At 44.4% G+C, this 288,358-nt stretch overlaps 3 protein-coding genes across 8 annotated transcripts; 1 reads left to right on the top strand and 2 right to left on the bottom strand.

Moving 5' to 3' along the window:
* Positions 1 to 79,560: 79,560 nt before the first annotated feature.
* Positions 79,561 to 100,772, bottom strand: LOC141272959 (uncharacterized). Of its 3 annotated transcripts, none has more exons than XM_073684189.1 (6): positions 100,576 to 100,772; positions 94,372 to 94,477; positions 91,847 to 92,028; positions 89,405 to 89,778; positions 82,237 to 82,324; positions 79,561 to 79,607 (listed from the first exon to the last, which is right to left on the bottom strand). In XM_073684189.1, the coding sequence occupies exons 2-6, from the start codon at positions 94,464 to 94,466 to the stop codon at positions 79,576 to 79,578; spliced, it is 771 nt and encodes a 256-aa protein (XP_073540290.1). In that variant the 5' UTR covers positions 94,467 to 94,477; positions 100,576 to 100,772; the 3' UTR covers positions 79,561 to 79,575. The 3 variants fall into 3 exon arrangements, 2 of the variants coding, with proteins under 2 accessions (XP_073540290.1, XP_073540291.1); XR_012322045.1 differs by lacking the exons at positions 79,561 to 79,607; positions 82,237 to 82,324 and adding exons at positions 87,094 to 87,650; positions 87,692 to 88,149; XM_073684190.1 differs by lacking the exons at positions 79,561 to 79,607; positions 82,237 to 82,324 and adding an exon at positions 87,094 to 88,149.
* A 23,785-nt stretch (positions 100,773 to 124,557) lies between these two features.
* TMC6 (transmembrane channel like 6) lies at positions 124,558 to 237,694 on the bottom strand. Of its 3 annotated transcripts, none has more exons than XM_073684183.1 (21): positions 237,510 to 237,694; positions 193,974 to 194,054; positions 192,370 to 192,470; positions 188,671 to 188,748; positions 167,104 to 167,250; positions 166,058 to 166,163; positions 162,124 to 162,208; positions 161,770 to 162,024; positions 161,311 to 161,501; positions 160,555 to 160,699; positions 159,734 to 159,889; positions 157,302 to 157,474; positions 157,120 to 157,201; positions 155,581 to 155,678; positions 153,112 to 153,207; positions 142,862 to 142,937; positions 141,824 to 141,957; positions 136,710 to 136,886; positions 133,721 to 133,799; positions 130,240 to 130,317; positions 124,558 to 124,769 (listed from the first exon to the last, which is right to left on the bottom strand). In XM_073684183.1, exons 2-21 carry the CDS (start codon positions 194,009 to 194,011, stop codon positions 124,749 to 124,751), a joined length of 2,316 nt encoding a protein of 771 aa, XP_073540284.1. In that variant the 5' UTR covers positions 194,012 to 194,054; positions 237,510 to 237,694; the 3' UTR covers positions 124,558 to 124,748. The 3 variants fall into 3 exon arrangements, with proteins under 3 accessions (XP_073540284.1, XP_073540285.1, XP_073540287.1); XM_073684184.1 differs by lacking the exon at positions 237,510 to 237,694 and adding an exon at positions 194,210 to 194,381; XM_073684186.1 differs by lacking the exon at positions 237,510 to 237,694 and having other exon boundaries at positions 159,827 to 159,889; positions 193,974 to 194,385.
* On the top strand, positions 237,525 to 276,979 carry LOC141272958 (transmembrane channel-like protein 8). Of its 2 annotated transcripts, XM_073684187.1 has the most exons (16): positions 237,525 to 237,787; positions 238,608 to 238,737; positions 244,226 to 244,371; positions 245,377 to 245,523; positions 245,616 to 245,692; positions 246,092 to 246,231; positions 248,554 to 248,701; positions 249,123 to 249,293; positions 249,374 to 249,525; positions 252,714 to 252,834; positions 256,891 to 256,988; positions 257,698 to 257,881; positions 259,251 to 259,381; positions 269,230 to 269,388; positions 270,603 to 270,681; positions 273,849 to 276,979. In XM_073684187.1, the coding sequence occupies exons 2-16, from the start codon at positions 238,622 to 238,624 to the stop codon at positions 273,933 to 273,935; spliced, it is 1,956 nt and encodes a 651-aa protein (XP_073540288.1). In that variant the 5' UTR covers positions 237,525 to 237,787; positions 238,608 to 238,621; the 3' UTR covers positions 273,936 to 276,979. The 2 variants fall into 2 exon arrangements, with proteins under 2 accessions (XP_073540288.1, XP_073540289.1); XM_073684188.1 differs by lacking the exons at positions 237,525 to 237,787; positions 238,608 to 238,737 and adding an exon at positions 242,843 to 242,989.
* The last annotated feature ends 11,379 nt before the right edge of the window (positions 276,980 to 288,358 follow it).

The following is a 288,358-nucleotide window of genomic DNA, read 5'->3' as shown; positions in this document are numbered from 1 at the left end:
CGAAGCAGGGCTCCGGCCTCTGCGGACAGGTTCTTCCGCTGACTGGGATGAACCCATCCCTCTGGCACAGGGACCGACTCTCCATCGGGTCCGGCGAGCTAGCTGTACAGGTCGGTCCCAAGGGGTGGTGGCTTCGGGACCTGGGAAGCACGCGGTTCGGAGTCGCCTGGGGAGGTCAGGCCTTGCGACCGGGCCTGGAGCGGGCCGCTTCCGACCGCACCCGGGGTCAGGGGGCACGGCTTGGGGCTTGATCCGGCGACGGGGCTCACAGCTTAGGACCTGCGTGCCGGCGGCGGAAGCGTGGAAGCTGCAGCGGCTCCTGGGACTTCTGGCTCCGCGGCGGGATCCAGGGGTAAGCCTGAGACGTCAGGACTCGGGGCAGGGGTGTCCACTAGAGATGAGCGTTGTTCTACTCGAACTGTTCGCCAATCTCAAATTCGAGCTGTTTTGGGCGGTGTTCGAGCCGGTCGGCGAACACGAACAATTTGAGAAAAATTCGGCTGTTCGAGGTTATGTTCGATAACTGTTCGTGCACCAAAATCATAACTGGATTTTTTCTCAGTAATGATGAAAATTAATGTTAATACGCAGTTTGAGTGTACAGCGGGGCGGGGGGAGGGGCAGGGGATGGATCTCTGCAGGAACAATGAAGATCTCCATTTTTTTTTCTCTTTCCCGCATTTGCAGTGGGGAGGTGCAATCTGTCAGCCTATCAGCAGCGCACACACGGAGCGAAGTGCTTTTTTTCACACAAGCAAGGGCATGTGTGATTGGCAGTGTATGTCACATGTCCTTGCCCTATAAGACCAAGCCATTTTCCCCGTCGCCACCATTTTCTCACTGCTGCAGCTGCGTGTTAGACGGCACCGCTGTTGCTGTGTGCGCTATACCTTGTTAATTTCAAGCCAATTTTCGCACAAATATACAGATAGCTTGGGAGTAGGGAATAGTTGTGATTGCAGTCCTTTTAAGGACTAGGTTACAGCATTTCCTACGACTTTTATCAAGCAGGTCTGTGCTCTTAAATAGATAGATTGTGGGAGTAAAGACTAATTGTAATTGCAGTCCTTTTCAGGACTAGGTTACATCAGTTCCTATCAGTTTTTGCCAGGCAGGTCTGTGCCAGTGCTGTGCAAGTTTTTTTCACAGCATTTGGCTGAATCTAGCAAAGCTAATCCTTTTTGGCCTATTGCAGAGTGTGTTAGTCAGTGGAGTAGCCTATCTGTGTTGCAAGATATACCACCTGTGTATAGAATACCAATTTTTTTACTGCACCTAGTGAAGTAAAATCTTTTGGGCATAGCATCATTCTATTAGTCCATCTATACTGACCTCCATCAGGTTGCAAATTAAAAATATTTTTTTTCTGCATCTAGCTCTGAAAAAATATTTGGGCTTCTAGCAGTGTGTGGGACTTGGTCTATTAGTCCATCCATACTGACCTCCATCAGGTTGCAAATTAAAAATAATTTTTTTCTTCATTTAGCTCTGAAAAAATATTTGGGCTTCTAGCAGTGTGTGGGACTTGTTCTATTAGTCCTTCTATACTGACCTCCAGCAGGTTGCAAATTGAATATAATTTTTTTCTGCATCTAGCTCTGAAAAAATATTTGGGCTTCTAGCGGTGTGTGGGACTTGGTCTATTAGTCCATCTATACTGACCTCCATCAGGTTGCAAATTAAAAATAATTTTTTTCTGCATCTAGCTCTGAAAAAATATTTGGGCTTCTAGCGGTGTGTGGGACTTGGTCTATTAGTCCATCTATACTGACCTCCATCAGGTTGCAAATTAAAAATAATTTTTTTCTGCATCTAGCTCTGAAAAAATATTTGGGCTTCTAGCAGTGTGTGGGACTTGGTCTATTAGTCCATCTATACTGACCTCCATCAGGTTGCAAATTGAATAAAAAAAATTTCTGCATCTAGCTCTGAAAAAATATTTGGGCTTCTAGCGGTGTGTGAGACTTGGTCTATTAGTCCATCTATACTGACCTCCATCAGGTTGCAAATTAAAAATAATTTTTTTCTGCATCTAACCCAGCCAATAGTTTTGGCCTAATACCACAGTTTGGCCACTCAGCTCTGCTCGGTTACCATCCATTGTTTTTTTGTGCAAACAACTCCAGAGTTGTGAATTAGTTAACCACCAAAATGAGTGGAAAAAGGCCTGCTGCTGGTGGAAAGGGGAATAGGCGTGTTGGGAAGGGGAAAAAAGGTTGTGTCCGTGGGGTAGGTGCAGAAGAAAGACCATCTTCCAGCCAAACTAAAATGTCTACTTCTTTTAGCGGACAATGTGATAAGATCCCTTTCTTACGGCCACGCCAATCGCTACAAATTCCAGATGAGGCACAAAAACAGCAGGTGCTTCAACGGATATCAAGTGCTCCTTTAAGTGGGCTCTCCTCCACATCAACTTCAACATCACAAATACTCCAGTCCTCAAAGGTGTCACCCAAATCGCACTTGCTTCCTCACAGCTCCCAAATCTCCAGCTGCCCGTCTGAGTATGAGGTAGAACAGATGGTTGAGTCTGCAGAGCTGTTTACTCATACTATAGCCTGGGAATCAGAGGTCGACTCCAGCGCTTCTGTGAATCCAGACGAGGAAATGATCTGCACTGATGCCCAGAATCTTTATGAGTCGGATCCAGGACCAGACGCAGAAGGTTCTGACCATAATGTAGACCCTCATTCCCAAACTGTAACTCCTGTTGGTGGAGACAATGAGGAAGACGATGATAAGACTCAAATACCCGATTGGAGCGACAACTTTAGTTTTTTGTCAGGGCAGGAACAGGTTGGCTCTGAGGACGACGGGTGTGATAACGCACAGGGTGATGATGATGAGGTCGGAGATCCCACTTACTGTCAACCCACAGTCAGCCAAGAGAAGAGGTCAGCAGAGGAGGTGGAGGAAGATGCTAGTGACGACGAGGTCAGGTTGCGCCTTCCTGGACAGAGACGTAGTACTGGAAGCACGTCAACAACTGCATCCTCAAACACAACTCTGCCTCTCACCACAAGTCGTGGTGGCTCTTCAGGTCGCATGGGTGCTAAGCCTTGCATAGCCTGGGCATTTTTTCAGATCGATAAAGATGACCCAACTCGTGTTATCTGTAACATTTGTCAGCAAAAGCTAAGTAGAGGCCAAAAAATACATAGTTTGAGTACTTCATGCATGAACCGGCACATGGACATGAAGCATAAGTTGCAGTGGGAAGCTCAGTGTGCTACAATGCGGTCTAGCCGGCCGGGCCAACCACCGTCTGCCATATCTTGTGCATCCGCGGCCTCTTCATCCTCTGTGACTGGGGGGACAGCAGTCACACCTGTTTTGGGGCGCAGACCTGCCACCTCTTTACCCGCAACAGCCAGCGTGATTGGCAGGTCATCATTTTCTTTGGAGGTGGTAACACCAGCTGGTCTTGAGCGCTGTCCGACATCGATAGCACCACCTTTGGATCAAGGCAACCTAACATGTCCGCCTGCATCTTCCTCACAGACCGGCAGTTTGCCGGGGACACCCTTATCAACCCCGTCTAAGCACAATAGCCAGCCCTCGGTCCCTCAGATGTGGACAAGTAAAAGACCATTTCCTCCTAGCCATGAGAAAGCTAAGAGGTTGAATTTCACCATCTGCAAGCTCTTGGCTACAGAAATGCTGCCTTTCCGCCTGGTGGACACAGAGGATTTTCGAGACCTTATGTCCGTCGCAGTGCCCCAGTACCAGATGCCCAGTCGGCACTACTTCTCAAAGAAAGGTGTGCCTGCGCTCCACCAGCATGTCGCACACAACATCACCGCTTCTTTGAGAAACTCTGTGTGTGACAGGGTGCATTTCACCACAGACACTTGGACGAGTAGGCATGGACAGGGGCGTTACATGTCGCTGACTGGGCACTGGGTAACTATGGTGACAGCAGGACAAGGGGCTGCTGTCCAAGTCTTGCCGTCCCCACGAGTTGTGCGTCAATCCTCTTTATGTCATTTTTCCTCCACTGCTTCTGCCTCCTCAACCTCCTCTCGGTCTTCCACCTGCACCCAAAGCCTGTCTGGTCATGCCACAAGCTTTCTAACTGCGCAGAAGGGATCCTGCACACCTCCTTACTATGCTGGCAGTAGGGCTCAACGTCATCAGGCGGTTTTTACATTGAAATGTCTGGGAAATGTGAGTCACACAGCTGAGGAGTTGTGGTCAGCTCTGGAGAACCAATTTCATGAATGGTTGTCTCCACTGGACCTGAAACCAGGGAAGGCCGTGTGCGACAATGCTGCAAACCTGGGTGCGGCCCTTCGCCGGGGCAATGTCACACACGTGCCTTGTATGGCTCACGTGTTGAACCTGGTTGTCCAGCAATTTTTAGCCCACTATCCCAGACTAGATGGCCTTCTGCAGAGGGCACGGTCGCTGTGTGCTCACTTCCGCCGTTCGCATCCCGCAGCTCAGCGACTTACATCTCTACAGAAGTCGTTGGGCCTGCCACTTCACCGGCTAAAATGCGATGTGCCTACCCGGTGGAATTCAACTCTGCACATGTTGCAGCGACTGTGGCAGCACCGACAAGCCCTGGTGCAATACGTTCTGACGTATAGCCTGGGCCAACGAGATTCAGAGGTGGGGCAAATCACGCTGGAGGAGTGGTCTCAGATCAGGGACCTATGCACCCTTCTGCACAGTTTTGAAATGGCGACGAAGATGTTTAGTGCTGACGATGCCATTATCAGCATGACTATTCCGGTGATTTACATGCTGGAGCACATGTTAAACAGAATTCGGAGTCAGGTGGTGGCACAAGAGGAGGTGGAGGAAGTAGAGGAGGAGGAGTTGTATGCGGAAGGGCTAACATCTGCAAGGTCCAGACGGTCGGCAGCACCAGGGCGGCAGGCATGTGAGGGTGGGGGAGATGATTTTACCAGGGCGCATGGTAGCAGCCAAACTAGTGAGGAAGGTGCAGGAGCCCAGGAAGAAGTGGAGGACGAACTGATGGAAGACTCATCAGATGAGGGAGACCTTGATCACATTTCTGTTGTGCGAGGTTGGGGGGAGAGGACAGAGGAAGGAAGCATGATTGTTACCTCGCCACCAACACAACAGGGACTTGGTGCTCCTGGATGCGCAACACACATGAGTGCCTTCTTGCTGCACTACCTGCAACATGACCCTCGAATTGTGAGAATTAGAAATAATCCTGACTACTGGGTTGCCACACTGTTAGATCCCCGGTACAAAAGTAAATTTTCAGAAATTATTCCTGCCATAGAAAGGGATGCACGCATGCAGGAGTATCAGCAGAGACTGTTGCAGAATCTTACATGTGCTTTTCCACAAAATACCAGTGGTGCACGTAGTGAATCTCACAGTTCCAACTTGCCAACCGTGGTCTGTATGGAATTGTTCAATAAAGGGCCCAAAATTAAGATAACATAGATGGGAGAGGTCTCTATGAATAGGAATTCCTAAGTATTTGATACCCTGTGAGGGCCAGGCAAAGGGAAAGTTGGACTGGATGGAATCCTATATGGATTTAGGGAGGGAGACATCGAGGGCCTCAGACTTCGCTGCATTGATTTTAAAATTTTACCATGTAACAAAGTGATCTATTTCAGCCATAACAGCAGGGATGGATATATGTGATTGAGTGATATATACTAGGACATCATCAGCAAATAGAGAGCACTTGTACTCGGTGCCTCCCACCTCAATCCACCTAATATTGGGGTTATGGCGAATTGATGAGAGCAGGTGCTCCGTCACTAGGATGTATAAGAGAGGGGACAGAGGACATCCCTGCCTTGTCCCATTGGTGATTGTGAAAGGTGATGAAAATGTTCTGACGCACCCCCTGGGCCTTGGGACACCCGGAGCCGGACCCTTTTTGGTGGATGCTGGTGGTTGTAGTCTTCGTGGCGGCGATCCGGTTCCGTGGCTCAGGGCGGTCAAACCAGTGGCGGAACTATTTATGTGGTTTTGATGTTTAAATGTCCGACTACGCCACCCGTGGATTGCGGTCAGAGTGAACCGCCGCTACAGGGCAGACCGCTAAGGCTGGTGTTGTGGGTGCAGCAGAGCGTAGCATAACTCCCCACGGGAGGAGTATAGCCTCAGGGCAGTGTATGCGGAGGATGGGGGTGATGGTGCAGGGCAGCAGCAGTAACGACACGGAGTCAGTGATGCAGTTCAGGGCCTTTACTCACAGTTCTTATTATCCAGACCACGTCTGCAGGTAACGGCTGCCCACGTCGTACTGTGCTCACCAGGTGAGGGGCTCAGACAACTCCCAGATAACTTTGGAGCGCTTCACAGGACCCCCTTTGTGTGTCCTTTGTCTGGCCTTTCTTACCAACACTTCTGTCCGGCTGCCTCGGGCCTCCTCTTGGTAAACTTGGCGCCAGTTTCCCTGACCCTATGTGGTGCCTTCCTAGCGGGTGGAGCAAGGGGCTGCGCCACATAAAATGTCAGAGCCTCCGGTTTCTAGCTGAGGGTCGTTTCCTGCCTCCACTAGTTCGGGGACCGGTCTCCCCCTTTGGCCTGACCCCTCCACGCAGGTGGATTCGGGCGTGCGGTGGCGACTCGCCCGTCCGCACCCCTGGGATCCCTTCATTCCTCGTTCCTGGAGCCTTCTCCGCTCCTCTTCCTTCCTTCTCCCTCTTGCAGGCCTGGGCCTCTGTTACTAGGCCCGCCTCCGGAGCAGAGCTCATGCAGAGCCCCTGCTCCCTGCCACTTCTGCTCAGACTTCTCTGCACTGAACTAAGATGGTGCCCACCTTTTATACTCCCTTCTCAATGCACCCAGGAACTGCTTCCTCCCTGCTCCTGCACTGCAGGGTTCCCCTTCCTCAGTGTTCCCTCCCCCCACTCCAGCCAGGGACAGGGACTGTCGTGCCCATCTCAGGGGCATATTGGTCGCCCTGCCCCACGGCAATGTGGTGTAATGCATGCAGGTGTCGGGTCCTGATCCACACTCCATCCTTATCTGAGAGTGAGATATCACACCTCTGGGTGAGGTGCAATACGTCTGTAGCAACCGAGCCCTCGGTGCTACAGTTCCATTTATCTTCAGCCTAGGTGACGTATTGTGATACAGGGCCGTGATTTTGGCTATAAAAGGGTCCCCTAGACCCCTACCCCAAGCTTTTTAAGAGAATCATATATGGCGTGCCAGGAGACTCTATGGAATGCTTTCTCAGCATCCAACGAGAGTATCTACTTACAAATTTTTAACTGCATCTAGCCCAGGAAATACTTTGTGCCTAGTAGCAGTGTCTGCTAGTCAGCGGATTATCCCGGCTGTTAAGCAAGCTACACCACCTGTAGTTTGGACACTTAATTTTTTCAAAGGAAATGCTTCGGGACCACGGGATACTTAGTGAAGAGCATCAGGAGGCACCCCAAGGCATAGGGGCTGGGACTGGCACTAGGATGCCTTGCGGTGGACAGCCGAGCTCGATCCTTATAAAAGCTTTTTAACTGCAGCAGCTTTAGTGGACGCTACTGGAGCTGGAATTACGCGGCTGCTGGCATGAGACTTGCCCTCCAATAGATCCTTGTAAATGGATTTAAAGTGTATTCATTCAAATTAGAGGGACAATTTAAATTAAAAAGCTTAGAGCTGCCTCCACCACAGGGGGGCTCTCTCGACCCACCAGCGGACAGGCACCAGTATTGGGAGAGGGGGGCTGGCCGTCAGGGTTCACCGCGGCTCTGGCACAAACCCGGCGACACGGAGGTGGCACGGGCAGGAGCGGACTGGCCGTCTCGGCTTCTCACTTTTTGGATTTTAGAAGGGCATGACATGCCTATATCTGTGTCTCCCCCTCCTTTTACTCCTCCACCTCTTTTCTTTTCGCATGACTATATGTACTTGTCACTTTTCCATGTGTTAGTTGTGTCTTCTGAGCAGTTTGTCAGCTTTTGGACACCTTTGAAGGTGTTTTCTATGTGTTTCTATGTGTTTTTGTTTGCCTGCCATTGGTTTTAACGGTGTTCGAAGGTGTTCGACGAACAGTTCGACGAACAGTTCGGCGAACACACGGGTGTTCGACGAACCGAACCGAACTCGAACACTACGGGGGTGGCTCAACACTAGTGTCCACCTTACCTGCCTCCGCGGCAGCGCTGTTCTCGGCCTCCGGTCTCCTCTCTGTCCTCGGGGGCAGGCGCGCTGCCGGGTGCTGGCAGCATCTCTTTCTGCCGGGTCGCGACCCGCCTGGCCATCTCCTTCCTCCATCCGGCGATGACTTCCCTCTGCGCCCGGACCATCCTCCGGTCCAGCTCCTCCAGCGCAGTCCGCAGGAATTCAGGGTCTTCTCCAGGGAGCTGAGCCATCAGCTCCGTGAGGCTGTATGGTGACGCCTCGACCTGCAGCAGGCCACTTGCCAGGGTGCTGGAGTTGGTGCTGCTCTCCATCTCCAGGTGTGGTCTGGTGAGACTGATCCAAACCACACCCTGCCCCTCCGTTTTCTTCTTCTTCCGCCCCTGTTGGGGGTGGTCCCGGGGCAATCTGCTGACAATCACTCTCAGGGGCAGCCCCCCCACATTGATGGACATCTCTACAGCCCCACTCAAGGCTGTTGGGGGTGGGTTCCGTCTTTGGCGCCATTCTGGGACCTGGCCGACGATGGGCGGTGGCTTCTTGTTGTCTTTTGGCGCGCACATAATGGCGTCCGTTCTGCTGGGGTGGGCGCCACATTCAATACAGTGAAACAGTCTCTTTTCAGGCACGCAGTACCAGGTGGTTGCGGGCACGAAATCCTGCCGACTACGCCAAAGTTGATGCGCCCCCTGGCTGGGGGTTGTAGTCACCGTGGCGGCAACTCGGTCCCGTGGCTCAGGGCGGTCAAACTAAATGGCAGTCTATATACTAATGTCCGACTACGCCACCCGTGGATTGCGGTCAGGATGAAACACCGCTGCAGGGCAGACCGCTGAGGCTGGTGTTATGGGTGCAGCAGAGTGTAGTATAACTCCCCATGAGAGAAGTATAGCCTCGGGGCAGTGAGTGCAGATGATGGGGGATGGTGGTGCGCGGGAATAATGAATCAGAGTCTCTGTAGTGCAGTCCAGGGTCTTTACTCACAGTTCTTTATCCAAATTACTTCAGCTGGTCATAACGTCCCACGTCGCGCTGTGTTCACCAGGTGAGGGGCTCGACCAACTCCCAGATAACTTTGGAACGCTTCACAGGACCCCCTTCATGTGTCCTTTCTCTGGCCGTTCATACCCCACCAGTGACCACGCTTCTGTCCGGCTGCCTTGGGCCTTGGCGGGCAAACGTTGGCCTCCATTTCCCTGACCCTATGTGGTGCCTTCCTAACGGGTATGGCAAGGGGCTGCGCCACATAAAATGTCACCGCCTCCGGTTTCTAGCTGAGGGTAGTTCCCCGCCTCCACTAGTTTCGGGGACCGGTCTCCCCCTTTGGCCTGACCCCTCCACGCAGGTAGATTCAGGCGTTCCCCCTTCCTCGGTGTTCCCTCCCCCACTCCAGCCAGGGACAGGGACTGTCGTGCTCTGCTTGGAGCATATCGGTCGCCCTGCCCCCCTTAAATGTGGTGTAATGCATGCAGGTGTCGGGGTCCTGATCCACACTCCATCCTTACCTGAGAGTGAGATATCACACCTCTGGTTGAGATGCAATACCTCTGTAGCAACCGAGCCCTCCAGGTGCCACATTTACACCTCTGCTCATACACAGATATCACATCGTCATTTGGCAGATTTTTTGGTATTTTATGTGTAACCATTGAAGTCTTTATATATTTTACAGACATATAAAGATCTGAATGTGCGGCCCCAGTGACAGCTGACATGCAGGATTATATATGTAAGTATTATAATAAAGACCAATCTGTATAATTCTACCATCTCCTATCCTGAATGCTCCTATAGAGACTGATGTGACGTACAAGGAGGCTTATTATATAATACTAATATCCTTTTCTTCCAGAAAACCTTACGATCGGCTGCCTGCTGCCAGGGGGACTCTCTGAGGCAATACGTCACTTATATACAGGTATGTCATCATCAGTTACTATATACAGGACCCGCCAGTCGTTCTCTATACAATGTTGAGGACAAGTCTCTGTTGTACATGAAAATATTTCTGATGATTGAGGTTTATACTGTTTTGTGGTTTTTCTTAATTCTAGAATGAATTCTTCATAAGAGTCGATGAGAACCACGTGTGCACAGATGATGCACCACTTCAGTCACATGACTGCTACAGCCAGTCACAAGCCCCAAAAGGTCAGGTAACCCAAAAACAGGACATCATCACTTCTGGTCCCAACGGAGAGCACTGGAGAGCATCCGGGGCGTGAGTATCTTTCCAATTGTTCAACTCTTTTCTTCCTACTACTAATATTTCCCAGAACTTTTAGTCATAGTTTTAGGGACCTGAGATGCAAGATCTGATCTGGAGGCCAATTAAGAATCCCTTGATCGTTAGTTCACAACAAACCCTGAGGTATCTATTTATCCATCTAGTGATTTACTATTATCCCTTTTCTTCCTACTACTAATATTTCTTTCTTTTGTCCCAGTTCTTTTATTCATAGTTTTAGGGGCCTGAGATACCAAATCTGATCTGGGGGCCAATTCTGAATTTATTGATCGCTGATTCACCATAAATACTGAGGTATCTATATATCCATCTAGTGATTTGCTATTATCCCTTTTCTTCCTACTACCAATGTTTCTTTCTTTTGTCCCAGTTTTGTTAGCAATAGTTTTAGGGGTCTGAGATACCAGATCTCAATTCATCACCAGCTGGACCAAACCAAGACCTTCAGTAGGAGAGTCCAAGGTCAGGGCAGGACATGGTTTACACCTCTGCTCACACACAGATATCACATCGTCATTTGGCAGATTTTTTGGTATTTTATGTGTAACCATTGAAGTCTTTATATATTTTACAGACATATAAAGATCTGAATGTGCGGCCCCAGTGACAGCTGACATGTAGGACACCCCTCATTATATATGTAAGTATTATAATAAATACCAATCTGTATAATTCTACCATCTCTTATCCTGAATGCTCCTATAGAGACTGATGTGACGTTCTAGGAGGCTTATTATACAGTATAATAATAATAATAATATCCTTTTCTTCCAGAAAACCATACGATCGGCTGCCTGCTGCCAGGGGGACTCTCTGAGGCAATACGTCACTTATATACAGGTATGTCATCATCAGTTACTATATACAGGACCCGCCAGTCGCTCTCTATACAATGTTGAGGACAAGTCTCTGTTGTACATGAAAATATTTCTGATGATTGAGGTTTATACTGTTTTGTGTTTTTTCTTAATTCTAGAATGAATTCTTCATAAGAGTCGATGAGAACCACGTGTGCACGGATGATGCACCACTTCAGTCACATGACTGCTACAGCCAATCACAAGCTCCAAAAGGTCAGGTAACCCAAAAACTGGACATCATCACTTCTGGTCCCAACGGAGAGCACTGGAGAGCATCCGGGGCGTGAGTATCTTTCCAATTGTTCTTCTCTTTTCTTCCTACTACTAATATTTCCAAGTCTTTTTTAGTCACAGTTTTAGGGGCCTGAGATAGCAGATCTGATCTGGGGGCCAATTCTGAATTTATTGATCGCTCGTTCACCATAAACCCTGAGGTATCTATTTATCCATCTAGTGATTTACTACTATCCTTTTCTTCCTACTACTAATATTTCTTTCTTTTGTCCCAGTTTTGTTATCAATAGTTTTTGGGGCCTGAGATACCAGATCTCAGTTCATCACCAGCTGGACCAAACCAAGACCTTCAGTAGGAGAGTCCAAGGTCAGGGCAGGACATGGTTTACACCTCTGCTCACACACAGATATCACATAGTCATTTGGCAGATTTTTTGGTATTTTATGTGTAACCATTGAAGTCTTTATATATTTTACAGACATATAAAGATCTGAATGTGCGGCCCCAGTGACAGCTTACATGCAGGACTCCCCTCATTATATATGTAAGTATTATAATAAATACCAATCTGTATAATTCTACCATCTCTTATCCTGAATGCTCCTATAGAGACTGATGTGACGTACAAGGAGGCTTATTATACAGTATAATAATAATAATAATATCCTTTTCTTCCAGAAAACCATACGATCGGCTGCCTGCTGCCAGGGGGACTCTCTGAGGCAATACGTCACTTATATACAGGTATGTCATCATCAGTTACTATATACAGGACCCGCCAGTCGTTCTCTATACAATGTTGAGGACGGGTCTCTGTTCTACATGAAAATATTTCTGATGATTGAGGTTTATACTGTTTTGTGGTTTTTCTTAATTCTAGAATGAATTATTCATAAGAGTCGATGAGAACCACGTGTGCACGGATGATGCACCACTTCAGTCACATGACTACTACAGCCAATCACAAGCCCCAAAAGGTTAGGTAACCCAAAAACAGGACATCATCACATCTGGTCCCAACGGAGAGCACTGGAGAGCATTCGGGGCGTGAGTATCTTTCCAATTGTTCTACTCTTTTCTTCCTACTACTAATATTTCCCAGTTCTTTTAGACACAGTTTTAGGGACCTGAGATACCAGATCTGATCTGGGGGTGAATTCTGAATTTATTGATTGCTGGTTCACCATAAACCCTGAGGTATCTATTTATCCATCTAGTGATTTACTACTATCCCTTTTCTTCCTACTACTAATATTTCTTTCTTTTGTCCCAGTTCTTTTAGTCATAGTTTTAGGGGCCTGAGATACCAGATCTGATCTGGGGGCCAATTCTGAATTTATTGATCGCTGGTTCACCATAAACCCTGAGGTATCTATTTATCCATCTAGTGATTTACTATTATCCCTTTCTCTATCGCTTCATTGGGGAACACAGGACCATGGGTGTATGCTGCTGTCGCTAGGAGGTGGACACTATGCAAAAAAAGGTAAATAGCTCCTCCTCCGCAGTTTGCACCCGCCTACAGGCACCAAGCTCACCAGTTTAAGCTTAGTGTCTGTAGGAGGTAGACCTGGATCCTTCTGTTCCAACCCTGTTGTGTTTTATTAATGTTTTGTTTTTTCTCTTTCAGATACAGCTCTTCAGGCTAACAGAGCACGTTGCGTTCCCTGTTAACCCACTAGCGACCGATAGAGCAATGTGGCTACCCCCTCATCGCCCACTCTCGGACCCGCTGGGCAGGACTTATCCCCTGTCACCTTAGGGTGTTTCAGGGTGATCTTGGTGGCCAGTCCTAGCCTGTTCCCCACCCCAGCCCCCTCCTCGGAGCGGCCTGGGAGGGAGACGGTGGTCCCTGCGGGTGACCTTCCCCCAGTTGTCTGGGGTTGACACCGTCTCTTGCACTGTCCAGGACCGAAGGAGGAAAAACCAGGATCCCCTCCTATCCAGGAAGGCATCCTGAGACCATCCTCAGGAGGTGAAAGGAATGGACGATTACCGGACTCAGCTACTGACTCTCAGCTACAGGTACCAGCCCCCAGTCCTCTCCCCCCCCCCTCCAAACATGGCGTTTAACAGCGCTTCCCTGGGCCACTTCCTCCTCCTTCCCCCTTACGCGCGGCAAATCTGCCGCGCTTTTTCTCCGATGGGGGGGGCGTGTCCTGTGGGCGGTCCCGCTCCGACGTCCATCCGCCCCCTCCTATTTCACCAATCAGGACCAAGGGGCATAGTGACTCTTCCGTCACGCCCTCGTGCCTTTTCCGTGGACCTATCATCGGGGGCCTCTCAAGCCCGCCCCCCTTCCCATCTGCCTATCGGAGCCTCGCACGCTCCGTCATCAACGAGCGTCCCTGCACCGACGCCATCGCTCTGCCGCTCGCAGCTCCCTACTCCGTTGGCACCTACTGCGACCAGCTCCAACCTCTCCTTCGGAGCCTTCAGGGGGACACGGTACCGCTTCTCCGCAGGATCGGGTAGGCTCTGTCCGCACAGCTCTGTCTGCACACAAGCCCCCCATCCCTCACTGCTCACAGCGCTCCCCTCTGCAGTATCCCTGGTCAGGCACATATGCCCAAACCCAGGGAGCCCTCAGTCCATCCCTCTCACATTGTCACATACTACGCCTGTGCTCTTTGCGGTACTAAGTGGCCCGCGGGTCTCACTACGGCCTTCTGCTCGACCTGCAAACCTCCCGCCATGCTGGCACCCCAAGATCCCCCCGCCGCTCAGGACGTGGTAACCCCCTCCCCTCCGGAGTGGGCTGTTGCTATGCCACAGTCTGTCTCGGACCTCACCAAGGTCTCTCAATCTCTGGTGCTGGTCTTAGAACGCTTGCCAGAACGTTTGCCTATGTTATCCACTGCCACCAGCGCTCCGAACGTCCCCACAGATGATTTGCAGGCACCCCTGCCCCCTCCTCACAGGGGCTGACGGACGGCACGTTCTCAGAAACGGATTCACGCAAGCTCATCCTCCAGCTCTCCAGACTCCAAGATGCTCCCTGCGTCTCACACCTCCTCCCCGGAGGTCGCCCCGGGATCTAACTCGGCTTCAGATTCAGACTCTGGTTCTGACTCTGACCAGCATTCCAAGGTCCAGGACATGATAGACAGCCTTATAACGGCTGTCAATCAGACTCTGCATGTTACAGAAGACGAGAGCCCATCCCGGGACTACTCAGTTTCCTTCATAAAGATTAAGCGTCCCGCACGCACTTTTTCTAACCATGCAGAATTTGACAGCGTTTTTCAAAAGCAGTGGCAGCATCCAGAAAAGCGCTTTACAGGAAAGAAACAGCTAAACGTCCTATACCCATTTAATAACGACCTTGTCAGCAAATGGATGGAGTCACCATCTGTGGATCCTCCCGTCTCTCGCCTTTCCGCCAATACGGTACGGTCTCTTCCGGATGGTTCCTCCCTTAAGGATACCACGGATAGACAAGTTGAGGCCCTCTCTAAGTCATTCTTTGAGGCTGCGGGCACCTCTCTTTGCCCTTCCTTCGCCTCAACTTGGGTATCAAAAGCGGTGTCCGTATGGGCCAAACAGCTCAGACAGGGCATCCTAGCAGGAGCCCCCCCGGACGATCTAGCCGACTTAGCCGATCAAATCGGCCACGCCGGAAAATATCTGCTTACGGCGTCCCTCGACTCCGCTGCATGCTCAGCCCGGGTTTCCAGTAATCTCGTTGCCTTAAGTAGAATTCTTTGGCTCAAAGCCTGGAACGCCGACCCGGCTTCCAAAAGATCTCTAACTAATCTTCCTTTTCAAGATTCCAGGCTGTTTGGCTCCAAGCTAGATCAGATCATCTCTGATGCTACTGGGGGTAAGAGCACCTCCCTCCCCCAGCCCAGACCCAAATGCCCCTTTCCTAGGAGACGTCCCCTTCAGTTCCGGTACTTTCGTCAGTTCGCTCAACCGAACCCCTCCTCTCAACAGGACCGTACTCCAGCACAGCGGGACAGTTGTAAACCCTCATTTAGGCCCACACCTAACTGGCGCCCAAGGAGTCGCTCTTCTAAGTCCTCTGGATCACGATCTCGATCTAATAGGCTTTCCTCAACATGACGGTCACTCCCACCTGGGACCTCTCCCAGGGTGGGCTGCCGTCTCCTCCTATTCACAGATTCTTGGCTCCCGGCAATAGAGGATGCCTGGGTCAAAGAAATTGTGACTTCCGGCTACAAAATCGAGTTCGATTCCAGCCCACCATCACGTTTCCTCAGGTCCCGCCCCCCACAACCATCTCTGCTTCCCGGTTTTCTCCAAGCCATCACTTCTCTTCTACGCTCAGGAGTCATAGTCCCGGTTCCCGTTCAGGAAAGGTTTTTCGGTTTTTACTCAAATCTCTTCGTCGTCCCAAAAAAGGACGGCTCACTACGTCCGATTCTGGACCTCAAACAGCTAAACCGACATGTACGCATCCGACAGTTCAGGATGGAGTCCCTCAGGTCGGTAATTGTCTCAATGGAGGCCGGGGAATATCTATGTTCAGTGGACATTCAGGATGCATACCTCCACATCCCAATCTGCGCGTCACATCAGAGGTTCATACGCTTTTCCTTCAAGAACGCGTATTACCAGTTCACTGCCCTCCCCTTCGGCCTTGCCACAGCCCTGAGGGTTTTCACGAAGGTGATGGCGACAGTTACGGCCATTCTTCGAACAAGGGGAATTGTAATCATACACTACCTCGGCGACCTGTTAATCAAAGGCCCCACGTTCAGGGACTGTCTCTACAGTCTCCAGATCACCTTGAACACTCTCTCCAGGTTAGGCTGGCTGATCAACACGGACAAATCCTCCCTGGTCCCATCCCAACGCTTAACCTTCCTAGGGATGCAGTTCGACACGACCCGTGCCCGGGTCCTCCTTCCAAGGGAAAAGATGAACTCCCTATGACAGGGAATCCATATCCTCTCCGGCCCAGGTCCACACTCCCTTCGCCTATGCATGAGTGTCCTGGGAAAGATGGTAGCAGCCATGGAGGCAGTTCCTTTTGCCCAGTTCCATACCCGCTCCCTTCAACTAGCCCTTCTCTCAGCTTGGGACAAGAATCCGTCATCTCTAGATCGACGCATCAAGTTGCCTTGCCAAGTAAGACGGTCACTAACCTGGTGGTCCCGCCCTTCTTCGTTCAGACCCGGGAGATCATTTCTTCCGCTTCGCTGGCAGGTGGTCACGACCGATGCCAGTCTGATCGGTTGGGGGGCAGTGTTTCTACAACACACGGTCCAAGGCCGGTGGAGCCCCCACGAAGTCTCTCTCCCCATCAACATTCTGGAGATAAGGGCGATTTACCTGGCGTTGCGTCACTGGCAGAAGATCCTGGCAGGGTTCCCAGTCCGTGTACAATCGGACAATGCCACAGCTGTGGCATACATAAACCATCAGGGAGGAACGCGCAGCAAGCCCGTCCTAAAGGAGGTGGCAAGAGTGCTACTTTGGGCCGAGAAGATGGTCCCGGCAATCTCAGCAGTTCACATTCCAGGGGTCGACAACTGGGCGGCCGACTTTCTCAGTCGGCAGGGCCTCGCCTCAGGAGAATGGTCTCTCCATCCTGAGGTGTTTCACCAAATCTGCTTACGGTGCGGCACACCAGACGTCCACCTCATGGCGTCCCAGTTAAACCACAAGGTTCCGGCCTTTGTAGCTCGGTCCCGCGATCCGCTAGCAATCACCCAGGACGCGCTAGTCATTTCATGGTCACAGTTCCAACTGCCCTATCTCTTTCCACCTCTTTCTCTGATCCCCCGAGTCATCAAAAAGGTCAAGACAGAGGGAGTACCAGTTCTTCTAGTAGCCCCAGAATGGCCCAGACGAGTCTGGTACGCAGATCTGGTAAATCTGCTTGTCGACTCCCCCTGGAGACTACCAGACTGTCCAGACCTCCTCTCTCAGGGACCTATTCTTCATCAGAGGTCTCGTTCTCTGAATTTAATGGTATGGCCGTTGAGGCCGCGGTGTTGAAGATGGTGGGCTTTACTGACAATGTCATTCAGAGCCTTATTAATGCCAGAAAACCCGCTACCTCACGCATATACCACAGAACTTGGAGAGCCTTTTTTCGTCACTGCGAACAGGATCAGCTTACTCCTATGTTCTTTTCTTTACCAGTCATTTTGGCCTTTCTTCAGTCCGGCCTAGAGGCGGGACTATCTCTCAGCACTCTCAAGGGCCAAGTTTCAGCCTTGTCCATTCTATTCCAACGTAACTTAGCTAGCCGTCCTCAGGTCAGGACCTTTCTACAAGGGGTGGCCCACCTGGCGCCTCCCTATCGCCCTCCAGTGGAACCATGGGACCTTAATATGGTCCTAACCGTCCTACAACAGCCTCCGTTTGAACCCATTCAGGACATTCCAGCCTCTCTCCTTTCCTGGAGGGAGGCGGTTACCTCTATTAGAAGGGTCGCAGAACTCGCAGCCCTCTCTTGTCGGTCGCCTTTTCTGGTATTCCATCAAGACAAAGTAGTGCTCAGGCCGGTGCCTTCTTTTTTACCAAAGGTGGTTTCCGCTTTTCACATCAATGAGGACATTGTTCTGCCTTCCTTCTGCCCTGCTCCAGTGCACCCACGGGAGAAGTCCCTCCATAAACTGGACCTGGTCAGAGCTCTACGTGTGTACCTTTCCAGAATGGCCTCCTTTCGGCGCTCGGATGCCCTTTTTGTCATCCCTGAGGGGCATCGCAAGGGTCTCCCTGCTTCCAAGTCAACCATCGCCCGTTGGATACGTTCGACCATCTTGGAGGCACATCGCATCTCGGGCAAACCTCCCCCTCCCGGGGTAAGGGCTCACTCCACCAGGGCGGTGGGGGCCTCTTGGGCGGTCCGTCATCAGGCTTCGGCCTCTCAAATCTGCAAGGCCGCAACATGGTCTTCTCTTCACACCTTTTCAAGGTTTTACAAGGTCCACACTTATTCTTCGGCTAATGCCAGTCTTGGACGGAAGGTACTGCAGGCGGCAGTTGCCGAAGTCTGACCTAGTCTGTGACTATCTTCTGTTCTCCCACCCAAGGGACTGCTTTGGGACGTCCCATGGTCCTGTGTCCCCCAATGAAGCGATAGAGAAAGAGGGATTTTTGGTACTCACCGTAAAATCTCTTTCTTGGAGCCTTCATTGGGGGACACAGCACCCTCCCTGTGTTTGGACATATGTCCTGTTGGCCCTGTTGGGCATCTCGTTTCGTTTTTCACGATTGTGCCCCGTTGGGCATTACATAGTTGGTTATTTTGTGCTTCTCCTACTGCTCTAGCCACTAACTGGTGAGCTTGGTGCCTGTAGGCGGGTGCATACTGCGGAGGAGGAGCCATTTTCCTTTTTTTGCATAGTGTCAACCTCCTAGCGACAGCAGCATACACCCATGGTCCTGTGTCCCCCAATGAAGGCTCCAAGAAAGAGATTTTATGGTGAGTACCAAAAATCCCTCTTTTCTTCCTACTACCAATGTTTCTTTCTTTTGTACCAGTTTTGTTAGCAATAATTTTGGCGCCTGAGATACCAGATCTCAATTCATCACCAGCTGGACCAAACCAAGACCTTCAGTAGGAGAGTCCAAGGTCAGGGCAGGACATGGTTTACACCTCTGCTCACACACAGATATCACATCGTCATTTGGAAGATTTTTTGGTATTTTATGTGTAACCATTGAAGTCTTTATGTATTTTACAGACATATAAAGATCTGAATGTGCGGCCCCAGTGACAGCTGACATGCAGGACACCCCTCATTATATATGTAAGTATTATAATAAATACCAATCTGTATAATTCTACCATCTCTTATCCTGAATGCTCCTATAGAGACTGATGTGACGTACAAGGAGGCTTATTATATAATACTAATATCCTTTTCTTCCAGAAAACCTTACGATCGGCTGCCTGCTGCCAGGGGGACTCTGAGGCAATACGTCACTTATATACAGGTATGTCATCATCAGTTACTATATACAGGACCCGCCAGTCGTTCTCTATACAATGTTGAGGACAAGTCTCTGTTCTGCATGAAAATGTTTCTGATGATTGAGGTTTATACTGTTTTCTTGTTTTTCTTAATTTTAGAATGAATTCTTCATAAGGGCCGATGACAACCACATGTGCACGGATGATGCGCCACTTTAGTCACATGACTGCTACAGCCAATCACAAGCTCCAAAGAATCAGATATCATCACTTCTGGTCCCAATGGAGAGCACAGGAGCGGCCTGCGCTGGAGCAACAGTAGTGAGGGCAGGAGTATATGTGATTTATTATTTTACATTATTACCTGGCTTCACATTGGACTTATGTCTAAAAAGAGAAATTTCAATATGGAGAAAAGAAATTAATATAATATATGCAGACACATCACCCCTAGCACTAGGCAATACACTTAGTATTAGTAATGAAACCAGGCATAATTAATCTGGCCCTTGCTTACAGGGATATTAAGCACTCAGGATTTCTTCATTATAGTTGGGATACTGTCTTCTATTTGTTAATAAAAGTGAAGTTTTTGCTTCTTTTGGATATGTGCAATCAGTGTATTTTTTTTGTCCATTGGACAATAGGAATTTGCATAAATACTTATCAACATTTCACTGCTCGAAATTGTGCCATCTAAGCTGCACCCAGGAAAGGCACCCGAAATGACCACTTCTGAGCCAAACCATGGCACCTTTATGGACTGGTCGCTGCATTGCAAGGCATAACTGAGGCTGAGGCAATGCAATGGTTTTACTGTCTCCACATAAGGCGATTGGAGGTTTAGATGATATAATGATACAAAATCTATATGGGAGTATAATCAGACGTTCATGTGTCTGCAACTATAAGAACCTACATACGTGACACAAGAACTATAATCATAGAAAATATAACATTTACTGATCGATGAAGACAATAAAAATACATGCAAGTTAAAATGAATAGGGAAAGGTAACACAACAGAAGGGTCACAGGAGATGGTAATAGCTAGGACATCATTTTCATCCATGTAGGTTTAGCTGATATGTAAGATGCTGTGAGATTTTGTTTTCTTTACCTCCGTATCCAAAATGGGGATGAGACAGAACTTTCGCAGACTCCGCATCCGTAGACTTGAATGTAGAACCACATGTAGATGGCACAATACTGTGGCTTTCCCTGAAGCTGCTGACTTCGGTTGCTGCTGACTTTGCTAGCCCAGACAGTGGTTCCTGTCTCACAGCAGCTCTGGCAATAACGTGGCTGCCAAGAGCAAGAGACCCACCAACTGCCATGCAAAGCCACGCCCTGTTTGAACCAATTTAATTGGAACGAATGAGAGTGAGCGGTGAATTAATACGGACCAGCAGATGGCGACGTAGCGATAAAAAATTTAGCAGATAACAAATTCAGAATTAATTTTCTAACATATGCAAAGCAAACATCTGAACAGCAATTATTTGTGGGGGAACAGCACAATGGTGTTCTATGAAACACAAAAAGTCCATACATTCCATGAACATTGCTCATAGTAGTCACGAGTGAAAAATCCATTCTTTATCACAGATATGTGATAGTTTCAGCTCAACTCTCGACAGAGAATAAGTAACTTTGTAATTTATCTTATCAGAGATGCTTCTTTCTCCTCCTGGACTGATTTTCCACTCTCATTTCATGGGTAGAGCTGTAAAATCTGAGATAGATGACAGTTGGTGCTTTCAAAGTTCTATGGAGGGAGGAGCTATGGGCAGACACAGACATTCTGCTGCAAGTTCTCCTGATATGACAGTTACAGTTCTCCATAGAACTTTATGAGCACCAACTGTCATTTCCTATCTCAGTAATGGGAAAGTGTGTATTCAATGAAAACAAACTCTCTTAAATTGATCATTTTTAGACTAAATGATCAGTCCAGGAGAAATAAGTGGATTTCTATAATAGGGAATATTAGAAAGTTTCTTCTTTTCTTGTCTGTTGATGTATGAGAAAAACTGACAAAAATAATCCAAAAAAATGTAAATGCATTCTATGATATATCAAGTTATGCATGTTGTATTCTTTAACAATGTTTTGCCTAGGATTTTATGTATGATACATGTTGGTAAAGGCAATCCAAGAAGAAGGGCAGAAAACCCAAACAAGGAGGAAAGGGCAATAATTATTCTCTCGACATAAATTCAATATGTAAGTAACAATTAGTGATGAGCGAGCACTAAAATACTCAGGTGCTCGTTGTTCGGCTCAAGCATATTGGAATGCTCAAGTGCTCGATCCGAGTAACGAGCCCAATGTAAGTCTATGGGAAACTCAAGCATTTTTCCGGCGCCCCTCCCCCACCCCCAGAGGTTTGCAGGGGGCCTAAATTATGACCAAATCAATAGGAACAGTGCTCAAATGACATGGGAACAGCATGAGCAAGACCCCTGGAAGCATTTCTGATTCCCAGGTCAATGCTGTGAACAATGTTGTCAGAGTATTATGCCACTTTTACGGGCTCACAATCATGGGCGTACATAGAAATCATGGGGCCCCATAGCAAAATTCCAAATTGGGCCCCCCCCCATAAAAAAATAAAAAAGAATAACAACACAATGGTGCAGTCACAAAAGGGCATGCCTCTCATCTTTTGAAGACAGGACAGTGGACATGTATACTGGCATTTACAGTATATTAGTGGTGTGCCACTGGTACTACAGTGAGAACCATCTTACACAGTGATATATATATATATATATATATATATATATATATATATATATATATATATATAAATAAATATGTATGTATAAATATATATATACGTACACACACAGAGGTGCATCTCACAAAATTAGAATATCATCAAAAAGTTAATTAGTTCATTTATTTCAGTTCTTCAATACAAAAAGTGAAACTCATATATTATATAGAGTCATTACAAACAGAGTGATCTATTTCTAGTGTTAATTTCTGTTAATGTTGATGATTATGGCTTACAGCCAATGAAAACACAAAAGTCATTATCTCAGTAAATTAGAATAATTAACAAAAAACACCTGCAAAGGCTTCCTAAGCGTTTAAAAAGGTCCCTTAGTCTGTTTCAGTAGGCTCCACAATCATGGGGAAGACTGATGACTTGACAGATGTCCAGAATGCAGTTATTGACACACTCCACAAGTGTCATGCCAGGTGTGAATGCAATACAGGGGGAAAGGTAAAGGGAGCCCAGACACTAGGGAAAGGGGAAGTGGTGACCTCCTAAACTGGACTAGAGTCACCCTGTCTTCCCCTACCATCCCTATACAGCCTCCGCAGCTGTCGCCGATCACGTGCCTCGCCCTACTATCCTTGGCGTAAGCTACAACTGGGGATGGAAGGAGATGAGCACTAGTCAACTTCCGCTAGCACTCTAAAGACAAAAGTCAACACAGAGGAATTACAATTTAGCTTTAGAAGAAACTCCAACAGGGCACACGGCCTCAAGACTCCAAAGAGGACGTGATGCTACTTCAGCCAATTTCCAAGAAGGAATGAGTATAACCGGTGACGCGCACCTAGAGAGACCAGGCATGTATACACCCAGGCCAGAGGGAAGTAGTCGCTGGGTCCTAAAGACAACCTCCTATCTTGTATTGTGTATTGTAGAGAACGACATTGGAGACGAGAATCTACAATCCTCGAAATCTCGAACTCCAGGTTACCATCAACCATTACTGGGGGCGATGATAGAGGTGAGGGCTCAAGAGGTTCTACGTACCTTTTGAGTAGGAACTTGTGGAACACATTATGGACCTTAAGGGCCCGAGGAAGTTCAAGACGAAACGCTGCTGGGTTAATGATGCCTGTTATTTTGTAGGGACCAATAAACCTAAGTCCCAACTTCCAAGAAGGAACTTTCAATCTTATATTCTTGGTAGACAACCACACAAAGTCATTCCCATTCAGGTCCGGTCCTGGCAAGCGCTTTCTGTCAGCCATACGTTTACCAGGGGACGAACCATGAGACAACGCAGCCCCAACATCTGAAGCATCGACCTCCACAATAAAGGGTTGAGAAACATCGGGTTGACTGAGTATAGGTGCAGTGGCAAAATGATTCTTTAAGGAAGAAAAAGCCTGGAGGGAAGCATCCGACCATTTGGAAAAATCAGACCCCTTCTTAGTCATGTCAGTAAGGTGTTTCACTACAACAGAGTAGTTCTGGAGGAATTTCCTGTAAAAATTAGTAAAGCCCAGAAAACGTTGTAGGGCCTTCAGGTTCTTGGGATGTTCCCAGTCAAGGACTGCACGGATCTTCTCCGGATCCATCCGAAACCCTGAAGATGACAACAAGTACCCCAAAAACTGCACCTCCTGAACAGCGAAAACACATTTCTCTAGTTTGGAATAGAGTTTATTATCCCTTAATAGCTGGAGCACCTGCTTAACATGCCCCCGATGGGTCTCAAAATCAGGTGAATAAACCAAAATATCGTCCAAATAGACCACCACAAACCTCCCCACCAAATGATGAAAAATATCATTTATGAAATGCTGGAATACTGCAGGTGCATTGGTCAAGCCAAAAGGCATAACCACACTCTCGAAATGACCTTCCGGGGTATTGAACGCTGTCTTCCATTCATCCCCTTCTCTGATTCTAACCAGATTGTAGGCTCCCCTTAAGTCCAACTTGGAGAAAACCTTAGCTCCCACAACCTGGCTGAACAAATCAGGAATCAGAGGAAGAGGGTATGGATCACGTATGGTAATTTGATTTAATTCCCGGAGATCTAAGCAGGAGTGTAGACCGCCATATTTTTTCTTCACAAAGAAGAACCCTGCCGCCACGGTCGAAGATGAGGGTCTGATATGTCCCTTCTCCAGACTTTCCGCAATGAAATCCTTCATGGTTTGTGTCTCAGGGCCAGAGAGATTATACAGTCTGGACTTGGGTAGTTTAGCTCTGGGGGTCAGGTTAATAGGACAGTCATAAGCACGATGAGGAGGCAAATCCTGACACCCCTTCTCAGAAAAACCGTCTTCAAAACCAGACAGAAAAGCGGGCAGAAACTCCGTAGAGACAGCAGCAATGGAAACATTCAGACAGTTCTCAAGGCAGTAATCTCCCCATTCAATAATCTCCCGGTTTGCCAATCCACCAATGGATTATGTTTAACAAACCAGGGGATACCTAAAACAATCAGAGTAGGGAGATTCTCCAAAACATAGCAAGGAATGATTTCAGAATGAACTGACCCTACCCTCAGTTTTACATTATGTATAATCTGAGTAAATGCTTTCTGTGCAAGTGGCGCCGAGTCAATGGCAAAAATGGTAATAGGTTCAGCTAAAACACAGCAAGCGAGATCATGAGTTTTCACAAACTCAGCATCAACCATGTTGACCCTGGCTCCACTGTCAACAAACACTGAAATTTTTTCGATTTTACTCTCTAGCACCACTTCTGCAGGACAAAGCGGGAACTGCAGTTTGGCCACAAATGGACCCCTTGTTCATCCAACCCCAGACTACCGAGAGTTAATAGAGTCTCTTTTTGTTTAGGAATTGAAGGACAGGTCCCAACAAAGTGTCCCTTTTTTCCACAAAAAAAACATACGTCTTTTTTCTTGCGACTCTCCGGGGAGATGTATGATGTAGAGACACCCCCTAACTGCATAGGTTCCTCCACTTCCCCCAGTACTGGTTCACCCCCAGACCGCTCCCTTGGCAAAGGTACACAACTCCGACAAGAAGGCCCCGGAGAAGGAGGTCGCACCCGTCTATCCCGAAGGCGCCTATCCAGACCTATGGCCAAAGACATGGCTGCCTCCATGGACTGAGGGGTATCATATACAGCCAAGGCATCTTTCAACCTTTCCGTTAGCCCCTCACAAAATTGACTTTTAAGGGCTTAGTCATTCCATTTGGAATCCATTGCCCATCTACGGAATTCCGATCTGTATGTTTCCACTGACCGAATCCCCTGCTGAAAGCGATGTAGCTTAGACTCAGCCAAGGCGACTTGGTCAGGGTCATCATAGATGAGTAGATGAGGGCAAGAGCTAAAAAAAAAACCTCCACAGATTGGAGACAAACTGAATCCTGTGGTAACGAAAACGCCCATGATTGAGGATCGCCCTGCAGTAGAGAGATCACAATACCAACCCATTGCTCCTCATTACCGGAGGACTAGTGATGAAGTTTGAAGTAGAATTTGCATGCCTCCTTAAATACAAAAAACCTGTCCCTACCTCCTGAAAACCTGTCCGGGAGGGCAACCTTGGGTTCAGGCTGGACAGGCCTACCTGCAGAGACCCCCACATTGGCGGCCTGTAACTAGAGATGAGCGGTGTTAGACTCGAACTGTTCGCCAATCTGAAATTCGAGCTGTTTTGGGCGGTGTTCGAGTTGTTCGACGAACTCGAACGATTTGCAAAAAATTCGGCTGTTCGAGGTTATGTTCGATTACTGTTCGTGCACCAAAAGAGTAACTGGATTTTTTCACAGTAATACTGTTAATCAATGTTAATAGACAGTTTCAGTGTAGAGTGGGCAGGGGGAGGGGCAGGGGATGGATCTCTGCAGAAATAATGCCGATCTCCATTTTTTTTTCTTTCCCGCATTTCCAGTGGGGCGGTGCAGTCTGTCAGCCTATCAGCAGTGCACACACGCAGCGAAGTGATTTTTTTCACACAAGCAAGGGCATGTGTCATTGGCTGTGTATGTCACATGTCCTTGCCTATAAGACCCAGCCATTTTCCCCGTCGCCACCATTTTCTCACTGCTGCAGCTGAGTGTTAGACGGCACCACTGCTGCTGAGGGCGCTATACAGTATAACTGTGTGAATTGCGAGCGAATTTCCAGTTACATAGAGAGATAGGTTTAGGGAGTAGGAACTAGTTCTAATTGCAGCCCTTTTGAGGGCTAGGTTACAGCAGTTCATAGCACTTTTTGCCAGGCAGGTCTGTGCCAGTGCTGTGCAAGTGTAGCTCAGCCAATTCTTTTGGGCCTGTAGCAGTGTCTGTTAGTCATTGGAGTAGCGTATCTGTGTTGCAAGCTACACCACCTGTGTATCTAATAACAATTTTTTACTGTACCTAAGCCAGCCAATCCTTTTGGGCCTGTAGCAGTGTCTGGTAGTCAGTGGAGTAGCCCATCTGAAGCAAGCTACACCGCCTGTGTATCTAATAACAATTTTTTACTGCATCTAACCCAGTAAATCCTTTTGGGTATAGTAGCAGTGTCTCGTAGTCAGAGGAGTAGCCCACCTGTGAAGGCAGCTACACCGCCTGTGTATCTAATTCTAATTTTTTACTGCATCTAACCCAGGAAATCTTTTTGGGCCTAGTAGCAGTGTCTGGTAGTCAGCGGAGTAGCCCACCTGTGAAGAAAGCTACACCGCCTGTGCATCTAATTCTAATTTTTTACTGCATCTAACCCAGGAAATCCTTTTGGGCCTAATAGTGTCTGGTAGTCAGTGGAGTAGCCCATCTGAAGCAAGCTACACCACCTGTGTATCTAATAACAATTTTTTACTGCATCTAACCCAGTAAATCCTTTTGGGCATAGCAGCAGTGTCTCGTAGTCAGCGGAGTAGCCCACCTGTGAAGGCAGCTACACCGCCTGTGTATCTAATTCTAATTTTTTACTGCATCTAACCCAGGAAATCTTTTTGGGCCTAGTAGCAGTGTCTGGTAGTCAGCGGAGTAGCCCACCTGTGAAGGAAGCTACACCGCCTGTGCATCTAATTCTAATTTTTTACTGCATCTAACCCAGGAAATCATTTTGGGCCTAATAGTGTCTGGTAGTCAGTGGAGTAGCCCATCTGAAGCAAGCTACACCGCCTGTGTATCTAATAACAATTTTTTACTGCATCTAACCCAGTAAATCCTTTTGGGCATAGTAGCAGTGTCTCGTAGTCAGCGGAGTAGCCCACCTGTGTATCTAATTCTAATTTTTTACTGCATCTAACCCAGGAAATCCTTTTGGGCCTAGCAGCAGTGTCTGGTAATCAGCGGAGTAGCCCACCTGTGAAGGAAGCTACACCGCCTGTGTATCTAATTCTAATTTTTTACTGCATCTAACCCAGGAAATCTTTTTGGGCCTAGTAGCAGTGTCTGTTAGTCAGCGGAGTAGCCCACCTGTGAAGGAAGCTACACCGCCTGTGTATCTAATTCTAATTTTTTACTGCATCTAACCCAGGAAATCTTTTTGGGCCTAGTAGCAGTGTCTGGCAGTCAGCGGAGTAGCCCACCTGTGAAGGAAGCTACACCGCCTGTGCATCTAATTCTAATTTTTTACTGCATCTAACCCAGGAAATCCTTTTGGGCCTAATAGTGTCTGGTAGTCAGTGGAGTAGCTCATCTGAAGCAAGCTACACCGCCTGTGTATCTAATAACAATTTTTTACTGCATCTAACCCAGTAAATCCTTTTGGGCATAGTAGCAGTGTCTCGTAGTCAGCGGAGTAGCCCACCTGTGTATCTAATTCTAATTTTTTACTGCATCTAACCCAGGAAATCCTTTTGGGCCTAGCAGCAGTGTCTGGTAATCAGCGGAGTAGCCCACCTGTGAAGGAAGCTACACCGCCTGTGTATCTAATTCTAATTTTTTACTGCATCTAACCCAGGAAATCTTTTTGGGCCTAGTAGCAGTGTCTGTTAGTCAGCGGAGTAGCCCACCTGTGAAGGAAGCTATACCGTCTGTATATCTAATTCTAATTTTTTACTGCATCTAACCCAGGAAATCTTTTTGGGCCTAGTAGCAGTGTCTGTTAGTCAGCGGAGTAGCCCACCTGTGAAGGAAGCTACACCGCCTGTGTATCTAATTCTAATTTTTTACTGCATCTAACCCAGGAAATCCTTTTGGGCCTAGTAGCAGTGTCTGGTAGTCATTGGAGTTGCCCATCTGAAGCAAGCTACATCACCTGTGTATCTAATAACAATTTTTTACTGCATCTAACCCGGTAAATCCTTTTGGGCATAGTAGCAGTGTCTCGTAGTCAGCAGAGTAGCCCACCTGCGAAGGAAGCTACACCGCCTGTGTATCTAATTCTAATTTTTTACTGCATCTAACCCAGGAAATCTTTTTGGGCCTAGTAGCAGTGTCTGTTAGTCAGCGGAGTAGCCCACCTGTGAAGGAAGCTATACCGTCTGTATATCTAATTCTAATTTTTTACTGCATCTAACCCAGGAAATCGTTTTGGGCCTAGTAGCAGTGTCTGTTAGTCAGCGGAGTAGCCCACCTGTGAAGGAAGCTACACCGCCTGTGCATCTAATTCTAATTTTTTACTGCATCTAACCCAGGAAATCCTTTTGGGCCTAATAGTGTCTGGTAGTCAGTGGAGTAGCTCATCTGAAGCAAGCTACACCGCCTGTGTATCTAATAACAATTTTTTACTGCATCTAACCCAGTAAATCCTTTTGGGCATAGTAGCAGTGTCTCGTAGTCAGCGGAGTAGCCCACCTGTGTATCTAATTCTAATTTTTTACTGCATCTAACCCAGGAAATCCTTTTGGGCCTAGCAGCAGTGTCTGGTAATCAGCGGAGTAGCCCACCTGTGAAGGAAGCTACACCGCCTGTGTATCTAATTCTAATTTTTTACTGCATCTAACCCAGGAAATCTTTTTGGGCCTAGTAGCAGTGTCTGTTAGTCAGCGGAGTAGCCCACCTGTGAAGGAAGCTATACCGTCTGTATATCTAATTCTAATTTTTTACTGCATCTAACCCAGGAAATCTTTTTGGGCCTAGTAGCAGTGTCTGTTAGTCAGCGGAGTAGCCCACCTGTGAAGGAAGCTACACCGCCTGTGTATCTAATTCTAATTTTTTACTGCATCTAACCCAGGAAATCCTTTTGGGCCTAGTAGCAGTGTCTGGTAGTCATTGGAGTTGCCCATCTGAAGCAAGCTACATCACCTGTGTATCTAATAACAATTTTTTACTGCATCTAACCCGGTAAATCCTTTTGGGCATAGTAGCAGTGTCTCGTAGTCAGCAGAGTAGCCCACCTGCGAAGGAAGCTACACCGCCTGTGTATCTAATTCTAATTTTTAACTGCATCTAACCCAGGAAATCTTTTTGGGCCTAGTAGCAGTGTCTCGTAGTCATCGGAGTAGCCCACCTGTGAAGGAAGCTACACCGCCTGTGTATCTAATTCTAATTTTTTACTGCATCTAACCCAGGTAATCTTTTTGGGCCTAGTAGCAGTGTCTCGTAGTCAGCGGAGTAGCCCAGCTGTGACGCAAGCTACACCACCTGTGTATCTAATAAAATTGTTTTACTGCATCTAACCCAGCCAATCCTTTTGGGCTAGTACCACAATTTGGCCACTCAGCTCTGCTCGGTTTCCATCCATCGTTTTTTGTGCAAACAACTACAGAGTTGCCAATTAGTTAACCACCAAAATAAGTGGCAAAAGGCCTGCTGTTGGTGGAAAGGGGAATAGGCGTGTTGGAAAGGGAAAAAAAGGTTGTGTCCATGGGCTAGGTGGTAAAGCAACAGTAACATCTGCTGAAGAAAGACCATCTTCCAGCCAAACTAAGATGTCTACTTCTTTTCCTGGACAATGTGATATGATCCCTTTCTTACGGACCCACCCATTGCTGCAAATTCCATATGAGGCACAAAAACAGCAGGTGCTTCAACGGATATCAAGTGCTCCTTCAAGTGGGCTCTGCTCCACCTCAACTTCAAAATCACAAATACTCCAGTCCTCAGAGGTGTCACCCCAATCGCACTTGCTTCCTCACAGCTCCCAAATCTCCAGCTGCCCGTCTGAGTATGAGGTAGAACAGATGGTTGAGTCTGCAGAGCTGTTTACTCATACTATAGCCTGGGAATCAGAGGTCGGCTCCTGCGCTTCTGAGAATCCAGACGAGGAAATGATCTGCACTGATGCCCAGAATCTTTATGAGTCGGATCCAGGACCAGACGCAGAAGGTTCTGACCATAATGTAGACCCTCGTTCCCAAACTGTAACTCCTGTTGGTGGAGACAATGAGGAAGACAATGATGAGACTCGGATACCTGATTGGAGCGACAACTTGCCTTTTCGGTCAGGGCAGGAAGAGGTTGGCTCTGAGGACGACGGGTGTGAGAACACACAGGGTGATGATGACGAGGTTGGAGATCCCACTTACTGTCAACCCACAGTCAGCCAGTCGATGAGGTCAGCAGAGGAGGTGGAGGAGGATGCTTGTGACGACGAGGTTAGGTTGCGCCTTCCTGGACAGAGACGGAGTACTGGAAGCACGTCAACAACTGCATCCTCAACCACAACTCTGCCTCTGACCACAAGTCGTGGTGGCTCTTCAGGTCGCATGGGCTCTAAGCCTTGCATAGTCTGGGCATTTTTTGAGATTGCAAAGGATGACCCAACTCATGTTATCTGTAACATTTGTCACCAAAAGCTAAGTAGAGGCCAAAAAATTCATAGTTTGAGTACTTCATGCATGAACCGTCACATGGATATGAAGCATAAGTTGCAGTGGGAAGCTCACTGTGCTACAATGCCGGGCCAACCACCATCTGCCCCATCTTGTGCATCCACAGCCTCTTCATCCTCTGTGACTGGGGGGACAGCAGTCACACATGTTTTTGGACGCAGACCTGCCATCTCTTTAGCCGCAACAGCCAGTGTGAGTGGCAGGTCGTCAGTTCATTTGGAAGTGGAAACACCTGCTGGTGCTGAGCGCTCTCCGACATCAAGAGCACCACCTTTGGATCAAGGCAACATAACATGTCCACCTGCATCTTCCTCACAGACCGGCAGTTTGCCGGGGACACCCTACTCAACCCCGTCTAAGCACAACAGCCAGCCCTCGGTCCCTCACATGTGGACAAGTAAAAGACCATTTCCTCCTAGCCATGACAAAGCTAAGACGTTGAATTTCACCATCTGCAAGCTGTTGGCTACAGAAATGCTGCCTTTCCGCCTGGTGGACACAGAGGATTTTCGAGACCTTATGTCCGTCGCAGTGCCCCAGTACCAGATGCCCAGTCCCCACTACTTCTCAAAGAAAGCTGTGCCTGCGCTACACCAGCATGTCGCACACAACATCACCGCTTCCTTGAGAAACTCTGTGTGTGACAGGGTGCATTTCACCACAGACACTTGGACGAGTAGGCATGGACAGGGGCGTTACATGTCGCTGACTGGGTAACTATGGTGACAGCAGGACAAGGGGCTGCTGTCCAAGTCTTGCCGTCCCCACGAGTTGTGCGTCAAGCCTCTTTATCTAGAAGTTCCTCCACTGCTTCTGCCTCCTCAACCTCCTCTCGGTCCTCCACCTGCACCCAAAGCCTGTCTGGTAATGTCACCCGTGTTCTAACTGCGCAGAAGGAATCCTGCACACCCCCTTACTATGCTGGCAGCAGGGCTCAATGGCATCAGGTGGTGTTTACTTTGAAATGTCTGGGAAATGTGAGTCACACAGCTGAGGAGTTGTGGTCAGCTCTGGAGACCGAGTTTCATGAATGGTTGTCTCCACTGAAGCTGCAGCCAGGGAAGGCCGTGTGCGACAATGCTGCAAACCTGGGTGCGGCCCTTCGCCGGGGCAATGTCACACACGTGCCTTGTATGGTTCACATGTTGAACCTGGTTGTCAATCAATTTTTAGCCCACTATCCTGGACTTGATGGCCTTCTGCAGAGGCACGGTCGCTGTGTGCTCACTTCCGCCGTTCGCATCCCGCAGCTCAACGACTTACATCTCTACAGAAGTCGTTGGGCCTGCCAGTTCACCGGCTGAAATGCGATGTGCCGACACGATGGAATTCAACTCTGCACATGTTGCAGTGACTGTGGCAGCACCGACGAGCCCTGGTACAATACGTTATGACGTATAGCCTGGGCCAACGAGATCTAGAGGTGGGGCAAATCACGCTGCAGGAGTGGTCTCAGATCAGGGACCTATGCACCCTTCTGCACAGTTTTGAAATGGCGACGAAGATGTTTAGTGCTGACGATGCCATTATCAGCATGACTATTCCGGTCATTTACATGCTGGAGCACACTTTAAACAGTATTCGGAGTCAGGTGGTGGGACAAGAGGAGGGGGAGGAAGTACAAGAGGAGTCGTATGCGGAAGGGATAACATCTCCAAGGTCCAGAAGGTCAGCAGCACCAAGGCGGCAGGCATGGGAGAGGGATTAACGAGGGCACACGGTAGCAGCCAAACTGTTGAGGAAGGTGCAGGAGCCGAGGAAGAAGTGGAGGACGAACTGGCGATGGGCATGGAAGACTCATCAGATGAGGGAGACCTTGATCACATTTCTGTTGTGCGAGGTTGGGGGGAGAGGGCAGAGGAAGGAAGCATGATTCTTACCTCGCCACCAACACAAGGACTTGGTCCTCCTGGATGTGTAAGACACATGAGTGCCTTCTTGCTGCACTACCTGCAACATGACCCTCGGATTGTCAGAATTCGAAGTAATCCCAACTACTGGGTTGCCACACTCTTAGATCCCCGATACAAAAGTAAATTTGCCGAAATAATTCCTGCCATAGAAAGGGATTCACGCATGCAGGAGTATCAGCAGAGGCTGTTACAGAATCTTACATCTGCTTTTCCACAAAACACCAGTGGTGCACGTAGTGAATCTCACAGTTCTAACTTGCCAACCATGGGACTGTCGAGTCTTCATCACTCAAACCGTAACAGTAACACAGTATCTGCTGGTAACAGCAATTTTGTGGAATCGTTTCACCAATTTTTTAGACCATCCTTTGCAAGGCCACAGGAGACAAGAAGTCTGACACATAGTCAACGCCTAGAGAGGATGGTACAGGAGTATCTCCAAGTGAACATCGAAGCCATGACTGTGTCACTGGACCCTTGCTCATTTTGGGCTTCCAATCTGGAAAAATGGCCTGAGCTCGCCACTCATGCCTTGGAGATCTTGTCATGCCCCGCAGCCAGGGTTCTCTCTGAAAGTGTGTTCAGCGCTTCTGGTGGTGTGCTGACAGATAAGCACACGCGTCTGTCCACTGAGAAGGTAGACAGACTCACGTTCATAAAGAAGAACAAATCATAGATCCGCAAGGACTTTTCTACCCTGTGTCATTCTGGGGAGACTAAAAGCTTGAGGAATTTGGAAAATCACCTCACCAACCATTTTAAGCAACTCTGGGGCAATTGATGTCACTTAAGTGGTGTCTGCGCCACAATTTTTGGAAAAAATGGAGACTCTTTTTGGAGTCCCCTTGCTGTGTTTTACATGACGTTGGCATCGTCAATTCCAGGTGGTTTGGGTCACCCCCCCCCTTTTAACCGTAAGAAACTACATACACTATGGCTTGGGGTAACACAGATGGTTGAGTCTGCAGAGCTGTTTGCTCATACTATAGCCTGGGAATCAGAGGTCTGCTCCAAAGCTTCAGTGTCTGCTAGTCAGCGTAGTAGCCCAGCTGTGAAGAAAGCTACACCGCCTGTGTATCTAATAACAATTTTTTACTGCATCTAACCCAGCCAATCATTTTAGGCTAGTAGCAGTGTCTCATAGTCAGCGGAGTAGCCCATCTGAAGCAAGCTACACCACCTGTGTATCTAATAACAATTTTTTACTGCATCTAACCCAGGAAATCCTTTTGGGCTAGTAGCAGTGTCTCGTAGTTAGCAGAGTAGCCCATCTGAAGCAAGCTACACCGCCTTTGTATCTAATAACAATTTTTAACTGCATCTAGCCCAGGCAATACTTTGGGCCTAGTAGCAGTGTCTGCTAGTCAGCGGAGTAGCCCAGCTGTTAAGCAAGCTACACCGCCTGTAGATCTAATTACAAATTTTTAACTGCATCTAGCCCAGGCAATACTTTGGGCCTAGTAGCAGTGTCTGCTAGTCAGCGGAGTAGCCCAGCTGTTAAGCAAGCTACACCGCCTGTAGATCTAATTACAAATTTTTAACTCCATCTAGCCCAGGCAATACTTTGGCCTAGTAGCAGTGTCTGTTAGTCAGCGGAGTAGCCCAGCTGTTAAGCAAGCTACACCACCTGCTTTGGACACTTAATTTTTTCAAAGGAAACGCTTCGGGCCCCCGGGACACTCAGTCAAGAGCATCGGAGCTGGAACTCTATTTTATTATAAATGTAAAAACACAAACTAATACAAGTAACGAAAACAATTTCCAGCAATATAACCAATACATAAACAATGTATATACAAGGGACCCCACCTGCCTGACAACCACCATACAACCACAGCCTATCCAAACATACCTCAGACTTCCTCCAGACTTACACCTGATTCTGCTGTGACAGAAACCAGAGATGCAGAAGCAAAAGCAAAATACACATAACAAATATAAACCACATAAACCATATGAAATAACACATAACGCTTAAATCATGAGTAGCACATAATAACACATACACTACCCCAACTCTCACTATACCCCCAACCCGAACCGACCTCTAAGTTCTGAAAAAGTCTTTCCGGACTTAAGGCGAACCCCGACAGTTTTGGGCCCGGGCCAGACCAAGTTCATGCCTATCCTCCCCAAAAAAAAAACACCCCACCTAACTAACCCCCAAAGTAAAAGAACAATAAGACAACAATAATAATAACAACAACAAGAACAATAACAAAAAGGACAATTTATGCGCTTAATACTATCCGCACCGGTTCGGTGCTTGTAAACCCTTTTCATGATACCATTCTCAAAACAAAAAGCTACGGTGAGAACTTAGCCCACCACCCGGAGGTTTGGAGCAATCCAGAACTAAGGCACCTGGAAGGAGAAACCCCTCCAGAGACGGGAGGCCCTCGATGCACCCAGCCTTTCATACTCCATGGGGCGCACCTTCACCAGGTCACCAAGGATGTTGCTACATACCTCACCCACTGGGAGGATTTTACTGCCCGTTGACACTAGACACCATGCATTCCATGTGAAAAACCTAACCACTAGGCTAACTAGAAAAAGAGTGCACTGGTCCCGTCCACCAAGGTCTCTGAATGCCCCATAGGCCCACTCAGGGTAGGAGAGGCCCGCCAGCCTAGGCCAGCCAATGGAAGCGCCCACCCTGTTGTATACCTCTACATTAAAGGGACACTGAAGCAGGAAGTGCTCCATGCTCTCAAGCGTGTCAGCACAACTCTGACGAGGACAATTCCTATCCTCTGAGTTCCTGTACTTCAAGTTGTCCTTCACGTATAGCTTACCCTGAAAGCTGCGCCAAGTCAAGTCCCAATACTTCGCGGGGATCCATTTTGAATTTAAAAGACGCAACCCCACCACTAGATCCCGACTTGGGCAGTCCCTGAGGGCCAGTGGCTTTTGAAAATGGGTCGATAAGATCTTCTCCTCGAGAAGTTTCCTCGTGAGAGTCCTCACCTCCCACACTCCCAAACTCCACCAGCGTATTACTTTCAAAACCGGGGTAACATAAGCCGGGAGATGCCCGTCCAGTGTGCGAAGATCCTTCACACGCCCTCCTGTCTCCCATTCCTGGAAGAAGGACTGTAGCCATCCCCTACAGGAGAATACCCACAGAGGAGCCCTGTCTTTCCAGAGGTTTGATACATTTAACTTAAGAAAGGTGCAAACCAAGAACACCACGGGGTTGACCATATTCAACCTCCCTAGTCTCCTCGTACGGTAAGTAACCTCCCTCTTGACTAGGTTCAGCCTGTTTCCCCATAACAGTTGGAAAAACAGGCTGTAGACCCGCGTCCAGAGAGGCTCTGGCAAAATACAAACGCTGCCTAGATTCATTAACAATGGGAGCAGGAAACCTTTGCACAGGCTCACCCTTTCCCTCAGGGTCAAAGACCAACCCTTCCACTGGTCCACTCTCTGGGCGGCAGTTTTAAGTCTACCTTCCCAGTTTTTGGTTGGGTAATCACCCTGGCCAAATTCAACGCCTAGGATCTTGGCATACTCTTGGGGCTCTGGGAGGGCGTCCGGGTGATCAAACCTGGGATCTCCTCCCCCCAGCCAGAGACTCTCACACTTGCTCCGATTGACCATGGAACCAGAGGCCCTGGAGTAGCCCTCCACCTCAGACATCACTGCCCGCACCTCCTCTTCCGAGGAGACAAAAACAGAGACCTCATCAGCGTAGGCCACTACCTTCAGGGCGGCCTCCCGTTCGTCCGCCTGGTCCATCCTCACCCCCGCTATTGGTCCACGATCCACCCTCCTTATGAAGGGATCAATCGCGAACACATACAGCAGGGGACTGAGAGGACATCCCTGACGAAAGCCGGAGCCCACCGCAAAGGCCTGTCCAATCCAACCGTTCACAAGTGGGAAACTCTCCACCCCTCTATACAATGTCTTCAGCCAGTCCACAAACCTCCCTGGCAGACCATACCTCAGAAGAGCGGATCACTGGTACTCGTGATCAACCCGGTCAAAGGCTTTTGCCTGATCCAAGGACAGCAAATACTCCTTCCAGAGGCCAGCTCTACCCGGCTCCACAGCCTCAGGGACACCGAGAACAGCCCTAAAAGTGCTACGGCCAGGAACACAGCAGTGCTGGGACTCCGAAAGGAGCCGTGGCGCAAACTTCACCAACCTGTTAAAGAGTACTTTAGCCAAAACCTTCCTGTCCACATTGAGAAGCGCTATGGGCCTCCAGTTCTCCATGTGCGACGGATCCTTCCCCTTAGAAAGAAGGATCAAAGCTAACCTCCTCATTGATCTCGGAAGAGTGCCCGAGGAGAGACACTCATTAAAAACCTGAGTCAATAGGGAACCAAAAGGTTCTTAAAGGTCTTGTAGAACTCCGACGTTAAGCCGTCCGGACCTGGTGATTTTTTGAGCTGGAGCCCATCAATCGCCAGTCTAACTTCCTCTTCTTTGATCTCATCCACCAAGACATCGAGCAAGGGGTCTACCCCTGGTTCAGGAATGGCCTCAGCCAGGAAAGCTGATGTCTCATCTCGATCCAGCTCCTTCCTCCCCAAGAGATGTGAGTAAAAGGATCTAACGACCTCCAAGATCCCTGATCTGGACCTGGTCAAGGATCCTGTACAGTCCTTCAGACCTGACACTATCTTACTACTCACTGACATCTTGCAGTTTCTGTAAGGGTCGGGCGAGCGGTATTTCCCAAAGTCCCTCTCAAAAACCAAAGATGTGTGCCTATTATACTGACATCTCTTGAGTAAGGCTTTCACCTTGGTGATGTCCTCACGGCCACCCCTAGTCGAGACAAGTTCCTCGAGTTTCTTCCTTAGGCCACAATACAGGAGATCCCTGTTCAGGCTTCTGAGGTTAGAAAGCTGGCAGAAGAATCTCGCCACCCGATGTTTGAAGATCCCCCACCACTCGGACTTAGTGTTACCAAGGCCCAGCAGCGGTACCTGACTTTGAAAGAAATCCTCAAAGGACCGTCTTACAGCTGCTTCCTTCAGGAGTGATGAATTCAGCTTCCAAAAACCTCTTCCCATCCGAGGAGTCTCTGTAACATTCAGAGAAAACATAATCAGACAGTGGTCAGAGAATTCAACCTCTACCACCGATAAAGGTGAAGAGACTGCCTCCTCCTTCAAATAAAACCTGTCTATTCTAGACCTACTCTGACTACCTCTGAAATAAGTGTAACCCGCGTGGCCCGTGGTGTTCCGGATGTGGACATCCACTAGGCGAGCCTCACTAACTATGCTATTCAAGGCGATGCTGTCGTAGGCCAACCGGTCTCTGGAACCTCCTCTGTCTTGGGGCCTCGAGACATTGTTGAAGTCCCCTCCAAAGACCACCTGTCGGCTACAAAACAAAAAGCGTTTAATACTCATAAAGAGACACTTGCGGTCCCACTTAGTCTGGGGACCATAGAGGTTTATGAGCCGAAGCTCTTGTCCCTTTATGAACACATCTAAGGTCAAGCACCTCCCCATTTCCAACTCAATAACCCGTCGGCATACTACATCTGCGGTCTTAAAAAGGACCGCCACCCCGCTATATGGCTCAGCCGAAAGAGACCAATAGGAAGGCCCGTGTACCCACTCCCTCTTAGCTTTTTTAAGGGATGTGAGATCGGCCAACATGGTCTCCTGCAAAAACAAAATGTCGGCGTCAAGCTGGCCGAGAAAATGAAAGGCCGTGAACCTAGCCACATCAGACTTTATGCTGGCAACATTAATGGTCGCCATCGTCAACGGGGTGAGTGCTGCCATCATGAGTGATCAGGTTGGACAGTGACCTTCTTCCCACCCCCCTTACCCTTTACATGTGTTCCATTTTCCTCCTCAGAGGACCATATAGCACGTTTCAGGCACACCGACACATCCATACCTGCAGTTCCCGACACAACCTTATTAGGCACAACTGTTTCAGGTGCACCCCTGCCCTTGTCAGGAGGCCTGGTTTCCCGACCCCCGATATTGAGGGCCTGGCGCCCCCTTTAGCCCCTGCATCCTTGTCCGCAACCCCCAGCACCAGACCCCCCTCCTCCCCCCATCCGAAGACAAGGGAGACTGGCTTAGGGCCTGGTACTGGTTGGAGAGCTCCACCGGAGGAAGGGAGGAAGAGCCTTCCTTTGGCACCTGGCCCTGGGTGGCCTTCTCCTTCAAGTTACCCTTCTTCCTCATCCTTTTCTTCTCCCTCTTCTTTTGCTGTTGCCACTCTTCATTCTCCCCCTCATCCACACCTTTGCTGGATGAGGATAAGGGAGCGGCTGCCCCATCCTCCCTGACCATCTTCCTGACCTCTTCGTCTATCTCACTGTCCGGGACCTCAGCTGCAAGCTCCCCCGAACTAGGGACCAGAGGCAGGGACATAACCCCCCGGTCCCTCTCCACCACTCTCCTCAGACGCTGCTCTTTCCCTTACACCTCAGGGGGAGGTCTGCTCCTCACTGGTCCCTTACATCCTATGCCGCTGCTAGTCCCTTCACCGGCTGGTCTGGTCCTCGCCTCCTCCCTACCAGCACCTCCCAGATTCAGGCCAACATTGGCATAGGAGCGTGGACAGCGACTAAACGGGTGTCCCAAGACACCACACAGGTTACACCGAATGTCCCTACAGGTTGCGGCCAGATGACCCACCCCCTCTGAAAACGCCGCTTTGGCTCCACCACCACAACCCCCACCTCCCTCTGCCCGAGACCCGGAGGCCATGGGAGACAGAGACGGGAACTCCACCCCACTGAATATGTCTGGCGCCACCGCCAGCGATGACCCTTTGCCATCCCTACTGTCCTCCGTAGGGATCACCACACCATCACCACTCGCCTTACATTTGCCTTTACTCTCCCCACCAGACATGCGCTGTGGACCAACTTCATTATCCGGGCGCCCTTGACCAGTGGAGGTTGCACAGGAGACGGCAGCACCAGCATCATCATTAAATACATAACGCATACTCACGGTCTCCTGTGCCTTCTTCTTGCGCCCCTTCTTCTCCTTTCCGGGTCCTGGATCTTCGTCCCCGAAACAAAAATGCTGGAGTTTCACCGGGGACTCCAGCAACCGGATGGCTGCCTTGAGCCCCCCGGACCCTGAAGATGCCTCCATGTCCTCCTCCTCCGATGTGCTGGAAGGCAGCGCCACCTGCTCAGGATGCGGACCGGAAAATTCAGGAGGCTTTCTGGTAACGCTGGCAGGCTGCTCGACCGAGGTTACTGCCACCTCCTGGGACACTGTTCCTGCACCCTTGGCCACCTCCGTCTTCCTCGCTGCCTTTCTCTCAGCTGCTGATTTCCTCTGGGCAACTCCAGGTGCTGCGATGGGCGGGATGCCAGTGCAAGGCTTGCTGAGCCTTGCGGTAGTACAGTTTTTTCTGGTTACTTTTGCTTCCATGTCCCTCCTGCCTCCCTCCTTCCCTCCACCCACAGACTGTATGGTAACAGCGCCGGGCGCTGTGGTGGGCGGGGCGGGCCGCCTGACTGGGGATTGCTGAGTACCATAACCCCTCCTGCGGCTCCCATGACAGCCGCGCCGGACACTGAGGTGGGCGGGGCAAGGGGCGGGCCGGCAGACCAGGAACCGCTTGGCTCTGCAGTTCCACTCACGACTCTCATGGTGGCTGCGCCGAGCACCGAGGTAGGCGGGCCGGCAGACCGGGGACCGCTGGGTTCTGCAGTCCCACCCGCAGCTCTCATGGCATCCGCGCCGAGCGCCGACGTGGGTGGGGCAAGGGGCGGGCCACCAGACAGGGGACCGCTGGGCTCTATAGTTCCCTCTGCGGCCCTCATAGCAGCCGCGCCGACCACCGAGGTGGGCGGGGCAAGGGGCGGAGCCCAAGACCGCAATCCCCCGGCCTCTGTACCCGCACTAACACGGACCTCTGCTCCTGCCATCCGTGTGCCTCCTCCTCCACCCCCCGCCTTCTCCTCCTCCATGGCTGGGGTAACCCTCGGGGCAGCACCCAGCGTTGCAGTGGGTGGGACAGGGAGTGGGGCTCTAGCCAAATGTTCTCCCGGCTTCTGGCTGCCATGCACAGTCCTGGGCGTGCCTTCACTGGCTGGCAGGCCCCCTTCATATGCCCCCCTTCCTTGCTGCGTGGCTAACCCCTCCTGGCCCGAGAACTGCCTATCTCAAGAAAGGGACCGGCAGCCCTCTCTATTTCCGCCTGCCTCTGCTCCACCTCGGCAATCCTATCCTTGACCCTCTGGATTTGCGTGGCGATCGCCGGGCGCTTCCTCTGGGATGCTGCATTATATAGCACCTTGGCCTGCCGCAGCTCCAGCAGGAGTTTCGCCAGTGCCACCTTCCCCTTCTCGTGGCACCGCAGCATCTCCACCACCCGCTGGGAGAAAGTCTCCACCGACTCGTCTGGGCCCCTCTCGGCTCATGGGGCACTCCCTTTGCCTCCCTTGGACTTGCCAGTCCCCTTGTTAGCCGATGCCGGCTTGCTCACCATAGCCACTTCACGCTGGGACAACCTCCCAGACCTCCTCACAGAGTCCTCTGATGGATCCATATTCAATCCTCCGACCCCACCCGGCCCAGACCGGGATGGCCGGAGCCCGGGGATGCCCCCCGACACCCTCGCCTCCGTCCTGCGAAACGAAGAAGCAAGGGTCAGGCTTAGAAAAAAAGTCCTAGTTGGAGCTTCCCAGGAGCTCCTCCACACAGCTCTCGCTCAGCTAGGATCACAGGCCACACCTCCTCCACTTCCTGCTACCGCGGCTGCTGGCAGCAGACTTGCCCTCCAATAGATCCTTGTAAAAGGATTTAAAGTGTACTCATTCAAATTACAGAGACAATTTAAATTACAGAGCTTAGACCTGTCTCCACCGCAGGGGGTCTCGACCCACCAGCGGACAGGTACCAGTATTGGGAGAGGGGGGCTGGCCGTCAGGGTCCACCGCGGCTCTGGCATAAACCCGGCGACATGGAGGTTGCACGGGCAAGAACGGCCTGGCTGTGACGGCTTCGCACTCAAGTGTAGTCCCTCTGCCCGCTCGCGCCCGTAACCTCAAAGGGATGCGCAAGTGGCTTTTCTTCCCAGGGCTGTTCCCTGCCCAGCAGGAACGTGGGGGAGCTCAGGTCGACCTTCCACCATACTCCCTTACCTCCCTCGCCCTCTTTCCTTCTTCCATTCTCCATCTAACCCCTCGGCTCTGTGGTGTCCGCCCTCCCTCCAGCTCTCTCCGCGTGTATTCACACTGTGGCGAATCTTTTGGGCCCAGGCATAAGAAGTCGTCGAGGTAATGGATAATATGTGCCCCCTTAGAAATATCCATGACGTCCCATTCGAGGAAGCAACTAAACGCCTCAAATAGTGAGCAGGATATGGAGCACTCCATGGGCAAACAGCAATCTATATAGTATGCTCCTTCCCAGAAGCAGCCCACCTATTCGGAGGCACAGGTAGTAAGTAACTGGAACGCCCCCTCAATGTCTGTTTTGGCCATTAGGGTGCCCCTTCCCAACTTCTTGACCCGCCTGATTGCCTTGTCAAAGGAGGTACAGTATATACAACTGTACTTGGTTCCGCGTCGATGTTGTCGTTTACTGACCTGCCCCTTGGATATGACAAATGGTGGATTAGTCCGAATGTATTGGGTTCCGTTTTTGGCACGACTCCCAATGGGGATACCACTACGTCTTGTAAGGAAAGTGTTCTGAATGGAACCGCCATTGTACCAAAAGATATTTCTTTTTTTAATTTTCTTGTCACGACGTCTGGGTGTTGGAAGGCTGATTTTAGATTTTTACTCCAGCCTTTCTTGACTTTAGAAGGGCATGACATGCCTATATCTGTGTCTCCCCCTCCTTTTACTCCTCCACCTCTTTTCTTTTCGCATGACTATATGTACTTGTCACTTTTCCATGTGTTAGTTATGTCTTCTGAGCAGTTTGTCAGCTTTTGGACACCTTTGAAGGTGTTTTCTATGTGTTTCTATGTGTTTTTGTTTGCCTGCCATTGGTTTTAACGGTGTTCGACGGTGTTTGACAAACCGTTCGGCGAACATGCTGGTGTTCGACGAACCGAACCCGAACACTACGGGGGTGGCTCAACACTACCTGTAACCACTGCTGAACCTCACAGCGGAGGTCATTCATCTCCAGACACAGACAGCGGAACTGCTCTGCAAGCTCTGCAACTGATCCCATACTAAAGGGAGTAAAGGAAAGAAAAGGTGCACGCCCAAAAACACACAAAGAAAAAAAAACATGTCAATCTTGTGTCATTTTTTTTTCCTCAAAACGTGCTGGGCCGGTTATTATGTCATGCCAGGTGTGAAGGCAATACAGGGGGAAAGGTAAAGGGAGCCCAGACACTAGGGAAAGGGGAAGGGGTGACCTCCTAAACTGGACTAGCGGCACCCTGTCTTCCCCTACCATCCCTATACAGCCTCCACAGCCGTCGCCAATCATGTGCCTCGCCCTACTATCCCTGGCATAAGCTACAACTGGGGGTGGAAGGAGATGAGCACTAGTCAACCTCCGCTAGCACTCTAAAGACAAAAGGGGAAGTCAACACAGGGGAATTACAATTTAGCTTTAGAAGAAACTCCAACAGGGCACACGGCCTCAAGACTCCAAAGAGGATGTGATGCTACTTCAGCCAAGCTCCAAGAAGGAATGAGTATAACCAGCAACGCCCACCTAGAGAGACCAGGTATATATATACCCAGGCCGTATATACTAAAGTAGCTTGGAGAGGCAGACAATCCAAGCTGCTTGAGGTCTAGTGTGAAGTTTCCACAATCAGTGATGGTTTGGGAAGCCATGTCATCTGCTGGTGTAGGTCCACTGTGTTTTATCAAGACCAAAGTCAGCGCAGCCGTCTACTAGGAAATTTTAGAGCACTTCTTGCTTCCCTCTGCCAACAAGCTTTTTGGAGATGGAAATTTCATTCTCCAGCAGTCCACACTGCCAAAAGTACCAATACCTGATTTAAAAACAACAGTATCACTGTGCTTGATTGGCCAGCAAACTCGCCTGACCTTAACCCCATAGAGAATCTATGGGGTATTGTCAAGAGGAAGATAAGAGACACCAGACCCAACAATGTAGACGAGCTGAAGGCTGCTATCAAAGCAACCTGGGCTTCCATAACACCTCAGCGGTGCCACAGGCTGATCGCCTCCATGCCACACCGCATTGATGCAGTAATTGATGCAAAAGGAGCCCCGACCAAGTATTGAGTGCATTTACTGAACATACATTTCAGTAGGCCAACATTTCGGATTTTAAAAACATTTTTCAAGCTGTTGTTATAAAGTATTCTAATTTACTGAGATAATGACTTTTGTGTTTTCATTGGCAGTAAGCCATAATCATCAACATTAACAGAAATAAACACTTGAAAGAGATCTCTCTGTAATGACTATAAAATATATGAGTTTCACTTTTTGTATTGAAGAACTGAAATTAATACATTTTTTGATAATATTCTAATTTTGTGAGAAGCACCTGTACTTAGCGCATAAGTTGGCCAATTCATGAGAGCCCGCCAGCCGAGAAAAGCCATATCGTTCTTTGATGGGACCCTAAACCTAATAATTATCACAAATCTCTCTGCCAGGCTAAAAGCTACAAATATAAAGGGCAGGCAGGATCGACCACTAATTAATAGCTTTAGATCTCATTCAAACATGGCGAGTCAGTATTTTGCATCAGTATTTGTATGCCAAAGCCAGGAATGCAACTTACAGAGAAAAACTATAAATGAAAGATCCAAGGGGGGTGCATTTCAGGTTTTCTCCACAAGAGGCCCTCAGAGCATGCACACACCTCCACCCTACCTCAGAACCATCAGAGGGAGCCCTATAGGGATATATAAATAGGGATGGCGGAGCTAGGCAGTGAGTGACTCAGCAGGTTTCTGCAGAGAGAGAACAGTCTGGAGTCTGCTGCAGCCAGAGACAGAGAGACAGTGTGTCAGCAGGTTCTGCAAGCAGTCTAGCAGAGCAGAGAAGGAGACAGCTAGGAGCGTTGCCGACGCTCTAAAGAGCGGCAGAAGAGGCAGCCAGCTAACTGCCAGTGTGTATAGCCTAGTGAGGGCCCAGAGTAGGCCGAAGGCTAGTGGAACAGTAGTATTGGGGACAGAGGAGCTTCATAAGCTCACCCCAGAAATATACCGGACACCGGCTCCGAGTCTGCAGAGCAGTATACCCTCTGTGGAAAACAGCCGGATCTTTCCTGGAAGACTTCAGGTCTCAGGATAGCCCAGGAGCTGACACGTAGCAGGACCAGGAGGCACGGAGGCTCCGCCATACCAGGAGCGTGCTCTTCAGCAAAAGGCCCTAACACCAAGTCAGCCGGCGCATCACAAGGACTAAGTTAGGCCTATTTTCAGACGGGCCATAAACTACACGAAGCGGCAAGGATACAGGAGGCCCTATACCTGCTCACTGGGGAGAGACCTGCAGTGCACCCCTCACCCTATAGTGCTCCGGGCGGTACCGCAACTCCACCAGTAAAAAGGTACTGAAGCCAAACGTGAGTGTGTCTCCCATTTTTCCTTGGACCCGGCTGGGTCACCGCCATATCGTGTACCTTACCAAACACCGCTGCCCTGAGGCCTAGCTCCACCTGTGGGGAGCTACACCATCATAGCTGCCGTAACACCGGCCTCAGTGGACTGCCGCAGCGCTGCTGGTCCTGACCAGACACCACAGGTGGCGTCACGAACTTTGACATTTTATTTTCCCCTTTTTTTTTAAAGAGAGACCCCAGGGTACGGGCCCGGGAGCCGACCACCGCGACATCCCCCAAGACCAGACATTAAGGCCCGGGCGCCGAGTAGTCCCCATCCCCTGGGCGCCACAAAAGATTGACACCTGTTCTCTGTATGGAGACGCTCCTGGTTCTGGCATACAAATACTGATGAAATACTGATCAAAAATACTGATGTGTGAATGAGGCCTAAGGCTGAGGGAAGGAAATCAGTCAGATATTGAGGCAGTCACCACTTCCAATAGCATATTGATCTTCTCCCATCAGCCTAAGGATTCACTTACACATCCGATTTCCACGTACAGAGATAGTCTATGGGGACATTAATATGTTTGACTTTGGATACATGTCCGAATTTGATCCGAGAATCGCAATGCACTCGGCCATGCAAAGTCAATGGGTCTGTAAAAAAAAATTGCACTGCAAATGGATGACATCGGAATGTGGTCTAATTTTCAGACTGTCAAAATGGGGAAGAATTTTTTTTTCTATTTCTCCACATACATGAAAAACTAATGACACTCAGGACCATACTCTGATCAAAATAATCGGTTATTTTTTCTTGTACGCGAAAAAAAATCATATGTGTGAATGAGACCCAAGACTGTTTTTAATTAGTGGTGGATTCTACCTGTCTTTTAAATTTGGTTAGGTCCCATCAAAGAAAGATACATCTTATTGTGGTTAGCGGGCTCTCATGAATTGGCCACAAAAAATAATGCGTGCTGTATCCGGTCTTCAGCACCAATGATTTAAACTGGTGTCTGATGTCACTTCAGAGTGAGGCGAGGAACGCATACCACGTACCAAAATCATTATTCATTATATGGGCACCAGAAATGACGACATCCAAACAGGAGATGAAGCGCAAATGGATGTCGTCAGTTCCAGCGAACCCCAGTGTCCCTTGCGGGAAACGCATTGGGATATGAGATTTACAATGGGATTGGTTTTCCATTTAAGATAAGTATATTCAAGGCTTATCCTTGCTGGTGTTCTTTTCAAGTCATGATCAATTGTCTGGATGTATTTACGCCATCTGTGTTCTGAGATATGGGCTAATATTGTTGTGTACATTGTATTATGATATATTCAGGATTAATTATTCTATACTACCTGTGCTACACTTTATATTAGGGGTGTGACACCCCCCCTGGGCCGTGGGCTACCCGGTAGCCGGGCCGGTCGTTTCTAGGGGAGATGTCACAGTGGCGGTGACCCGGTCCGTGACCCAGGGCAGTCAATTAAAGGGGTTTTAAAGAAAAGGATTATAGTTTTTATGTTTAATGTTCATGACGCCACCTGTGGTATGCGGATAAAGGGAGCCGCCGCTGCGGAGCAGGTCCTCTGGAGCTGTTGGCAATGCAGCAGAGTTGGTTCAGCTCTCCACAGGTAGAGCTAAGCTCCAGGGCGTTGCTGTGGTGATTATAGATGAGGCAGATGTTGTTATGCAGTGTGGTGAAGGGGATGATGGCGCAGCAATAATTCACAGAGACAGTGGGTTGCAGTCTGCAGGGTTTACTCACGGTTATCACGTTGCTCCTGGTTACAATGGCCAATTATCACCACCCACGTCATTCTTCGTTCACCGAGGCAGGGGTTCAGCAATCCCTCAGGTATGTCAGAAGTACTTAACTGGACCCCGTTCTGGGTGCCTTTCTCAGTCATCTTCCTGCGCTGGCTCTCGCCCTCCTGCCCTGCGCCTCACAATCAGTGTCCGAAGCCGGTAAACTCAGATCTCGACGGGCAAACTGGAGTTCCCTGGATCCTGTGCGGCTACCTTTTTGCCGATTAATTGTGGCTGTGGCAACTAGACCCTGAAAGTGCAGAAGCCTCCAGTTTCTAGTTGAATATGCAATTCTCACTAGTTAGGGGCCGGTCCCCTCTGCGACTTGATCCTTCCACTCCTGGTAGATTTGGGCGTACGGGTGGCCTCCAGCACTTCCCGTACCCCTAGGATCCACTCTTTCTTTCTTGGAGCCTTCCTCCCTGCTCCTCTCCTCTCTTCAGTCTCTCTTCCTCCTGAGCAGAGCTTCTGCAGAGCTCCTGCTCCTTTCACTGTCCTCCTCTGACTGAACACCACTCCACACACACCCAAGATGGCTTGCCTTTTTATATCCTCCTTCTCAAATGCTCCCCTGAACTTCTTCCTCCACCCACACCCACTACATGGTTCCCCCTCTCTTGGTTCCCCCCACTCCAGCCAGTGTCAGGGCTCAGCAGCGCAGCAGTGCATCTTGCCCCTCGTGCTGGTCTGGAGTAGTGTAGTGTTGGATGCAGGTGTTTGGGTCCCGGGCAGTACTCCATCCTTACCTGAGAGTGGGGTACCACACCTCTGGGTGAGATGCAGTACCTCTGTGGCGACTGAACCCGCAGGGGCGCCACAGGTGTACTAGGGTCCCAAGGGATAGCCACCGAGAAGCGGTGGCATCACCCGTCATATCTCACAATTTAGGGTGTCAACCTCCGCTGGTAGGTATGGGCGTATATAGGGAATTCCAGGGTGACATTGTCCATACATATCTTACCCTGACAAAATATATATTGTTTTGGATGACCCTTTTGTATGCTGGCTGTTATATGAGTATTTGGGTATACATTTTCTAATATGCTTCTGAGAGGGTTTTTTTTGTATTTTTTAACTTATATATTAAAGGTTATATATTAGGGGTCCATTTGCTGGGGTCCCTCTGGTCCCAGGTTCAGGAGTTCTACCTCTGCCCTGTGGTGACTGATACAGGACAGTTGCTCGATGTGAAGGAAGCTTCCTTGACTATTTCTTCTAAGCACTTCTCCCCATAAACCCATAAATAGTTGGCACAATTCCATTGATGACACCACCCCGTGCCTGGACATCCGCACATCCAATAGACCGCACAGTAGAAACTCATTAGACACCGTCATCCCACACTCACAGAGCACAGCACTGCGGTGCTAAACCTGCAGTGACTCAATCAGCTGAGACTTACCCCTGCATCCAGGCCGGCTCAGCTCACTCTCTGTCTCCATAGTGCTCTCCAGTCTCCACTAGGCAGACTCTAAGATCACGCTGAGGCTGCTCAGCTCCTCATTGGCGTGCACGGCACTGCACGCAGCGTAGTGATCTAGAGGGGCGGGTCTATGGACAGAGCAGTCGACACCGGGCCCCCTGAACCATCGGGCCTGTAGAAGTCACGTGGTCTGCTGCTATGTGCAGCACGCCACTGCTCACAATAAAACATACAAAAACTAAACCAAAATGGATTTTCCTGGGAAAAATGTTAAGGAACATCCTTTCCAGGGTAATGACTTGTATATAAGGCAAAATAAATAACCCCCAAAAAAATGATCCTCCACACCTTGGGCTATGGTCACACGTAGAGTTTTTGATGCGTTTTTGCACTTTTGCATTGCTTTCAACGGTGTAAAATACATTCACCGGTAAATGTCATTTTAACATTTTACTACTTTATCTGGCGATGTGCTGTGTGAGACATGATCAGACACGTGTACATTGCTGAAAAGACATGGGAACACCATGGGGAAGACCCTTGGAAGCATCTCTGACTCCCAGGTCACTGCCTAAAACCGTGGTCATCAGACGTGATCCTATATTACTGCGGTAATAATACAGGCATTTTTGGCAACGTGACAAATATTAAACTCCATTTAAAATGGGCAAGACTCGTGGCAATGGATGGGGAAGTGGAAGTAATGGTGATGGTGCACGCAGAGGCTGAGGCCGTGGGCAAGATGACACTGTGCCTGCTGAGGGAGCACAACAAATATCCACATCATGTTGAACTACCTTCCTGCCCCAATTTCTATTGGGCCGCGAAACACAACTATTGAAGCCAGAGCAGTGTGAAAAGGTTGTTGGTTGGATAGCAGATAATGCTTCCAGTCAGTTTGCCACCACCACCACCCTGTCTTCCACATGGTTCAGTCTCAGTAACCATGAGTCTGGACCACATTATTATTATTACTTAAGCGCCATTTATTCCATGGCACTTCACATGTGAAAAAGGGGTATACATCGCAAACACAATTGCAATAATCTTGAACAAAAATGTGACGGTGACTGGTACAGGAGAGCAGAGGACCCTGCCCGCGAGGGCTCACAGTCTACAAGGGATGGGTGAGGATACAGTAGGTGAGGGGAGAACTGGTCGTGCAGCGGTATTGTGGAGCGAGGGTTACTGCAGGTTGTACGCTTGTCGGAAGAGGTGGGTCTTCAGATTCCTTTTGAAGGTTTCAACAGTTGGCGAGAGTCTGATACGTTGGGATACAGAGTTACCTAGTAGGGGGAATGCACGTGAGTAATCTTTTATGCGACTGAGGGAAGAGGAGATAAGAGGGGAGTAGAGAAGGAGATCTTGTGAGGATCGGAGGTGGCGTGCAGGTAAGTACGGGGAGACTAGGCCACAGATGTATGTAGGAGACAGGTTGTGGATGGCTTTGCATGCCATTGTTAGGGTTTTGAACTGGAATCTCTAAGCAATGGGGAGCCAATGAAGGGATTGACAGAGAGGAGATGCCAGGGAATAGCAGGGGGGACAGGTGGATTAGTCGGGCAGCAGAGTTTAGGATAGATTGGAGGGGTGCGGGAGTGTTAGAAGGGAGGCCACAGAGGAGGAGGTTGAAGTAATCAAGGCAGGAGATGATGAGGGCGTGCACTAGTGTTTTTGCAGATTCGTGGTTGAGGAATGTGTGGATCCGGGAGATATTTTTGAGTTGGAGTCGGCAGGAAGTGGAAAGTGCTTGGATATGTGGTTTGAAGGAGAGAGTCCAGGGTTACCCTAAGAGCTGTTCACTTTTCCATTTATAGATTCGGGCCTCTTGCCCAGCCTGCTTCAAGCACGGCAACAGAAGATCGCATGTAGCGATGCCCAAATATTTGAGCAGCCATGGTCACCTGAAGGTGATGGTGGGAAAGTGCAATTACTGTTGCAAGAGGTGGATGATGATGAGACACAATGGACAGAAAGTCAGGAGGAAGACCAGGGTGCGAAAGTGTAAGACGAGGTGGTGGACGATGAAGTTGATGGGCTGAGCGCCAGGGTCCAGAAACAGTGTCTGTGGGTGACACCACTGCCTCTTCCCATGTTGTACATGCATGCCAAGCCTCCATCCATGATACAGGCGAAATTGCCTCCCACCCTGCACCTTGCAACCATCACCATCAGCAACCATGCCCACGTCCGTGTCCCAGAGCAGTGTTCAGTTGCCCTACCCCAGCCCTTTGAACGCAAGTGCAAATACACAGCCATCCACCCACAGGCCACAATAATAAGCTGCCACATTGCTCGACTGCTTGCACTAGAAATTTTGCCTTTTAGGCTCATAGAGGCGGAAGCATTCCGTAACCTCATGGCGGCTGGCCCTTGGTACTGGGTCCCACTATTTCTCCCAGTGTCATCCCTGCCTTATACAAGCACAGGTCCCAGAACAGTACCCTCACCAGCTCAGTTAGTGGGAAGGACCACCTAACCACAGACACGTGGACAAGTGTTTGTGACCAGGGATGGTACATCTCACTGACGAATCACTGGGTTAATATTGTGGTAGCCGGGACCCAGTTGGACCCTGGGACAGAACACGTCTTCCTGTTGCATAGGATAGCGGGTCATGGGTCAATCCAGCTTCAACACAATGTTCACAAGGTAGACAGCAGCAGTGGTCAGTTTCCTAGACAACAAACAAATTTTTCAATGTGATAGAGGCTATTCATCTCCTTAGCTTTCTGGTACTTTTCTGTGGGAATGAGCTTGTCTCTAACCAGCCAGGAATATTTCCAATGAATTATGGTATGCCATGGTATTAACAGTGCACCCAGTCCAGAAGTGAAGCCATCCACAATATTCTTCTCAGGAATTTTATTTGGTAAACCGAGGGGCTGCCCAACCATTAGTTTCTCACAGAGGAGCTGAAGATACTGAGCGGCAGTAGGTGCAAGTTTCTCCAGCATGTTAGACCAGAGATTACGCAAGGGAATATATTGTGAGATTAGTTCAGAGATGTATGGAGGAGAAAGATTATGGATGGCTTTGTAGGTTAGTGCTAGTAGTTTGAACTGGATACGCTGGGCAATTGGGAGCCAGTGAAGGTATCTTGTGGATTGCTGGAGCCAGTCCACAGTAGAAAAAAGCAGTCATAGAGTGTCCGGGAACTTTCACACAGACTTTTCTTAGCCATAGCTGCTTCTCGGCAGGATTGGACGGGCCCACCAGAGTACCAGAGAATCTTCCGGTGGGCCCTGGATTCTCCTTCAGGACAGTTCATAGCGCAAACCTAGCAGTTATGGGGTTTTTGAGTGGGGGAGAAAGGTGAGCCCTCAGAATCAAATCCTCTGGTGGGCCCAATGTTCTTCACTCTAACACTGCTTCTCGTTGATAGCTGTATTTCACCTCAGCCATATTCTTTAACTCGGTGAAAGGGCTGGCATAGAGGGAAACTGTATCTACTCCGGACATTGTCACACACAACCATAACTGGCTGTATGTTCAGCGGTAAGAGCCACAGATCTGCCTGCTGTGTTACAGCTTTCAACTCTGCAGCAGTGAGCAGTTTGTCACCTAAGCATAAGTATGTTATCTTCAGTAGTGATGGGCGAGCACTAAAATGCTCGGGTGCTCAATGCTAGGGTCGAGCAAATTGGGATGCTCGGGTGCTCAACCCGAGCAACGAGCCCAATGTAAGTCTATGGGAAACGCGAGCATTTTTTCAGGCGGCTCCCACCGGCGGTCTGCAGAGGCCTAAAAATTGCCCAAATCAATGGGAACAGTGCTCAAATGACATGGGAACAGCATGAGGAAGACCCCTGGAAGCATTTCTGACTCCCAGGTCACTGCTGTCAACAACAGAGTATTACGCCACTTTTACGGACTCACAATAAGACATACAAAAACTAAACCAAAATGGATTTTCCTGGGAAACATGTTAAGGAACATCCTTTCCAGGGTAATGACTTGTATATAAGGCAAAATAAATAACCAAAAACAAAACTACTCCTCCACACCTTGGGCTATGTTCACACGTAGAGTTTTTGATGCGTTTTTGCACTTTTGCATTGCTTTCAACCGTGACAAATGCATTCACCAGGAAATCTCATTTTAACATTTGACAACTAGTGATGAGCGAGTGACTCGCCCAGGGGGATGGGGACGACTCGGTACCCGGGCCTTTGCCTGGCCTTGGGGATGTCGCGGTGGTCGGCTCCCGGGCCCGTACCCTGGGGTCAGCTTTTAAAAGGGGATTATTTGTTAATTCTATGAAAGTTCATGACGCCACTTGTGGTTTCTGGTGAGAATCACCAGCGCTGCGGCAGTCCACTGAGGCCGGTGATAAGGCAGCTTGATGGTATAGCTCCCCACAGGTGGAGCTAGGCCTCAGGGCAGCGTACGGAGAGGGGGATGCAGGACAGGCGAGACCCAGCCTGGTCAGAGCAAGAACAGGGATGGAAACGGTAGTCACTTCAGTACCTTTTACTGATGGACATTCAGGCACGTCCCGGAGCACTGTAGGGTGAAGGGTGCATATCAGGATCCTCCCCAATGAGCGGGTGTAGGGCCTCCTGTTTCTTGCCTCTGCATAGTAAGTTTCTGACCTGCCTGAAGCTAGGCCTAACTTGGTTTCTGTTCTGTACCTGCTGACCTGGTGATAGGGCCTTCTGTTGGAGATCACTCTCCCTATTCTTTGGGGTCTCCGTGATTCCTGACCCTGGTACGTATCAGCTTTTGGTGATCCTTGGACATGTAGTTCGCCAGGGGTTCCGGTTGTTTTCTACTGGTCATGAAGATCCAAGTAGACTCGGACCCGGTGTCCGGTATATTCTCCGGGGTGAGCTGGTTAAGCTCCTCTGCCCCCTATGTTACTCACTTTCCACTAACCTTCGGCCCCGCTCGGGCCCTCACTAGGCTACACACACTGCAGCCGGGACGCTGCTCTTCTTCGCCGCTCTCAGAGTGTCGGCACACTCCTAGCTCTCTATCCTGAGCTCTGTGAGTTCTAGTCTGGACTCACTCTACAGACTGTACTGAACTCTTTCTGCAGGAACTGCTAGGCTCTGGCTCGACTGCACGGACTCCTTCTGTGTCTGAGCAGGAACTCCCTAGCTGCTCTGTACTCTAGCAGGCTAGGAACTGAACTGCCTAGCTCCACCTTCCCTATTTATATCCCTAACGGGCTCCCTCTGGTGGTCTGAGGTGGAAGGTGGAGGTGTGTGTATGCTGTGGGGGCCTCTTGTGGAGAAATCCTTCTATGCAACCCTCTAGGATCTGTGGTACCAAGCGCAGCTGGGCGCCACACGAGCATGTTCGCTACTGCTCGATGCTCGCCCGAGCATCTCACTGCCCGACATGCTCGGCGCTCGTTATAGTTAGTGTAGGTGTACCAAACTATATTAGAGACACATATCCATCTCAACAAACAGTCCTTCTGAGGACTAATCCATCTGCAGAGATATCAGGCAGGCAGTGTATATAGGCAGGCAGGCAGTGCATATAGCAGACTGCAGTGCACATAGCACAAGAGGTTCCATTCCAGTTTTTTCTGCTGCTGTTGCTGTTAGATATTTCTAGACAAAGGCCCAGGTCTCAGGGGCCAGGAATATTTTTTTTGGATCTTAATCCTCATTATTTGCTTAAAAAGCAATCAAGAGAACACCGTTTTTCTGCGCCATTTGCTTGTTGGCTCTGCAGAATACAGCCAGGTCCTTTCCATATTACAGCGCTAAAGCACCAGCTATGTAAAACTGTGTTTTCTCCGTCAGACGGATCACATACACGTTTTCAGAAAATACTGCCATTTCTGGCCTCCATTAAATTTTTTTTTTCAGTGTGTCAGCAAAGTTTTTGACACCGGTTTGCTGTTCAAAATAGTTACCTACAGGCCAGGTATTTAAAACTGTGTTTTCTCCGTCACACGGATCACATATATGTTTTCAGAAAATACTGCCATTTCTAGCATCCATTAAAAATTTGTTTCAGTGTGTCAGTGAAGCAATTGAGACCAGATTGCTGTTCAAAATACACTGCTCAAAAAAAATAAAGGGAACACTTAAACAACAGAATATAACTCCAAGTAAATCAAACTTCTGTGAACTCAAACTGTCCACTTAGGAAGCAACACTGATTGACAATCAATTTCACATGCTGTTGTGCAAATGGAATAGACAATAGATGGAAATTATTGGCAATTATCAAGACACCCTCAATAAAGGAGTGGTTCTGCAGGTGGGGACCACAGACCACATCTCAGTACATCTGGCCTGTTTCAACATTGTAAGAACTTTCTCAACATCTGATGGCAGTAGGGAATTTTTTATTAGACAGAGGATAACCTGCAATACGTCACAAGTGATATACTACGCCACCTGTAACTGCAACAAAATTTACATAGGCTTAACATCACGCCAACTTAAAATCAGAACCCGTGAACACGTGCTTGATATAATAGCCTCCAAGACACAGGATAACATTGAAGAATTAAAAACTATCCCACGACACTTCAAACTGGAACATGGGAGTAACCCCAAAGGTTTGAAAGTAAGAGGTATAGAACATGTCCAGTTGGGTATTAGAGGGGGCAATATTAGAAAAATCCTGGCACAAAGGGAATGTAAATGGATCTACGTTCTGGGAACTAGAGCCCCCATGGGTTTGAATGAAGCTCTCAGCTTCTCCCCTTTTCTATAATAGATTCCCCTAGGGCCCATGTTCTACTAAAAAGCTCCGCATCAGCAGCACCCTTTGGTCAATTGAAACTTATGAAAATTGCCTTGGTTTTTAACAAAACCATTTTATTTCAAAAAAATATTTTTTAACCGGTTTGTCTTTTCTGAGCACATTCTCTCTTTTTATGCATATTCGGGCTCTAATCAAATTGCCCTTATTATTTTTAGGCCGAATGTCGATTCATTCTGATGATTCCACATGTTGAATATGAAAGACAGAACATTAAAGAAACTGAAATCCCATATAAAGTCTGCAAGTCTTCTATTTGAAGGAATTATGTGAGTGCAGACTGGCAGACATTGTTTTGCAGAAGCCCAGTAGGTAATGTAACAATGAAGTTTACTAAAAAAAGTGGTTAATTTATAAGGTTTGGGTTCTGCTTGATTTATGTCATGCCGGTCTGCACATTGACATTTGAAAATGTAATAAGCAGATTGAGGAATGTTCTGTAGAAATTCTCTGTGTGTTCTCCTTTAAGATCTGATTCTCTGGCACTCGGCCCCAAAACAAAACAGACCCTATAGGGTTAACCTTTGTTTACAGTGGTCTATCTCTCCTGTTCCTGATTAGGTGCACTGCCTTGCGCCCCCCTCCCTCTCCACAGTCCATCGCTGTCAGTATCCAGACTACGATGTAATCCTGGTGTCCAGACATGCGTAGTTGAGGAGCGAGGGACGGTGGGAGGAGGGTAGGAGGGGCTGATTGCATGCGCCGCCTTCTGATCGGCATTGGACAGATTGAAGCACGTGATCTCGTAGCCCGACATAAAAGAGTGATTGGCTGAGCCTGTAGCCACGCCCCTTGAGGAAGCTAGTGCGAAGTGCGCATTGGGGTCAGGGGTCACGTGGTAAGTGGGTCCTAACAGCCTTCCTGACCAGTAATAGCATGTAATACATGATTCAACACCGCAAAATGAGATATTCTTGCTTGATTCAGTGAGGTGACACTAACTGGGGTTTGAGATTTTAGCACAGGGTAACTGTGTACTGGGCACATGAGCACTGATAGTCTGCAGCCTGCATTCATGATTACACTTGAGGCATAGACTGAGATATGTATATAATGGCGTGCTGTTAAACTGTGACTTGTTGTGTTTTCTCTGCCTGCTGTTTGCTACCTCCCGTGGAGAGGGGAAGATAAAGCCCTTCTGATTACTAAAAAAGACTGGTGTTAAACTGTTTCCTGCAATGTGATTTGATTGATGTTAATGCCACTCAGGATATACACTTGTAAACCTTACAACCACCCCAATTGATCGGTTTATCATTTACTACGGCTCACTGTCTGTTAAATAACTGTTGTTTTTAATTGTTTGTCAGCATATATGTAAAATAAATGGATTTATACTTTTTACAGAAATTGCTGCATTTGAAATTACTCTGTTTTTATAAGTAAAATCTCAGTACAAATGCTTTCTGGCTGATGTTTTGGTCACTTTTGAATGTTGGTTGTGCTTTCACATTCGTGGTGTCATGAGACGGACTCTACATCCCACAGAAGTTGCTTAGGTAGTGCAGCTCATCCAGGATGGCACATTAATGCAAGCTGTGGCAAGAAGGTTTGCTGTGTCTGTCAGCGTAGTGTCCAGAGGCTGGAGGCGCTACCAGGAGACAGGCCAGTACACCAGGAGACGTGGAGGGGGCCGTAGGAGGACAACAACCCAGCAGCAGGACCGCTACCTCCGCCTTTGTGCAAGGAAGAACAGGAGGAGCACTGCCAGAGCCCTGCAAAATGACCTCCAGCAGGCCATAAATGTGCATGTGTCTGCACAGTTAGAAACCGACTCCATGAGGGTGGTATGAGGGCTCGACGTCCACAGATGGGGGATGTGCTCACAGCCCAACACCGTGCAGGAGACTTTGCATTTGCCACAGAACACCAGGATTGGCAAAGTCGCCACTGGTACCCTGTGCTCTTCACAGATGAAAGCAGGTTCACACTGAGCACATGTGACAGACGTGACAGAGTCTGGAGACGCCATGGAGAGCGATCTGCTGCCTGCAACATCCTTCAGCATGACCGGTTTGGCAGTGGGTCAGTAATGGTGTGGGGTGGCATTTCTTTGGAGGGCCGCACAGCCCTCCATGTGCTCGCCAGAGGTAGCCTGACTGCCATTAGGTACCGAGATGAGATCCTCAGACTCCTTGTGAGACCATATGCTGGTGCGGTTGGCCCTATGTTCCTCCTAATGCAGGACAATGCCAGACCTCATGTGGCTGGAGTGTGTCAGCAGTTCCTGCAAGATGAAGGCATTGAAGCTATGGACTGGCCCGCCCATTCCCCAGACCTGAATCCGATTGAGCACATCTGGGACATCATGTCTCGCTCCATCCACCGTCACGTTGCAGCACAGACTGTCCAGGAGTTGGTGGATGCTTTAGTCCAGGTCTGGGAGGAGATCCCACAGGAGACCATCCGCAACCTAATCAGGAGCATGCCCAGGCGTTGTAGGGAGGTCATACAGGCATGTGGAGGCCACACAAAATACTGAGCCTCATTTTGACTTGTTTTAAGGACATGACATTAAAGTTGGATCAGCCTGTAGTGTGTTTTTCCACTTTAATTTTGGGGGTGACTCCAAATCCAGGCCTCTATTGGTTAATAAATTTGATTTCTATTGATGATTTTTGTGTGATTTTGTTGTCAGCACATTCAACTTTGTACAGGCCAGGTATTGAAAACTGTGTTTTCTGCGTCACACGGATCACATATACGTTTTCAGAAAATACTGCCATTTCTGGCCTCCATTAAAAATTTGTTGCAGTGTGTCAGTGAAGCAATTGACACCAGATTGCTGTTCAAAATAGTTACCTACAGGCCAGGTATTTAAAACTGTGACTTCTCCGTCACACGGATCACATATACAGTGGTGGCCAAAAGTATTGGCACCCTTGCAATTCTGTCAGATAATACTCAGTTTCTTCCTGAAAATGATTGCAATCACAAATTCTTTGGTATTATTATCTTCATTTAATTTGTCTTCAATGAAAAAACACAAAAAGAATTGTCCTAAAGCCAAATTGGATATAATTCCACACCAAACCTAAAAAAGGGGGTGGACAAAAGTATTGGCACTGTTTGAAAAATCATGTGATGCTTCTCTAATTCGTGCAATTAACAGCACCTGTAACTTACCTGTGGCACCTAACAGGTTTTGGCAATAACTAAATCACACTTGCAGCCAGTCAACATGGATTAAAGTTGACTCAACCTCTGTCCTGTCTCCTTGCATGTACCACATTGAGTATGGAGAAAAGAAAGAAGACCAAAGAACTGTCTGAGGACTTGAGAAACCAAATTGTGAGGAAGCATGAGCAATCTCAAGGCTACAAGTCCATCTACAAAGACCTGAATGTTCCTGTGTCTTCCGTGCGCAGTGTCATCAAGAAGTTTAAAGCCCATGGCACTGTGGATAACCTCCCTAGATGTGGACGGAAAAGAAAAATTGACGAGAGATTTCAACGCAAGATTGTGCGGATGGTGGATAAAGAACCTCGACTAACATCCAAACAAGTTCAAGCTGCCCTGCAGTCCGAGGGTACAACAGTGTCAACCCGTACTATCCGTCGGCGTCTGAATGAAAAGGGACTGTATGGTAGGGTACCCAGGAAGACCCCACTTCTTAGCCAGAGACATAAAAAAGCCAGGCTGGAGTTTGCCAAAACTTACCTGAGAAAGCATAAAACGTTTTGGAAGAATGTTCTCTGGTCAGATGAGACAAAAGTAGAGCTTTTTGGGAAAAAGCATCAACATAGAGTGTACAGGAAAAAAAAAGAGGCATTCAAAAAAAAAAGAACACCGTCCCTACAGTCAAATATGGCGGAGGCTCCCTGATGTTTTGGGGTTGCTTTGCTGCCTCTGGCACTGGACTGCTTGACCGTGTGCATGGCATTATGAAGTCTGAAGACTACCAACAAATTTTGCAGCATAATGTAGGGCCCAGTGTGAGAAAGCTGGGTCTCCCTCAGAGGTCATGGGTCTTCCAGCAGGACAATGACCCAAAACACACTTCCAAAAGCACTATAAAATGGTTTGAGAGAAAGTGTTAGAACCTTGCTGTTAGTTTTTTTTTCCTTTGCTGGTCACATGACCTTGTTGGCCTATTTAATCCTGCTCCGCCCTTCTGGCTTTGCTGGACTTCATTGTAGATCTACTTTCTAGCTAGCCTGTGCTCTGTATCTAGCTCTGTTAGTTTGCTTGGTCTACGGACCTCTATGTTCTATCTATTTTGTTTGTTCGTCTGTCTGCTACTATTTCTGTTAGGAGGTGTCCCATATTCCTCCCAGTCCTTAGTACTTGTAGGGATTCCCTCCCCACATCTATAGGTCTCCGTACAGACTAGATTAGGGCTTTAGCAGGTCTGATCGCAGGATCAGGTTCCCTGTTACATCGTAGGGATTCAGCTGAGTCCTATAGTAGGGACAGATCTCCTCTCTTTCCTTAGCTTTGGTAGCAGAACATAACAGAAAGCACTGGAGACTTCTAAGGTGGCCAGCAATGAGTCCAGACCTGAATCCCATAGAACACCTGTGGAGAGATCTCAAAATGGCAGTTTGGAGAAGGCACCCTTCAAATATCAGGGACCTGGAGCAGTTTGCCAAAGAAGAATGGTCTACAATTTCAGCAGAGCATTGTAAGAAACTCATTGATGGTTACCGGAAGCGGCTGTTCGCAGTTATTTTGGCTAAAGGTTGTGCAACCAAGTATTAGGCTGAGGGTGCCAATACTTTTGTCTGGCCCATTTTTGGAGTTTTGTGTGAAATGATCAATGATTTGATTTTCGCTTCATTCTCTTTTGTGTTTTTTCCTTGCAAGCAAATTAAATGAAGATAATAATACCAAAGAATTTGTGATTGCAATCATTTTCAGGAAGAAACTGAGTATTATCTGACAGAATTGCAGGGGTGCCAATACTTTTGGCCACCACTGTATGTTTTCAGAAAATACTGCCATTTCTGGCCTCCATTAAAAAAAAAATTCAGTGTGTCAGCAAAGTTTTTGACACCGGTTTGCTGTTCAAAATAGTTACCTACAGGTCAGGTATTTAAAACTGTGGTTTGTCCGTCACACAGATCGCATATAAGTTCGCTCCAAATTCAGTCATTTGTTGTTAGCGTGGAAGATATTGTCCTCCATTTAAAATGGGCAAGGCACGTGGCAAGGGACGAGGAACTGGACGTGATGGTGATGATGGTGCATGCAGAGGCCAAGGCCGTGGGCAAGCTGAAATTGTGCCACAACAAACACCAACATCATCTCGCTCGACCTTCCTGTCCCAATTAATAGGGGACCGCAGAACACCACTATTGAACACAGAGCAGTATCAAAAGGTTATTGGTTCGATAGCAGATAATGCTTCCAGTCACTTAGCCACCACCACCACCACCTTGTCTTCCACATGGTCAAGTCTCAGTAGCTGTGAGTCTGGACCACATATTCCTCACCCTGAACCTCCTTCCTCCCACCATGCCGAGTGCCCAGAGACAACTGATCCCACACTTGGACACTCTGAAGAGCTGTTTACTTTCCCATTTATAGATTCGGCCTCTCGCCCGGTCCACTTGAAGCGGGGCAAGAGGAGATCGCATGTAGCGATGCCCAAATATTTGAGCAGTCACGGTCACACGAAGGCAACGGTGAGAAAGTGTCCCAAGAGGTGATCGATGATGAGACACAATTGCCAGAAAGTGAGGAGGAGGACCAGAGTGCGAAAGTGGAAGACGAGGTGGTGGATGATATAATAACTGACCCAACCTGGCAGGAGGACATGCAGATCGAGGACAGCAGCAAACAGGGGGAGGGAGGCAGAGGACCCCAACAGGCAGGAAGAAGCAGTGTGGTGGCCGCAGAAAGAAGGCAGGCAACCGTTCCCCGTAACACCAACAAGAAGGAATTTGCCAGTACAACTGTTAGGTCTTCCTGAGTCTGGTTGTTTTTTAAAGACTCTGCCGATTACCCAAAAAAGGCCTTTTGAACCACCAACCAGGCCAGCATCAGCAGGGGTGGCAAAACGACCAGCCTGACCACCACCAGCATGATCAGGCACATGGCAGCAAAGCACCCGACTTTGTGGGCCAAAACCACATCAGTCACAAGCTGGAAGCACTGCAGCACTGCCTCGGCCAAGCGGCAAAAGGCTCTGCTGAAGCTAATATGCTTAGGTGACAAACTGCACAATGCTGAAGAGTTGTGGACAGCTCTGAAAGAGCAGGCAGATCTGTGGCTCACACCGCTGAACCTACAGCCAGGCATGGTCGTGTGTGACAATGGCCGGAACCTGGTGGCGGCTCTGAGGAGAGGCGAGCTCACACACGTACCATGCCTGGCCCATGTGCTTAACCTCATGGTTCAGCGGTTTCTCAAATCCTACCCGGAGCTGCCTGATCTTCTTGTCAAAGTACGCCACCTTTGTGCCCATTTTAGAAAGTCAGCTACAGCTTCCGTCGCCCTTGCTGTGGTTCAGCAGTGTTTGCAACTTCCAGCTCACCGACTTGTGTGTGTAGTCCCCACGTGTTGGAACTCTACACTGCAGATGTTGGAAAGGATTTGTGAGCAGAAGATGGCAGCTGTTGACTACCAGCATCAACAAGGCCGTCGGTATTCAGTTCAGACTCCACACATAAGACCTCAGGAGTGGACATGGATGTCAGACATCTGTACCATTCTCCAAAACTTTGAGCATTCCACCAAGGTGGTGAGCGGTGATGACGCCATAATTAGTGTCACCATCCCGCTTATCTGTCTTCTGAAACGTTCTCTGCTCAAAATCAAAGAGGATGCATTGCAGGCGAAGCACGATGAGATGGAGCAAGGAACCATACAGGGTGATTACACACAACCCAGCCTCATCTCATCCCAACGGGGATTGGGTGACAAGGAGGAAGAGGAGGAAGAGGAAGAGGAGGAGCTAGTTTCATGTGCTATAGACGGTACTACCTGCACAACTGTCATACCGTCTGTTCAGCATGGATGGCCAGAGGACAGAGTGGAGGAAGAGGAGGAGAGCATGGTCAGTCATCCTCTTGGTGAGGACACAGAAGTCTTGCCTGTTAGCAGTCTGGCACGCATGGCTGAGTTTATGTTACGCTGCCTTTCCCATGACCCTCGCGTTCTCAAAATTTTGAATGGCAGTCATTACTGGTTGGTGACACTTCTAGACCCACGCTACAAGGAGAACTTTATATCTCTTTATTCCTGAGGCAGACAGGTCTACAAAAATGGGGCAGTACCAGAAGGCCCTTGTTGCGGAACTATTAAAAAAATTCCCATCTGAAAACGCTGGCGGCAGAGGTCACAGTTCGTTGGACAACCAAGGAGTACAGGCGAGAGAGACACAACTTCAATCCAGCAGAGGCAGGGGAACACTGTCAAAGTTCTGGGACAGTTTTCTCAGACCCTCCCATCGCACAGGCTCTGAAGTGCGGGGTACTCTCACAAGGAGTGCAAAGTTTGGGAAGATGCTGAGAGAGTACCTTGCCAACCGTACCAACTTCCTCCGTGATTCCTCTGTGCCTATTAATTATTGGGTATCCAAGCTGGATACGTGGAATGAACTGGCTCTCTACGCCTTGGAGGTCCTGAGCTGCCCTGCCGCCAGCGTTTTATCAGAACGGGTTTTTAGTGCCGCTAGTGGAATTATAACTGATAAGCGCATCCACCTGTCAACTGAAAATGCTGACAGGCTGACTCTTATAAAAATGAACAAGGGCTGGATTGGCCAGACTTCTCAACACCACCAAATGATAGCAGCGTAACAAACTCAAATCCAGTGTCGTTTTTTAGGAGGTGTATTCCCATGCACCTCTTCACACCCACACATGTGTATACGCTTCCTGATTTTGATTATTTGCTCTTGTCCTCCTCCTTAGCCTCTTCCTCCACAACCATATTACCAGAGTGACCGTAGTCCGTGATGCAACACCCACATCATTTTTCTAAAGGGTGTTTATGATGCCTGTAAAAAAAAATTATACAGTATGTTCATGTATACCCCCCAGGGGTAAATGTTTGTCAGCCCATACACTTAGTGCATGGGCATTCCAAGTATAGGAGACCTGCTCCTTTCTAATGGGAACATTTTTTTATGAGGCCCTCCTCTTTTCCAAGGAGCATTGGAGTGCCCCCCAATTTTTGGCAGCCCTTGCATTCACTGCATAGGCCAACACTATGGGAGACCCTCTCCTTTCTAATGAGAATTTGTCGCTACTGTGGCCCTGCTCTATGTGTCTTTAAATTTTTTAGGGGGGTTTTCCCAAAATTGGTCAGCCGTTGGACTCACTGCATACCCTATAACTGTATAGCAGACTCTCTCCTTTCTAATGGGAACATGTCGTACTTGTTACTGTGGCCCTGCTCTATGTGTCTTTAAATTCATAGTAGGGTTTTTCCTAAAACTGGTCATCTGTTGGACTCACTGCATAAACTATAACTGTATAGCAGACTCTCTCCTTTCTAATGGGAATTTTTCGTTACTGTGGCCCTGCTCTATGTGTCTTTAAATTCTTAGTGGGGTTTTTCCTAAAGTTGGTCAACCGTTGGACTCACTGCATACCCTATAACTGTATGGCAGACTCTCTCCTTTCTAATGGGAATTTGTCGTTACTGTGGCCCTGCTCTATGTGTCTTTAAATTCTTAGTGGGGGTTTTTCCCAAATTTTGGCAGCCCTTGCAGTCACAACATGGGCATTACCACTATAGGAGACCCGCTCCTTTATAACGGGAATATGTTTGTTTCTGAGACCCTCCTCTATGTCTCTTCAAAGGGGTATTGGGTTGCATCCAAATTTTTGGCAGCCCTTGCAGTCACTGGATACGAAATAACAGTATAAGAGACCCACTTGTTAATAATGGGAACAACAAAGCATAGCCGGCTGATGGCTCTCTAACAATAGCGAGGGCCGACTGCTGGCCTTTTAAGAATAGTAAGGGCCGTCTGATGGCCCTATAAAAATAGGCTTTATGACTTTCAGAGTCCCTCCATCATAAATAAAACAAGATGTGTCTGATGATGTGTCACACACCACATTGCCAGATAAGGTTGTAAAATGTTAAAATGATATTTCCCGGTGAATGCATTTGTCTTAAAAAATAACGTAAAAAAACCCAAAACAATAGGACCTTTTTTTAGTATAAAACACAGCGTCACCAATTTAACCTCAATGTAATCACATTGTTCAGCTCCTGCACCTCCCCCTCCATTTCCGAAATGACCACGAGTCACAAGCTGACAGCACTGCAGCACTGCCTTGGCCAAGCAGAAACAGGCTGTGCTGAAGATAACATGCTTAATGCTTAGGTGACAAACCGCCCAGCGCTGCAGAGTTGTTGAAAGCTGTAACACAGCAGCCTGATCTGTGGCTCTCACCGCTGAACATACAGCCAGGCATGGTCGTGTGTGACAATGGGCGGAACCTGTTGACGGAGAAATGACAGCCATAGTAGATACGGTTTCCCTCTATGCCAGTCCTTTCACCAAGCTAAAGAATATGGCTGTGGTGAAATACTACTTCCACTGAGAAGCTGTTGATTGAAAAACATTGTGCCCACCATTGGATTTGATTCTGAGGGCTCACCTGCCGAGAAGCAGTCCTGGCTAAGAAAAGTGTTGGGGAAGGTTCCCGGACACTCTATGGCTGCTTTTTTAATGCGGATCGGACGTGCTTATGCATGTTATTTCTCAAACCGCATTGCAGATCAGGCCAATGCCCAACTCTGTAGTCATGAAATTAAATGCGCAAAGAAAGATGTGTGTGTGTCAAAGCACCACCGACAAGTGCAAGTTGATGTTGGACAGGCTGCCATCTCTTCTGCAACAAGCTGAATTAGAGGACTTCCTGGGAGAAATGACAAGAAGAGTAGATACGGTTTCCCTCTATGCAAGTCCTTTCACTGAGCTAAATACAACTGTTAGCAAAAAAAGTTGTGGACTGGCTCCATACCGTCCCTGGCCACATTCACCTGTCCACGTGTTTGTGGTTAGGCGGTCCTTCCCAGTAAGTGCACTGGGGAAGGCACAGGTAATGTTGTGGGACCCATGCTTGTGGAAGGCGGAGACGATACCGGGAGAAATAGTGGCAGCTGGGGACCGAGTATGGACACCCGGCCGCCGCCAGCATGAGGTTATGAAAAGCTTCCGGCTCCACGAGCCTAAAAGGCCATATTTCAAGTGCAAGCAGCTACCCAGAAATCTGGCAGTTTAGTATTGCGGCCTGTGGGTGGGTGGCTGGCTGCATACTTGTGCTTGCATTCCAAGTAACAGAAAACTAAGCAGATGGTGGCCTCTATCATCATCATGGCCTCACCTCGGCACTATGAATTCTCCTGAAGGAGAAGCCAAGGCCCACTGGAGGAGTCTCCGGTTCTCTGGTGGGCCCGTCCAACCTTGCCGAGAAGCAGCCCTGGTTAAGAAAAGTGTGAGGGAAGGTTCCCGGATACTCTATGGCTGCTTTTTTAATGTGGATCGGACATGCTTATGCATGTTATTTCTCAAACCGCATTGCAGATCAGGCCATTGTCCAACTCTGTATTCATGAAATTAAATGCGCAAAGAAAGATGTTTGTGTGTCAAAGTACCACCGACAAGTGCGAGTTGATGTTGGACGGGCTGCCATTGCTTCTGCAGCAAGCTGAATTAGAGGACTTCTTGGGAGAAATGACACCCAGGGTAGATACGGTTTCCCTCTATGCCAGTCCTTTCACTGAGCTAAATACAACTCTCAGCAAAAAAAGCTGTGGACTGGCTCCCTACCGTCCCTGGCCACATTCACCTGTCCACATGTTTGTGGCTATACGGTCCTTCCCAGTAAGTGCACTGGGGAGGGCACGGGTAACGTTGTGGGACCCGTGCTTGTGGAAGGCGGAGACGATACCTGGAGAAATAGTGGCAGCTGGAGACCGAGTATGGACACCTGGCCACCGCTGGCATGAGGTAATGAAAAGCTTCCGCCTCCACTAGCCTAAAAGGCCACATTTCAAATGAAAGCAGCTTTAGATGACTTCCTGGGAGAAATGACAGCTGGGTAGATTGCTTCCCAAGTCCTTTCACCAAGATAAAGAATATGGCTGTGGTGAAATACAACGCAGCAAAAAAAGCTGTGGACTGGCTCTGTACCATCCCTGGCCACATTCACCTGTCCACGTGTTTGTGGTTAGGCGGTCCTTCCCAGTAAGTGCACTGGGGAGGGCACGAGTAATGTTGTGGGACCTGTGCTTGTGGAAAGCAGAGACGATACATGGAAAAATAGTGGCGGCTGGGGACCGAGTATGGATACCCGGTCGCCACCGCCATAAGATTGTGGACAGCTTCCGTCTCCACGAGCCTAAAAGGCCACATTTCAAGTGCAAGCAGCTGTCAAAAATTTGGCAGTATAGTATTGCAGCCTGTGGGAGTGTGGGTGGCTGGCTGCATACTTGCGCTTGCATTCCAAGGAATGGGGCAGGGACAACTGAACGCTGCACTGGAACAAGGACGTGGACAGTGATTATTGCAAGTCTGCAACGACAGGTGCATGGCGGGAGGCATCTTCGCATGCGCCAAGGATCACTTATGATGGGCACACTTTTAGGCAGTGACCTGGGAGTCAGAAATGCTTCCAGAGGTCTTCCCCATGCTGTTCCCATGTCTTTTCAGCACTGTATGCATGTGTCTGATGATGTGTCACACACCACATGGTCAGATAAGGTTTTAAAATGTTAAAATGACATTTCCCAGTGAATGCATTTGTCTTGGTTGAAAGCAATGCAAAAGTGCAAAAACGCATCCAAAACGCTAAGTGTGAACATAGCCCAAGGTGTGGAGGAGTATTTTTGGTTATTTATTTTGCCTTATATACAAGTCAGTACCCTGGAAAGGATGTTCCTTAACATATTTCCCAGGAAAATCCATATTGGTTTAGTTTTTGTATGTTTTATTGTGAGTCTGTAAAAGTGGAGTAATACTCTGACAATGTTGTTGACAGCAGTGACCTGGGAGTCAGAAATGCTTCCAGGGGTCTTCCCCATGCTGTTTCCATGTCATTTGAGCACTGTCCCATCGATTTGGGCAATTTTTAGGCCCTCTGCAGACCGCCGGGGAGAGCCGCCTGAAAAATGCTCGAGTTTCCCATAGACTTACATTGGGCTCGTTGCTCGGGTTGAGCACCCGAGTATTCCAATTTGCTCGACCCGAGCATTTTAGTGCTCGCTCATCACTATTTACAACCTTATCTGGCCATGTGGTATGTGAGACATGATCAGACACATCCTGTTTCATTAATCCAAAAAGGGTCCGCAAGACATGAGGTCAGACAACTTCAGAAATTATAATAACATAAAAGGGTCTATTGCAGCCAGTAACCGCTAGACAAGAAGAGATTCTGACAAAATGGAATAAATAAAATGACAATATTTTATTAATGCTAAATATAAAAACAAAAAGCTTTAAAATTAGACATGGGAAAAGAAAAGAAAAAACCTCCAAAAAATTAGGGAATGGACACACCGTAGGTCCGCTGCGTATACAGTATATAGTAAGTAGTGCTAACAGGATCCTATACCTCAGGATGGTGCTCAAACATACAATGACATGTATATGTATTGAAGAATATAATGCTCTAATATAGCACAAGTGTGACAGAAAGAGCTAATTCATTGCATATACTTAGTATAAATGACCCAAACTCTCAAAAGACAGGCAGCAAAAGAACCATATGGGGACCACTAAGTGCAACTGGTACTGAGAAAGATAAAAGTACCTGAGACAAAGTGGGACAGTGGTGACCAATAGGCATAGAAAAGAGTATATGAGAAAGGTGAGCTGCAGAGAGAGATGTATGGGGCAGAGAACGCTACTACCTGGTGTATGAAGGAGTCCTGGAACGCAGGAGACCGGAGGTGTCCTCCCTACACTCCTTTAGCTCTTTCTGTCACACTTGTGCTATATTAGAGCATTATATTCTTCAATACATATACATGTCATTGTATGTTTGAGCACCATCCTGAGGTATAGGATCCTGTTAGCACTACTTACTATATACTGTATACGCAGCGGACCTACGGTGTGTCGATTCCCTAATTTTTTGAAGGTTTTTTCTTTTCTTTTCCCTTGTCTAATTTTAAAGCTTTTTGTTTTTATATTTCGCATTAATAAAATATTGTCATTTTATTTATTCCATTTTGTCAGAATCTCTTCTTGTATAGCGGTTACTGGCTGCAATAGACCCTTTTATGTTATTACATCCTGTTTCATTCATGAAGGAGGGACTCTGAAAGTCACAAAGACTATTTTTATAGGGCCATCAGGCGGCCTTTACTATTCTTAAAGGGCCAGCAGTCGGCCTTGCTATTCTTAGAGAGCCATCAGCCGGCTATGCTTTGTTGTTCCCATTACTTAAGATTGGGTCTCCTATACTGTTATTGCATATGCAGTGCGTGGCAGGTCTGCCCAAAATTTGGACACACCCCGATACCCCTTTGAATATTTGGACGCACCCCAATACCCCTTTGAAGAGACTTAGAGGAGGGCCTCCTGAAAACAATGTTCCTATTATTAGGAAGTGGGTTTCCCATACTGTTTGCCTATGCAGTGAATGCAAGGGTTGCCAAAAATTTGGACCTTTTCCAATGCCCCTTGGAAGAGACGTAGAGGAGGGCCTCCTGAAAAAAAATGTTCCCATTATTAGGAAGTGGGTCTCCCATAGTGTTGGCCTATGCAGTGAATGCAAGGGCTGCCAAAAATTGGGAGGCACTCCAATGCACTTTGGAAAAGAGGAGGGCCTCATAAAAAAATGTTCCCCTTGCTGGTACAAGGACATGCTTCCTGATGCTGCTACTTGAGAGTGTGCAATGACAGGTGAAGGGCAGGAGGCATCTTCGCATGCACCATGGACAGGGGATTGGCTTGCATGCACAACAGAGGAAGAAGCAGTGGTGCCACCTGCAAACACTGTTCCTGGACCCTAGGGTTCGGTCCAAAAAGTCATGTGCTTTGCTGCCATGTGCCTGATCATGCTGGTGGTGGTCAGGCTGGTCGTTTTGCCACCCCTGCTGATGCTGGCCTGGCAGGTTGTGCAAATGGCCTTTTTGGGGTTATCGGCAGAGTCTTTAAAAAACAACCAGACTTGAGAAGACCTAACAGTTGTACTGGCAACTTCCTTTGTGTGTTACGGGGAACGGTTGCCTGCCTTCTCTCTGTGGCCATCACACTGCTTCTTCTTGCCTGTTGGGGTGCTCTGCCTCCCTCCCCCTGTGTGCTGCTCTCCATGTCCTCCTGCCAGGTTGGGTCAGTAACTATATCATCCACCACCTCGTCTTCCTCTTCCGTACCCTGGTTCTCCTCCTTTCTGGCAATTGTGCCTCATCATCGTCCACCTCTTGGGACACGTTCCCACTGTCGCCTTCGTGTGACCGTGACTGCTCAAATATTTGGGCATCGCTACATGCGATCTCCTCTTGCCCCGCTTCAAGTGGACCGGGCGAGAGGCCCGAATCTATAAGTGGAAAAGTGAACAGCTCTTCGAAGTGTCCAAGGGTGGGACCTGTTGTCTCTGGGCACTCAGCATGATGGGAGGAAGGAGAATCAAGGTGAGGAATATGCAGTCCAGACTCACGGTTACTGAGACTTGACCGTGTGGAAGACAGGGTGGTGGTGGTGGTTAAGTGACTGGAAGCATTATCTGCTATCCAACCAATAACCTTTTCACACTGCTGTGTTCAATAGTGGTGTTCTGCGGTCCCATATTAATTGGGACAGGAAGGTCGAGCGAGAAAATGTGGGTGTTTGTTGGGCACAATTTCAGCTTGTTCACAGCCTCGGCCTCTGCATGGACCATCACCATGGCGTCCTGTTCCCCGTCCCTTGCCATGTGCCTTGCCCATTTTAAATGGGGGACAATATCTTCCACGCCCACTACAAATGGCTGAATTTGGAGCTAACTTATATGTGATCCGTGTGACGGACAAACCAGTTTTAAATAGCTGGCCTGTAGGTAACTATTTTTAACAGCAAACTGGTGTTAATAGCTTCACTGACACACAGACAAATTTATAATGGAGGCCAGAAATGGCAGTTTTTTCTGAAAACATATATGTGATAAGTGTGAGGAGGAAACACAGTTTTAAATACCTGGCCTGTAGGTAACTATCTTGAACCGCAAACTGGTGTCAATAGTTTCACTGACACACAAACAAATTTTTAATGGAGGCCAGAAATGGCAGTATTTTCAGCGCAATTATATGTGATCCGTGTGATGGACAAACCACAGTTTTAAGTAGCTGGATTTTTAGCGCTGTAATACGGAAAGGCAGCAGACAAAACTGGAATGGAGCCTCTTGCGCTATATGCACTGCAGTCTGCTATATACACTGCCTGCCATCTCTGCAGATGGATTAGTCCTCAGAAGGACTGTTTTTTGAGATGGATATGTGTCTCTAATATAGTTTGGTACACCTACACTAACTAGAAACAAGCGAATCTCTCCCTAGCTCAGCAGCAGCTCTCCCTACACTGCCTGATTCCGGAGTGACTGTGACGAGCATGGCGGCGCAAGGCTTCATATAGACCTGATGACGCTGTGCGGCCAGCCAATCACTGTAATACCACAACCAACATGGCTGCGACATTACAGTGAGTGGCAGACAATCCCTGCATGTTCATTGGCTCTGTAAAGAGCGCCAATCATGCAGGGAGGGGACCCGAGCTCCCGCCGAGCAACCCCGGAAATAGTGAGATGCTCGGGCGAGCACCGAGCAGTAGCGAGCATGCTCGCTCATCACTATTAATGTGTTTGAATCGTCCACAGAACTAAAGGAATCATCTTGTTAGGGCAGATGTAGGCAATACCCAAGCAACAGCTTGAGAGGACCAAACAAAATGGTACTGCCATGTCTTAACTACCATGCCTGTTCTAACATCATTGATGGCAATAACTTCTTTCATCCTCACATGGGACAATTATTCCGTTAGGGTTTAACATTCAACTCGAACAATGTAATTTACCTTATAAAATGCCCCTGTGGACTAATCTACATAGTGGAGACCACTCAAAGAGTGAGGGACAGGATGTCTAGCTATGAGTCCACTATCAGATGTGCCAGTTATGGCTTTTTATTCCAGAACACTAACAAGGCTAGACATTCGGTTTCTCTACTTAAAGGGAACCGGTCTTCACACAAAACGCTATCAACCTGTAGATATGGGGTTAATTTGCAATTTAATTGCATTCTGAAGGCCCAGCTACCAGGAGGAAATTGCCTTTATGCCTCCTGGCAGCCTCCAGCTTCCAGTCTCCAGTCATGGAGGCCTGGCTTCAGTCATCACTCAGTACATAGTGAGCAGTGCCTGTAACCGCACCCCGGCACTGACAGACGACACTGAAGTGCGCCAGTGCAGAGCACTCACTATGTACTGAGCGGTGACTGAGGCAGCGCCTCTATGAAAACAGGAAAACAGACTTTATAAAACCAGATTTCTCTGCAATCAGACCTCTGCTATAGGCCATACAGGCAAGTATAGATTTACTTTTCTATGATCTGTATGGCCAGAGTAGAGGTCTGATATCGGCCGGGGTGGGGTGACACATTCCCTTGAAGATGCTGAAAAAACAGGAATCGTATTGGATTCATACTTTATCTCGCCAAAGATTAAACAGGTAATATTCTAATAGTTAAATTAATTAATTATAATGCGGCTTTGTATGGATGAAGATTGATATTTAGTATAAATGATGGTCTATGAGATAAGTTAATCACTTATTCTTTTCAGAGAATCGTTAAATAATATCCAATCAGTAGCAACCGGGTTGTATGTCCCAGACCCAGCGATGTTTTCAGTGTTCTAGCTTTTTTTATTTTCTTGTTTTCCCCAATATATTCATTACTTCAGTTATACTTGAGTCTTTTTTGCCCCTGATGATGTCACCCTTGTATAGTAGCCAGGGTTTTATTCCTTCCAACCATACCTCTATTTACCAATTGCTAACACTGACACTTAGATCTGTTTCATTATTCGCCCCTCTGATGCGGTCCTGCGAGTCCGCGCATCCATTTTCATATGACCTGCACTCCCGCCCCATGTGACGTGAGCAGTGTAGCTCTGCCCCTGGTGACGTGCATCACATTATCTCATACCTATTGACGTGATCCTTGTTACTGCCTATTGTGACATGAGATTTCCCTCCCCCACATCACATTTTTTCATCCTCAGCAATGCAATCCCTGTCCTGCCCGATTTGAATTTCCCGCCCTGTCAGCATTATCACATCCTGTCCACTCACTATGATGCGAGCATTCCCATCCCCTTTTCACATTTTCTCATCCTCAATGTGATCCATTGTCCTGCTCACCATGTTGCAAACTTTCCTGTCCCTTGTGAACCCAATTTAAGAACCAGTTTATTCCTCTGCATTCTGCTAGATCTCCTCTACTTTCCAGGCTTCAGTATATGCGCTTGTTGTTTCTATAACACTTTTTATATATTACGTAAACTTGTCTTATTACTCCATTGAACTGTATATCAATAATTTTGGAGTACATAATATTGGGACTACCTTATCATATAGCCTGGATAAGATATCTGGTTATATAGCATTACTAGCGTTATTGACCTCTTGTTGCTCTAGAGCAGTGTTTCACAAACGCCAATCCTCACGACCCCCAACAGGTCATGTTTTTAGGATTTCCATAGCATTGAACAGGTGAGAGAATTCCTGATGCCTTGATGATACTTCCACCACCTGTGCAATACTAAGGAAATCCTGAAAACATGATGTGTTGGGGGCCATGAGGACTGGAGATTGGGAAACACTGCCTACACTATCATAATAGTATTTTCAGTTGTATTTACCTATTTAGGTGATTATTATGTTTAAGTAATCATAAATTACACTTATGGGATTTATGAATGAGATTTTCCTTTTTCAGTTTATTTGTACTTGTATACATATTGTTGTTTGTCTCCCTTTTAGTGACAGTGAGATCAAGTCTAGGAAAGAGCTGTAATGTTAGAATAATCATTAAATACATGAATTATTTTTTGTCTTCCCAATAAAATTCTCTTCATTACCAAGAATCCTGAATTGGAGAGTGCAGTTTTCCCTAAAGTATTCTCTGAGTTTGTTCTCTGTAGCAACTGCTACAATAAACCCTGTTTCAGTTTAACAGCGCTTCATCACAAGGGATAGTGTAATTCAGTTCTGGCGATACCAGGGTGTAGAGGTAAGAGTCACTGTTTTCCTGAGTGCTAACTAGCTACTGTGACATGGTGACATCCTATGGGTACTTTCACATCGCATTTAGGCAATCGTTCAGTGGCCCCGTAAGGGCTCAAGTCCGAAGCCCCCCACAAAACGGAATTCGGACTTATGCGCCGACGGGCCCATAGACCACAATGGTGCAGAGAGAGAACGTGCGCTCTGCCATGCATCATTTTCGGGAGTATAAGCCTACTGGAGGCAGACACCCAGATGGAGTCTACTAATAATCACCATGAAATCCTAGCACAGTATAGGAAAAAACGACAATTATTCATTAAGTTTGTAAACTTTTATTTGCTTCAGGAGTATAATTAGCAGATACAGTCAACATTTTGACCTATGCAAAGGTCTTTTTCAAGGACATCTGTTAAATAAACCATAGTAGTGTAGGTGCATAATCAATGTGATAAGTAAAAAAAATATATATAAAAAAGAGGGTATAAGAACAGGGATGAGGAAGGAGAAAAGGGATCAAAATCAGCTATAAATATCTTCTGACTCTGGAGCATAGAGAAAGCTGTGGGGACAAATCGGCGCAATAGGGTGTTATCCAGACAACAATGTGGTGAGTAAAGCGATACTGCTCACCTAATGTGGTTGCAAGACACAACACTAGTAGACTTTGAGGATATGATATTCAAGCTGCTGAAGCACCCCAGGTTAGAGGATGTAACATCCCTGGCAGCGTGCTTGCATAGTGCACCACCTCCCACTATGCAAGACCGCAATCTTACCTGTCAGTTCAGCCTGCAAACCATGCTCCAGTTCATACTGTGTGCAAGTCTCTTGACTGACTGCTTAGGGCGGCGGCCCTGTTACTTCCTGATTCTTATAGCTGCTGTGGGAGCACCCCTAATGCGTCTCCAGCCTATTGCTGTGAGTCACTGGATATTTAAACCCCCTCCACCCAGAAGGAGGTGCCTAAGCAACACCTTCACTCAGTTTGTCTTTGCAACTGAATTGCCAGGTCCTGTCCTGTATCTTGTCTGTTTCCGCCACCCTGGGGGTTGTATACCCAGGCTCGTTCTTGTATCTCGTTGCAGTATCAGTTCCTGTCTGGTCTCCTAGCCTGTTACCCGTTTGTCTCTATGTTCATACCTTCCCTTTTTTGCAGTGTCTGAACCTGCATCTAACTCCAACTCGTTGTCTCTGTACTTCTGTTTGTGAGTTTTGTGTCTACTCGCTACTTCATAGTAAGTACCTTGTGTGTATCTGGTTCTGCTTGTCCCTTTTCCCTTCCTCCGTATCTACCTCCTGTGTTCTAGCCATCTTCCTGTATTTTCCAGTCTGTTCCATGTGAACAGAGTCCTGTCCTCTCTGCCTGCACCTTCAGCCCTGTTCGGCTCTGCTTGCCCACCGCTCCGGCGGCTTCTCTCTGCTCTGCCTTGTCCACCGCACCTGCGGTTTCGCTCTGCTCTGCCTTGACCACCGCACCTGCGGTTTCGCTCTGCTCTGCCTTGACCACCGCACCTGCGGTTTCGCTCTGCTCTGCCTTGACCACCGCTCTGGCGGTTTCGCTCTGCTCTGCCTTGTCCACCGCTCCGGCGGTCCCTCTCTGCTCTGCATTGACCACCACTCCGGCGGTTCCACTCTGCCTTGCCCACCGCACCTGCGGTTTTCGCTCCGCTCTGCTTGCTCACCGCACCGGCGGTTCCTCTCTGCTCTGTCTTGTCCTCAACTCCGGCAGTTTCGCTTTACTCTGCTTGTCTACCGCATCTGCGTCTCTGTTCCTGTCTCCCAGTCTGTACTGGACCCTATCCAGCCTGCGCTCCAACCTGCTAGTACTCCCTGTCTGCACTCCAGCCGTGCTTGCCAGTATTTCCCTGTCTGCACTCCAGCCGTGCTTGCCAGTGCCCACATGTCTGCATACCAGCCGTTCTTGCCAGTACTCACCAGTATGCATACCAGCCGTACTTGCCAATGCCCACCTGCCTGAATGCCAGTCTAACCTGCCTGTTCCTGCATTCCCCGGTGTGGGTCAACAACTGTGACCGGGGTCTGACCTGGAGTCGCACCTGGTCCCTCTGCTCGGTTCCTCCTTGGTCCACGGAGTAGACTAAGCCGCCGTGCGACCTTGGTCGGATCGGGTTGATACTTAGTTACGCCCCTCCAGGCACTCCTCGGTTCATGGTACAGTGGGATCACTAATCACGCTCACGCCAGTCAGTCAGTCCGGGCGCGAGCGTAACAGTGGATCCTTTAGGTCAGTGTTCCCCAACTCCAGTCCTCAAGGCCCACCAACAGGCCATGTTTTCAGGATTTCCTTAGAATTGCCCAGGTGATAACTGCATCACCTGAACAGACAATAATTCCACCACCTGTGTAATAGTAAGGAAATCCTGAAAACATGACCTGTTGGGCCTTGAGGACTGGAGTTGGGGGAACACTGCTTTAGGTAATAGGAGATGCGGGTATCCTGCCCTTTCAAGAAAATGCAATACATGGCATATGAGGAATAGTGTGGTTTAATCTCTACAAGTTTCAAAGTACTCTTCTTCAACAGGAGAGCCACAAAGATTCTTTGTGGTTCCTGATGAAGAATCAGAGTACTTTGAAACACTTAAGATTAAACGCCACTGTTCCTCATATGCAATATATTGGATTTTCTTGACTTTGGAGCGTAGTGATATCCAATACACATTAAAATCAACAAAAGCAAATGTTATGAGATATCGGACAACAATACTAAACATGACATAGCAGGCCAATAAAAAGATCATTACTTACCAGCTGCTGTCTTAATCCGTAATCAGCACCGCTCCGGTCTCAGACTGCTATCTTGTGAGCACAACTTCTGACTGACCTCAACTCAAAGGTAACAGTAACAAGCTTTCAATGCATGTATAACAGAGCCTCGTTATGGCTCATAAACTTACATTGAGTCATGACTTCCAGATCGCTCTAGCAAACACTGGAGTGATGTGGCAGGTCATAGCCTGCGGAAGACGACTCAAGTGGCGAGGATAAAAGATGAAGAAAAGCGTCTGGGGAGTAAAATACTAGGGTCTGGGAACCAGGGCTGTGGAGTCGGTGTCCATTTTGGTGGAGTCGGTATAAAATGGACCGACTCCTAAAATATATAATAAATTGGGTACAGTAGTTCAATGCAGTTTGTGGGGAATATTTTTTGCATATGAATTTGGGAAAGTTATGAAGTGTCCTATAAATGTCTGTCCTATTCCTGACCTAAGGGTCTAGACTTTTAGAAGAGTTGAATCTGTGCTGCAGTTTATGTACATAAGTAGTAAAGCTCCTCCTCTACAGATAAGGGGAAAAAAAAAAAAAAAAAAAAACACACAGGGAAGGAATGCCTGCATTCATCTCAGAACTGCTGGAGTGAACAGGAAAGCAGGATTAAGGCAAGTACTTCTTAAAGCATATCTAAACTTTCAATAAACTGTGCATAAATCAATAGTCCAGAATATGTCGTCTTTGTATGCTTCATGTTTTAGTTTCTTTTTCCTCTCAGCTCAAAAATATATATTTTATCTTCTATCTAAATGGCTTAATTATTGTATCATAATGATTAAAAGCCTGATGTTACCATTTTACTACAGTAAATTTATCACTTAAACATGAGCCATGTATGAGGGAGTCAGAGTCAATCATGGAAATTGAGGAGTCAGAGGTTTGGCTTACTGACTCCACAGCCCTGCCGGGAACTTCGATTAGTTGCACCACTTCAGCGCAGCAATTAAAAAAAAAAAAAAAATACTGAAGTGTTGCTTTAAAGGGAACCTGTCACCATGTGTTCCCAATATAAAGTAGGGCAAGCAACTTAAATACAGTATACTAGAATGCTGTAAAAGAGGCCTTAAAGTCTCTAATTCCCTAACAAGGCACAAAAAAAAAAAAAAAAAAAAAAGAAGACCTTTTATTATACTCAGACGGCGTGGTCCAATGGGCATCTCTGGTCTTCCTTCAATCACAGTCCTCCGTCCCTGTGGATGACGCAACCTAAATCATCCACACAGTGTCCCCCATCACACGCCTGCGCACTTCTCTCTGCCCTAGCATGGGCAGAGCAAAGCATAGTGTGCGTGCTTTACCTACAGGTCATTAACGTTCTTTGGCCTATCCTGGCACATGAGCACTATAGTACTTTGCCCAGCAAGGACGGAGTAAAGTACTATAGTGCACATGTGCCAGGGTAGGCCAAAGAACGTTAGTGACCTGTAGGTAAAGCACGCACACTATGCTTTGCTCTGCCCATGCCAGAGAGAAGTGCGCAGGCACATGATGGGGGACACTGTGTGGGTGACGTAGGACATGCCATCCACATGAAGCAAGGAAGGACAGCGATTACAAGAGAGGCGCCGCCAGATCAAGACCAGAGACGCCGCTTGCGAGTATAATAGAAGGAGTTTTTTTTGTACTTTGCATAGGGAATTAGGAACATACATACAGCATACTAACAAGCTGTTAATGAAGGCTTACATGTGCTGGACCTACTTTATATTGAGAAAACCTGATGACAGGCTCCCTTAATAATAAGTTCCACAATTGGATGTGTTATTACAAAATCTATTGATTAATATGAACTTTGTTCGTGGGAATACCGCTTTAACTGCACTCCCGCCCCATGTGATGTGAGCAGTGTAGCTCTGCCCCTTTACAGGACAACCCCTTCCCTTCGCAGTCAAATTATTTTTGCACTTTTATTTTTCCACCAAGAGACATAACTTATGTTTCCATCGCCATAACCACGAGGGCTTGTTTTTTTTATAGGACGAGTTTTACTTTTGAATGACACCATTCATTTTATCATATAATGTACAAGGACAAAAACTCCAAGTGGGATGAAATGGTGAAATTAAATGCAACTCCGCAATTGTTTTTATCGCATTCGCTGTATGGTAAAAATTACCTTGGGAGCATGATTCTCCAGGTCAGTACAATTATGGCGACACAAAACCTGCGTATTTTTTTAAAATTATTATTTCAGTGGTAAAAGAAAATTCATGTAAAAAAAATAAATAAATCTCGCCACATTCCAAGACGGTTATTTTTCCATCAATTGAATTGTGTTGGGGCAAGAGGAATTTTATTGCCTACATTGCTTTTTATTGCAATTTTTAGGGAAGTGTGATCAGAAAACCGCAATTCTGGCTTTGTTTTGTTTTTCTCTTTACAACTTTTACCATATGGGTTGAACACACACACACACACACACACACACACACACTTTGATAGATGTGGCGATACCAAATATGCTTTAATAAAATAAATTCATAAAGTCTTTATTCTTAATGGGCAAAAAAGGGTGCCATTAAAGAGAACCTGTCACCATGAAAATGCAGTCTAATCTGCAGGCATCCTGATATACAGCAGGGGAAGTTTAGCAGACCGACGTATAGTATTGTGAAAATAAATTCATACAACCAGCTCTTCTTGTATAACTTTGCTTACAGAGATAGCTGCCAATCACTGATAGGACCGCCCACTGGACCTAAAATTCCATACAAAACAGAGGAATAAATGATCAAATCACAGGTCATACTGAATCTTTTCTCACAAAACTTTAAATGAATCTAATCAGCTTCCCCTGCTCTACATCATGATGGCTGTAGAATTGACTGCAATTATATGGTGACAGGTTCTCTTTAAAATTTTTATATTTTAAGATTTAAAAATATTAAAATGGTTTTTTTTTGTCCACTTTATTTTTTGGTTGTTGAACCCATGTTCGCTTACACCATATACTACAATATATAATGAATATCATGGTCACCTATGTAATTCAGCTTCACAGGAGTACCAAAATGAAAGCAACACCTTCAGAAGGACTCCGGACGCAATGGTAACCCATCAGTGCCCAGTGATTGTATCATGAGAAGCCTATGCAATCCAGAGCACGTGAAAAGCAGCAGCTATTTAGATTCCGGTGTTAGAAACTGACAGTGGCATTTAAATGATTAACAGCAACAATGGGAGCTTAGCGCCAGCCACTGCAGTTAGACAAAGATGTCCGCTACATAATATAGTCATTTGGAGGTATCAAAAAATGGAAAAATCGCCAGATCAGGAAGGGGTTAACCCATGTCCAAAACTAGACACTCTTACATTATACAAATGGCAAACTCCAGCAGGTTTTTGAGCTCATACTTTTCTGCTATCTCAGCGTCTGCGTCTTGAACTTGCAATTTGCATTCTGGAAATAACTCAATGGGATAACTCACAGTAGCGCACTTCATTATAGATGATGATTGAAGTCTGTTAGGAATGCATCTTTTAATGGCAACCGAAGGAGGAGGAGTGCGGCTCTGGATGTGAATGGAGTTTAAGAGAGGTTAGAAACCAGCATTAGTACATTTAACATTACTCAACTTTGTAAGCCGAACATATCCAAATTCAATTTAAAACAATCCTCCAAGATTACATTCAAAACCAGTGGTTTAAACGGGGCAGGGGTGTGACACCCAACACTCCCAGCTGATCAGTTCTTCCCCTGGGGCCAGCTGGAACTGCTCAGTTGTGGAGCTTCATGGCTGTCAACTGTATAAGTGGCTACAGCTGGATATGGCATACCATCCCCTATTGATTAAAATAGGGAGCGGATATGCAGCAACCAGCTGTGGCCACTATACAGTTGACAAAGCTGTGAAGCTCCACAACTGAGCAGTTCCGGCCATCGCTGGCACCAGGGCCCACTGATCAGCAAGGGTGCTGGGTGTGGCACCCCCACCACATGCCAAACTCTGGCCCACAGGGTGATTATATTTGGCCCGCGATGCTGGCACCAACCCCCCGTTAATACTGTATGGAGGACTATGTGGGGCCCATTATACTGCATGGAGGATTAAGTGGGGCCCATTATACAGCATGGAGGATTAAGTGGGGCCCATTATTCTGTATGGAGCACTATGTGGGGCCCATTATACTGGATGGAGGATTAAGTGGGGCCCATTATACTGCATGGAGGATTAAGTAGGGCCCATTATACTGCATGAAGGACTATGTGGGGCCCATTATACTGTATGGGGGACTATGTGGGGCCCATTATACATATAAATGTTGGCCCGCAACTTTGTTAAAGTTTTTTTTTTTTTTATTTAGGCCCTCTCTGTATTTGAGTTTGACATCCCTGACTTAGACAATGATTATCTATCCTAAGGGTATGTGCACACGGTCGGTATTGGCAGCGCTTTGAACGCAGCATACTTTAAGCTGCGTCCAAAGCGCTGCACGCAGGTGAATCCGCATGTGTTCATTGAACCATGCGGATTCACAACATTCTATACATTCCACTAGTGTCTCCGCAAGAGAAACTGACATGCTGCGGTCTGGAAAGACGCACCGTATGTCTGTGTGCGCGGGTGAGCCGCAGGTGCAGGGGAACGCATAGTGGGCATAGGATTTCTTGAAATCCCATCCCCTATGCTGTAACATCTGGCCGCTGCGTGCAATCCGCAGCAATTACTGATTGTGTGCACGTACCCTAAGGATGCCTCAGTTTTCAAGTCCTAGACAACCCCGTAGCACCCGTGCTGCTGCAGTCTTTCAGTTTCCCTGCAGAATCACTTAAAAGGGGTTGTTCACATTCAGGAAAACAGGCCCCAAACTGTGAAAATACCTGAAATAAACTCAGCAGGAACTCACCCTTGTCGAGTCCAGAGCCGGCTCCCTAGCTCCGTCCCAATAGTTTGTCCGCAGTGGTAACATCACAACAACAGCGCGCATCACCAGTGTAGCTAATCACTGAGCTCAGCATTCACACCACTGAGCTCCATGACTGGCCAGAGCGGCAATACTCGCTGTTAAGACGTCACCACTGCAGGCAAAACACATTGGACCACATCAGAGGTGAGGAACCAGTGTTGGACTCAAGGAGGACGAGTACCTACCTACCTGTTGAGTTTTATTATTTTAGGTATTTTAGTTTGTGGCCCACTTTCCTGAAAGTGGTCAACCCCTTTAAGACTGTATGATCGATCATAGTGGCCACAGTTTTCAGTCACAGCGTGACTGCTGAGTGAACGTAGCCTAATGGCACATGTAGATCAGCAGAAAGTCAGCTAATTGTTTTCAATCATCAACCATGTAAACATGGTGGCAATCACCTGATGATCAAAAACTGATTTGTCAGGTGATTCGCTAGTAGTTTATGCCAACATAAACTACCATCTTAACCGAAATCACCTCACCACGGTGTAAAACAAGGAATGCGCTGCCAACAAAATGTTGCTGTATGGGGACAAAATGAGTGTTCATGATCATCCTGTCCTCATCAGTTTGTGTCGGCCTGTGTAATCAGATCAGTAAAGTGTCAAGCTCAAGCAGTCTAAATAAGCCATAAAATGAGATAGTTACCATGGAGTTATGTAAACCTCTTTTAGTTCCACATAATGGTTATTTGTAAATCACTACATTACTTTGCGGTTATGATGTATTCTAATGAAGATGTCCGTGCAGCTTTAGAGATGTGCAGGTACTGGAAGCTTTCGCTCCTGCCCTTCACTGATCAGATTAGTGTTCGGAAGGAGGAGAGTTGTTCCTTCAGTAATTTGGACTGATGTGATATCAGCATTATTGTCGAGAACGTGAAACTGCCTGCAGACTATAAGACACACAAACTTTTTAGCAAGGTATATACTGTACACACACACAAGATATGGCTGAAAGGACAACCCAGGATTTTCTATATTGTAGGCAGATCCCCCACAATCTTCAAGGCGTATTGTAGATCTTTTTTTCTTAACACTGTAGAGGTCTGATATGATGAATTTCTCCACAAGTCAGTTGCTAGTTTCTGGACATGCAGCTTTTGGATGTTAAACAGTTTTAAGATACTCCTACAATGTTCTTTTAAGTTCAACATGTGATCCATCTGTGTGATCAATATATTTTTCCTTAAAGTAGATTTTGCACTTCACTAAAGCCATTAATACCGACCTTCTGTCATTCCAATAGTTAGATCTTGGAAATATGTTCCAGGTTGATATATTTTGTTTGCACCATTTCCAATCACAGTTTTCCAGATCTGTAAGAGGAAGACACTCCATTTTTTAGAGGTATGCATGTTGATTCACTGCAAATTAAACTTCTTGAACATGAAGAAAAAAAAAAAAGTCAATGCAAATGTCTACATTCCAAGGACAAGTCACATCTGGAGTTGAATGTTAAAACAATTGAGACGGGCAGTTTCATGTTCTCCTTTTAGTACATACGAAAGCTCACGAAATATACAGTGTAGTATTGTGTTGTAGACATTTCTAAACCATAGCACATGTGAAAAAGTTTATGTAGATTTCCTTCCCAAACAAACAAAACCTGGTTTAAAAGTTTATTAGGTAATTCTTTACACTGATATTAAAATATATATAAATGTGCAGAAACAAGTTTAGAAAACTGTAATTATACAGTCATTAAGAAATACCCTTCACTAAATTAAGCTCAAGAGGAAAAACCTAAGACACTTGTAAAGGGCAAGATGCCATCTGCAATCCTTCCAGAAACCCTTCATATGCTCTCACATAATGTAAAATTCTTTGAGCATGAATCAAGGTATAGTTATCATATATAACAATGGAGCGAAAAAAAAAATCATACCACACAAGCAAATACATCTAGAATAATGCAAAACTGATTACAGCAAAAGTGCTTTCCTGATACTATATTAATTGCAACATTTATGTATCAGATTGTGAATAGAGTAACAATCCTGCTCTTCACCTCACGCAAATGGTATTTACAGCACTGTCCGTATGGTACATCTTATAAATAAGGCTGGATGCGTCCTTCCTTCCGAAGCCGGGATGGGTGGCGCTGGAGTCAGCGTGTGCATATACCGCACTACAGTGCCTTATTATTGAAGACAGTGCGCACGCGCCAGTTGTCGCCATTATCCCTATGGCCGGGGCATGTACACTGCTATGTTAACATTGTAGTACATTTCTTCAATAAAATGGCGCCAGAGTCAGTACATGCCACAATCTCTGGCGCCATTTTATTGAAGACACTGTATATGTGAATTCGCAGACACAGTGTCGCACCAGGTAGCGCGGTATGCGCTGACTCTGGCGCCATTTTATTGAAGCATTGTACTACTAAATTAACATAGCACTGCGCACGCCCACACTCCGATGCATTTTTAATTATGTGGTTTATAGAGAAGTTTTTGTACAATAAAAAAGTTTGCTTTCAGCTAATACATTAATAAAATTAAAAATGTACCAATAAAAATGCTCACCACCCGGGCGTAGTACAGGTTCAGTAGCTAGTTACTATTGTAATTGAATATACATATGGACACTGTATACACATATATACGTATCAGTGGAGGAATTGACATCCACTAGCCATATGCTGTAGACATGCAGAGAACAGTCGTCATCAAAAACAGACTGCACTCAGGGGACACTCGCCACAGTGAAGTGTCACTCCAGAAAATACTACACTAAATCACGAGTAGCCGTAGTCAGTACATTTAGGTGATCACTCTTCTCCCCGCTGGCTATAACCACGCATGGGTTTATTGTTAGAGACGCACACCGACTAACGCCAGCTTATTGACTTTTCCATGCATTCCAGAATGGCGGTGCATCGGACATGGTGGATATGTGTGCACAATCACAATGAACATTGAAGATTGAGTAATGGTTTAACATGTCTATCGGTTGTCATTAGCTAGTGGAGTGTCCCCTTAGAAAGTGCTTTTAGTTGTCTATAGAAAGTAATTTATGAAACCATGAAAACCTGTGTACAGAGCTCATCTGACAGATCTACAGTCTTTGCTTTGTTTGCACATATTAAAAGATTGACAAAAAAGTTTGGCGTAGCTGTTATTGACTACACATCTTCCACAGTCCAAAATTCTAAGGGCAGTTTCTATATAATCTGCCCCTGCACATAGCAGTCTGTAATATTAATGGAGGTGTACACGTCCTGTTACAGGGATATGGGGGACGTGTTAACAGATCCAAGCATTTACAGATATTTGCTAGTGAAAGAGAGCTGAACTGCTTAAGTAGTTTACAAAATATGACCGGACCAAAACAAGCACTTTTAACCTTTTTTGTCATCCCTATTCTCTGAGATTGTAAACTCTTGTGAGCAGGACCATGGCTCCACGTGTTCAATATTTTGTTACTCTGATTTTAATTTTGCAGGCATCATCTGAACTGTAAAGTGCTGCAGGACATGTAGGCGATAAAGATATTATAATTGAATACAGGCTTTGCGTTATCCGCTTATTTAACATTAAGATTCAGGGACCTGGATCTAGTAAACACCTACAGTTACACCAAGTTTTGATGGCATTTGGGAAATCAGCCTTTAAAAAGAGCGTGGTAACATGTTGATCAGTGGGGTCTGACCACTAGGAACCGCACCGATCGGCTGAACAGAGAATTTTTATCCTTGATAGGAAAATGTTTTTTCTACTAGAATGAAGCAGCATTGAGCATGCCCGATCTGCACTGCATCCAACCCCTATGGAGAATGAATGGAGTAGCAGTCAGGCCGACCTGCTGCTTCATTTTCCTTAAAAAAAAATTAAAAAAAAAATTCCACGTCTGGTATAAAAAAATCCCCCCCTTTTCACTAAAAAAGCAATTCTAGGAGCGCAGTCAGACGACTGTATGAATTGGAACGAGACTGGAACGCAGTGAATGGCCTGGCTGGCAGCTGCATAGAAACACATGAAGCTGTCACACTCAGGTCGGGAGAGCCACCGGCAAGTCAGTGCACTGCGTTGCGATCTAGGTTTGATTTATGTGACCGTTTGACTGCGCCCTACCTTGAACTGCTATAAACACTGCACCATGAACAGGTGAACTGTAGGCAATATTTCTGGAAGCTAAAAGAAAAAAAAAAATAAAGTGACAACTATTCTGGATGCAATTTTGTGGCACTCCAGTGTTATTGTCACCCCCATCCCTACGAGAGTAAACTATAAAGGATGTCTGACTTAAGCTGTAGTTACAAAATTGATTATTTATTGCAAAATAATCATGAACAAGCGGTCTAAATAAGGCTGATTTTGCAATAGCTTTGCAGTGTAAAATGGCTGCCAATCACTTGATAAACGAGCAGTCTGTTTATCGGATGGAAAAAAAAATAAAAAAATTTGCTGTATTGCTAGATCTAAAAACTGTCAGAACGGCTGCACCCTTTAAACTTAGTGGTACATGGTTGGATTCAGCTTCCATTTGCCTACATAAGGCTGCTCGCAGATGAAGTAGCAAAAACCTGCTGACAGATTCCCTTTAAACGTGTACAGATCGGTGGTCGTACAATGCCACCAGTCGGCCCATGTAAAGGGACCCAAAGACAATAGACAAACTGTCTTACTGATATTTTACACAACAGCTTGGACCACCCTTCCCCCCAGAACAGAATCTTAGCTGTCCCCTCAAAATGGCTGTACATATATGCCATTGATCTATTCTCTCTCTCTACAGGACTGCCAGTTATCCAAACTCTGTACACATCTGGCATACCCACAGAGAGTGATTTTAGCTATGGGACGAATGTACGGCCACTGTTCCAACTCTTTTTGGGCATTTCAAAGCTCCAATCTCAGGATCAGTGAGGATACAAGTGTTGGGACCCACACTGAACCTATGTTTCCATTGGATAGGCGATTACCTAAAAGACTGTTCCAAACATTTAAAGTTTAGATACAAAAAGACATCAAGCAACAAGACGAGTGCTTGCTTTATCCCAAACAGTATAGCCACGAGTCAGATTCGTGCACCTATAGCTTGCAGAAATCCATTTGCTTGATGTCAAAGCAACTACATTCAGATTAGAAGATTTTTAGGTGAGGAAATTTCTAAAACTAATTGGTCATGTGCAATGATAAGCGAGTATGTTCTGCTAACCTTTTCGGCGAGCACCGAGTAGTTACAGCTGTTCGGTGATATGGTTGAATCGCTCCCGTGTGCATGATTTGCGACTGTTTGACAGCTTTAATACATGTGAGGAATGTCTATTTCTTACACATTCCTCTCATGTACTAAAGCTGTCAAACAGTCGCAAATCATGCACACGGGAGCGATTTAACCTCATCACCGAGCAGCTGTAAATACTCGGAGCTCGGCCCGAGCATACTCGGCAAAAGGGTTAACAAAACATACTCGCTCATCACTAGTCATGTGTGCCTGGCTATGAGCCTTCCCAGGAATCCTTCTCAAGTTAGTTATCCTCAAAAGGACAAGATCATCACAGCTATCATTTGTTTAGCTGTGTGACTAATTATATATGTTAGCACATTAAAACTAACAGTCTCACAGTGGCATGAAAAAGCATCTCTGTCTATTTGCTTAAATAGATTTGCTTCTTAAATCGGTGACACCTCCGGATGGTGTATATCTGTCTTGTTATAGAGGTTCTTCTATTCTGTAGCAGGATAGATATACACCATCAGGAGCTGACATTAAATGCTTACTGCGCATTGGCGAAATTCACTTCAGCTAACCATCTATTGTGCTAGGGTGCCTCCTGTCTGGCCTTTCAGACATGACGTTGGGAACGTTGGAATTGAATCTCCTAATCCTTTTGTTCGGCGGGAATGTGTGGCAAATTTTAGCATTATTGCTACATTAAAGGCACATATTGTTTGTAATTGTACAAATTGTTTGCTCTTGAAATCCCTGGCATCTTCTTGCGGTACATACATGGCCGCTGTACTGATTCCCTTTACAGAGGGAGACAAATTATCAGGATGTTAGAGTGGCCTCAGAAAAAAACTGCAAGCAGACTTGATGCTGCCAAAAAGTCTTAAATCTCAAAAATGGTTAATTCTTCAAATAAAACTTTTTTTTTTTTTTTTTTTTTTAGCATAAACCAATCATTTTTGAGATGCTACCGTCTAATCAGCTTCCATCTGAATGCTGTTTTTTTGTCAGCCGCTTTAAACCTTTGATTATCTTCCGGATCCCTTTGCTGCAGGGATTGAAGAGACCTTACACTTGCTGGGAGGTGCAGGTCCCAGATGTTCAGAGTTGTGCCTATTCCCCGCACAACTTTGCAAGGTTAGCATTGCACCAACACTAGTTGTTTTCAAATCCTTGCAGTCAATATGGCACTAGTGAGCACCTTTTTTTGCTTGCCTTTTTCATAAGTTATCAGGAGATGGCAGAAAGTTTAAAAGCAAATAATCTGCAGGGCTTTCTATTAAAGAAGTTGTCCACTACTTTTTCATTGATGACCTATACGTAGGATAGGGCAATTGTTTGATTGGCCGGGGTCCCGCACCCGGCACCCCCGCCGATTAGCCGTTATCGGAGCCGGAGGCCGGTAATGCTTACCTGCAGTGCTTGGCAGTCTAGCTGTAGTGGCCGCCGCAGGTAATGCACATCCGCCTCCCACTGAATTGAATAGGAGGCGGATGTGCAGTACCCGCGGCGGCCAAGCACCGTACGTAAGCACTTCCAGCCACCGGCGTCCATAAAAGCTGGTCGGTGGGAGTGCCGGGTGCGGGACCCAGGCCGATCAAACATTGATGCCCTGTCCTACAGATAAGGCGTCAATGAAAAAGTAGTGGACAACTTCTTTAAATGTTGAATGAGCTAGGGCACACAAAGAAAACACATTAATTTCATGCTCTACAGTAAAGCCAGGTCTAGTTCATGAATGTAACTGTGGCCGTGTTCACCCAGACCACATTTAGCTCAATGAGCAGGACATCACTGCGGACTTTACTGCAGAACACTGGTTCTTCTGATTTTGTTCTTGACACTGCTCTTATGAGGACAGAAAACTCAGGAAATCGTCAAACTCATTGGCACTTTTGTTTACAAAATCCTTTGTTCTTTGTCTGATTTTCAGGATTTCTTCATCTTGGTGCAGAAGTTCATCTTCCTGCAATATAATGATGGGAACAATTTAACAAAACCCTTAAAAAGGAGATGTCCACTACTTGAGACAGTCCCTTTTCAGTCACGATGTTCCACCAAAATAAAATAAATACCTATACTCACCTCCGGTACCGATCCAGCGGTGTCCACATTGGCTCTCCCGGGGTTGACATGACATTATGCTATGTGAGCATAATGTCATGTCAACCCCGGGAGCAGCCACTTCACTCTCCCCTCGGGCAAATCTGATATCTGGAAGAAGTGAGACAGCAACTGCAGCTCTGACTCTCTCCAGATGACAATTACCTCCGGGGGAGGGGGGGGGGGGGATGAGTGAAGCGGACGCTAATTAGCTGCAGGGCTCAAGAGGCATAATGTCATGTAAGCCCCGGGAGAGCCAATATGGACACCGCTGGAACGGCGCTTGCCGGGAGTATAGCTGATATTATACTTCGGGGGCACATAATGATTGAAAAGGGATTGTCTGAGGAGTGGACAACTTTGTTAAAGTGATGCAGAAGATCTAATATACCTCTCCATGAAAATTGTAATGTCAGCAGGATAAGCAAGGTTAGATTGCATCATTGGTATTCAGTTCTGGCAATTTAGCTCAGTAAGTCCAGTAATTGAAGCTTCTGAGTGGAGTCAAAATAATTTGAGGTCCGTAAAGATTTACAGCTCCACTGTACTAAAACAAGCACTGAATGTACCAATATTTTTAATATTCATATTTTCACACTAAAGGGCTTGTAGCATACACACCTATCCACAGTAGAGGTAATCAATGTATGATCGCTGGGGATGACAGATTCAACCTTCCATCGATTACAAAGTCTCCTTTATTAAATGTTAGTGAGCATGTGCAATCATTGCTCCATGAAATCAACATTAACTGTAAACAGTAATGGAGAACACAGTTGTTCAATAAAGATTCCCCCAAACTTTGGGTGTGTGGAGGTTCCAGCAATCAGACATTTAGGATTTATCTGGTGGATAGGCGATAAATGTGTTAAGGGAACATCCTATAAAAGAGGCTTTCCTATCAAAGTACATTGTTAGGATAAGTCATCACGAAGATCAGCAGAAATCAAACCCCTGGGGTCTCCACCACCAATCATTAAATGTATTAATTTCCAAAACCTTATAATCAGGTACCGAGCTTAGGGCTGACATCAGCCTTGAAGAGCCAGAATGCAATTTGGGGAAAGATGAAGAGGACTAGAAAGTAGACAATAAGAAATATCAGAATGACATCTTACCTCATCGCTGGCGTCAGACTCCACATATGTAGTATCAATTTTAGAGATGCCATTTTCTACAAATTCTTGTAAGTTTTTGGCAACTAAATGCAGCTCTTCTTCCCCATAAGCATAGATGCATCCATTCTCTCCCACAAGTATGATCCACTGCACACTAGGAAGCATGACCTGAATGTTTTCCAAGGTGCCAAATACCTGCATTCTGGTAGGTTTGGGGAGATATAACTCTTCCCAGCTTTCTTGCATAAATTTCTGCCCCATGTAAATAGTGCCACTAAGATCACATAAGCGCAGGTAATAGTCGCTGTTCTCCCATGTTATTAATGTATCCTTATTGTTCTGCACAAATCTTGAGACTGCTTCAAGGTTCTTTTCTGTTAAACAGATTTTACAATCAGATTTATAAAATAACTTATTACGGTGAATAACTACAGACTGCTGAAAAAGGGAAATCGGATAATTAGGCTAAGTCCATATTTACATCAGAGGCTGTTAGACATAATATAACAATGCCATAAGCATGAACAAAGGGATGTCCGGTAAAAACAAGTTATCACCCATCTGCTGTAAGTGACAACTTGTTGATCAGAGGGGGTCCAACCACAGGAACCTGCATCAACCAGCAAACGAACTTTTATCCCATTAAAATGGGGAAGCAGTGTGCATGTGCGACCTGTGCTGCATTCTTTCCATATGGCGCTGCGCTCTGCTTTTCCTGGCAGCCCCATACAGAAAGAATGGAGTGGTAGTCAGCCATAAAACATGCCACTCCCATTTTGTAGCGGGAATAAAATTTCCCATTTTGCCGATAGGTGCAGGTACCAGTGACACGACACTCAATAATTAGCAAGTCACCATGTTATAGAGCAGTGGGAGATGGCTAGACAAACAGTTTTTTGAGAAAAAATTCAGTATAACTGTTTTAGCCATCTGATATCTAGGATTTTCAGTCTAGTGGGCGATCCAATCAGTGATTGTAAAATTGTACATACAAGGAAAGCTGTCAAAGAAAACTGTCAGTCACTGATAGGACACTGGACAAAAAAAAAAAAAAAAAATCAGAGAAAGAGCAGAGGATTAAAAGAATAAAACACAAGTGATGCTGAGTCTTCTCACAAAATTATATATCAATCTACTCAGCTCCCCCTGGTCTAGAACATGGTGCCGGCAAATTGGACTGCATTTTCATGGTAAGCGGTTCCCTTTAAATGCCTCTCTCAATCTTTGACAGTGGCATTTCAATAGGACATGTGCCAATGCTCATGCACACTGACTCCCATTTGCCCCCTGCAATGCAATCGCAGGGAACCAATGAGTAACTATGAAGGCCATGAGCCAGCTGAAGACCATCGTTGCTGTCGTCTCAGTCCTCCTGTGTAGGTCAGCTGTTGGTTGACCAAGGAGAGCAAGATTTTCACTATATACAGCAATACTGTGCTATTGGTTGACTGCAGGTTCAAGTCCCGTAAGGGGGGTAACAATGTAAAAAAAAATAAAGAAGACAGTTGTTAAAAATATAAGATCAAGTCACCCCTTTTACCCTGTTAAACATATTTAGTATTGCAGTGTTCGTAAAAGCCCAATATATTAAACTATGAAATTAATCCAATCGGTAAATGCAAAGAAAAAAAACAAACAAATCTAGAATTGCTTTTTTTGGTCACCTCACCGGAGGAGGAGGAGGATAAAAATGGTACGGTTCTCGAAATATGGTGACACAAAGTAAAACATTGTTGGAAAAAAAAGAAAAAATTTTTTTTTTTACTTTGTGTCACTATATTTCAAGAACCGTACCATTTTTATTTCTCTGCTACATCTTATTTTTTTTTTAAAACAACATTCTTATACTTTTGTATGACCATGACACCCAAATGTGGGAAAACTGAATAAGGGGGACATGGACAGAACACGTACATGAAAAATGAACATCTCAATGAAGCCTTAGATATATAGGAAACGCATTAGCTATGCCAAACTTGGTTATCCAGCAAGTGTAGCATCCTCCCTCTAAAATGTTAGCCACCCCCTCTCTCACTGGTCACACCTGATGAGATTGGTAGCAGTATGACAGAGTGCTGATGACCTCCCAGCATTTCCTCTGTGCGTCACTGGCTCTGTAGTACACTTGGTAATAAATCTATGAGGACAGAAGACTACCAGCATTCAGAATGGCAGAGCTGCCCACTGTGCAGCACCTCTGATTGCAAACAGAAAGAGGAGGGGGTGGGGGCATAAAGCTTTCCATTCAGCAAAAAAGGCTCATGTACAGCTCCGTGCATCTGCTCTCACCTCCTGCTCAGCTTCATGTGTTGATGTAAGGGTGAAACTGATTTTCAAAAGTGAAAATGCATTTACAAGCGTCAGACACCTATAAAAGGCATGACTGCGACCCCTGCTTGTCTGAAAGCTATGGCTAGCACTTGGATCATTCCAAATACTTACGATCTTTTTCCAGAATCTGAATGAGTTCTTTTCCTTTTAAGTGAAACTGGTTGAGCTCTTTTACTATCCTGTCTGGGGAAGATAACTCCTGGATAGATGAAGGACCTTCAGAATTAGAGAGTTCTCTTCTTGGTTGCTTTCCATTTGTAATTTTGTAAGACGACTTGTGAAATCCATTTTTTCTATGTAAAGTAATATACATATATCAATCTACAAATACATATGTAGATGTACAAATATATATCATTTAAAAAAAAAAAAAAAAAAAAAAAAAAAAAAAACACCACACAAAAAAAACAATGTCATGTGGGCAGTCCCTAAGACAATATAAGGGGTACAATGTCTTCCAGAGAAAATCACAAACAGCACATGTACATGGAAAACTGATGCCTTAATGAGCCCTTTAAGGGGTTGTCCAGGACTATTTTATATATTTTTAACTATCGGCCTAAATACAAAACAAAAACAAAAACAAAAAAAAAAACACAGGTAGTTGCTAACACAAGCAACTACCTCCCTGTTCTATTTGGCACTGGCTCAGAGCAGCTCCACGTCAACAGAGCAGGCTAACTGCGAGGTCCGGCTGTCAACCAGCATGACATTGGCAATAATACCCAGTCAACAGAGCAGAGCTGAAGAGAAGCCGCTGCTGTCGACATCAGAAGCCGCTGAATCGCTGGTAGGAGCCGTCTGTGATCGTTCTGTGCCAGGAGAGATTGGTGCAGGGCACAGCAGGCAGGCAGTTAGCAACTACCTGCCTGTTAGTTCTTAAGCCCATAGTTAAAAACTAAATTGTCCTGGATAACCCGTTTAACCCTGATGTTCTGATCTCATTTACTATACACTTGTACTGTTTCGGGTCAATATGACCCGACCTATAAAAAAAAAAAAAATGTTGATTTTACCTACTGTGTTTTTATTTGAATACCTATTTCATTATTAAACTGTATGTGAACATGGTTGATCATAAATGAAAAATGAAATTAAAACTTATTTATTTTTTTTCAGAAAAAGGTTATACGGGCTGTTTGCAATTATGTTCGCTTTATAGCATTCTGCACACAAATAACAAACATGCTTTAGATTTCTATTACTATAACATGAAATCTAACTAAATATAATGTTGTGTTAACATATTTTATAAAACAAATGAAAAAAAAAAAAAGAAAAACTGAAGTTATCTCTAAAAAAGGTTGAACAGGTTCATGCATTATTACACAATAATAAAACACATGTCCTTTACGTAGATATTTTGCACACCCAGCACATGTCAGATTTGTTTTATTTTCACAAGAAGATGGACAAAAGCTACACCTCTTCCTTTTTTGGCTGGTAGCTGTATTGGTGGAGGCTGTGGAGTCTTTCTTGAGCATGCTGCTGGACACTCTTCACAATGGCTGCTGCTCCTTCACATCTGGAATTTACTTTTCTGGCTTCGATATACAGCCTAACAAGGGATTTTCCTAATTCTTCAATAAAAATTCTTTTATGCAGCTTATTTCTGTTCCAATTGGGGTTGATTTCTCTCCATAAAACAAATGTGTCGTATGCCGAAACATCTACAATGTTGTAAAATATCATCGTTGGCCAACGATTAGTTTTGCGTTTGCATGTGTATGTTGATATTGCTTGATCTAGTGTATCAACTGCCCTTTTTGTGGCATTATAATCTAATATCATGTCCGGCTTTCTGTCTTCTCGATTACTTATTGCATTGTCATGGTGCATTGTGCTCATTAGAATTACTTGTGTCCTCTCTCACAGAATTTAAAGAGAACTGACTGGATGAGTACTTGCTCACTGATAACAGTGAAAGCTCCACCCTTTTGAATAATGAGATGAAGTACACAGGAAAACAAATACATTTTTCAGGCAGAAATAATTAGTGACGTGTTGAACAGTATAAAATGTTATCGGGTCATATTGACCCGAACAGTACAAGTGTAACATTCAGCGTGTAGCAAAAAGTAAACAAAAAAAGAACACTCATAGTAAGAACCCCTCAAATGAGGAAAAGTCACTTAATCACAAGTTTCAGATCCGCATAATAAATAATCTGCAGGGTCTCTAATTTCATTTTGGGTCATATGGACCCTAACAGAACAGCAGGGTTAAGCAAAGTTGATTAGTGGGGTAATAGTAGCATCAAGGATCTTGCTGCACGTGTGCAATGTATCTGCTGCAAAGCCTGCATGAATTAGGTGCAGAATTTGCATTGGATTGAGATATGAATATCAGAATATGCTTGGTAAACGGTGAAAATCTGCAACATGCTCCAATTTGATTGCTGAATTTTCCAACTACATATAGCTTGAAACCTCATCTATTTGTATTGTATGCTACAGTGGATTTGCAGAGCAGTATTTTGAACCACAAACCTGCCATGTCTAAACATGACCTCGCTGACTATATTCTTGAAAGCTCCTGTATAAAGATGAAAGTGCATGCAATACTGCTCCTCCATATGCAATCACAGAACTTCTGAAGCAAGCAATCCATGTATGAAGCAGTTATAATGCACTTACTTGTCTGCATCTTTGGAATTCTGACCGGATGAAGAGTGCTCTATGTAGTCACTGCAGAGCAACATCTGGTATTTATACACAGTACAGCAATGCATGCAGTCCAGCTCTGTTAAAACACAATAAATCATTTATTTCTACAGTTAATCCGATGAAGGGAGGCACATTAGGGTAACAGAAAACCAAATAGGCAACATTCCTACCGGCCCATCCTGGTTTATCGGCAGCAGACTAAGTTAGACAGTCTTTATAAGACTATGTTCCCAGTCAGGAGCCGCTGCGGGTTTGACGCTGAATGTTATGCAGTGTCAAACCCGCAGCGGCTAGCTGCTACAGCATAGTAGATGGGATTTGTAGAAATGCCATGTCCACTATGCGTTCATCTGATGAGGCTGCAGGTCACCCACGGAGACGGACATGAGGCGCATCTTTCCAGACCGCAGCATGTCAATTTCTCTAGCAAAGTCACTAGTCTCCGCAAAAGAGATTAAATCACTACAATATATTGAATGCTGTGAGTCCACATGGTTCAATTAACACATGCGGATTCACCTGCGTTCATATAAAGCAGCACTGCCTGTATGGATCGTGTGCACAAACCCTAAGGCTGTGTGCCCACGATGCGTTTTTTAAGCATTTCAGCGGAAAAGCTTAAAAAACGCTTGGTAGAAGGCCTGCAATGTTCCCCAATGATAATCCGCATGTGCTGTGCACATGCTGCGGAAATTTCCGCTGAGGATTATGATTGCGGAAAAATCGACAGCACTACCATTAATTTTGCATAATCGCGGCATTTTCGCCGCTATAGACTTGCATTGAATCGCATAATATCTGCATCACTACATGTGCACATGAGGATATTAAGCGATTCAATGTGCGGATGGTACCCGGGTCTGAAGAAGAGGAGACTCTCCTCCAGACCCGGGTCCCATAGTACCTGTAAAAAATAAAAAAAAAATAATTTAAAATAAAAAATAAACATTATACTTACCTTCTGATGTCCCCCGGTCTCCTTTGCGATGTGTCCTGGCTCCCGGGCGGCTCGCGATGGTCTAAAAAGGACCTTCCATGACGTCATTTAGTCATGTGACGGGTCACGCGACCGCTGACGTCGGTGGTCGGGTGACCTGTCACATGACTAAATGACGTCATGGAAGGTCCTTCTAGACCACCGAGAGCCGCCCAACACGCCGGGCGCCATCAGAAGGCGAGTATAATGTTTATTTTTTACCACTCTTTTACTATTAACTTGGTCACACTTGGCCGGTTGCATGGATTTATATAGTGTGACCAAGTTGTCAAGCCCTTTTCCAAGTGATGCCAAAATAGCTTGGAAAAGCGCTTGACAACCTGCATGCGAAATCACATGTGAAAAACGCGAGACATATGCTTGTCCCTGGCAGAAAAACGCATGTAAAATCCCCATGCGTTTTTTTCTGCCAGGGAGATGCAGAAACGCTCAGGAAAAAATCCGGAGCATTTCTGCATCGTGGGCACATAGCCTAAGTGTCACAGGACACTGACAGCATCTACCAGATTTACAGATATGATCTTAGTAGTGAACCAGACATTGCTTTCATGGAGCTTACACCTTTGACCATTGGACAGTCACCTTGCTCTTGTCCCCACAAACATGCGTGCTTGCATCAGCCATATATAGGTAGACAAGCCCTGCCAGAAGCCTATCCCCAAGGGGAGCAACAAATCAAACATCCAGTTTTGCACCTTTGAATGCAGACTTTAGCTAGAATCCATTCTAGAAGTCGTGATCAATGTAAGGCTGTGTTCACATGTCCACTAATCATCCATTAGAACAGATCCAGCAGCAAGCCACTGGCAAAAAATTTGTGCAGACAACTTTTTGACAGTTTTTAAAAAACTGATTTCAGCTGGATCTGTTTTTAACATTGAAGTCTATGAAAAATGGACACGTTAATGGCTTTCCATTGTTCTCCCATTTGAAACTGATCAGTTTATTCATTACAGCATGTGGAAAAATAAACATTTAACATATATTACTGAATATAAACTGTCAAGTAATCTGCTATTTGAAACTGATCCTGTAAGCAAAAAACAGAGATAGTCAGTAAAAAGTAGCAATGCTACATTTTAAAGGTTTTCCTGTTTTATCTCCACAAGTTATTTTCTATGAGGGTTTCTTTTTTGTTTAACAAGCTGGAGCGGTTGGTCCATAAGTCAAGTGTGTCCCATAATAATATAACATTTTATTTCCCTTTGTTTTTAATTAAAGTGGTAGAACCACAAGAAGAACCAGGCCTTCTGGAATTCAGTGTAAGACAAATAACGAACTAATATGGTTTTAAACTATTTATTAGTCCTCTATTTGAACATATCCTTTGTTCGCATAGATAATGCGTTGTACTACTTATGCATAGCTGTGCATTATCCAGAACGGCAGCGTTGGGCTACAGTCCCACAATCAATTTTTGACATTGCAGAATTTTACTTCGGTTTTATCATTGGGTTTTTGTCACTGCACTTTTTGTCTGTTTGGTGGGTCATATTTAACCCCTTAAAAGCCCAAGGCGTACTAATACGTACCTGCGCCCTGGACTTTAAGAGCCAGGTACATATTAGTATGCCCTGTTGATTTCACCTGCACACAGGCGGTGCAGGCGCGATCACCGCCGGGTGTCAGCTGATTGTCACAGCTGACACCCGGTGCTATGTACAGGGAGCGGTCCCGCACAGCTCCCGGCACATTAACCCCTGCAATGCTGCGAAGTCAATCATAGCATTGTGGGGGCAAGGGGAGGTGATCGCGATACTCACCTCTCCTGCCAGCGTCCAACGCTGTCTGAAGCGGCTTCCCGGATGTTGCCATGACAACATCCGGGTCACCAGACAGCAGGAAGATACTTTAATCATGCGCAGTGCATGACAAAAGTATCTTCTGCATCTGCAGCGCTGACAGCCTGTATAGCACAGGTATGCTATACAGGTGATCAGAGTAAAAAAAAAAAGTGAAAGTTCCATAGTGGGACAAAGTATAAAAGTAAAAAAAGTGTTAAAAAATGAAAAAATGTAAGTTAATTTTCTTTTCAAATATATAAAAAAAATAATAATAATAATCCACCAAAAATATAAATATAATGTACCCATCAATAATTATTATGAAAAATCAAAACAAAGCAGTAAAAGTACACATATTTGGTATCGCCGCATCCGGAACGACCTAACCTATAAAACTGTCCCACTAGTTAACCCCTTTAGTGAACAAGGTAAAAATAATAAATAAAAAACGAAGCAAAAAACAATGCTTTATCATCATACCGCCAAACAAAAAATGGAATAACACGCGATCAAAAAGATGAATATAAATAAAAATGGTACCGCTGAAAACGTCATCTCGTCCCGCAAAAAAAAAAAACTGCCATACAGCTCCATCATCCGAAAAATAAAAAAAGTTATAGCTCTCAGAATAAAGAGATGCAAAAAAATAATTTTTTCTATAAAATAGCTTTCATTGTGTAAAAGCGCCAAAACATAGAAAAACAATATAAATGTGGATCCAGAGTTTTTGTTTATTCTGCCTCCGAAAAAATTGGAATAGAAAGCGATTAAAAAAATGTTACGTGCCTGAAAATGGCACCAATAACGTCAACTCATCCCGCAAAAAAAAAGCCGTCACATGACTCTGTAGGCCAAAATACGGAAAAATTATAGCTCTCAAAATATGGCGATGCAAAAACTAGATTTTACAAAAAAAAAATGCGTCTTTTAGTTTGTGACAGCTGTCAATCATAAAAACCCCATATGATTCTGGTTTTGCTGTAATCGCACCGACCCGAAGAATAAAGTCGTCTAATCACTTATACCGCACGAGGAACGGTGTAAAAAATAAACTCTAGGGTTAGGGTTAAGGTTGGGAATTTTTTCAAAAGTAAAAAAAAAAAAAAAAAAAAAAAAAAAAGACGATGATATGGTGACCAGTGTTGAGGGCAAGTGCTCACTACTTGAGTTTGCATCGGGTGCTCTGGTATGCATTGAGTATCGTGGGTGCTCGAGTGACATGCTCGTGTCTCCGCCCCATATGCTTCGCTGCCAAAAAAAACTTGCGGGGGATCGCCTGCCATGCACGAGCGATCCCCGCATGTTTTTTTGGGGGTGTCTAATAACCGTGAAACATGCGGGCGGGGACTCGAGCATGTCACTCGAGCACCTGCGATAGATTGTGCATACCTGAGTACCCGATTCAAACTCAAGTAGCGAGCACTTGTGCTCAAGACCAATGACAACTTATTCAATATGATGAGCTAATGTTATCAAATTCTGTGTCGTACCTCTGGGTTCAAAATGTTCATTATACCCCTTGATAAAATCCTCGAGGGGTCTAGTTTCCAAAATGGTGTCACTTGTGGGGGGTTTCCACTGTTTAGGCACATCAGGGGCTCTCCAAACGCAACATGGCGTCCACTAATTATTCAAGCAAATTTTACAATCAAAAAGTCAAATGGCGCTCCTTCCCTTCTGAACCCTGCCGTGCGCCCAAACAGTGTTTTTTCCCCACGTATGGGGTATCTGCGTGCTCAGGGGAAATTGCACAACAAGTTTTGGGGTCCATTTTTTCCTGTTACCCCTGTGAAAATAAAAAACTGGGTCTAAAGTAACATTTTTGTGAAGCACCTGAAGGGTTAATAAAGTCCTTGAATGTGGTTTTGAGCATCTTGAGGGGTGCAGTTTTTAGAATGGTGTCACTTTGGGGTATTTTCTGTCATAAAGGCTCCTCAAAGTGACTTCAAATGTGATGTGGTCCCTAAAAAAATGGTTTTGTAAATTTTGTTGGAAAAATTAGAAATTGCTGGTCAGCTTTTAACCCTTATAGCTCCCTAACAAAAAAAAAAAATTGCGTTCCAAAATTGTGCTGATGTAAAGTAGACATGTGGGAAATGTTATTTATTAACTATTTTGTGTGACATATCTCTCTGATTTAAGGGCATAAAGATTAAAATTTTGAAAATTGCAAAATTTTCACCAAATTTCCTTTTTTTTCCACAAATAAATACAAGAGATATCGAAGAAATTTTACCACTATCATGAAGTACAATATGAAAAAAATAATCTCAGAATCAGTGGGATCCGTTGAAGCGTTCCAGAGTAATTACCTCAAAGTGACAGTGGTCAGAATTGTAAAAATTGGCCCGGTCATTAACGCGCAAACCACCCTCGGGGGTAAAGGGGTTAAATAAAGCTGCCTTGTTTTTGACACTCTCATGAGCGGATTATATGCGTTTTTGATGCATTTCCGCCGCGGAAACACACGAAAAATACATGTGCGTTTTTTTATCTGTGTCTAATGCAGAAGTATGGGGAAATTCTGCACAGAAAACTCAGCGTACCCACTAGAGAAATTGTCATGTTGCGGATTGGAAAAAAGCACCGCAAGTGAATTTACGCAGCAAAAAAAAAGCATCATGGGCACACAGCCTTATATTGAACAGAGAAGCCTATTAGATCTCTCCTCCAGCATAATCTAATAGGCATCGGTGTACAGGAGAGGCCATTGTTAGGTCTCTGGTTGCCATAACATTCATCAATACCCTGCAGTGAGACAATAGGTGGAAAGAGAGCGCTGTCCCTGTCAAACCCCTCATGTGCTGTGGTCACTAAATAGGGACATCTGCGGGGTTAAACTGTCAGGATGAACCTGTACCTTGTGATCCCTACACCAAATCTATCAGTGTGTGAAATAAATAATTATATATATATATATATATACACATATATATATATACACACACATCAAATTGCTTTAAGAGGCTTAATGATCAAAGCTTTTGCCTTATCAAGAGTGCAGAAACCCATTAATATCCAGACAGGAAATAGTGTGGCCCTGAAGAGATTTTGGGGTAATGTGCTTCCTTGCTGGTTCCTCCTCACAGCCCCTCAGTAGTTTTCTAATTAAGACCCCTTCTGAGTGATTGTGCCTTCCACTAGGCACCAGGGAAAAGTCCCAAGTACAGGTCATTGCCCCTGTACACAGGAGACACCAATACCTGGTTTGGCCACTAGGGGCGACTCGCTCTTTCCCACCTGAACGCCATACTCCAGTCCCCCTTTTCTCCCTAATTCCCTCCAGTATGAGGAAGATGACCCCAGCGATGGCCGCCTCTATCCGCCTCAGCATCTGGCGCCGCCGCCTCGTTAAAAACCGAAGGAAGGGACATAAAAGCTCAGCTTCCTCACCTGATAAGGAGGGCTCCTAGCGGGGGCGGCAATTGAAGTCCGGGAAAGGTAGTGTATACATAAGGGATATACCTGGAAGAACCAGCCAGATATATCGCAATATGTATACACGACCTCCGCTGCTACCTCTCTCTTCGTTAGCGTAGAAATATATGACTTGTCCCAAAATGGCGCCGGAAGGGCAGCGCTCCTGGTCACATGACGCGCCCCAGCCTCTCAGCCGTCCCTCTTGCTAAGTTTCGTTTACAGCTAAACATGAGAGGAAGTGCCCGGGCTATGTGCGTCATGGGGTGACGGCGCCATTACTCACTGTACTCCATGTCCTGTGTGTGTAGTGACAGCCTGCTGAGCACAGTGTTATAGCTCACAGGACGCCATTACTAGTCTTATATAGTATCTTCTAACTATAGTTCTATGATATCATACACATTAACTATTGTTTCTTTATTGTAAGGCTATAATGTGTTACCTCCTGACTAGTCAGCCACATCCAGCATCTCTATCATCTTATTAGGGTGTGTTCACATTGTGTCTGTTTGGTGGTCCTGTCGGGCTTATATCAGAACCACCCACAAAACAGGATTTGGGCGAAAGTGCCAGACGGAGTGATCATGCGCTCTGCCGTGCATCACTTTCAGGCATGGACGCCTACTGGAGGCGGACACACTGACTTAGAAGACTACCGGAAAATGATGCATAACAGAGCGCACGGTCCCTCTGCCAGCACCATTATAGTCTATGGCCCCATCGGCACATACACCCGAATCCCGTTTTGCTGGTGGTTCTGACATAAGCCCCGATGGGGCCACTGAAGGCGTGAAAGCACCCATATCCAGCTAGAGATGGTGCCAATCGATTCGCAGGACCCAGTCCAGATGTATTTCAGGTTGCGTCTGAATGCGCCAAATGTGGGAGACAATTGGATGTGCTGAGACAAAATTCCAGAGGATGGGGGATGGCCTACTAAAATTTTAGAGGTTATTGGGTGAGGAACATATGAGAATGGTGGAGAGAAGGAGGTCATGTGGGGAGGTATGGAGAGATTAGTTCGGAGATATACGGAGGAGACAGATTATGGATGGCTTTGTAAGTCAGCGTTAGTAATTTGAACTGAATTTGTTGGGGAATTAGAAACCATTGAGGGATTCGCTATGGGGACAGTTAGAGGAGTAGAGTGAGGAGAGAGATGGATTAATTAGCCAGCAGAGATAAGGACAGACTGGAGAGGTGCAAGAGTGTTAGCTGAGAGGCCACAGAGGAGGATGTTGCAGTGGTTGAGGCAGGAGATGATGAGGGCATGCACTAACATTTTAGAAGATTCAGGGTTGAGGAAAGGATGAATTCTAGAAATATTTTTGAGTTAGAGGCGGCAGGAGGTGGTGAGAGCTTAGATGTGTGATTTCAAGGACAGCAGAGTCAAGGGTTACTCTGGGGCAATTGACTTGTGTTACAGGAGAAAGCATGATGTAGTTTATAGTAATAGATAGGTCTTGTAGGGGAATTGAGTGAGGTGGAGGAAAGATGATGAGTTTGGTTTTGTCCACATTGAGTTTTAGAAAGCGTGATGAGAAGAAGGAGGATATGACTGATGGACAATATGTGATTCTTCACAGCAGAGAGGTGACGTCTGGGCCAGAGAGGTAACTATGAGAGTCATCAGCATACAGGTGGTACTGGAAGCCATGGGACTTTATGAGTTGCGCTAGGCCAAAAGTATAGATGGAGAAGAGTAAGGGTCTCAGGACAGAGCCTTGAGGGACACAAACAGAGAGAGGGCAGGATGAGGAGGTAGTATGGGAATGGGAGACACAATTTTTGCGGTTAGCGAGGTATGAGATATAAAGGAGGAGGCAAGGTCATTGATGTCAAGGGAAGACATGATCTGTAGTGGGAGGAAGTTGTTTACTGTCGAAGGCAAAGGACAGGTCTACATTGAGGAGTATAGAATATTGTCTGTAAGCTTTGGCGGTCGTTTGTAGCTTTGGTTAGGGCAGTTTTAGTGGAGTGATGGTGAGAGATGTCGGATTGTAGGTTGTCCAAGAGCAAGTTGGATGATAGCTGGGAAGAAAATTTAATGTGGACTATCTGTTCAAGTCGTTTTGAAATGAAAGGGAGTAGCAATATAGGGCGATACCTGGACGTAGAGATTAGGTTAAGGGATGGCTTCTTCATGATGGGTGTGATTGTTGTGTGTTTAAAACAGGAAGGGAAGACATCAAAGGTTAGTGATATGTTGAATAGATGGCTTAAGGCTGGGATAAGTACAGTGGTAAGGTTGGAGATGAGGTGGGGTGGAATCAAGTACCGAAGTGTGATTTGGAGAGAAGATGAGTAAGCTTTTCTTCAGTGATGGTGAGGATGAAGGTTATTGGGGAACGGCACTGGTCTGTTATATAGGGGGATTGTTGTCTGATGTGGTCGATGTTATTTTTGAAATGTGCGTCAAAGCCTTTTGCAGAAATGAGGGAGGTTGGAGGGGGCAACAGTGGACAGAGGAAGGAATTACATGTGTGTAATAACCATTTGGGGTTATAGGATAGAGAAGATATGTACGACAGGGGCAACTGAGTCACTAGCTGTTTCAAGCGATGACTGTGTTGTTGGATGAAAATATGGTAGACAGCAGTTGAAGAAAATCAGATAGTGTGTGATTGTCTTGGTGAGAGGTTTCTCTGGGGAAGTGCTATCTGCTAGAATTGGGGGACAGGTGAAGCATTCAGGGATGAGCATGAAGTTGTAAGGTTAGATACGTAACATAGGCAGGTGAAGATGTAGTCCAGGGTATGTCTGTCTGTGTGGGTGGCTGTGAAGGATCATTGTATAAGAAAGAAAGATGAAGCAAGTGACAAGAGTTTGACGATTGCTGACTGGTGGGTGTCAATGAGGATGTTAAAATCACCTATGATGACGGTAACAAGAGAAAGTATAGAAGCCTAGTGGAGAAGTGATCGATAAAGGGGGTGGTAGGCCTCGAAGGTCGGTGCTACGGATCCAGGTGGTGGAACCTCTGTGCTGCGGTGCAAGGAGGGACCCAGAGGGGTTTAACTAAGTATCAACTCGGACCGACCTACGTCTACGTTTGCACACTGACACTGGGGGAGCCCAGTGGCGCGCTCACAGTCTTCATGCAATTGCGCACACAATGTTGCACTGTGATGCCTTCCTCCTGCCTGTCTGTGGCCACCGCTCAAGGGTATCATTATCATATTAAATAAATATACATTTTTCTGAAAATATAACAATAAAGTGTATATGCATGTGTCACTGGCAAAGTACTAGAGGGGAGATGTGTAGCACTGAGGTTGTTAGCTTCAGTAGTTAAATATCAAGAAAGGATATGGGTTCCTAGAGGAAAAATGGACCGAGGGCGAGGTCTACGTGAGCCGAGATGTGGTGAAGGGCAGGTACCTGCTCTCACGACTCCACAGTCTGTATCTGGGTAAAATTGTGGAGTTTGTGAAACTTGAGTGCCGACGGGGCTGGTATGCAGCGGCTCTGGAGCGTTCTCACACGTTGGAGGACATATTGGAAAGAGACCAGCAGATCTTCAAGAGAATGGCTAAAAGAGAGGCCCAGTGGAAGTGGGCTGCAGAAGCCCCCAAAGGCTTCCTTAAAACGCAGAGGACCTTGGAATCCTGTATTGAGAAAATGACCCCTTATCAGTCACCGGCAGAGTCCGAGGAGGTATGTCAAAACCTCACAGGGAGCTGCGGGCCAGCCAGATCTCCTAGCGAGGCGCAGTTGTTCAGCTTGTCGGATTCGTAGGCTTGGAAATCGGTCTAACAAAGCCAGGGCCCATGGAATACCACAGGGCCTCAGAGGGCCAGGTGGTCCAAAAATTCTGGGTCACCAGTTATGGTCCTACCCAAGTGAGCTGCAAGAGCATCACTTAAGGAGAAGATCCTGGGCCCAGCAAGTTCCCTGACCAGCCCTGGAAGTGGAAAAGGCCACCCTCCTCCACCCCTGGGCCACCTTCATGAAGGAGAGGTGAGCAGAGCGGAACAAATCTTGAGGAGGGAGGTGGTCTGGGCCTAATAGGCACATCTGCAAAGTTAAAAGTTTCACAGAGAGCCTTCTCAAACCAATCAAGTGAGACGTCCGCAGAAAATCCCTGTTGGGGGCGAACTGCCCAATTTCAAGTTAATGACTGTTTCATGATGTTAACAAGTTTGTATGCCATTCAAAAGAGACCCAAGGGACTGTTCCCTTACCTTCGGGGCCAGAAAGGCCTGAAGCAGCGGAGTTCATTTTAGCTGCTGATTTTTCTTGCGCCTTTTTTTGCTGGAATTGTAGGCGTAGATGCAACTTTGAGGACCTGGTATCCTCAATAACAGAGACTGTGTGTATTTCTGGACTGTGCCCTTGGACAAAAAGAGGGTTGCTCTTGAATTGGCCTACGGGCCTTACAGAGAAGGACCGGTGCTACTAAAAGTTTTAAAGGTTTATGGCTATGGACTGTTTCACTTACTGTTCCAGGGCCCTTAGCCGAGAAGGGCCGGGTCTCCACCAAGAAGATGATGTCGGGACCAGTTTTCAGTCTAATCTTTTATGATGTTATAATCCTCGCACTAACTTTCTCGTAAGGTCTGACATGGTCGAGGATGACCATAATTAAATTGTGGGGGGATGTAGGAGTGATAGAGGCGATAGTCTGTTCCCTGACACTTCGTGCACGTCCCTTTGCCGGCCTGGGAACCTGAAAATAGACACCGGGGCCTGCGGGCACACTCTACCTGCTAGGCTGCAGGAGTAATTGGACTCATACTCTCAGAGGCGGAGAGTGATGGAATCCGAATATACTGCTAGTGGTGGAGAAGAATTCCGAGGGCTAGAGAAGTTAGCCCATACCGAGAACCAGGGCCAAATTTGTGTCTGGTACCTGTGGGAAAGATGACAACCCATTGAGCCTTATGCCTGCCTGTAAAGATTGCCAGTTACCCAGTAAAACTTTAATAGTTTTCATGAATATCGTTTACCCTGGATTGATTGCTGCCCTGGTTCCAGAAGAGGAATTTCTTGAGTCAGAGTCTGCCGGAAGTGGGAAGCACCACATACATAGCAGCACACCAGGACAGGGACACACTTTGTCTGTAGGTTGCCAGAGCGAGCAGAAGCAGCAGCTCGCCCACGACTACCTCACTCAGGCACCTTACATTTGGGGAGTGAGGCTGGAAGAAGTCAATGGTAACCTGCTTCAAACTAGTCTTCCGAGATACATAGGGGCCGATTCACATGCCACTTAATGAATTTAGTGCATCTCCTCTGTGGCATGTGCCACAGCACAAATGCTACCCCTACCTGGAGCAATATTTTGGTAGTAGAAAGCTCTGGCATTTTTGAGAGGCTGATTCAAACTGGTCTGAAAACGGCTAATGTTGCAACATTTTTGCAACTTTTCAAAGCTTTTATGCCAGTTTTATGGCGTAAAATCTTTAGTGAATCGGCTCCATTGTCCCTGGCCATGGCTGATTAACCAACTGGTGATGTTAACTCAGTAATGTGTGGAAATCTGGATCATTCAATGATGGAATAACACATAAAATACTAAATGCATTTCATGTAAAGCCCAAATTTGGGGCGTTACACAGACATCAGCAAATTGATACTGTATAGTGGTATTAAAAGGAAAACCCCAAAACACTCCCCCATTTTCACACACAACTACAACGGCACAGAAGTTATGAGGTCAACAGCAGAGAGGCCAGTTTGCTGGCTTTCACCACACTTTCACATTAGCTCCCTCTGCTGGCCAACAATGGGAAATGTGAAAGAATGACAAGCGGAAGAAAGCATTTCCAAAAATACATAGTATTAAAAAAAATATTCTTTAAATAAGAATGTGTGACACAGTCCCTTTAAAAGGAGAAAATAAACTGGGCAAATGAGTCATAATAAAATGTTACATAAGTGTATTTAAGGCTAGAGTTATAGGACTGTTTTTCTCTCTTCTGAGAATATCGGTCCGATTATGCTAATCACACTATGATCAGACTTTGATCAGTGTTTCATCAAAATGTGATCCTATTTTATGTGGAGAAAATTAATTTTTTCGCTCTTCTTCATTCACTCTGACTTCGAATATTGGACTGCACAGATTCCTAGACATTAATGGCTGAGTGCGATCTGATGATCGTATGCAATTGTGCATGCTGCGATTCTTTTCTTCGGACCAACTCGGTCCAAGGAAAAATTCAGACGTGCAAGACTTTATAATAGTATAACACGAGGACAAGTGCTGTCCATCAAAACGATGGATACAACTCATCCGATTTTTACGGTCATGTGCACAAGTCCTAAAGATAACCTACTGTATCAGTCATGGACAGGGAGTGAGTAAAGACATGTACATGTCAGGAAGAAAGCATCAGCAAGGCCACACAGATGTGGAGGACAGTTAGCCTATGAGGTTATGAAAAGATCAGGGGCATAGTGTTACACCATGTTTACAGTGGGTACAGAAAGTATTCAGACCCCTTTAAATTTTTCACTCTTTGTTTCATTGCAGCCATTTGGTAAATTCTAAAAAGTTAATTTTTTTTCTCATTAATGTACACTCTGCACCCCATCTTGACTGAAAAAAAACGCAGAAATGTAGAAATTTATGCAAATTTATTAGAAAAGAAAAACTGAAATATCACATGGTCATAAGTATTCAGACCCTTTGCTCAGTATTGAGTAGAAGCACCCTTTTGAGCTAATACAGCCATGAGTCTTCTTGGGAATGATGCAACAATATTTTCACTCCTGGATTTGGGGATCCTCTGCCATTCTTCCTTGCAGATCCTCTCCAATTCCGTCAGGTTGGATGGTGGACAGTCATTTTCAGGTCTCTCCAGAGATGCTCAATTGGGTTTAGGTCAGGGCTCTGGCTGGGCCAGTCAAGAATGGTCACAGAGTTGTTCTGAAGCTACTCGTTTGTTATTTTAGCTGTGTGCTTAGTGTCATTGTCTTGGTGGAAGGTGAACCTTTGGCCAAGTCTGAGGTCCAGAGCACTCTGGAAGAGGTTTTCATCCATGACATCTCTGTACTTGGCCGCATTCATGTTTCCTTCAGTTGCAACCAGTCGTCCTGTCCCGGCTGCTGAAAACACCCCCATAGCATGATGTTGCCACCACCATGTTTCACTGTTGGGATTGTATTGGGCAGGTGATGAGCAGTGCCTGGTTTTCTCCACACATACCGCTTAGAATTATCACCAAAAACTTCTATCTTCTTCTCATCAGACCAGAGAATCTTATTTCTCATAATCTGTGAGTCCTTCATGTGTTTTTGAGCAAACTCTATGTGGGCTTTCATATGTCTTGCACTGAGGAGAGGCTTCCGTCGGGCCACTCTGCCATAAAGGCCTGACTGGTGGAGGGCTGCAGTGATAGTTGACTTTGTGAAACTTTCTCCCATCTCCCTACTGCATCTCTGGAGCTCAGTCACAGTGATCTTGGGGTTCTTCTTTACCTCTCTCACCAAGGCTCTTCTCCCACGATTGCTCTGTTTGGCTGGACGGCCAGGTCTAGGAAGACTTCTAGTGGTCCCAAACTTCTTCCATTTAAGGATTATGGAGGCCACGGTGCTCTTGGGAACCTTGAGTAATGCAGAAATTCTTTTGTAACCTTGGCCAGATCTGTGCCTTGCCACAATTCTGTCTCTGAGCTCCTTGGGCAGTTCCTTTGAGCTCATGATTCTCATTTGGTCTGACATGCACTGTGAGCTGTGAGATCTTATATAGACAGGTGTGTGCCTTTCCAAATCAAGTCCTATCAGTTTAATTAAACACAGCTGGACTCCAATGAAGGAGTAGAACCATCTCAAGGAGGATCACAAGGAAATGGACAGCATGTGACTTAAATATGAGTTTCTGAGCAAAGGGTCTGAATACTTATGACCATATGATATTTCAGTTTTTCTTTTTTAATAAATTTGCAAAAATGTCTACATTTCTGTTTTTTTTTCAGTCAAGATGGGGTGCAGAGTGTAGGTGAGAAAAAAAAGAATTTACCAAATGGCTGCAATGACACAGAGTGAAAAATTTAAAGGGGTCTGAATACTTTCCGTACCCAGTGTGTGTGTGTATGTGTATATATATATATATATACACTGCTCAAAAAAATAAAGGGAACACTTAAACAACAGAATATAACTCCAAGTAAATCAAACTTCTGTGAAATCAAACTGTCCACTTAGGAAGCAACACTGATTGACAATCAATTTCACATGCTGTTGTGCAAATGGAATAGACAATAGATGGAAATTATTGGCAATTATCAAGACACACTCAATAAGGAAGTGGTTCTGCAGGTGGGGACCACAGACCACATCTCAGTACCAATGCTTTCTGGCTGATGTTTTGGTCACTTTTGAATGTTGGTTGTGCTTTCACACTCGTGGTAGCATGAGACGGACTCTACAACCTACAGAAGTTGCTCAGGTAGTGCAGCTCATCCAGGATGGCACATCAATGCGAGCTGTGGCGAGAAGGTTTGCTGTGTCTGTCAGCGTGGTGTCCAGAGGCTGAAGGCGCTACCAGGAGACAGGCCAGTACACCAGGAGACGTGGAGGGGGCCGTAGGAGGGCAACAACCCAGCAGCCGGACCGCTACCTCCGCCTTTGTGCAAGGAGGAACAGGAGGAGCACTGCCAGAGCCCTGCAAAAGAATCTCCAGCAGGCCACAAATGTGCATGTGTCTGCGCAAACGGTTAGAAACCGACTCCATGAGGGCGGTATGAGGGCCCGACGTCCACAGATGGGGGTTGTGCTCACAGCCCAACACCATGCAGGACGCTTAGCATTTGCCACAGAACACCAGGATTGGCAAAGTTGCCACTGGTGCCCTGTGCTCTTCACAGATGAAAGTAGGTTCACACTGAGCACATGTGACAGACGTGACAGAGTCTGGAGACGCCATGGAGAGCGATCTGCTGCCTGCAACATCCTTCAGCATGACCAGTCAGTAATGGTGTGAGGTAGCATTTCTTTGGAGGGCCGCATAGCCCTCCATGTGCTCGCCAGAGGTATCCGGACTGCCATTAGGTACCGAGATGAGATCCTCAGACCCCTTGTGAGACCATATGCTGGTGCGGTTGGCCCTGGGTTCCTCCTAATGCAGGACAATGCCAGACCTCATGTGGCTGGAGTGAGTCATCAGTTACTGCAAGATGAAGGCATTGTAGCTATGGACTGGCCCTCCCATTCCCCAGACCTGAATCCGATTGAGCACATCTGGGACATCATGTCTCGCTCCATCCACCAACATCACATTGCACCACAGACTGTCCAGGAGTTGGCGGATGCTTTACTCCAGGTCTGGGAGGAGATCCCACAGGAGACCATCCGCAACCTCATCAGGAGCATGCCCAGGCGTTGTAGGGAGGTCATACAGGCACGTGGAGGCCACACACAATACGGAGCCTCATTTTGACTTGTTTTAAGGACATCACATCAAAGTTGGATCAGCCTGAAGTGTGTTTTTCCACTCTAATTTTGGGGGTGACTCCAAATCCAGGCCTCCATTGGTTAATAAATTTGATTTCCATTGATGATTTTTGTGTGACTTTGTTGTCAGCACATTCAACTTTGTACGGAACAAAGTATTCAATGAGAATATTTCATTCATTCAGATCTCAGATGTGTTCCCTTTATTTTTCTGAGCAGTGTATATATATATTTTTTTGCCTAAGATACAAAGGAAATGTGTTATCTTTAACCCCTTCAAGACCTTGGACGTATCCATATGTCCAGGTCGGCAAGTAGTTACTGACCTTTGACATATGGATGCATCCAGTCGATTTTGAGCGCACAGGAGCTGTGCATGCGCGAATGCCGCCAGGTGTTCAGCCATTCTTACAGCTGACACTCGGCACTCACTGCCAGCACCACTCCTGGCACTTTAACTACCTACATGCTGCGATCAATATCGATCTCAGCATTTAGAAGGGGCCCCCTCTGCCCTCCAATTGGGGCCCCCACGACGTCATCGTGTGGGCCCGATTGTTGCCATGGGGACCCGATGTCATCATGACGACATTCGGGTCACCAGGCTCTATCAAGTTAGTTAGATCATGTGCAGTGTATGTGACGCGCCCCTGGGCCTGTGTCGCGCTGCGTTGCGCACGCGGGAGCTTACCCGGAGCCGGATCTCTTGAGGGTTGTAGTCTCGTGGCAGTGATCCGGTCCGTGCCCAGGGAGTCAGACTAAGTGGCGCTGTATCAGCGGTAGATGATGGACGACTACGCCACCCGTTGAATGCAGCTATGGAGCTGCCGCTGCAGGGCAGACCGCTGAGGCCGGTGGTAGGATAGTGCAGCGTAGATGGTATAACCCCCAACGGGAGGGGTATGGCCTCAGGGCAGCCGACGTGGATGATGGGGGTAGCAGGAACCACTCAGAGACGATGCGGTGTAGTTCAGGGTCTTTACTGGTGACAAAGATAGACCCTCCCGGAGTACTGGCTAGCGATTGGGGCCTGGTCAGTCCTTGAGCAGATGGGATCTCCCCTGGCCAGGCAGAGTTGTAGGCCTCCCAAACTGACTGTACTCTTCTGGCTACCTTGCTAGAAGCGAGTATAAGTAGCCCACGTCCCTGAGTGTACCGTGTGGTGCTCACCCGTATGGCCGGTGACTCGGGGCCTTCTAGTAGCTTCCGCTCCACGACGGCGGTGCTGGTCCCATGCGTGTGACCGTGCCTTCGGGTTTCTTGGCCAGAGGACCTGAAATCCCCTGCCTGACGGATTCTGCTGCTGGGTAGGAGTTAGTCCCCACAGCCTCGGACTCCGGGTCCGGTAAGAAATCTTCTCAGTCAGGGCGAGCTCTGCAGCTGCCAGCCCCTGACTCTTTGTAACACTGCTCCCACAGAGCTCCTGTTGTTTCTTCCTATGCTGCTTCTCTTCTCTACTTCTGGCATGGCCCAGGAGCTGGGCCCAGCCGGAGCCACAGCTCCCTGTCAGCCCTCCTGGCTGAACTCTCCCTCTCAACTCTCTAACCCTGCCTCAGCCCCAGGTTTATACAGGGGAATTTCTTCCCCTCCCAGGACTGGGCAGGAGGTGTGGCATGCATAGGATTCCTGACCAAGAGACCTCCCACCTGCTCTCAGACATAACATTGCCGTTACTGTGGAAACCAGACCCCTGGGGTGCCACATTCCCCCCTAGTGAAATTTAGTACTCCGGGACTAAACATATTTTTAGAAAAACATAACAAGGTATAAACAATAATAATACAATAAGAAAAACACATAAAGATGGTTACGGCGTGTCCGCAACCGGGTGCAGTCTTTGAAGAAAAGTAAGGTGTCCATTTCACCAAAACAGGGAGACGTAACCAGGTAGGGGTCTGTCCTGCCCCGAGTCCTTAACAGTCTTTAGTCCGTCCTGGGTTACGCTCCAACTATGTACAAAGGATTCCCGGCAAATCCACCAAAGACTCCCATAAATTACTAGAAACACATAATTATTTACAGGATATGGCCGCTCTCAGTCCTCGGCCAGTGGGGATAAGGAATGGCTGCTCACAGTCCTCAGCCTGGTTTAAGATAGGGGCACATGGGGAACAATTCACTAATCCCAACGGGGACCATATTTTAATTAGCAGCAGTCCTTGTACCCTTACGGATAACTATTTACAGCTCTTTATTCACGCTACTTCCCTTCAGTAGCTATGTCCTCTTTGTGCTCCCTCCTGAGGGTAGTCCTCAGACCCGTCCGGGTCCTCTTGGCTTTCCTCGTATTGGTAGTACTGCAGCTCCTCCTCGGTTAGCTGGGTTAGTATCTCTGCGACAGTCCTCCTCCCAGGTGGCCAGGACTTTACCTCCCTTTGGGCTGCCCCGGTTAATTGGGCCACCAGGATGCTCACTTTTTGCTCCTCTGTGAGGGGGTACACCTGGAAGAGGCTATCCAGCTTTTCTCTAAAGTCATGCAGGGTATGTGACTCCCCTGAGTACTGGGGTAGCCAGGCTGCCCCCGGGATATAGGGCATGGTGAAAGGCATGACTGCAACAGCGGTGGCGCTGGCGGGGGTTGAAGCGGTGAAGCTCTCCTCCGTATCCGGCATCCTTCTCCCCCCTAGTGGACCGTGGCCTACCTTGCGATGATCCTCTTCCGTAGGCCGCGGCTCCGCAGTGGATCGTCAGGGTTGAGGACCTTCCGTCGCGCTCCTGTGACGTCGGCGTCTGCTGGGCTCCTTCCAGGACCTTACGCAACGTCCGGACGTGAGGCGGGGCTTCAGTTCTCGCGCGCTTTCGGAGTCCACGCCCCTCTTCTTCCCACGCGGCGTCCTCAAGATGGCGTCCAATGGCGGGAAAACTCCACGTATGGCGGGAAGAAGGCTGAAGATGGCGCCGGATGGCGGGAATCTTCACCACAGGTAAGTTTGAACAGTCTTTTTCAGGCACGCAGTACCCGGTGGTTGCGGGCACGAAATCCTGCCGACTACGCCAAAAGTTGACGCGCCCCTGGGCCTGTGTCGCGCTGCGTTGCGCACGCGGGAGCTTACCCGGAGCCGGATCTCTTGAGGGTTGTAGTCTCGTGGCGGTGATCCGGTCCGTGCCCAGGGAGTCAGACTAAGTGGCGCTGTATCAGCGGTAGATGATGGACGACTACGCCACCCGTTGAATGCAGCTATGGAGCTGCCGCTGCAGGGCAGACCGCTGAGGCCGGTGGTAGGATAGTGCAGCGTAGATGGTATAACCCCCAACGGGAGGGGTATGGCCTCAGGGCAGCCGACGTGGATGATGGGGGTAGCAGGAACCACTCAGAGACGATGCGGTGTAGTTCAGGGTCTTTACTGGTGACAAAGATAGACCCTCCCGGAGTACTGGCTAGCGATTGGGGCCTGGTCAGTCCTTGAGCAGATGGGATCTCCCCTGGCCAGGCAGAGTTGTAGGCCTCCCAAACTGACTGTACTCTTCTGGCTACCTTGCTAGAAGCGAGTATAAGTAGCCCACGTCCCTGAGTGTACCGTGTGGTGCTCACCCGTATGGCCGGTGACTCGGGGCCTTCTAGTAGCTTCCGCTCCACGACGGCGGTGCTGGTCCCATGCGTGTGACCGTGCCTTCGGGTTTCTTGGCCAGAGGACCTGAAATCCCCTGCCTGACGGATTCTGCTGCTGGGTAGGAGTTAGTCCCCACAGCCTCGGACTCCGGGTCCGGTAAGAAATCTTCTCAGTCAGGGCGAGCTCTGCAGCTGCCAGCCCCTGACTCTTTGTAACACTGCTCCCACAGAGCTCCTGTTGTTTCTTCCTATGCTGCTTCTCTTCTCTACTTCTGGCATGGCCCAGGAGCTGGGCCCAGCCGGAGCCACAGCTCCCTGTCAGCCCTCCTGGCTGAACTCTCCCTCTCAACTCTCTAACCCTGCCTCAGCCCCAGGTTTATACAGGGGAATTTCTTCCCCTCCCAGGACTGGGCAGGAGGTGTGGCATGCATAGGATTCCTGACCAAGAGACCTCCCACCTGCTCTCAGACATAACATTGCCGTTACTGTGGAAACCAGACCCCTGGGGTGCCACATTCCCCCCTAGTGAAATTTAGTACTCCGGGACTAAACATATTTTTAGAAAAACATAACAAGGTATAAACAATAATAATACAATAAGAAAAACACATAAAGATGGTTACGGCGTGTCCGCAACCGGGTGCAGTCTTTGAAGAAAAGTAAGGTGTCCATTTCACCAAAACAGGGAGACGTAACCAGGTAGGGGTCTGTCCTGCCCCGAGTCCTTAACAGTCTTTAGTCCGTCCTGGGTTACGCTCCAACTATGTACAAAGGATTCCCGGCAAATCCACCAAAGACTCCCATAAATTACTAGAAACACATAATTATTTACAGGATATGGCCGCTCTCAGTCCTCGGCCAGTGGGGATAAGGAATGGCTGCTCACAGTCCTCAGCCTGGTTTAAGATAGGGGCACATGGGGAACAATTCACTAATCCCAACGGGGACCATATTTTAATTAGCAGCAGTCCTTGTACCCTTACGGATAACTATTTACAGCTCTTTATTCACGCTACTTCCCTTCAGTAGCTATGTCCTCTTTGTGCTCCCTCCTGAGGGTAGTCCTCAGACCCGTCCGGGTCCTCTTGGCTTTCCTCGTATTGGTAGTACTGCAGCTCCTCCTCGGTTAGCTGGGTTAGTATCTCTGCGACAGTCCTCCTCCCAGGTGGCCAGGACTTTACCTCCCTTTGGGCTGCCCCGGTTAATTGGGCCACCAGGATGCTCACTTTTTGCTCCTCTGTGAGGGGGTACACCTGGAAGAGGCTATCCAGCTTTTCTCTAAAGTCATGCAGGGTATGTGACTCCCCTGAGTACTGGGGTAGCCAGGCTGCCCCCGGGATATAGGGCATGGTGAAAGGCATGACTGCAACAGCGGTGGCGCTGGCGGGGGTTGAAGCGGTGAAGCTCTCCTCCGTATCCGGCATCCTTCTCCCCCCTAGTGGACCGTGGCCTACCTTGCGATGATCCTCTTCCGTAGGCCGCGGCTCCGCAGTGGATCGTCAGGGTTGAGGACCTTCCGTCGCGCTCCTGTGACGTCGGCGTCTGCTGGGCTCCTTCCAGGACCTTACGCAACGTCCGGACGTGAGGCGGGGCTTCAGTTCTCGCGCGCTTTCGGAGTCCACGCCCCTCTTCTTCCCACGCGGCGTCCTCAAGATGGCGTCCAATGGCGGGAAAACTCCACGTATGGCGGGAAGAAGGCTGAAGATGGCGCCGGATGGCGGGAATCTTCACCACAGGTAAGTTTGAACAGTCTTTTTCAGGCACGCAGTACCCGGTGGTTGCGGGCACGAAATCCTGCCGACTACGCCAAAAGTTGACGCGCCCCTGGGCCTGTGTCGCGCTGCGTTGCGCACGCGGGAGCTTACCCGGAGCCGGATCTCTTGAGGGTTGTAGTCTCGTGGCGGTGATCCGGTCCGTGCCCAGGGAGTCAGACTAAGTGGCGCTGTATCAGCGGTAGATGATGGACGACTACGCCACCCGTTGAATGCAGCTATGGAGCTGCCGCTGCAGGGCAGACCGCTGAGGCCGGTGGTAGGATAGTGCAGCGTAGATGGTATAACCCCCAACGGGAGGGGTATGGCCTCAGGGCAGCCGACGTGGATGATGGGGGTAGCAGGAACCACTCAGAGACGATGCGGTGTAGTTCAGGGTCTTTACTGGTGACAAAGATAGACCCTCCCGGAGTACTGGCTAGCGATTGGGGCCTGGTCAGTCCTTGAGCAGATGGGATCTCCCCTGGCCAGGCGGAGTTGTAGGCCTCCCAAACTGACTGTACTCTTCTGGCTACCTTGCTAGAAGCGAGTATAAGTAGCCCACGTCCCTGAGTGTACCGTGTGGTGCTCACCCGTATGGCCGGTGACTCGGGGCCTTCTAGTAGCTTCTGCTCCACGACGGCGGTGCTGGTCCCATGCGTGTGACCTTGCCTTCGGGTTTCTTGGCCAGAGGACCTGAAATCCCCTGCCTGACGGATTCTGCTGCTGGGTAGGAGTTAGTCCCCACAGCCTCGGACTCCGGGTCCGGTAAGAAATCTTCTCAGTCAGGGCGAGCTCTGCAGCTGCCAGCCCCTGACTCTTTGTAACACTGCTCCCACAGAGCTCCTGTTGTTTCTTCCTATGCTGCTTCTCTTCTCTACTTCTGGCATGGCCCAGGAGCTGGGCCCAGCCGGAGCCACAGCTCCCTGTCAGCCCTCCTGGCTGAACTCTCCCTCTCAACTCTCTAACCCTGCCTCAGCCCCAGGTTTATACAGGGGAAGTTCTTCCCCTCCCAGGACTGGGCAGGAGGTGTGGCATGCATAGGATTCCTGACCAAGAGACCTCCCACCTGCTCTCAGACATAACATTGCCGTTACTGTGGAAACCAGACCCCTGGGGTGCCACATATAATCTAACTAACTTGTGTCAGTGCAGCACTGGCAGTTAAAAAGCATAGCAATGCTTAACTACGATCAGACTACAAAAAGAGAAAGTCCTATAGTGAGACTAAGGCCACGGCCCCACTATCAGTATTTAGTCAGTATTTTTTCTCAGGAGTGGGGGCCAAAGCCAGGAGTGGGTGATAAATGCAGAATTGGTGCAATTGTTTCTGTTATACCATTTCTCTGATTGTTCCTCATCTGGTTTTGGCTCCCACTCCTGAGAAAAAATACTGACCAAATACTGATAGTGGGGCCGTGGCCTAAGTAAAAAAAAGTTGTAAATTTTTTTTTTTTTTTTTAATTAAAAAAAGAAGAAAAAAAATATATATTGTACCCTTAAATAAAAATTTGTATGAAAAAAAAAGTACACAAAATTGGTATCGCCGCGTCTGGAACAGCCCACCCTGTAAAAATGGCACACTAGCTAACCCCTTCAGTGAACACCATGAAAAAAAAAAAAAACACTAGAAAAAAAACGATGCTGTATTATCATACCGCCAAATAAAAAGTGATATAAAACGTAATCAAAAAGAAGAATGTAAATAAAAATGGCATCTCTGAAAACATCATCTTGTCCAGCAAAAAACAAGACGCTATACAGCTCCATCAGAGGAAAAATAAAAGTTATAGCTCTCACAATAAAGTGATGCAAAAATAATAATTTTTTCTATAAAAGTTTTTATTGTGTAAAAGCGGCAAAACATAAAAAAAATGATAATGTGGTATCGCTGTAATCATACTGACCTGAAAAAAGCGATCAAAATATGTCATGTGCCCAGAAATTGGGCCAATAAAAACATCAACCTGTCCTGCAAAAACAAGCCCTCACAGGACTTTATCGGCAGAAATATGGAAAAATTACAGCTCCTGCTGTTGATTTGTTCATTCTGCCTCCCAAAGATCGCAGTAAGGCTCGTCTCACATTTATCCTGCACTCTGCGTTTCTGTATAAATCTCTGAAATACGTGATTCAGATGGAACCCCCGGCGGAAGATTCCCTATGAGGCAGATGGACGTACTGTGGACGCCGTCTGACCTGTGATCCGGCAGTGTCCATCATTTTAGGCGTGCATAAAAGTGCCGTTGGCCACAGTTTTGTGAACCTCTGAAAAAAAGGACAACGCTGAACAGGGGGCAGACGAAGTCCAGAGTAACTCTGCTGTCTCATTATAGTTAATGGATCCCTCAGGGGTTTCATCTGAATCACATCACTTGTAGATTTAGATGGAAACCCCGATGTACAGTGGTGGCCAAAAGTATTGGCACCCCTGCAATTCTGTCAGATAATACTCAGTTTCTTCCTGAAAATGATTGCAATCACAAATTCTTTGGAATTATTATCTTCATTTAATTTGTCTTCAATGAAAAAGCACAAAAAGAATTGTCCTAAAGCCAAATTGGATATAATTCCACACCAAACCTAAAAAAGGGGGTGGACAAAAGTATTGGCACTGTTTGAAAAATTATGTGATGCTTCTGTAGCGCCCCGAGGGTTCGGCCGCTACAGGGGTATTGCACCTCTGCCAGAGGTGTGATATTCCACTCCCGGGTAAGGATGGAGTGTGGACCAGGGCTCGGTAGGCTGCATGCATCACACACACCCCATTTCCGGGGGACAGCTCAACGGTGCTCCCATTAGTACAGTAATGCAGGCACGACAGAACATGTCCCTGGCTGGAGTGGGGAGGGGGGAGGAAAACCCAGTGATGTAGGAGCAGAAGGGGACGGTTTCTGGGCATAGGTAGGAGCCCATTGGTTGCAAGTCACCTGGGCTCATACACAGAGAGGGAGGTATATAAGGTGGGCACCATCTTAGATCAGTGTTCAGTCTGAGAGAGGAAGTGACAGAGCAGGGCCTCTGTGGAGCTCTGCTCCGGAGGCGGGCCTAGCCTGTGAGGCCCAGCCAGCACTGAAAGAGAAGAAGTCAGTGCAGAGAGTTGGAGAAGAGAAGGAGTTCAGCCAGAGAGGGCTGACAGGGAGCTGTGGCTCAGTCTGGGCCCAGCTCCACGAGGCAGGCCTGGAGTGAAGGCCAGAGCCAGCAGAGAGGACAGATACAGAAAGGAACAGAAAGGAAAGGAACAGAACACCCAGAGAGGCCCAGAGACACGAGGGCAGAAGGAACCCCAAAGGCCCAGGAGATTGCAGGTGACGGGTTGGCAGAACAGGGTACCGGATCCCAAGTTGGTGGAGGTGACTAATCCTCAGCCAAGGACCGGCGGTCGCGATCATATCTTGGTGCGACCCCTCGCTACACCTACTAGAAAGGCACACCACATAGGGTCAGGGAGGTGAGCACGAAGCCCTCCCAAGAGAAGGCCCGCAGGAGCTGGACAGACGCAGTGTCACTGGTGGGGCACGGCCAGAGAAAGGAATAGAAGGGAGTCCTGTGACACACTCTGGAATTGCCTGGGGGTTGACCGAGCCCCGCATCTGGTGGACGCAGCACGGCTCGGGCAGTCATTGTCGGCGGAGTGACTTGGAATATAAAGAACTGTGAGTAAAGAACTTGAACTGCAGCCCCACGTCTCTGTGCTTCATCGCCGCACCAGCACTACTAGTGCTGGGACGCCCGTGCACCATCACTCCCATCATCCACTCTTACTGCCCTGGGGCTCCACTCTTCCCGTGGGGAGTCACACTACCTCAGCTGCATACACCATCAGCCCCAGCGGTCTACCTTGCAGCGGCGGTCCACACTGACCGCAATCCACGGGTGGCGTAGTCGGACAATTAACCTAAAACCCCCACAAAATACCGCCATTGGCCTGACCGCCCTGGGCCACGGGACCGGGTCACCGCCACGGATTCTACAACCCCCAGAGACCTGGTTCCGGGTAACCCACTACACGTATACGCAAGGCCCAGGGGGCGAGTCACTTCTCTAATTCGTGTAATTAACAGCACCTGTAACTTACCTGTGGCACCTAACAGGTGTTTGCAATAACTAAATCACACTTGCAGCCAGTTAACATGGATTAAAGTTGACTCAACCTCTGTCCTGTGTCCTTGTGTGTACCACATTGAGTATGGAGAAAAGAAAGAAGACCAAAGAACTGTCTGAGGACTTGAGAAACCAAATTGTGAGGAAGCATGAGCAATCTCAAGGCTACAAGTCCATCTCCAAAGACCTGAATGTTCCTGTGTCTTCCGTGCGCAGTGTCATCAAGAAGTTTAAAGCCCATGGCACTGTGGCTAACCTCCCTAGATGTGGATGGAAAAGAAAAATTGACGAGAGATTTCAACGCAAGATTGTGCAGATGGTGGATAAAGAACCTTGACTAACATTCAAACAAGATCAAACTGCCCTGCAGTCCGAGGGTACAACAGTGTCAACCCGTACTATCCGTCGGTGTCTGAATGAAAAGGGACTGTATGGTAGGATACCCAGGAAGACCCCACTTCTTACCCCGAGACATAAAAAAGCCAGGCTGGAGTTTGCCAAAACTTACCTGAGAAAGCCTAAAACGTTTTGGAAGAATGTTCTCTGGTCAGATGAGACAAAAGTAGAGCTTTTTGGGAAAAAGCATCAACATAGAGTGAACAGGAAAAAAAAGAGGCATTCAAAGAAAAGAACACGGTCCCTACAGTCAAACATGGCGGAGGTTCCCTGATGTTTTGGGGTTGCTTTGCTGCCTCTGGCACTGGACTGCTTGACCGTGTGCATGGCATTATGAAGTCTGAAGACTACCAACAAATTTTGCAGCATAATGTAGGGCCCAGTGTGAGAAAGCTGGGTCTCCCTCAGAGGTCATGGGTCTTCCAGCAGGACAATGACCCAAAACACACTTCCAAAAGCACTATAAAATGGTTTGAGAGAAAGCACTGGAGACTTCTAAGGTGGCCAGCAATGAGTCCAGACCTGAATCCCATAGAACACCTGTGGAGAGATCTCAAAATGGCAGTTTGGAGAAGGCACCCTTCAAATATCAGGGACCTGGAGCAGTTTGCCAAAGAAGAATGGTCTACAATTCCAGCAGAGCATTGTAAGAAACTCATTGATGGTTACCGGAAGCGGTTGCTCGCAGTTATTTTGGCTAAAGGTTGTGCAACCAAGTATTAGGCTGAGGGTGCCAATACTTTTGTCTGGCCCATTTTTGGAGTTTTGTGTGAAATGATCAATGATTTGATTTTTGCTTCATTCTCTTTTGTGTTTTTTCCTTGCAAGCAAATTAAATGAACATAATAATACCAAAGAATTTGTGATTGCAATCATTTTCAGGAAGAAACTGAGTATTATCTGTCAGAATTGCAGGGGTGCCAATACTTTTGGCCACCACTGTAAGTGCTCAGTGTAGAGAGCTGGATAAATGTGATCCAAAATGTTATGTATAATGTTCCCAATAAAAGCTTCAACTCAATCCACAATAAAAGCAAGTCCTCACTCAGGTCTGTCATCTGTCAGTGGAAATATAGGGGCTTCCATGTTACTGGTAGTACAAAGGCTCTGGAAAAGCGCTATGGCTACTCGCCCTCCAAAATAAATTCAACTAATTCTGCACTCCCAAATGCCCCCTTCTTTTCTGGACCCCGATGTGTCTAAACCACATATAGCGTCCACATGTTTGGTATTCCTGTAGTGATGACAGCCCGCTTAATTTACAGGTGCGTGTCTCCAGAAACATGAGCCGGTCACTACAACATACTGGTCATTACAAAGACAGTTTTCAATTTTCACTCCACAGCATCCACTGCTGCTTGTTTGTGGACACCTATGGAGTTTAAATAATCACTACACATGTAAATTCCCAAAGGGATATAATTTACGAAATGGGGTCACTTGAGGGGGAATTCTGCTCTTCTGGCACTTAGAGGCTCTGTATATGGAGTCCTCAAACTATTGTAGGAAAATCTGCGCTCCAGGAGGCAAATAGTGCTCCGTCCCTCCCGAGTCTCCCCGTGTGACTAAGCAGTACTGTACAACCACCTATGGGGTATTGCCACATCCAGCAGAAATTGCGGAACAAATTTTGGTGCCATTTTTACTTACTTTAATTATTTTTTCTTCACTGCCCAATGGTATAAAGTTATGGGACACACCTGTGGTGTCATTATGATCACTGCATCTTTAAATGAATTTATTGAGAGGTGTAGTTTGTAAAATGGGGTTCACTTATGGAGGGGGGGTTCTGCTGTTCTGGCACCTCAGGGGCTCTCCCAGTAGGTCAAGGCACCAACCATAACAGTAAAATCTGTATTATAATATGGCGCTCCTTCCCTTCTGAGCTTTGCACAGTTCCTGAAAAGTATTTCCAGATTACATGTAGGGTAGGGGCACTCAGGAGAAATTTTGACAACAAACTGAGGTCCATTTTTACCTACTAGCCCTTAGAAAAATTAAAAACTTGGAGCTAAAACAACATTTTAGTGGTAAAAATGTAATTTGTTCTTTCTTCACCACCCAATGGTATAAAATCCTGTGAGGCATATGTGGTGTTAATATGATCACTGCACCCATAGTTGAATTCATTGGGGGTGTAGTTTTGAAAATGATGTCACATATTGGGGGTTTCTGTTGTCCTGGCTCCTCAGGGGCTCTGCCAATGTACCATGGCACCATCAAACCATTCCAGCAAATCTGACGTCTAATATGGCGCTTCTTCCCTTCTGAATTTTGCACTGTGCCTCAAAAGTAGTTTTCAACCACATATGGGATATCGGTGTACTCAGACGAAATTGTACAACAACTTTTGGTATCCATTTTCTCCTGTTACCCTTGTGAAAATAAATTTTGGGCTAAAGTTAAATTTTTATGAAAAGAAAGTAAAATGTTCATTTTTTCCTTCCACATTGCATTAATTCGTGTGAAGCACCTGAAGAGTTAATAAACTTCTTGAATGTGGTTTTGAGGACTTTGAGGGGTGCAGTCTTTAGAATGGTGTCATCTTTAGGTATTTTCTGTCATATATAGAGGCCCCCCCAAAGTCACTTCAAATGGGATGTGGTCCCTAAAAAATATGGTTTTGTAACATTTTTTGGAAAAATTAAAGATTGATGATCAGCTTTTAACCCTCCTAACAAGAAAAAACTATGTTTAAAAAATGATGCAGATGTAAAGCCGACATGTGGTAAATGTTACTTAACTATTTTGTGTGATTTATTTCTTAAGCTAGAGAGTTATAAGTTTGAAAATTGCAAAATTTTCGCAAATAAACGCAAGTGATATCGAAGAAATTTTACCACCATCATGAAGTACAATATGTCACGAAAAAATACTCAGAATCAGGGGGATCCGTTGAAGCGTTCCAGAGTAATTACCTCATAAAGTGACAGTGGTCAGAATTGTAAAATTTGGCCTGGTCATAAAGGTGAAAACAGGCTTTTGGATAAAGGGGTTAAAGGGAATCTGTCACCACATATGACCTACAATGGGGAAAATAAGTATTTGATACACTGCCGATTTTGCAAATTTTCCAAACTTAAAAATTAAAGATCTCTCCAGTCTTTGTATTGTAGGTACACTTCACCTGTGAGAGACGATCTAAAAATAAAAAACAGAAAATCACCTTGTATGATTTATAAATAATTACTTATTTCATGCAATAAAATGCTATTTGATCACCTACCAACCAGCAAGAATTGTGGCTCTCACAGACCTGTTCGTTTTTTTTTCTTTTTTAAGAAGCGCTCCTGCTCTGCACTCATTACCTGTATTAATTGCACCTGTTTGAACTCGTTACCTGTATAAAAGACACCTGTCCACACACTCAATCACACTCCAACCTCTCCACCATGGCCAAGACCAAAGAGCTGTCTAAGGGCACAAGGGACAAAATTGTAGACCAGCCCAAGGCTGGGATGGGCAACAGGACACTAGGCAAGCAGCGTGGTGAAAAGGCAACACCTGTTGGTACAATTATGAGAAAATGGAAGAAACACAAGATGATTGTCAATCTTCCTTGGTCTGGGGCTCCATGCAAGATCTTGCCTCGTGGGGTAAGGATGAGTCTGAGAAAGGTCAGGAATCAGCCCAGAACTACACAGGAGGACCTGGTCAATGAAGAGAGCTGGGACCACAGTCTTAAACATTACGATAGTAACACACTATGCTGTCAAGGATTAAAATCCTGCAAGGTCCCCCTGCTCATGCCAGCACATGTCCAAGCTCGTTTGAAGTTCGCCAATGACTATCTGGATGATCCAGAGAAGACATGGAAGAAGGTCATGTGTTCAAATGAGACCAAAATATAACTTTTTGGTATCAACTCCACTCACCGTGTTTGGGGAAAGAAGAAGGATGAGTGCAACCTGACAACTTTTGAAAATGTGTAGAACAGTGTTAACAGATTATGTTGCAGTTCAGTGCTGGACTATCAGATTCTCAAATTTGAGTGCTTATAGGGCTAGAGCCCCACAGTAATATGGCATTGCCTGAAATTTTCTGAACTGTGACTTGAACTGTAATTTCAATATCTGCTCCTTAGGAGAGAAGCTCAACTTTACCTCCCATAAATTGAAACATAGAAATTCCAGCACAAGTGCCAATAAAATTTCACCTTATAGGTGACACTATAAAGTCCTAGCCTAAGGCTATGTTCACACACGTTGGGTTTTTCAGCATATTTTTCTGCAGTTTTTTTATGCAAATTTTCAGCTGCGTTTTGCAGTGCCAGCAAAGTATATGAGAAACCAGAATTCTCTGTTCACACATCTTTTTTTTGTGCCTTGGTTGGATTTTTGAAAAATAGAGCATGTCACTTTTGCAGTGTTTTTTCACCTACAGGAAGCAATGGGTGGTGAAAAAAACGCACCAACAAAAGCAGGTACATTTTTTCAGCGTTTTAGATGGCAAAATAGAGTGGGGTTCTTTTTTTCACAGAACTTTATGTACATGCATAGAGACAGATGGAAAGTGAAAAGACACTGAAAAAACGCATAAAAAAAACGCAGCTGATTTCCTGCCAGAGATCAGTTTTGCTGCAGATTTCTGAAGTAAAAACCCAGAACATGTGGGAACAAAGCCTTAGAGAGAGTGAGCTGATATCAGTGCATGAAATAGAAGCCAGACCAACATTGTAAACTATAGGTGTGAACTACTATCTGTGCATGACTACACTGGTTATGTGGGTCTATGGCCCAATGAAGACAGCAGAGCGACAGTAAAACATTTATTATAAATAGACAAATATTACAAAGTGGTTATTTCAGTCATTGAAATGTACAGCGTTTGGCAGGAACATAACATCACACCACTCTTTAGGTGAGATGACAGTCTTTGGCACACATCGAGGTCCAGTTTCCAGTGTTAGATGGGCAAGTTAGTTCTCCAGTTTGCTTAAGGTATCATTAGTCAGTTCCAGTGTTTGGCTGAAAATAATGGGAATTTAGAACTTCGTTAATACAAATGGTAATAATCCACATTTATGTTAATAATCTATATTTATCTTCAAGAGAACAGATCATGTTTGAATAATTCAGATGCAAATATTGGTTAAAGGGAATCTGTCACCACATCTGTCCTATCTAAACTATTAATACAGGCATGGAAGTTCTAGACGGCTGAGGAGAGTGATACCTGTATGTCTCATACCAGATGTCTTGTTGTTGAGAAATCATCTTTTATCACTTTATATAAATGACCTCTTCCAGGCTATGGGGAGGACACTGATCTGCATGAGAATCTGCATTCAGAGCTTATTTTACATGATGTGGGAGTTATTAGAGTGAGACAAGTAACTAGCACAGGACAGGAGAAATTAAATTTGTATTCTTGCAAACTGTCTGCCTGTGAGATGTAAGCGGAGAGGAGCCTGCAGATGTGTCAGGTATAATCACACACCGCTCTGCAGTGAGATCAGGAGAGCAGAGAGCGGCCATTACACATCACACTGGTAACTCCTCCTTCATGTAAAATAAGCTCTGGAGGAAGAGTTATCTTCCAGGCAGCATCCTCCCTATAGCCTGGAATAGGTCATTTATATAAAAAGAGGATTTCTCAACAACCATGCATCTGATATGAGAAATACAGGAATTACTTTTTTTCAGTATTCTATAACCTGTATGTCCATATTAATAATTGAGATAGGTCAAATGTGGTGACAGATTCCCTTTAATAGATCAATCTATTTCTTCAGCCTACAGTGTTCCCAATAGTAGAACAATTCAGGTAATAAGGATTCACTGTATAAAATTCATAGGTTACTCTGCCTAGTCACCTCTTCTACTGTATGTAGCTTATATTCATGAAGACACATATGCATGCATAGAAGCTGTAGAGATAAGTAGATTTATAACGAAGCTTATTTGCAATGTTGCTTTACTTTAGATGTATTCAACCAATGGTTTCAAAAAGGCCCAAGTAACATGGATTGGACTAAGTATTAATTTTTTATGTACGTTCTTACAGGATATATTTTTTTGTCTTTAAAAAGGGATTTTCCATCCTGGGAATTACACCTCGTTGGTTACAGGTTCTGCAAGTAACTGCAACCCAGCTTTATTGAAAGAGGAACTTTCACGAGTGTTAGCATGTTAAACCAATCACATCATGGAATAGTGGCTGCAGAGTCGAGTAAAGAGTAGTTTTTATTTTTTTCCATTTCTCTTCCCTATTGCAGAGATATTAGCTTGTAAAGTTTAGGTTATCATTTCTGATAAATGCAACTGGGTGTTACCAGATATTTGTCTCTGGGGGTGTGTGCTTCTTCTCCTGCATTACATTGACCAATCATTAGCAGGCAGCAACATACAGGGGAACGAAGAACATGCTTCCACAATAGCTTAGAACATGTTTCTTAGGGCAGAGACACACTGCTGTATTTCTCGTCTGAGGATCGCACCGTAAACAACGTACTGGCCGGCACTTCTCCGGACCTGAGCTTGACAGCTGCATAGAAATCCATCATACTGTTATGTTCAGGTCAGGAAAGGTGCCGACCAGTCCATTCAGTGTGAGGAGATCCTCGCACGAGTTAACCGGCAGTATGTCTCTGCTCTTCATGTGAGACATGATTCTGCTCTCACTTCAGAGCTGTGTGTCGTTACAAAGTTCTGGGAGTAGAGAGGAGTGCGATGAATAACACTTGTTCAGCTTTTAGTTCACGAAATCAGTATGAAGGAGAAGCACTACAGCATAGCTGACAGCACTGTGAGAGAAGAGCTGTAGATGCAGAGGTATTTGTAATGAGACAAATCTCAGTTCAGCCTCTCTCCACATTGACTGATGTGAATTGAAAGCTGGAAGGTGTTCATAATCACACTCATCTCTGCTCCCAACACTCTAACCACACACAGTGAGTTCAGTGAGGAGATCAGGCTGTCTCATTACATGTCCCACACGGGAGAAAAGGTGTTCCAACTATTGTGAGGGCATGCTGTTCTTTCCCCTACAGTGGGTACGGAAAGTATTCAGACCCCTTTAAATTTTTCACTCTGTTTCATTGCAGCCATTTGGTAAACTCTAAAAAGTTCATTTTTTTTCTCATTAAAGTACACTCTGCACCCCTTCTTGACTGAAAAAGAAATGTAGAAATTTATGCAAATTTATTAAAAAAAGAAAAACTGAAATATATCGCATGGTCTTAAGTATTCAGACCCTTTGCTCAGACACTCATATTTAAGTTACATGCTGTCCATTTCCTTGTGATCCTCCTTGAGATGGTTCTACTCCTTCATTGGAGTCCAGCTGTGTTTAATTAAATGGATAGGACTTGATTTGGAAAGGAACACACCTGTCTATATAAGACCTCACAGCTCACAGTGCATGTCAGACCAAATGAGAATCATGAGCTCAAAGGAACTGCCCAAGGAGCTCAGACACAGAATTGTGCCAAGGCACAGATCTGGCCAAGGTTACAAAAGAATTTCTGCATTACTCAAGGTTCCTAAGAGCACAGTGGCCTCCATAATCCTTAAATGGAAGACGTTTGGGACCACCAGAAGTCTTCCTAGACCTGGCCATCCAGCCAAACTGAGCAATCGTGGGAGAAGAGCCTTGGTGAGAGAGGTAAAGAAGTAACCCAAGATCACTGTGGCTGAGCTCCAGAGATGCAGTAGGGAGATGGGAGAAAGTTCCACAAAGTCAACTATCACTGCAGCCCTCCACCAGTCGGGCCTTTATGGCAGAGTGGCCCGACGGAAGCCTCTCCTCAGTGCAAGACATATGAAATATGTCCGGCATAGAGTTTGTTCAAAAACACATGAAGGACTCCGAGACTATGAGAAATAAGATTCTCTGGTCTGATGAGACGAAGATAGAACTTTTTGGTGATAATTCTAAGCGGTATATGTGGAGAAAACCAGGCACTTCTCATCACCTGTCCAATACAATCACAACAGTGAAACATGGTGGTGGCAGCATCATGCTATGGGAGTGTTTTTCAGCTGCAGTGACAGGACGACTGTTTGCAATTGAAGGAAACATGAATGCAGCCAAGTACAGAGATATCCTGGATGAAAACCTCTTCCAGAGTGCTCTAGGCCTCAGACTTGGCCGAAGGTTCACCTTCCACCAAGACAATGACGCTAAGCACACATCTAAAATAAAGGAGTGGCTTCAGAACAACTCTGTGACCATTCTTGACTGGCCCAGCCGAGCCCTGACCTAAACCCAATTGAGCATGTCTGGAGAGACCTGAAAATGGCTGTCCACCAACGTTCATCATCCAACCTGACGGAACTGGAGAGGATCTGCAAGGAAGAATGGCGGAGGATCCCCAAATCCAGCTGTGAAAAACTTGTTGCATCATTCCCAACAAGACTCATGGCTGTATTAGCTCAAAAGGGTGCTTCTACTCAATACTGAGCAAAGGGTCTGAATACTTATGACCATGTGATATTTCAGTTTTTCTTTTTTAATAAATTTGCAAACATTTCTACATTTCTGTTTTTTTTTCAGTCAAGATGGGGTTTGGAGTGTACTTTAAAGAGAAAAAAAAATGAACTTTTTAGAATTTACCAAATGGCTGCAATGAAACAAAGAGTGAAAAATTTAAAGGGGTCTGAATACTTTTCGTACCCACTGTATGTGTTGCTGCCTGCTTATGATTGGTCAACATCAAGCAGAGGAAGAAGTGCACGCCCCCAATGAAAAATCTCTGGTAATGCCCCTTTGGGACTTACCATAAAGTTATAACCTAAGTTTTACAAGCTATTTTTTCTGCAACTGAGAGAAGAAATAAAAAAATAAAAACGTTTCAGTCAGGTCTTCAGCCACTATTCCTTAATGTATTCAGTTTAACATGCCAACACTGGTGAAAGATCCTCTTTAAAGGGAATGTGTCACAATTTTTATTTTTGTATTAATAATTATATCCTCAATTATTTTAGTACAAATTTAAATGTACCTTTTTAAAACATTTTTTTTTTAATTTATATTTTTTTTTCTGCAGCCGTTAGGGGCTGCCATTTTAATTTGTGTTGTGTCTGAGCACGACACTTATATACCGCAAATACGGCAGTCCCAGACCATAAGAGATGCAATTGGAGTCCAACCGCATCTCCTGCACTGTGGCTGCTTCAGCTGTGAAATCGGCATGCCCAAAGCTGTGGGAGGAGCCAGGCACCATTTTGTTGTATTCCACAGCTATGCTGTGAGCTACAATTTCCCCCCATCACTGCTCACAGTGCAAGAAGCGACGGGAGGTGCCAGGATGTGGCGAACGATGAGCAGAGTATCAGGGTGGTCAGTTCTGATTAGCGCTCGGCAGTAGTACAATGTTGAATGTAGAACACTGCATATGGCAGAGACTTGGTACCTGGAATTAGTAGGACAATGCCGACATGTGTTCACCGCCGGTTAGTGCTGAACTGTTCAGATCACAGCAGTGTAGTCATCACGTGGATGTGCTCTGAACACTGACTGAGCTCTGCTATGTCAGTGTAAGCCTTCAGACGTCCCTGCATTACAGACATCTGAAGGAGTCTTTACCCTGACATAGCAGAGCAGCGCATCTAATCCCAGTCACTTTGCAGTCACCAACAATATGCACTATGATCCTAAACTTCATCCTCATTTATCCCTTTGTAAACGCCCACAATGGGAGGGTAGGAGTGATGTCAGACACGTGAGCAGATCCCGCCCACATTTAGTCGTAATGTGACCTAGCTGTACACTAGATTTTTATGGCAAATTTCAGCAACTGCTACCCTTACTGTTGTAAAGTGGAAAAAACACAAAACTTTATAAATTGTTTCATATTTTATACCAATAAAAATGTCTTTTTTTTTTTTACTAAAACTTTCATACTATACATTTTTTCAATTGTTGAATTTTTTTAAATGACACATTCCCTTTAAGTGAATGGGACCAGCTGTAGTTCCCTGCACAGATGGTAGCTGTGAGCCCCAATATCCAGGGAAACACTTTAGGACTCTTTCACATGTCCATGATAATCGGTCTGATGTCGGATCGCAATACACGGGCTGGCCGCATATCTCCTGACCAGAGCGTGACAGCTTCAAAGACTTATATGAGGCCATCACGCTCAGGTCAGGAGATGTGTGGCCGATCCGTGCATTGCGATCCGACATCAGACCAATTATCATATACAACCCTTAAAGAGAGCACTTCACTAAAGCAGTACTGTCTGAAACCTCTTCATTTTCAGACGCAGTGGGGGCTCCAACAGTTAAGACTCTCATTCATTAGGAAGGACAATCCCAGGAATAAGCCATCACTTTTTGGAGAAGATAAAACCCAGTTAAAGCATCGCATGACTTTACCGCACATTTTGTAGTTTTAGCTACAATCTAAACTATCCATATTCTCTTTGTTACGTTACTGAAAGCTTCCCTATATGATACATCCCATAATTACCCAGTCGGTAGGAGGTCATACCTTTGGTTGCAGCGCTCTGCTCTTCTTCTCATAAACTGAATGGAGTCTATTGATGAGGAAGCGTTTGTCTTCTCCTTCCTACAGCAACAAGATAAACCACAAGCACATTTTATTAACGCTTACATCGGCCCTCTGGTTTTAACGAATTTCTCTTACTTTGATAATTTAATAAAACATGCTGAGAATCTGTCACTGCAGGATTGTACTGCTATCTATGTGTTGTGTGTTTGGTGCATACTAATTCTATGACATACAGTACATAGAAAGTGTACAAGTGATATGTGGCCTGTGGGAAGAAGGAAACTGGTACTGAATCAAACCGCCTGGAGGATTAAGAGTTGTTTGTTTTACTTCAGTGTTTTTGATTCGCTGTGCCACTTACGTCATGTGCAGGCATTACAGGACCTTAGGTATTCACGGTTACGACCACTAGCAGCTAGCTAACTGTCACTTTATCAGTGGACGTAACCATGGATGCTTAAGGTCCTGCAATGCCTGCACATGAGGAAAGAGACATAGTGTATCAAAAATACTATACTACATTTCTAATTGTAGTTATTTGCTAATAATATTATTATTACACCCACTACATATTGGGATAGGATGTTGGAGATGGGAATACCCCTTTAAAGGGATTGTCCAGGTTTAATGTTAAATCTGTATGACTGCAGATTTCTGAATCCTCATAGTGGGTGCATCGCGTGCTGTGAGGATTCTCCGGTGTCGGGAGCGGCCGGTCATGTGACCACAAGTATGATTTGAATTCATGCGATCACATGCTGACTAGACGTGCACGGCCTCTCTCAATACAAGTGAATTTAGCAAAGCAGAGTACGTTTAGTTGGAATGTGGCCGGAGGTGTGGAAATCCCATACTTGTGGTCACATGACGACCTCTCCCAACGCTGGCACCGGAGAATCCTGACTGTGCAAGCTATGAGGATTCAGAAGTCTGAAGTCACATAGATTTTAACACCAAGCCTGGACAACCCCTTTAACAATCAGTATGGTGGTATTATCAGTACTGTATATACGGGTAATATTTGGTTATGGTTTGTTGGTATTTGTCTGTTATTTGCAATATTGTTATTATTATTCCATTTTATATAGCGGTATTACTAGACATATTGAAAATCTTGATTTCCTTCAGGGAGGGTGATATAAGTAATAGATATCTCCATCTGGGGCTCGGGAGAAGGGACAGCATGGGCCTGTGTGCTTTTATATGCCAGGGCTGAATTTCAGTCCCAGTCCGTCCGTGGTCCACTGTGTTTTATCAAGACCAAAGTCAGCGCAGCCGTCTACCAGGGCACTTTAGAGCACTTCATGCTTCCCTCTGCCGACAAGCTTTTTAGAGATGACAAATTCATTCTCCAGCAGGACTTGGCACCTGTCCACACTGCCAGAAGTAACAATATCTGGTTTATATACAGCAGTATCACTGAGCTTGATTGGCCAGCAAACTCGCCTGACCTTATCCCCATAGAGAATCTATGGGGTATTGTCAAGAGGAAGATAAGAGACACCAGACCCAACAATGCAGATGAGCTGAAGGCTGCTATCAAAGCAACCTGGGCTTCCATAACACCTCAGCGGTGCCACAGGCTGATCGCCTCCATGCCACGCCGAATTGATGCAGTAATTGATGCAAAAGGAGCCCCGACCAAGTATTGAGTGCATTTACTGAACATACATTTCAGTAGGCCAACATTTCGGATTTTAAAAACATTTTTCAAGCTGTTGTTATAAAGTATTCTAATTTACTGAGATAATGACTTTTGTGTCTTCATAGGCTGTAAGCCATAATCATCAATATTAACAGAAATAAACACTTGAAATAAATCACTCTGTAATGACTCAATATAATATATGAGTTTCACTTTTTGTATTGAAGAACTGAAATAAATTAACGTTTTGATGATATTCTAATTTAGTGAGATGCACCTGTATAGCTTAGCATTTAGTTGTTCTAGTTATAGAGGGAAATTGAGAAAATAAACTAAGAATATTTCTTATGTGTATGAAGCAGGCCCAGGAGATGAGTTATACAGCAGCCACCGGAGCTAGCTCTGATCTCAACTGTCTAAACATTTCCGTGCTTTATTGCAACCCAGAATCATGTTGCCAACGCTATACAACATGGAACCCCAAAATAATGGTGGAATTGTGGATGTTTTACCATTGTTAACCTTGGAAGAAGGTAAGCAAAAAATAAAAGTGCAAAAATCAAAAACGGCAACATCGGGAAGTGTATCACGATTGTAGCCAGATATGTTTCGGAGAAAATATAGTTTGAGAAGCCAGTCGGGAATTATAGGTAGTGAATTGACTAGTTAGGTGCAGACTCTAGACGGCTTCCTCCCTTCTCCAATAAATCAGGTATCTGTTTATAATCCCTGGCCAGCAAATCAAGCTATGTTTTCTCTGCAACGTGGCATTCACACATCTGTGTCAAGATCGAAGGTTCTTGGACCAGCTACGTGTCTCCCAACCTGAAATCAAAAGCCTCACAGGCATATATAAGGCGCTCAAGTTCGGTTCAGGAGTATCGCGAACAGTCCGTGCATCTGTCTGTACTCTGTCCACGACACATGGATGTGTGAATCCAGCCTAAAACATACCAAGCTGCATCCATTGCAGCCAAGCTCCAATTTCTAATGAGTTTCCCTTTAACAGTCAGTCCCATCACATGCTTGGTTACTAATGCAACATCTGTGCCTGTGTCATTGCTATGTCACTTGTCTTTAACAGTAAGGTTGCTGCACACTTGACACAAAAGGGGTCAAAGGGTATTCCCACCCAAAATAAAGATTAGTCCTATATGTCATTAGAAATTAAAGCAGTAGTTCAAGTCTGATAAGTGTGTATGAAAGTATATGTTCTAGTACGGTCAGGGCCAGCTGATGAATAGCATCGCGTTATACTTGTCATTAGTACAAGTTCCTATGATGCAAGTGTGAAACTTTCTTCTGCATACATGGAAATATTTATTATACTGCAGAAACTCACTTGCAGATTGCAAACTCAATGCATCAATATAAAAAGGTTTCGTTGTTTGTTAGAAAACTTTATGATTCGTCGGCATGAATCACTCTTTAGGTATGTTAACCATTATATTGAGTAGGCCTGGGCGTCGCACTTGGCAAACGCTCTGTTCCCTATCTCACCATGTTGTAACTTCCTACTTTATCTTGTGTTTCCTAATACAGATTCATCAAACAATAAAAAAATAATACACACATTTATGTTTGTTATATGTCAACTCCTACAAAATCAGTACACTCTGCCCTACAGAGAATATACATCATTCTTTTTAAATCATTTACTTTGGCATCCTTCATAATCACAGGAGAGAAAAGAAAACCTATAAATCATACAACATAAAAGGCTACCAAACTCGTGTTTTAAAGAAAATTCAGAAGAAAGGCACCGCTTTATCTTCTTTCATATAATTACTGTGACGAATCACTACAACTACTTACATTTGCAATCTGCTCCTTCAGTAGCCGTACGATTCTCCTCTGTCCATTCACAATCTGAATATGGAAGTAAATTACAATCCTGAGAAAGAAAAGAGACTTAATCGTTAGCAAAACAGAATATATAACTAGTGGAGAAAAGTTGAACTTGATGGACCCATGTCTTTTCTCAACCTATGTAACTATGTTAGGGGACAAATGTTCACTTTTCAAATAAAGAAATTATATGGAAGGTGAAAGCTCCACTCCACTGCCGGAGTAATATTACTAATGCATGTGCCCTGCCCCTAGTAATTATACTTATTAGCTGCCATTTTCTTCAGTTATTGGCACTGCTCCGGTTTGCCTCCAGCAGTTTATGACCTGCCTGATCGCTCGTGTTTTCTGGGTGAGCTGGAGGTCACTACTCAATGTAAGTCTATGAGAGTCAGAATGGGGCTTCCATAGACTTACACTGGCATCTTGTGACAGTTACCTCTGACTACCGGTCAGTCAGGAGCTGCAGTCACAAAATGCCAGAACAGGATTGGAGATGCCAGAATAAGTACGTCATAGGTCGTGTATCCCCCTTTGATGCATGCTCCGGCGCTAAGCCCGCATCTTTTCAGGCACATGACAGCTGATCAGATCAGCTGTCATGTGCCCCTAACAGCGATCCACCCACAGCTGGTAACATGTTAAATGCCGCTGTCAATCTCTTACAGTGGCATTTAACATGAGCGCGCCGGAAGAGTGTCACAAACCACACCCTGTAACATGATCACGGGGCGCCGATGGGTTGGCATGACAACCGGGGGTCTACAGGAGACCCTAGTACTTGTCATTGCAGATCTACTATCAGCACCGCTCTGTGGCCAGTGTTCATAGCAGATTATGATTTTTGCTACACATAGCAGAGCTGAAGGCCTGCTATGTGTAGCACAAGCGATCAGAAGATCGCAGCTTTAAGTGCCTAAGGAGACTATTGAAGTAAAAAAAAAAAATAAAAACTTCAACTTTCCCCCTTTTGCCTCATTTAAAATAAAACAAAAAAAAGAAATAAAAAATACACATATAAAACATGCATATATTTGCTGCATTCAGAAACGCCAAATCTATTAAAATATAAAAATAATTAATCTGATCGGTAAATGGCGCAATGATAAAAAAAAAAATAAAAAAATCAAAATGCCAGAATTATGTTTTTTTGGTCGCCGCAACATTGCAATAACAGGCAATCTACCCCGAAATGGTATCAATAAAAAAGTCAGCTCGGCGAGTAAAAAATAAGCCCTCACCAGGCCCCAGTGTCCCGAAAAATTGAAACGCTATTGGTTTCAGAATATGGCGCTTTTTTAACAGTCTTTGAAATTTTTTTTTTCACCTTTTAAATAAAAAATAACCTATACAAGTTTAGTATCAGCGAACTTGTAATGACCTGGAGAATCATAATGGCAGGTCAGTTTTATCATTTAGTGAACATGGTAAAAAAAAGAAAAATACAATTGTGGAATTGCACTTTTTTTTTGCAATTTCAGCACACTTGGAATTTTTTTCCCGTTTTTAAGTACACTACTTGGTAAAATCAATGGTGTTGTTCAAAAGTACACCTTGTCCTTAAAAAAACAAGCCCTTAAAGTCGTGAAGGGGTAAAGTATATTACTAGGGGCAAGGAACATGTATTAGCGATATCTCTCCAACAGTGAAATATAAACACCACCAGAGTAATGCTTTAAAGGGCAAACTGCTTTTCCAAATCACATCCACTCTGCTGATAATTTGGTTGCCCAATGCAGAGTCAACTCCCGGGTGGACATAAATTGCAAAAGTAATCAACCACGCTGTTTGGTTTCACCCTTATTGTGTACTATTTTCATAGTTTTTACCTAATAGACCACATTCATATTTTTTTTAATCTTCAAGTGTAACTTGCTTTAAAAATTTTCTTAAAAAAAAAAAAAAAAAGCCTGACAAACCTTCAAAAAGGTTAAAGGTATCTGCAAGGGAACGGATACAAAATAGATTTTTTCATATCTTCGATAATAATAGAAACTGACACCTGTGTGTACCAGGTCAATGTATGGCACCACAATATACTGCTGCTCACCTGCTTCATAAAACCACAGATCTTGACGTCAGTGCTAAGCAATTGTATACATGAGTTGCCCCTGAAAAAGCGGGCAGACAGGTGAAACGCTTGCGGGATCTTCTGATCCACATGGACTGATAGCTGGATCTCTTTATCTAGATTATTGGTATGCTTTGTGCTCCCAAATGAAACTCTTTCTAACTTGATGCTGCATTTTCTTATATTGCTTATACCTTCTTAAGCAGGGATCATGTTTACCAGATACATACTGTACAGTATGTGTAGGAGTTGACTGTCCTGTATTATATAGGGTCCATAATATGTGGCAGGCCATTTGACTGCATTATAAGTCAAAGGCAGATATTAGACACTATTAAAGCACTATGAGACACAAGGTACATATCTATATTTAGAAACCATAAAATCCATTGTAATAAAGATATCTTATATTGTGCCATATTGGATGTACCATCTTCCATTTTTTGCTGGTTTGTTTTATACTTGTACGGTCCACGACACAAGTGGAGAGTATGGTTTAAAAGATATATAAAGGGAATGGTTGGTTAGTCTGCCTAACAAGTGGAAAAGATCACACATTACATAGAATTACATTTCCTACTATGGAAGACTAGAACATAGAAACTCTACATTGAGCTCATTTGTTATTTCCAAGTAAATGATTTTAAAATGGAGAATTCAAGACTCATCTGTGTAATGCACGAATACAACCAAACAGCAAGAAACACTTTGCTCAGGTTAAAATAATGAGGGCTCCCTTTCTTCCATATACCCCAATAGTGGTTGCTCACAGTCTAACACCCCCAATGCTGAAAATGAATTACAATCTGGCCATGTTAATAAAAAACATTTAACACAAATATCAACAATAAATTTCATATGACTCAAATGTTATTAATTACTCACAGCAGGACTGCAGCCGCAAGATAAATGAAGAATGTATTTTCCCAAAGGTAGTAGTGAATCCAGCTGACCCAACTGAGCCGGGGATTGGATACTTCCAGTTGTCGAACATAGAACTTCCCTGCCTCGTACATAGTATTTAGAGAGCGGAATGGACCACAAGACACTGAAGGCTTCACACTAAGAAGGAGATAGATATGGAGCACAATAAATACCAGAGAACGGTTTATTCATCCTATATAGATAGTATTTTTATTATTATTTATTTATATAGCGCCATTGATTCCATGGCGCTGTACATAAGAAGGGTTTACATACCAAATACAGATATCACTTACAGTAAACAAACCAACAATGATGGACTGGTATGGAGGGAAGAGGACCCTGCTCTTGCGCGTTTACATACTACAGGAATGGGGAAGGAGACAGTAGGTTGAGGGGTTGCAGTAGCTCTGGTGGCAGCAAGCAAGGTCATGGCAGGCTGTAAGCTTGTTCGAAGAGATGGGTTTTCAGGTTCCGTCTGAAGGATTCAAGTGTGGTGGATAATCGGACGTGTTGAGGCATAGAATTCCATAGGATGGGGAATATCCGGAAGAAGTCTTGGAGGCAATTGCGTGAGGAACGAATAAGTGTGGAGGAGAGAAGGAGGTCTTGGGAGGACCGGAGATTACGTGAGGGAATATATCGGGAGATTAGTTCAGAGATGTACGGAGGAGAGAGGTTATGGATGGCTTTGTAGGTCAGTGTTAGTAGTCTGAACTGGATACGCTGAGCAATTGGGAGCCAGTGAAGGGATTTGCAAAGGGGGGTAGCAGAGGAGTAGCGAGAGATGGACAAGTCGCGCAGCAGAGTTAAGGATGGACTGGAGGGGTGCGAGAGTGCTAGCAGGTAGGCCAGAGAGGAGGATGTTGCAGTAGTCGAGGCGGGAGATGATGAGGACAGGCACAAGCAGTTTAATAGATTGACGGTTGAGGAAAGAACGGATTCTGGAAATATTTTTAAGCTGGAGGCGACAGGAGGTGGCGAGAGCTTGGGTGGGGGTTTGAAGGACAGGGCAGAGTCAAGGGTTACTCCGAGGCAGCGGATTGTCGGTACAGGGGAAAGAGTGATGTCATTTTTTGTGATAAAAAGATCAGGTGGGAAAGATATTCAAGATGGGGGAAAGATAATGAGTTCAGTTTTGTCCACATTGAGCTTGAGGAAGTGGGAGGAGAAGAAGGAGGATATGGCTGCTAGACATGCTGGGATTCTGGACAGCAAAGAGGTGACATCTGGGCCAGAGAGGTAGATCTGGGTGTCATCAGCATACAGATGGTACTGGAAGCCATGGGATTTATGAGCTATCCCAGGCAGAGGGTATAAATTGAGAAGAGTAAGGGTCCTAGGACAGAGCCTTGAGGGACTCCAACACAGAAGGGGCGGGGTGAGGAGGTAGTGTGGGAGTGGGAGACGCTAAATGTGTGGTTAGAAAGGTATGAGGAGATCAAGATAAGGGCAAGGTCTTTGACGCCAAAGGAAGAGAGGATCTGTGGTAGGAGGCAGTGGTCAAAGGTATCGAAAACAGAGAACAGGTCAAGAAGAAGGAGTACAGAGAATTTTCTGTTAGCTTTAGCTGTAAGTAAGTCATTGGTGATTTTGGTAAGGGCAGTTTCGGTGGAATGGTGGGGGCGGAATCCGGATTGTCGGTTGTCGAAGAGAGTTAGAGGAGAAGTGGGAGGAAAGTTCAGCGTGAACGTGTTGCTCAAGGAGTTTGGAGGCACATGGGAGCAGCAATATGGGGTGATAGCTGGACAAGGCGGTTGGGTCGAGGGATGGCTTTTTGAGGATGGGCGTGATTGTGGCATGTTTGAAGGCAGCGGGGAAGGTACCAGAAGATAGTGATAGGTTGAAGAGATGGGTTAGGGATGGGATGAGTGTGGGGGTGAGGTTGGGGATTTGGTGGGATGGGGTCGAGTGCACAAGTGGTGAGGTGTGATTTGGAGAGAAAACGAGTAAGATCTCTTTCCGTGATGTTGGGAAGGGAGGTTATGGGGTTGGAAAACAAAGGGGTTGTGGTGGTCGGACAGTAAAGACTTGCCGTGCTTGGTCAATCTTGTTTTTGAAGAGTGTGGCAAACTCCTCAGCAGAGATGACGGAGGTTGGAGGGAGCAGTGGAGGGTGGAGGAGAGAGTTAAAAGTGTTAAATAGCTGTTTGGGGTTGTAGGATAGGGTAGATATGAGGGTTGTGAAGTAGGCCTGTTTAGCAGAGGGGAGTGCTGATTTGAATGCGAGTGTTGCTTGTTTGAATGCAATGAAGTCATCTTGAGAATGTGTTTTCTTCCAACGCTGCTCCGCAACCCTGGACGCTTGTCGAAGCTGTTTAGTGAGGTTGTTGTGCTAGGGTTGCTTGTTGACTCGTCGCGCTCTGCCATGCATAAGAGGGGTGACCGAGTCAATAGCTGATGCGAGAGTGGGACTGTAGAAAGCAGTGGCGCTGTCTGTGTCATGAAGTGAAGATATGGATGTCAGTGGTAGAATAGAGTCAGAGTGTGTGGGTGTCTAGATGTGCAAGGTTTCTGCGGGGGTGTGCTAGTTGCTGGATATGGGTGACAGGTGAGGAGGACAGGGATGAGAACGTGAGTAGATGGTGATCAGATAGTGGTAGGGGGGAGGTTGTGAGGTTATATAGGGAGCAGAGTGGGGTGAAGATGAGGTCTGGTGTGTGTCCATCTGTGTAGGTGGCTGAGGAGGACCACTGAGTAAGTCCAAAGGATGAAGTAAGCGACAGCAGTTTGGATGCTGCTGACTGGCAAGTGTCAGTGGGGATGTTGAAATCACCCATGAGGATTGTGGGAATGTTAGCAGACAGAAAGTAAAGAAGCCAGGTGGAGAATTGGTAAATAAAGGCAGTGATCGAGCCCTGAGGTCGGTATATGACAGCCACTTGGAGGTTGGAGGGAGAGTAGATGCAGACAGAGTGGACTTCAAAAGAAGGGGGGATAAGAGGGTAGAGGAGAAGTAGGGCTAAAGGTGCAGTTGTTAGAAAAAAGAAGACCCACTCCTTCACCATGTCTGTTACCAGGGCGAGGAGTGTGGGTGAAGTGCAAGCCACCGTAACACAGCGCAGCAGGGGAGGCAGTGTCAGAGGGTGTCAGCCATGTCTCTGATGCCCAGGAAGGAGAGATGACGATAGGTAAAGAGGTCGTGGACAAAATGGAGCTTGTTGCAAACAGAGCAGATGTTCCAGAGTGCTCCAGAGAGAGGGAGCAGGGAGGTGGGAGTCAGGGGGACCGATTTTGCGTAAGAGAGGTTGAGGTAGTTTGCAGTTGGTTTGATGCGATAGGTGGGGGAATTGGTGGGAGGTGCAAGCTGTGGGGGGTCCATAATTGGGAGAAATGTCTCCAGCAGTGAGGAGAAGCAGAGAGAGGGAAAGCAGGTGGGAGAAGGAGAGTGTCGGGCTGGTGTTATGTTTTGGTAGGATAGATCTGAGGTTGAGCAGCAGGTCTGTAGAGGAGATCAGGTGGGGAGGTAAGAGGAAAGGAGAGATGATGATTTGGTTAGAGGGTGCTGGGGTTTGGGGATAGCGAAGGAGAGTGAGGATTAGTGGGGCAAAAACAGTAAGGGCATATGTAAGCCTAATGAATGTTAACTGTGAATGAGAAAGAGAATCGAAGTACAAATAGTAAATAGTTATCCATACCTTCTGGTCACTTCTGGCATATTTCATTTTTAGCCCTCTTAAAAAGAGACCCTTTAAAAGCCAGACTTGGCTTGCTTGATTTATGGAGCTCTGGCCAGCACATGAGGTGGGTCAGGTGTGCAGGAGGGGAGGAACCGCAGGAAGACTGCTCACAAAAGCAAGGGGGGAGGGGGGGAGTAATTAGGACACAGACAGCTAGGGACCAGTGTGTATTGGGATCAAAGGATTGAGGTGATGAACGTGCAGATTGAATCAAACATACCATGGACAGATAGAATGAAATTAGCAGGGATCAGTGGATACACAGCAGATATTGGATGCAGGGAACATACCGAGAGACAGTCAGATATGCAGCATGGGGTTTGCAGATGGGGTCAGATGACGTATCGGGAGTCAGATTGATACAGTTTGGAAAAGATGGTCAGATATGCAGCACAGGGTTTGCAGATGGGGTCAGATGACGTACCGGGAGATAGATAGATACAGTTTGGAAAAGACTGTCAGATATGCATATATAGTATATATAGATAGTAATTGTAAAAGTTTATTCATCCTATATAGATAACATATATAGATAGTAAATGTAAGAGTCTAACTTTGGGAATACTTTGCTTGTACTGATTTTAGTTACATGTTATTTTCTTCTTTATTACGGTTTAATGCCATGAATTCAGATGTGTTCCTGTTGCCAGAAAGCAGTGCATTATGGAATGACAGATCAGGTCCCCAGAAAAGGCCTCTGGAACCAGATCCCGAGAACATCACTCTTGAATAGAGAGAAAAGTACACATGCTTAACCTCTGCTCCAATAATTGTCTAAGGCACTGCTGGAAAAAAAGAGGAGTATAGCGCTCGGCTTTTTACAGATGTCTCATAGACCATAAATGGAGCAGATGTAGAGCATGCACACCTTCTCTCCATTCAAACGATGCTGTACCATTCAAGATGGATAGGAGTTAACTTGTTGTAACCCCTTTATAGGAGTCATCCAATTGAAACACATGCCCATGTGTTTCTGTGGATCACAGATGGAGGCTCGTTTCTCAGGTTCACCCTGAAACATAAGGGGGCTTACCATATAATACATTTCCTTGCTTGGAAAATGCCTAGCTGGCAATTGCAGTTCCTGATAGCTGATAAGAAAAACCTTTTGATTTACTAAACCTTCTACAAATATTGTGAAATATTTGTAGACATGATACATTTTGGTCAGCATATGAGGCAGGTTTGACAGCATTCCAGTATGTTTGCTCATGAAGTTTCACACACTGATCAATAGATAGAAGTGTTGGAAATGATGTTGTGAAGCAGAGCTACACCAGGAACACAGCTTACTATAGTATTTATATCCAAGAAAGAAAACACAATCTACTTATTAGCTCACATCCTGTTTTATCTATCCAATTAACTCTTCACCCCCCTCAACATTTCTACTTACGACCACACGGTGTAGGAAAGGAACACCGACGCTCCTAAGAAAGAGGGGAAGCACAGTAGAGTGAGAAATGCTGTGCTCATATGTGAGGCTCTCCAGGGTTTGCTTGGAGAACGACAGTTCCTCATCAGACTGGCCTATAAGAATAAGGACATATTTCACACGACTCAAGTTTGATAATAAAATATTTAGGGATACATATACTTAAAGGGGTTATCCACTACTAGTACAACCCTTTCTCAATCTGAAGGTTTTCCCCATTAAAAAAAAAACAACTATACTCCCCTCCGGTGCTGGCGCTGTTCAACGGTGTTGTCATGTCACGTGAGCCTGGTGCCAACTCCCCGCCTTCAAACCTATAAGTAATCAAGAGGAGGTGAGGGAGCAGCCACTGCTCTGACTTCCTGTTGATTACTTATTCGTCTGAAGATGGGGACTGTGAACCTGTGGCACTGATTGGGCGCAGGGCTCACATGAAGCAACAACCTCACCTGAGCTCCAAGAGAGCGAGTGCTGACACCTCTTGAATGGCACTGGCACCAGAGGCGAGTGTAAAAGTGTCTTTATTTTAACAGGGGCAAACACTCAGATTGAGAAGGGGTTGTCCTAATAGTGGAGAATCCCTTTAATGTGTATAAGCGCTAATATTCCAAAGAGGAAAAAATCACTACAACTAGACACAATAGAACAGGGTCTCCATTCTCATACCCTACATTTATATTAGTGGGTACAATTACAACAACTAAGCAGACATCAAAGTGCCACGTCATTTTTTTCATTTATTTATTAGGTTAATACATAAAAAGTAAGCTAAAGACGTAAGGCACTAACTATATATCTCACGGATATCGATTTATCCCATATCTATCTATCTATCTGCACATCTAATCTAACATACCAAAGAGACAAAAATGCATGAGTCAAAAACGCAAGGAAAAACGCAAGCAAACCTGAACAAATACTGATCGTGGGAAAATACCCTTATTGGTAACTAGGCTTAGTTAGAGTGCTGTTCGGTACAGATCTGACAACACACCTCACCTTTTTTACGTAGAACAGCAGGAGCAATTTTAGAGTCTGCACAACAGGGATGAGAGGGCAAAAGAGAACGCCCAGCCTATCCGAGAGAGAAGACACAGAAACATGGTTACATATTGATGTACTTTTCGTACCTTTTTCAGTTAAGCACAAAATAAACTGTTCCATCCCAACATTGTCACATTTTTCTGACATCCACCATTTATACACGTGCACACAACATACAGTACAGACCATGACGTACAGTACAGACCAAATATTTGGACACACCTTCTCATTTAAAGATTTTTCTGTATTTTCAGGACTTTGAAAATTGTACATTCACACTGAAGGCATCAAAACTATGAATTAACACGTGTGGAACTATATAGTTAACAAAAAAGTGTGAAACAACTGAAAATATGTCTTATATTCTAGGTTCTTCAAAGTAGCCACCTTTTGCTTTGATGACTGCTTTGCACACTCTTGGCATTCTCTTGATTAGTGTTGAGCCACCCCCGTAGTGTTCGGGTTCGGTTCGGTTCGTCGAACACCGGGATGTTCGTGGAACTGTTCGTCGAACACCGGGATGTTCGTGGAACTGTTCGTCGAACACCTTAGAACACTGTCGAACACCGTTAAAACCAATGGCAGGCAAACAAAAACACATAGAAAACACCTTTAAAAAGGTGTCCAAAAGCTGACAAACTGCTCAGAAGACACTCTCTTTAAAAAAGCCGGCCGGCAATTAAGCATAGGTACCCGACAATTTAGAACAGAAAGAATAGAGCATCACACATAGATTAGATAGAAACATGTCAGTCACATATATAAGAAGTACAGTGACAGTGTTGGTTACTGTACTTGTCATTTAGTGTTAAAATAAAGGATTTATAAAAAAAAAATAATAGTGTTTTCATGCACCCGTCTCTTTAAAAAAGCGGGCCGGCAATTCAGCATCGGTACCCGACAATTTAGAACAGAAAGAATAGAGCATCACACATAGATTAGATAGATAGAAACATGTCAGTCACATATATAATAAGTACAGTGATAGTGTTGATTACTGTACTTGTCATTTAGTGTTAAAATAAAGGATTTATTAAAAAAAAAATTGGCGTGGGCTCCCCGTAATTTTAGTCTCTAGCGGAGGTTAAGCAGACGGCTGGGGCAGATGTTTGAAGCCTGGGAAGGGGGTAATACCCACGGAGCTTCCCAGGCTACTAATATCAGCCCCCAGCTGAATACCTAGCCTTTACTAGCTATTAAAATGGAGGACCCAAAAAAAAAAATGACGTGGGGTCCCCCCTATTTTAATAGCTAGCAAAGGCTAGGCAGACAGCTGGGGGCTGATATTAATAGCCCAGGAAGGGTGCCATGAATATTGGCCCCCTCCCAGGCTAGAAACACCAGCCGTCAGCCGCCCCAGAAATGGCACATCCATAGGATGCGCCAATTCTGGCACTTAGCCTCGCTCTTCCTACTGCCCTGTAGCGGTGGCAGTGGGGTAATAGGGCTGGGGTTGATGTCAGCTTATAATGCCAGCTGACATCAAGCCCAGGTAGTAATGGAGAGGCGTCTATAAGACACCCCCATTACTAACCCCATAGTCAAAGTTAAAAAAAAAATAAAAAAAAACACAAAACACCCAGAATAAAGTCCTTTAGTTGAAATAAACACACAATTATTTAATGTTCTAAATTAAACCATACTTACCGTCACACCCATTCCAGCTGAAGCCAACGATCTCCTGCAATAAAAATAAAATAATAAACCAACCTCATCCTTACCTTTCATGGTTCCCAGGACGGCTTCAGCTCTGCTACATTCACATGACAGGCTGGAGCGCAGCAGAACGCTGCCATCCAGCTTGCCATGCCGCAGACACTGAGAAGCGTGGGAAAAATCTCCTGCGCTTGCCGTGAGCGCAGGAGAATTCTCTCACGCTCACCGCAAGCGCAGGAGAATTGTCCCATGCTGTCAGTGACGTGCATGAGGTGAGCTGACTTCATTGGACATGAACTCGGCTCATCTGGATGCCGTCACAGCCAGACACTGAGGAGCGCAAGCATGCCTGAGCTTCTCAGTGTCTGCGGCATGGCAAGCTGGATGGCAGCTTTCGGCTGTGATCCAGCCTGTCATGTGAATGTAGCAGAGCTGGAGCCGTCCTGGGAACCATGGAAAGGTAAGGATGAGGTTGGTTTATTATTTTACTTTTATTGCAGGAGACATTGGCTTCAGCTGGAACGGGCATGATGGTAAGTATGGTTTAATTTAGAACATTAAAGAATTGTGTGTTTATTTCAATTAAAGGACTTTATTCTGGGTGTTGTCTTTTTTTAAAATACTTTACTAGAAATTCATGGCTGTCATGTCTAATATTGGCGTGACCCCATGAATTTCGGGCTTAGGGCCAGCTGATAATACCAAGCTGGCCCTAACCCCTTTATTACCCAGTGAGCGACCGCACCAGGGCCCTGGATGAGTTGGGTACAGCGCCAGAAGATGGCGCTTCTATGAACGCGCCATTTCCTGGGGTGGCTGCGGACTGCAATTTGCAGCGGGGGGGGGGGGCAGAAAGCTTGGGCCTCCCTGCGCTGCGGATTCCAGTCCCCAGCTGCCTAGTTGTACCTGGCTGGACACAAAAATAGGGCGAAGCCCCACGTATTTTTTTTTTTTTTTTAAATTATTTCATGGTAAGTATGGTTTAATTTAGAACATTAAAGAATTGTGTGTTTATTTCAATTAAAGGACTTTATTCTGGGTGTTTGTGTTTTTTTTTAACTTTGACTATGGGGTTAGTAATGGGGGTGTCTTGTAGACGCCTCTCCATTACTAACCTGGGCTTGATGTCAGCTGGCATTATAAGCGGACATCAACCCCAACCCTATTATCCCACTGCCACCGCTACAGGGCAGTGGGAAGAGCGAGTCTAAGTGCCAGAATTGGCGCATCCTATGGATGTGCCATTTCTGGGGCGGCTGACGGCTGGTGTTTCTAGCCTGGGAGGGGGCCAATATTCATGGCACCCTTCCTGGGCTATTAATATCAGCTCCCAGCTGTCATTTTTTTTTGGGTCCCCCATTTTAATAGCTAGTAAAGGCTAGGTATTCAGCTGGGAGCTGATATTAGTAGCCTGGGAAGCTCTGTGGGTATTACCCCCTTCCCAGGCTTTGAACATCTGCCCCAGCCGTCTGCTTAACCTCTGCTAGAGACTAAAATTACGGGGAACCCCACGCCAATTTTTTTTTTTAATAAATCCTTTATTTTAACACTGAATGACAAGTACAGTAATCAACACTGTCACTGTACTTATTATATATGTGACTGACATGTTTCTATCTATCTATCTATCTATCTATCTATCTATCTATCTATCTAATCTATGTGTAATGCTCTATTCTTTCTGTTCTAAATTGTCGGCTACCGGTGTATGCCGCTGCTGAATTGCCGGCTTTTCATGTTTCACTGTGAGCACTGTTCCCATCGATTTGGGCAACCACTGTAATGCCACAACCACCATGGCTGTGGCATTACAGTGAGTGGCAAACAATCCCTGCATGATGTGAAAAAATCCAGTTATGCTTTTGGTGCACGAACAGTTATCGAACATAACCTCGAACAGCCGAATTTTTGCAAATCGTTTGCGTTCGTCGAACGACTCGAACACCGCCCAAAACAGCTCGAATTTGAGATTGGCGAATAGTTCTAGTCGAACACCGCTCATCTCTACTCTTGATGAGCTTCAAGAGGTAGTCACCGGAAATGGTCTTCCAACAATCTTGAAGGAGTTCCCAGAGGTGCTTAGCACTTGTTGGCCCTTTTGCCTTCACTCTGCGGTCCAGCTCACCCCAAACCATCTTGATTGGGTTCAGGTCTGGTGACTGTGGAGGCCAGGTCATCTGGCGTAGCACCCCATCACTCTCTTTCTTGGTCAAATAGCCCTTACATAGCCTGGAGGTGTGTTTAGGGTCATTGTCCTGTTGAAAAATGAATGATAGCCCAACTAAATGCAAACCGGATGTAATAGCATACCGCTGAAAGATGCTGTGGTAGCCATGCTGGTTCAGTATGCCTTCAATTTTGAATAAATCCCCAACAGTGTCACCAGCAAAGCACCCCCACACCATCACACCTCCTCCTCCATGTTTCACGGTGGGAACCAGGCATGTAGAGTCCATCCGTTCACCTTTTCTGCGTCGCACAAAGACACAGTGGTTGGAACCAAAGATCTCAAATTTGGACTCATCAGACCAAAGCACAGATTTCCACTGGTCTAATGTCCATTCCTTGTGTTCTTTAGCCCAAACAAGTCTCTTCTGCTTGTTGCCTGTCCTTAGCAGTGGTTTCATAGCAGCTATTTTACCATTAAGGCCTGCTGCACAAAGTCTCCTCTTAACAGTTGTTGTAGAGATGTGTCTGCTGCTAGAACTCAGTGTGGCATTGACCTGGTCTCTAATCTGAGCTGCTGTTAACCTGCGATTTCTGAGGCTGGTGACTCGGATAAACTTATCCTCAGAAGCAGAGGTGACTCTTGGTCTTCCTTTCCTGGGGCAGGCCTCATGTGAGCCAGTTTCTTTGTAGCGCTTAATGGTTTTTGCAACTGCACTTGGGGACACTTTCAAAGTCTGCCCAATTTTTCGGACTGACTGACCTGCATTTCTTAAAGTAATGATAGCCACTCATTTTTCTTTACTTAGAATTTGTATTATGGCAAGAAAAAAGCAGCTAACAGTCTATTCAGTAGGACTATCAGCTGTGTATCCACCATACTTCTGCACAGTATAACTGATGGTCCCAACCCCATTTATAAGGCAAGAAATCCCACTTATTAAACCTGAAAGGGCACACCTGTGAAGTGAAAACCATTTCCGGTGACTACCTCTTGAAGCTCATCAAGAGAATGCCAAGAGTGTGCAAAGCAGTCATCAAAGCAAAAGGTGGCTACTTTGAAGAACCTAGAATATAAGACATATTTTCAGTTGTTTCACACTTTTTTGTTAAGTATATAATTCCACATGTGTTAATTCATAGTTTTGATGCCTTCAGTGTGAATGTACAATTTTCAAAGTCATGAAAATACAGAAAAATCTTTAAATGAGAAGGTGTGTCCAAACTTTTGGTCTGTACTGTATGTCATGCATAAAATGGGCTCATGGGCTCACCCTGGCTGTGTTAAACAGCTGACTTCCGCCTGTAACTACAGTAGATCACAGCAATTTAACCCTTGAATGCCAAGCTCAACAGCAACTATGACAGCTATGTGGTCAAACACCAAATGGGTGGGGGATGGTGGGGGTTGGCAATGTGTCACCCCATTATTTCCTGTGACATGGATGTTGGGTATCAATGGGTTGTCATGGCAACTGGGGGCTAAACAAGGCTCTGGATTGGCTTCTCATAAACAAATAAAAAAAATGATAAAAAAAAAAATTATGTGACAAAATGATACCAAAACAAACTATAGTTTTCCCTGAAAAAAAACAAACAAACAGAAACAAAAACACAAGCCCTTACACAGCTTCACTGATGGGGAAAAAAGATTATACATTCCAGAATATGGTGACACAAACTAAAAGCTTTTTAACTTTCATAACTAGTAAACCTTACTAGTAGATATATTTGGTGTCGCCATTGTTGAACTGAAGCGCAAAATAAAGTTAAAATATCACTTTTAAAAGCAGTACTCTTTGGAGTTATTCCCTATCCATAGGACAGGGGATAACGTCTTGATATCTCACTACTGGGACCCCACCAATCCAAAGAACTGGGGCTCTGAAGATGCCCATGTGATTGGTTGTTGATCATGCACACCTTCACACCATTCATTATTAATGGGACCGCCACACATAGTCGAGTGCTGGTCTTGGCTGGTCTTCGGCACACCCATAAGAATGAATGGAGAGCCAGTGTGCATGATACACTACCGCGCCAGAGCCCTGGTTCTTGGAATGATCGGGGTCCTAGCCGTCGAGAAGTTATCCTACATCCCCCTCATAACTTCCAAATTTGAGAATAGCCCTTTAAACCAATACTTCACATCTTGGTATGTAGACAGCCTTCACAAACAGTGTGGTCAATATTACAAAATATGACAAATATAATACCACTTCAGTAGAAAAATATTGTGAGTAGCTTGCACAGGTGGTGAGATTTTTAGTGTGTATCTACAACCAATCCCAATTCCAAAAAAGTGTGGATGCTGTGTAAAATGTAAAAATGTAAAGAAAACAAATAAGCAATGAGCCGGAAATTTCTTCTAGTCAAGTCTTATTCACAAAAGAACACAAATCAGAAGGTGAAAATTAGACATTTTTCGATTTCATTTGAAAATATTACCTCATTTAGAAATTCATGGCAGAAACACATCTCATAAAAATTAATGGCCCGAGCCATGTCTATAATTCTGTAGCATCTCCTCTTTTTTTACAACAGTCTGTAAACGTCTGGGAAGTGAGGAAACAAATTGCTGGAGTTTTGGTAGAGGAATGTTGCCCCGTTCTTGTCGGATGTAGGATTCTCGCTGTTCAAAGGTTCTGGGTCTTTGACTGATTTTTTGTTTCATAATGCACCAAAATGTTTTCTATAAGTGAAAAGGTTTGGACTGCAGGCGGCTGGTTCATCACCCAAACTCTTCTTCTGAGAAGCCATGCTAATGTGATGGATGCAGCATGAGGTTTAGCATTGTCTTGCTGAAATATGCAAGACCTTCCCTGAAATAGATGTTGTCTGGATGGAGGCATATGTTGTTCTAAAACCTTTATTTAGTGCTCAGCATTAATAGTGCCTTTCAGGATGTGCAAGTTGCCCATGCCATAAGCAATAATGCAATCCCATACCACTAGAGATGCAGGCTCGTGAACTGTGCACTGATAACAAGCTGGATAGTCCCTCTCCTCGTAAGTTTGCAGGACACGGCATCTGTGGATTCCATAAAGAATTTCACATTTTGTTTCATCTGACCAAAGAACAGTTTTCCATTTCGCCTTAGTCCAATTTCAATGAGCTTTGGCCCAAAGCAGACAGCAGTATTTCTGGATTGTGTTGATATATGGCTTCATCTTTGCATGATAGAGCTTTAAATTACATTTGTGGGTTGCACAGCGAACTGTGTTCACAATGATTTCTGGAAGTATTCTTGAGCCCATGCATTCATCTGCCAACTGAATCATGACAGTTTTTAATGGAGTGCCACCCGAGGGCCCGTAGATCATGAGCATCCCATATGGCAGGCAGCCTTGACCCTAGTGCACATTGATTTTTCCAGAATCTCTGAAACTTTTTATTATATTATGTAATCTAGATGGTGGGATATTCAAAGTCTTTGCAATTTTACATGAAGGAACATTTTTCTGGAATTGTTCTACAATTTTTGGCCGCAGTTGTTCACAGATTGGTGAATCTCTGACCATCTTTGCTTCTGAGAGACTCTGCCTCTCCAACATGGTCTTTTTATACAGTCATGTGACCAAAATGAAAATTGACCCTGCAGCTGTTTTTCAGCTGTCCCAACTTTTTTAAGATGTGTTGCTGCCAATCAATTTATAAATGAGTTATTTTTTTCTAACATATCGTAGCTATAAGAAATTACCAAATCATTGCATTGTGGTTTTCTTTACATTTTACACAGCATTTTGGGGAATTGGGCTTCTTTACTAAACATCCTAGAAATTAGTAGGACTCGGTGATGATCTTTAAAAGACGAAGTGTATCCTGTTGACATTTGACTCTTATTGTGCAATAAGGCTCTCTATGAGATTCAGGACAGGACAGGACAGGAAACAGGAGTTGGAGTTATTTATATATGCAGCTGCATTCCTGTTGTTTCAGGTAAACTTATCGGTTTCTGCCTCTAGTTCCTCCAATCTTCAAAGACTTATATGAGCAGCAATCTCATTTATCAGTGAGCTACAGTCGGTCTTCTGCTCAGAGTGAATGAACAGAAGAAAGTTGCATTTTTCTGTAATCACTTCACTACTATTAATTCATAAAAAAATATATGCCGATTACTCTTTAAAGTGAATGTGTCAATACAAAATCATGTATGGTTTAAATTTTGTAATCTTCACAGTGGCCACTAAGCCAAATACTAAACACATTCCTCTTGTTCCAGCAATAGACTGCCTCTTACTTCTAAAGAGCAGCTTTCTAGGCATGCTCTGATCAGATCAAAGGTCACTGTAAAGAGAGGGTGAGTAGGTGAGCAGTGACCATCCCCTGTTGTGGTCTTATCTGTCATTGTGCTTTCTCCTGTAAGGACATGGACTTCACAAATGTCATCTGTACAGAATGGGAAGTGAGTCCAAGATCTCTGGTCAGTGCAAAAATCGCAACATTTTGGATTTAAAGGGAACCCAACATGTAAAAAAAAAACGCTATTAACCTGTAGATATAGGGTTTAACTGCAGGATAATCGCGTTCTGAAGATGCTCAGCGCCCAGTCTTGGGCTTTCAGTCATCGAGGTAGGCCGGTGCGGCTTCAGTCATCGCTCAGAGCATAGTGAGCTGCAGCTGTAACCACACCCAACACTTGCTGACTCTTGAATTTGAAGAGCTGTGGTCACCAAGCCCCCCCCCCCCCGTCCCAACCTATTCGGTGGAGTTGGGAGAAACTGGATTGAACACTACAAAAATCAAAGTTTAGGTGCAACTCCAAGCTGCTCCTAAATTTTGCAATTTTTCAAAGCTTTTTTGCCAGAATTCTGTTGTGAAAAATTTTAAGCATCGAGATTCTAGTTCTATAGTGATAATAGCATGCTCATAAAACATTGATTTTACTTAAACAGCAAAACACAGTCCAGTAAGTGACATCACTGGAATCTGGATTTCTGCCCCTGCATCATGCTGCTTAGAGATTACATAGCAAACAACTGATGACAGATTCTTAAAAAGAAGTGCTTTAACGCTCTACGATTCATTTCACATTACTGTTTTCCAGATATATGCAAAAGAAAACTGCTCAACTCTGCTAACAGCTAAGAAATGCCATGCCTCTTTGTCTGGCTTGAACAGGCAGGTGTTTGATAGGAGCTCATCAACAGTACCCTGATGTCTATTGAGAGCTAAGGCTTGTTTCACCCCATGTTTTTGTGGTGTATTTGACATTATTTTGACACTATTTAAAAGGATGTTTGGATTTTCATAGAGTGTAATGAGAAAGACATATGGTAAATGGTTATGCATTGGATATACGTTTGTGCACATATCCCTTTCAAGGTGTCTTTACATGATGCAAAAAACAAAAATGCTGTGTTGTGGATACATTTTTAATCAGTTTTTTTTTATTTTTTTTATTTAAAACATTGAAGTCTATGGAAAATGCACGCAAAGGTATGGTGAAGTTGTCTTTTTTTTCCCCAGAAAACAAGTCACATGATCTCCTGACACATCCCATCCATGTCATAAAAAAATGATTATTTTTTTTTTTTAACAAAAACAAAAAAAACCTGAGCAAATGATATGTTTTAAAAAAAAATGATTTCTTTCCTTTAAAATGCACCTGTTCACATCAATTTTACAACAGATCAGGCTTTTTTCTTTACAATATAAAAATGGTGTGAAACAAGACTAAGTTGTTATTTCTGACCGCTGAACCCCAGTCTGTTTCCAAGAGCTACGTATATAAAAGAAGACACGAACATGAAAATATAAAATACACTACAAACCAGTGCATCAATACTTTTATACATCAGTCAAGAAAAAAAAATGTCTATCAAAGGAGATTTACACCTAACATTAAGACGGGACTTGTTACTTATGAAAACCAATTAGCTCAGCGTTCATGTCTTCAAACGCATAACATCCGCATGCTGACAGGTTCTTATGGGCGACAAATCTGGTTTTCAGGAGATAAATAATACAGAAGACTGAACATTACTACTGTATCCAGTGCAGACCTGTCATTATAATCTGGTACCCTAGTGCTTTAGCAAAAATAAGCCACTCCCAAAAAGTTACATCAATGGTGTAATGCCCCTTTACAAATAATATGCAAGATACATGTAGCATCTTCAGGAATGGAGTGCTGACCCTTCTATTCTCTGTACGTACTTAATAGATACATGGCACAATTTATTTTGTGTAGTGTTAGGGTCTGTGCACACGTCGTCTTTTTGTCGTGTTTTTTCTACGCAGTATTGTCATAGAACCTTATAGTAACGTCATGGACCTGGGCATGCAATACATTACCCTTATCTAGGGCTGCGCATTGTATACTGCCAAAATCACTTTAACTCAATCATAACCAGGACACTGTACAAGATAAACAGACTCACCATGCCAGTGTCTGTCCATAGATGAGCGCCAGTACATTTCGAGCAATGTCAAATTCTGTCCGACACTTTTGTTTCAGCTTCTTCTGCAAGATTAACCTGTCACAAAAGATGGTGGTGTGTGAGCAAACAATATCCTAGAGAAATGAGCGACTTATGGAGCAAGGTCTACAATTAGGGAATTTCACAATTCACGTAAGATGAACGGTTTGGCTCATAATTTGCTTCAACTCCTCGCCATTTTCAAAGACGTGCTTACTTTCAATGAATGGAAGCTTTCCTTGACTTAGCCCTGCTTACCCTAGTCAGCCCTCATTAACTTACATTTTAACATAACCCATCTCTTTTCTGTCCTTGTGTACAGGTTGGTAGCATTTGCCAAGACACACACGCTCTTACCATCCGCAAAAAAAACAAAACAAACCCCCCCCCCCCCTTGAAATTTGTTGACAAGAAGCAGAAATCTTGAGAATGATATTGAAGTGAAACAATGTACTGTACATTAGAATATTGCAAAACGTTTATTATCCAGTACTTAAGCAATCAAATGGAGTTCATTATCAGAAAATCACTTTTTGTTAAAATATCCAAGTTAAACAAATTAAAATTATCTTTAATAAATCCTGAAATCTTGCAGTTTTCACATTGGCCACAGAACCTCATAAACCGACACTTCCTACTCTGTAGAGATCACTAGCAGTTATCGCATTATCATCACCAAGATAACAATGTAATTTAACGCCTGCAGTATAAAGTTGGGGGAAGATCACATGAGTCACCATTGACAATATGTGATGGGGACAGCTTGTATGGTTTGTACTATTTCCTGTCTTCAGCTACCTACTTGAGGCATTCTTGATATTGAAATTGAAAGTTTGCATGAGTAGCAAGGTTGTGCTATTGGCCTCTATTGTGTTTTGCCTCTGCAGTATTAGAGCTGGCCAGATCCAGCCAGCTACAGGGCAGGGCTTAAACGCTTTAAATGACCACACGTATGTGATTTGCACACTTTCAGTCATGTGCCAACTAGACTCCTGTGCTCCTTTCAATTCTTTTCAATTCTAGTTAGACTAGTCAGCATGTGACCGCAAGTTTAAAAATCACATACAAGTGGCCATGAAACCACCAATCTGGGTATAGACTACCCAGGAATCATGACAATGTGTGCACCACACGCTGTCATATTTCAGAAGTGTGCAGTAACATACAGTGCACACATGCAGACTTTTCTTCTGAGCTTGGATAACCCCTTTAGGCTTTATTATTAGAATATAATTATTCTGCGTAACCAGGTGATCTGCTGCAGATGTTCTATGTGCATAGAACAATTACATTAAGGCCACATTCAGTATTTGGTCAGCATTTTACATCAGTATGTGTAAGCCAAAATCAGGAGTGGAACAATCAAATACAGAAGTGGTGACGTGTTTCTATTATACTTTTCCTCTAGCACACACTCATGGTTTTGGCTTACACTGATGTAAAAAACTCATCAAATACTGAACGTGGCCTAATGATCACTCTGTGAGCATGGAAGTGTGATCAACCTTTTTAAAAACACTAAATAAAAGCTGATTGTCTTGCATGTAGCCGACTAGTGGTTGTTTAACAGCCGTGGTGGGAAAGTGCAAATGGGCCCATAGTCACTTAATACTTAACTGATTTCCCTTGCAGGTTGGGCACATATATCTCCTCTTGTGTAGTAGCAGATATATAGGATCACAAAGCCCCATCCCCACCACACTTTAAGTCCTGCCCTTTTGAAGGCTGAGGAGGTGGGGAGACATTAATGATGCCTTCCTTTTGCCTTCTTCCCATGCATGAAGAGGAATATCACTCTGCTTCTACAGCAGAACCTAAGAGTCCTGCAGTGGATGGGAACTAAACCATTAGTGAGTTCCTTCACTGCAGAAGCTCCTGGCACACAGAGCAGGGATGTGATGTCATGTCACAGAGTCTCTTCTGCCACTAATAAGAGCCTGTAATAACCAATGAGCACTCTCCTCTGCAGTGAAGGAAAGTGCTCATTGGTCACTGAGCAGCACACTAGCGGCTGGCCCCCAACGATCATCACACAGTGATCAGCTGGGCTTCTGGCAACTAGCAGGGTGTGGCCCTCAGGCCACAAATTGTGCACCCCCTAGTAGGCTGAACACCACTGATAGACTGCTTTTATAAGAACTCTGAAATCTATTTAAGAAGGCGAGATAACCTCTTCAACTTCCCTCTCTCTGCGCAGTGACCTCTGCACAGTTGACAGAGCATGTCCTCAAAACTATTCCATAAATATTGTGTTTTCTGCATGAAGTTTCTTCTTCCTATATGGCTGCTGTGAAGCAAATCTCTAAACTGCTGTTCACTTCTCTGACAAGATGGCTGCCCTCATATGTATAGACAATGATGTTATAGTATATAGTTAAAAATAATGGTTTGTCTTAGTTTTAATTAATAAACAAATTAAGAGATATTTACCTCCAAAATAGTTCACCAAACAAAGTGTCCAGCAATGTGAAAATCAGGTCCATTATCACAAAGCGAAAGAGTTCCTGTCCAACAAATGTCTCCCAGCACTAAAGATTAGGAAGAATATAGATGATCTGAGGATGCTTTTGGAAAATAAGCGGCAGATAACAGCAGGTCTTATTATACAGAGGGACATGAAGTATTACGTCTTTTTCTATAGTCATCAGTGGTTAAATGTACGATTGCAGTGCTTACTTCACTGTCATATCAAATAGATGTCTGGTAATGTGGACATTTATACATATTATGACATGTATGTTTGCATGTGTCCTGGCAACATGTATCAGTATATTTATAGGGTTGGCCAACTTTAGCCACAGGTGTGCAGATAAACTGATGTTGGAAAAAATGGGTTCTAAAGAATATTCAAATAATTTTTGCCTTTTTTTTCCACAATACATGGGGCATCATTTTTAATTGTTTTACATTTTCCCCCAATATCAGCAAAAATTATAAAGAAAGATGTGAAATGCGTCTCTATTTTTCCCATTTTTTTACGGCCACAAAGAACAACAAAATATTTCTAAAATTGCAGTCCCCGTCCCTTAGCAATTTTTATATACTGAACATTTTTTATGGGGGTGGAACTAGGAACAGCGATTCAGACTGACCGTAGAGTTTTTTTTCTTTCCACACAAGAGACCTTTGGGAGACATTTTAACATATTAATACGTGCTTTTTATTACTGTAACTGGGGTTTGTATATCCCTAGTTACAGGGAAAATTTAACCTCCTAACCGAATAGCAGAGCTAACTGGGTCTCTCAGGATCCAGCAGCTCTGACTCAATCCCTACACCCAGCAATCACATGACCACTAGGCCCAGAGGAGGAAGCACTGTCAGTAACTCCTAGTCTGTATACACAGGAAGTGGTTAAGTGGTGTGTATACAAAGATCGAATAAGTAAACATGGTAATAAACCATATTTACCTTCTCTGTGGAGAGTTTGGCCATGTTTGAAAGTTGGCTCTCCAACCACACAACTTTGTGCACCTACGCTGCATTGAGATTTTAGAACGTCAGTACAAAGTAAAGTGTGGACTGCCTAGATATTTTTAGTTTATGGGGGGATTAAATAAAGTAAGGAGGGCAGTCTGATTGCTTGGTATGGGCAACTCCTCAAGTGTCTCCTTACACCAGTTTTAATAAATCTTCCCATATTTCTTGCTATTCTAGTCTACCCATTCCATTATTTTCTTAAGATTACCAGACTTTGAAGCCATCCACCTCTGCTTTTCTTGCTCAAACTTTACACAATATTCCATGTGTGGTATGACAAGTAATTTGTGAATTGGCAGAACTATGTTTTGAACATTGCCAGACACTATCACAAAATGGGTATGCTTGTCCTTTGTAAAACAAAAGTCCTAAAATTGTTACATCCAAGTAAACTCCTTTCCATTGGTCTGAAGCACATATTTCAATTACACAAAAAGATGCCTGAGGCAACCGTGTCAACTCCAGGAAACCTCCCTCAGAAAAGTATACCTTATTCTCCGTGTAGTTTGTTTTACGCAATATCCAGTGATAACACAGCACACCAAGGATGACCACCTTTAGCAAAAGATTTCTATAAGAAACAATGGTAAGAGAAAAGAGAGTTCAGAATGGGAAGGAAAAGGTACAATAGGATTGAAAAAAGTGAGAATAGAAGCTAGACCGTCTGTAACCTGCAAATAGCAATATAGACTTCTAATATGGGAGAGTCCAGCTTCTCCCAAAGCCCCAGTGCATGATACATGTATGGTAGCAGCAGGTTACAAAAAGACACAGCCAATGGCAGTGGCAAGAGCATTGCCTCTACTTCTGGCTCGCCTCCTTTTCTCAGTCGATATCGATGATCCTGAAAAAAAAAAAATTATCAGTAGTTGGCTTTTCTCTTAATTCCACACATTTTCTGCATTTTTTCTGGTTCTTTTACAATTTTTTTAGGCTTAGGCCTCAAACCAACGAGCAGTCAATGGGAAATTATGAAATGCAACACAATCATTGATTTTTAGTCTCTTTTGTGTGTGCGTTTTTAATGTTTCTGGCATTTTTATCAATACTGCCATGTTCCTTTCATAAATTTTCCTCTCCTTTCATAAGTTTTACCAAACTTTTGCCAATTTCCCCATCATGAGTGACTAATTACACTCATGACAGTCTTGATGGTTTACTTAATGGGTTATTCTCATGTTATGACAGTGGTAGGAAAATAAACATGTTTCCGATTGACTTGCTCTTTCCATCTGCTTCTGCTGCTATGAAAGCTTTTGTTTCACATAGTTTACGGCTAGTTTCCAAAGAAACATACCACCAGGGCTTGGACAAGTATGCGCAATAACTGCATTTCAGGCTGAAGAGTTAAAGGGAACCAGTCAGGCTGTACAACAAATCCGATTTGTGGAAAGCATGGTATACAGAAGGAAAAACTGAACAGAATGATATAGATAGGTTCATAGGGAAAAGATTCGGCAAAACTTTTTTATTAATTGAAATCCCTGATGTTTTTATACATACGAGTCGAGTGGTCGGTCCTATTAGTGACCGATAGCTATCTCTGCATACACAGCCATACAGGGAAGACTGTAAGTGAATAGGAACACCCACTGGTCTCATGTACTGTATATAAACACCAGTGAATGATTAAAATGAATCAAAGAATATAATACAAGTTTTAATCCCTTCACGACATGCTCCATACATGTACCGCGCATGTCGTGTCTCCCCCTTTGGTGCGGGCTCCGGGGCTGAGCCAGCACCTTTCTGGGCACATGACAGCTGATCTGTACAAAAAAGAATCAGATCGGTAAATGGCGTAACAAGAAAAAAAATCTAAACACCAGAATTAAGTCCTTTTGGTCTCTGCAACATTGCAATAAAATGCAATAACAGGCGATCAAAAGATCGTATCTACCCTAATTTGGTATCAATAAAAACATCAGCTCGGCGTGCACAAAACAAGCTCTCACCCGGCCCCAGATCCCGAAAAATAGAGACACTATGGGTCTCGGAAAATGGCGCCAATTTTTATTTATTTATTTATTTATTTATTTTTTAACAAATTTGGGATTTTTTTTTCACCACTCAAATAAAAAAGAACCTATACATGTTTGGTACCTCAAACTCATAATCAACTGGGGAATCATAATGGCAGGTTAGTTTTAGCATTTAGTGAACATGGTAAAAAAAAAAAACAATTGTGGAATTGCCCTTTTTTTTTTTTACAATTTCACTGCACTTGGAATTTTTTCCCCCGTTTTCCAGTACATAATATGGTAAAACCAATGGTGTTGTTCAAAAGTACAACTCGATCCGCAAAAAACAAGCCCTCACATGGCTAGATTTACGGAAAAATAAAAAGGTTATGGCTCTGGGAAGAAGGGGACCAAAAAATGATAGCGCAAAAACGGAAAAGGGCTGCAGCATGAACTTTTCCCATGAAAAAAAATGTACATTAATCTGATCAGCTCCTCCTGCCTGCAAATCAGATATCATTTTGAACAGGACAGGTTCCTTTTAACACAAGACATCCCAATTACCTCTTTGCAGCCCAACCATTTCTATACTTAGCTGCTTACTTTCCCCTCCCTGTCAGCTTCTGACCTGGAGCTGATGTTATCAGTCCTACAAAAATCCTAAGCCCCCAGCCATCACATGTCACCTCTTCCAGAGTAGGGTAAGCTGTGGCTTCCGAATAAGCACATTGGAAGACTTGAGTGCATTGAAGTAGCATGTTAAAGTCAGCCAAAGGATACTGACCAGGACTATCCCTCAAGGATGAGTACATGTACTTTTTATGTATTAGGTTTTCAAATCACTAATATGTTTGTGTGAGTGGGTTTTCTACACAGCACATCACTTGCTAAATAAAATCCACCTATCCTGCTCCCCAGAAGAGGCCACCCATTCCACCTCCAGAACAAGCCACCCATTCCACCTCCACCACACAGAAGACGCCACCTATCACACCCCTAGTGCACACAACAGGGTATTTATATCGCCCCAGCATATAAATAATAACAAAGATTTAAATTAAGTTATCTCTTGCTTTAACTACTTGTCTTCAAGTCTATATGGCAGGACTGATTTGGCACAGATACTAGGACGTAGAACGGACCTTGTGCAGGTTCTCTGCAATGACATAGACCGCCAATGCTGACCCCAACCAACTGCCCACACACAATATCCATGAGAAGATCAGGACACACACATGCTGTAGTCTCTTCCTGAAGTCATGATTATGCCGATTTGGTCTCCGCTCACTGAGTAACTCCTGAAAGCAACAGAATAGAATCACAGATTTAAAAACAACATGATTATAAATGACTAAAGGTGCATTTACACTTCAAGATAAGAATGCTCATTCAAGGTTCTCGGCAGCGCAACCTCCTGTGTAAACAGGGCTCGGCCTCCTAAGAACTGCTACTAAAGGATCTATCACAGATTGCTCAGTGCACATTGGTTACAGTGGTCTGCCTGTATAAACAGGGTGTTAAATAACCGCCGATCGGTTAAAGGGAGTCAGTCACCCCCAAAATGCATTTTAAATGAGCTATACAGTGTTGTAGGGGACTTAGCCCCTATGACTACTGAACTTGTTACAGCGCCTGAAAAAATAGTTTTAAAACATATGCAAATGAGGAGGCTTTGGAGCACCGTTGGCGTGGCCAAGAGATTGGTGCACCATTACACCTCCTCATTTGCATATTAGAGGCCTTTTTCCTCTTTTGATTGACAATGCTCACTTCCCACAGCGAGCAGTCTAAATGCGTGCTCGCCGACAGGGTTAGCTATTCATACTCGCTCATCACTATTCGTGTGCTTTTAAAAGTTGATCTATAATCTCATTTTCCTGAAATCTGCACGATACCGTCACCACTATGCAGAATGTAACAAATTGAGGACATGGACTCATTGATATAGGAGGTCCGACTTCACCTTCAACTGCATGTGAATATTCTGCTTCTGTCGTTGCACAGAATGGATTCTGTTCACTTTAAAGTCCCAGGAGCTGAATACTTTTAGAGCCAAAACTCCAGTGAAAAATCCTACTCTGAAATTTTCACCAAATGAACAAGACATCCTGCATATAAGAAAAGAAATTGGATTAGTATTAAATAGTCAAAACTTGTGAAAATATTAAAGGTGTTGTCCAGTACTTTATATTACCCCCCCAATGTATCCCCCCGGGGCCCCTAAGGATTTTTGTAATTACCTTACGTTGCAGATAATGCCTGTGAGCGGCGCTATCACTGGCCGCTCACAGGCATCACGTGACCCCCGGCTGCAGTCGGCTCTGACATCCGCTGATGTCACACTAAGCGTTGGCAGCAGCCGGGGGTCTTTTTCTTCCTGGTTCCACGGTGGATGCCAGGATGTGGGCTCTCCTCATTCATTGGGAAAGCACACGGTGCATGACGGGTGTGACGCGCGCGGGGGGGGGGGGGGGTAGCCCCGCCCACAACCCAGCAGCCACCGCGGGGACCCCAGCGCTGAGTCACGCCTCACTTGTCGTGACGTCAGTGGGGGGTCACATGATACCTGTGAGCGGCGCTCACAGGGAGAAAAATCAACATAAGGTAATTACAAAAAGTCTTAGGGGCCCCGGGGGAATACATTGGGGGGGGGGGGGTAATATAAAGTACTGGACAACTTCTTTAAATTAATTTGTCAGTAGATACACCATGTTCATACCTATACACCAATATAATACATGTACTCAAGAAACCAAATCCGATAGTGAAAAGATAAGCCAGAGGTATGTGATACGGAAGCCAGGCCTGGTCTTTGGGACATTCTGAAGTATTGGACTTTGAGGAACAGCCATCATTTAGGGTATAATTACTGTAATAACCATAATACATGATCGTATCCGTAAAATAACCCTAAAAACAAGAGAAAAGTGTTTAAAGAAGAAGATAAATCAACTCTTTGGGTCGTTTTCTATTCATGACTATGAAAGAACTTGTTGCAAACCACTTAAAAATAATCATACTGGTCTCTGAAGATGTCTGACTGGCTCCCAAACTCAACTGTATTTTGGCTATCCCAGGACATCGACCATGACCACACTTTAATCACCTAGTCGAGGTGAATGGAGTATAGGAGTCCAAAGGATTGCAGTAATATATTAGAGACCCCGTACACACTCACCGCTCCTGTCAGGAGCTCCAGACTAGTAAATGTTCGTGGGTTTGGTGACCCATGTGGATGGACAGCCTGTGGAGTGACAATTAACAAGAGACATAAGAGGCTCATGAAGATGTTAAACCCCAAAAGAGTTTTCAGGAAAACAAAATATGAGAGAACGCTGGATCCAAATCTTCCCCCAATCTGCTTCAGAGCCACATGCCAGGGTCGCAGAGTACACAGAGCTGACAGCAACATGAGCCAGAATCTATGTATAGTCTGTGCAAGGAGAAGAAAAAAAAACATTAAATACATAATTTAAGTGAATATATATTGAAAAATATATAGATAAATTATGGCAATTCTCATGTGTCTCACCAGGCTGATATTATCTGATACAGAGCTGCAGCAAGGGTTAATATTTCTCCCCTTCCAAATTCCTCCACCATCCAATGTCAAGTATCTGTAACAGGCAAGAACTGACAGTAGTGAAGCACTAAAGAATGGAGAGCTCCCTAATTAAAAGGCTTGGAGTTAGGATTGGCAAGTATCGTAATAGTCTTTCCCCTGCAGCAATAAGAAGGCTAATGGATTTTTTATGCAATTACACGTTCCAATTTTTATCACCACACCTCAGTGGAAAAAATTTTTTGGCTTTAGCCAACGGCCTTTCTCAGTGGTTCTGGACTGCAAGCAGTACTTTCTCTCTCTACTACTTGTCTAGAATGGCACTATAGGGTGAATCTCCAAAATACTCTCACAGAAGCCAATTCAGTTCAGGAGACGCGAGTATGTATAATATTCCATGCCTTGGAATTGGTTGTGTATATACTATACGTTCACTGAGTTTCGCAATAACTGGCCTAGTAACAAAAGCAGCCATGGCCTCATTCATCAATTGTCAGTCAATTACGTAATTGACTTGACGATTGGATGCAGCGGAGTGCTGGTTCGTGACAAATTGTTGTCAGCGGGGGGATATCTGCGAAATCCCCTGTCTGTTCACACATATATTATATATACACACACAAAACACACTCTCCGGTACCTTCACTGCCTAAGCTCTGTATCAACGCAAGAAAACTAGCTGTTACCACAAATCGTTTATACAGGTCGATTGGACACCCATTACAGGTAGCAGATGGCTTTAGGAATGCGGTTTATAGAGCAAGAGGAACAAAGCTATTACATTTTATATATTTAATCCAAAAAGTAGGCAGTTTTTTATAAAAATATACAAAGATGTTACAAAAGGGGACAAAAAATACAGTATATACACAATTACATAAAATAAACAAGGGATTACAAAAGAAAATTACTAAACCTGTGGTCGCAGGAATGGCTCTGATCTTTGTAGAAGGGCGCTCTCCTTTGAAAATGGTACAGAACTACAGCGAACTGTATCATCAAAGAATGACCATGATTATAATTCAGAATCTGTATTTATTAAATAACAGTCGCTCCCACACACCTCCCTTTGGTGAGTTCATTTGGGGGCTGGTCAATGTGATGTGGCTAGGTAACAAAAATTATGAGATCCCCAATTTTCAGGATATCTGCCCACCTGGATGTTCCAGGCGGAAAATATTAATGCCATACTTCCAATCATGATTTTAACTTTTCATAGATAGGAAACATTGTCTGTATATCTGTCCGATATTAATTTGGGACTGATGCGCAGGCTGCCCTGCCCAGTAATGTAAGTAAATGTGTTATGTTCATCAAAACGCTGAAAATATGTCTCCCTTGACTGTACGACTTATGCCTGTCACAAAAAAAAACAATATTCATAACATGACTTTGGTGCCAGAGCGTCAGATGTAATTACTTTGAAGACCAGAAGAGTTAAGTTCGGAGGTGATAAACTTGTCCCCTCCCAACCTCAGATATGGACTTCATGTCTGCTCTCCATGGGATAACTCACTTCAATTACCTGTTCACAGCAAAAAGGTCCTAGAAGAATAGGGGTCATGTGGAGTGTTTTTTGAGTGCTAGCTCTTTTCTTCAATTCATGATGAAGCCATGCTTCAATCCTTAACCCCTTCAGGACCCAGCCTATTTTGACCCTAAAGACCTTGGCATTTTTGTCAATTCTGATCAGTGTCCTTTTACGAGGTCAAAACTCTGGAACACTTCAACGGATCCTAGCGATTCTGAGACTGTTTTTTCGTGACATATTGGGCTTCATGTTAGTATTAAATTTAGGTGAATAATATTTGCGTTTACTTGTGAAAAAATCAAAAATTTGGCAAAAATTTTGAAAATTTCGCAATTTTCAAATTTTGAATTTTTATTCTGCTAAACCAGAGCGTTATGTGACACAAAATAGTTAATAAATAACATTTCCCCAAGCACATCAGCACAATTTTGGAAAAAAAAAAATTTGGGGGGTAGGAAGTTTGAAGGGTTCAAAGTTCATCAGCAGTTTTTCTTTTTTCCAGCAAAATTTACAAAACCATTTTTTTAGTGACCACATCACATTTGAAGTCCCTTTGAGGGGTGTACATGACAGAAAACACCCGAAAGTGACACCTTTCCAAAAACTGCACCCCTCAAGCTACTCAAAACTACATTCAAGAAGATTATTAACCCTTCAGGTGCATCACAGGAACTAAAGCAACGTGGAAGGAAAAAATGAACATTTTAATTTTTTCTAACAAAAATTTTCTTTTAACCTCAATTCTTTCATTTTCACATGGGCAACAGGATAAAATGGATCCTAAAATTTGTTGGGAAATTTCTCCTGAGTACATCGATACTTCATATGTGATCATAAACAACTGTTTGGGCGCATGGCAGGGCTCAGAAGGGAAGGAGCGCAATTTGACTTTTGGAGCTAATTTTCCATTCAAAAAGTGAAATGGCGCTCCTTCCCTTCTGAGCCCTGCCGTGCACCCAAACAGTGGTTTATGATCACATATGAAGTATCGATGTACTCAGGAGAAATTTCCCAACAAATTTTAGGATCCATTTTATCCTGTTACCCATGTGAAAATTAAAAAATTTAGGCTAAAAGAAAATTTTTGTGAAAAAAAAGTACTTTTTCATTTTCACAGATCAATTTGTGAAGCACCTGGGGGTTTAAAGTGCTGACTATGCATCTAGATAAGTTCCCTGGGGGGGTCTTGTTTCCAAAATGGGGTCACTTGTGGGGGAGCTCCAATGTTGAGGCACACAGGGGCTCTCCAAACGCAACATGGTGTCCGCTAACAATTTGAGCCGATTTTCCATTCAATTTGTTAGCGGACACCATGTCGCGTTTGGAGACCCCCTGTGTGCCTAAACATTGGAGCTCCCCCACAAGTGACCCCATTTTGGAAACTAGACCCCCCAGGGAACTTATCTAGATGGGTGGTGAGCATTGTGAACCACCAGGAGCTTCACAAATTGATTCGGAAAAATGAAAAAAAAAAATTTACAGAAAAATTTTCTTTTTTCATTTTTACGAAGGAGACAGAATTGATGTTGGATGTTAAAAAAGAAAAATAGATAAAAAAAAAACATCTTGTATCATCAAAATCACCATGTGTAATTGTAGATTGTAGCTTGTTTTATTTTTAATTTTTTTTTTTTCATATATTTTCATTTTTAGTTTTTATTTTATTTCTTGCTGCATAGAACTACTCTACTAACCCTGACCTGGATATAATTAATTGTAAGGCTTAAATACCAGGTGTGGATGTCTTTCACTATGGACCTTTGAGAAAGCCTGGTTAGGTGAAACAGGTCACTTTATGTGCAACTGTAGTTTTATTTGATGAATTGGTTTTAATTATACATCCTGTAAGTATAACATTAAAGTGAGAGAAACTAACTTTTAATAAGGATTTATGCTGTACATTTATTTCTGTCCTCCCCATGTCCAGTATCGTCCCCCTATAATCTACGCACAGTTATAGAAATAAAAATTGCAACAGCGTTTGGAGAATTGTTGGATTTATAACTTTGAGAACTCGCCTCTTCTGAATTTAAATGGCTTCAGTAGGAGTAGTAGGGAGACAAACGTGCATCCACCCTATGGTGCCATTCTTAACTAGGAGGAGAGGAAGCATCACTTGCAGTCCAGAACAGCAACAAAACACACTCGGCTGAAGCACTGCTTTTGACAAGAAGTGGTGAGAATATTTGGAAAGTGGAATTACATAAAAAAAAAAACACATTAGACTACTTATTTCTGTGCTGTATAGACTTACTAACTGGACTGATTGATATACTTGCCAGAACTAACTCGAAGCCTACTATTATAGTGTTACTAAATTTGTCTATCACTGCAGTTTGGGGGGGTAGTGGGGGCTTGTTTGCGATCCCTCACCTCAGCTCTCGCTTTACACGAAGGCTCAGTGGGAAGTTCTTAAGCAGTCGGATCCGTTGTGCTCCCGATGTTTTCTGCAGTTCTGATACCAGCAATATTTGATGTTCTGGTAAAAAGATTTTTAAGGTCATAAATTTGGGCAGCACGGTAGTTCAGTGGGTAGCACCTTTGCTTTGCAGCGCTGGGGTCCTAGGTTCAAATCCCACCAAGGACAACATCTGTAAGGAGTTTGTATGTTCTCCCTGTGTTTGTGTGAGTTTTCTCCTGGTTCTCCGGTTTCCTCCCACACTCCAAAGACATACAGATAGGGAATGTAGATTATGAGCCCCAATGGGGACAGTGATGATTATCTCTAATGCGCGGCGGAATATGATGGCGAGATATAAGCAAGTGTTGGCACTCACGTTCCTGTGAGGTTGTTAAGTCACACAAGCCTTGCGCCCAATCAGCACCGGCTTCACTCTCCCAGCCTTCGAACGTAATAAACATTAACAGGAAATTGCTACTGCCCTCCGATTTCCTCTTGATGTTTGATTTGTCCGAATGCGGGAACAGTGACGCCAGAGGTGATTGCGTGCAGGGCTCGTGTGACGTAACAACCTCACGTGAGCCCCGGGAACACGAGCTGCTGGAACAGCGTGAGCACGGGAGGCGAGTATAGGTGTTTTTATTTAAAAGGGGCCACACATTAGAAATGAGAAGGGGTTGTCCAAGTAGTAGACGACCCCTTTAACACAAGGTTTTCCTTAATACTTTGTTTTCTCCTATTGATCCAGAAGAGGGCAAAAAAAATCCCTATTCAATAATCCAATCTGTCAAATAACAATCGCTTGGAAAATAGTTAATTACTTGACCAATCTAAAAGTCCTTAGCACAGAAAAGGCCTATTGTAATCACAATTTAACCTGGTTAATTTTTTCAAAGTACCATGGTTAATGAGAATAATATACTGAGCATGTGTGAGGAGCCAAAGAGATTTCCCAACATATACATTGTGTTATGCCTGGTCCAGGTCTGTGTTACTCTTTCTTCAGCCGAATCCTTACCTTCTTCGGCTTCTGCAGATGCATCCCTTTGCCTTATGCTGGGTCTCGCGCATCGCTCCATAGTGTACAGAGATGGACGCTTCTTGGACTGTCGTTTTCTCACAGTGCGGTTATAATACTCTGACAGCATACCCCCTCTACAGCGCCCTTTACAACAATATTGAGTGAGGAAAAGAGAAAAAAAACAACATTTAATATTGTGCACATTTAAAGGCATGTTACAGGCAAAACATATGAAAAATAATTAAGCAGCGCCTCCAAGATCTACCTAAATTATCAAGTCAGCATTTCATGTGTAAAGGACATATTGACATTCATGCTATAGCAACTCCATTTTGTCTGCTTGCTTTAAAATCATGTTATTATACTCCTTGCATAACATGCATTCTTTCCTTCTTTTCTCATGCTTCCCAAGTATCTTTCCCACACTAACCTTTTCTCACAAGAACATTCTGTGAGACACCCTGCTCCCGTTATCTGACTAGTCTGAGCCGGGATGGGTAACCTTGGAAATTTCCATCATGCGCTGAACTAACGATGATATATGACCATATGTGTGTTTCCGTAATAATTGTACTAACATTGGTTCAAGCCTGTAGTACTCTAGTACGGCTGTAAATGATTGGCTATTGATAAACTCAAAACAATATAAAATGCTAAGTAGAAAAAAACGGGATTAGAGATTCTCTGAATCCTCCCATACAGAGCATTGCCTCCGTTTGGTTTTCTGTGGATTGCGCAATCAACATAATAATTTGACACTCACTTGGTCAACCGTGAAGGGACGTTGGTGCCCTCCCTCAACACATGCGTTATTGATAAACCATGCTTCTAATAGCTGGTGATAAAGAAGTCTAACTAGATTATTCCCACAGCTCTACTAATTAGTGGTTGTCACATTGAACAATGAGTCAACGCTGCAGCCACTGATTGACTGCAGCCATCACGTTTGTGTGACCAGAATCTCATGCATTGGAGCATTCATTGCTCACTTTGCTGAAGCTAATTTTAAGACTTATAGCCAGGTGGCCTCTGAGAATGGAGCAGCCATCTCAGTTCTACGGTCCAAACAAGTACGTATGTATCAAACCATGAACACTCTGCAGCAGTCTTGTACTCCCTATGAACTGATCACAGCCCACAAAGGCCCAGATTCATTAAAGTGTTTATGCCAGAAAACTGGCATAAAAGACTTGGGGAGATGAAAAAAAAAAAAATGAAAAAGTTTTTGAGCAATGCGAAAATTTGGCTACTTTTCACACCAGTCTTGGGCAGCTGTGTCAAAAATGGGTGGAGCTGGAAAGGGATAGGCGTGGCTACACTTGCCCATCTAAAGTGGAAGCATTTCTTAAGCAAGTGTTATTCCAGTCCCTGACTGAAGTAACATTTCCGGCAAGATGCGTGCCAATGATAAGATGCACCGAACTCCTTCAGTGGCATGAATTCAGCCCATCTTATTCCTGCATGCCCCTTATGAAGATTTGTGGTTCAAAAGCAAGTCTTAATTAATCAGGACCTTTATCTTTTTTCAGGCTACCTACCAATAAAGTGAGTTATCCAACTATATGGGGCCATTCTATATATTGTGATCCCTGTCCATTCCCTAATCTATCCATCCATCTCAGGCACATGCACAGCATTTTATTCACTACCTGACATATTACGATGTATTTCAAAATAAAGGAAGCGCGAAGGAAAAAGAGTATAATGATTAATTAATGAGTTTAATGATTATGCTTAAAACCCCAGAGCTAGCATCTAACTACTGAGCAACCATGTTCCTTCAGTCTCATCTTCGCACCACTTTTTAGTGAAGGTCATGTCTGCTTGGCTGTTAATAGACTTCGGCCCCGATTCATCAACACTAGTAGTTTGCATGCCAGTCTTAATGAATAGGGCCAAGGTGTTTCATTCTCTAGGAGACTTTTCCTTAAAGGGAATGTGTCACCCCCTGGGAGATATCAGACCTCCAAGCAAACCCCTCCTATCTGTTTACTATTCCCCTAAATCACGCCTCTGTGCTAAATTACCATATTCTCCCGTCCCCTGCACATCACAGGGCTCTGTGACAGGCCCTGTGACGTGCCCTGCTCTGCCTCGCCTCCCCTCCCCCGCATGAGCAAAGCGCCGCTCCCATGGAGCGCGCTTTGTTTCCCTCCGGCCCCATTTGGCTGCGTACGGCGCCACAGCCTTGTATTGCGCAAGCGACAGTGAGTCACTGAGACTTCCACTCGGCTGGCAGTACGCAGCCAAAAGGGGCCGGAGGGAAACAAAGCGCATGCTGGGGAGGGGAGGCAGAGCTGGGCACGTCACAGGGCCTGTCACAGAGCCCTGTGAGGTGCAGGGGACAGGGGAATATGGTAATTTAGCACAGAGGCGGCGATTTAGGGGAATAGTAAGCAGATAGGAGGGGTTTGCTTGGCGTCCCCCGGACGCCAAGACTGCAAAGAAATCTGGTTTTATAAAGTCTGTTTTCCAATCAGACCTCTGCTATGGGCCATACAGATAAGTATAGATTTACTTTTCTATCACCTGTATGCCCATAGTGGAGGTCTGATATCGCCCAGGGGGTGACATATTCCCTTTAAGGGGAACCTATCAGGTCCCCCATGCCCTCCAATCCAGCAGCAGTCAGCTGTGTGTGATTAAACTCCCTGTCTAACCATCCCGGTATGCCAAGAGTGTGCAAAGCAGTCATCAAAGCAAAAGGTGGCTACTTTGAAGAACCTAGAATATAAGACATATTTTCAGTTGTTTCACACTTTTTTGTTAAGTATATAATTCCACATGTGTTAATTCATAGTTTTGATGCCTTCAGTGTGAATGTACAATTTTCAAAGTCATGAAAATACAGAAAAATCTTTAAATGAGAAGGTGTGTCCAAACTTTTGGTCTGTACTGTATATTTGAAAGCATTTATTTAACTGAATTGTAATGTCTCCATTTCCTATGCTAACGAGGCCTCATCGTCAACTCATGCAAATCTGCGCACGCATGCCGCTCATTCCAGCAGCGTCACTGCGTCTCTGTAGCCAATTGTATGCTTCCCGGCTTCAGAGGTGTGCACTGCGCATAACCAGAAGACATCTTCTAAACTTCCAAACATTATATGTTAAGTGGGCATTAAAAAGCATTGTTCTAGGAGAACAATATTGACTGTGGTATTGTGACTGTCAAAGGGTCCTCAACTCCTCATTACTTTCTACAGGGACAAAACGAGGGCACTGTTTTCTAGGGCACTTGCTCAGGGTTTTAATATTTTCTAGAGGAAATTTTACTATATAGAGAGCAAAAAAGGAGGCATTTGACTTTATAAGGGGAAGAGTAGTAGGCATTATTATGTGAGGAGTAATGTGTGCCACACAGGTCCAGTAACAGTGACAAATACTGCAAAGACTCAGCATTAGGGTGACAGTAGGATGAGGAGTTTGTGCAGGTTGGGAATAGATGGAGACGGTGCTGTAAATGTGAGCAGTCAAATGTATCTTTGTTGTAAAAGTCGTGGCTGGAGAAGTGTTTATGATAGTCTGGGCAAGACGGAAAAGATAGCAAATTAAATACTCCATCAGAAAGATCATCATCTGTAAGGCTATTATTCTATGCAAAAGGTTTTTTTCCTATTAGATGTTAATTGTATACTTGATTAAAACCTGTAATTGAGTAAGGTTATTTTTTTCTCTCATCTTCCCCCGGCGCCTTGGCTGAAAAATAATTTTCCCATGGCTACAGGACATGCCTTGCACCAGTCTGCGTAAGCCCAGCAATTTGGTGGTCGGCTCAACCAAACGACATGAACTTCTGTGAGTAATGACACACTTCACTGATTTCGGCCAGTAGCGTCCAGCCAGCGCTGCAGTAGCGCATGCCTCCCTAGTAAATTTGCCACTTTTTTCAGTGGGTGTGCAATAGCGTGAGAAATGTACTCCCCAATGGAGTACATTTCTGCTGTAATTTACATCACTTTTGAGGTGTAAATTGCACTTGACCATGTTCACTTGCATCTAAGCTTTGCCTGCTTCTCAAAAATCGCAAAGTTTGTGTCTTTGAGTTTTGATGCCAAATACAGCCATATTATCATTGTCATATTAGCGTTAACTGTTGTTGCACATGAATAAGGTTGTGCAATGTGTAAAGAGAATAAGGAAGATCACAAATAAATCATCATATGACTTCCAGCTGCAGGTTTACAATATGTAAGCTTGTTGTCAAAGTACTCGACAATATGAGAATATCACTCCTTTTGGTATCTGTTGATTTATGTGTTATTTGGTAATTTTGATTTATTTGCTATTTTGATTTATTGTCTGCATAAGTCCCCTCTAAAATGTAAAGTGCTGCAGAATATGTTGGTGCTATAGAAATACATAATAATAATAAATAATAATATTATGGAAAGAGTTTTCTCAGCAAAACAATATGAGTGTTTGGCCAAGTGTTCGTTCTGAGTGTGTGGTTAATTACGGAGTGTCAAGTAGGAAGGTAGTGAGGCCTCCGAATACTGCTGCCTCCAGTGTGGATTTTGGGGAAAGGCCATTTAGCTTATGTGAAGCTGCTGGGTTTGTAACTGAGGTTTATAGAAGTCTATAGCTAGCATAGAGAGCAAGTCAGAGCCTGGGAAGACACGGGAGCTTGCTGCAATAAGCTTGGCCTACACAAAACTGTACCACTGGACTTTTCTCTTGGTATAGGTGATGGAATCTGTTTAGTTACAGCTTAGATGGGCAGATATTTATTTTATTTGTATAAATTTTGTGATTAACCCTATCCCAGCACATGCACATCATAAAGCGGAAGTACTTTTCTCAAATTAAAGTACACGTACATAATGATGATCAGGCAGCACATCAGCTATATCCTACTAGATGGTGGCCCGATTCTAACGCATCGGGTATTCTAGAATATGTATGCGGCCGACCGGGCGCGACTAATCAGCGAAGCACTGTTAAAATGGGTTGTGCACTACCTTAAATTAACCCCCCAGTGTATCCCCCCAGGGCCCCTAATGAATTTTGTAATTACGTCATGTTGTCAATACTGCTTGTGACAACATCGCTGACCACGCACAGCCAGCACGTAATTCCCCCGGCTCTTGCTTCCGCTTACATCACAACTATTTGCGGCTAGAGCCAGGGGTCTCCTGTTCTGCGTACCACGGTGAATGATGGGCTGTGGGCGGGGTTATCCCCCCATCGTGTCACACCCAGCATCCACCGCGCGCTCTGTCAATGAATGCGCGTGCGGTGGATGCTGGGTGTGATGGGATGGGGGATAACCCCGCCCACAGCCCATCACTCACCGTGGAACGCGAAACAGGAGACCCCTTGACTGCAGCTGCAAATAGTCTGTTCAGCGCGCTGTGACTGGCAGAACGTGTTCAGTAAATGTGACAGAAGTACGTCACACTGTGACTGACAGAACGTGTTCACTGAACGTGACAGAAGTACATCACACACTGTGACTGACAAAACATGTTCAGTACGTCATGGGCAGTTGGTGAGTAACATAACCACATGGGCGGAGTCAGCCCTGCTATCTCCCGACGGTGGCGTACTTATTTTAAATCCGGCGCCAATTGGCCGGAGAGCATGTTTAAATTTGGCGCCAATACCGCTGATTGGTCACGGCCGGCGGCGAACCATGTTAGTGAGGACCGAGGAGCGGCGCTGCCTGTGCGGGTACTTCTGCTGCGAGCAGCCGGGAGATGACCGGCTAGCACCGATCATCTCCTGGCTGCGTCGCCGCTGATCTCCCGACGGTGGCCTGCGTGTTTCAAATCCAGCGCCAATTCGCAGCCGGGCTGCGCCAGTCGCTGATCAGCTGCGACCAGAGAAGCGGTGTTTTAAATTTCGCACCAATATCGCTGATTGGTGGCGGCCAGGCGGGTGCGACCAATCAGCGAACCGTGTTAGTGAGGACCGGGGAACGGCACTGCCTGTGCGGTACTTCATCTCCCAGCTGCATCGCCACTGACCTTCGTGCAGCAGATGAGCCGCTAACGGCCGCCATCTTGTTCTAAAATCCCGCGTCGCTGATTGGCCGCGGCCGGACCAATCAGCAACGCGGGATTTCCTGGACGGACAGACAGACGGGATAAGCCGATTATAAAGTAGATGTGTTCGGTTTGGCTTTAATGGCCAGAATTGAAGATGGTTTTGATCCCAGCTGTTTATAATCTCTTAGTTGCTATGATTAAGAGTACTACACAGGGGCGTAACGATCATGGTCGCAGAGGATGAGATCACAACTGAGTTCATGCGGGAGGGTGCATAAATTTCACATGGATGTGTGTCCTCAGACACACATTTAGTTGAGATGTATTGCACGGCAGTGACGTCATTCCGAAGTCAGTTGCAGGCTACAATAGAGGAAGCTGCGCGGCGTGGGAGTGGAGGAAGGCAAGAATAATGGTTTATTCCTTTTTATAATGTGTTGGAGAAGAATGGAGGGGCTCAGGATCGAGGTCATTACATAAGGATGGTATACCAAGAAGGGGCCCAGGATAGGGAGCATTATTACTGGAATGGGCCCAGGATGGGGGAGATTATTATAAAAAAGGAGCCATAATGGGGGGCCATTAGTCCATTAGAGGTGAACACGAATGTGTTTATAGGATGTAGAACGCTACAAGGCCAATACATCTGACCAACATACAGGTGGGTGGCCCAGGTCTAAATTTTGCACCACGGCCCATTAAACTCTAGTTATGCCCCTTGTTAGAACCCTCCTGTTTGTTTTTTCTATCTTGTGTTTTGCGGTCACGTGACCATCTGCCTTTATATTCCAGCTCCGCCCTTCTGGCTGTGCTGGACTCCAGTGTTTGTCTGTTTTTCTAGCCTGGTGCTTCGGTGCCTTTCTCTGTCAAGTTCGCTTGGTCCCCTGGGACCTCTAGTACATTTTGTCAGTTTGTCTTTGTGTTCTGCAACAACTTCTGTTTAGGAGGTGTCCCATTTTTGTCCCAGTCCTTAGTTCTTTTAGGGACCCCTCCCTTAATTCTATAGGTCTTCGTTCAGACTAGCCGAGGACGAAGGCAGGTCTGTTCACTAGGAACAGGCAGCCTGCTACATCGTAGGGATTCAGCTTAGTCTTACTGTAAGGACAGCTTTCCCCTATCTTTCCTTAGTTCATGTTGCAGATCATAACACCACTGGTACCATGACATCTAAGCATCAGAGAAGGGAAGGGGGCTCCAGCTTTATGACTGCCTTTGTGACCTACTTACAGGTTGTTCACAGTTGACATAGGCTTCCTTAGTTGGCAGATTCAGATGTCTAATAGGCCATTTGTGAAACTGACATGTGTAATACACTAGTAATGCAATGATTACGTATTGTTGTGTATTATAATAAAGGTCTGATTACACCCACTGACTGACGGCACTAAAGGTCTGCAAACAGCCGCTTCTTTGTTGATCAGTGGTTGTTTAACTGCTAGAAGAACAGGCAGACTGTGCTTCAGAAACACACTGAACAATGGGTAATAGATAATTCAGTGGGTAAAGGCCTGTTTACACAGGAAGACACACTGAAGAACAATGGTCTTTTTTAAGCAAACCAAAAGATCATTTTACTCAATTCTGCTCATTTGTCAGGTGAAAGGCAGCCTATTTTTACTATACAGTTATTGTGAAATGAGCGTTCCTAGGAGCACTCATTCATGAGAATCATATAGAATAAATGCCCCTTAAGATTATATGAAATCATGAGCTCATCCTTCCAAAGAAAAAAAAAAGGTAAACACCCTCAGAATATGTCTCTGTAAATACAAGTGGTGTTTTTACTGTGTATTAGATATAAAATTGATACATATGTTTTACATCACCTTAATACAGACCAAGATAACATTTATACCAAAAACGAACAGTGTAAAAACTAAACAGAAAACACAGAATTGCTGTTTCAATTCTCACCCTAAAAAAATTACTATTAGGGGCCATTTAACAACTTAAATGGACTTGACCTCCCCACCCCATCAAATTAACCAATCCTATTTCCCAATGATAACTATGTCATCTGTAACTATCAATTGCACTTACTAAAATATAAATGAGCCTTATACCCGATGTTTGCTAAAAGTTTAAACTCTGTGACATAGATAATGAAATTAAATATTCTTGGCCTAGCTCTGGCTGTCAGTTAAGTATTGAGAGAGTAATTTTAAAACTCAAAACTGCCAAAGCAGTAAAGCCCCCGTCTCACATAGCGAGATCGCTAGCGAGATCGCTGCTGTGTCACGGTTTTGGTGACGCAACAGCGACCTCACCAGCGATGTCGCTATGTGTGACACTTTGCAACGATCAGGCCCCTGCTGTGAGGTCGCTGATCGCTGCACAGTGTCCTGGACCATTTTTTGGTCGTTGCTCTCCCGCTGGTCAGCACACATCGCTGTGTGTGACCAGCGGGAGCAGCGATCAGGCTGGTAACCATGATAAACATCGGGTTACTAGGGGCACACGCGCACTTAGTAACCCGCTGTTTATCATGGTTACGAGCCTGCTAAAGTGAGCGGTAACCTCCCGCTCACTGTAGCAGAGTGGTAACCATGATAAACAACGGGTTACTAGGTGCGCGTGTGCCCCTAGTAACCCGATGTTTACCATAGTTACCAGCCTGCTCCTGCTTCAGCAGGCTGGTAACCAGGAGCAGGACATCGTGGAAAGATTCTTCCCACAATGTCGCTGCTCCCCTGATCGTTGGTGAGCCTGCCTGTTTGACAGCTCACCAGCGACCACATAGCGACGCAGCAACGATCCCTGACAGGTCGTATCGTTGTCGGGATCGTTGCAACATCGCTAAGAGTGACGGGGCCTTAATTGTAAACTGGAATCTAGGTATCATGATCCCAACTTAGCTCTGACACCTAAAGAATAATCAAGTATAATAATAGATACATTAACAATAAGAACATGGAAGAGTCCAGGAGCCATTTGGTGAGCTGCATATCCTGCTACATGTTCACAGACTTGCCAGTGGAAAAGCCAAACTTCACATGCCAGAAATGCAAGCTTGTGTCCCTGTTGGAGGAAAAGTTGCGAAATCTAGAAGAGAGGTTAACTACCTTGAAAATCATTAAGGAAGGTGAAGAGTTCTTAGACAGAGCAGAATTATCTCTTCATGATTCAGAAAGAAGAAATTCGAACTGCACCTGATGAAACAGAGGAATGGAAGCATGTGACCCACAGAAGCAGGAGGATCGAGAGGCAGTCAGCACCCATACTGCTCAGGAACCAGTACCAGGCTCTCACGCAGGAGAACCATGAAGAAATACAGCAAAATAAGACTTTGCCAGCAATGAATAACCTTGTAAGCCCTCAGAATCCTCCTGGATGGAGAAAGAAGAATGTTGTGAAGAAAAAACGGAGAGTGGTGGTCATGGGGGATTCCCTGTTAAGAGGAACAGAGGCCGCTATCTGCAGACCAGACATAACCTCAAGAGAAATGTGCTGTCTTCCAGGAGCAAAAATTAAAGATGTGTCTGACAGGATAACAAGACTTTTCAGACCTACAGATCACTACCCATTCCTGCTAATACATGTGGGGACAAATGACACCGCAAGAAAGGACCTGGAAACCATCTGCAGTGACTTTGAAGACTTAGGCAAGAAAGTGAAAGAATTGGGAGCGCAGGTGGTCTTCTCATCCATCCTCCCAGTGGATGGCCATGGAACAATGAGGTGGAATAAGATTCTACAGGTGAACAACTGGCTACGTCGATGGTGCCGTCAACAAGGATTTGGATTTCTGGATCACGGAATGAATTACCTATACGATGGACTACTTGCTAGAGATGGGGTGCACCTTACGAAGACTGGAAAACATGTATTTGGAAGTCGCCTTGCTACACTCATCAGAAGAGCTTTAAACTAGAACAATGTGGGAAGGGAAGCAAAAGGCCAGAAAAAGCCATACAGCTGACAAATACTATTGAGATCTCTGCTACTGGAAGCGGAAAAGAAGAACAAAGACAAAACAATTTAAATAATAAAAATATGGGAGGAAGAGAAACCAATCACAAACTAAAATGTTTTTATACAAATGCACAAAGCATGGGCAACAAACAAGGAGAATTGGAACTACTAATGCAGGAAAAGGAATATGATGTCATTGGAATCACTGAAACTTGGTGGGACGATACACATGATTGGAATAAAAGGCTAAAAGGATACAACTTATTTGCAAGAAACAGACTTGATAAACGAGGAGGAGGTGTTGCATTGTATGTTAGAAAAGCGTATATCTGCACAGAGATTGAAGCTTCAGAGACTGGGAGTTCTGTGGAAACTGTTTGGGTAAGAATACAAGGAGAGAACAACGGAAAGGACACCATTATAGGCATTTACTACAGGCCACCTGGGCAAGCTGAAGATATGGATGAACTCTTTATGTATCAAATGACCAAGTTCTCCAAAAAATATGACGTAGTGGTCATGGGAGATTTCAACTATCCAGACATTTGTTGGGAATCTCTCTCGAGTAAAACTAACAGGTCAAGCAAATTCTTATCCTCTCTTGCTGACAACTTTATCTTCCAAAAGGTAGGGGAGAAAACAAGGGGATCTGCTACTTTGGATCTAATCCTTATAAACAGGGAGGAAATGGTTGAGGAGGTAAAGGTGGCTGGGACCCTAGGAGGCAGCGATCATGCTATGATAGAATTTTGGATAACTAGAGGAGGAAGACATGTGAAGACTCAAACTTCAAGGTTAGATTTTAGAAAGGCAGATTTTAAGAGACTCAGAAAGAGAATAGGAGGGATCCAATGGCTGGATGTCCTTAAGGACAAAAATGTCCAGGAAGGATGGGAAATTTTTAAAAATGAGATTCTCAAAGCACAATCATTAACAATCCCGAAAAGTAGGAAGAATGGGAAGCATTTAAGGAAACCAGGATGGATGAACACAGAACTTAAACACATGCTAAAAAGAAAGAAAGAAATGTTTATTAAATGGAAAGAGGGAGGCATATCTAAAGAAGATTATAATGCAGTCTGCAGATCCTGCAGGGCACGTATTAGGTTAGCTAAAGCTGACAATGAATTAAGGCTTGCAAGAGATGTCAAAAGCAATAAAAAAGGATTTTGGGGGTATGTCAAAAGTAAAAGAAAAGTCAAAGATGCTATAGGATTTTTACAGGATGAAAATGGAGAAATGGTAAGAGAGGATGTTGAGAAGGCCGAACTTTTTAATTCCTATTTTGCATCTGTTTTCTCTCAGAAAGAAAATGTAACATCAACTGATCTTCACTGTCCTTTTAAAGGAATAGAGGAATCCAAGTTATCTGTAAACAGAAAGATTGTGAGGGAATATTTAGCTAACATAAATGAGTTCAAGTCTCCAGGTCCAGATGAATTACACCCCAGAGTACTGAAGGAGATCGTAGAAGAAATTTTAGAACCACTCTCCATAATTTTTGAAAATTCTTGGAGAACAGGAGAAGTCCCAGAAGACTGGAGAAGAGCAAATGTTGTTCCCATCTTCAAAAAGGGGAAGAAGGTGGACCCAGGGAACTATAGGCCGGTGAGTCTGACTTCTATACCAGGAAAGATCTTTGAACAAATTATTAAACAACATGTATGTAAGTACATGGATAAGAATGAAGTGATTAACCAGAGTCAGCATGGATTTGTAACTAACAAGTCATGTCAGACTAACTTAATTTCCTTCTATGACAGAATCACTGACTGGGTGGATCAGGGAAATGCTGTAGATATAGTATATCTTGACTTCAGCAAAGCATTTGACAAAGTATCTCACACCATCCTTATTGAAAAAATGACCAAGTATAAAATGGACCAGGCAACTGTTAGGTGGATTCATAACTGGCTTAGTGATCGGACTCAAAGGGTGGTTGTAAATGGCTTTACATCCAGCTGGATGAATGTCTCAAGTGGGGTACCACAGGGCTCCGTCCTGGGACCTGTATTGTTCAACATCTTTATCAATGATTTAGATGAAGGAATTGAGGGTAAACTGATTACATTTGCTGATGACACAAAGCTAGGAGGGATAGCTAATACTAGAGAAGAGAGAGAGAGGATTCAAAAAGACCTAAATAAACTGGAGCAGTGGGCAGCAACCAACAGAATGGTTTTTAACAGGGAAAAATGCAAAGTACTACATCTGGGCAATAAAAATGAAAAAAGCATATACAGAATGGGAGGAATAGAGCTAAGCAACAGTACATGTGAAAAAGACTTAGGTATACTAATAGATCATAGACTGAACATGAGTCAACAGTGTGATGCAGCAGCAAAAAAGGCAAATACAATTCTGGGATGTATTAACAGAAGCATACAGTCTAGATCACGTGAAGTCATTATCGGTCTTTACTCCTCTTTGGTCAGACCTCATCTGGAATACTGTGTACAGTTTTGGGCACCACATTTTAAAAAAGACATAGACAAACTGGAGCAAGTTCAGAGAAGAGCGACCAGAATGGTGACTGGTCTGCAAACCATGTCCTATGAGGAACGGTTGCAGGATTTGGGAATGTTTAGCTTGCAAAAAAGAAGACTGAGAGGAGACTTAATAGCTGTCTACAAATATGTCAAGGGCTGTCACATTGTAGAAGGATCATCTTTATTCTCATTTGCACAAGGAAAGACTAGAAGCAATGGGATGAAACTAAATGGGAGGAGACACAGATTAGATATTAGAAAAAACTTTTTGACAGGGTGATTAATGAGTGGAACAGGCTGCCACGAGAGGTGGTGAGTTCCCCTTCAATGGACGTCTTCAAACAGAGGCTGGACAGACATCTGTCTGAGATGATCTAGTGAATCCTGCTTTGAGCAGAGGGTTGGACCAGATGACCCAGGAGGTCCCTTCCAACTCTACCATTCTATGATTCTATGATTCTAAGTTGTTTGTAAGTGCCACAAACCAAGGCCAGACCTACAGTGGCGCCATCCGGGTATTGCAGGTAGGAAAAACAGTGCAATAATATATATTGCAGCTCAATGGAACTGACAGTGTGAGGACAGGCAACCTTTCCTTTGATCATTCCACAAATATCACAAACCACTAGCTACAAAACCAATCCAGCTACAGTGGCATCACTTGGGTACCACAATTAAACAAAATAAAAAAAACAGTGTAACAAATGGTTTTAAAATGACCTTTTTTTTGCAAATACCATCAGACCAATAGTTTAAAAATCAATCTAGCTGTTATTACAATTAGCAAAGAAACAATGTAATAAAATTGTTAAATAAAAAAACAAAGATTTTTTTTGCAAATACCCCCAGACCACTTAGCATAAAAACCTAAAGTGCTATTGTTGCATCCATCGCCTGGGTGTTATAAAGAGAAAACCTATTTTAAAAAAATAGTTATAAATAGCTGAAACATTTTTTTTTACTAAATGCACAAGGTGGAGTCTTTGCGAACAGCGGCTCAAAACTTAAACCATCAAAATTGCAAAATTAGATATGCCCATGTGTACAGATATGTGCAGCGATAGCCTCTACCACCAGCCACCAAAACCACCAACCAGCTTTTGGAAATTATCAGCCAACACTCCCCGGGGTCCGCCCCGTAAAGGAGATACCGTTCTGGATGGTTAATCAATCCATGGTTAAAGAGGTTGTCCGTTCCAAATCAATAAGTCTGCAGTTACTCGGTGTTGAGTGAGGCTGCGCCCCAGCTAGGGACGCAGCCGTCCAATGAGTGTGGCTGACTAGAGGACGCAGCCTCGCTCAATATTTATTGATTCCTTGTAAAATAATAATGACGGCAAACCATAGATAATCCAGAAAAATAAACAACGCGTTTTAGCGTTAAGCCTTAATCTTGGTTTAGTCCGGTACTGGTTAGCTAAATACACATATACGGTGCCTCAGTGGATAGCACTGCGGCTTTGCAACGCTGAGGTCCTGGGTTCAAATCCCACCAAGGACAACATCTGCAAGAAGTTTGTATGTTCTCCCTGTGTTTGCGTGGGTTTCCTCCGGTTTCCTCCCACATTCCAAAGACATACTGTAGGTAATCTAGATTGTGAGCCCCACTGGGGACTGTGCCAATAATGTCTGTAAAGCGCTGTGGAATTAATGGCACTATAAAAGAGAGTAAAATAAATAAATAAATATACCAAGGTGAAGGTTAAAAACTGAGGAGGCATGAATTGATGAAGCAAACTATGTATATTGTGAAATGAGATCCGGTGTTATGTTGAGGCTCGACCGAGTTCTCATTTGCAATTTGAAAATCCAATGTGATTCTCTGTTCAGAATTCTCCTTTTAAAATTTCCCTCTAATTGGTTTGTATACTTTTTCAGTACCTTCAAATTTCAGTGTTGACACATCCCCTTTATGAACAAGGGAAAAGTGCTTGGAAACCTCAGATACCGTACAGACCAAAAGTTTGGACACACCTCATTTAAAGATTTTTCTGTATTTTCATGACTGAAAATTGTACATTCACACTGAAAGCATCAACACTATGAATTAACACATGTGGAATTATATACTTAACAAAAAAGTGTGAAACTACTGAAAATATGTCTTATATTCTAGGTTCTTCAAAGTAGCCACCTTTTACTTTGATGACTGCTTTGCACACTCTTGGCATTCTCTTGATGAGCTTCAAGAGGTAGTCACCGGAAATGGTTTTCACTTCACAGGTGTGCCCTGTCAGGTATAATAAGTGGGATTTCTTGCCTTATAAATGGGGTTGTGACCATCAGTTGTGTTGTGCAGAAGTCAGGTGGATACACAGCTGATAGTCCTACTGAATAGACTGTTAGCTGCTTTCTGACGTATGACCTAATCGTACATCTTGGTGACCTGGGCCTATTGGACCAATGACGTACTATTCGGTCATATGGCAATCGCGCCCGCACACAAGCAGTGCGGGGCGATTGCTGCCGGGTGTCAGCTGATTGTCACAGCTGACACCCGGTACTATGTGCAGGGAGCTCTCCTGCACCGCTCCCGGCACATTAACCTCCTCAATGCTGTGGTCGATCGCAGCATTGCGGTGGCAAGGGGAGGTGATCGGGATACTCACCTCCTCTACCGGCCCCCAGCGGCTTCCCTGATGTTGCCATGATGACCTGATGTCGTCATGACAACATCCGGGTCACCAGACAGCAGGAAGATTCTTTGGTCATGCGCAGTGCATGACCAAACTATCTTCTCACTGTGCAGCACTGACAGCCTGTATAGCACAGGAATGGTGCTGCATTCCTGTGCTATACAGGCGATCAGAATAAAAAAAGTGAAAGTCCCGGAGTGGGACACAAAATAAAAGTCCAAAAAGTGTTAAAAAATGAAGAAAAAAAAAAATTTAAAAAATCCACCAAAAATAAAAATATAATGTACCCATCAATAAATATTATTATGAAAAACAAAACAATAAAAGTACACATTTTTGGTATCACCGCGTCCGGAACGACCTGACCTATAAAACTGTCCCACTAGTTAACCCCTTTAGTGAACACGGTAAAAAAATAAAATAAAAAACGAAGCAAAAATACAATGCTTTATCATCATGCCGCCAAACAAAAAATGAAATAACACGCAATTAAAAAGACGAATATAAATAAAAATGGTACCGCTGAAAACGTCATCTTGTCCCGCAAAAAACAAGCCGAAAAATAAAAAAGTTATAGCTCTCAGAATAAAGCGATGCAAAAAAATATTTTTTTCTATAAAATAGTTTTTATTGTGTAAAAGCGCCAAAACATAGAAAAACTATATAAATGTGGTACCGCTGTAAACGTACTGATCCGAAGAACGCTGCCCTATCAATTTTACCACACGCGGAAAAGCATAAAAAAAAAACATAAAAAAAATTGTTTTTTGTTTATTCTGCCTCCCAAAAATCGGAAAAGAAAGCGATCAAAAAACATCAAGTGCCTGAAAATGGCACCAATAAAAACGTCAAGTCATCCCACAAAAAACAAGCTGTCATGTGACTCAGTCGGCCAAAATAAGGAAAAATTATAGCTCTCAAAATATGGCGATGCAAAAACTAGATTTTGCAAAAAAATGCGTCTTTTAGTGTGTGACAGCTGTCAATCATAAAAACCCGATATGATTCTGGTATCGCTGTAATTGCACCGACCCGAAGAATAAAGTCGTCTAATCACTTATACTGCACGAGGAACGGCGTAAAAAATAAACTTTAGGGTTAGGGTTGCGCTAGGGTTAGGGTTGTGTTAGGGTTAGGGTTGGGCCATGCACGAGCGATCCCCGCATGTTTTTTTTGGGTGTATAATAACCATGAAACATGCAAGCGGGGACTCGAGCATGTGACTCAAGCACACGCGATACATGGTGCATACCCGACTACCCGATGCAAACTCAAGTAGCGAGCACTTGCGCTCAAGACTAATGACAACTTATTCAATATGATGACCTAATGTTATCAAATTCTGTGTCGTACCTCTGGATTCAAAATGTTCACTATACCCCTTGATAAAATCCTTGAGGGGAGTAGTTTCCAAAATGGGGTCACTTGTGGGCGGGTTTCCACTGTTTAGGCACATCAGGGGTTCTCCAAACGCGACATGGCGTCCGCTCTCAATTCCAGCCAATTTTGCGTTCAAAAAGTCACACAATGCTCCTTCCCTTCTGAACTCTGCCGTGCGCCCAAACACTGTATTTTCCCCACATATGGGATATTGGCGTATTCAAGACAAATTGCACAACAGATTTTAGGATCCATTTTCTCCTCCTACCTTTGTGAAAATAAAAACATTGGGGCTAAAACATTATTTTTATGGAAAAAGTTTGATTTTTTTACTTTCACGGCTCCATGTTATAAACTTCTGTAAAGGACTTGGGGGTTCAGGGTGCTCACCACACATCTAGATAAGTTCCCTGAGGGGTCTAGCTTCCAAAATGGTGTCACTTGTGGGGTTTTTCCACTGTTTAGGCACATCAGGGGCACATTCACTAAGTATTCAAGTAAATTTTACATTCAAAAAGTCAAATGGCGCTCCTTCCCTTCCGAACCCTGCCGTGTGCCCAAACAGTGGTTTTCCCCCACATATGGGGTATTTGCTTACTCAGGAGAAATTGCACAACAAACTGCATGGTGCAATTTCTCCTGTTACCCTTATGAAAATGCAAAATTGGGGTCTGAAAAACATTTTTGTTGCAAAAATGTGAAAATTTTATTTTTACGGCTCAATGTTCTAAATTACTGTGAAACACCAGGGGGTTCAAGGTGCTCACCACACATCTAGATAAGTTCCCCGAGGGGTCTAGTTTCCAAAATGGTGTCACTTGTGGGGGGTTTCCACTGTTTAGGCACATCAGGGGCTCTCCAAACGCAACATGGTGTCCACTAATTATTCAAGCAAATTTTACATTCAAAAAGTCAAATGGCGCGCCTTCTCTTCCGAGCTCTTCCATGCGCCCTAACAGTGTTTTTTCCCCACATATGGGGTATCAGCGTGCTCAGGGGAAATTGCACAACAAAGTTTCGGGTCCATTTTTTCCTGTTACCCCAGCGAAAATAAAAAAAATTGGGTCTAAAGTAACATTTTTGTGAAAAAAAGTTAAATGTTAATTTTTTTCTTCCACATTTAAAAAATTCCTGTGAAGCACCTGAAGGGTTAATAAAGTTCTTGACTGTGGTTTTGAGCACCTTGAGGGGTGCAGTTTTTAGAATGGTGTCACTTTTGGGTATTTTCTGTCATAAAGACCCCTCAAAGTGACTTCAAATGTGATGTGGTCCCTAAAAAAATGGTTTTGTAAATTTTGTTGGAAAAATGAGAAATCGCTGGTCATCTTTTAACCCTTATAGCTCCCTAAAAAAAAAAATTTTGGTTCCAAAATTGTGCTGATATAAAGTAGACATGTGGGAAATGTTATTTATTAACTATTTTGTGTAACATATCTCTCTGATTTAAGGGCATAAAAATTAAAATTTTGAAAATTGCAAAATTTTCAACATTTTCGCCAAATTTCCATTTTTTTCACAAATAAACGCAAGTGATATCGAAGAAATCTGGATATCCCCTATATTTCAATCGTGACAAAACTTTTTTAGATTCAACAGAAAAGTGAAAATCTAGATTACTGTTTAATTTTGTTCGTATCAACTCCCCTACTGGAATCTTTTTTATGATATGTGTGGGATGACAAGGTTGCGCTCTTAGTATGGAATCATTATCTGTAGAGATTGTAATTATTTCATCATAAGAGTTTCCAATTAAAGTGATATCCAGATAGTTAATTTGATTTTCATATAAAAATAGGTATATTTTTAATTAAAAGCATTGGCATTCATGTGAAGGATGAAATCTTCGACTTCATCATGTGTACCTTTCCATATAAATAGAAGCTCGTCGATATAACAACCATACTATTGTATATGGTCATGGAATGGAATCTCTGAACAAGTATTTTTGTTCCCAAAATGCCACTATAATCTTGGCTAGTGAGGGTGAAAATTTACTCACCATGTCCACGTCCAGTTTTTGTAGAAATAATTCTTTATAAAAAAAATAATTATGGGTGAGAAGAAATGAAAGTGCCAAAATGAGAAAATATTGTATGTGCCATGAGGTATGGAAGGATATAGATCTGAGCAGTGGTTCCACACTGTTGCTCCAAGTGCAGCCAGATTCGATGAGCTGACTCTTTCCCCTTCTCCCCATTCAACACTGTAAAAAAATATCTACTTATAAGTCAGGTGGAGCAAGTACTTCAGCTATTAGACAACTCTCAGCAATAAAACGGAGATATGTTCCCCCAGTGCACAGAATACACGACTGAGCGAATATATATAGTTAGGTCCAAAAATATTTGGACAGCTACACAAGTTTTGGCATTTTAGATGTTTACCAAAACATTCAAGATACAGTTATATAATCAATACAGGCTTAAAGTGCAGCTTTTATTTGAGGGTATTAACTTTCTAATTGGGGTAAGGGTTTAGGAATCACAGCTCTTTAATATGTAGCTCTTTTTAAAAAGGACCTAAAGTAATTGGATAGTTATGGCAAAAAGTTCTTTAATGGGCTGCATGGGCTATTCCCTCATTAATCAATCATCAGTTAAGCAGGTTAAAGGTCTGGAGCCGATTCCAGGTGTGGCATATGCATTTGAAACCTGTTCCTGTGAATCTACAACATGCGGTCAAATGAGCTCTCAATGGAAGAGAAACAGACCATCATTAGGCTGAAAAAAAAAAAAAAGATGAACTCCATCAGAGATAGCAGAAATGTTAGGAGTGGCCAAATCAACAGTTTGGTGCATTCCGGGAAGAAAAAAAACGCGTGAGCTTGGGAACTCAAAAAGGTCTGGACATCCACAGAAGACAACAGCAGTGCATGATGGTGCCTTCACAAGATCCACCCAAGTAAAGAACACTCTCCAAGATGTAAGTGTTTCCATATCTAAGTCAACCATAAAGAGTGGAGTTCGTTACAGCAAATACAGATTTACCGCAAGGTGGAAACCATTAATCAGCCTTAAAAATAGAAACGCCATATTAGACTTTGCCAAAAACATCTAAAAAAGCCAGCCCAGTTCTGGAAAACATGGTGGAGGCAGTGTGATGGCACTAGTGTTTATTGATGATGTGACGGAAGACAGAAGCAGCTGGATGAATTCTTAAGTTTATAGGGCTATACTTTCTGCTCAGATTCAACCAAAAAGCAGCAAGCTTGGTCGGCGCTTCACAGTATAGATGTACAATGATCCAAAAACATACTGTGAAAGCACCCCGGAATTTTAAGGCAAAGTAGTGGGATATTCTGCAATGGACGAGTCAATCACCAGATTTCAACTCTATTGAGCATTCATTTTACAAGTTTAAAGCAAAACATAGGGCAGAAAGACCTACAAAAAGAAACAACTGAAGTCAGCTGCAGTAAAGGCCTGACAAAGCATCACAAAAGGAGGAAACCCAGTGTTTGATGACGTTCACGGCTTCCAGACTTCAGGCAGTCATTGCCTGCAAAGGATTCTCTACAAAGTATTAAAAATGAACATTTTATTTATGGTAAAGTTAATTTGTCCAATTAGTTTTGAGCCCCTGAAATGAGGAGACTTTGTAGAAAAATGGTTGCAGTTCCTAAACGTTTCATAGGATATTTTTGTTCAACCCTTTTAATTAAACCTGAAAGTCTACACTTCAATTGAATCTCAGTTGTTTCATTCTAAATAAAAAAAAATTGTGTCATGCAGAGCCCAAATGCGATTTGGCCACTGTCCAAATATTTCTGGACCTAACCGTTGGTGAGCGGACTGCTTCTATAAACTAGAGGGACTAATAATCTGCACAGAGCAGGCTAGAAATAGGGAATAATGAAAGCAGTGTATTCACCATACTGACTCTTCATCTATGTGACATTCACCTGCCCCCAGGTTATTCCTCTCCCAGCAGTGTCTGTAATACATGTATCCACCCTGCTCCACCACATTGAGCTGAGTAACATTTCCTTGTCCTGCGTCTCCTGTCACACACTCCCAACAGTCCACATCATGCAAGGACTTCCAGAAGCTGCAGACGTCACATGTGGAGTATAATACCAATACAGTATGAGGTGTCAGCCATGTCTGTGATGCAAATACAGGAACAGGGAGTGAGGCAGACATATAAGTGGAGGAGGAGCATATAAAAACTATCCTCTATGTGAGACAGACCACACTACACCAATACATGGTGTGTGAACTGAATTTGTCAATTTCTGTGAGGTGATCAATCCTGTATTTTTCGCCCCGAGTCTGTAAACATGTTTTAGCCATTTCTTCTGGTGAGAGGAAGAGGAAGAGACAGCGAGTGCCAGGAAGTTACATCTTTCATAAACTCCACCCTACCCACAGCAAAACAAAAATAGGCGTACACATGGACTCCTGTTTCCAAAAGGGAAATATAAATGGTGGTCCTTCGCTTCAGAGCCCTGCAGTAGAGTGCCTAAACAGCACTTAACAACTAAACGGGGATTTCTGCACCCACAAAAACCTTTAGAAACTCTGGATATGACCAGATCAAAGAATGGAGAACCACCTTATTACAATAAGAAGTTTGAAGTGCCGATTCTTCTCCACTGTGTTAGAAACTAAGATGAGCTCCTAGGGCAGTGAGGATCCAAACATGTATTCACTTCTTAAAGGGCTTGTCCACTGTCAGGAAAGTGGGCCCAAAACTCTATAAAATAACTAAAATAAACTCAGCAGGTACACAGCTTCTCTGGGTCCAGCACCAGCTCCCCAGTACTGTTCTGGTCTTGGTGTTTTGGCCTCAGCGGTGATATCACATCAACAGCATAAGTCACCCCTCTAACCAATTCCTGAGCTAAGCGCCTGAGCCAAAGTCTCTGATCAAAATGATCACTGTACTGTAGGCATATGGTAAATGTTATTTATTAAGAAATTTATGTGGCAACTAGTTTAATAACAGAAATTTAGAGAAAAATGTTTTCTAGAATTTTTGTAAAGTCCATAATTATTTCTAATATAAACAAACTAAAAACCTATCTTCCCAAATTTATCATTAATATAAACTTCAATGTGCGAGTCTGAGCATTACTTGTTTAAGTAGACCTTATACCTGAGGTGTTATTTTATAAAAGGTGCAACACCCTTTAACATTCTAAAATTGCCAAACTTACCAATTGTACGACTTGGCATATTAGCAAGGATTCTCATGGTGGCGGAGTAGTGGTCACCCAATGAATCAGGACAGGCCCCTAGAAGAAAAAACTGAATGTAACGCAACTAGAAGTTAATATAGCACCTAGGGTAGGTTTTCATTAAGGTCTGAAGCAATTTGCTGAGCGGCCATAACTAACCGTTGAATGTCAGTGTGCTTTCACATTGTAATTTGTCACATGTTCGCTGGTCCTGTCAGGGCTTACGCCTGAATCCCCCGCGGAAAATGGAATTTGGGCATATTCGTTGGCAGGGCCATAGACTATAATGGTGCCAACAAAGTCAATGTGCGCTCTGACATACAACATTTTCGGACGTACAAGCCTACTGTAGGCAGATACCCAGACGCAGTCTACTACGTCTGAGTGTCCGCCTCCTGTAGGCATATATGCAGGAGGGGGTTTGGACATAAGCCTCGGCGGGACCAACGAACGTGTGACAAAACGCAATGTGAAAGCACCCTTATATGTGTTATAATTTTTTTTTTATCTCAGTAAGAAATAGAGTAAATCTACTACATAAAACCCTACTTGGATATCTTACATTCAGGATAAATTCACATTTTTTATACATCAGAAGTAAATAAAATTTTAAAGATAGATCAAAAACAATTTCCAATGTTAATAACGTCTGTAAAATAAATCAGATGCTATACGGTTGATCCATATGGGATCCGTCTTTTTTGTAAACATACCCATAGACTTAAATGGGCATGTTTAATTGAAAAAAACGGAAGAGAATACTGTATACTGCGTTTTTTTTTTTCACCTGGACATTCGGTCCATGTAAAAGTTAACGGTCATCTGAACAACATTGGTCTTTAGTGTTGTTCATGTCATATCAGGTTTTTTTTACACGGACAGCAGAGACCAAAAATACGGTTGTGTGAATGTACACCAATAAGAAGACACATGATTAAAGTCAAAGTCCTCTGAAAGATGTATCAAAGGGGTTGTCTGGTTAAAACAAGTTATCACCTCACCTATTCACAGGATAGCAGTAACTTGGTGACCGGAGGGTGTCCCACCACTGGGAACCGCATGGACTGGCAGGTCAAGGTACTTTTATACCAATTACAAAATGGAATTGCAAGTTGGAAACCTACTCAATTCGTTCTCTATGTGACTGTGCCAGAAAAAAGGCAACTGCAGAACCATACGGAATGAATTGAGGACAAGTTGCAATGCCACTCCACTCTAACAGGGACAAAAGTTCCCAGTTTGCGGATCAGTGCAGATCCCAGTGCAGTTGTGATAATGCAACCAAGCAGGCATGAGTAGCATGTATGAACTTCACACATTGCGGATTTGTAACCAAATAAGCAGCAGAAATTTTCCACAACATGTGAACATAGCCAAAGTTAGACTTACTTTTAGGAGTTATGCACCTCAAGCACTGCTTAGGACACACTCATTTTACTATACAAAGCATACTTCTAGGCCTCGCTGAGATGTGATTGATTTTTTCTACCTAACACCATTTACCGATTTCCATCAGTGTTTGGTCAGTTTGTACCACCAACGTTTCTTCAGTTATTTTCTCATATTCAAATAAAAGAAAAATTGCAAAGCTTCTCCTTTCTATTGCGACATTGAAAATGGGCAGCGCACAAATGGCAATGTGTAGGGTCAGTGATTTCATGGAACCATGGACTGTATTTTGTCATTTTGTTCTGTGACTTGAAGTCATACATGTCTTGGTAATTTTTTTTTGTGGACAGCTCCATTATCAGAGGTATGTGTTCTCTCCGTGAAAAACACTGATGGCATACATACATAAAAAAACAGACATCAGAATGAGGTCTTAGGCAGAGAGTATAGTGTGTACCATGTGAGAAAAGCATTTACGTCTCCTTGCAGAAACATTAGTCCATGGAGCAATACATATTTTATGATAATGGAAATCCATTTCACATTATTAGTTTTTGTGGACTGGCAGTGATCTCTCAGGGTATGAGATAGTCAGAGGCCAGTCTACCATAGGAGTTCTTTCTTCTGACTGTTCTGTTTATTCTACTAGAGTATACATACACAATAGGGTGCATCCCTATACAGACTGATACAAAGACAGACAAGGAAAAGAGGTGGGTGATAAGGGCAAAGGAAAAAATATACTACACAAACTACCAGATAAATGCAAAAGAAACAAGCTTCATTCAAAACAGCAAGTACAGGACCTACAAATAAAAACTGCACATTAGTTACAATGATACTCAAGGGGCTGCACCCCCATAAGTGTCCTAACCCAGACACACATGATATTTTAAGAGGCTTGGGACCACACTAAATATGTAAACCTAATAAGATGGCAAGAAAGAGTATGCAAGTATACCCAAGGCAAAGTAATAACAGCAAGTGAATTGAAACAATAAACCAATATATTTAAAACAGACCAAAAGGGTCTCCAGGTGTGGAGAGGAAGGATACTTCACCCCATACATTAAAGGGAACCAGTCACCAGAAAAAAAAACGCTGTTAATCTGCAGATATCAGGTTAATAGTTACTAACCTGCCCTTAGCTGAATGCTGCAGGGAGAAAATGAACTTTAATCCACCCAACAGCGTTCTGGTTTCAGTCAAGGGGGCTGCGCTGGTTCAGTCACCCGGCAACTGTAACTGTGCCCCCAGCACTGACTGACACTGGCTCTGCATTGGGGCCAGCTGTCAGTCAGGACCAGGGGGGCACGTTTACAGTCGTCGGTCTGTATTCTCAGAGCAGTAACTAAACCTGCACTGCCCGAATGACTGAAACCAGAACGCTACATGGGAAATAAAGTTCATTTTCTCCCTGCAACATTCGGCTAAGTGCAGGCACCGGGCAGGTTAATAACGCTATTCTGGTGACAGGTTCCCTTTAAGCCATCATTAGTGGCTTCCTCTGGAGTGAAAGACTGAGAGAGCACTGACAATGGTAACGCCTAGTTGTAAATTTATTCATATATTTACAGGAGGAATAATAGAGGAACATGTAATGTAGAGTTGTAAGAACACAGTATATCACAAAAGTGAGTACACCCCTCACATCTTTGTAAATATTTTATTATATCTTTTCATAGGACAACATTGAAGATATGACACTAATACAATGTAAAGTAGTCAGTGTACAGCTTGTGTAACAGTGTAAATATGGTGTGAACTCTAAATAACTCACCCAGCCATTAATGTCCAAACCACTGGCAACAAAAGTGAGTACACCCCTAAGTGCAAATGGCCAAATATAAGAATGCTCATTCCCCTATTATTCGCCCCTCTAAATTCGCCAAAGTGTATGTGAACATGCCATCTCTTAGATACGGCTGAGTTTTTGAAGCAGAAGATGCCTCAGGGAAAAAACGCCAGCAGAGGTTTTTCTGAACCAACTTCCTGGTCATTTTTGCTAAGATTTTTTTTTTTAATTGTATCTATACAATAGTGAGAGGCTGGAGACGCCTATAGTATGGGCAGAATCTGCCTGAAAAAGAGGTTCTGTGCATTAAGAGACTTTGTGTGGGGGGTGTTTTTTTCTTGCAAAGGGGACAACAGAAGTGCAGCGGTTGACACTTTTGACTTAGATTTGGAGAAACATTAATGACCATCGCTGATCCCCATGTAGCAGACAGTTTTGAAAAATGAGGCCCCATGTCTCTGCTTTTATTGAAAAGTTTTCAATTTTAGTTATACCTGTATTGTGGAAACGCTGCTGAAGTTCAAAGAAGGCTTCATTCTCCACATCTTCAATAACACTGTTGAAGGAATCGTGAACTTCCCGCTCATCACAAGGACTGCAGGGGACACAAATCAATGGTGCATCAGCGCACTATAAATATGTCACATAACTAAACACATCCTTTTCTAGCATAAAAGAGAAAATGTTGGAGCGGTCAGGTCAGGCAACCCAAAAAAAGAAATTCTGTGTACGTTTTAAATGACTCCAAACCAGAGCAATGTGTGAAGGGGGCTGGCTGACTGTGGTGTGCCAGGTTTTTTCCATGCACAGCTAAAAAAAAATAGGACAATACTCTTTACTATTTTTAAGCAATTCTGGTCAGCTCTAAGAATCTATTCTCCTTATGGCAGTAGTTTCAAATGACTTGTGTGCTTCATGGCACCGAGCTAGAGTAATGTGTAAAGGGGGCTGGCTGACAGCATTCTCCAATAGCTAAACCGCCTCACTTACCTGTCCATACAGAGCCACAATGCAAGGGGATTGCTTAAAGGGGCTGTACACTACTATTTAAAATATGTCAAAGCGTTTTCATGATGAAAAGCAACTTCTTTATAATTACCTCCCTCTGCCTTTTCAGCCTGTGAGCGGCGCTAGCAGGCAGAAAAGGCAGAGAAAGGTAATTATAAAGAAGCTGCTTTTCATCATAAAAACGCTTTGGCATATTTTAAATAGCAGTGGACAACCCCTTTAACTATTGAATAAGCAGTCAGCCAGCCCCCTTCATGTGTCGACAGTCACCACTGGTTATTTCAAGCACAGGATAAGAAGAGGATTCACTGGGACATAGTGTTTTTGGGAGGCATGGGTTACCATGTCTACTACAACTATATTAGCAATTTATAGAACTCACTGCAATTAATTTCAGATGTTTTAATTAGCATTTCTACATTTCATGGCCGAGATGGAATCTAGATTCCGGGCAGCAGATATGGGGTTACTGACACAGCTGGGCACAGTTACGCTACGCCGTCTATGTAACAAAAAATGAATGGGAGTTACGGACACAGCGGAGGTCACATTGCAGTGCTGTTTCCATAACTCCCATTCATTTCAATGGGAGAAAAGCAAACACCTTAACTCAGCTGAGCGCGGCCGTTTTCGTAACTCCATCTCTGGTGGCCGGGACACAGAAGCAAGTTATGGGAATAACCCTATAAAACAGCCGAGCAGTGGAGTAAGATGCTCCAACGCTACATACACATCAGAGTACTAAATCTATCCGAGCTGTGGGACTGGCGCCATAGGTTACACTATTCTTTCCATAATCTATAGTAATTCATCAAACTATCCCCTTCAGCTCTTACGGTCTAATTAGATGGTGGGTTTTTTGTCGTGCAAGAACCGAAAAATGTGAATAAACCCTTCTGCGTGATGCAGATGGAAGGTACAAAAAAAACCACCAAAATAAAAATGTAAACACTTTTTATTTTTTAAAGAGGCAGCGCTCAGTAATGATACATGCAGACCATAGTGGCGCAATGCTGCCATAAATTGTAGAAAAATCTACGCTGACAGGTAGTCACTGTCACTCTGCGGACCCACCCCGGCTGTCACTCACCTGTAGTCCTCAGGAATGTCCAGAAAGGTGACAGACATAATGAGCCCCAGTCACAGGAATCCCCAGGAGAGCTGTAGGCACCTATGAGGAGGAGGAGGAGGCACACAACATGGCTGAGCAAGTCAGGACACAGGAAAAGTTGTGGAGACAATGGCACATGGCAGCAGCTGCTCCCCTGCTCTCCAGTACTGTGCTACCGAATACAATACAACCAGCTGCACACCCAGCCTGCTTACTATTTAGTTTGATCCACCCCTCCAGGCATTGATTCCAAGCCCTACCATCCCAAGTAGGGGGGAGATCCCCAGGGCGACATGTTACTACTAAAACCCCGCCCCTCCCCCGACCTGCCGGGACGTATACAGGGTGCAGCCGAGCAGAGCAGGGTTCACTGACTGCTCCATGACTGGTGTATACAGCAGGTGCTGCTAGTGACACATGGTGCACACAGGAGGGCTCACATGACTGAATGAGGGCTGTCAAGGGCTGAGAACACAGGAGCCCATTATAGTGCAGTGGATGGGCTTTTTAACCAATTCATGACATGGCCACTTTGTTTTGTGTGTGCTTTTGTTTTTTTCCACCTTGTCTTCTGCTGACAGTCATATGAGGCTTGCTTTTTTGCAGGACAAGTTGCAGTTTTGAATGACATCACTCATTTTACCATCTACTGTACTGAAAAATGGGTAAAAAAGTTTCTATGAGGCTATGTGCCCACGATGCAGAAATGCTCTGGATTTTTTTTGAGCGTTTCTGCATCTCCCTGGCAGAAAAAAACGCATGCAGATTGTACATGCGGATTGTACATGCGGATTGTACATGAGGATTGTACATGCGGGTTGTACATGCGGATTGTACATGCGGGTTGTACATGAGGATTGTACATGCGGGTTGTACATGCGGGTTGTACATGCGGATTGTACATGCGGGTTGTACATGCGGGTTGTACATGCGGATTGTACATGCGGATTGTACATGCGGGTTGTACATGAGGATTGTACATGCGGGTTGTACATGCGGGTTGTACATGCGGATTGTACATGCGTTTTTCCTGCCAGGGACATGCGGATGTGAAGCGTTCTTCACATGCATTTCTGCATGCGGGTTGACAAGCGATTTTAGCATCACTTGGAAAGTGCTTGACAACTTGGTCACACTATATAAATCCATGCAAACGGCATGGATTTATATAGTGTGACCCGAGAGAATGTCAAAAAATAAAAAATAAATCTATACATACCTTCCGATGGCCCCCGCAGTCTTCCTTCACCGTCCCGACTGCCGGCAGATCGTGGTACATTGAAGGACCTGCCGACGTCAGCGTCGCGTGACCCGTCACATGACTATGACGTCAGCGCAGGTCCTTCAGTCCATCGCGATCTGCCGGCATGAGAGGAGGAGCACACCGCCAGAAGGTAAGTTTATATTTATTTTTTATTTTATTCTTTTTTTTCACAGTTTCTATGGTACCTGGGTCTGGATGAGAGTCTCCTGTCCTCCACACCTGCGTACCATCCGCACATTGGAACGCGTGGATTGCGCATCTACATATACAGTGATTCGGAATCCAAGCGATTCAATGCAAGTCAATGGCGGCGAAAATGCAGCACTTCCGCAAAATAATTGGTAGTGCTGCGTTTTTTTTCACAATGATAATCCGCAGCGGAAATTTCCACAGCATGTGCAAAGCACATGCGGATTATCATTGGGGAACATGGCAGGCCTTCTACCATGCGTTTTTTAAGCGTTTCTGCAGCATTTTTACCGCTGCGGAAACGCTTAAAAAACGCATCGTGGGCACACAGCTTGAAACCCAGCCTGCGTCTTGTCTTCAAGGGAGTACAAAGCTAAGGTGGCGGGGGTATTACAATAAGCTCACGGCTGCCATGGCAACTCATTGTGGCTCCCAACGAAGGACTGCAGTGGGGTAATGAACACTGGAACCTTCACACCACGTGATCTTGCCACTTAGTGTCTAGGGCCACGGCCCCACTATCAGTATTTGGTCAGTATTCGGTCAGTATTTTTTCTCAGGAGTGGGAGCCAAAACCAGGTGAGGAACAATCAGAGAAATGGTATAACAGAAACAATTGCACCAATTCTGCATTTATCACCCACTCCTGGTTTTGACTCCCACTCCTGAGAAAAAATACTGACTGAATACTGACCAAATACTGATAGTGGGGCCGTAGCCTTACTGCTTTTCCAGGACATTTCTCACATTCCCCCACCTCTACACAAACCATATAATGCTACAATCAGTGCCCCTTTTGTGCCCTATATACTAGTAGTAGTAGTACCAGTGCAATGTATAGGTGCACATTCACACTGTGGCCATTTAATAGACAGAACCTAAGATAATAACAAAATGAGCAAATACCTTGTAGTAAATAAATATTAATGGTAATATAAGGTACTTAGTTATCACTATTTTGATTTGAGTTTACCTTACGTATGTTGGTATAAGAGGTCAATAATAACGGTGCAAAATACTAAATATTTTATTTGATCAATAATTTAGTACAAGGTACAAGGATAATAATAATAATAATTTGTACAAGGGTAGGAAAAACAACCAAAAGAAAAGCGAGCGCACAATCCAGGTGGCAAAATAGATCTAAAAATATGAAAGTGAGTAATCTTAAATAAATAGATAATCCAATTAAACATGTAAATAAATAGCTGGAAAATATCAGGACAAATGCCAAACCACAGACATGTAAGTGACACAGTAATCAATGTAGTACAGAAAATCAAAGAAGGTTAGTAAAAAGATGCAAGAGTGCACCAGTACAATGTCAGGGTGTTAGATTGTAATAAAATAGAGGTGACAAAGTATATTCAATTATTAGCCTGTAAATATGTAATGGTGGGCATCCCCTGACGAAGGCAGATGATGAAACGTGCATCAGGGTGGGCGCATCCTTGTGGCAATCCATGCTGGCTCCTATACAGGTGCACCGTCCGTATATACAGTACAGACCAAAAGTTTGGACACACCTTCTCATTTAAAGATTTTTCTGTTTTTTCATGACTATGAAAATTGTACATTCACACTGAAGGCCTCAAAACTATGAATTAACACATGTGGAATTATATACTTAACAAAAAAGTGTGAAACAACTGAAAATATGTCTTATATTCTAGGTTCTTCAAAGTAGCCAGCTTTAACTTTGATGACTGCTTTGCACACTCTTGGCATTCTCTTGATGAGCTTCAAGAGGTAGTCACCGGAAATGGTTTTCACTTCACTGGTGTGCCCTGTCAGGTTTAGTAAGTGGGATTTCTTGTGTAATAAATGGGGTTGGGACCATCAGAAGTCTGGTGGATACACAGCTGATAGTCCTACTGAATAGACTGTTAGAATTTGTATTATGGCAAGAAAAAAGCAGCTAAGTAAAGAAAAATGAGTGGTCATCATTACTTTAAGAAATGAAGGTCAGTCAGTGCGAAAAATTGGGCAAACTTTGAAAGTGTCCCCAAGTGCAGTTGCAAAAACCATCAAGCGCTACAAAGAAACTGGCCCACATGAGGACCGCCCCAGGAAAGGAAGACCAAGAGTCGCCTCTGCTTCTGAGGATAAGTTTATCCGAGTCACCAGCCTCAAAAATCACAGGTTAACAGCAGCTCAGATTAGAGACCAGGTCAAGGCCACACAGAGTTCTAGCAGCAGACACATCTCTTCAACAACTGTTAAGAGGAGACTTTGTGCAGCAGGCCTTCATGGTAAAATAGCTGCTAGGAAACCACAGCTAAGGACAGGCAACAAGCAGAAGAGACTTGTTTGGGCTAAATAACACAAGGAATGGACATTAGACCAGTGGAAATCTGTGCTTTGGTTTGATGAGTCCAAATTTGAGATCTTTGGTTCCAACCACCGTGTCTTTACGCAACGCAGAAAAGGTGCAGAAAAGGTGAACGAATGGACTCTACATGCCTGGTTCCCACCGTGAAGCATGGAGGGGGAGGTGTGATGGTGTGGGGGTGCTTTGCTGGTGAAACTGTTGGGGATTTATTCAAAATTGAAGGCATACTGAACCAGCATGGCTACCACAGCATCTTGCAGCGGCATGCCATTCCATCCGGTTTGCGTTTAGTTGGACCATCATTTATTTTTCAACAGGACAATGACCCCACACACACCTCCAGGCTGTGTAAGGGCTATTTGACCAAGAACGAGAGTAATGGGGTGCTACGCCAGATGACCTGGCCTCCACAGTCACCAGACCTGAACCCAATCGAGATGGTTTGGGGTGAGCTGGACCGCAGAGTGAAGGCAAAAGGGCCAACAAGTGCTAAGCATCTCTGGGAACTCCTTCAAGATTGTTGGAAGACCATTTCCGGTGACAACCTCTTGAAGCTCATCAAGAGAATGCCAAGAGTGTGCAAAGCAGTCATCAAAGCAAAAGGTGGCTACTTTGAAGAACCTATAATATAAGACATATTTTCAGTTGTTTCACACTTTTTTGTTAAGTATATAATTCCACATGTGTTAATTCATAGTTTTGATGCCTTCAGTGTGAATGTACAATTTTCAAAGTCATGAAAATACAGAAAAATCTTTAAATGAGAAGGTGTGTCCAAACTTTTAGTCTGTACTGTACATTATCATTGCTGTCCCCATTGGGGCTCACAATCTACATTCCCTATCAGCATGTCTTTGGAGTGTGGGAGGAAACTGGAGAACCTGGAGAAAACCCACACAAACACAGGGAGAACATACAAACTCCTTGCAGATGTTGTCCTTGGTGGGATTTGAACCCTGGACCTCTGCTCTGCCAGGCTGCAATGCTAACGACTGAGCCACCATGCTGCCCTCAAGATTATTTACTTTCATATTTTAGATCTATTTTGCCACCCGGATTGTGCTTAAAAGTATCCTGCGGCCTGCCAGAGGAAGTGATGGAGTATAGAGCTTATGGCTCCATGCTCCTCCATAACTGTTAAAATGATATGCGTCCTGAGGATGTCGATACTGATAACAGAGTCGCAATTGATGCCAGATTTCCTGATGGTAAGTTCGGCTATGAATGCTACTATTAGGCATCCGTCACATCATGCTTTTTCCCAGCATGAATGTGAACAGGACCTAACGTGTGCACTGTAATTTGCAGCTTTTTTACACTGACATAGGAGTAATGAATAATTCCCTAGTATGTTTGTAATTATAGCACCTTATGGAAGTCCACAGATATAATGACGAACACCCCACCCCCTCAGTATTGACAAGCACATTGATTGGCTATCGATGTGACGTCTTCACCGTAGCAAATACTGAATACCGGGAGCAACGCCAGAGTCTTGGGCCTGGACCCGAGAACGGTGAGTAAAGAGTGGCTTGTTATTTTATAACAATCTGCAGCCAGGGTGTGAAAGATTTCATAGGGTATGTTCATATATATTTTTTTATTTGTTTCCAGCATTTTGTAAGTGGGTCCAGTATAAGAAACGACAGACAAAGCACTCACAAGAATCTTACTATTCATTTCTTTGGGAAAATTACGTTCCATTTATACGGTCAGGCTTTTGAGCGTCTTTTAAACGCTTCAGGCTTCCAAAAACACAGAGGTAAAAAGATGTGACCTGTTCATTTGTCAGGTGTTTTTTACTAGGAAAACACTACATACTGTACAATAAAAGTCAATGGGAAGGTTAACAAGATGCCTTTTTGAGCATTTTGAAGCACTTTCAACTTATTCATTGCTTTAATGCATTGAATTTACAAACTGCCCCCCAAAAACGTGAAAAAGCCGCCAAATAAACCCTTTAGAGACAATGCCAAAGAAAAGTACTTGCAAAATGCTTCAGGAAACAAAATATTAACAAATGCTTCAGGATTAAAATAACAAAATTAGCTATTTTCTGAAGTAGTTTCCGCTTGAAAAATTAATAATTTTTGACCGCTGGGAAAAAACGAGTCGAGTATCAACATACCTTAGGGTATGTGCACATTTGTCTTTCAGATGCCAAGTACCCACATAGTTTTTGAAGCAGAAGACATTGCAGGAAAACGCCGTGTGGTGTTTTTCCTGAACACCTTTGACGTTTCTTAGCGTTGTTTTTATGGCAGCCTTGCCGACGGCTTAAGATATTAGCGGCTCAAAAGCGGAAGCCACCTGAAGAATGCTTAGGTCACTTCCTTTAGCAGCTTCACGGCTTTTGAAGCCTGTAGTGGTTAAAAGAAGTGACAAAAGACGGAACACAGAACATACACACGTCGTCAAAATTGTTGGTACCCCTCGTTTAATGAAAGAAACACCCACAATGGTCACAGAAATAACTTGAATCTGACAAAAGTAATAATAAATTAAAAATCTATGAAAATGAACAAATGAAAGTCAGCCATTGCTTTTCAACCCTGCTTCGACAGAATTAAAAAAAAAAATTAAACTCATGAAATAGGCCTGGACAGAAATGATGGTACCCCTGAAAATAATGTGACAAAAGGGACATGTTAAATCAAGCTGTGTCCACTAATTAGCATCACAGGTGTCTACAATCTTGTAATCAGACAGTGGGCCTGTATATAGGGCTACAGATACTCACTGTGCTCTTTGGTGACATGGTGTGTACCACTCTCAACATGGTCCAGAGGAAGCAAAGGAAAGAGTTGCCTCAGGAGATTAGAAAGAAAATTATAGACAAGCATGTTAAAGGTAAAGGTTATAAGACCATCTCCAAGCAGCTTGATGTTCCTGTGACTACATTTGCATATATTATTCAGAAATTTAAGATCCATGGGACTGTAGTCAACTTCCCTGGATGTGGCCGCAGGAGGAAAATTGATAACAAATCAAAGAGACGGATAATATGAATGGTAACAAAAGAGCCCAGGATAACTTCTAAAGAGATTAAAGGTGAACTTCAAGCTCAAGGAACATCAGTGTCAGATCGCACCATCCGTCATTGTTTGATCCAAAGTGGACTTCATGGGAGATGACCAAGGAGAATACCTGTTAGAACCCTCCTGTTTGTTTTTTCCATCTTGTGTTTTGGGGTCACTTGACCATCTGCCTTTATATTTCAGCTCCGCCCTTTTGGCTTTGCTGGACTCCAGTTTTGTTTGACTGTTTTACTAGCCAGGTGCTTCTGTGTCTATCTCTGTCAGTTTGCTTGGTCCTTCTGGGACCTCTAGTACCTTTTTGTCAGTTTTTCTTTTTGTGTTCTGCAACAACCTTCTCTGTTCAGGAGGTGTCCCATTTTTTTTATTCCAATCCTTAGTTCTTTTAGGGACCCCTTCCTTTATGCTTTAGGTCTTCGTTCAGACTAGCCGAGGACTTAGGCGGGTCTGTTCGCAAGGAACAGGCAGCCCGCTACATCGTAGGGATTCAGCTTAGTCTTACTGTAGGGATAGCTTTCCCTTTTCTTTTCTTAGTACTTGTTGCAGATCATAACAATACCATTGTTGAAAAACAATCATAAGAAAGCCAGACTGGAATTTGCCAAACTACATGTTGACAAGCCACAAAGCTTCTGAAAGAATGTCCTATGGACAGATGAGACAAAAATGGAAGTTTTTGGCAAGGCACATCAGCTCTATGTTCACAGACGGAAAAATGAAGCATATCAAGAAAAGAACACTGTCCCTACTGTGAAACATGGAGGAAGCTCTGTTATTTTCTTGGGCTGCTTTGCTGCATCTGGCAGAGGGTGTCTTGAATCTGTGCAGGGTACAATGAAATATCAAGACTATCAATGGATTCTAGAGAGAAATGTGCTGCCCAGTGTCAGAAAGCTTGGTCTCAGTCGCAGGTCATGGGTCTTGCAACAGGACAATGACCCAAAACACACAGCTAAAAACACCCAAGAATGGCTAAGAGGAAAACATTGGACTATTCTGAAGTTGCCTTCTATGAGCCCTGACCTAAATCCTATTGAGCATCTTTGGAAAGAGCTGAAACATGCCGTCTGGAAAAGGCAACCTTCAAACACGAGACAACTGGAGCAGTTTGCTCATGAGGAGTGGGCCAAAATACCTGTCGAGAGGTGCAGAAGTCTCATTGACAGTTACAGGAATCGTTTGATTGCAGTGATTGCCTCAAAAGGTTGTTCAACAAAATATTAAGTTAAGAGTACCATCATTTCTGTCCAGGCCTATTTCATGAGTTTAATTTTTTTTTTAATTCTGTGGAAGCAGAAAAGCAATGTCTGACTTTCATTTGTTCATTTTCATAGATTTTTAATTTATTATTACTTTTGTCAGATTCAAGTTACTTCTGTGACCATTGTGGGTTTTTCGTTCATTAAACGAGGGGTACCAACAATTTTGACCACGTGTGTATGCACAAGTCCTTTTGACATTGCTATGCATGTGCTCATTCTTTTTGGCATTTTTTTAGCGCTTTTTCAGGTAGAATTCATTTGATAAAGATGTCTTGATACCTTTAGGATAAGTTCCCACACTGAGTTTTGGTAAGTCAGCTTTTTTTTACAACGTCTTATATTTCCAGCAGTCTGGAAAGGATTTATAGAAATCTCATGCCCCCTGTGCTTTATATGCAACATGTCAATTTCTCTTGTTGGTACACTAAGTTTTATGTTCAGATTTTTCCCCATAGAATTGCATAAGAATCAGAAAATCTGCATATGCATTTTTTGAGCTTTTCCGCTGTCGAAACGCACTAAAAATACATGTAATCCACAATTGATTGTGTGAATAAAGTTTTGTCAAAGCCAAATATCAGGAAGCATTTAATACAAAGCAACTTGATTTAAATCAGGATATACCAAAAGGAACGAAAACTGCAGCAAGAAAGCGCATGTAAAAAATGCACTCAAAAACTCAAGTAAACTACTCTACCCAGAAAAGCTGCACAAAATCCGCAATATTAAAACTCACCAAATACTTGTCGGAACAAAGGCTTGGCGTATGTATATGTAGTAGGTGTAATAATAATAATAGTTTTAGCAAATACCTCCAATTAGAAATGTAGTATAGTTCTTCTGATAAGCTATGTCGCTTTCCTCATGTAGAGCATTGCAGTAGCTTAGGTATTCATGGTTACGACCACCAACAACTAACTGTCACTATATGAGTAGTCGTAACCATGGATACCTAAGCCACTGCAATGCCCTACACATAGGGTAAGCGACATAACTTATCAGAAGCCACTGCAATGCCTGCACATGAGGAAAGAGACAGAGTGAATCAGAAGAACTATACTACATTACTAATTGGAGGTATTTGCTAATATTATTACATCTACTAAATATTGGGATAGGATCTTGGAGATGGAAATACCCCTTTAAGGCAATATCAGATTAATCACCAGAACGTTATGTGCACATACCCTTACTTTCTTCTTGCTAGCAATATGCTGTGTTAATACAATATCAGATTCAGAAACTGGGTGTGTGCCCAAAGGAATCACAAGTAGCAAAGAAGACAGAAGTGGTAAGACCTATTTCTGACTTCCCTCAGGTTTCCGGCTGTGTCTAATCTGCTTCTTGCTTGATTACATTTACCATGTGGTTGGTAACAAATTTCAAGTAAAAAATAAAAAGATAAAAAGATGTAGAAAGTAATACCCCAGTGAAATCTGCTCCTAATTGCCATATAAATAGTGAAAACTGTTGTAAAAATCCGCAGAATAAATTGACGTGTTCTGATTTGAAATCTGTAACGCAAGTTAATTTCTGATTTGAAGGTTCTCAGCAGCGTATAGTACAGTATTTTCTGGATGGAAAATCCACTCTGTATCCAGCCCGTATGCTCATGCCTTGAGGCTATGTGCACGACGTCTTTTTCACCGCCCAGAATCCGCCTACAAAAGTGTTCCATAAAATGAAGATAAAATTGCAGCAGCTGTGTGCCTCTGGGGTCTATTCATTGCCCCCCTGCCATTACAATCAGTTTTGTGGTCTTGAAGGTTAGTCAAACCCTGCAAAACTAAGTGATTGCGCAGGGGAACAATGAGAAGACCACTGCAACATAGGTCGTGTGGTTTTCAGCCGTGGTGTGGCCACTGCTTGTGAACGCAGGCTTAATGTTTCCTGATGTCTCCTAACAATTTAATAGTTCTGCATGAATTGTTTTTTGTTCATTCATTCATTCACTCACAATAAAGCCTAATAACTTTAGGATAGGGGCATGGAAACTGGTCGCCGCACGGCAATGGTAAAGCCGCAAAGTGAGGGAAATTAGTTTAAAGGGCTTGTACCAAGTTTGGACTGTGCATGCTGCGGGGATTCTCCAGTTTCTGAGCCAGGACCAGAGGGTATGTATGCGTTAAACATATTCCCGGCCAGAGCCCGTCTAGTGGGCGCGGCCTCGCTCCATACACTAGTATGGAGCGAAGCCTCACCCGGTCTAGTAACGCGGCTGTCCAGTGGGCGTGGGCGTTCAGTGGGCGTGGCCTTGTTCAATACAAGTATATGGAGTGATGCCACGCCCACTAATCGGGCTCTGGCCAGGAGTATGTGTAACACATACATACCCTCCGATCCCGGGACAGAAACCGTAGATCCTCTAAGTAGAACAGGTACTTTCTGATTTTAATTCTGTACCTTGTGTTTACCTACAGAATTTCTTTTACGGGTGTTTTTTCGGGACATGTTCCATTGGATGTTGTATATATGAAGTTATAACCCCCTAAAATAGCAATGTGCTTTTCCTACTCAAGGGGCTCAAACCACAGCTTGGAAATTCTAGTCTCTGGTGTGATGTGATGTAGGGTGGGTTTTCAATGGGAAGTCAATATGGAATGTGGGAGGAAACTGGAGAAACAGTCAGAAATCCAAGCAAACTCAGGGAGATCATACAAACTCCTTGCAAATCTCATCCTTGGTCAGATTCAAACCTAGGATCCAAGCAATGCAGCAGCATTGACCACTGAGCCACCATGCTAGCTCCGTACATATAACGCCTGATGAAACATGGCACAGCATATGCAACTTGGCAGTGTACATTAGCCCTATGGGCAGAGATTGGAGAAGACTGATCTATGTAGTAAACCCAAGTATAATAATTACTTGAGTTCTTAGTTCAGATAGCCTAGATATTGTTATGTGTGTATTTTAAAATCAAAAGGAATAAGACATCATTCAGATACATTTGCTCAAAACAAGTTGTGGACAATTGATTGCCATCTGATGGCTATAACTAGCTGTGCCACTTAAAAGCAGTGAACTCTTTTAAGCACTATGGACTTTTTAACCTTTTCTTAAAAAAAGGAAGAAAAGAAGTACAGGCGGCTCCCAAACTGATATGAGCTGACTAACATCACATGCTTCTTGCCGAGACATGTCTTTGACTTCACATTTACTATGATACATGCTAGCTGGAATGCTTCATGCTAATGCTGTTTCTCACATACTTCCCCTAAGCTTTAGAATTAATAACCCTCTAGTGTTGAAATCTGAGAAACCGCAGCATTCTGGATGAGTGGGAGAGTTGCCTGATAGTCGGGCACTGTATAAGGCAGCTGACCAGAAGTGGATGGCAACAGTTCTGTAGGCAGTTGCTACAATACTGTCAGTGTCCACATTGCATGTTTAAGCCATTGGCCATTGCATAACACGTTTAAATGACCCATAATTACACAGAAAAATAATCGCATGGCTAACCAATAACCAGTTGCAATATTCTTTATTGGAAACTAGCCATAGACACAGTTAAATTAACGTGTGAGCAAAAATAGTAGTTGAAAATCAGCAGATTGCCATGATCCAGTTATTGTAATAGTATACACAACACATAAACTTTGGTCTCAAGTAGAAGTGAAGATTACGGCACTCACCACATCATGGAAAAATCATTTTCATTATTTCATAGCAAGCAATGAAAATCAGGTAGGAAGAGTACAGGCAATCAGCAACAGGCTACGGCGGTTTCATGTCTACTGATACTTCTACAGACCTAATGCGACCCATAGAAGTGTCAGTAGAGACTAGTGTTGAGCGGATTTGTTCGGCATTTCAAATTCGGGTTTGGGGTTCCGGCTTGTTCGTGCCAAAAAATCGTCTCCGCCCATGAACATCCCTGATTTGCCACGCTGTCACGCAGATAACATCACCACTGATTATCACAGCAGCTAGCTATATCACCTGTGTATCATTGTGCACTTATAGGAGGAAGACAGTAGTGCCAAGCGGTTTCCTTTTTGCCTGTAACATACAAATCTTGGTTTTGTCTCAGAAATACTTATTCCTGGTGCATATTGTGGTTCTGACCGCTTGTTCCCCCAGCTTTCACTCCAATTCGCTTTTGCTGCATGTTTATTTAGGGAAAAGCCTCTAACGATAGTGACAGGCGAACTTTGGGATCAATTTATTTGTAGTAACTAGCATTTTAGATAAGTTTTGAAGCAAGCAATGGGATGGGGATTTTATTTCATATTTTTTTTTATAGAGGGTGGGAAAATGTTTCAAAAGTGAAGAACCAATGTTGCCTGGGTAGTGGACCACATAGAGGGAAAAAAATGTTCCCTATGAAACTACCCGTCAGACTGCCTATGTAAAACTGGTTACTGACCTCCTATACAGACATTTTTTTTCTTATTCCGTAACAGTATGGTGATAATATTGGATGGTGCCTAGGATGTCAGCTAGTATTAGGCAATTCACTAGCTCTGGTCTGACTGCCAGGGAGAACCAACATGACATCTGGACCAGGGTCCCTCTTATCATTTTCATAACTATGTTCCTAAAGTTAGGTCATTATTATTGTAAAGCCGAAAGTTTTACACTTTCTTCTTGTTTTTTTGTCCTGTAATATATGTACTGTAAGAATATAGAGTGGAGCTGTGTGTATACTACATAGTATATAGTGTAGAGATGTGCCAGTATACATAGTGGGGATTCCACACTATATACTATAGTATATACACAGCATCATACTATATATATACAACTCTATGTTATAATTAAGACCGCATTATACTATATACTGTACATCACGTAGGAGACACCACGACTGCTAAATATATATCACAGAGACTGCTGCATATATATTATATAGGTGATACTGCAGCTATACACAGTTGCAGTAGCACTTATATATTGTGTATATATAGCAGTCGAAGTATCACCTATATAATGTATATACTGTTGTGATAATGTGACTGCTGTGTATACACTGTATATACTGCAGTCTCACTATCACCTATATAATATATAAGTGATACTGTGTTTGCTGTGTATAATTGCACCATCACCTTTGTAACACATATACAGCCGTATCACGTATATAATGTATACACAGCAGTCACATTATCACCTATATATTGTATACAGACTGCTGTATATACATTATGTATGTGATAGTGCTACTGCTGTGAATATATTATATAGGTGATATTGCAATTATACACAGCAATCACAGTATCAGCTATGTAACATATATACAGCAGTATCAACTACGTAATATATATACAGCAATCACAGTATGACCAATATAATGTATATAGACTGCTGTACATACAATATATAGGTGATACTGTGATTATATACAGCCATTACAGTATCACATACATAATATATATAAAGCAGTATCATCTATATGTTGAATATATAACAACTGCTGTATATACACATTAAAAAAGTTTCCATGTTGGGACTCACTCACCAGATCCCTGAGATGGAGGAGGATGAAGAGCTCCAGGTGTGTGACGCGCCCAGGGGATGGGGACGACTCGGCGCCCGGGCCTTGCTGTTTGGTTTTGGGGGATGCCGCGGTGGCCGGCTCCCGAGGCTGTACCCTGGGGTCACTCTTAAAAGCAAGGAATAATGGGGGAAAAGGTGTATGGGAAAGGGGAAAGATTGTGACGCCACCCGTGGTATCTGGTGAGACTCACCAGCGCTGCGGCAGTCCTCTGAGGCCGGTGATCAGGCAGCTTAGTTGGTGCGGCTCCCCACAGGTGGATCGGGGCCTCAGGGCAGAGTAGGAGAGGGATGCAGGACAGAGCGCTGGCGGGTGCAGAGCCGTGGAGGAAAGAACAGACAGAGGCAGGATTTGAAGTCATCCAGGTCTTTACTCACGGTAGTGCTTTCTCAGCCCAGAGTTAGTCTCTGCTGTCACACGGCGAGCTGCGGCCGCCAGGGTGGGGTTCAGCATACTCCAGGTAGTTCAGGAGCGCTTGACAGGACCCCCCGCTTGTAAAGTGTTCCTCTCCTCGTGAAGCTTTTCCCGCCTTGTGTCCCCCACTGTGTCCCGTACTGTTACTGCGATGTCCTTGATGGGAAGCTTGTAGCTCCCGGACCGACTGGGTGCCCTTCTTGGTTACTAGTGGCGAGAACTTGGCGTAAGGCCGGGTCCCTCTGGATGAACTCAGATTAAGGGATACAGGTGACGACTCCGCTCCGTCCATATGTTATGTTCTGCTACCAGAGCTAAGGAAAGAGAGGAGATCTGTCCCTACGATAGAACTCAGCTTAATCCCTACGATGTAACAGGGAACCTGATCCTGCGATCAGACCTGCTAAAGTCCTAAGCTAGTCTGTACGGAGACCTATAGATGTGGGGAAGGAATCCCTACAGGTACTAAGGACTGGGAGGAATATGGGACACCTCCTAACAGAAATAGTAGCAGACAGACGAACAAACAAAATATATAGAACATAGAGGTCAGTAGACCAAGCAAACTAACAGAGCAAGACACAGAGCACAGGCTAGCTAGAAAGTAGATATACAATGAAGTCCAGCAAAGCCAGAAGGGCGGAGCAGGATTAAATAGGCCAACAAGGTCATGTGACCAGCAAAGGAAAAAAAAACTAAGAGCAAGGTTCTAACAGTACCCCCCCTTCTAAGAGGATCCTCCGGATCCCCTAGGACCAGGCTTATCAGGAAATCTCCTGTGAAACGCTCTGATAAGTCTGGACGCGGAAACATCATCCGACCTCACCCAAGAGTTATCCTCGGGACCGAAACCTTTCCAGGCCACAAGATACTGCAAACTACCTCTATACCGTCTAGAGTTAAGGATGCGAGAAATTTCATATTCCCCGTCCTCCACCACCGGAGGAACAGAGGCAGAGGCGTCACAATCCGATACAACAGCTTTTTTCAACAGAGAGACATGAAATACCGGATTAATTCTCCAGGAGGTAGGAACCTCCAACCTAACAGCAGATTGGTTGACAACCTGAAGCACCTTAAAGGGCCCTACAAACTTGGGACCCAATTTCTTTGAAGGAATCCTCAACCGCAGATTCCTAGAGGACAACCAAACCATGTCACCAACAGCGAACAAAACCTCTTGTCGTTTCCTATCAAAGTAGTCTTTAGATTTTCTGTTGGCCTCCTGAAGATTACCACGCACATCCGTCCAAACTCTCTCCAAATCACCGGAAAAATTCTCCTCCTCAGGCACGGCAGATCCCAACTTGGAGAACGACCCAAACGACGGATGTCTCCCAGAACAACAAAAAAAAGGCGAACAACCAGCAGAAGAAGATGTATGATTGTTCAGAGCAAATTCAGCAAGTGGCAGAAACTCAGACCACCCCTCTTGATTGTCTGCCACAAAACAACGCAAGAACTGCTCAACATCCTGGTTTTTCCTTTCTGTCTGGCCATTAGATTCAGGATGATATCCGGACGAGAACGACAAATGAACTCCCAACCTATCACAAAAGGCACGCCAAAAACGAGCCACGAACTGAGGACCCCTATCAGAAACAATGTCAGTAGGAACGCCATGAAGTCTGACAATTTCCTTGACAAAGGCCTTAGCGAGAGTTTTAGCGCAGGGCAGTTTGACGAAAGGAACCAAGTGACACATCTTGCTAAAACGGTCCACGACCACCCAGATGACAGTAAAACCCTCAGAGGGGGGAAGGTCAGTTATAAAGTCCATAGCCAAATGTGTCCAAGGAGCACTGGGAACCTCCAAAGGACAAAGCAACCCCGCAGCAGGAGTATGTGAGGACTTAGATCTAGCACATATAGTACATTGACGCACCCACTTAATGACTTCCTTCTGCCATCCAGGCCACCAAAAACTGCGACCCACCAGTCTCTTGGTCTCAGAGATTCCGGGATGACCTGCCAACCGAGATTCGTGACACTCAACAAACAAATCTCTCCTAAAGGTCCCAGGCACAAACAACCTCCCATGAGGAGTGTTAGAAGGGGCATTCTCCTGTGCTTTAAGAATCTCATTTTCCAAAACGGAGTCCAAAGCAGCTATCACAACACCTTCTTGTAAAATGTTCTCCTCTTTCTCAGCACCGACTATGGGAGAAAAACTGCGAGACAAGGCATCCGCCTTAACATTCTTAGTACCAGGGATGTAAGTAACGGAGAAATTAAACCGCGAGAAAAACAGTGCCCACCTAGCCTGACGGGCATTCAGGCGCTTGGCAGCATCAAGATATATCAGATTTTTATGATCCGTAAGAACCTGAACGGGAAATTCCGCACCTTCCAAGAAGTGGCGCCAGTGTTCAAATGCGAGTTTAATAGCCAATAATTCCCGATTACCAATATCGTAATTCAGTTCAGTCTCCGAAAAATTTTTTGAAAAAAAGGCACAGGGATGTAATCCATCCCCGTTATCCTGAGACAATACTGCGCCAACCCCCACAGAGGAAGCATCAACCTCAACCAAAAACGGCCTAGTAACATCAGGCTGCATAAGGATGGGAGCAGAGGTGAACCTCTCCTTGAGATACACAAAAGCTTCATTGGCCTCAGAAGACCACTGAACCGCATCAGCACCTTTCCTGGTGAGATCAGTCAGAGGTTTGACAATACTAGAAAAATTTTTTATGAATTTTCTATAGTAATTGGCGAAACCCAAAAACCTCTGTATCGATTTCAAACCAATAGGCCTAGGCCATTCCTGCACAGCCTGAACCTTAACCGGATCCATCTCAAAACCTTTGCTGGAGATAATGTAGCCCAAAAAACTAATTCTCTGTACAGCGAACTCACATTTCTCCAGCTTAGCAAAAAGCGAATTGTCCATTAATAACTGTAATACCTCACGCACGCTCCGCCAATGAGACTCCAGATCCGGCGAATAAATCAAAATGTCATCCAAATACACAACCACATTTTTACCGATCAAAGGTCTAAGGATGTCATTAATCAGATTCTGAAAAAATGCAGGAGCATTAGTAAGACCAAAAGGCATAACCAGATTCTCAAAATGACCCACAGGAGTGTTAAAAGCAGTCTTCCATTCGTCACCCTCCTTCATGCGCAACAGATTGTATGCCCCCTTAAGGTCAATTTTAGAGAACCACTTGGCCCCCATTAACTGGTTAAACAGATCAGGAATCAATGGCAGTGGGTAAGGATTGCGTACAGTAATTTTGTTAATCTCACGAAAATCCAGACAAGGACGTAAACCGCCGTCCTTTTTCTTTACAAAAAAAAATCCAACCGCCACAGGAGACTTAGAGGGCCTAATGTGACCGGCGGCCAAACTTGTCTGTATGTATTCCTCCAAAGCCTTCCTCTCAGGAATAGTAAGGTTAAATAAACGACTTTTAGGAAGAGTCGCTCCAGGGACAAATTCAATAGAACAATCATAGTCTCTATGGGGAGGCAAAACCTGCGATTCCTTCTCAGAAAAAACTCTCCAAAAATCCTGAATAGGAACAGGCAATTCTCCCCTATCCAAAGCTGCAATACGCCCATTACAACACTTGTCATAACATTTATGGCTCCAGGATTTAATTTCACTGGTAGACCAATCCAGTACAGGATTGTGAAATTTTAACCAGGGCAATCCCAATATTACTGGAGAAGGCAAGTTATTCAACACTACCAAATCCAATTTCTCATGGTGAACACCATTAATAGTGAGAGGAAATTCACAGACCTTGAGAGTAATATTCTTCAAAGGGGAACCATCCACAGAAACCACAGCAATGGGGGATGATAAAGGTTCAGGTTTTAAATTGAGTCTTTCCACGAATCCCCCATCAATAACATTCAGAGTAGACCCACAATCGACAAACACCCGAAATTCCATTAATTTTTCCTGAGCAATCGTGGAAGCAGCTAAAAATACACCCTTGGAATTTAAACAGGCAATACGGGCATGACTGACCATTTTTTTTTCTTTCTTCATACGAAGCTCACAGCCTTTAATCAAATGACCAGATTTTCCGCAATAGAAACACAAGCCTTCAAAAAATCGACGGTCTTTTTCTTGAGAGCGAGGTGCCACCGATCCAATCTCCATCGGTTCACCACTGTTAGTACACACATTCTCATAACCAGAAACTGACATAGCAGAGGATTTGCTCTCATTAACCCTTGCACGCAGTCTTCTATCCACCCGTATAGCTAATTGCATAGCCTGTTGCAAATCTTCAGGTGTAGGATAAGCAATTAGCAGGTCTTTAACCCTTTCACTGAGCCCAGCAAGAAATAGACTTTTCAGAGCAGAATCGTTCCACCCTGTTTGAGTAGACCAACGACGGAAATGAGTACAATATTTTTCCACATTACCTGATCCTTGTTTTAAACGTCTCAACTCAGTCTCAGCTGATGCGACACGGTCAGGATCATCATATAATAGTCCCAAAGCAGAAAAAAAACTATCCACTGATCTGAAGCATGTATCACTAGGTTGCAAAGAAAAGGCCCACTCCTGAGGCTCTTTGCGCAAAAGTGACATTATGAACCCTACGCGCTGGGATTCATCCCCAGAGGACTTAGGTCTCAAACGAAAATACAATAAGCAAGCATTTTTGAATGAAAAAAATTCTCGGTGTTCACCAAAAAATAAATCCGGCAAACATACCTTAGGCTCCAAGAAATGTGCTCCAGGACAGTTACTCACGTGCTGACGGAGCTCGGCCACCTCCAGAGAGAGTCCCTGCAGGCGATGAACCAAATCCTGAACCGACACCATGATGAAACAGAAAAATCTTTCCTTAGAGAATTTGCTGGCTGGACTTACTGTTATGTTCTGCTACCAGAGCTAAGGAAAGAGAGGAGATCTGTCCCTACGATAGAACTCAGCTTAATCCCTACGATGTAACAGGGAACCTGATCCTGCGATCAGACCTGCTAAAGTCCTAAGCTAGTCTGTACGGAGACCTATAGATGTGGGGAAGGAATCCCTACAAGTACTAAGGACTGGGAGGAATATGGGACACCTCCTAACAGAAATAGTAGCAGACAGACGAACAAACAAAATATATAGAACATAGAGGTCAGTAGACCAAGCAAACTAACAGAGCAAGACACAGAGCACAGGCTAGCTAGAAAGTAGATATACAATGAAGTCCAGCAAAGCCAGAAGGGCGGAGCAGGATTAAATAGGCCAACAAGGTCATGTGACCAGCAAAGGGAAAAAAAACTAAGAGCAAGGTTCTAACACCATATCCCCCTGGGATCCACATAAGCCTCTGGACTTTTCCGACAGAGACGTGAAGTGCAAAGTCAGATAATCGGGGACCGGTACCCCCTCTTGCGGCAGGGTCTCTCTGGCAGGGCCAGAATAAGGTATGCAGGTGGTGACTCCGCTCCATCCGCGCCCCCTGAGATCCTTTCTGTGGAGCTTAACTCCTCTGCTCCCTTCCTGGGCCTTCTTAGTTGGACTCTGACTGGGGACAGAGCCGGGTATGACTCTGCCCCAATCCCCCGTCTCGAGGCCTGAGACCGGGGGACCCCTCAGCCGGTTGCAGCTTACTGCTGACTTGCCATCCCAAAGACCCACGACTAAAGACCCGGTTATTAAAATGGCCTCCAGTTTTATATGATTCTATTAAGTGCTAAAGTAAAGTGCTTCCTCCACCCTCACTCACTGCTTGGTCGCCCCTATGTTTGGTTCCCCCCCCAACTCCTCCATTCCGGAATGGGGCAGCACTATGGTGCTTTTAGACCCCCTGCAGAACTGGAGTGGTGTAGTGTTGAGTGTGTTGGTAGGGGTCCTGTGTGGTGCTCCATCCTTATCTCGGAGAGGAGATACCACACCTCATTTTGAGGTGCAATACCCCTGTGGTGACTAAACCCTCAGGGGCGCCACTTGTGCATTAGTGGACCCCTGGGATTGGTCAGGACTCAGGTGAGTAGAGTTTAATGCAAGGCCCGCCACAGCACTGCAGACAGGTCCCTCCGCCGCCCGGGACACAGCGCCGCAGACGGGGCCCTCCGCCACCCGGGACACAGCGCCGCAGACAGGGCTCTCCGTCACCCATCACTATACAGTGATGCTGCCGGCGGGGCACAGCAACACGCAGGAGTACAGTGCAGACCCCTCAACAGCTGATCGGGGACCGGCGCAGGAGATCCGGGGCTGAGGCGCGACACCACATGCACCAACAATGATGGCGCACAAAACATTATAGTGAGGGAAATCTTTCCATGGGCCCCACTGGGGCCTCGGGCCCCAGGGGTAGCCCAGATTGCCCTCATTATAATCCGCCTATGATCAGAGACTATGTCTTAAAACACCTGACTACCTCGCTCCCCTTCAATATATTCTGGCACTTGTTTGCCTGGATAGATCCCAATAAATACAGATGTGACAAAGGCTTTAAAACACTTTAACATTTAGTATCAGCAGCTGCAAAATAAGCGTTCCTCCAAACAAGTCCTACTTGTCAGGATCCACCGCACAAACTGTATCTAGAAAATTTCTATTTCGTATGGATTGGGTGGAAACATCTATGCTTAAAGAACCAAGAGTAAAAAAGTTTTTTAATACTTTGGAAAGTTTCATTGCTGGTCTGCCATTTAACATCCAGAATAAAATCAAAACACATTTCTGCAACTCGACTTGATACCTACAAAGGGAGTTAGTTGAAGACTCACCCATGTAACCTAACTAATGTGCCGTGAAATTCTGGAGCCTGCAGAGAGCCAGGGGCCATTCCTCCCCCTCTTCCTTCTCCCTCATCCCTCCATTGTCTTTTCCTTTTCTTCTTCTTAGTTGTTTGGTTACTTTTCTTTTGTATAGTGTTTTCAATAAAGCCATTTACAACAGTTTTTTATTGTCTGTGTACATTTAGTATTTATTGTACAAACTATGTACCATAATTCTCTTGAGCATTTAAACCCTGGGTTGCCAGATTAATTTCTTTTGTTGATTATAATCTAAAACTTCAATGAACACAAGTTTTTAAAAAAAAGCATATTTCATTTTGTGAAGTTCATCAACCTGAGTTCACCACTTTGAAGAATTTTAGAAATTTGCACAAAAAATGTCAATTAACTCTACAACATAAAAAAGAAAGATCACTAAAAATAAAAGCATATGATGAATCAGTGCCTATGCTTCCAACTGTTTCTCTAAGAACAGACAACACCTTTGCTATTTATTTTGTATCCTTTTCTAATGATGGCTCTAATTAGTAAAAACACTTATTATGAAAGGGATGAATAATTCTGAGAATGCAGTAGTCATTAAAAGTGTCATTTAGTGTAGAATTTGGAGAAACCATTTGTTATATTAGCTGTGTTGTGCTACTTAAATTGTTCTTGTTTTATTGGTTTATTCCCTTCAGATCAGCGCCCCATGAAGTCATCGTGAGGGCCCAATCATTGTCATGGCAATCGCATCTGCTAGCTACAGTGGCGAACCGGGTCTGCCAGATACTGTGGCGTGTTTCGACCATGCCAGCAACATGACAGGCATAATGTATTGCAGTGCTGGTGCATTGCATTGCATTATACCAGAGATCAGAGTAATGAAAGTTAAAGACCCATAGAGGCACTAAGTAAAAAAGTAAAATAATGAAAAACATATTATTAGTGATGAGCGAGCGTGCTCGCCACTGCTCGGTACTCGCCCGAGCATCTCACTCAGGTCTCCTCCCTGCATGTTTGGCGCTCTTTACAGAGCCAATGAACATGCAGGGATCGCCTGCCACTCACTGTAATGCCGTAGCCATGTTGGTTGTGGCATTACAGTGATTGGCTGGCCGCACGGCGTCATCAGGTCTATATCAGACCTGGCGCCGCCATGCTCGTCACAGCCACTCCGGAATCAGACAGTGTAAGGAGAGGTGTTGCTGCTGTGTCAGGGAGAGATTTGCTTGTGTATTAGGTAGCATAGGGAGAAAAACCGTACATTACACATATCCATCTTAACAAACAGTCCTTTTGAGGACTAACTAATCCATCTGCGGAGCTATCAGGCAGGCAGGGTATATAGCAAACTGCAGTGCTTATAGCACAAGAGGCTCCATTCCAATTCTGCCTTCTGCTGCTGTTAGATATTTCTATACAAAGGCCCAGGGGCCAGGAATACTTTTCTTTGGGTCTTAATCCTCATTATTTCCTTAAAAAGCAATCCAGAGAACACCGTTTTTTTGCGCCATTTGCTTGTTGGCACTGCAGAATACAGCCAGGTCCTTTCCATATTACAGCGCTAGAAATCCAGCTATTTAAAACTGTGTTTTCTCCGTCAAAAGGATCACATATACAGTACAGACCAAAAGTTTGGACACACCTTCTCATTTAAAGATTTTTCTGTATTTCATGACTATGAAAATTGTACATTCACACTGAAGGCATCAAAACTATGACTTAACACATGTGGAATTATATACTTAACAAAAAAGTGTGAAACAACTGAAAATATGTCTTATATTCTAGGTTCTTCAAAGTAGCCACCTTTTGCTTTGATGACATCTTTGCACACTCTTGGCATTCTCTTGATGAGCTTCAAGAGGTAGTCACCGAAAATGGTTTTCATTTCACAGGTGTGCCCTGTCAGGTTTAATAAGTGGGATTTCTTGCCTTATAAATGGGGTTGGGACCATCAGTTGTGTTGTGCAGAAGTCTGGTGGATACACAGCTGATAGTCCTACTGAATAGACTGTTAGAATTTTTATTATGGCAAGAAAAAAGCAGCTAAGTAAAGAAAAACGAGTGGCCATCATTGCTTTAAGAACTGAAGGTCAGTCAGTGCGAAAAATTGGGCAAACTTTGAAAGTGTCCCCAAGTGCAGTTGCAAAAACCATCAAGCGCTACAAAGAAACTGGCTCACATGAGGACCGCCCCAGGAAAAGAAGACCAAGAATCACCTCTGCTTCTGAGGATAAGTTTATCCGAGTCACCAGCCTCAGAAATCGCAGGTTAACAGCAGCTCAGATTAGAGACCAGGTCAATGCCACACAGAGTTCTAGCAGCAGACACATCTCTACAACAACTGTTAAGAGGAGACTTTGTGCAGCAGGCCTTCATGGTAAAATAGCTGCTAAGAAACCACTGCTAAGGACAGGCAACAAGCAGAAGAGACTTGTTTGGGCTAAAGAACACAAGGAATGGACATTAGACCAGTGGAAATCTGTGTTTCGTCTGATGAGTCCAAATTTGAGATCTTTGGTTCCAACCACCGTGTCTTTCTGCGACCCAGAAAAGGTGAACGGATGGACTCTACATGCCTGGTTCCCACCGTGAAGCATGGAGGAGGAGGTGTGATGGTGTGGGGGTGCTTTGCTGGTGACACTGTTGGGGATTTATTCAAAATTGAAGGCATACTGAACCAGCATGGCTACCACAGTATCTTGCAGCGGCATGCTATTCCATCCGGTTTGCATTTAGTTGGACTATCATTTATTTTTCAACAGGACAATGACCCCAAACACACCTCCAGGCTGTGTAAGGGCTATTTGACCAAGAAGGAGAGTGATGGGGGGCTACGCCAGATGACCTGACCTCCACAGTCACCAGACCTGAACCCAATCGAGATGGTTTGGGGTGAGCTGGACCGCAGAGTGAAGGCAAAAGGGCCAACAAGTGCTAAGCATCTCTGGGAACTCCTTCAAGATTGTTGGAAGACCATTTCCGGTGACTACCTCTTGAAGCTCATCAAGAGAATGTCAAGAGTGTGCAAAGCAGTCATCAAAGCAAAAGGTGGCTACTTTGAAGAACCTAGAATATAACACATATTTTCAGTTGTTTCACACTTTTTTGTTAAGTATATAATTCCACATGTGTTAATTCATAGTTTTGATGTTTTCAGTGTAAATAGTCATGAAAATACAGAAAAATCTTTAAATGGGAAGGTGTGTCCAAACTTTTGGTCTGTGCTGTACGTTGTCAGAATTTCTGGCCTCCATTAAAATTTTCCTTTAGTGTGTCAGTGAAGCAATTCACAGCAGTTTGCTGTTCAAAACAGTTACCTACAGGCCAGGTATTTAAAACTCTGTTTTCTCCATCACACGGATCACATATACGTTGTCAGAAAATACTACAATTTCTGGCCTCCATTAAAAATTTCCTTTAGTGTGTCAGTGAAGCAATTCACAGCAGTTTACCTACTTACCTACAGGCCAGCTATTTGAAACTCTGTTTTCTCCGTCACACGGATCTCATATAAGTTTGCTCCAAACTCAGTCATTTGTAGTGAGTGTGGAAGATACTGTCCTCCATTTAAAATGGGCAAGGCACGTGGCAAGGGACGGGAAACTGGACGTGATGGTAATGGTGCATGCAGAGGCCGAGGACAAGGCCGTGGGCAAGCTGAAATTGTGCCACAACAAACACCCACATCTTCTCGCCTGACCTTCCTGTCCCATTTTCTAGGGGACTGCAGCACACCACTGTTGAACCCAGAGCAGTGTCAAAAGGTTGTTGGTTGGATAGCGGATAATGCTTCCAGTCACTTAGCCGCCACCACCACCACCACCACCCTGTCTTCCACACGGTCAAGTCTCAGTTGACGTGAGTCTGGACCGCATATTCCTCACCCTGATCCTCCTTCCTCTCACCATGCCGAGTACCCAGAGACAACTGATCCCACACTTGGACACTGAAGAGCTGTTCACTTTTCCATTTATAGATTTGGGCCTCTCGCCCGGTCCACTTGAAGCGCGGCAAGAGGAGATCACGTGTATCGATGCCCAAATATTTGAGCAGCCACAGTCACACAAAGGCGACGGTGGGAAAGTGTCACAAGAGGTGGACAATGATGAGGTGGACAATGATGAGACACAATTGCCAGAAAGTCAGGAGGAGGACCAGGGTGTGAAAGTGGAAGACGAGATGGTGGAAGATATAATAACTGACCCAACCTGGCAGGAGGACATGCAGAGTGAGGACAGCAGCACACAGGGGGAGGGAGGCCGAGCACCCCAACAGGCAGGAAGAAGCAGAGTGGTGGCCGCAGACAGAAGGCAGGCAACCGTGCCCTGTAACACCAACACGAAGGAAGTTGCCAGTACAACTGTTAGGTTTTCCCGAGTCTGGTTGTTTTTTAAAACTCTGCCGATAACCCCAAAAAGGCCATTTGCACCAACTGCCAGGCCAGCGTCAGCAGGAGTGGCAAAGCGACCAGCCTGACAACCACCAGCATGATCAGGCACATGGCAGCAAAGCACCCGACTTTGTGGGCCGAACCCCAGGGTCCAGGAACAGTGTCTGCAGGTGGCACCATTGCTTCTTCCGCTGTTGTGCATGCAAGCCAATCCCCTGTCCATGGTGCATGCGAAGATGCCTCCTGCCCTGCACCTGTCGCTGCACACTCTCAAGTAGCAGCATCAGGAAGCACGTCCATGTCCTTGTCACAGCGCAGTGTTTAGTTGTCCATACCCCAGTCCTTGGAACGCAAGCGCAAATATGCAGCCAACGCCCCACAGGCCACACTACTAAATTCTCACATTTCACGACTGCTTGCGCTCGAAACGTTGCCTTTTAGGCTCATGGAGATGGAAGCATTCCGCAACCTGATGGCGGCGGCCGTCCCTCGGTACTCGGTCCCGATCCGCCACTATTTCTCCCGGTGTGCCGTCCCCGCATTACACAAGCACATGTCCCAAAACATTAGCCGTGCCCTCAACAACGCAGTTACCGGGAAAATCCACCTAACCACGTGGACAAGTGCTTGTGGGCAGGGAAGGCACATCTCGCTGACGGCACACTGGGTTAACATAGTGGAAGCCGGGCCCAGTCGGGCCTTGGGACGGAACACGTCCTTCCGACGCCAAGGATTGCGGGCCCTAGGTCAATCAGGATTGCCCCCACGGTCTACAGCTCCTGCACCTCATCCTCCTCAGCCTCCCCCTCCTCTTCAGCCTCCATCTCCGAAATGACCATATCAGTCACAAGCTGGAAGCACTGCAGCACTGCCTCGGCCAAGTGGCAACAGGCTGTGCTAAAGCTAATATGCTTAGGTGACAAACCGCACAATGCTGAAGAGTTGTGGACAGCTCTGAAGGAGCAGGCAGATCTGTGGCTCACACCGCTGAACCTACAGCCAGGCATGGTCGTGTGTGACAATGGCCGGAACCTGGTGGTGGCTCTGAGGCGAGGCGAGCTCACACACATACCATGCCTGGCCCATGTGCTTAACCTCGTGGTTCAGCGGTTTCTCAAATCCTACCAGGAGCTGCCTGATCCACTTGTTAAAGTACGCCGCCTGTGTGCCCATTTTAGAAAGTCGGCTACAGCTTCCGCCACTCTTGCCTTGTTTCAGCAGCGTTTGCAGCTTCCGGCTCACAGACTGGTGTGTGATGTCCCCGCACGTTGGAACTCTACACTGCAGATGTTGGGAAGGATTTGTGAGCAGAAGAGGGCAGTTGTTGAGTACCAGCATCAACAAGGTCGTCAGTATTCAGTTCAGACTCCACACATAAAACCTCAGGAGTGGACATGGATGTCAGACATATGTACCATCCTCCAAAACTTTGAGGACTCCACCAAGATGGTGAGCGGCGATGACTCCATAATTAGCGTCACCATCCCGCTTCTCTGTCTTCTGAAACGCTCTCTGCTCACAATCAAAGAGGATGGATTGCAAGCGGAGCATGATGAGATGGAGCAAGGAACCATACAGGGTGATTACACACAGCCAAGACTCATCTCATCCCAACGTGGATTGGGTGACAATGAGGAACAGGAGGAGGAGGAGGAGGAGGAAGGACAAGAGCTAGTTTCATGCACTATAGACAGTACTACCTGCACAGCTGTCATACCGTCTGTTTAGCGTGGATGGCCAGAGGACAGAGAGGAGGAGGAGAGCATGGTCAGTCATCCTCTTGGTGAGGACACGGAAGTCTTGCCTGTTAGTAGTCTGGCACGCATGGCTGAGTTTATGTTACGCTGCCTTTCCCATGACCCTCGCATTCTCAAAATTTTGGGTGACAGTCATTACTGGTTGGTGACACTTCTAGAACCACGCTACAAGGAGAACTTTATATCTCTTATTCCTGAGGCGGACAGGTCTACAAAAATGGGGCTATACCAGAAGGCCCTTGTTGCGGAACTATTAAAAAAATTCCCATCTGAAAACACTGGCGGCCGAGGGCACACTTCGTTGGACAGCCAAGGAGTACAGGCGAGAGAGACACAACTTCAATCCAGCAGAGGCAGGGGAACACTGTCAAAGTTCTGGGAGAGTTTTCTCAGACCCTCCCATCGCACAGGCCCTGAGGCGCGGGGTACTCTCACAAGGAGTGCAAAGTTTGGGAAGATGCTGAGGGAGTACCTTGCCGACCGTACCAACGTCCTCCGTGATTCCTCTGTGCCTTATAATTATTGGGTATCCAAGCTGAATACGTGGAATGAACTGGCTCTCTATGCCTTGGAGGTCCTGGCCTGCCCTGCCTCCAGCGTTTTATCAGAGCGGGTTTTTAGTGCCGCTGGTGGAATTATAACTGATAAGCGCATCCGCCTGTCAACTGAAAATGCTGACAGGCTGACTCTTATAAAAATGAACAAGGGCTGGATTGGGCCAGACTTCTCAACACCACTTAATGATAGCAGCGTAACATAAACTCAAATCCAGTGTCTTTTCTTAGAAGATGTATTCCCATGCACCTTTTCACACCCACACATGGGTATACGCTTCCTGATTTTGGCTATTTGCTCTTGTCCTCCTCCTTCTCCTCATCCTCCACCACCATATCACCAGGGTGACTGTGGTCCGTGATGCAACACCCACATAATTTTTTTAAAGGGTGTTTATGATGCCCGTAAAAAAAAACATTTATATAGTATGATCATGTATACCCCCCAGGGGTAAATGTTTGTCAGCCCAAACACTTAGTGCATGGGCATTACAAGTATAGGAGGCCCGCTCCTTTCTAATGGGAACATTTTTTTATGAGGTCCTCCTCCACGTCTCTTCCAAGGGGCATTGAAGTGCCTCCAAATTTTTGGGCAGCCCTTGCATTCACTGTATAGGCCAACACTATGGGAGACTCTCCTTTCTAAATGGGAATTTGTCGTTACTGTGGCCTTGCTTTATGTGTCTTTAAATTCTTAGTGGGGTTTTTCCTAAAATTGGTAGCCGTTGGACTCACTGCATACCCTATAACTGTATAGCAGACCCTCTCCTTTCTAATGGGAACATGTCGTACTTGTTACTGTGGCCCTGCTCTGTGTGTCTTTAAAATCTTAGTGGGTTTTTTCCTGAAATTGTTCAGCCTTTGGACTCACTGCATACCCTATAACGGTATAGCAGACTCTCTCCTTTTTAATGGGAATTTGTCGTTACTGTGGCTCTGCTCTATGTGTCTTTAAATTCTTAGTGGGGATTTCCTAAAATTGGTCAGCCGTTGGACTCACTGCATACCCTATAACTGTATAGCAGACTCTCTCCTTTCTAATGAGAATTTGTCATTACTGTGGCCCCGCTCTATATGTCTTTAAATTCTTAGTGGTGTTTTTCCCAAATTTTGGCAGCCCTTGCAGACACAGCATGGGCATTATCACTATAGGAGACCCGCTCCTTTATAATGGGAAAATTTTTTTTACTGAGACCCTCCTCTATGTCTCTTCAAAGGGGTATTGGGTTGCGTCCAAATTTTTGGCAGCCCTTGCAGTCACTGGATGCGCAATAACAGTATAGGAGACCCACTTGTTAATAATGGGAACAACAAAGCATAGCCGGCTGATGGCTCTCTGACAATAGCGAGGGCCGACTGCTGGCCTTTAAAGAATTGCAAGGGCCATCTGATGGCCCTATAAAAATAGGCTTTTTGACATTCAGAGTCCCTCCATTATAAATAAAACAGGATGTGTCTGATGATGTGTCACACACCACATTGCCAGATAAGGTTGTAAAATGTTAAAATGACTTTAATCGGTGAATGCATTTGTCTTAAAAAATAACGTTAAAAAAACAAAACAATAGGACCTTTCTTTAGTATAAAAAACAGCGTCACCAATTTAACCTCAATGTAATCACATTGTTCAGCTCCTGCACCTCCTCCTCCATCTCCGAAATGACCACATCAGTCAAAAGCTGACAGCACTGCAGCACTGCCTTGGCCAAGCGGCAACAGGCTATGCTGAAAATAACATGCTTAATGCTTAAATGACAAACCGCCCAGCGCTGCAGAGTTGTTGAAAGCTGTAACACAGCAGCCTGATCTGTGGCTCTCACCGCTGAACATACAGCCAGGCATGATCGTGTGTGACAATGGGCGGAACCTGGTGATGGAGAAATGACACCCAGAGTAGATACGGTTTTCCTCTATGCCAGTCCTTTCACCGAGCTAAATACAACTCTCATCAAAAAAAGCTGTGGACTGGCTCCATACCGTCCCTGGCCACATTCACCTGTCCATGTGTTTGTGGGTATGTGGTCTTTCCCAGTAAGTGCACTGGGGAGGCACGGGTAATGTTGTGGGACCCGTGCTTGTGGAAGGCGGAGACGATACCGGGAAAAATCATGGCGGCTGGGGACCGAGTATGGATACCCAGCCGCCGCCGGCATGAGGTTGTGAAAAGCTTCTGCCTCCAGGAGCCTAAAAGGCAACTTTTCAAGTGAAAGCAGCTTTAGAGGACTTCCTGGGAGAAATGACAGCTGGGTAGATATGGTTTCCCAAGTCCTTTCATCAAGCTAAAGAGTATGGCTGTGGTGAAATACAACTCAGCAAAAAAGGCTGTGGATTGGCTCCGTACCGTCCCTGGCCACATTCACCTGTCCACGTGTTTGTGGTTAGGCGGTCCTTCCCAGTAAGTGCACTGGGGAAGGCATGGGTAATGTTGCGGGACCCGTTCTTGTGGAAGGCCGAGATGACACCGGGAGAAACAGTGGCGGCTGGGGACCGAGTAAGGACACCCGGCCGCCGCCAGCATGAGGTTGTGAAAAGCTTCCGCTTCCACGAGCCTAAAAGGCCATATTTCAAGTGAAAGCAGCTTTAGAGGACTTCCTGGGAGAAATGACAGCTGGGTAGATATGGTTTCCCAAGTCCTTTCACCAAGCTAAAGAATATGGCTGTGGTGAAATACAACTCAGCAAAAAAAGATGTGGACTGGCTCTGTACCGTCCCTGGCCACATTCACCTGTCCACGTGTTTGTGGTTAGGCGGTCCTTCCCAGTAAGTGCACTGGGGAGGGCATGGCTAATGTTGTGGGACTCGTGCTTGTGGAAGGCGGAGACGACACCAAGAGAAACAGTGGCGGCTGGGGACCGAGTATGGACACCCGGCTGCCACTGGCATGAGGTTATGAAAAGCTTCCACCTCCACGAGCCTAAAAGGCCACATTTCAAGTGCAAGCAGCTGTCAAAAATTTGGCAGTATAGTATTGCAGCCTGTGGGTGGGTGGCTAGCTGCATACTTGCGCTTGCATTCCAAGGAATGGGGTAGGGACAACTGAACGCTGCACTGGGACAAGGACGTGGACGGTGATTGTTGCAGGTCTGCAACGACAGGTGCATGGCGGGAGGCATCTTCGCATGCGCCAAGGATCACTTATGATGGGCACACTTTTAGGCTTTGACCTGGGAGACAGAAATGCTTCCAGAGGTCTTCCCCATGCTGTTGCTATGTCTTTTCAGCACTGTATGCATGTGTCTGATGATGTGTCACACACCACATGGCCAGATAAGGTTGTAAAATGTTAAAATGACATTTCCCAGTGAATGGATTTGTCACAGTTGAAAGCAATGCAAAAGTGAAAAAACGCATCAAAAACGCTACGTGTGAACATAGCCCAAGGTGTGGAGGAGTATTTTTTGTTTTGGTTATTTATTACAAGTCATTACCCTGGAAAGGATGTTCCTTAATATATTTCCCAGGAAAATCCAATTTGGTTTCGTTTTTTTATGTTTTATTGTGAGTCCGTAAAAGTGGCGTAATACTCTGACAACGTTGTTGACAGCAGTGACCTGGGAGTCAGCAATGCTTCCAGGGGTCTTCCCCATGCTGTTCCCATGTCACTTGAGCACTGTTCCCATCAATTTGGGCAATTTTAGGCCCTCTCCAGACCGCCGGGGGGAGCCACCTGAAAAATGCTCGAGTTTCCCATAGACTTACATTGGGCTCGTTGCTCGGGTCGAGCACACGAGTATTCCAATTTGCTCGACCCGAGCAACGAGTACCCGAGCAATTTAGTGCTCGCTCATCACTACATATTATATCAATAAATAGGTATATTTATGTAAAAACAGTATGCATATCTGGTATCGCTGCATCCAGAACAACCTGACCTATAAAACTGTCATGCTATTTAACCCCAATGAACACCGTTAAAAAATAAATAAAAAAGTAGCAAAAAGCTATGCTTTTTCATCTTACTGCCGAACAAAAACTGGAATAAAATATGATCAAAATGTTGAATGGAAATAAAAATAGTATAGCTGAAAACGTCATCTTGTCTTGCAAAAAAACAAGCTACCAACGGAGAAATAAAAAAGCTATATCTCTCAGAATATAGCGATGCAAAAACAAATATTGTTTCTATAAAATAGTTTTCATTGTGTAAAAGCTGCAAAGCATAAAAATTATGTGGTACCGCTGTAAATGTACTGATCCGAAGAATAAAGGTGTTGTATCACTTTTACCACACGGTCAACGGCATGAAAATAAAAAAACAGAAAACAATTGCTGGGTTTTTTGTTAATTCTACCTCCCAAAAATCGGAATAGAAAGTGATCAAAAAATGTTATGTGCCCAAAAATAGTACCAATAAAATGTTAACTCGTCCTGCAAAAAAACAGCCCTCACATGACTCTGTCGGCAGAAATATATAAAAATTATAGCTCACAAAATATGGCGATGCTAAAACTTTTTTTGCGTTTTTTAGTGTGTGATAGTAGCCAAACATAAAAAGCAATAGAAATCTGGTATCACTGTAATCACACTGACCCGAAGAATAAAGTCGTCGAATCATTTATAATGTCCAAGGAATGGCATAAAAAATAAATAAAACCAATTCTTGATTTGCTATTGATTTGTTCATTCTGCTTCCCAAAGATCGCAGTAAGGATCGGTTCACATTTATCCTGTGCTTTACACTGAGCACTTACAGCGGGGTTTCCGTGTAAATCTAAGAAATCCATAATTCTGAGGGAACCCCAGGCAGAAGATTCCCTCTAATGAGGCAGATGGAGACACTGTGGACTCTGTCTGGCCTACGATCTGGCAGTGTCTGTCTTTTTAAGCCTGAATAAAAGCGTGGTCAGTCACAGTTTTTTGCACCTCTGAAAAGAAGGACATAGCTGAACAGAGAGGCAAGATTGAGTCCAGAGTAACTCTGCTGCCTCATTATAGTGAATGTATCCTTAGGGGGTTTTATCTAAATCACGTCATTTGGAGATTTAGATGATGTACAATAAAAAGTTTGCTGTGTTAGCCAGAAAAATCGATGTAAATACTTTTATGCCCAAAAATGACAAAAGTGTTTTCGGAGTTATACCTTTATTGGCTTACCAGAAAAAATATATTTGCAAGCTTTCAGAGCACAAAGGCTCCTTACTCAGGTAGGTTTACAAATTATTAATAAGACAAGAGCACAAAGACATATTACAGCAGGACATTTGTTCATGAGGTGGAAGTGGTGATGCCTCCTAAAGATAAGACAAGGAATTGGAGATTTAGATGGAAACCCCGATTTAAGTGCTCAGTGTAGAGCGCAGGATAAATGTGATCCAAAATGTTATGTAAAATGTTCCCAATAAAAGCTTCAACTCAATCTACAAAAAAGCAAGTCCCCACACAGATCCATCATCGGTCACTAGAAATATAAGTGGCTTCCACGTTACTGGTAGCACAAAGGCCCTGGAAAAGCACTATGGCTCCTCGTTCCCCAAAAGAAATGCAGTGAATTCTTTACTCCCAAATCCAAATGCCTCCCTCCCTTTTGAGCCCCATAGTGTGCCTAAACCACATTTAGTGTCCACTTGTTTGCCATTTCTGTAGCAAGTCCGCTTAATTTACAGGTGCATGTCTCCAGAAGCACGAGCTGGGCACAATGTATTGGGCAATACAATGTATTGGACACTACAATGTACGGGCACTACAATGGCAGATTTGCAATTTTCACTCAGCAACATCCACTGCTGCTTGTTTCTGGAAAACACTCATGGAGTCAAAACTTTCACTACACCTGTAGATAAATTCCCAGAGGGGTGTCATTTCCAAAATGGGGTCACTTGAGCGGGAATTCTGCTCTTCTGGCACTTAGGGGCTCTGAATATGGAGTCTGCAAACTATTCTACGATATGTTTTCCAAGAGTCAAATAGTGCTCCTTCCCTCCCAAATCTTGCTGTATGGCTAAGCAGTACTGTACATTTGGTTCCATTTTTTCCCATTTCTCCGTGTGAAAATGTAAAATATGGGGCTAAAACAAAATTTTTGCGGCAAAAATGTAATTATTTTTTCTTCAGTGCCCAATGGTATAAAATTCTGTGACACACTCATAGTGTCATTGTATGGAGATAGTCATTTTGGACCCAGCGGCAACTCCCCTCCTGCTCTGATTGACACACCTGGTCTGGGTGTTTATAAACTCTCAGTCTGCAGCAGGGAGTCGTCGGTGATATTCACATTTCCCCTTGCGAATGCTTGGAGCTACAGCAGTCGGCTAGCTTTCTCTCTGGTGCCCTTGCAGGACGTTTGATGTTATCTCTCTGGTGTCTGCTCAAGCTAAGTTTCCCCCTTTGTTTTTCTCCCTTGTTGTCTTTAGTTTATAGTGGGGACTGACAAGTGTGCACCCCCTCCCTATCTAGGGCCTAGCTCTAGGGATATACAGGGCTTAGGTTTCCTGCTCGGCGATTGGTGTGGAACCAGTATAGGGACGGTAGGGTAGGAAGGGTGTCATTGGATCTGTCTAGGGGTCTCCTCTCCCCCTTTCCCTAGTGTCTGGGCTTCCTTCCCCTCATCCCTTCATGTTGCACTTAGTCTTTCTCACACTGTGCGTGACATTATCACCGGCCATGCAGATATAAAAAAAACCAAAAACTGACACTTGTTTATTTTCGGTTGTGGTTGTTTTTTTGCTTTTTTTTTGGTTCATGGATTCCATTGCTGAGCTGTCAGAGCAGCTGCACAGGCTGTCTCTGGAGGTGACTGACCTCCGCTATGAGGCTCAGCAGCGGCAACTGCATGTCCCTAATGTTGGGGTCTCTGTAGGTAGGCTGGTCCAGCTTGAACCCAAGGTTGCCCTCCCGGACAGGTTTTCAGGAGGTAGGGACAAGTTTTTTGTGTTCAAGGAAGCTTGCAAACTGTATTTTAAACTTCATCCTTACTCCTCCAGAGGTGAGGAGCAACGACCGGGAATTGTGATTTCACTGCTGCAAGGAGATCCTCAATCCTGGACTTTCTCTTTGCCGCAGGGTTCGGTTTGTCTCCAGTCTGTGGAGGGGTTTTTCGGGGCTCTAGCCCTCATTTATGATGACCCTGACCGAATCTCCTTGGCTGAATCCAGGCCTTCATCAGGGGTATCAGTTAGTGGAGATGTACAGCCCCGAATTTTGAAGATGGGCAACTGATACAAAATGGAATGACCCAGCTCTTAAAAGCCAATTTTGTCAGGGCCTTACTGAAAAGTTGAAAGATGCTTTGGCAGTGTATTAAACCCCGGAGTCCTTGGAGGCTGCCATGTCGTTGGCTATACGTGTTGATAGACGCCTTCGGGATAGGTGGGTGAGATCACCTTCTCCAGAGCCTTCTTTTCGGGGTGGTGCTCCTTTGCCGTGGGGGTCTGGCAGGGAACCAGTACGGGGGGAAGGTGGAGGAACCCATGCAGTTAGGGGTGCCTCTGCATCATACATTTCCCCAGAGATCCGCAAAAAGAAGGGCGTGTGTTTTTTTGTGGAAAAAAGGGACATTTTATTGGGGCCTGTCCTTCGATAAGCAAAAGGAAACTCGATTAACCCTTGGTAGTCTGGAGTAGGATAAGCAAGGGGTGCATTTATCGTCAACCTGCAGTTCCCGATTTGTCCTGACAGCAGAGGTGGTGCCAGAGAGCAAAACCGAGAACATTTCTGTGTTTGACAGTGGAGCTGGAGTCAGCATGGTTGATGCTGAGTTTGTGAGAACTCATGGTCTTGCTTGCTGTACTTTAGCTAAGCCCATTCCCATCTTCGCCATCGACTCAGCGCCACTTGCACAGAGAGCTCTGACTCAGATTATACATGGTGTAAAACTGAGGGTGGGGTCGGTCCATTGTGAGATAATTCCTTGCTATGTCCTGGACAGTCTTCCCACCCCAATTGTTTTGGGTCTACCCTGGTTGATGAAACATAATCCGTTGGTGGATTGGCAAGCCAGGGAGATCATTGAGTGGGGAGATTACTGCCATGACAACTGTTTAAATATTTCCCTTTTTACAGTCTCTACAGAGACCTTACCTGCATTTTTGTCTGGTTTTGAGGACATTTTCTGAGAGGGGGTGTCAGGATTTGCCTCATCATCGTGCGTATGACTGTCCTATTAACCTGACCCCCAGAGCTAAACTACCAAAGTCCAGACTGTATAATCTTTCTGGCCCTGAGAGACAAGCCATGAAGGATTTCATTGCAGAAAGTCTGGAGAAGGGACATATCAGACCCTCATCTTCGCCCATGGCAGCAGGGTTCTTCTTCGTGAAGAAAAAACATGGCGGTTTACGTCTCTGTTTAGATTTCCGGGAATTAGATCAAATTACCTTCCGGGATGTATATCCTCTTCTCTGATTCCTGATTTGTTCAGCCAGGTTGTGGGAGCTAAGGTTTTCTACAAGTTGGATTTAAGGGGAGCCTACAATCTGGTTAGAATCAGAGAAGGGGATGAATGGAAAACAGCGTTCAATGCCCCTGAAGGGCATTTCAAGAGTCTGATTATGCCTTTCGGTCTGACCAATGCACCTGCAGTGTTCCAGCATTTCATTAATGATATTTTCCATCATTTGATGGGCAGGTTTGTGGTGGTCTATCTGGATGGTATTTTGGTTTACTCACCTGATTTTGAGACACATCAGGGGCATGTCAGACAAGTGCTTCAGATATTAAGGGATAACAAACTATATGCCAAACTAGAAAAGTGTGTTTTTGCTGTCCAGGAGGTGCAGTTTTTTGGGTACCTGTTATCATCTTCGGGTTTTCGGATGTGTTGTCTCAGGGTCCGTCCTCTGGTAAATAGCGTCCATGTGCTTTCTTTTCTAAGAAATTATCTTCGTCTAAGAAAAACTATGATGTGGGTAATAGGGAGTTTTTGTTTTTAAATTGGCGTTGAAGAATGGCGACATTGGTTGGAGGGGGCTGTCCATCCTATTACTGTTATCACTGACCATAAGAACCTGTCATATCTTCAATCTGCTAAACATCTCAATCCTAGGCAAGTTAGATGGTCCCTGTTTTTTACTAGGTTAAATTTTGTTGTCACTTTCCGTCCAGGGGTCAAAAATGTCAAGGCTGATACTTTGTCCCGGAGCTTCACTGGTGGTGGTGACTATGAGAACCCTGCTCCGATTTTACAGAAGGGGGTAGTCATTTCAGCATTGTACCCTGAACTGGAGCGTGAGGTGTTGGAGGCTCCTGCCCTTCAGGAAGGTTTTTTGTACCATCTAATCTGCGCCGCAAAGTAATTAAGGAACATTACAACTCTGTGCTTGCTGGTCATCCAGGTGGTAAGACAACTGTGGACCTCTTTTCTCGTCATTTTTGGTGGCCGGGGTTGCATAAGGATGTGGTTGAACACGTATCTACTTGTAGTATTTCCGTGCGTTCTAAGGTATGACATTGTCTGTCTGGTACTCTTCTTCTGTTACCTATTCCTAGCAGGCCATGGACACACTTGTCCATGGATTTTATTACTGACCTACCGGTATCTGCAGGCAAAACTGTGGTTTTGGTGGTTGTAGATAAATCCAGTAAAATGGTTCACTTTGTCGCATTACCGGCACTTCCGAATGCCAAGACTCTTGCTCAGGTGTTTATAAATGAGATTGTAAAGCTTCACGGGGTTCCCTCCGATGTGGTGTCAGATCCGGGTACCCAGTTTGTTTCCAAGTTCTGGAAAGCGTTCTGTCCTCGACTGGGGGTGCAGATGTCCTTTTTTTCAGCCTTTCATCCTCAGTCGAATGGACAGACTGAGCGCGTTAATCAGAATTTGGAGACTTACTTCAGGTGTTTTGTCTCCGAAAATCAGGAAGATTGGGCATCCTACTTACTGCTCGCAGAATTTACTATTAATAATTATCGTCAAGAATCTACAGGCAGGTCACTGTTCTTTGGTGCATACGGCTACCATCCACAGTTTGGTACTTTTAGTGGGGGAGGGGCTTTGGGAGTTCCTTAGGAGGAACGTTTTGCTTCATCACTTTCCTCGGTGTGGCAGGGGGTTCTGGGTAATTTGAAGATTATGGGAGACAGGTACAAACGTATGGCTGACAGGAGACGCTTGCCAGGTCCGGACCTGAATGTGAATGACTTTGTGTAGTTGTGTACCAGGAATATCAAGTTGAAATTTCCTTCTTGGAAGCTGGGACCTAGATTTATTGGTCCATATAAAATAACCACCGTCATAAACCCAGCAGCTTTTCGTCTTGCGCTACCTCAGGCCCTTAGGATCCACAATATCTTTCACAGGTCTCTGTTCAAGAAATATGTTGAACCTCTTGAGTCCTCACCCCTTCCACCGCTCCCAATAATGGTTGATGGTAATCTGGAGTTTCATATTTTGATGATTGTAAAATTATAAAATGATGTGAGGCACAGGTGGTGTCAACATGCCTACTGTACCCTTAGATGAATTCACTGTAGTTTGTAAAATGGGGTCACTTCTGGAAGGTTTCTGCTGTTGTGGAACCTCAGGGGCTCTGCCAATGTGACATGGCACCCTCAAACCATTCCAGCAAAATTTGAACTCCAATATGGCGCTCCTTCCCTTCTGAGCTTTGCACTGTGCCTCAAAAGTAGTTTTTGACCACATATGAAGAATAGGGTCACTTGTAGGGGTTTCTGCTGTTTTGGCATGTCAGGGGCTTTTCAAATGTGACATGGCATCTGCAATCTTTTCCAGCCAAAATTGTGCTCCGGAATTAAACTGGCGCCCCTTCTCTTCGAATCTGAAGACTTATCTATCTAAGGCACCACCAGAATACACGGCGAGATCATTCCTCGATATATTTATATATACTGTTCTTGCACAGCACCAGGATGGGTTTCTCATTATGAGCTAAGATAGTTTTTATTTATTTAACCTCATCCCGACTAGTGATGGTCATTGTTGAAGTTTAATGTATGTCTTTATGTGTTATGTGTCCTTAGCCTGTGGACTTTTTATTAAATATTAATTAAAAATTTAAGGTTATATTTCAATATTACAATCTACCTTGCTGACCCTCTAATTGCTACATTGATTGATAGTACACCCAGTTTATTCCTTCAGATTTCATTATGCCTTGCACACAGTCAAGACACCCAGTGCCAGAGGCAGAAAAAAAAACCCAAAACATTTTTGAACATCCACCATATTTGACTGTAGGTACTGTGTTCTTTTCTTTGTAGGCCTCATTCTCTTTTCGGTAAACAGTAGAATGATGTGCTTTACCAAAAAGCTCTATCTTGGTCTCATCTGTCCACAAGACACTTTTCCAGAAGAATTTTGGCTTTCTCTCGTACATTCTGGCAAGCTGCAGGCTAGCTTTTTTATGTCTCTGTGTAAGCAGTGGTGTCCTCCTGGGTCTCCTGCCATAGCGTTTCATTTAATTCAAATGTCAACAGATAGTTTGTGCTGACACTGAAGCAGCCTGAGCCTGCAGCGCAGCTTGAATTTCTTTGGAACTTGATTGGGGCTGCATATCCAAGATCCGGACAATTGTGCGTTGTTGCAACCTTTCATCAATTTATCTCTGCTGTCTTCCTGATTATGAACTTCTTGATTATGTTGCACTGTGAACAAAGGAACATCAAGATTTCTGGAGATGGACTTGTAACCTTAATATTGTTCAACAACTTTGGTTCTCAAGTCCTCAGTCAGTTCTTTTCTCCTCTTTCTGTTCTCTATGCTTAGTGTGGCACACACAGACACACAAAGCAAAGATTGAGTCAACTTCTCCCTTTTTTATCTGGTATCAGGTATGATTTTCATATTGCCCACACCTGTTACTTGACACAAGTGAGTTTGAATCAGAATCACATGCTTGAAACAAAGCTGTTTACCCACAATTTTGGAATGGTTCAAACAATTTTGTCCAGCCCATTTTTGGGGTTTTGTGTGAAATTATATTCAATTTGACATTTTTTCTCTGTTTTTTTGTTGTTCCAATACACACAAAGGAAATAAACATGTGTATAACAAAACAAGCGTAAGTGCAATCATTTTCGGGGAGAAAATACTTCATTTTCAGGAACAATTTTAAGGGTGCCAACACTTTTGGCCATGACTAATGGTGGCAGTTTAGGGGGGCTAGAGCAGCTGTTCGATTCCCTTTAAACAGACCTTCCATTACATTTGTAAATTTACTGTTGCTTTACAGTAAAATATGTGACTATACTGTCCAGATGAGAAGTTGATTTTGCTACATATCTAGATACCAGAGATCTTTGCGTTCTCGCAAAGCGCAGTGTATATACGGCTCCGTGATAGCGCGGGCTCAAGCTGAGAGCTGCTGCAAGGGAGTGAGCTCCCTCTGTGCTCCCATCAGCACAACGCGATGCTTGAGCTGAAACGCCTCCTCTGTGCATGTCAAATGCTGATCTGATGCTCTGCAGTTACTAAAAATATAAAAAAAATCCAAAAATAAAGAACCAAAAAGAAAAAATATTGAACCGATAAATACATTTATTTATGTAAAAAAAAATATATATATTTGGTATCGCCGCGTCCAGAACGATCTGAACTATAAAACTGTTTGACTAGTTAACCCCTTCAGTTAACATTGTAAAAAAAATAAAAAACGGGCAAAAACCTATGCTTTATCATCATACCGCCAAACAAAGTGCAATAAAACGTGATCAAAACGACTAATGTTAATAAAAATGGTACCGCTGAAAACAACATCTTGTCCTGAAAAAAATAAGCCCTCACATGACTGTCGACCGAAATATGGAAAAATTATAGGTCTCAAAATTTGGCGAAGCGCAAAAGAAAGTGTCTTTTAGTGTGTGACCGCATAGGCCGTCTGGCCTATGATCTGGCAGTGTCTACCTTTATAAGCATGCAATAAAAGTGCCGTCGGCCACAGTTTTGTGCACTTCTGAAAAAAAGGACACCGCTAAACAGAGGCTAGATGGAGTCTAGAGTAACTCTGCTGCCTCATTATAGTGAATGGATCCATCGGGGGTTTTATCTGTCATGTCACTCGGAGATTTAGATGGAAACCTCAAAGTAAGTGCTCAGCATAAGAGCGCCGGATAAATGTGATCCAAAATGTTATGTAAAATGTTCCCAAATAAAGCTTAAATTCAATCCACAAAAAAAGCCCCCACTCAGGTCTGTCATCTGTTATCGCAAATATAGGGGGCTTCCACATTACTGGTAGTACTATGGTTCTGGAAAAGCGCTATGGATCATCGACCCCCAAAAGAAATTCAGCAAATTCTGTGCTCCCAAATCCAAATGCGCCTCTCCTTTCTGAGCCCCAGTGTGCCTAAAACGCAGTTAGCGTCCACCTGTTTGGCATTTCTGTAGTGATGAGAGCCTGCCTAATTTGGGTGCATGCCTCCAGAAGCACGAGCTGGGCACAATGTAAAGGCACTACAACGTACTGGTCACTACTATGGCAGTTTGCAATTTTCACTCAGCAACATCCACCACTGCTTGTTTCTGGAAAGCACCCATGGAGTCAAAATCGTCATTACACCTTTAGATAAGTTCCCAAAGTGATGTCGTTTCCAAAATGGGGTCACTTGAGATGGGATTCTGCTCTTCTAGCACTTAGGGGCTCTGTATATGGAGTCCATAAACTATTCTAGGAAAATCTGTGCTTCAGATGGCAAATAGCGCTCATTCCCTCCCGAGTCTCGCCGTGTGGCTAAGCAGTACTGTACAGTCACATATAGGGAATTTCTACCTTCAGCAGAAATTGGGAGACAAAGTTTGGTGCCATTTTTACCCATTTCCCAGTGTGAAAATGTAAAATCTGTGGCTAAAACAAAATATTGGTGGTAAAAATGTAATTATTACAATCTGTGGTGTCAATATGATCACTACATCCCTAGATGAATTAATTGAGAGGTGTAGTTTGTAAAATGGGGTCACTTAAGGGGGGTTCGGCTGTTCTGGCACCTCAGGGGCTTTACCAATGTGACATGGCACCCTCAAACCAGTCCAGCAAAATCTGAACTCCAATATGGCGCTTCTTCCCTTCTGATCTTTGCACTGTGCCTCAAAAAGAGTTTTCAACTACATATGAGGTATCTCCATACTCAGGAGAAATTGCACAACAAATTTTGGGGTCCATTTTCTCCTGCTATCCTTGTGAACATGAAAAGATTTGGGGCTAAGACAACATTTTTGTGGAAAAAATGTATATTTTTTTCATTTTCACAGATGAACGTTGTAAAATTCTGTGAAGCACCTGAGGGTTCAAGGTGCTCATCACATCTAGATAAATTCCTTGAGTGGTCTAGTTTCCAAAATGGGGTCACCTGTGGGGGGGGGGTTCCACTTTTTAGGCACATCGGGGCTCTCCAAAAGCGAAATGACAACTGCAGACCATCCCATCAAAATCCGCATTCCAAAACGTCACTCCTTCCTTTATGAGCCCTGCCATGCACCCAAACAGTAGTTTTCACCCACATATGGGGTATATGTGTACTCAGGACTAATTGCACAACAAATTTTGGGGTCCATTTTCTCCTGATACCCTTGTAAAAATGCAAAATTTGGGGCTAAAATAAATTTTTGTGGAAAAAATGTGATTTTTTTATTTTTATTTTCATGACTCAACATAAAGTTCTGTGAAGCACCAAGGTGCTCACCACACATCTAGATAAGTTCCCTGAGGGGTCTAGTTTCCAAAATGGTGTCACTTGTGGGGGATTTCCACTGTTTAGGCACATCAGGGGCTCTCCAAAAATGTGACATGGTATCCGCTAATTATTCCAAAAAATGTTGCATTCAAAAAGTCAAATGGCACTCCTTCCCTTCCAAGCCCTGCTGTGCGCCCAAACAGTATTTTTCCTCCACATATTGGGTATCGGCGTACTCAGGAGAAATTGAACAAAAAATTGTGTGGTGCACATTCCCCTGTTACTATCGTGAAAATGCTAAATTTGGGGCTAAAAATCATTTTTGTGGGAAAAATGTGATTTCTTTTTTATTTTCATGGCTCAACGTTCTAAACTTCTGTGTACCACCTGGGGGCTTAAGGTGCTGACCACACTCTACATAAGTTCCCTGAGGGGTACAGTTTCCAAAATGGTGTCACTTGTGGGGGTTTCCACTGTTTAGGTACATCAGGGACTCTCCAAACGCGACATGGCATTCACTAATTATACCAGCAAATTTTACATTCAAAAAGTCAAGTGGCGCTCCTTCCCTTCCGATCCCTGCCGTGAATCCAAACAGTGTTTTTCCCCCACATATGGAGTATTGGTGTGATCAGGAGAAATTACACAGTAAATTTTGGGGTCTATTTCTCCAGTTACGCTTGTGAAAGTAAAAAAAAATTGGGTCTAAAGGAAAATTTTTGTGAAAAAAGTAAAATATTTATTTTTTCCTTCCACATTCCATTTATTCCTGTGAAGCACCTGAAGGGTTAATAAACTTCTTGAATGCGGTTTTGAGCACCTTGAGGGGTGCAGTTTTTAGAATGGTGTCACTTTGGGGTATTTTTTGAAGTGACCCCTCAAAGTCACTTCAAATGTGATGCGGTCCCTAAAAAAAATGGTTTTGTAAATTTTGTTGTAAAAACTTTTAAACCGTCTAACCTTCCTAACAAAAAAAATTATGTTTCAAAAATTGTGCTGATGTAAAGTAGACATGTGGGAAATGTTATTTATTAACTATTTTGTGTGACATATCTCTCTGGTTGAAGGTCATAAAAATTAAAAGTTTGAAAATTGCTATATTTTCTAAATTTTCACAAAATTTCCAATTTTTTCACAAATAAACGCAAGTCATAGCAAAGAAGTTTTACCACTATTATCATGAAGTACAATATATCACGAAAAAACAATCTCAGAATGAGTGGGATCCATTGAAGCTTTCCAGAGTTATTACCTCATAAAGTGACAGTGGTCAGAATTAAAAAAATTGGCCTGGTCAGGAAGGTGAAAACAGGCATCGGGGTGAAGGGGTTAATGACATATATTGCATTTCATATAAGTTAGGCTTTTAGCAAAGTTAAGAGAACAAATGACAGATTGACTTATCCTTTGTGCATTATGGCCTGGCAAATCATCAAATCCTTGAGTCGGGAAGATACTATGTGCATTTCTACACATTTAAAATCCAGTGTCTTCGATGTATCCAATCCTGGCCAACAACTAAATGTTTACCCCAGTATTGAGCGTGCACCCTCTTACCTTTGTGCCGTCAGTTGTGGCAGTGATCTGACATGGTGGAAGTCTACGCTGTTCTCGACGTTATCTGGCGAGGCCTCCTCTTAATTTGCACTTATCTGGGCTACCAATGGGTTCACTGCCTCAAATAGATATATATACAAAGCTGGGTAAGAAAGACGTGTTGCACTTCTTGTGGTTTCCTGTACATATTTATGCCTCATAACTTCCTGTCACATCTTCTGCACAACATATGCAACACATGAAACGAGAGTCAGGTCCTGAATAAGAAAAAAAACAAGGTAAGGGCAATTTATGTATGTATGTGACTTGCAGCATTCGAAAATGACACATAAATAATACTAAACAATACCAAAGTATAGATAAGGTAAGGGCAGTAGTCAAGAAGGCAGCTGCATCCATTACAGTTGTATGTGTGTACAAGATGCACCGCCGACAGTAATATTGTGTCTAACCTGTATATTTTAGGGATGTCCCTTCCCTCTTCTGGTTTCTGTAAGGCTATGTTTATAGCTATGCGCCCAAATTGATGGACTTCTTTGACTTATATTAGGGCTCCATCTGAGGGTTATTCATTTTAACAGCTAAAGTGTTGCATGCAGAACTATATCTGCCATCAACGATGACAAGAACCCAGACAGAACCGTTTATAGAGGCTCTGAATGCATATGTGAACAGAGCTATATCTCAATGCTTGCATGTCAATCTCTATATGGTGTGTTGTCTAAATTGTGCTCTATCCAGATGCTAGGATTAGGGTGCAGATTTCTCCTTCTGTTGCACACCTTTTAGCAGAGCCAACTGCTATATATTGTTTTACACTTGATCCCATATATCTGTATATATATCTCTGCCAAGATCACCGTCCTGCGGCTGCTATGTAGCTTCATCATTTTAATATTGTGCTTTATGGAAGACCAAATGTCTGACAGATCATTTACAACCTTCATGTTCATATTTACATATGGATGGATTTTGATAGTAGTGTAAGTTTAGCAGCTCTAGAACATTTTCTTTGCCCAAATCTGTTTTATACTGATATAGCAAAATGAAGCTAGTACTGTAGGACCACTGTATCAAAATCTACTGTTTGTTTTACAGAGGATTGCTGAAAAATGAATGAAAAGAACCATAAAAAATTTAATATTGGGGACAAAGTTCGGGGGACAAAGGTTAAAAATAATGATCTTCGAAATAATCCTGTGCCCTTGAAAGAGAAACGTAGATTAAGGTTAGTGAGTCATACTAAGGCATCCTATATGAACTTGGTATTATTTTACTTGACTTTTGTAAGAATGACCAATTTTTTTAGATAGGTAAATTTCTAATGTCATCATTTAGTACGGCACCAGACAGGTCACAGGTTTTACTAATTTTGTACAATAATTACACTTTTTTAAAAACAAACAAACAAAAAACCTAATTTTTCTATTGCCATAATCTGTCAGTCACAACTTTTTATTTTCCCTAGATTGAGCTGGATGAGGGTTTATTTTTGCAGAATATGCTGTAGCTTACATTGTTGACATTTTTATCACTTTAACTTTTTGATCACATTTTACTTTATTTTTTTTAGGCGTTTTGCTGAACAAGAAACTGCAATTCTTGCTGTCCCCATACAGTAATAATGTTCCCCTTACTGGCCACAGTATAGAAATAATGTTCCCCCATTCTATCGCTCTTCACATAGTAATTTAATAAAGAAGAAACCTATTCCGCTCTCACCTGTACCCGCTCCAACAACCTGCAGTCATTCTTACTTCTACATAGCTGCAATGGGCTTCACAATGCATGATGTCATTTTTGCTGCCTGCAACAGGACACCAACATCAACTGCAGGTCTCTGATAGGCCACGCGGTTGTATAGGTATTGCGGCACTGGGAGTTAGTGGCATCCTGCTCTGCAATACTTTTCACCTGCTGAAAATAGCACTGATGCCAGTGGGCAGGCTCCAAGTTTTCGTGGGCCCCGTCAAAAGAGTCTCAGTGGGCCCCTTTAACACATGGCACAATTCATGATGCACAGATATCGCAGAGAAATATAGATATAGTACAGTGCCAAAGATTTCACTCACTTCTTACATTACATGACTGATATCTATTGTAAATTCTACAATAGCTCAGAATCCTCGCAGCGCACAGTGCGTGCCCTGGGGGGATTCAAAAGTTTTCATTTTAGACAGGAAAGTATAGTCCTCCATACAGTATTATGGGCACCACATAGTCCTCCATACAGTAGTATGGGCACCACATAGTCCTCCATACAGTATAATGAGCCCCATATATTGCTCCATACAAAATAATGGACCCCATATAGTGCTTCATTCATAATAATGGACCCCATATATTGCTCCATACAGAATAATGGACCCCATATAATGCTCCATACAGAATATTGGACCCCATATAGTGCTCCATACAGAATAATGGGCCCCATATAATGCTCCATATACAATAATGGTCCCCATATATTGCTCCATACAGAATAATGGCCTCATATAATGCTCCATACAGAATATTGAACCTCATATAATGCTCCATACAGAATAATGGACCCCATATAATGCTGCATGCAGGATAATGGACCCCATATAATGCTCCATAGAGAATGGTCCCCATATAATGCTCCATAGAGAATGAGCCCCATATAATGCTCCATAGAGAATGGGACCCATGTAATGCTCCATAAAGAATAGGACCCATATAATGCTTCATTGAGAATGGGCCCCATATAATTCTCCATAGAGAATCGGCCACATATAATGCTCCATAGATAATGGGCCCCATATAATACTCCATACAGAATTGGCTCCATATTATGCTCCATACAGAATGTGTCCCATATAATGCTCCATACAGAATGGGCTCCATTCATAAAAAAAATAATCAAAGACTCACCTCTCCTCATTCCCCACTGGCCGCAGGTCCTGTCTCTTCAGCATCTTCTGACTCTCTGCACAGCTCAGCACAGAGGGCGCGCTGTAGTGACATCATCACGCCCTCTGCCATGAGACGTCACAGAGCCAGAAGACACGGAAGAGACAGCGGGCAACAAGGAGAGGGGAATATTTCAAACAGTTTAAAACATGAAGAGGGATCCGGTGCCACCGGGCCCCTGCCCGACTCACGGGCCCCATAGCGAGCCGGTGTCCCTGACGGCGAATGGGCCCCCCTGCTTGCTCAGGGCTCCGGCACTTGCCCGTGTGCGACGGGTGGTTAAGCCGGCCATGCCTGTGGTCCCCCCTCTGCTATAGGCCCAATCGTTATTTCCCTGCTCAAGGGCCTAGTTGAGGATTCCCTGGGCCACTGGCGGAGCAATCTAAGCCTTTGTAACTTTATACACTTATCACAATACCAAATTTATAAAAATAAAATAGAATATTTTTGTGTTGTCACCTTCTGAAAGGCCCTATTTTTTTATTTTGTATTGACAGAGCTGAATGAAGAAATTTCTTGCAGGATGAGCTGTGTTTTTCATTGGTACAATTTTGGGATATATATGACTTTTCATAATTTTTGGCTGTGGCTTTTTTTTAGACAGTGTCAACAAAAACAGCAACACTGGTATTATTATTATTTTTTATTAGGTTTATTGTGCAGGTAAAAATAGTGCAGTAATTTTATAGTTCAGGTTGTTACAGATTAGTCAATACTTATTTTGTTTAGTTAGTTTTTTTTCATGATTTTTTTTACAATATTCATTAGTTCCACAAGAGAACTTAAAAATGTAATCTCTTGATCACTTTCATAATACGCTGGACTATGTAATTAGTTTTAGTGTTCTACTCAAAGACAACTTATTAGACCTTTCCTTTGGCAGGGCCTAAAAAGCCTCACCTATAAGAGATTTATAGCATATACTCTTAATACTACATGTCTCAGATGGGAATACTCCTATAAGTTTTATTGTGGCCTTTGGGTGGTACAAGCTATAAAATGTGTCCATTAAACAAGAAAAGCTGTGCATCCTTGTTTTAAAGCTTCATATAACTGAAACTTTGGTTTATTTAAGGGTAAGGTTCCAGATTAGTTTTATTGCATTGCTTGGGTGGTATAATCAGAAATGTGGCCCCCAGATGTGAAAAGGTTGTGTACCCTTGTTTTAACACTTCATATGATTAAAGGGTTATTTTTAAGTTATTACATTGCTTTAATTAGGCAGCATGAAAATAAGCTAATTTGCAATTGACTTGCTCTTTCTATCTGGTGTCATTCTCCTGCAATGAGAGCTTTTATTTTTCATAGTGTACAGCTGGTTTCCATGGAGCTCGGCCACTAGTGCATGCCCAGACCCTAGCCGAGTATGCTGAGTAGTTACATTCCAGGAGAGGGTTTAACTCCTCACATCCCAGTCATTTCTCTCCAACCCATTGATTTCTGTGCAGCAGTTATCTGCTCACCTCCCTCCCTCACCATCCCTCGCAGCTCCTGACTAGCTGTTGTTACAAATGTTGCAAAATCACTAGCCATGCAGCTTTCAGGGCAGTTCTCCTAATCAAGGCTCCAGGCTTTTGCTGTCCCAAGCTGTGTGCTTATTCAAATGCCCCATTATTTCCATATGTAAAGACAGTTATAAGTGTACACTCCAGAACAAACCACTAATAGCTGAATGTGTTATAGCAGAACTTGTGCTGAGAGAGTGACCTCCCTTCCAAAAACCAGAAAGTATGTAGATTATAAGGAAACTGAATAGCTCTGAGTTGCTCAAGAGGCAACTTGAGAATACTCTTTAATGCCTTCATGCCCCATGACATACTATCATATCATGTGACATGTGCGAGTGTAATGAGCAGGCTCAGGATCCAGCACCTTTCTCCAACATCTGTAATTGGAGCTAGCTACTATTGCTGTTTTTACCCCAATAAATGCTATTGTCAATTATTGACATTTAAGTGGTGCGAGAATGGGGGGTAGGTGGGATGCGATCGCTGGATGCCATAGCAGCTGGGGGCCTACTGTAAAGCTCAATCACAGGCTAGACATAGGAGACTTTATTTTTCACTATATAATGCAATGCTGAAGTTTTGAATTATACAGAACATGTGATCAAATAATCGCAGGTTTAAGTCCTTTATGTGGAGCAAAAAAATACGGTGACATAGTTTTTAAAGAGTTCATAATTCATAACAATTTGAATCATGCACTTTTCCAATTTTAAAAGTGAAGAAGTAAAAAATCATCATATTTGGTATTACTGTGCTTGTAAAAGTCTTATCAATGAAAATCTTAAATTATTCAACCTATACAGTATATGCTGTAAAGCAACATAAATCAAAATGTTTCATTATATTTTTTTTGTTCTCTACACTTCTTCCTTGCCTCATACAGCTCAACTGATGAAAAAAGAGTCTCAAAAAAATAAAAAAACAAACCAATTTATTTTTCTATCAAACTTCAGATATTTTTCACCACTTAAATAATGAAATAAATGGATATGTTTGGCATCTCCGTAATAGTAACGTCCTCAAAAATCATACTGCCAGGTAACTTTTATTGCACAATGAACACAGTAAAATCAGATCCCAATACACAATGGCTGAATTGCATTTTCTTTCAACATATCAATGCAATTGGAATTTTTTTCAGTTTTATGGTAAAACAATTAATGTAGTTGAAAACTACAACTCGTTCCACTAAAGAACAAGCCCTCATACGGCTATGTCAGGTGAAAAATAAAGAAGTTTTGACTTTTGGCGCAAGAGTAAAAAATTAAATCGCAAATATATTATGGCTGCATAATTAACTGGTTAAAGGGAACCTGGTAGCAGATACATGCTGCCCGAACCACGGGCAGCATGTATCAGACAAGTGCTGTATGTGACTAGTTGAAATGTGACTAGTTGAAATAGTCAGTTCCTGGCGGATTTTCCCCCTCCAGCTCCCTTTGAGTGACAGGTCTCTCTCTGCATCTATGTACTGTATAAGGAGAGACCTGTCAGTCATTTGCAGGGGGCGGGGGAAACTGCAGGGAAATGGTGGCTTTTAAAGTACGTTTTTCTCTGAAACGCCACAGTGTTTCAGAATCTAACATTTGAGGCTGAAATCATGCAGCCAGTGCCTGATACACGCTGCCTGTGGTTTTAATAGCATGTACAGTCATGGCTGAAAGTGTTGGCCATGACTGTACAATAATTTTATGGGAGAAATACTTCATTTTCTGGAACAATTTCAAGGGTGTCAACACTTTCGGACATGAGTGTATCTGCCGTTAGGTTCTTTTTTAAGGTATGGATTATTAGTCCAAAGGCCTTAATACACATTAGTTGGCTATCGAGCAAACGATTGTTTAGCCCACAGCTACCTCATTTGACTACCCTTACACAGGAATGCTTTGCTCAGGATAGAGCTCTCACTGCTGACTTCCCCTACACAGGAACACTTGGCTTGGTCTAGCGTTATTATGTGCTGTATGAGAGAACCGCTGCCAGACTCTTCTGGCGGCAGCTTATCACTTGGAGGAAAAAAAGGAACGTCTGGATCCTTATCTACCCCTCATCTGTCAGGGCAGCATTGGGAAGCCCCCACATTAGACATATTATGGCCACATATTAGGCCACATTCTAAACTGTGAGACTATTCCACCAACTTTAGCTCCTGAGATGTAAATGCTGTACTGATCTTGTGCCAGATTAACTATACTTGCTGGAGAATTTGATTCTGGATTAAAGGAAAAGAATAGTTCTAGAATGATATTGTGTAATAGTTGCTTTCTTTTACAGGGAATTAAAGCAGTCTGAAGGCTATAATGCCAGCTTTTGGACTCCTTGGACTCAGAAACAACATTGTGTGATGCCAGCTTGGCACAAGGGGCAACAATTACTTTCATGCTTTATATTGTGGGAAAAAACACTCATTGCAATCAGAGGTGAGAGATTCAGAAAAAAAGTGTGCATCAGTGTCACGCAAGGTGTGGGAAAGACTAAGTGCAACACGATGGTAAGAGGGGGAGGAAGCCCAAACACTAGGGAAAGGGGGAGTGGAGACCCTTAGGCCGATCTAATATCACCCTGCCTACCCTACCATCCCTATATAGGTTCCACACCTATCGCCGATCAGGACCCTAAACCCTGGATGACCCTAGAACTTGGCTATAGATAGGGAGGGGGAGGGGTGAGCACTGGTCAGGCCCCACTACAAACTAAACACAACACGGTACACAAACAAAGGGGATTAACTTATCTTGAGCAGACACCAGAGGAGTAACTCCAACTGTCCTCCAAGGGCACCAGAGAAGACGCTAGCCAACTGCTAGTGCTCCAAGCCTGTACATAGAAGTATCACCGGCGATTGCCTGGAGCAAACTGAGGATTTTTAACTCCCATGCAAGGGTGTGTCAATCAGCAGCAGGAGGGAGGTCGCCGCTGGGTCTTAAAGAAAGAAGGATTAAGAAGGCGTCTGCAATGCCAAGCACAGTGACCTTCTACAGCCAGACCCAGAGCGACTATCTATTACACCTGACACACCTGTGACAATCAGACATGCTATAATCGAGTAAACAATGCAGTTTTGCCCAGTGGTCTAGGATGCATAAAATAATGGCAGGCAAGCTGTTCATTAAGAAGAAGTCCAGCAGAGGTGGCAGGTATAGGCTGGTTTATGGAGGCAGCTCTAGAAGGTGCTGTGTGATGGGATCTGTGGCTGGTGCTCTTTTGTGGAGGGATATGTGGCAGGCGCTTTGTTTGAGGATCTGTGGCTTTCATACTTTTGACATCTTTACAGTAGGATGACTAATGTGAAAGTAGGACAGCCCTGCATAGGGTATTATGTACCCAGTCAATACTATATACCCAACACTATCAATATAAATAGTTCTCACAGCAGACCAGACCATATGGTACTAATCTATGACTATTTTCTTATCCCCTTGCAGCTAAGTTTGGCGCGAGCATCAGCTCTTATTTCTTGTTTCTTCGTTTCCTGTTGATCTTGAACTTTGCTTCCCTCGTCCTGACCACCAGTTTGATCATCTTTCCCACCATATTTGTTAATCGGACAGGACACCACCACAACTATATAGGTATGTATCTACTCGCACGAATACAGAATATGGCTGTTTTTATGTCTATAATCTGTCCTTTGCTTCCATTACTGTTATTATGTTCTCATCAGAACCATGTGGAAACTCGTCAGTCAACTTTCAAAGCCAGTCTTTGCAGAGTACTCTTTTGGACGTGTTCACAGGAGAAGTGAGAAATTATGATCATTATTTTACATAATCGAATACTATCGATGACCGTGAGCAGTGCTTTCATTCATGTTGCAGGTGTAGGATTGGTATACACCTTAGTTTCCATTTTTCCATTCCCAGCGTTCATTGGCCAGCAAGTACATTCTGACTGGGTTTAGCATATACTCTTTGAATGACCCAATGACCAGCAATAGGTCATGGTAGCCTGCTTGCTTGGGTTGCCATTGATTTCCTAAAATACACAATACTCGAATAGAAGTTGATTTGGAAGATTTTCTACTGTATTATGGGTGCACCCCAGTAGAATCAAACTTCTGATGTGAACCCTTTTTATATAGATCTGTAAACTGTCTTTTACGTGTTAGTTATACTTAATCTTTGTGTGTTCACATTTCAGGGCTTTATGGAGGACACCTTCTTTTTCTATGGACATTACATTGATGTGATGAAATATAAAGATATCTATAGTGTCCGGCTGTCCTACCTGCTGACGCCCTTCTTCTTATTATTGATCTGTAGCCTTGTTCTCTTACAATGGTATAAACCCTATGCTTCTTAGTTTTACCTTATTTAAGCCTGACTCCTAACATTGACCTGCTCCTTGCTCAGAACTGGTGCTATTTCATGTTGGGCACTGGTAGAGTTCCCAGTTCTGAGCACCCACCAATGTTATTTTAGCTGCCTGAGTGACGTGTCTAAAAGAGGGAAAAAACTGGGTAACTTCATTGTTTTCAACAAACAACATTCATTTTCATGAGGCCCAGATCCTTACCTGTGCACTAAAAGGATTGGCACTGTCCCAATAGAAGATCACACTTCTAGAATTCATAGATTAAAGTCAGTCTATTTCAAAATATCATTTAAAGGGAACCTGTAACCAGGTTTTCCTATGTATAATGAGAGCTGCATGCTATGCGGGCTGAGATCCTGATTCCAGTGATGTGTTACCTCCTGGTCTGCTTACTCTTATTTTGATACTATCACCGTTTTCTCTGCTGCAGATCTAGAAATATTCAGAACTCTGAGCTCTGTAACACCACTCCACAACACTGATTGGACGTTTTTGGTGTTACTGTACATTAACAGAAAGCTGCTAATCAGGGGGAAAGGGAACGGGGTGACACAGGGCAGTTGACTAGGAGGCATAAAACACCTAGTCCCGTAGTGATCATCTCTTACTGATAAAACACTGATTTTATTGCAACATACAACCTAGTAAGTGACGCATCGCTGGAATCAGGCTCTCAGCCCCTACAACATGCTGTTGTCAGATTACACAGCAAAAAACTCATGATAGATTCCCTTTAAAGACTATCTGAGTTCACCTATATCTGATGTTCAATTAATCAAATAAGTCCATCCTGGCATATAATGCTAGGAAAATGAGTGTTTAACCAATAGTAATATGAGATGAGTTGCTCGTGTACATTTAATTAACTTGAGTTTGACAGATACAGCAGTAACTAAGGAGCGACAAGCTTTGGCAATAGCGTAGTACTCTTCTCATTCCAAGCAAATGAGATTAGCCTTGCCAAATACTGTAGAGCGCTAAAGTGCTCTTAACTTCAAAGCTTTAAGTTGGCGGCTGCTGCATATGTATATTTATACATACACTACTGCTGCATCCATCTCTTGAATAAGCTGTCCAATTCTGGGTACCACCAAAACTAGATATCTAATTTAAACATCCATAGGCTGCTTTATTCAATTTCTACAAATGACAAATACTACTCAGACAACATAGGGTGAGGGTAAAACAGTGTGGCAACACTTTATTGAACCACAAAGCGGACAATAAAATATAGAACACTCTCAGCAAATACACAAGATGGTGCAAATTACAGAGTCTCACCCTTCCGATGGCTCATCAGGATTAGAGCAGCTGCGACTTCAGGGCTTCCAGGGCTAAATACCCCCACCAGTAGCACCCCGCTTTTGGCAGGCACCCACAGAGAGGAGGTAACGACAAGCTTAGGAAGCTGACAGTCCATTGAGGTACGTGGCCAGGTGACCTGATTGTCGCAACCTGGCTTCTCCAAATGTCTCCATGGGGTCAGGTGACCGGATGGTCCCAACCTGGCTTCTCCAAATGTCTTTATTGGGCCAGGTGACCAGATGGTCCCAACCTGGCTTCTCTGAATGTCTCCATGGGTTCATTGATGGTCAATGGTTAAGATCTGTATTCCTCCAGCTGGGACCGTGGTTCCTTAAGCTGACTTCCTGTAGAGTGTCTCAAATCTGAATTCCTCCGATTGGAGCCATGGTGTCTTGGCTACTGTCATCTAAAGTCTCTCGGCAGAAGGGTAGAGGTCCGTTTTTATACCCACATCTGTCTTTCAGGCCATCATCAACAGGTCAGAGGGAAGGTGGGATGAAGTTAACTCTCATTGTTTGAGTATTCAATCAAGCTGCATAGTTGGTTTGTCAATGTTTGCAGGTCAACAAACTGCATGGACTGATACAATGGGTAATCAATATTTTATCAAACATCAATTGTTCAGTTACCCTGCATCTCTGTCTCACAAGGCTAAACATCAATTCAAGAGTCAGCGTTCAGGCTCATATGAACAATGGTTTATGTCTCCTGATCTACTGAAAAATATGTCTGGCCTCATTAAGAATAAATGCTGTGTCATGACAGGTGAGATGCCAGACTCAGTATGATAGATCAGTGATATAGCATAGCCTTTCTCCTGCTGCATTTGGATTATACGTATACACATTATTTCTTCACTCTTAATGTGCTAGAAAGCAATAAGACAGCACAATAGTTTTTACACAAATAAATCTAAAATGAATGTCAGTCGGAGACAGTGTGCTTGCTTGTCATAAGTCATATCTTGATCTTTTAACACACAGTACGGTGAAAGGAATAACACAAAGGCGAGTGCGGAGCCGACAGTACAGGACCTCGATCAGCAGCAAAGTGTTTTCAGGTTGGGATTTCTGTGTGAGAGGAACTGTGACATCTATTCTTAAGCAGAAGAATTTCAGCAATCATATCAAGGTTTGTCCGGCTGTCTACATATCATATAAAGTTTTAGTTTGGGTTTATATTTGCATTCGGGAATTCAGATTGTCTGTTCTGTTTTAGGACTAGACAAAAGAATTCACGTCAAAAACTGATAAGAGGTGCTTGTGGGTTCTGTTATGTGTCAGTTTTTAGGACAGATAAAAAGTACTGCACTATAAGGTTTTTTTTACCTGTTCTAAAAACTGATACATAACGGTACCCAGATGAACCCCGTAATATTCAATAGGACCCTTCTGCTTCTATGTGCATCAGTTTTACAACTGATCCATTTTTAGATGATTTCTGATTGTCTGTTCCTAAAACAGAACACACAAATGGAGTTCCCGAACGAAAGTGTGAACTAAGTCTTTAATCTATTTAATTGGTAGTCCTCTAATGTCTTCCCTTCTCGCAGTCTCATTTGGCTGAGGAGCATTGGTTTTGGTTAACGGCTCAACAATCTCTGAGTAAAAGAGCTAGCATTCTTGCTTTGCGTGTTTTCATCAACTGTATCATCCTGGCTCTAATGGGTGGAGGATTTTTTCTGATATATCTAGCCACAGGTGTTTCTCAAGACTTTGAAGAGGTGAGTACAATGTCATCTTTCAAATGTCCATCATCTACCTAGAGAGCTGCATTTTTTTTTACTGCCGTTGTGTTCCTCAGAGGCCAGATGATCCAATCCTCAGCCTGGTGACTCAGTATGTTGTGCCTATCGCCATTTCCTTGGTTCTTCTGATCCTGCCATATTTCTTCAGGCTCCTGGTAAAATTTGAAGGCTTGTCCCCAAGTGCAGAGATAACCTTAACTTTGATCAGGTGATTGATAATATAATTTTTCATGCTTCTTACGACTATGACTTTCCCAAAGCATGTTTTTTTTTCTGTCTTAGACTGGTTTCCTCACTTTAATCCTTTTTAATACATTAATTTTTCTGAATTTATCTTCTTCTTACTCCACTTTATAGGGAATGTGTTGTCAGAAAAATTACCTATGGTTTACTTCACGTTTTTGTGTCTAAATGTATTTTTTTTTTAATTTTTGGTAATATTTTTTCCATATCATAATTTGCATGAAATAAAAATCAGAAATCTTGCAATTTTTACACTGGCTACCGGGGCTATTCTAGATGCATACTTCCTGTTTCAGAAAATACACATGTACATTAACAGCAATAAACTGACTGAGACCCTATCTTTTGTATTGAAGCAACTAATGAGCATGTGCAAAGGTCATTGTGATTGGAGGTGGAGTCATGATGATAATTAGCCTGCTGAAAACTCTTGCTGAAAGGAAGTATTAGTCTAAAAAATCACCAATGGACTGTGTGGAAATTGCGCAATTTCTAATTTTTTATGTTTTTTTAAATTTAGATCATGAAAAATACATGTGGCATAAAAATCTGATTTAAACAATAGGTCATTTTCTGATAACGCATTCCTTATAAGTTGACTTTCTTTTAGAATATGTCATAAAATAGTTATTGGGAGGAGTTCTTTCACGTCTAAGCCCCAGCTACCAGTAGTGAGCAGACAACATACTGGCAACTACTGGCAGCTAAAGGATTGGATAAAGTGATCTATGCACTTTCGCCTTTTAAGTTTGCAAGGCCTAACTTTTCAAAGATCATATCTGTTGTGAAACTCAAGGAGTGAAACACAATATTATTGATGGCAATTCTAATATGCTGTCTTTGTTGCTTCTACATCTCAATGTTATTTTTAATACTTAGTTTTTCTACGATGTATGGTTCGAGCTCCAATTACAATACTGTCGCAACCTCTGCTCCCTCCCTGAAGTAAAGGGTCATCAATGATCTCAGTCATCCCGTTTCAAGGGCTGATCTAGTCGCTGCTCTGTCACTGTGCGAAGTGCACAATGACAGCGTGCTCTCTGTTGCTGGCTCAGATCAGCAGTAACGAGTCAGTACCAGAGCACACTGTTAGTGCACGGTGTCAGAATAGCTGGCCTGCAGAGACCAAGGCTGCCCCCCTGCAAGTGACATCACTGCTTGCTGGGTAGTCTTAGAACACACAGTAACAGTGCGTGCGCTGTCATTGTGCACATCAGACTGTGACGGAGCAGGGACTAGCCCAGCCCCTGATAACACTTTGTTTTAGGAAGGGTGCAGAGGCTGCAGCAGTGACTGCAGTCTCTGCCCTCTGTTGACGCTTTGTTTGAGTATCCCAGCATGCACTGGGATTCTCAAATGAAGTGTCATTAAAAAAAGGTAGTAAAAAATTATGAAAAGCAGCTAGATAGTGTAGTGAGGGACAGATAGGGAATTTTTAATATCTAGTATATTAGAAATTAGTTTAGATTATGGCATTAAGGAAGCACTCAAATCAACATTTTTATCCTCTTAATATATTGCAATGATCGCATTATATAGCACTGTGTACTTACAATTGCTCATTTTACTCTTCTACCCAGCTAATTGTTCTCTGTTCTCTGCTCTTTGTAGAAACAGGAAGTCTCTTGTCCCTGCATTTATTATCCCCCTCTTCAACTCCCGACCCAGCTGCTTCGATCCTCCCCCTGCCACGGACCTTTGCAGTGACTCGATACTCATACAGAGAAATTTACTCCCTGTTTCTTCATAGAACATTCCAATATATTAAGAGGATAAAAATTTTGATGGGAGTGCTTTAAATAGATAGGGATTTAGGATGAAAATTACTTTGCATGTCGGACCACCCTTTTAATGTCCTGATTTTCTATAATCTTCCAGACTTTTTCTTATCTTCTTACCTGTGTCCTTTTTTAAAAGACTACAGTTATCCTTCGCTCTCCTTAGCCCTTTAATGGCACTGGTGCCCACCCCTATTGTACCATACAACTGCAATATTGTTGGTTTTTTAATAGAGAGTTTAGAGGTTCTTTTATAGACCCTCAAAAGGAGGTTGTTAAAGGCAGAGTTGGTGTGTTTGTCACTAAGTTCCTTACCATGGAACGACTGGCAAACCACAATCAGCCTTGTGTGATTTTTCCATATAATTTGCCAAAACGACAAGCATCATAAGGTTTATGTTTATCCAGTGTTCCCTCTAAAGGCATTTTGGTCCTTTGATTCTACTGCGGCACAATTCTGCTTACCCATGTGATGATTATGGACTGCTCCCGATGTTAGAAGTGATCTGATATACTGTACACAGTTGCACCCTATTATTATCTCTCTGCCCATTTCTCTGCCCTTACCTTAATGCTGTCTCTTATGAGTGGTGTGAGGCCTTCATTTTGTCCCACAGGATGTCCATGGTGTGTGTAGGTTTTTGTTGCCCACAGATTGTGTTGTCATATATCCCTATTAGGGCTCGTGCAGACGACCATATTATTAATCCGACAAAACATCGGATATCACCCGGACCAATGTTAGTCTATGGGGCTGTGCACATGTCTGATTTTTTTCCCTGGACAGGACTTTAATCCGATAATATTTTTCTCCATCTTTTCTTCATCTGAAAGCATCAGATCACACTATGATCTCACTCTGCTCAGAGTGCCATAATCTGTAAATCTACGGCCGTCTGCACGAGTCCTTAGAGGAACATTAACAACCCCATCTAGAGTACAATGTATTCAGGAGGTAAACTCTATTACGAGAATATAAAATGATTATACGAAGTTCCTATCTATCTGGCAGTCCAGTAACTTTACAATACATATACTTGAACTTTTGTTTCGCTCTTGTAGTTTTCCTTGTTTCTTGCTGCCATGAATTACTTTTCAGCATGCCTCTTGCCAAGGAAGTTTTTTGTACTTGTCTTTTTCCCTTTCATCTCGTGAATGTAGTAAGATTCTGCTTTGCTGTGGGAAATGAGAGCCCTTTAGGGATGAAGGTTACTTAACAACTATGGTCTACCTGTGGGTTTGGCTTTCTTCTTGACAGTCTTGGCCTTTTCAGTGGTTTTTGCTGCGTATACTTGACCTCTAATATTTTGCCTTTTTTTCTTGCTATATTTGAAATGCAATAAAAATGTTTTAAACATAAACCTTCCTTGCACAGGTATGTATTCCTCAGACTCGGAACGTTGGCAATTTTCTTACTAACTCTAGGCCAAAAGATTCTATGCTTAGGAGGTTCCAAGGCACCATGTCAGATTTGTGGCTACAATATAAAATTTCAGGTGAGCGACAGAGTCTGTAGAGTCTTTATGAGAGCACACTTGTGCCATCAGTAGCCTGCAACGCTAACACCCAGAATGGCATCTGGTAATGTCATAGCAGTTAACTGGGCACCCATGTGTTTTTTTCTTTGGTTGGACCCACAGGCAATATCACTTTCTTTAGCTGCAACATTCCACCATGTCTGTTTCTTTTTAGAAAATTTGGAAACATTACAAATGGAGATAAATATTGTAAATTACATTCTTAACTCATCCATATTCATTAGAGGATAGGCTAACTACCTCATTGATGGGTTTTAATAGCAAATGTTTCCACGGGGAAAAAAAGCTACTTCCAGAGGCGTTTTAGGGTTTGTCTTTTTCAGGCGGCCTTCGTCAGGAACCCACATGAAAAAGTGGCGTAAAAAATAAACATAGTGCGCAGCAATATAAAAATGACATTGCTGTGCAGGTGTTCAGTCTTTTGTTATTTATCTTAACCGCTTCAAGGTTTATATTTGAAATAACAGGGAAAAGATGCTGCCAGTGAGGCCACTTCAGGAAAATGACCAGTGGCTTTGACTAGGAAAACCTCAGTGACTCTCCCTGCAATCTTGAAGACTTTCTGTGCACATGTCCTAACTGTAGCTGATTGCCCTCTCCCAAATAAATACACATGGATGCTTAGTTAGGCTTCCTTCACTCTTTCTGATATTGCCGGTATCGTAAAAACAGTATTGGTGCTATCCGTGTCTATATGTACCATACATGTGGCATCCGTGTGCTGTCCATATGCACCATCAGTGTGACACGTACTGGAATAGAACGCAGAACAGAAATGACAGACATTTAGGGGTTAGATGTGCAAAGATATAGAATAGATAATACTTTCGCAAGCTACTGTGTCTATGTGCTTAAATATATTTGTAATCCGATTTGTGTGTGATGCATCAGCACTAAATAGTCTAAGTTGGTGCAGAGAAGTGAGAAAAATGTAGGCATAAATTAAATTTATGGGATCAAATAACTAAAAATTGACATGTGCATATGTATTCACCCCTTTTGTGATGAAGCCCCTAAAAGTTTCCGGTGCAAGCAATTATCTTCATAAGTCACATGCTTAGTGAAAGGAAGTCCACCTGTGTGCAATAAGTGTCACATGGTCGGTCAGTATATACACACCTTTTTTGAAAGGCCACAGAGGCTGCAACACCATTAAGCAAAAGGCACCACTAACCAAGCAACACCATGAAGACCGAGGAGATCCCCAAACAAATCAGGGACAGAGTTGTTGAGAAGTACAAGTCAGGGTTGGGTTATAAAAAAATATTCCAATCTCTAATGATCCCCTGGAGCACCATCAAATCCATTATCATCAAATGGAAACAACATGGTACCACAAACCTGCTAAGAGAGTTCCGCCCACCAAAGCTCTCAGCCTGGGCAAGGAGGGCATTAATCAGAGAGGCAGCACAGAGACCAAAGGTAACCCTGAAGGAGCTGTAGAGCTCCCAAGCAGAGACTGGAGTGTCTGTTCATACGACCACAATAAGCCGTACAATCCATAGAGGTGGCCTTTATGAAAGAGTGGGCAGAAAAAAGCCTTTACTTACGCACAAAAACTGTAAGCTTTGTTTTGAGTTAACCAAAAGACATGTGAGACTCCCCAAATGTGTGGCGAAAGGTGCTGTGGTCAGATGAGATCAAAATTGAACTTTTTGGCCACCAAAATAAACGCTATGACTGGCGCCAAACCAACACAACTCATCACCCCAAGAACACCAGGGAGCAGGGACAGGGAAAATGGTCCAAGTCGAGGGGAAGATGGATCGTGCGAAATACAAGGATAGTCTTGAGCAAAATCTGTTTCAGTCTGTCAGTGATTTGGGACTGGGACAGAGCTTCATCTTCCAACAAGACAATGTCCCAAAGCATACTGCTAAAGAAACACTTGAGTGGTTTAAGGGAAAACCTGTAAATGTTTTGGAGTGGCCCAGTCAAAACCCAGACCTTAATCCAATTGAGAATCTCTGATCAGACTTGAAGATTGCTGTTCACCAGAGTAAACCATCTAGCTTGAAGGAGCTGGAACAGTTTTGCCTTGAAGAATGGGCAAAAATCCCAGTGGCAAGATGTGGAAAGGTAATAGAGACTTATTCAAAGCGACTTGCAGCTGTAATTGTAGGCTCTACAAAGTACTGACTTTAGGGGGGTGAGTAGTTATGCACACTGAAGGTTACAGTTATTTTGTCGTAATTGTTATTTGCTTCACAAAAAAAAGAAAGCCAAATGTTCACAGTTGTAGGCATGTTATGTACATGCACTGATGCAAACCCTCAAAAAAAAAGAGTGAAATTCCAGGTTATGAGGTAGCAAAACAAAAAATACCAAGGGGGTGAATAGTTTTGCAAGTCAATGTAGATAGGTACATAGAAAGATGTCTGTGAGATACATAATTAGTGCCGTGTGTGTGTAGTTTACTGTACATGTATTTAGCTAAAAAATAAATGAAAAAAAATGGTATGGGGTCCCTCCTATTTTTAACAACCAGCTAAGGGAAAGCAGACAGCTGTGAGCTGGTCTTATTATGCTGGGAAGGGCCTAATAACCATGGAGCTTCCCATCCTATTAATCTAAGCTCACAGTTGTCTGCTTATCCTTTACTGGTCATTTAAAAGGGAGGACCTTAAAAGAAATTATGTGGTGTCCCCCCTATTAGAGATTTGCCCCTTTCCAATCTAATAAGGCCAGCACTCAGCCGCCTCAGAAATGCGCATTCATTAGATGCACCAGTTCTTGCAGTTAGCCTCTGCTCTTCCCGATTGCCCTGGTGTAGTGGCAATTGGGGTAATGGGATTGTGTGGTTGATGTCAGCTGCTGACGTGGACAACAAGCCCTGAGGTAAGTAATGGAGAGGTGTCTGTCAGACACCCCTATTACTAACCCCATAGTCAAACACAGAAAAGTCCTTTATTTGTAAAAATCACTCCCCGACAATTTCCCTCTTTCACCAATTTATTAAAAAAACATAATCCCCAGTGGTCCGCTGTAGTCCAAATGGAGGTCCCATGATGATCCTCGTATTCTTCGTCCAGCTTATGGAGCCCCGTTTAGAGAACAAAACTCCAGAAACTGGAGCAGCAGCCACTGATGGTTCTCATACTGCACTACGCGAGAACCCTGCTGCTGTGAAGAGCAGTGTCTGCTTAGCCTTTGCTGGTTATTAAAAAAGGGAGGACCCAACGTCATTTTTTTAGGGTCCTCTTTTTAAATAACCAGTAAAGTCTAAGCAAACAGCTGTAAGCTGATATTAATAGCCTGGGAAGATCCATGGTTACTGGGCCCTTCACAGCATAATAAGACCAGCTCACAGCTGTCTGCTCTCCCTTAGCTGGTTGTTAAAAAAAAGGGTGGACCCCACACCATTTTTTTAAAATTTATTTATTTCTATTCTGAATGCTATTCCGGTATGTGTCACATGGACTTCACATTGATGACACACTTTATGTCATCCTTGTGCAAATGTGTGGGACACATTGACATCCGTGCTGCTGTTACACGGACATACAATCCATGTGAACACACGGACATGTGCATGTGTAAGGGTCTCCAGTACTTGTGAAAACTGTCACCACATGTACTGGAGACACTGACATGTGAAGGGGGCCTTAAGCTGAGCATGCATGTGTATGGACGAGTTAAGAAGAATAGCAGTCTTTGCCTTTTATACAATTAATTTCATTGGTATCTAGCTCTATTAAAAGATGCTGTCTGCATTCAAATAGCTGCAGGTTTCTTCACAAGTTATGCCTGAAATTAAACAGGGGTGAGCTGCAATAGCAGACACAGTCAATGAAGAACCAAAAATTGGCAGCCTCCGAGATATTAAAGTGAAGGGTGGTTTATTTAGTCACTCAAATGTCTATTATTTCAGACTAAACTCATGGGTCCTTCCTGGCGACACAGCCATTGAATAAATGTAATACTGTTTTTGGAAAAAAAAAATCAAAACCTCTTTGTTTTTGCTCTCTGCATTCCCTTAACATGTTATTAAATATATCTGCTTTGTCCTCACAGTGCTGGGAGACGTCGGTGGGGCAAGAATTTTACAAGTTGTCCATGTTTAACTTTCTTAAACTACTAGTAGAGTGTTTGTTTCTACAATTGCCTCGCAGGTAAATACAGGGCATCTTGAATGTTTTTGTTGTATTCTGCTTTAGAATATTTATTTAGAACCTGTTAACTGATTCATACTGCCTGAACTATAGGGGGCATGAATTACAGACCAACTTCTACAGTTCAAAGAGCCGCTAAGGATGAGATAACTTGTCCAAGAGGTACCTATGTACAGTGGTGTGAAAAAGTGTTTTCCCCCTTCCTGATTTCTTATTCTTTTGTTTGTCACACTTAAATGTTTCAGATCACAAAACAAATTTAAATATTAGACAAAGATAACACAACTAAACAAAAAATTCAGTTTTTAAATGAAGGTCTTTATTATCAAGGGGAAAAGAAATCCAAACCTACATGGCCCTGTGTGAAAAAGTGAGACCCATCAATCTAGCATAGCCTTGGAGGAGAAACCAGCATGAACACCACTCTAGGACTAGTCACCCTGTCCTATCCGCTCTTTCAACTAGGTTTTTTTTCTGAAACACTGCGTTTCAGAGTAAAACATACATGTAATTAAGGGCTGTTCTCTGATTCATGCATCTTGTGGTTCAGGTAGCATAAATCATCTGACAGGTGCCCTTTAATCTTAGGACCTTGTATGGTTGTATGCATATACCTACTGGGTTTATGACATGGTTAGATATGTGTTTAATGCCAAATGCTGTTTACTAGTTCCAACCATCTCTTTATACTTTCCTTTTTATTTGCCAGTTTCCTATTTTCCCGATACCAGTGCTGGGTGATCCGTTGGCTTGGAAAGGAAAAATTTCAACTATCCCAAAATGTGTTGGATGCAGTGTATGGTCAGACTTTGGTATGGGGAGGGATGTTCTATGCCCCATTACTACCACTGCTCAACTTCATCTTCGTCTTCATCACCTTCTATATTAAAAAGGTCAGAAGGCAAAACCTTGGTCACTTGTACAAATATTATTATATTACCTTGCACTTTATGCAATATTCAAGGTGAGATTCTCATAGAAAATCCACAAGACAAAGACTATGTTCACAAGTAGAAATCCACAGCAGATTTCACCTTAGTGCATCACAAAGAATTGCATGAAATCCATGCTAAAAATCCCCATAAGGCCTCATTCAGTCATCTGTTTGCTCACTTACGCAAAAAAAAAGGTCCGAGTGTCATCAGTGTTTTGGATCTGAGTTTCATCAGTATTTGGTCATTGTCAGTTTTTACCATCAGTGTGTCATCAGTGATTTTCACGCATGTATAAATAAATTACAAAGATTCTCCCATAATTTGCAATGTTAAACACACAGATAGGACACAGACTAAACATTGATGCCATCCATGAGCCATCCATGATTTTCACTGACCCATAGATTTGTACTTTTCATCCATGATGCCGGTAGAAAATGGACATGTCTCCATGATTTTTGCACTAACTTGGTCAATGAAAAAACATGGACATGTGAACATTCCCATAGACTATAATCGGTACATGTTCTATCAGATAGAAACACGTATGTCTGAATGAGGCTTAAGAACGTGTATGCTACAGATTTGAAAATCCATAGTTTACTTTGATTTTCATGCAGAATTTTTTTTCTCTACACATGGGTGAAGTTTTGAAAACCCTTTCATGTGGACTGTAAATTGCTGTGGATTTGCAGTATGTAATCTGCATCAGAAATCCTGGACACAAAATAAGTAATTTTATTCTGCAGATTTTTTTCTGCAGCTTGTGGATGAGATGTTGTAAAGCCTTACCCACTTTTCGTCTAGTGTAGGCCTGTTTCACGGTTGGTTAAAATGGTCCATGTTGTTTTCAGTGCGCTGGACCCATTTTTCTAGTATGAAGAAAAAAATGTCATAGCTTCTCCAACCCATTAAACAGCACAATATGGATAGCACACAGGTGACATTCATGTGCTAACCTTTTTTTTGGCTTGTTTTGGCAAGTTGGATTCCAAACACAGATCAGAGTAGGATATCGGTCTGCAATAAAAAAAAAAAGAACTTGTGAAAAGTTGGGTTGATTGTAATGAGTTGGTGAACGGTCTTTAAAAATAATGGATAGCCTGTACACGTACCAAATAAAATGATCTTATACCGCAGATTTTGTGCCTGCAAATCCAGCTGGAGAATCTTTAGCATATCTGCCACTTGTGAATATATCCTTAACGTTTCAGTGTATTAAAGGGGTGAACAATTGGGGGTTGCATAAAATCTTGAAGAGTAAAGACAGGGTTTTTGAGAATATTAATGTATCTCACATATTGCACTGTTCATTTCATTTTCTTAGTTTTCGTTGATCCATCTGTGTGATGTCTCCAAAAAATTGTTTCAAGAATCAACCCTGAGAATCCAGTTTTACTTTGTCCTGCTCTTGGGCCTATTGACTGTTTTCTTTCCCTTATCTTACCTGTTGACAAAGTAAGTGAGCAGAGAAAACCTAGATAGCTCCTGTAGATGGTGGAGACTCCTCTTCACTTCTCCTGAGCATGAGTGATGATTGATTGCATATTACCTACTGGTTCTGAGAATAAGGCCTCATTCACAAGTCTGTTTTTCTCACGTACGAGAAAAACTGACCCATTATTTGGATCAGACTTTGATCAGTATTTGATTAGAGTGTGGTATGAGTAACATCAGTTTTTTCTCGTACGTTGCAAAAAAAAAAAAGGTTCTCCAGCTTCTACTTTCCGGCCGTCCATCAGAATACCATGGATAGCATTTGTACGAGAAAATCAGTCACATGCACGAGCCTTACATTGATAGAAATAGTAGCTAAAATGATGTAAGACATTTTATATACTACTTATTTAAATATTATTTAATTCTTTTCTCAAATACATATCATTAGTGAATCAGATGATTTCTCTCAGTATTATGCGGATGCTAGTTTTACTTTGAACTCTTTCTTAAATAATTCACCGTTTTTTATAGTTAAGTAAATTAACCAATTTTTATAGTTAAGTAAATTAACCAATGTACAGTGAATACGCAAAATGTAAAGTTTTATCATTTTAAACCAGACGCCTAAATGTAATATGATGAAAAATAGAAAATTAGAAGGACCCATAGAAAGGCATTCCAGCGCGAAACCGCCGTAGTCCTGCATCGCTCTCCCCCGCACTCCTCCTTACACCGCCACTCCTGTATGTCTATACCACAATAAAAATCGCTGTTTCTGCAAGCCTATGGTGAGTGCCACCTTTCTTCTAATTTTCTATTTTTCATTGTATGCATATGAACTCTCGGTGAAGAACCGCGGACCAAAGGCTGCTCATTATTTCATATTTAATCTGAGGATATTCTAACCCTGGATCGAGGAGGTCTAGTGCCAGCTTCATTATAGACAATTTTCACTGAGTGTGTGTACTATTTCTCTCTGTATGGGTGCATTCTGACATTCATGCAAATCGATCTGAGATAGGAACACAATGTACGGACTGGCTGCAGGTCTCCTGACCCGAGCATTATAGCTTCATAGAAATATGAAGCCCTCTCTCTGCTCCTATCGGCACAACGCAATTGCAGTTGCGTTTTGCCGATGGTCCCCATGGTGACCCTGGGCCGAAAGATGCCGCAGGGTCACCTGGGTACAGAGCAAGAACTGACACGCCTCCTACCTGTGAGTGATTCACAGATCTAAAAAACCCCCCGCAGCACTAAGCAGAGGGGGACATGACTTTGGGAGGGGTGGACCTTTAACGCCTGCAGCTTTGTTTGTATAGCTGTGCAGACTTTAAGCAAGAGTGATTCTGCTTTAAGATGAAGGATCGCAGTATTGTTTGTTGTCTTACTGTGAGGAGGGTGGGTCTCATTTTAACTAATAAAAGATGTAAAACCTCATGGTGGTGAAGAGGCTTGGCTTTGGTGGCCAGCCTCAAAGATGTTGTAAATGTAACGTCAATCAGGGGCGGGCAGGGTGGTTAAGCACAGGAGTGAGGATAATAGGGTCATTGATGCCCTGAAAGTTTACTGGCTCTGCTTGAATGGCAAGCCAGTGCGTGCCGTCCCTTTATGGCTGTCTGTCCTGGTGCTGTATGTCAGACAGCTGGTGATATCACAGTACTGGTGAATCACAATATACTAGCACTTCACCTGACTCCTAATGTGATTGTTTTAATAGATTTAAATAAAAGCTGTGTCCATTTTGACAACCAAAATAATGGGTTTCGTGTATTTATTCCAGTATCGAGATTTACTGTAGTTATGGTTGTTTTAAGATGGAGTGGGGGTCCGTCCAATATCCAAAAGTCATGCCTTGCAATGCTTTTGCATTGCAGAGTATTAGATCAGCGATCAGAGAAGGGAAAGTTGATGTCCCATCCTCGGACATGGAAAAAAAGTAAAACAATTTTTTAAAAAATTTTAAAAATATAGAACAAAATCACAAAATAAAGAACAAAAAAAATGAAAACATATTGATCCAATAAATACATATATTCATGTAAAAAAAGAAATAAATAAAGTGCACATATTTGGCATCACCACGTCTGGAAAGACCCGATCTATAAAATTGTCACACTAGTTAATGCTTTCAGTGAACATCGTAAAAAAATAAAATAAAAAACATGAGAAAAGAACTATGTCTTTTCAGCAAACAGCTGAACAAAAAGTGGATTAAAACGCAATCAAAAAGTTGAATATAAATAAAAATGGTATAGCTGAAAACATCATCTTGTTCCGCAAAACCTAAGCCACCATACAGCTCCATCAGCAGAAAAATAAAAAAGTTATAGGCAAAACATAAAAAAAAAAATTAAATGTGGTATCGCTGTAAATCGTACTAACCTGAATAATAAAGCCTTATCACTTTTACCACACGGTGAACGGCATAAAAAAAAATCCTGAATTGCTGGTTATTGTTCATTCTGCCTCCCAAAAATCAGAATAGAAAGTGATCAAATATTGTTATGTGCCCAAAAATGATACCAATAAAAGCGTCAACTCATCCCGCAAAACACAAGCCCTCACATGACTTTGTCGGCAGAAATATAGAAAAATACAGCGATGCAAAAACTTTGGCAAAAAAAGTCTTTTAGCGAGTGACAGTAGCGAAACATAAAAAAAAATATAAATCTGGAATTACTGTAATCGCACCGACCCAAAGGATAAAGTTGTGTTATCACTTATTCCGAACAAGAAGTGGCGTAAAAAAATAAATGAAAACCAATTCTTGACCTGCTGTTGATTTGTTCATTCTGCCTAACAAAGATCGCCGCTCAGCTCACATTTATCCTGCTCTTTACCCTGAGCGCTTACACCGGGATTTCCCTGTAAATCTCTGAATCAGACAGAAGATTCCCTATAATAAGGCAGATGGAGACACTGTGGACTATGTCTGGCCTATGATCTGGTGTCCGTCTTTTTAAGTGTGTATAAAAGCGCTGTCGACTGCAGTTTTGTTCACAGAGTCCAGAGTACTTCTGCTGCCTCATTATAGTGAATTGATCCCTTGGGGGTTTCATCTAAATCACATCATTCGGAGATTTATATGGAAGCAGCAATGTAAGTGCTCAGCGTAGAGCGCTGGATAAATGTGATTCAACATTTTATGTAGCATGTTCCCAATAAAAGCTTCAACTCAATCCACAAAAAGCAAATCCCCATTCAGGTCTGTCATTCGTCAATGTAAATAGAAGGAACTTGTATGTTACTGGTGGTACAAAGGCTCTGGAAAAGCAAAATGGCTCCTCACCCTCCACCAAAAGAAATTCAGCGAATTCTGCGCTCCTCCTTTCTGAGCCCCACAGTGTGCCTAAACCACACTTAGCATCCACATGTTTGGCATCTCTCTAGTGATGAGAGCCCACTCAATTTATGAAGTCTATGTCTCCAGAAGCATGAGCTGGGCACTAAAACGCACTTCGCACTACAGTATCAGATTTGCAATTTTCACTCAGCAACATCCACTCCTGTTTGTTTTTAATAAATACCCATGGACTCAAAATCGTCACAATATCTTTAGATAACTTCCCACAGGGGTGTAATTTCCTAAATGGTGTCATTTAAGGGGGGATTCTGCTCTTCTGGCACTTAGGGGCTCTGTATATGGAGTCTGCAAACTATTCTACGTTAATTTGCTTTCCAAGAGTCAAATAGCGCGCCTTCCCTCCTAAGTCTCGCTGTGTGCCTAAGGCTATGTGCCCACGATGCAGAAATGCTCTGGATTTTTCCTGAGCGTTTCTGCATCTCCCTGGCAGAAAAAACGCATGCGGATTTTACATGCGTTTTTCCTGCCAGGGACAAGCGGAAGTGAAGCGTTTTTGCATGCATTTCCGCATGCGGGTTGTCAAGCGCTTTCCAAGCGATTTTAGCATCACTTGGAAAGTGCTTGACAACTTGGTCACACTATATAAATCCATGCAACCGGCATGGATTTATATAGTGTGACCATAAAAGAATAGTACCCGGGTTTGGAGAAGAGGAGGCTCTCCTCCAGACCCGGGTACTATAGTACCTGTAAAAAAAGAATAAAATAAAAAATATACATTATACTTACCTTCTGATGGCCCCCGGTGTCCTTATCCGATGCGTCTTGGCTTGCCGGCAGCTCACGGTGGACGAAAAAGGACCTGCCATGACGTCATTTAGTCATGTGACGGGTCATGCGACCGCCAACATCAGCGGGCCATCAGAAGGTAAGTATAATGTATATTTTTTATTTTATTCTTTTTTTTACAGGTACTATGGTACCTGGGTCCGGAGGAGAGTCTCCTCTTCTCCAAACCCGGGTACCATCCGCACATTGAAACGCATGGAATCCGCATCTGCAGACGCAGTGATGCAGATGTCATGCGATTCAATGCAAGTCAATGGCGGCAAAAACACCGTGATTCCGCAAAATAATTGGTAGTGCTGCGGATTTTTCCTCAATGATAATCTGCAGCGGAAATTTCCGCAGCATGTGCACAGCACATGCGGATTATCATTGGGGAACATGGCAGGCCTTCTACCAAACGTTTTTTAAGCGTTTCTGCAGCGGAAATATGATCACTGCACCTCTAGATGATGAATTCATTGAGAGGTGTAGTTTTTAAAATAAGGTCACTTATTGGGGGTTCTGGGGTTCTGGGACCTCAGGGGCTCTGTCAATGAGACATGGCACCCTCAAACCATTGAAGCAAAAACTGCTCTAAAATATGGTGCTTATTCCCTTCTGAGCTTTGCACTGGACCTCAAAAGTAGTTTTCGACCACATATGGGGTATTGGTGCCCTCAGGGGAAATTGTGTAACAAATTGTACCATTCATTTTCTCCTATTATCCCTTTTAAAAATTGAAAGCTTGGTCCAAAGCAACATTTTAGTGGAAGAATGGTAATTTTCAATCGACTCAGCCCAATGTTATACAATTTTGTGAATTGCCTGAGGGTTAAAAATGCTCGCTACTCCCGTAGATTAATTTTTCAAGAGGTGTAGTTTCCAAAATGGGGTAACTTGTGGGAGTTTCTACTGTTTTGGCATGTCAGCGGCTCTTCAAATGTGACATGGCATCCGCAATCTATTTCAGCCAAAATTGTGCTCCAAAATTAATTTCCCTTCTGAGCCCTGCCATGTGCCCAAACAGTAGTTTTCCAGTTTTCCACCACATATGAGGTATCAGTGAACTCAAGAAAAATTTCACAAATTTTACAGTCCATTTTCTCCGCTTACCCTTGTGAAAATGAAAAATTTGGGGCTGAAGAAACATTTTTGCGGGAAAATCTATTTTTTCATTGTCACTGCTCAACGTTATAAAATTCTGTGAAGCACTTGTGGGTTCAAAGTGCTCATCACACCTCTAGATAAGTTCTTTAGGGGTGTTGTTTCCAAAATTGGGTCACTTGTGGTGGGTTTCCTCTCTTTAGACACATCAGGGGCTCTGCAAATGCGACATTGGGTCTGCTATCTATTCCAGACAATTTTTCACTCCAAAAGTCAAATGGTGCTCCTTCCGTTCCGAGCCCTGCCGTGCACCCAAACAGTCGTTTTCCACCACATAAGGGGTATCGGCATACTCACTAGAAATTGCACAATAAATTGTATGGTCCATTTTCTCCTGTTGCTCTTGTGTAAATGAAATATTTGGAGCTAAAGCAACATTATTGAATGTGGTTTTGAGTACTTTGAGGGGGGCAGTTTTTAAAATTGTGTCACTTTTGAATATTTTCTATAACATAGGCCCCTCAAAGTCACTTGAAACGTGATGTGGTCCCTAAAAAAATGGTTTTGTAAATTTTGTTGGAAAATTGTGAAATTGCTGATAAATTTGTAAACCTTCTAACTTCCAAAAAAAAGTATGCTTCAAAAATGATGCTGATGTAAAGTAGACCTACAGGAAATGTTATTTATAAATTATTTTGTTCTGCTTGACTAACTGGTTTCAGGATATAAAAATTTACATTTTGAAAATTGCTGACATTTTCATAAATAAATGTAAAATAATTCAACCTACATTTACCACTACCGTAAAGAACAACGTGTCACTAAAAAACAGTCTCAGAACCACAGGGATTTGTTGAAGCGTTCCGGAGTTATTACCACATAAAGTAAAGAGAGGAGAGAACAAGGCGCAATGGGTGACTCAGTATTGCAATTGTTAGAGGGGTGTGAGGATGGCTACTAACCTTATGAAGTTGTGCACCTCTGCACAACCCCAGTGTAAAGCTCCACAAGCTCCGCTCTGTTGGTGGCTGTCATCTATTTCCAGCGGCGTTCACAGATCCTGATCTCTCGGTGGTGGATCACGTGGTCAGGTTAGTTGCATGTAACGCCGAGATGGACGCCCAGCTTCACCAACACCCCCGGCAGCGTTCCGGAGGGGTTAGGGCAGCGCAGCTTGGAAAACCAGGGTAGTGATTCTAATTAAATTCCTCCCACAGGTGAAAGAACAATAAGTTAAAGGCAGCTCTACCGCACCCCAACAGGGGGAAAGGGACAATAAATGGATATGAATAGCGGTACCAGAGCGCCAATAACAGGGCAAAAATATTAAAAGGACTGATTTATTAATATACACACAACGCGTTTCGGTGGACACAGCCACCTTCATCACCTGATGAAGGTGGCTGTGTCCACCGAAACGCGTTGTGTGTATATTAATAAATCAGTCCTTTTAATATTTTTGCCCTGTTATTGGCGCTCTGGTACCGCTATTCATATCCATTTATTACCACATAAAGTGACACTGTCAGAATTGTAAAATTATTTCTGGTCAGGAAGATGAAAACAGGCTGGGGGTGAAGAATGTTTTTCTCTAAAACACTGTAGTGTATCAAAGTCAAACATACAGTGGGTACAGAAAGTATTCAGACCCCTTTAAATTTTTCACTCTTTGCTTCATTGCAGCTGTTAGGCGCCAGGCACTTGCTGGATCAGAAATGGGTTCTGAGTCATCAGTGGATTCTGTGGTCTCCCATTCTGGTTCAGCCAGGGCTGATGCTGCACAGCATCATCGTTGGTCCCAACGCCTAGCCAATGCACGAGAGGTACAAGTGGTATCTCGTGTATTTGTGCCTAGCAACATGAAGCACAGGTTGCGGAGAGAGACTAGGCCACTGCAGCCTAAGTCTAAAATGCATTGCACTGAGCATGTCCGTGACCTGGCGGATCATGATTGGTGGTTTGGCACCCACCTGACCCGGTGACCTGGCACCGCCTGATTGGTCACGGGTGTCGTCACCAATGGTGCGACAGTGGGGCAGGGCTTAATCTTTAAAAGGCCCGCCCACAAACATGGCGGCACGCTCAGATCATTTGAGCTAGCTGTTTGTGGTGTGTGCACGCTTACTCCGGGCTCAAAGAGCCATAGCTTTAGCTAGGCAGGTAGAGGCCGGGCTCAAAGAGCCATAGCTTTAGCTAGGCAGGTAGCTTCGCCTCGCTGACTAGCTCTAACCAGGGGGTTCGCCTTTCACCCCGAGCCGCCTGCGAGCTAAATAGAGCGGGTTTGCTCAGTCCGGTAGCACGCCGGCTGAGTGCTCGAATACCCGGCGGGAATCACCCGCACGCTAGCGCCGTCTCCTATAGCGTAGTGCCTGTACCGCAGACAGGGCTACTGCTCATAGTCCGGTCACACATCTCCTTGCGGTTCTTGGAGAATAGTGTGAACCGCTTTAGCGCCAATCCCCATAGCGTAGCGCCTGTATCAAAGACAGGGCTACTGCTGTTCCCACGGTCGCACGTCTCCCTGTGGTTCTTGGAGATTGTGCGAACCGTCTTACCCTTCCGTGTGCTTTAACACGAAGGGCTAAGGTTTTTGTTAGGTGCGTCGCCGGTCGCTCTCCCTCCGTGCAGTCAACGGAGATAGAGCTTACCGCTATACCCTGTCCGGTGTGAAGTTAACACGGAAGGGTTATCTTTAGTTGGTTGTCTTCCCTTCTCACCCGGGAAGAGTTCGGCAGCAGTCCACCAGGCTGCATCGCGGACCCCGGGGTCGGTTGTGTTCCTATTTAATAAAGTGTTTGCAACCGTCCCCCTAACAGCAGCCATCTGTTAAATTTTAAAAAGTTCATTTTTATTTTCATTAAAGTACACTCTGCACCCCATCTTGACTGAAAAAAAAAAAGCAATGTAGAAATTTTTGCAAATTTATTAAAAAAGAGAAACTGAAATATCACATGGTCATAAGTATCATAGGTATTCAGAACCTTTGCTCAGTATTGAGTAGAAGCACCCTTTTGAGATAGTACAGGCATGAGTCTTCTTGGGAATGATGCAACAAGTTTTTCACACCTGGATTTGGGGATCCTCTGCCATTCTTCCTTGCCGATCCTCTCCAGCTCCGTCAGGTTGGATGGTGAACATTGGTGGACAGCCATTTTCAGGTCTCAATTGGGTTTAGGTCAGGGCTCTGGCTGGGCCAGTCAAGAATGGTCACAGAGTTGTTCTGAAAACACTCTTTTGTTATTTTAGCTGTGTGCATAGAGTCATTGTCTTGTTGGAAGGTGAACCTTTGGCCAAGTCTGAGGTCCAGAGCACTCTGGAAGAGGTTTTCATCCAGGATATCTCTGTACTTGGCCTGTCGTCATGTCCCTGCAGCTGAAAAACACCCCCATAGCATGATGCCGCCACCACCATGTTTCACTGTTGGGATTGTATTGGGCAGGTGATGAGCAGTGCCTGGTTTTCTCCACACATACCGCTTAGAATTATCACCAAAAAGTTCTATCTTCATCTCATCAGACCAGAGAATCTTATTTCTCATAGTCTGGGAGTCCTTCATGTGTTTTTGAGCAAACTCTATGCAGGCTTTCATATGTCTTGCACTGAGGAGAGGCTTCCGTCGGGCCACTCTGCCATAAAAGCCCGACTGGTGGAGGGCTGCAGTGATAGTTGACTTTGTGGAACTTTCTCCCATTTCCTTACTGCATCTCTGGAGCTCAGTCACAGTGATCTTGGGGTTCTTCTTTACCTCTCTCACCAAGGCTCTTCTTCCACTATTGCTCAGTTTGGCTGGACGGCCAGGTCTAGGAAAACTTCTGGTGGTCCTAAATTCTTCCACTTAAGGATTATGGAGGACACTGTGCTCTTAGGAACCTTGAGTAATGCAGAATTTTTTTTGTAACCTTGGCCAGATCTGTGCCTTGCCACAATTCTGTCTCTGAGCTCCTTGGGTAGTTCCTTTGAGCTCATTATTCTCATTTGGTCTGACATGCATTGTGAGCTGTGAGGTCTTATATAGACAGGTGTGTGCCTTTCCAAATCAAGTCCTATCAGTTTAATTAAACACAGCTGGACTCCAATGAAGGAGTAGAACCATCTCAAGGAAGATCACAAGGAAATGGACAGCATGTGACTTAAATATGAGTGTCTGAGCAAAGTGTCTGAATACTTATGACCATGTGATATTTCGGTTTTTCATTTTTAATAAATTTGCAAAAATTTCTACATTTCTGTTTTTTTTCAGTCAAGATGGGGTGCAGAGTGTACTTTAATGAGAAAAAAAATGAACTTTTTAGAATTTACCAGATGGCTGCAATGAAATAAAGAGTGAAATATTTAAAGGGGTCTGAATACTTTCCGTACCCACTGTGTATGGCTGAAATTATACAGCCAGTTCCTAATACATGCTGCTCGTATATCGGGCTCCATATATCAGCTGTCAGGTTCCCTTTTAACAAATCTGCATTAAGACAGAACTCATATACAGTTGAACTTTGCCTCTAGTCAGCTGAATGGAAATAATAGCCACTGGCAGCCACGCTCTAGGCTTGTCCAACAGCAGATTTATTAGTCCAAGCAGTGAAACCTTTTAAATTTTGAATAATTCTTTTTCATGCGTTTCTTCTGGCAGTGCTCGCCCATCTCACTCCTGTGGTCTGTTTACTGACTACAATACTCCGTGGGAAGCTGTGCAAAACAGTACTCGCTCAGCATTGCCCCCTATAGCCTTGACTGTACTTACGTATTTGACATCAGACATAGGTGCTTATGGACTGCTGTTAATACTGAGGTAAGTCCAGCAAAGTTATACCCAGTAGAATGTTATGTATTTTATTGATATATGTATCATTACTAGTAATCGCTAATATTCTTTCTCTTCCTGCCCCATATATTATGCCATATGTTAAGTAATATAATAATAATAATTTTTTTTATATAGCACCAACATATTCCGCAGAACTTTACAATTAAGTGGGACATGTACAGACAATAAAGACATTACAGAGTAACACATAATTCAACAGTTACAGGAGTGAGGGCCTTACTTGCAAGCTTACAATCTATAAGGGGGACACAATAAAAGTAAAACTTCTTGTCATATAAGGTCCAGCCATCATTATAATTAATAAGGGTTATGATATTAAGCTGCATGATGCAGTCGTCAGCCAATATCTAATTACAGTTACCAAGTGCTATGGGGTGCATGGAAGATGTGGACACAGATGACTAGGAGGGACGAGATTCTGAGGAAAATTGACAGAGGGGGAACAGAGAAGAGTTACATTAGTGTAATGAGGTGATAGGCCTGTCTAAAAAGATGTGTTTTTAAAGCTCCTTAGGAATTAGTAATCTAAGAGAAGCATGATGTAAGGGCTGATACCCTGATTTCAGCAATGTATCACTTACTGGGCCACTTACTGTAGTTTTGATACAATCACTGTTTTATCAGGAAAAGATTATAGTTACAGGACTAGTAAACCTGCAACAAGATAGTCAAGCATATTCATGTGATTTTTTTCAAAATGACAGCAAGCAGCTCAGTAAGTGACACATTGCTGGAATCAGGATTTCTGCCCCCATATCATGCTGCTCTTAGATGAGGTAGCAAAAACCTGGTGACAAATTCCCTTTAAAAAGTGTAGTGCTACTTAGACCCTGATTCATTAAGACTGATGTTGTGCACACCTGACTTAATAACGGGGCTGCTGGAGTAAGATGTACTTGATTCACTAAGAGGCACAAGCCACTTAATGAGTTAAGTGCATCTTATAGTGCCATATAGTGCAAATGTCGAGGACTGGACTACATTTCTGGAGTAAGTTATGCCACTTTTCTTACGCCAAAAATGGTGTATCTTTTCATGAATTTGACAGGCAACATAGCGTCCATTCTATTTTTCAGCATATTCCTTCCATAAACACATTGATTGATTGGACACTTAATCTTTATATGTGTTACACAAATTCTAAGATTTGAACTATTTTTTTTTGCTTTTCTTTATAGTATTGTTCTCACTTGCTATGTTTCCCGTGTCCGCCAGAACGAACTAGATGTGGAGCAGCTCAAGGACCACCTTTCTAATGTAAGATTAGATTAAAAAATGATCTTGTAATACTGTATGTGATGTCTTTTCACCTGTATATGGAAGTTGCCCAATTTATCTTTAGACAGGAGTCAAAGACATTGGGGTATATTTATGGAAAGTGGCTAAGTTTGCACAGTGTAAAACTTAGATTTATAGGGCCTGATTCATCAAAGCTTTCACAACAGAATTTTGGAGTAAAAGCTTTGAAAAGTCATAAAATGTAGGCACAGCTTGAAGTTGCACCTTAAGTTTGTGACTTTAGGTGTCTTCACACCAGTTTCTCTCAGCTCCACCAAAATGGGTGGAGCTGGCCAGGATGGGAGTGTGGCCATGACAAGCTGTTTCATTCCCTACAGTAGAAATCTCACTCCAGTCCCTAACTGGAGTGAGATTTGTAGCATAGTGCATAGAGTCACACACCACTCATCAGACACTCCAGATTCATGAAAAGGCGTGTATCTTTTTTCATGAGTCAGGAGCGTCTGACTTCAGCACATCAACTCATCAAGACTGCCATAATCGACGCAGATCTTGATGAATCGGATCCATCGTTTTAGTTGTAGACATATTTATGATTCTGTGGCACTTACATTCATAAATGTTGTCCAAAGTGGGAATTGGTGTATTTTTTTTTAAGATTTGCACCAATATTTGTATCATGCGCCTAAATTAATGATTGTAAAACGGCAAAAATTGTGGACAAAAAAAGTGCTAATGGTTCGTAAAATAAACTTAAGATAACAAACTATAGTATATTACTATATAGATAAATCTAAATCAGAGCAATATTTGGCATGACCATCCTTTGTCTTCAAAACAGCATCCCAGCATCAGTTCTTTTAGGTACATCTGCACACAGTTTTTGGAGGAACTCAGCAGGGAGGTTGTTCCAAACATCTTGGAGAGCTAACCACAGATCTTCTGTGGATGTGGCTTGTACAAATCCTTCTGTCTCTCCATGTAATCCCACACAGACTCGTTAATGTTGAGATCAGGGCCCTGCGGAGGCCTTGCCATCACTTCCAGGACTCCTTGTTCTTCATTACAGTTAAGTTAGTTCTTAATGACATGGGCTGTGTGTTTGGGGTTTTGTCCTCCTGCAGAATTTATTTAGAGCCAATCAGATGCCTCCCCGATGGTATTGCCATGTTTTTTTTTGCGACATTTTGTTGAAAACTAGTCATAAATATATCTCAAATATAGGCATTCCTAAGCCGTGCCCACTTTCAATTTTTTAGGAGTAAAGTTTCAAGCATATAAAGAAAATACTATTCTTTCTGTGGCAAATAGTTTAACATATGTCTAACCTAAAATGTGCAAAAAAACAGGTGCACTTATCTTCCGAACAAACATTTTATCCTGCCAGGCATCGACCCCATAATAGTTTTTTCTCCAACAGGGACATGAATTTATTAAACATTTATGACCTGTCTTGAGGATATGACATAAAGGTCCACATGGCACTACACCTTTAATACTGTATCAAATAAATTTGACATTGTAATGGAGTTGCATTTTATTTAATTTTCAACCATTTTACTCCCAATAAAACGTATTCTTTAATTTGTTTTTTTTTCTTTTCAAATCAACATCCTTTAAAGCGAATCTGTCAGTATGATAAACCCTCCTAAGTTGTCTATATGGGAATGCTTCCTTTCATTTTAAATAAGCTCTGAAGGCCGATTTTCATGCAGGTCAGTGTCCTGTGCATTTTCCTGAATAGTTCATTTGCATATAAGACAGACATGTATACCTCTGGAACAAGACATCAGATCGCAGATATCAAGGTGCCATTTTATAAAACTTTTTATGACCTACATGCCCATATAGACTGATTAGGAGGGTTGATCCTACTGACAAATTCCCTTTAAGGCTGTGTGCCCACGATGCGTTTTTTAAGCGTTTCCGCAGCGGCAAAAACGCTGCACAAACGCTTAAAAAATGCATGGTAGAAGGCCTGCCATGTCCCCCAATGATAATCCACATGTGCTGTGCACATGCTGCAGAAATTTCCGCTGTGGATTATCATTGCGGAAAAAAACGCAGCACTACCAATTATTTTGCGGAAATGCTGCATTTTCACCGCCATTGACTTGCATTAGAACGCGCCAATTCCGCAAGACTGCATCTGTACTTGCGTAATTGGCGCGTTCTAATGTGCGGATGGTACACGGGTGTGGAGGACAGGAGACTCTCCTCCGGACCCAGGTACCACAGAAACTGTAAAAAAAAGAATAAACTAAAAAATAAATATTATACTTACCTTCTGGCGGCCCACGGTCCGCTCCTCCTTGCTTGGCTGCAGTTCGCGATGGAATGAAGGACCTGCGCTGACGTCAGAGTCATGTGACGGGTCACGCGATGCTGACGTCGGCAGGTCCTTCAATCCACCACTGCCGGCAGCCGGAACGGTGAAGCAAGACAGCGTGGGCCATCGGAGGGTAAGTATAGATTTATTTTTTTACATTCTCTCGGGTCACACTATATAAATCCATGCCGTTTGCATAGATTTATATAGTGTGACCAAGTTGACAAGCACTTTCCAAGTGATGCTAAAATCGCTTGGAAAGCGCTTGACACCCGTATGCGGAAATGCATGTGAAGAACGCTTCACATCCGCATGTCCCTGGCAGGAAAACGCATGTACAATCCGCATGTACAATCCACATGCGTTTTTTTCTGCTAAGGAGATGCAGAAACACTCAGGAAAAAATCTGGAGCATTTCTGCATCGTGTGCACATAGCCTAAAGGTGTTTTCCAGCTTTTTTTTTAATTCACTGTAGGAAACCATACTCATGAAAGAAGGAAAGAAGCTGTACTCACCTTAACTATCCGCTCCCCTCTCCAGCACTGCTGCTCCACTCGACCACAATTAATGACGTCACAAGAACCAGTGACTGGCTAGTAGCAGGGTCAGGAGACGAGTGGTCGGGATGTCATTACTTCTGGTCCAGTAGAGCTGCAGTGCTGTAGTAGAGAGTGGATTCGCGTGGTGAGTATAGTTTCTTTTCTTGTTTTGTTCATATTGTTTCCACTGTAATCAAAAAAACAAGAACCCCTTTAAGGCCAAAATTCAAAATGAAGAAAGATGGAATAAAAATGGTTGTCAGCTATAGTTAATTATCATATTAAATATTAAAGCTAACTTGTTTTCTCATCTTAGCAAATAGAAGATAAAGAATTCTTGGTACGAAGACTGAAAGAACAAGATATTCCAAGTAATATTCTGAGTAATATGACTGATCATTAAGTCCATGGGACCTACTGAAGAGTAGATGGAAAGCTTTCAATTTCTTTGTGGTGAAAAAAAAAAGACTTTATAACGGAACCGCAGTAATTGAAGAAGCATTTTTCCTGGATTTTTTTAAATTGCATTCAGAAATAACATTAACAACCCATAGCTAAAACTTGGAATCAGTCCGTGGTGGCTTTGTCTAAGATGCACTTTTGACCAGAATGAATCTTCACTATCTCCACAAAAAGTTTTAAACAAAGGTACAGATTAGATGCATGAAGCAGCTAGGCTCAGCTTCTGGAATAATAAGGTGTTTATTAGGCATTATTTACATGCTTGATGAACATATTAAACCCCCAAAAAACATCACTCTTGTATAATGAGGGTAATACTTCACCAAAATAATTATAACCATAATGTCCCTATGACAATAAGTCGTTTAAGGATCAAAAAGTGTTTACACAACTATTTCATGTAAAAACTAAATTCTTTATTAATTACTTAGAATAACACAGAGCACATGCGGTACTTAAAAATGATAAAAAAGGTGCCTCAAACCAAAAAGGGGACCTAGCTCAAAGATCCTAATCATACCCCAAATGCATAGGAGAATATGCTTGTAAGCAGTATCAATATAGGAATATTGAAAAAAAATATTATTTAATGTATAGAAAAAATTGCAATTAATCAATATGGTATAGAGAGTCAAATCATGTATTGATTATTGGTATATGCAAAAATGTAATACATCAATATGATATACAAAATCACACCATTTAAAGGTCATAGAGTAGGGATTGAATATCCACTTATCAACAGCAGCTATAGTAAAAAAGTAATAAATATTTTCCATGGTATAAATTATCCCTAAATCAATCATTTTGCAAAAGCTACTGTTGGCACATCAGTGTGAAAAGTGCCAATAGTGCAATAAACAATACTCTTAACAGATGCATTCATATATCCATATTATGTATATCATTATAATTGTTTCCTATGTGACAAAATCAAACTATCAATGTAATCATTGAGTATGTATGGGATAAGCCAGATACAGAAACAACAGTATAAATAAATTACCTCAATAGTAAGTATACTGGCCAGAGTTGTAAAAAATCTGAGCGGCGTCCCTTCACCCCGACCCATGTTTCGCCTCGCTTCTTCCTGGGGGCGTGTCAGGGTGGGGAGTATCACTGCTATTTAAGTGCTGCTCCATACCAACCAATCGAAATATTTGGGAGACTGACCATGTATCCGCCCACCCATTTTTATTGGGCCCATGATTGTCCATGTCTATAGCACCCTGTACTATAAAATCATCACAGTGTTAATGTGAATTTAAGCTATTTTAATGTAAATTGTATTTGTTGCAAAAAGTTACCTACAAACTGGCTGACATTTACAGTGGACATTGCTGACATTCATGCTGACCATCTATTTCACTACACATGGGGATTGAAGTTTCTGTTGGTATTCTAATATACTATATGTAAACACAAAGAACCAAATAATTTAAAAGGATATTCATCAAGGGAATCTGTCAGCAGGTTTTTGCTATTTAATCTGAGAGTAGCATGCTATGGGACACAAAACCCTGTTTCCAGGGATATGTCACATATTAGGCTGTGTGCTGTAGTGTCAATACAAACAGTGTTTTATCCGCAGGAGATTAACACTATCTGACTACAGCTCATGGGCAACCATCACCACTGAGTAGCAGCTTGCACAGGGCAGAAGCCCCCCTTTCCTATTTTTTTTCCAAGTTGTCTGCTAAGCTGTTCAGAGGAAAATATTCCAGTTGTAGACCAGTCGCGCCCCACGGTCACAAGTTCACGGCGTCCCGCCTTTGTTGCGGTTAAAGAAAAAAATGGACTGTTGGTACCTTTTTTTGGCTGAAAGGCTTGTGTTTTTTTTTCTAAAGAAAGCTGAGGGACTGTTCCAGACACCATTGAGGCCGAACAGGCCTGTAATAGGGCTAAATCTTTTATTTTTTGTTTGTTTTCTTTGTTCTTTGCGCCTGTTACGCCTTTTTCTGCTGGACTGCAGGTGCTGTTGCATCCGTAGGGGTCTTATACCCTTATAACCTTTATAACAGAGACTGTTATTTTTATGGACAATATGTTGGTTTCCGGGGGCCTTACCAAGAAGGACTGACCTTAGTGGAGTCTTAAAGGTTATGAACTGTGCTCAGGACTGTGTTGTCTATCTTTCTGGGGACCTTAACCTAGAAAGGCTGGATGTCCAATGTAGAAGAAGATGTTGAGATCAAGACTTCAGTCCTTAATGTTTTATTGTGTGTTTTATAATACATGCACTAATCCTTCTTTTAGGCCCTGGATGGTTGCAAGCAACCATCATTGAAGAATGGGGTAGAGTGAGGGTGAAGAGGATGGTGTTCCACCTCTATGATAACTCCTGACATTTTATATGCTTTGTGTTTTATTGTGGGCTGCAGTTCCTGGTAGTCAGAGGTAACAGGGTTAACTGTAGGGCCAACCCATAGATGGGGAGGAGGATTGTGGATCTGTGGGTTAGTTGGGGACGTGTTAAGTTAGTTAAGGATTAGGAAGAGAGAAGAAAGGACACCCTCAGAAAATAGGTGATCATCTCCGGGTGTGTGTGGTGTGGCCGAAGACAGTAGGAAGCAGAGTGGAATCGATTAAAAAAAAACATTGGTGGCAGTGGAATTCTGTTTAGCAGGTGAGTCGGGGGGGAATGTACAGCCAGGAACTTTGAAAGAGTCCGTAAGGGTCTCTGGGGAATGTACAAGTATCAGCCAGACCTTGTAAGCTGCAGGTCCAAGAGAGACAGAGCCAGCAAGGCTGGAACACGCTCAGTAAGGCGACAGCCAGAGGCACATTGTTACGTGGGCTGAAGGATAGTGGTCACTGGAAAAAGCACAGCTCAAATTGGCACTATACATAGAAAAGATGACGGTCTCTGACTTGTTCTGCAATGTACCAACTGTACGGCTGAAAATGTTTATTAGAAACATGCTGCTGTAGTGTAACAAAGAAAGTGACATCTGCATCTCCTGCTATTGAATCTGTGCAAGACAAACTGTTAATAAAAAGGATTTTGTTTTATGAACTGGTGTGGTCTCCTGTTCGTGGTGTAAATGGGAACCGGAGCTGTGCAATGCATGGCAGAGCAGGGCTGAGAGGTGTCCTTTACAGTAACATGGCCGCACACACACACCAAAGCAAGACCCCTTTTTCCTTTAGCTGGCCGCCCCATGCCCTGTTACACCTGGACCTGGACATATATATTTTATTGTATTACACTCAGGGTCAGACTGGGGTATCTGGGGCCCACAGGGGGAATTGACCCTAGGGGCCCACCCTACAGCTATCTGCAAATATCTGTTAGCCGTTATCCCCGTTATAGTGGAGCATCAACTGTTAAAGGGGTATTCCCATCTCTAAGATCCTATCCCAATATGTTGTAGGTGTAATAATAATAATAACATTAGCAAATACCTCCAATTAGAAATTTAGCATAGTTTTTCTGATTCGCTATGTCTCTTTCCTCATGTGCAGGCATCGCAGGACCTTAAGCATCCATGTTTACCTGGACACGTGGTCTAAATTGCCACTGTCAGTGGTGGGCCGCACTAACTTGGTCAAGATGATCTGGATGCCACAATTGCTATATGGTTTGCATAATTCTCCAATATGGCTTCCCCAGAGTTATTTCCTTAAAGTAAACAGCATGTTCAGGGACTTAATCTGGGGAAACCAAGCTCCAAGAATTAAACTGGAAACTTTGCAAAGAGATAAAACAATGGGTGGCCTTGCTGTCCCAAATCCGTGGGTTTATTATATGGCGGCTCAGCTCCAGCACATTCGTGGGTGGGACGACCCTGGAGGGGGAGGGGGGGCTCAACGTCTTCTACTCCAATAACATTTTAAATCACTCAGACTCTATGAAGCATTAGAGGCTCACAAATTTAAGACACCCTCTTGTAGAACCCCAACTACGCTGTTAATACACAAACTTTGGTGGGCAGTGAGGAAATTACAGGGGATACAAGGGATCTCACAATTTACATCACTGTGGGAAATGCCATGGCTCCCTAACCTATATAAATTGGAAGGGTTTAAAAATTGAAGTCTAAAAGGACTAGAAAGATTTACTCATGTTTTAGCGGGAGATTCACTCAAGGAGTTTTCACAGATACAAAATGAATATGGACTGCCCAACACCGAATTTTATAAGTACCTTCAGTTACGACTTGCATATCAGGCAGAGCGTCTTGTCCTAAGTAACGGAGTTCCTCAAAATACTATAATACAGAGAATGGCTAGCTCACATAATTCTGGGGGGGCTAATCTCATTGCTTTATAGGGGTCTGCTGGACCTAGTATTAGCAAAACACCCCATAAGATCAAAAGAAAAATGGGAGGGCATGATAGGCCCTATTGAAGAGGGGCTGTGGTCTGAAATACTGGAAAGAGTTCCCCAGTTATCTCTGAGTGAGTCCCATAGATTCTCCCACTTACAGGTGCTGCACCAGTCATATTGTGGCGCCCCTGAGGGTTCGGCCGCCACAGGAATGCTGCACTTCTTTAATGGAGTGTGGTGTTCCTCCTCTGAGGTAAGCCTGGTGTGATGGTAGTGTTCCAGCCTTTTGCATCCAACACCACATTTCCACCAGAGGGAGCTAGTATGCACTAGTGCTGCTCCCCTGGTTACAGGGAGACTGGGGAAAACAAAGTGGTAGGAACCAGTTAGTGGGTGTGGGTGGAGGAACAGTTAGTTAGTTACCCTTCTAATTTCATATTTATTAGAATGCCATCTTTGATCTTGGTTCTTTGGCGGTTCTTGTGCTGTCAAGCGGTCTAAACTACTGTGTGTAAAGTGACTTCCCTCCGGGAGCGCAGATCCTGTGTGGGCCTGCACCGGCATAGGACACAGCCCTCGTACCCCGATCTATGGGACGAGAGGTAGGTTGCAGACGAGGAATGTCTCAACCCGGCCAAGGACCAGGATCAAGAAGGCCCGGGAGCTTTAGAGTGTGGCTCCCTAGCAAATGGGTCCCGGAGAGGATGCAGACGGAGCGGAGCACGCCACCTGTCCTCGCCTACCTGATCTATTCAGAGGGATTCCGGCTGCGAGAGGGGTACCGGCCCCCGACACCCGACCTTGTACTCTCCGTCCAGGACTGGAAAGCCCGGTTAGGCCCTGAGGATCCCGCCGGGCCTCGGATGGAGAGGAATTGCCACCCGAGCCCTACACCTGAGAGGAGCTCAGAGGGAGACCTGGCCTATCTACTACACACGCACAGACGGGAAAGGGTAAAGTCTGTAGTGCAGGAACACTCTGGTGTAGGGATGCTACCTCACACTGGACTTCCTCGGAGGTAGTCGGACCCCCGTCCCTGGTGGCCGCAGGACTCCGCGAGGAGCAGGGAGAAGCCTTGCGCTGCTTATGAGAACTATGAGTAAAGCCTTGGAAATTCATCCCTATGGCCTCCGGACTGTTCATTACGCGCCATACCACGCGACGCGGTGCCCGCACTCCCCGCGCTACTACTACTACCCCCTTCATCCTGCCTTGCCTGCCCTGAGGCCGCGCTCCGCCTCTGGGGAGCAGCGAGAACTTTAGCCGCCATGACATCGGGCCTCAGCGGACTGTAGCGGCGCTGGTGGCGCATCACCAGACACCACAGGTGGCGTAGTCGACAATTACCACTCAACCCGGAAAGCCCTAACATCATTTTTCAATGTGACGGTCCTGGGCACGGAACGGGTCCAGGCCACGACTGCATCCCCGTTCTCAACATCTGACCCGGCTCCGAGTACCCCATCTTCCCAGGGCAGGGCTTGCGAGCGTCACATCACTGGCGTAGTCGGCAGGATATCGTGCCCGCAGCAACGGAGAAAAGTGCCCATTGCTATCAGGTACTGTGTGCCTTACACCTTGGACTGTTGTTTTGCACTTAAAAATGGCGCCCGCCCAAGAAGAACAGGCGCCATAATGCTGTGAAAAGACTGTTTTTGTACACCTCCCATCGTGGGCTGGGCTCCCGCTTGGCGCCAAAAATGTGGACTGCCCCTTCCATCAGAGACTGTCCGCGGGGTAATGCCCATCAAACAGGATGGGCTGAACGAAGGCGGGCCTGTCAGCATGCCGCCCAGAAACCTCCCCGAAAGAGGAGGAAGAAGAAGGAAAGCAACAAGGTGCGGCCATGTCAGTCGGAGCTTGGCAGTCAACGGAGGCAGTCATGGATGCCTCTGGGGAGCGAGACCACGTGACCACTGAACCCGGTCCAGGCCCTTCACCCGGCAGAGAGCGAAGTGACGGCGTATTAACACCGAGAGATATTGAGTTTCTCCACTCAGAAGCTCCAGGACTTGCAAGGAGGCAGAAGGAGGTCCAGGAGGCGGCGACGGCTGCGTGGAAAGTGGAGATGCTGCAGTGGATCCGAGACCGCCGTCGAGGAGAAGAGGTTCCAGGACCAGTCGGCCTGGAGGTCGAAGTCGAGAGTGACCTAGAGGCAGGTGAGAGTGCAACCCCTGCCCCGGCTGCGGAGCCATCAGAGACGATCCTGGACCTCATGGCGGAGTACATAGTCCCCTACGCAGTCACCTGGGAGCAAGCACTAGCTCCTGAGCTGCAACCGGCAGCTATTGGTGGGGACTTAGGCTGTCACGAGAGCTCGGTAACGGAGGTGCCTGGAGCTGCGGAGGAGGCTACCGGCTCCAACCCGGACTGGTCCGCATTATTAGAGGACTCGCAGCAACCCGTCCTGACCCCGCTACCTGCACCGGCGGTAACCTGGCCCGAGGCCGAGGGGTGGGCCTGGGAAAACCAGGGGGGCGACCTTATGGGCTTCCCGCGGGAGACCAGATCTGAAGCACAGAGGAGGAGCCAATGGTGTAGCGATCAGGTCCTCCAGCTGGCACGGGAGCAACGTCGGCGGGAGCAACGCTGCGAGCGCCTCGAGGTCAGGACCAAGGCTACAAGGACTCGGGCGCGACTGGAGGAGGCCACCCGTCCCAGTCCCCGATATGAAGGCAAGATTGTGTGTTTCCACCATGAGGCGGGGTGGGGATTTATGCGGAGTCCCGTATTTAAAGATGATGTGTTTGTCAGCCGGCGGGACGTCGAGCCGCGCCTTAAGAAGGGACATCCCGGCCGGAACCTCTCCCGGACGATACTTTGACTTTCACTCGCCACCAGGGGGAGCGTGGGTGGTACGCCCTGGACGTTCACAAAGTGTCTGGGAGTGACACCACCACACCCTCAACCTCAGGTGACCGGCTAGCCTCTGTCGGGAGGAATGAGCCCTTCCCTCCACGTGAGCCCCAAGTCTAAAGCCGCCCCGGCTGCTGTAGTTATTGTTTGAAGTTTGACTATTGCTGCTATTTTTGTGTGTTCCTTCATTTATAGAGACTTTGGTCCCTGCGGACTATGGCAGGCGGCGGACTGCATTATAAATAGTTATGCACCTATTTAGGTGCTCCCTATTGGTTTTATACAAAACCGTGCCTACTTTCTACCTCAGACCTCAGAAGCAAAACCTGTCTGGAGTGGCTTGTGTGGGGGTCCAGCTCCGGATCTTCATGCCCTGCAGCCACCCCAGGGCTCACGTAGAGGGTTTAGGGCAGGTCCCTCTTGCTACTGAACTGACCGTCGTCACCTTTAAGCAGTCCGCTGTCTTGATCAAAAAGTCTCTTGTCTTAATTTATAATTTTGCACTTTTATACCTTTGTACTTTTATAATTTTATACTTTGCACTTTTGTACTTTTATAACTGTTATGCAACGTTACAAGAAATGTGCTTCCCATAAAGGGATGATAGTTTTACTTGTTATATAAAAAGAAATTTTCCTGGGTGCTATTCCTTTGCAGCCCGCGGACGTGCTGTGTTTTACCAGGGGGGAATGTGGCGCCCCTGAGGGTTCGGCCGCCACAGGAATGCTGCACTTCTTTAATGGAGTGTGGTGTTCCTCCTCTGAGGTAAGCCTGGTGTGATGGTAGTGTTCCAGCCTTTTGCATCCAACACCACATTTCCACCAGAGGGAGCTAGTATGCACTAGTGCTGCTCCCCTGGTTACAGGGAGACTGGGGACCACAAAGTGGTAGGAACCAGTTAGTGGGTGTGGGTGGAGGAACAGTTAGTTAGTTACACTTCTAATTTCATATTTATTAGAATGCCATCTTTGATCTTGGTTCTTTGGCGGTTCTTGGGCTGTCAAGCGGTCTAAACTACTGTGTGTAAAGTGACTTCCCTCTGGGAGCGCAGATCCTGTGTGGGCCTGCACCGGCATGGGACACAGCCCTCGTACCCCGATCTATGGGACGAGAGGTAGGTTGCAGACGAGGAATGTCTCAACCCGGCCAAGGACCAGGATCAAGAAGGCCCGGGAGCTTTAGAGTGTGGCTTCCAAATGGGTCCCGGGGAGGATGCAGACGGAGCGGAGCACACCACCTGTCCTCGCCTACCTGATCTATTCAGAGGGATTCCGGCTGCGGGAGGGGTACCGGCCCCCGACACCCGACCTTGTACTCTCCGTCCAGGACGGGAAAGCCCGGTTAGGCCCTGAGGATCCCGCCGGGCCTCGGATGGAGAGGAATTGCCACCCGAGCCCTACACCTGAGAGGAGCTCAGAGGGAGACCTGGCCTATCTACTACACACGCACAGACGGGAAAGGGTAAAGTCTGTAGTGCAGGAACACTCTGGTGTAGGGATGCTACCTCACACTGGACTTCCTCAGAGGTAGTCGGACCCCCGTCCCTGGTGGCCGCAGGACTCCGCGAGTTGCAGGGAGAAGCCTTGCGCTGCTTATGAGAACTGTGAGTAAAGCCTTGGAAATTCATCCCTATGGCCTCCGGACTGTTCATTACGCGCCATACCACGCGACGCGGTGCCCGCACTCCCCGCGCTACTACTACTACCCCCTTCATCCTGCCTTGCCTGCCCTGAGGCCGCGCTCCGCCTGTGGGGAGCAGCGAGAACTTTTGCCGCCATGACATCGGGCCTCAGCGGACTGTAGCGGCGCTGGTGGCGCATCACCAGACACCACAGGTGGCGTAGTCGACAATTACCACTCAACCCGGAAAGCCCTAACATCATTTTTCAATGTGACGGCCCTGGGCACGGAACGGGTCCAGGCCACGACTGCATCCCCGTTCTCAACATCTGACCCGGCTCCGAGTACCCCATCTTCCCAGGGCAGGGCTTGCGAGCGTCACAATATAGAACACCCCAATTTCTTCACGATATAGGGCTTCGACCAGACTCCCTATGTGCTAGATGTAAAACATCCCCGGCTAACATGCTTCATATGATGTGGACCTGCCCTGCTCTGGAAAACTTCTGGCGGGATGTAATAGAGATCATTGATAGAACATACTCAGTCGATTCAGATCCCTCACCATTAGTATGTATACTGGGATATATAGAAGATCTGAGCACTGACGAACATGGCAAAATAGCGGTGGCACGCATGTTATACATGGCCAGGAAACTAATAGCCCAACATTGGTTATCAGAGCAGGCGCCCACGGTGACGGAATTTATAAATAAGATTAATTGGTTATTAAATCTGGAAAAAAAGTATATATCTGAAAAGGAAGGCCATCTCCAAATTTGAAAAAATATGGGCTCCATGGATTGACGGCTCCGGCCTAGCATCCAGAGAACTGCATAGATTTCGACTTTGCTATGATTGGTGTATAGATTACTTGACAGGTGCAAAATCCTACATTGGACTGCTTTAGACATAGGGACTGGGTCCCTTCTTTGGCTGGGTTGTTTTATTTGTTTCGCTGTTGTGTTACAAAAAAAAGTTTTAACAATAAAAAAATATTTGATTTAAAAAAAGCATCCATGTTTACGACCACTAGCAACTAGCTAACTAACTGTCACTATATCAGTGGTCATAACCATAGATATCTAAGGTCCTGCAATGTCTGCACATGAGGAAAAAGACAGAGTGAATCAGAAGAACTATACTACATTTCTCATTGGAGATATTTTCTGTTATTATTATTACACCTACTACATATTGGGATAGGATCTTGGAGATGGGAATACCCCTTTAAACACAGGTGGCTCCTGAACATCTACTGTGCACACACCATAGTTCAGATGTACAATTATGGTAGTTTGCATTAAAGGGCTTCTTTGGTTAAAAGAAGATATAATAATACGACATACAAGGGAGAAATGCTGCCACCATACACCATGACCAGACCACATATTACCACCACATAGTGAATAAATACTACAATACTGATCATGAATAAAAAAACACAATAATAACAATACTGTTATTACCACCAGTGACATTATACACAGGAGTGTATAGAGTACAGTATAGTGTAGTGTAAGTGTACAGGTAATACAGTGATCACCGGTAACATTATACACAAGAGCTCTGTATATAGTGTCAGTGTACAGGTAATACAGTGATCACCAGTAACATTATACACAAGAGCTCTGTATATAGTATGTAGTGTACAGGTAATACAGTAATCACCAGTGACATTATACACAGCGCTGGATATAGTGCAGTGTACAGGTAATACAGTAATCACCAGTGATATTATACACAGGAGCTCTGTATTCAGTGTACAGGTAATACAGTGATCACCAGTAACATTATACACAAGAGCTCTGTATATAGTATGTAGTGTACAGGTAATACAGTGATCACTAGTGACATTATACACAGCGCTGTATATAGTGCAGTGTACAGGTAATACAGTAATCACCAGTGATATTATACTCAGGAGCTCTATATATAGTGTAAAGTATGCGTGTACATGTGATACAGTGAATCACCAGTGACGTCTCTAGGTAAAGTCCTTCATCTTCACTTTTCTTCTTCATCTGGCACAGACCGCCATCACTTCCTCCTGCCGGAACTTATCTCTGCAGAAAATAACAGCCATTTATAGCTGTCACTTCTAGAGCACATTCTTCACTTTTTACCAGACTTCTACACCAGGGGCGGACACAGACTGTAGTGGGCCCCTGTGCAAGAAATTTTTGGGGGCCCCCCCTGCCCTTCATAAGGCAACAAAGTTATGTAAACATAACCCCCCCATGTGCAGCTCACACCCCCCGTGCATCTCTCATCCCCCCGTGCATCTCTCACCCCCCCCGTGCATCTCTCACCCCCCCGTGCATCTCTCACCCCCCCCGTGCATCTCTCACCCCCCCGTGCATCTCTCTCCCCCCCGTGCATCTCTCACCCCCCCCGTGCATCTCTCACCCCCCCCGTGCATCTCTCATCCCCCCCATGTGCATCTCTCATCCCCCCCATGTGCATCTCTCATCCCCCCCATGTGCATCTCTCATCCCCCTCCCATGTGCATCTCTCATCCCCCTCCCATGTGCATCTCTCATCCCCCTCCCATGTGCATCTCTCATCCCCCTCCCATGTGCATCTCTCATCCCCCTCCCATGTGCATCTCTCATCCCCCCCATGTGCATCTCTCATCCCCCCCATGTGCATCTCTCATCCCCCCCATGTGCATCTCTCATCCCCCCCATGTGCATCTCTCATCCCCCCATGTGCATCTCTCATCCCCCCCATGTGCATCTCTCATCCCCCCCCATGTGCATCTCTCATCCCCCCCCATGTGCATCTCTCATCCCCCCCATGTGCATCTCTCATCCCCCCCATGTGCATCTCTCATCCCCCCCATTTGCATCTCTCATCCCCCCATGTGCATCTCTCACCCCCCCATGTGCATCTCTCACCCCCCCATGTGCATCTCTCACCCCCCCATGTGCATCTCTCACCCCCCCCCATGTGCATCTCTCATCCCCCCCACATGTGCATCTCTCATCCCCCCCACATGTGCATCTCTCATCCCCCCCCCATGTGCATCTCTCACCCCCCCCATGTGCATCTCTCACCCCCCCCCCATGTGCATCTCTCACCCCCCCCCCCATGTGCATCTCTCACCCCCCCCCCCCCCATGTGCATCTCTGATTCCCCCCACTCCTGGTTAATTAATTGTATTTAAAAAAATAAAACTTGTTATACTTACCCCCATGCGATCCCTGCAGAATCCTGGCGCTCGTCCACGTCGCTGCCACCACGTTCTCCTGACGTTCGGCCATGTGACGGCGCCACATACATAGCCATCAGCTTTTGTTTTGGCCAAAAGATTTTTAAAGCCGCCACCACGATAAGGTAGACTCTTCTGGCCGGGCCCTACTCTAACCTATTAAAATTTTCTTAAAATATGCAATACTCTTTTTAGATATATGTTTATTTAGTTTTCTTTAAGGGAATGTGTCATATACATTTTTTTTTAAAATGACCAATAATACCACATACAGGGAATACCGCCACACCATGACCAGACCACATATTACCACAACATAGTGACCGAATAATACCACACAGAAGGGAGAAAAACTGCCACACCATGACCAGACCACATATTACCACCACATTACTAATATTACCACCACATTACTAATATTACCATAAGTGTCATTATACACGGGAGCTCTATACATGGTATGTATAATGTAAGTGTCCAGGTAATCTAGTGATCACCAGTGACATTATACACAGGAGCTCTGTATATAGTGTCAGTGTACAGGTAATACAGTGATCACCAGTGACATTATACACAGGAGCTCTGTATATAGTGTACAGGTAATACAGTGATCACCAGTGACATTATACACAGGAGCCCGGTACATAGTATATAGTGTAAGTGTACATGTAATACACTGACTCACTGGTGACGTCTCTAGGTGAAGTCCTTCAGCTACGCTTTTCTCCTTCATCCAGCACAGACCGCCATCACGTCTTCCAGCCAGGACTCATCTCTGCATAAAATAACACAGTTATCTAGAGCACATTCCCCAACTTCTACATTACGCAGCTGAATACAGACGTGCATCCACCATCAATATATGGTTAGTTATTATGCCACCTACCATTCCAAATATAAATTGTAATCCACCACGGTGCCCCCATTAACTGTAAATAGGCACTCAATATATAATTTAATTAGAACCTCTACTCTTTCCGCCAATTTGTTACCAGTTACACTCCTGCATCCGCAACGCCCCCTACTCTATGCTTCCTGCTCCCCGCATTCATTATTTACATGCACCCCCTGCCCCAATTCATTATATCATGTCCGTGCTCTCCCCACCCCATCATCATTTACTCTCCCCCACCCCACATTCATTATGTGCAGCTCATTATCCCCCTACTCCCAATTCCCCCATGTGCAGCTCATTTTCTCCCAATTCCCCCATGTGCAGCTCTCATCCCCCCCATGTGCAGCTCTCACCCCTCCATGTGCAGCTCTCAAACCCCCCCATGTGCACATCTTTCACCACCCCCCATGTGCACATCTCTCACCACCCCCCATGTGCACATCTCTCATCCCCCTCCCCCACATGTGCATCTCTCATCCCCCCACGAGCACCTCTCTCACCCCCACATGTGCACCTCTCTCATTCCCCTCCCCCACATGTGCACCTCTCTCATCCCCCTCCCCCACATGTGCATCTCCCATTCCCCCCCACACACACATGTGCATCTCCCATTTCCCCCCCACACATGTGCATCTCCCATTTCCCCCCCACACACATGTGCATCTCCCATTTCCCCCCCACACACATGTGCATCTCCCATTTCCCCCCCACACACGTGCATCTCCCATTCCCCCCCACACACATGTGCATCTCCCATTCCCCCCCACACACATGTGCATCTCCCATTCCCCCCCACACACATGTGCATCTCCCAATTCCCCCCCCCACACATGTGCATCTCCCAATTCCCCCCCCCACACATGTGCATCTCCCAATCCCCCCCCACACATGTGCATCTCCCAATCCCCCCCCCACACATGTGCATCTCCCAATCCCCCCCCCACACATGTGCATCTCCCAATTCCCCCCCCCCCACACACACATGTGCATCTCCCAATTCCCCCCACTTCTAGTTAATTGTATTTTTAAAAAAATAAAACTTGTTATACTTACCCCCATGCGATCCCTGCAGAATCCTGGCGCTCGTCCAAATCGCTGACACCAGGTTCTCCTGACTTCCGGCCATGTGACGGCACCGTCACATGACCGGAAGTCAGGGGAATCTTGAAGGCGCTGCCACGGCAGCGCAGCACAGCGCTGAGATGTCCCGGACCCGGCGCTTAGCATGGGGCCAGGGGCCCCATGAGGCGAGAGATGCATAAGAGGGGGGCCCCCAACGGGGCTCCGAGGGGGCCCCTACCGGCCGGGCCCCATACTGGAGTCAGGGCAGTCATGCCCTGATGGCGGCCCTGCTGAGGCTGGAGGGGCCCCCTCTCCCTCGGGGCCCCCGTTCAATGAACCGGCTGCACGGGCGGTAGTTCCGCCCCTGTTCTACACTATACCAGATGAAGAAAAAAAAGTGACATAGTGCCTCCCTGCACAGTAATAGGACCCATCCTTTTGTTCCCC

This window comes from Phyllobates terribilis, unplaced genomic scaffold, assembly GCF_046119375.1.
Source record: "Phyllobates terribilis strain yellow unplaced genomic scaffold, ASM4611937v1 Scaffold_5__5_contigs__length_657084704, whole genome shotgun sequence".
In the NCBI taxonomy this organism is placed as follows: domain Eukaryota; kingdom Metazoa; phylum Chordata; class Amphibia; order Anura; family Dendrobatidae; genus Phyllobates; species Phyllobates terribilis.
Note: the sequence above shows the minus strand (reverse complement) of the source record. Positions and strands in the feature narration are given on the sequence as shown.

What these genes read in the sequence shown, in the direction of transcription:
- LOC141272959 (XM_073684189.1), bottom strand. Translation starts at nt 94,466, where the DNA reads ATGCATTGCTGTACTGTGTATAAATACCAGATGTTGCTCTGCAGTGAC. An exon ending in TCAGATTCTGGAAAAAGATC is followed by an intron (nt 89,779 to 91,846) that starts GTAAGTATTTGG and finishes TCTGTTTAACAG; the next exon opens with AAAAGAACCTTGAAGCAGTC. An exon ending in AGTCTGACGCCAGCGATGAG is followed by an intron (nt 82,325 to 89,404) that starts GTAAGATGTCAT and finishes TTCCTCTTACAG; the next exon opens with ATCTGGAAAACTGTGATTGG.
- TMC6 (XM_073684183.1), bottom strand. Translation starts at nt 194,011, where the DNA reads ATGTCTGTCACCTTTCTGGACATTCCTGAGGACTACAG. An exon ending in GACATTCCTGAGGACTACAG is followed by an intron (nt 192,471 to 193,973) that starts GTGAGTGACAGC and finishes TGTCCCCTGCAG; the next exon opens with TCCTTGTGATGAGCGGGAAG. An exon ending in CTTTCCTACACCGTGTGGTC is followed by an intron (nt 136,887 to 141,823) that starts GTAAGTAGAAAT and finishes TCTCCTTCTTAG; the next exon opens with TGTGAAGCCTTCAGTGTCTT.
- LOC141272958 (XM_073684187.1), top strand. Translation starts at nt 238,622, where the DNA reads ATGAATGAAAAGAACCATAAAAAATTTAATATTGGGGACAAAGTTCGG. An exon ending in AGCCTTGTTCTCTTACAATG is followed by an intron (nt 246,232 to 248,553) that starts GTATAAACCCTA and finishes TTTAACACACAG; the next exon opens with TACGGTGAAAGGAATAACAC. An exon ending in TTATCTTACCTGTTGACAAA is followed by an intron (nt 259,382 to 269,229) that starts GTAAGTGAGCAG and finishes TTCTTCTGGCAG; the next exon opens with TGCTCGCCCATCTCACTCCT.